General features: G+C 44.0%; 5 protein-coding genes, 1 long non-coding RNA gene, 1 other non-coding gene and 2 pseudogenes across 7 annotated transcripts; 7 read left to right on the top strand and 2 right to left on the bottom strand.

Annotated features, from left to right (window-relative positions):
- Nucleotides 1-18,942: 18,942 nt before the first annotated feature.
- LOC142859227 (small nucleolar RNA SNORA70) lies at nucleotides 18,943-19,077 on the bottom strand. Its single transcript, XR_012912142.1, has one exon. It is a non-coding gene; the product is annotated as a small nucleolar RNA SNORA70 (small nucleolar RNA).
- Nucleotides 19,078-70,425: 51,348 nt separating this feature from the next.
- LOC142858506 (uncharacterized) lies at nucleotides 70,426-79,960 on the bottom strand. Its single transcript, XR_012912032.1, has 3 exons — nucleotides 79,811-79,960; nucleotides 78,959-79,127; nucleotides 70,426-72,480 (listed from the first exon to the last, which is right to left on the bottom strand). It is a non-coding gene; the product is annotated as an uncharacterized LOC142858506 (long non-coding RNA).
- On the top strand, nucleotides 79,300-141,339 carry Dars1 (aspartyl-tRNA synthetase 1). Its single transcript, XM_075987813.1, has 16 exons — nucleotides 79,300-79,714; nucleotides 81,501-81,558; nucleotides 83,594-83,686; nucleotides 94,040-94,142; nucleotides 113,204-113,306; nucleotides 115,286-115,366; nucleotides 117,965-118,024; nucleotides 127,625-127,736; nucleotides 129,418-129,552; nucleotides 131,581-131,728; nucleotides 133,237-133,383; nucleotides 136,065-136,107; nucleotides 136,878-136,958; nucleotides 138,057-138,168; nucleotides 138,322-138,393; nucleotides 140,705-141,339. The coding sequence occupies exons 1-16, from the start codon at nucleotides 79,649-79,651 to the stop codon at nucleotides 140,794-140,796; spliced, it is 1,506 nt and encodes a 501-aa protein (XP_075843928.1). The 5' UTR covers nucleotides 79,300-79,648; the 3' UTR covers nucleotides 140,797-141,339.
- Nucleotides 85,126-87,379, top strand: LOC142859175 (large ribosomal subunit protein uL4 pseudogene; annotated as a pseudogene).
- Nucleotides 100,396-103,035, top strand: LOC142859174 (activated CDC42 kinase 1 pseudogene; annotated as a pseudogene).
- Nucleotides 141,340-152,208: 10,869 nt separating the features above from the next.
- Nucleotides 152,209-186,751, top strand: Mcm6 (minichromosome maintenance complex component 6). The gene is made up of 17 exons (XM_075987812.1): nucleotides 152,209-152,407; nucleotides 155,698-155,844; nucleotides 158,448-158,558; nucleotides 161,090-161,339; nucleotides 165,295-165,460; nucleotides 165,910-166,055; nucleotides 166,466-166,616; nucleotides 169,534-169,675; nucleotides 172,485-172,626; nucleotides 173,955-174,062; nucleotides 176,086-176,241; nucleotides 178,437-178,565; nucleotides 179,704-179,865; nucleotides 181,525-181,660; nucleotides 183,010-183,165; nucleotides 184,776-184,915; nucleotides 186,305-186,751. The coding sequence occupies exons 1-17, from the start codon at nucleotides 152,301-152,303 to the stop codon at nucleotides 186,419-186,421; spliced, it is 2,466 nt and encodes an 821-aa protein (XP_075843927.1). The 5' UTR covers nucleotides 152,209-152,300; the 3' UTR covers nucleotides 186,422-186,751.
- Nucleotides 186,752-191,135: 4,384 nt separating this feature from the next.
- On the top strand, nucleotides 191,136-228,957 carry LOC142859215 (lactase/phlorizin hydrolase-like). The gene is made up of 17 exons (XM_075989560.1): nucleotides 191,136-191,784; nucleotides 195,303-195,382; nucleotides 199,607-199,690; nucleotides 200,121-200,223; nucleotides 201,277-201,355; nucleotides 203,543-204,263; nucleotides 205,598-206,243; nucleotides 208,143-209,699; nucleotides 211,277-211,545; nucleotides 213,993-214,283; nucleotides 214,992-215,190; nucleotides 217,991-218,193; nucleotides 220,196-220,305; nucleotides 224,325-224,459; nucleotides 224,992-225,215; nucleotides 226,201-226,434; nucleotides 227,271-228,957. The coding sequence occupies exons 1-17, from the start codon at nucleotides 191,136-191,138 to the stop codon at nucleotides 227,477-227,479; spliced, it is 5,793 nt and encodes a 1,930-aa protein (XP_075845675.1). The 3' UTR covers nucleotides 227,480-228,957.
- A 2,599-nt stretch (nucleotides 228,958-231,556) lies between these two features.
- LOC142859214 (lactase/phlorizin hydrolase-like) lies at nucleotides 231,557-235,197 on the top strand. The gene is made up of 4 exons (XM_075989558.1): nucleotides 231,557-231,642; nucleotides 232,503-232,726; nucleotides 233,712-233,945; nucleotides 234,919-235,197. Exons 1-4 carry the CDS (start codon nucleotides 231,557-231,559, stop codon nucleotides 235,188-235,190), a joined length of 816 nt encoding a protein of 271 aa, XP_075845673.1. The 3' UTR covers nucleotides 235,191-235,197.
- A 12,311-nt stretch (nucleotides 235,198-247,508) lies between these two features.
- LOC142859213 (lactase/phlorizin hydrolase-like) lies at nucleotides 247,509-288,053 on the top strand. Its single transcript, XM_075989557.1, has 17 exons — nucleotides 247,509-248,157; nucleotides 251,894-251,973; nucleotides 256,948-257,031; nucleotides 258,985-259,087; nucleotides 260,224-260,302; nucleotides 262,950-263,670; nucleotides 265,004-265,649; nucleotides 268,225-269,781; nucleotides 271,042-271,310; nucleotides 273,746-274,036; nucleotides 274,728-274,926; nucleotides 278,447-278,649; nucleotides 280,572-280,681; nucleotides 283,338-283,472; nucleotides 283,995-284,218; nucleotides 286,773-287,006; nucleotides 287,836-288,053. The coding sequence occupies exons 1-17, from the start codon at nucleotides 247,509-247,511 to the stop codon at nucleotides 288,051-288,053; spliced, it is 5,802 nt and encodes a 1,933-aa protein (XP_075845672.1).
- Nucleotides 288,054-288,358: the final 305 nt, after the last annotated feature.

The raw sequence follows: 288,358 nt of genomic DNA, 5'->3' as shown, positions 1-288,358 counted from the left end.
AAAACCCATCCCCTGTGACACACTTCCTTCAACAAAGCCACACCTCCAATAACAACACTCCCTGTGAGCCTATGGCAGGCATTTTCATTCAAACTACCACACTACTAGATAAACAATCCTAATGAAACCCAATGCGTCACTCACACACACACACACACACACACACACACACACACACAACAGTATGAAAGTAGAAGGAGACCTTGTTGAGAAGAGGAAGAGGATCAGCAGGAGTGAGAAATAAAAAGGGGGGAATGGAGCAAATCTGAAACACATTCTATACATGCATGAAAATGTCATAGTGACAAACATTATTCTCTATAATTATTATTAGTATACTAATATGCTAGTTTAAAAAAAAGTCCTAAAGTTATAAGAAGGATCCAAGGCGATCTTCCCCTATCTGCCCTAAGCCCTGCTGAGTGATGCCTCTAACAATGGCTTTGGCAATACGGCAGACTACAAGAGGCGAGGACTTCAGATCCTCCTGCCGTCACTGAGCTACAGAACCAACACCGTAGATGGAATTCCTGTTAAACTGATTAAGAAAAAAATAAAACTCTTTATGTGTAGGATTCCACCTGCTACCTACTAGGGATAGTGTAGGAAAGTGTTTACAATAAGGAGCACAATGGCTAAAAGGAAGGAAGAACCATCAAATTTGTGTGTGTGTGCAGTATGTGTGTACACAAGTGTGTGTGTATGTGTGTGTGTGTGTGCAGATGTGTATGCCCATGTATGTCCATCAAAGGCCAAAGAAGGCCCTGGGGTGTCCTCCTCGAGTGCCCTCCACCTTATCCCTTTGATACTGGGATCCCTCGACTCAAACTGGAGCTTGCTGGTTTTCAGCTAGGAAGGCAGCCAGCAGGCTCCAACAATCCTCCTGTAGCTACCTCCCTAGCATTGGGGTTACAGGCAGACACAGCTGAACCCATTTTTGCTTGGTTTGGTTTTGCTTTGCTTTAGTTTGTTTTGTAAGATGGGGTTTCCCTGTGTAGCTCTGGCTGCCCTGGAACTCACTCTGTAGACCAGGCTGGCCTCAAACTCAGAGATCCCTCTGCCTCTGCCTCCCTGATTGCTGGGATTAAAGGTGCACATCACCATCCCAGCATTAAACCCAGCTTTTTACACGGGTAGTGGGAATCCAAACTCAGGTCTTCATACTTCATGGCAAGAACTCTTACCCACTGAACCATGCCCCCACAAGCCCAGAAAGTCATGAACTTTTAAGAACACGGGCCCTACAGAGGCTGAACTGGACAGTGGTTCTTGCCAAGGCAACCATAGACCCTTAGTGGCCGGGTCTTCGCCTCTCTGCTCTGCTAGATGACTTTTCTCTACCTCAGAGTTCCCACTCCCCATAAAGATGACTTACTTAATCTTAAGTCTTGGTCCAAGTCTAAATCTAAGGCCCTGGGATAACTCGGCATCATCTCTATTCTCTCATTTACCAAATTAATCTGCTTCTAATATTTCTTGTACACATGTGTGTGCATGTGTGTGCATATCCATATGTGTGGATGTGTGTATCTGTATAGGATATACACACACTTGTGTGAAGGCCCAAGGACAGCCTTAGATGTCCTATCTTCCACCTAGTTTTTTCAGACAGGGATTCTCACTGGCCTAGAACTCATGGATGTGGCTGTGCCGGAGGACAGTGAGCCTCCTCTCTCTACCTCCCTAGCATGAAGGTTACAAGCATGAACCAGCATGCCAGCTTTAAATAAACACACACACACATTCATTTATCTATGTACTTTTTATTATTTTGGGTGGATGCACATGCGTGTGCCACAGTGCATGTATGGAGGTCAGAGATGGCATGTAGGAGTTGGGTTCTCTCCTTTCACCAGGCGTATCCCAAGGATCACTTAGGTGTAAGGCTTGGTTGCAGCCACCTTACAGCCCGAGCACCACTGGCTCATTCCTAGCTTTTTATTTTTTTTCAATATTTATTTATTTGTTTATTTTATGTATATGAGTGCTTTGTTTTTATCCATACCAGAATAGGGAAACAGATCCCATTGCATATGGTTATGAACCACCACGTGGTTGCTGGGAATTGAACTCAGGACCTCTGGAAGAGCAGCCAGTGGTCTTAACTGCTGAGCCATTTCCCCAGCCCCCTCCTCGCTTCTTTAAACATGGGGTCTTGGAATCAAACCCAAGCCATCACGCTTGCAACACAAACAGGAATTCCTCACAGTCTTTGCCTCAATTTTTCTAATCTATTTGTATTGTTAGTTACAAACCGGAAGCATCATGTCTTACATGAATGAAAGATAGGATATTTCCATATATGCTTTTGGTTACTCCTAGGACTGGAGAGAATGGGTAAGGAATGAGAGAGAGCAAGAGAAAGGAAGAAGAAGAAAAGCACAAAACAGCAGAGAGTTGTATTTGATAGACGCAGACAGGTGCTGTGGCAAGACTTGTCACTTCAGCAAGCGAGGGAAGCAGCAAACACGGCGTGGGAGGATTGAGGTCCAAGCCAGCTCCCATGTCAGGGCAGAACCAATGGAAAACAGAGAGTGGGTCATGGAAGACAGAGGTTTTAAGGGGTGACAAAAGCAAGACTAATGCAGCAGGCTCCTACGGCTCAGTCCTGCTCCATGGAACATTCCACACTCCCAAACACACATGGGTCACGGGGTTCTTCTCGCAAGAGTGCCCTGTCTCTTCCCTGGCATCAGTGTAGGACACATTGTTAGCAAATATCTCATCAGAGTGGCCTCAGCTAACTCCATTTCCCCGAGGGCCAAAGACACTCCAGCTGACCGTATGGATTCAAACAAGCAGTGGGCAGCCTCAATCCAGCGTGCCCAGAAGCACAAAGTGGAGTTTATACTCCATGATGACCAAAGTTTCTTGCAACCATTTGCTGTGCCAAAACCTTGGCTTTCATTCCTCTCTTGATTTTTAAAGCTGGTCTTTGAACGCTACTCAGCAGATAGTTGGTCCTTTTGATGTTCAGCCCTTCTATGAAAAGGATGCGTTATTTCATTTTCTGCAACGGTGGCCAAGCCTGCTCTGTATGGGAGGAGGCAAGCTGTTCGGGCATTTGTGACCACACGGGAATGAAAGCTGTTTTTCTTTGAAGATTCAAAGTTAATATGTCAATTAAATTCCAAGGAATTGTGCGTCAGGCCTTGAAATGCAGAAGCTAAGTTAGGAACCTCAAAGCATGGGGTTAGAAAGACATTTCTAGAAAGATAAATGAATCTCAAGGACTGGCCCTAGTGGGCAACTTTCTTTCTGTTGTTGTTGTTTTGTTTTGTTTTGTTTCTAGTGTGTATGTGTTTGTGTGCGTGTGCACGTGAATGTGCGTGGAAGCCAAAGGTCAATGGAGAGTGTTTCCCTCTGCTGCTCTCCGCCTTCTTTCCTGAGACAAGAGTCCACCCATCCAGTGAGATCAGCTGAGTTCCAAGCTCCAGGGACCCTCCTTGTCTCTGCCTCCCTAGAGCTAGGGCTATAGGCACACACCACCATGGTTGGCTTTTGTGTGGGTGCTGGAGATCTGAACTCCAGTCTTCATGCCTGCCTGGCAAGCACTTTACCAACTAAGCTGACCCCTGCCCCGAAAACCTTTGTTGTTGCTGCTGCTGCTGTTTTGTTTTTCATTCTTGTCTCCAATTATCTAGCTTGGTCCTCTTCTCATTACAGGAAAACTCAAAAAGGAGTACTTTGGTCATGTCTGCCAAAGCAAGACCACGTAAAAGTCATGTTTGGTTATACAGAAACATTATAATATAGCCTTTTTTTAAACTAAAAGGCAGTTTTGTCTGAATAGTCCAGATTTCACTTGTATAAAATGAATAGTCCAAATTTGACTTGATGAATGTTTTAAATGTTAACTTGATAAATGTTTTAAATGTGTGTCTAACTGGGGCCCAAGGGGAGGGTGCCAGCTCTCAACACATTCATCAACAGTCCAATGCACTCGGCTGAGAGCTAAGCAGTCGGGAGGCAGAACAGTTTTTAAAATGCCAAAACTAGTATATAAAACAAACCTGTAAAAAATGAACTGAAAATAACTCCCGGAACCCCACGGAGGAAAGAGAAAGCTGACTTCTGAAAGTTGCCCTCTGACCTCTGTGTATACGTTTGTGGCATACACATATGCTCATATACACCTAAATAAATGTACTTATTCTTTAAAAAAAAGAATTAACTGAAAATTAAAGTAAATGTCCACATAGACTATGAGTTTTTAAGAGGTTTCTTCAAACAAGACAAAATCCCAGCAGGGGGAAAGGCAAGTAGACACAAAGCCACTCCTAACCAAGAAACTGTTTGCAGTTGAAAGAGAAAGGGAAAATCCTTTTTCTCCAGTGGAGTGTCACTGGGTATACCAACCACACTGTATGGCAGACCTCGTGTCCAGGAGTAGTTAGCCAATGTACAATAGGCTGACTCCATGATTTTATTGAGTTTATAAACGTTTTTGTATTTTGTTTGTTCATTTTTTTGGTTTTTTGGGTTTTTTTTTGTCTTCTTGGGGTTATTAGTTTTGATTTTATTTTGAGAGTTTTGATTTCTTTTTTGAGAGAAAGAGAAAGAATGTGTAGGTAGGGAAGTGAGAGGATCTGGGTGAAGTTGAGAGAGAAGAAAGAAAATGATCAAAATATATTGTATGAAAAATGAAAAAAATAAATCAGAAAAAAATTAGTTTTGTGAACTTTCAAAACGCCTCCCTCAGGGTCTGAGAGATTCCTCAGTGAGTGAAGTGCTTGCCATCCAAGCATGAAGAAACCGTGTGAAGGCAGACACAGTGCCGTAGCATCTGTAGTGATAACCCCCCTATACAGAGACATGAGGTAGAGACAGGAGAATCCCCAGAAGCTCATTGACCAGCCAGCCTTGTGTAGACATCAGTAAAACAACAAAGAGAACCTGTCTCCAACAAGGTGGAAAGCAGGAATTGGCACCGCCGAGGCTGCTCCCTGTGGCCTTCGTGTATCTGCATTCACAGACATGAATGTGCACACACCATACCAAAAAGCAAAAAATAGAACAATAAAGGCCCAAACCAGGGCTGCAAAGATGATTCAGTTAGTAAAGTTAAGTGCTTGTCTTGTGACTGAGTTCAATTCCCAGGACCCTTATAAAACATCTGGTGCAGTAGTACATGCTTACGGTCCTAGTGCTGAAGAGGTAGGAACAGGTGGATCTCCGGGTTCAGTGGCCTACGAGTCTAACCTATTTAGCAAGTTCCCGGCCAGTGGTAGATCCTGTCATGAAGAAGCTGGACAGTATTCCTAATCCTGATACCATACACATACACCTGCACACACACACACACACCTGCACACTCCAGCCTCCACACACACACACACACACACACACCTGCACACTCCAGCCTCCACACACACACACACACACACCTGCACACTCCAGCCTCCACACACACACACACACACACACCTGCACACACACACACCTGCACACACACACACCTGCACACTCCAGCCTCCACACACACACACACCTGCACACACACACCTACACACACATGCCTGCGTGCACACACACACACACACACACCTGCACATACACACATACCTGCACACACAGGAGAATGATCCCACACATTGATAATAAAGAGAAAGATGAGATACGTGACCATATTTTTATTTTGTTTTATTTAAATAACTTTTTTCATTTATTTTACATACCAATTGCTGTTTCTCTCCCGATCACCCCCATAACCATATTTTTAAATAAGCATAGTCAGCAAAGTCCACGAAAAATTTCAAGTGTCTTTTACTATTCTTTATGCCATCATATTGCTCTTTCCCATGGGTTTCCCTTACAGGCATCTGCCATTCTCGATATTTTTATTTTTAAAACTTATTTTTGTTCAGGGGCACTATCCCTTTGTGGGTCTATCTGAATCAGGAAGTCAGGGCGCTTGAGGAAAGCATGGGTCAGTCTGAGATGAACAGAATTTCCTTATCGTCAGGGCATGCCTCTGCCCAGACATTTCACGGAAATGCTGGAGAAAGTTTCTTCACTCTGGATCCTGCCTGTCGACAGCAAAAGGGGAGGGTATGAAGACAAGCCCAGGCCGAGTTTCCCTTTTGGAACCAGACTTCATTAGATCCGGGCTAACTTCGGCTACTTTTTCCCCTAAAAGTTTAAGGAGAGGTTTGCTCTATGTCAAGAATTGCAAACCCTTGGACAGGACTGGGAGATGGCGCCGGGAACAAGGCACTTGCCCTGCAAGCGTGAGAACCAGAGTTTGGATCCTCAACTCCCATGAAAAACAGAGCAGGTGCTAGGAACCCTGGCACTTGGGAAGCTGAGAAAGGGCATCCTCAAGACAAGCCGGCTGGCTACACTAGCCAATCAGAGAGCTCTGAGCTCTCTTGAGAAACCCAGCCTCAGAAAATAGTGCAGGAATATACCAGCAGCAATCTTGGGGTCTCTACATGGGTGTTCACATGTACACACACATCAGTTTGCATATACATATATCCATACACTTGTGAAGTGAACATGAATATACACACATACATCACGCATACATATGCTTTTTTAAAAAAAAACCTGAAAAATTTAGATGGAGCTAGGGAAATGGCTCAGTTTGTAAAACAACTTCCACACAAGCAGGAGGTCCTGAGTTTGATCTCCAGAAACCATCTAAAGAAACTGAATCTGGTGGTGTGTGCTGGTAATCCAGCACTCGGAAAGTGGAGGCAGGTAGATGTCTGGGCCTTACTGGCCAGCCAGCCTAGCCAAATAAGTAAGCTTCAGGCCAATAAAAAAAAATCAATGTAGATGGTATGTCTGAGAATGCTAACCAGAGTTAGGTCTGGCTTCCATACACATGCACACACATATGCGTATACACACAGGCACACACACATGCATACACACACACACACACACACACACACACACGGACAGATGGACGGACGGACCTCAAATATTAGGAATAGAAGAAAAAGATGATGGAGACAGGAAAGACAGCCTGTGTGTGAAGCAAGCTGCTTCTTTCAAGGCCTTCTGCTGTTTCAAGAAAAAGGATAATAAACATATTTAGTGGCAGCCCAGTGACAGGGTTACACATTCAATAAATGTTTTTAAGCAGCTATCGTGCGGAAGAACTGTTCACAGAACGAAGCAAAGCAGGTGTATCTAGTACGGAAGCTAGGGCTTAAGCAGCAGCCGCAGTTAAAGGTGGGGGTTGTAACCCAGCAGTAGAGTGTGTGTTTACCACTGGTTTCCACCCTCAGCCCCAAAAAACCAGCAAGCAAAACCCTCACACAATTAACTGTAAGGAGGACCACCAAACATACTCCAAAATATCACGCGAATGTCCCAGGCAGTCCAGGTCTCCACAGTCCACGTTTCTCTCAACAGGACTGTCATCAACACTTATACAAGGACGGCTCAGCAACACTGGTTCTGACTTTTTCAACTCCACAGTCTTCCCCAAACAGTCCAAAAGCACAAAAGACACATGGTCAGGCTTACGACAGCAACACTCCACTCTCAGTACTGACTTCTGCCCCTGGTTGCCGTTTCCCATTGCTGTGAGAAAACACTCCTAGCACAAGCAGCTGGGATGAGGATAAGGTTAATTTTATCTTATACTTTCAGGTCACAATCCATCTTTAAGGGAAGTCAGGGTAGGAGCTCAAGACAGGAACCTGGAAGCAGGAACATGGAGAGGTGCTGCTTCTGTCTTATTCGGGAGATCATGGTCAATATTTTTCTTATACAGTCCAGACCCACCTGCCTAGGGATGGTGCCACTGACCCTGGGAAAGGCCTTCCTACATCAATCATCAAGCAAGACAGTACCTCACAGACATGACCATGAGCTAGTCTGATTCAGCAATCAGTGCAAAGTGAAAACACAGGCAACAAAATGGCTCAGTGGGTACAAGTGCTTGTGACAACCTGATGACCTGAGTTTGGTCCCCGGATCCCCACATGGTGGAAGGAGGGTGCCAACTCTTGCAAGTTGTCCTCTGACATCCACACTCACCCTAAGGCACATGGTTGCCCACACTAGTTTAATTTCTTCGTTCTGATAAAGTTAAGCTTATGGGAGAAAGGAGCTTATTTCAGCTTGTAACTCCAGCCCAGAATTGTAGGGAAACCAAGTCAGGAACCTGAAACATCTGGTCACATCACATCCACGGTCGTCCGCTGCTTGTGCATGGATCTATTTCTCCACTTCCATTCAGTTCGGAATCCCTTGCCTAGGGAGAGATGCCACCTACAGGGGGCTGAGTCTTCCCACATCAACTAATGTAATTAAGACAATTCCCTACTGTAAAGCAAAGGATAATGAGCCTATAGTCCATGACCCTAGAGAAGCTGAGTAACAAGGTGACCCTAAGAAAAACATATATAGATCCTCCTGGAAAGGAGAAATAGATAACATCACCTGACAAAATTGGGAGCATAGGGGTGGGGGGAAGAAGGGAGGGTGAAAGGGGAAGAGTAAGGGAAAAGGGGAGGAGGGAGGAGAACTTGAGGGAATGGGATAGTAGAGATGGAGGAAGGACAGAGATGAGAACAAGAAAAGAGATATCTTGATTGAGTGAGCCATTATGGGGCTAGCAAGAAACCTGGCACTAGAGAAATCCCCAGGAATCCACAAGGATGACCCCAGCTAAGACCCTAAGCAATAGAGGAGAGGGTGCCCGAACTGTTTGCAGGATATGCTGGTGTGGTAGTTGCACAAAAGCTGTGGGACTAGCCAATGACTATCTGCTTGGATTTAAAGGTCCACTCCATGAGATGGAACCCTTGCCTGATACTTCTTGGGTGGCCAAGAACCTTAAAGTAGATGGGTCATGGTACCAGAAGAAAACCAAATACTATTGTTCTGCTAACAGAACATTACAATAAAATAACTTCTAATGACATCCTGCTATATCCACAGATCAGTGTCTCCTGACGTCATCGCCAGAGAAGCTTCTTTGTACAGTTGATGGTAACTCATACAGAGTCTTACGACCGGACAGTGTTCAGAGAGTGAGAGACCTTGGAACATTCAGTCCTAAATGGGATGTCTTCATTAAACCCCTCCACTCAGGGCTCAGAGAACCCTGCTGAAGAGAAGATAGAAAAACTGTAAGAGCCAGTGGGGAGGACAGCAGATACCAGGGAAGCAGTGCCTTCTGGGCACAGCAGGGCTGACAAACATGAACTCACAGAACTGTGGCAGCATGCACAGGGACTGGGCAGGCCCAAGCCAGGTGGGATCCCAACATGGAGACAGGAGGTGGATATGAGCTGCCATCCCTAACCCAGAAGCTATCTCCAATTGACAGTTGCACACAAAAGAAAAGTCAGTTGTCTCCAAAAGTGTCTCACTGGGTATACAAACCACACTCAAAGAAGGCCTCATTTCCAGCAGCAGATGGCTATGGTGGCTTGAAAGAAAAGGTTCCCAAAGGGAGTAGCACTGTTAGGAGATGTAGCCTTGTTGGAGGAAGTGTGGTGTAGGAGGTCCTTTCGCCTATGTGTTGATTGTATTGGTTAACGAATAAAGAAACTGTCTTGGGCCCAGTCACGTGGCAATACACAGATTAATAGAAATGGGTTAAATTAATATGTAAGAGTTAGCCAATAAGAAGCTAGAGCTAATGGGCCAATCCATGATTTAAATAATATGGTTTCTGTGTGATTATTTCGGTTCTGGGCAGCCGGGACAAACAAGCAGCCCCCTCCAACAAACAGGCTTTGAGGTCTCATATATGCTCAAGCCACACCCAGTGAGTTCACTTCCTGTTACCTGCAAGATGTAGAACTCTCAGCTACCTCTCCTGTCTGGCTGCATGTGCCATGTCCCAACATGATGATAATGGACTGAACCTCTGAAAATGTAAGCTACCTCCTCAATTAAATGTTCTCCTTTATAAGAGGTGCTATGGTCATGGTGTCTCTTCACAGCAATAAAAATCCTAACTAAGACAATGGCCAATAGAAAACAAACTTAGTGATGTTTTTATAGATTTTTTTTTATGTCTCATATTGTTTGAGCATTTTTTGTCTTCCTTGTCTTTTGCTTAGTATTATGGCTTCCGATTTTGTGTTTTATGGACTTTGCGAGTGTTTGTCTCTTTGTGTGTGTGTGTGTGTGTGTGTGTGTGTGTGTGTGTGTGTATGTGTGTGTGTGTGTGCTTCTTGTGCCTCTACTGTTGTTTTTACTTGGTTGGGTTTTTCTTCCTATGTTTGTTTGTTTGCTTAGTTTTATTCTGGTTTGTTTGGGGTCTTTAAGCCTTTTGTTGTCTAAAGAGGGAAAGAAGGCTTAGAGTTGAATGGGTAGAGAGGTGGGAAGGATTGGGAGGAAATGAGGCAGGGGAAATCAGAATAGCATATGAAAAAATACTTTCAATTTAAAAAACAAAAAAGAAAAATAGTTGCATTTACCCACCTAAAGTCTAACTGCTTAAAATCCACAAGCATATTTGTAACAACCTGAGAAATTTTCTTCTTGCCAATAAAATATCTTTGCTCTTTAATTTTTTTCAGAATTTTATTTTATCAACATTATTTATATACACTGTTGTTTTATATATTATGTATTTCTCTTTTGAATCTTCATTGTGATTTATAAAGCAGCTTTACTGATGGAATTAAATCAATGGCAAGCAATATATACTTATTCTACATATATACTGCTCTGGCAGAAGCTGAGTTTAGTTCCTAACACTCATGTGGGGCATCTCTAGAGCAGTGGTTCTCAGTCCTCCTGATGCTGCAACCCGTTAACACAAGTCCTCATGTTGTGGTGACCCCAACCACAAATTATTTTGGTTGCTACTTCATGACTGTAATTTTGCTACTGTTATGAATCATAAAGTAAATAGTTGATACGTGACCCCTGTGAAAACGTCATTTGACCCCAAAGGGGCTACAATTCACAAGTTGAGAACCACTTTCTAGGGAACTCGACACCCTCTCTGGCCTCCACAGGCACTGCACACACACACACACACACACACACACACACACACGTACACATTTTTTTAAAAAGAAACTTTACTGGGCTATAACTCACACACCATACAATTCACCCATTCCAAGTGTATGCTTCTATAGCGCTTACCACAGCTCCAGAACAGGGCCTCCATTACATAGTCAGTTTCAGAACGGTCATACCCCACAATCTCCCCAGCCCATCAAGTTTCAAGAACCATTCATTTCCTCCTGTCTCTAAAGATTTGCCTATTTCAGGGTTCAGCTCTGTTGTCGCAGATGTCAGCACTTTATTTTGTATACTATATTGTATACACTGCGCAATCTCCTGGGACTAAGTTTCAGTTTCTTCAAATTAGACGGGGGTCCATAATGGAATCAACCAATTTCATCCCTGAGTATTTACCCAGAGAAATGAAGTATGTAAATTGTAGAGAAATATGTAAATTGTATGTGCGCGTGTGTGTGGAATGGGAGCATGTGTGATGTGTAGATATGGTGTACTATCCCCGTGCAGGCACAAGTGGAGACCAAAGGTTGATATCAAGATGTACCCATCAATTGCTACTCAAATATTTTTCTTTTGAAACAGGTTGACAGGTCTCACGATATAGCCCTAGCTGGCCTTGAACTCATAGAAATTCACCTACCTCTGCCTCCCCAAAGTATACTCCACTATGTCCAACAGAACATGGGGTGTGTGTATGTGTTTGTATCTGGGTGTTGTTTGCATGTGAGTACAGGTGGGTACATGCTGGCATAGATGTGAAGGACAGAGGACAATCTAGAATAGCTGGTTCTCTCCTTCCATCATGGGTTCTGAGGACCAAACTCAGATTATCTAGCTTGCCTAGGAAGCACTTTTACCTCTGAGCCATCTCAGAGGCCTGCTTCAACCTTACTTTTTGAGGTAAGGTCTCTCTAAAGCTGGAGTCCGCTATTTCCAATAGACCAGCTAACCAGAGCTCCCAAGACCCATCTGTCTCTACCACCTTGTCACTGAGATTGCAGGCACATGTAGTCATGTCTGACTTTAATGTGTGTGCTAGAGACTTTTGTAATACAGCTTATTTTATTTTTAACAAAATAAAATATAATAAGATAAAACAAAAGCTACCATATCGAATTGGACAAGGCAAACCAAGAGAAGAAAAAGAGCCCCAAGAGAGGTCACAGGAATCAGAGACCCGCTCATTGACACATTCAGAAGTCCCATAAAAATGCTAAATTGAAAGCCATAACATATACACAGAGGACCTGGTGCAGACCCTAGTGGCCCTGTGTTTGCTGCTTCAGTCTCTGAGTTCATGTGAGCTTTGCTCACTTGGTTTAGAAGGGCTTATTCTCGTGGTGTTCTCCATGCCCTCCAGCTCTTCCATCTTCCTGACTCTTATCTGCATGGTTCCCTGAACTCTTATGAGAGGGATTTGATGGAGACACATTTAGAGCTGTGTGTTCCTAGGTCTCACTCTCTGTGAAATGTCCGACTGAGAGTCTCTGTATTTGTTCTTATCTGCTGCAGGAGGAAACTTCCCTGTGAGAGGGATCTTAACTCGGTTCCTTGGGCTTACACAGCAAGCACTTACGGCCACTGAGATATTTCCCCAACTCCTCTATTTTCATTAGTCAAAACCTGTAAGTAATCCAAGGTCCTTTGGCGCATGCACATATGAAGAGTTGTGGTATATTTATACAATGGAATGTTCCTCATCAGGGGCGCTGGACAAACGAACAAATGCAATAATCTGAGTGAATCTCAAATGATTTCTGCAAAGCCCAACCAAACATGAGGGCATAGAGGCTAACAGTTAGGAATTTTCCTAACGCGAGCTCTCCGCCAACGCAAAAATCCCAATCAAGCAAAATGACGATGAGCCGAATTAAAGGAGGTCCAGGTTTAATGGGATTTCTGCACTCTTGGGTGGCCCTGAGGGAAACCTAAAGGCCGCATGTGGGGGAGGGGAAGGCCACAAAGGGACTTCCCAGGGAGCAGTTTAAATACACTGGGGGAGTGGTCAAGATTATGTGAAATCCTAGCAAATGAATCTAGCGACAAAATAAAAAACCTTGGGGCTTGCCTGAGGATTATGTGGGGAGACACTGCAGTGGAATGAGTAACAGCGTTAGGAAGGTGGATGAGGAAGACTGGCTGCAATGGATATGCTCACTGTCTTTACTGTGGGCAGCGTGCACATATGTGTGTAAGTATGTGTGTGCACACATATATGTATGTATGTACATGTATATGTGTACTTGTATAAATACATATATGTATGCCAAAATATCAAAATGGGGGCTAGGATGTAACTCGGTTGATAGAGTGCTTGCCTAACCTGCTTGTCACCCTGGAGTCCATCCCCAGAGCTACATAAACTGGGTGTCACGGTGCAGACCTGTAACCCCAGCATTGAGGAGCCAGAGGCAGGAGAGTTAGAAGATCCTCAGAAACACAGCAAATTCAAGACCAGACATGGATACACAAGACCCTTTCTCCACAGAAAAAAATCAAATTGTGCATTTAATTATATGTAGTGTTTTGTATGTTAATTACACCTCAGGAAAATCTTCCCTAAGTATATATACCAAGATTCAGGAATTTTGAATTTTATAGAATGCAAACATTATTTTGCTCTGGGAAAAATGAAGTCATTCTTTTCCTATCTAATCATCTGTTTAGTTCCCCTGTCTATCGTAGACTACTGACATTCTAAAACCATTAGTGATAAATACACTCATCATATCATATTTTTGTTCTCTGAATTGTTCTTTCAGAAAAATGTATATTTTAGGGCTGGGGTATAGCTCAGCTGACAGAATGCGTACCTAGCATACATTAGACCCTGAGTTCCGTGTACCAAATAAGCCTCCAATGGTAGGACATACCTGTAACCCAAGCACCCAGGAGCTAGAGGAAAGAAGATAAAAATTTCAAGGGAAATGGAACCAGGAGGATTCTCAGTTCAAAGTCAACCTTAGTTACTCTTGAAGCGATCTTGTCTCAGGGTAAAAAGGAAGGTGGGGAAGGGGAGGGGGAAGCAAAGGGAAAGAAAACAGGGAGGGAGAAATGGATGCTGGGTTCTGTAAATGACTGAAGGTCGAGAGTAACCTCTCCTTAGTCAAAAGACAGCACACATTTCTACAAAAGCTGCTTTGTATCTCCCCTCTCTACGATCTTGGTCTTGCAAATGTCAGCTCCCAGAAACAGAAATTGCAGAGTTTCTGAGTATTTCCCAGAGCATCTGGGCTGAAACGTGATGTTGGATGAGACAAGGATGTGCCGACCAAATCTTGATTGTGTGACGAGAATCTAGTTATTTGGCAGCTGCATAAAACAAATGTGGCTTTTCAGAATTCTAAAAATGAAAACAAGAGGAGATGACCCGTTGTTTCAGGCACCGTCTGAGTAGCACGAGGCATCCTCAGTGTAACCGCATGTCGATTCTGAGCACGTGGGCCTTTGTTCATTTCCTTATCAATCACATGCCCTTCCACCTTTGCAGGCTTCCCCTGGAGATGTGCCCATGACCTCTTCACTAGGGTTTTCTCATCCCAGGGACAGCTCTCCCTGAATTTACCATGTTCCAGCCTCTAAACACCATTAACTTAATTGTGTTTTATTCAATGACACGGAGAAGGAAGAATGGAAGATTAATAGGTTGTACACACGCTCAATAGATAAAAAAGATTAAGAAAGTAGTGCTTACTTTCAGATGCTTTCCTTTCTTTTAATTTTTTTCTTATGTAGGGCGTATGCATATGTGTGCTCATGTGTGCACATGTTTTGGGGGGCAGAGCTGATAATGGAGCCTTCCCTAGTATTCTCTGCCTTATTCACCATGGTAGGGCCCCTTGGTTGAACCCAGAGTTCACTAACACAACTAGTCTGGTTAGCAGCTTGTTCCCAGGACCCCTGCCTGTCCCTTTTGAGCACTGGGATTACATGCCTCAGTGTCCGACAAGGATTTATGTGGATTCTGGTGATGCGAACTCTGGTTTCCACGCTTGCTAAGCATCCGACTCAATACTTCTTTTTTTTAATGTATGAATGTGTCTATCTGTCTATGTGTGTGTGTGTGTGTGTGTGTGTGTGTGTGTGTGAGAGAGAGAGAGAGAGAGAGAGAGAGAGAGAGAGAGAGAGAGAGAGAGAGAGAGAGAGACTCACGTGTTTATGTATTCATGCGAAGGAAAAGGATCAACACTGTAATCAATTTCTACCTTCATTTTTGAGACAAGACCTCTCATTGAACCCAGAACTCAGCAATTCAGCTAAGATTGCTAGTTAGTGAATCCCAGGGAGCCTCCCATCTCCTCCTTCCCAGTGCTGGGATTTCAGGTGTGCATTGCTGTACCTGGCTTTCATGTGTATGCTGGGATCCGGCCTTTATACTTACGGGATAGTCACTTTACTGACTGAACCATATCTCCGGACCTTATTGTGTCTCAAGTCTACTTCATTGCATTGGGAAGGAAGAGAGAAGGACGAACAGATTTTACACATACTTAGTAACACAAATTGTTCACTGTGCCTTCTGTTTCAGGATTATGTTGTTCAACTGGACAAAATGAAGCTAAAGGAGAAAGGTTTATTCTGAGTCAGTTTCAGTCCACAGTTGCTTGGCTCTGTTTGAGTGGAGATTGGTGTCATTTGGTGAGGAACGGCATCATGGTGAGGGGAGCAGGGTTGTTCATTTCAGAATGACCAAGAGGCAAAGGGTGCCAGGGACCTATTAGCCCCTTGAGGGGCATACTCCCGGGAACCATTAATTGCCTCTAGATGCTCAGGAAATGGCAGGGCCTTATTGGCCCCTTCCCCATGACAGATTGTTGATGGATCAGTCTTATGCATGTTATTACTGCTTCCATTCAGAAGCGTCAATCATGTCTTGCCCAGAGACAGTGTTCCACAGCACTCCAACCCTTCCTCTGGCTCTCACATTACTTCTGTCTCATCTTCCCCATTACTGATTTGCTCTTCATGGCTTGCACAGCCTGCTTTCTTATAGAACCCAGGACCAGCCCAGTGATGGCACCACCCACAATGGGTTGGGCCCTCTCCCATCAATAACTAACTAAGAAAATGCCTTACAGCTGGGTCTTATGGAGGCATTTTTTTCTCAACTGAGGTCCCCTTCTTTCAGATAATTTTAGTTTGTGTGTCAAGTTGACATAAGACTAACCAGCACAGTATCTCATACTGGTCTGGAATTCGTGGCAGCTGGGCTGGATGGCCACAAGCCCCAGGGATCTGCATCTCCCCAGTGCTGGGACTACACCATGCTTGGCTTCTAACATGGATTCTGGAGAAGGAACTCCACCCCTTATGCTTGCACAGTGTCCTGCTAATTTCATATCAGCTTGACACAAGCTAGAGTCATCTAAAAGGAGGGGACCTAACTGAGAAAATGTCTCAATAAGATCCAGCTGTAGAGCATTTTCTTAGTGATTGATGGAAAGGGCACAGACCCATTGTGGGTGCTGCTATCCCTGGCTTGGTGGTCCTCGGTTCTATAAGAAAGCGGGCTGAGCAAGCCAGTAAGCAGCACCCTCCGTGGCCTCTGCATCAGCTCCCACCTCCAGGTTCCTGCCTTGCTTGAGTTCTTGTCTGACTTCCTTCAATGATGGACTATGGAAGTACAAGCCAAACAAACCCTTTCCTACACAACTTGCTTTTGGCCATGGTGTTCATCATAGCAATAGAAACCCTGACTAGGACACACAGTAAACACGTTACCAACTGAGCCATTTCCTGAGCACTGACCTTTTCCTTCTTAGTTGTTCCTCATCCTGTCCAATCTCTGCCCAGCCCTCCTTATTCTAATCAGTTTGGAGTTCTGTAATAACTTAACAGAATTTTGAAGTTCTTGCAAATTTAGGCACCTGAAAATGATGTTCTCTATACATTGGTTAAAAATGATGTAGTCTTCTCAATTGGTTCTTTGATTGCATGCTCAACTCTGAAGAAGCTTTGAAAAGGCCAACACTATTAAAGCATTTATTTCACTCCCCCCCAAATACACCAAATAAACCCTTTCCTCCCCGACTTGCTTTGTGATCATGGTGTTTCATCACAGCAACAAAAACTCTAACTGAAACAGGTAGTACCTCAAAAAAAAAAATTGGGCAGCATTCCTGGACCACACCCGAGGTTGTCCTCTGTCCTCCCCACGTACATGCACACATGTACCCAACACATACATACAGCCAAGGGAACACAAGCACACACATAGGCATGAAACAAAAACAGGAAAGAGGGAAAGAACAAAATAAAGATAGTTTTAGAAAAATTGGTCTAATGGAATTGTTCTAGGTAAACTTAAGGCAAATTAGCAGCAAAAATATCTGGGTCTCTGTGTGTGTATGTGTATGTGCCTGCATATCTGTGTGTGTGTGTGTGTGTGTGTGTGTGTGTGTGTTATCAACCTTTACCTGATGTAGTATTGTCATTTGTCAATCTGTTTGTGTTGATTTCATTGGTTAATAAAGAAACTGCCTTGGCCCATTTGATAGGCCAGCCCTTAGGTGGGTGGAGTAGACAGAACAGAATACTGGAAAGAGGGGAAGTGGGTCAGACGTGATGAAGCTCCAGCCCAAGATTGACATACACTAGAATCTTCCTGGTAAGCCATCACCTTGTGGTACTATACAGATTATTAGATATGGATTAAAGCAAGACGTGAGAATTAGCCAATAAGAGGCTGAAACTAATGGGCCAGGCAGTGTTTAAATGAATACAGTTTCTGTATACTTCTGTGTAAAGCTAGCTATGCAGGAGCTGGGTGGGACGAAAAGCAGGCCTGCCCGCAGCTCCTTCTACATTTACCCCTTCTTAAAGATATATTTCAGGGGACTTAGACAAAAATTCAGGTAATTTGGGTTGGAGAGATGACTCAGCAGTTGAGGGCACTGACTCCTCTTCCAGAGGACATGGGTTCAATTCCCAACACGGACATTCCCAGCTCACAACTGTCTGTAACTTCTGTTTCAGAGGATCCAACACCCTCACACAGACATACATGCAAGCAAAACACCAACATAGAATGCACCAATGCAAAAAAAATTAGGAAATTTTACAAAAATACATACAGGATAGAATAAGATTTAAAATAAACTGGTGGGTTGGGGTTAGAGCTCAGCCATGGGACATTTTCCTAATATGTGTTCTGTGTTCAATGTCAGTTCCACAAAAATAAAAAAAAAAATAAAGTAAGTTGGTTATTTAAAAAAAGTTTGCAATAAAGTTGGAACAAAGAAAAATTATGGTTACAAAATAAGGCAAAATGGAAATTGAGGCTATTATAGAAATTTCATGCCATGAGGGGAATTTATCCTGATACATGAATCATTGCAAAGTGAGGCAAAAAAAAAAATTCTCAGGATAAATGTAGAAGCTCCCATTGCTAAAAACAAGGAAAGGATTCGTGCTCTTTGATGAGTACTGAGTGTCCCCAACAGCATCAGCAGATGCTTGTAATGGTTGGGGAGGCATGATCAGAACAAAACCAGAAAACAACAGGGTCCAGGATCAGTTTCCACCTGGTGTAGACCATCTCGAGGACCATTCGGTTTTCTTAGACAGTTTGGATATATTTGTTACTGAACATAGTTTAGTGTGGTGTGGAACAGCACAGTGGAAGCCCTCAGCAATTTGGGGCCTACCATTTGCCCAGGGAATCATGATTGGGGAATGTTTGACCCCACAGCCACCAGGTATGGGCCACTGATAGCCTAAGGTGCTCTAAGTCATCGGCATTAAACTTGATGAAGCCTCACTTCTTTGAGCTATGGCTTCTGTCAAGCAGGGAAGTTGGACTTGACTCTATGCAGGGCCTCAACCACCTGTTCTTTATTCTACAACTTGGTGTGCATTGGCATGATAACCTGGCCAATATGTACCCTGACCACTGTACCCTGGAGCTATCCAAAGGCAGCTTGCATAACTGTTTGGAGCCTGGGGTAGGAACAGCATTGAGATCAGAGACATGACTATCCAATAGAAAAGTATCTCCAAGATTCCTTAGGGCAACTTATATTGACAGCAGGCTGTGTATACCGTCATAGAGGCTGCTATTTGCAGTCATTGCCCACTAGGCCCCCATGAGGGAAGCAACTTGCTCATCTTAGTTGACTGCAGAGAGATAAATATTTCTTTGCATCTCTAGATGAGATAAGTATTAGTTACTTTTCATTGATAACATAAGGTTATATTGCCAAGCCAAGATACAAATTTTACATGCTTTCATGGGATCAAAAAAAAAATCATGCTGGATTTCTGTGATGAACTAGATTGAAACAGGTAGGAAGTTGAATCCATTCATCTTCTCATGGTAATGCTTTCAAAATACACAATATGGTGTGGTATCTCATGCCTTTAATCTCAGCTCTCAGGAGGCAGAGGAAGGTGGATGTTTGTGAGTTCAAGGCCAGCATGGTCTACATGAGCAAGTTCCAGGTCAGCCACAGTGATTACACAGAGAAATCCTGTCTCAAGAAACTAAAAATAACAACAAAACAAAAAAAGAAACAAAAAAAAAGCTTTTCAAAATACACAATAATGCCCAGCACTGAGGAGGTAGAGGTAAACCGATCTCTGACTCTGATACCAGTCTGGTCTACAGGGCCAGTCAGGGCTGCATAGAGAAGCTCTGTCTTGAAAAACTAAAAAAGAAAAAGAAAGAAACAAAATGCACAATAATATATATTAGTTGCTGAAAAAAATTAAAAAGAGAGTACAAAGAAAATATATGTTTCTGTGGTGCTGGCAATCAAATTCAAGGCCTCTACTTGCTAGATGAGCCCTTTACTTTACTGAGTTTTTCCCTCCAGCCCCTAAGGGAAATTTCTATTTAGTCAATTATAATCCTACCACCTACAGAATGGTACTCAGAACATGCCCTTCTAGTTGTGACTTAAGAAGCCTCAGTTTATCAAATATTTATGTGAAATTTTTGGGCTCATGAGCCCCAAGGACAAGACTTTGCCATCAACCCTTCAGCAAGATGGTAAAATCCGATAGAAGAACAAATGTAGCTTAGGGAATTTCTTCAAAGAAAATTCATTATGCACCTTTCTTGATGTGGCTATTAAAATGGTTGAGGTGGACTGTTTGCAAAAGATAACTTTATAACCAGGACAAGATATGCAATTACTGCCTTAATAGCCAAATTACTCCGCGATATTACTTTCATTCAGGAGCGTTACACGCCTAATAAGAAGAGCTGGGGCGGGATGAGCTCTGCATTTTCACACTCATTTATTACAATACCTTCGAGCATTAGAGAATGTCAGAGTGAGATGCAATTTTCCAGCTAAGTCACAAAGCTGCAGCGTTAGGAAAACTCAGACCCTAGATTTCGTCCCAGAGAGTTTGAAAGGTAATGTTACTATGACTATCTCACATGCCAAGGTAAACCCTGCAGTGTTACAGTACATTCATGTTACAACTGACCTACAGAGAGAAAACACACAGAATCAGGACTGGAGAGATTGCTGCCAAGCCTGGGGGTCTGAGTTCATTCCCCAGAATTCACACTGTAAAAGGACAAAATGGACTCACACAAGTTGTCTTTTGACCTCCATACATTCGTTATGGCGTGTGTATGTCCACACACATACACACAAAAAATAAAATGTAGCTGGGGGGAGACACAACCAGCATGGTAGCACATGCTGTGATTTCAGTTCCAGCACTTAGGTAGCTGAGGCAGGGGGATCAAGAGCTTAAGGCCAACCTGAGCTGCAAAAAGGAGATGCAAGACAGAGAGAAGAGGCTAATGCACTAATGTCAATATTGAAAAGATAAGAGAAATTTGATTGTCCCATACAGCCATGCATATCCAGCTACAATATAATATAAAACCAGAAAGAAGGGTTGGATTGTAGCTCGGTTAGCAAAGTACTTGCCTAGTATGCATGAAGCCCTGGGTTCAGTGTCTGACGCCACATACTCAGACATGCTGGCACACCACTGTAATCCCAGCATGGATAAGGTGTATTGGGGAATGTGAACCCCCAGACCCTGAATTTCCTGTGACCCCCGTGCCTGCCCAAGTAAACGACTTGTTTCCCTATGCTTGCAGCTGCTCTGAGCAAACGATTTGTTTTGCAGCTGCTCTGAGCATGAGATCCTCAGGGGTTCCTGATGGCAGGGAAGTGGTTTCTGGTGGGCTTGCAGCTGAGAGTTAGGTTGTGGCCATTAGTCAAGGAGACCCTATATAAGCTGCCCTGGAACACAATAAAGGGGGCATTCTTGGAGCATTCTTGGTGGTGTGTGTGTGTGTGTGTGTGTGTGTTTCAATCTCCAGCCCCTTGCCCGACTGACGAACCATACCATGGTGCATGGCATAGAGCAGGCATTGCGCTACAAAGTAGAGCAAGAAGATCAAAAGTTGAAGATCATCCTCCACCACATATTGAGTTCAAGGCCAGCCTGGGACACGTTCAACCTCATCAAAAAAAAAAAGTGGAGATGGGGGTTGGAGAGATGGCTCAGTGGTTAAAGGTACATATGGCTCTTGCAGAGGACCTGAGTTCAATCCTCAGCACCCATGTCTGGCAGCTCACAACTGCTTATAACTCCAGCTACCAGGGGGTTCCAAAGTCGTGGGCCTCCGTGGGCACATGAACTCTCATGCACATACCTACACGCAGACACACACAGATCATAACTACAATAATTTTTAAATAAATAAGTAATAAGAGATATGTAGATAAAAATGGGAAGAGGTCAAGATATCTAGGCATAGCTTTAGGTACTAACTGGACCAAATTTAAATTGGTCCAAGACTGAAGACGTTGCAGCTACCGATCTAACTGTATTGTTATATGCAAGTAAAAGTGTTCTCACAGTTTACTTCCAAAAGCTCTAAGACATTCTAGCTGACACTCCATGATTTCCTCCCACCTGAGAGCACAAGGTGCAGCTATTTTAAGAGTCCAAGCCTATAATGATGTCCTTATTGGTAATTACACGTTGTGGAATGTATAGCGATTCCCTGATCTTTCGATAATGCCAGGGCCCTTTTGAATGAGCCCCCAAGTGAAAGCAGTAACTCAGAATTTCCTTCCTTTGTGATTTGGAGGGTCTAAATCTCACCATTGCCTTTTCATTGTTTGGTTTCTTATTGTGTTAAAGGGCAGGGCCACCCTGATAAGAGCAAAGGAAAGCTGTAACACAGTGGGGAGAAGGCAGCATAGATTTCCTCCAGCTTCGGCAAGGGGACCCGCCCTGAGGGCCTAGAACCATGGGAACTTCCTACAGAAGCAAGTACCAGTCTAGGGGCTGAGGAAAAGGCTAAGTCAGCAAAAATCTTGCCTGGTAAGCCTGAGGACCAGAGTTCAATCCCTAGGCCTAGTGTAAAGAGCCAGACAGGACGGCAAATGCTCGTAATCCCAGCCCCAGGACGCAGAGACAGGTGGATCCCTGAGGTGCACTGGCCAGGCAGTCAAGCCAAATAGACGAGGTCCTAGATCAATGAGAGACTCTGTCTCCAAAAGTAGGGTGGAAGTGCGGGGCTAGAGCTCAGTGGGAGAGCACTTGTCTCTCGTGTGTGAAGTCCTAGGCTCAGTCCTCAGTGAGACTACAAGGAAACAAAGATGTAATGTGGGGAGTGACTGTGGGAGATACCAGATGGCCACTTCTGCCTCCTTACACACATGCATGCACGCACACACACACACACACACACACACACACGCACGCACGCACACAACTGTAACTTAACTCTCACCATTACATTGATGGACCCTGGAGTAGAGCATTTGCTGCCTCCAGGTAAAACTAGGTACCTCACGTTAGAAGTTCAGTTAAACATCTCCATTTTAGGCTCTCGGTAGATCATCGTTGAGCCCCACAGACTCCTGAAGAAAAAGTTTCCCTAAGACTCCAACAAACAGTGAAGAATTTCAATGTTGTGCCAGAAGATGACAACCACATAAAGTCTCAGAAGGAGAAAGACAGACAAAAGAAACAACGGAAACGGAGGTGTGTCGTGTTTCCTGTTTGTGGCATAATATTGTATGTTCTGTTCTCGGGACAGCCTAGCCAAAAGGCTTTGAGCCCATCCCCTGCCAGCTTGCAGCCATGACCATCACATTCCTTGGGTGAAACTTTGCTCCTTGTCCAGTTCAGCCTGGCTTGTTTGTGAGAGCTTCCAGCCACAAACATGTGGCCTTTGAAGCCTCTCGTTCTCCCAGCACTTCCATCAACACTCTGGGTCCTGCCTACTAAACATGGTAGGCGATTCTACTAGAATGGTTCTTTTCAACATGGATGACTTTATCCATTCCCATGAGGCTTTTGGCAATGGCAGAAAACTCTGTGTGTGTGTGTGTGTGTGTGTGTATGTGTGTGTGTGTGTGTGTGTGTGTGTGTGTGTTCATATGGGGTGTGTATGTGTATGTGCATGATTATGTGTGTGAGTATGGGAGACAGAGGTCAGTGTCTGGTGTCTCCACCTTTTAAAAAAAGATGTATTTGTTTAATTATATGGACGTGCTCACGTGCGTGTATCTGGTTATGTGCATAAGAGTGCAGACGCCCACAGAGGCTAGAGACACTGGCACCCCCCTTGGAGCTGGAGGTGTCGTGAGATGCCTGACTTGGGTGCTGGGAACTAAAATTGGGTCTTTTGGAAGAGCAGTGGATGCTGAGCCATCTCTCTAGCCCTCCACCTTAGTTTTTGAGACAGGGTCTCTCAACGAACCTGGAGATCATCAGCTGATCTAAGCTAGCTGGTAATCGAGCCCAGGGGTACTTCTGCCTCCAGTTCCCCAATACTGGAATTATTAGGACATGCCACCATATCTAGTTTTGTAAACATGGATTCCGGGGATCTGAACCCAGGTCCTCATGCTTGCAAAGCAAGCACTTTACTCACTGAATGATCTCCCTGTCCCCTCTGAAAACATTTTGATTCACCTAACTAGGAGTGGAGAGATTGATACTGGCATCTGGTGGTAGACAGAGGCCAGGGGCATTGCTACATAACCTACAAGGAGGGCCAGTCATCTCAGTTGGTTTTAGAACAATGCAAGTAATATACCATAAGACACAGAACAACTGTTCATAGTAAAAAGTATTTTGCTTAACATATTAATAACTCTAAGGTTAAAGTTCTCTGGATGAGAGCTATATGTTTTTGCAGCTGCTCTGTGGAAACAGACAGGGGTCGAGCTGGATTAGGAAGGAGTAGGGATGTATGTGTGTGTTCCAATACTTTTCTATGCTCCAACACCTCTACTTGGTTTTATAACTCATCACCATTTTACTCCATGACTTCCAACCGAAAGACATAAAGGGTTACTTTTAGACAAAAGCAAGTGTTAGTCCCCTCCAGGAGCCAAATGGTGAGCACTAACTTTTCAAGTGACTTCAACTGTTTGTCATTAGTACTTGCTTTTCCAGCTGGTAAAAGAAAAACAACCCAAATAATGGTCTCTGTCGTTCTGCGGAGATTTGAGTGGGGTGTGTGTGTGTGTGTGTGTGTGTATAAACTTTCTCAGCTCCCTACATACCACTTATATTCACTTGACCTAGCAAAATGTGTCATTCCTAAAATTGGGTAGTCAAAAAAAACAGGAACAACTAGGAAGGAAACATGAAATCATGGGAAAGAAGATAAGCTTGGCTTGTCTTCAGAAAAATCTGTCTTATAATGCCAAGGTTATCTGCTGAAGTCCAGGAGAAGGAACAGTGAGATGAAGACAAAAAGGCAAGGAGGGTGCTATGACAAACCAACTAGACAAGGGGAAGACACATTCTTTTTCCATATGTGATGGCTAGTCTTGGTTGTCAACTTGAAACACTTGGGAAGTGGAACCCCCCAGTGGAAGAACTGCCTTATGAGACTGGCCTGTGGTGTGGGCATGGGGGTGTGGGGAGTTATGTTTGCTCATTTTCTAATTTCTGTAACAAGGTCCAGCCCACTGTGGGCAGTACCATTCCTAGGTAGGTAGTCCTGGGCTGCAAAAGAAAGGTAATTGAGCTGGGTGGGCATGGTGGTACAGCCTTTAATCCCAGCACTTGGTAGGCAGAAGCAGGCAGATCTCTGTAAAGCCAGCTATCTACAGAGCAAGTTCCAGAACAGTCAAAGGTACACAAGGAAACCCTGTCTAAATAAATAAATAAATAAACAAACAAACAAATAAGAAAAAGAACAAAGAAAATAAAAGGAAGTGGGTAACTGAAGGAACAAGTCAGAAAGAGGTGTTCCTCCATGGTCTCTTCAGGATCTGCTTCAGATCCTGCCTCTCTGTTTCTCCTCGAACTCCTTTCCTGGCTCCCCTCAATGTCAGACTGTGATGTGGAATTAGGAGCCAAATAAGCCCTTTCCACCCACAAGTTTTGGTCATGGTGTGTATCACAGCAACAAAAAGAAAACTAGACCACCTTAACTACCTCGAATCTGTGCCCCTGAATACAGACATTGCTTGTTTTTCAAAAGTACCACAGGTAGGACTGGACATGTGCCTCAGTTGCTACAGTGCTAACCTAGCATGCAAAGCCCTGGGTTCAATCCCCAACACCAAATAAACCGGGCATGGTGGTGCATGACCATAATTCTAGCACTTTGCAAGTGGAGACAGAAAGACTGGAAGTCCAAGGTTATACATACACACAGACACACTGCAAAACAAGTTTGAGACTATCCTGGGTTACTTGAAAATGTCTTGGAGAAAAAAAAAAGGCTATCCCACCTCATGTCTTCCCTTGGTTATGAATCACAAGGCTGGGATCCCTGTTCTAATCAAAAGATAGGGACTGCCCAGGCACTTGCATCTGGAAGTAGACTGGTCTAGCCAGCCCGAGAAGCCCTCGCCTTGGCCATCCTTTCACCTGAAGCACATCTTCACTCCCTGTGCCTGACTTACAAAGAACGTAAAAGGAGGCGACGCAGAGTGACATAAAGTAGGGTCCCTTGCTCACATACATAGCAATGTGGACATTTTCATGAGTTTGGACATAAGCCTCATGGTGATGATTAATCTTGATAGTCAACCTGACAGAATTTAGAGTCACCATGGAGACACACCTTTGCACACATCTGTGAAGGTATTTCCAGAAAGGTCTAACAAAGGAGGGAAGATGATCCCTGAAGGGATCTCATTCCATGCTCTGGGACTGAATGAAAAGGAAGTAAGCTGAACACAGCCTCCATCTCTCTCTGCCTCCTGACTGTGGAGGCCACACGACCCCTTGCCACACACCCCTGACCATCACTTCTCCACTCAGACAGACTGTACCCCCATACTGCAAGGCAAAATAAACCCGTCCTTCCTTACGCTGCTTCTCAGCAAGTGTTTGTCACAGCTACTGGACAGTAGCTAATACTTAAGAATTATCTATGTATGACCACAGTAGCTAATACTTAAGCATCTATCTATGACCCCATCCCCAAATGAGGATATAAGACACCCATCAACTCCAAACACTTTGCTGTTTCCCCCCCCCCTTACTTCCGAGACCATCTAACACGAGCTCTGTCCTCTTATTTTAGACAGGTGTGGTAGAGCACCCCTGTGATTCCAGTACTCTGGAGGCTGGGCTAGGAAAACTGGCAGTTTTAGACCAGATTATACTACATAGAATAAATATATATGTGTGTAAATATCAGTGTATAATACAGTATTGATAAGTAGGTCTCTTATCATTATAATAGACTTCTGGAACTTACTCCTTACCTGTTCTCTTCCTGCCCTCCCTTCCTCTTTCCTTTCCTCCCTCCCTTCCTTCCTCCCTCCCTTCCTTCCTCCCTCCCTCCCTCCCTCCCTTCCTTCCTCCTTCATTTCTTCCCTTCCTCCCTTCCTCCCTCCCTCCCTTCTTTCCTCCCTCCCTCCCTCCCTCCTTCCTTCCCTTCCTTCCTTCCTCCCTCCCTCCCTCCCTCCCTTCCTTCTTCCCTTCCTTCCTCCCTTTCTTAAGACATGGTTATGCCTACCCCAGGCTGGTCTAGAACTTACTACTTAGGTAACTAAAGATGACTTTGAACTTCTGGTTCTCCTGCCTCAACCTCTTGAGGGCTGGGATTACAAGTGGTAATGAAACTCTTTGTACTAGGCAAGCACTCTACCAACTGAGCTACACCCTCACTCTCCCTATCATTTCTTAATAATGTGTAGTGTCCTGCCTGAAATATTACAGTCTTTTTAGACAAATACAAAGAAACATCTCTATTTGTACAACTAGTAAACTCCTGGAAGCAATACCAATGTGAGTCTGTAAATCCAAGTTTCCCATGTGCCCTGGTTGGTCTAGATGTTAGACCAGGAAAGGAAGAGAGAATGTATGTGTGTATCCACAAATATGGGCATGTGGTTAAACATAAGGTGATCAAGAATTTTCGAGTTCCCTATTAGGACAAAATGGTTTTGATTCTTTGTTCTGGTGTTTCCTTATTTAATAAAAACTAAGAAAATTCTTCCACCCAGCCCTCAGGCTCAAAGAGTTCTGTGGTCTTGGGATGTTATTTTGTTTCCAGTCTGTGTGATGTTAATTGCTTAATTACCCAAATGGAAGGGGTGGTGCAGTAGAGAGTTTCATTTGGGGAGGTCTTGGGGCCATATGTCAACAATACTAAGGAAAACACCCCTTTGTGTCTGTGACACACACATACCACACCAAACTTGGACTGGCTTGCCTTTCCACGAATCTCTTCCCAAGTATCCCACCTAAAAGGCTTTTTATTTACATGCTTTTTTCTGGTTCTAACTGTATTTACTGTTTGTTAATATTGCTGGTTAGCATACAAAGAATTTGGTTTTGTCATGAACTCTTCATACATTTGAGCCATGACGCTTTGTCCTCATCCACTCCCCTCCCCAATTACCTTCCCCACACCTCCTCATGCCCTCCCTCTGGTTCCCTTTCCCTGGTTAGTCCCACCTGCTTTTTCATGACATGTATTCCACCACCCTCCCTATTCCCTACCTCCCTTAAGATCTCCTCTTCCCGCCGGGCGGTGGTGGCGCACGCCTTTAATCCCAGCACTCGGGAGGCAGAGGCAGGCGGATCTCTGTGAGTTCAAGGCCAGCCTGGTCTACAAGAGCTAGTTCCAGGACAGGCTCCAAAGCCACAGAGAAACCCTGTCTCAAAAAAACCAAAAAAAAAAAAAAAGATCTCCTCTTCCCCATCATGGTTCCCTTCCTAGTTTTGTCACACACACACACACACACACACACACACACACACACACACCTAGCCACACATTTTAAATGCAGGTCCTGTTTATGAGGTCTGGCTTATTTCAATTAAGGTTATTTTTAGTTACATTCATTTTCCTGCAAATGCATTTTTAAGAGCTAGTTAAAACTCATACAGATGGCTATATCATATTTGACTTATTCATTAATCCATTAATGGACATCTAGGCTGGTTCTATTTCCTGGTTCTTGCTGACATAGCAGCAATAAACACAGTTGTGCAAGCATCCCTGTGGTATGCGCGCTGCCTGGGAGTCCTTTGGGTAGACGCCCAGGAATGGCCCGGATGGGTCACATGGTGGCTCTATGTTGGTCTTGAAGAACTTGTACACTGATTCCATAAGGGTGCACAAGTTACACGCTCACCAGCAGTGAACAAGGGCTCCTCTTTCCATGACCTCATCAGCATTCATTGCCATGTGTCTTCTTGATAATAGCCAGTCTGCCTGGTGTGGGATGGAACCTAAAGTCATTTTAATTTGTATTTCCCTGATGGCTAAGGACATTGAACACTTTTTCCAAGTATTTGATGGCCATTTGTGTTTCTTCTTTTTGACAACTGTCTATTCTGTTATCCCCACTTATTGATTGGGAGATTTGGGGTTTGGGTATTTAATTCTTGCAGTGGTTGATTCGGGGTTTGGGCGTTTAATTCTTGCAATTTTTTTATCCTGGATGTTAATCCACTGTCTGATGTGTAATTGGCAAAGATTTCTTTTTTTCTCTCGTTCTGTATATAGACTCCACTCTGGTAATTATTTCCTTTGCTGTACAGAAGCTTTTCCATTCCATCCGACCCTACTTGCCAGTTCTTAAGGTTATTTCCTAGGCTGAGTCCTTTTCAGAAAGTCTTTGCCTATGTCTATGAGTTTAAGTGTTTCCCCTAAGTTTTCCTGTAGCATTTCCAAGGTTTCCGTTTTTTCGCCACTAGTGCGTCTCCATGTGACACTGCGTTCACAGCTGTTTTTGTTAAGTGGGCCTCCAGGTGCATAGTAGTCCTACTTTGGAAAACATTCCGGCCTAAATAAATGAGTTTCAGCTGGCCACTTGAAGAGGGTTTGTTTTTGTTGTTTGTTTGGGGCTGCTGACGCGTTTCACACAATGGGCAGACAATTGAATGCTGTAACATCTGGTCTGTAAGCTTCAAGTGGAGGAAGCGTTTGTGCAAGCAAACTACACGCTGGCCCAAAGTAGGGTTCTGACTCAGACTGTAGAGGAAAGCGAGTTCCTAATGACCTCCTCTTTAGGATACAAGACCTTCCCCTAGCCTCACGTAGCCACTGCCTCAACCCCTGAGCTTTGTTTCCTGATGCCCAAGCCTGTCCTGTGAACGCTGTGCTCAGGCTTTCCCGGGATCTCCAAGCTTTCAGTGCTCTCCGCAGGCGCAAGCGCGGTAGCGTCTGGTTGCCAGGCAACGACCTGGCTTACAGCTCACTTTGCAGCCAGCCTGGAGACACATCCGCACCAGCCAGTCTGCCCTGGGAACCAACCGTGTCCTGATTTCTCCCCCTCCATTGTTGTCGCTCACACAAAAGGTTGCTCCAGTGCCAGTGTGATCACTGCGCCTGCATTACATTAAATGCATGGCCATCATTTGGACCCAGAGATTTTGTGGCTAGAGATGCGTTCTTTTCCAAGAAGGACCAGAACTCCTGACCGAGCTCCCCCCACCCCCGCACCAAAGAGCTACCCCAGCTCCAGCGACCTGTCCCAGCACCCTTGCCTCTCTAGCCAGTCCATTCGCCAGCTGGTTGCCAGGCTCCTTGCTAGCCTTTTGGCTGGTATGAGGTCACTCTTACGGCTGATGTGGGCAGTCCTCCCCCGCCCGCGCCCTTCACTCTTAACCCAAGCGCGATGCATCAAATGCCAGCAGGTTCAGTCATCTTATCTCTATCCCAGCCTTGTCTCCCTCCCCGCCCCCATGCCTCTCAAGTTTCCAAGGCTGCAGTTGCCATGGAACTCATTGAGGACTGAAAGGTTTTTCTTTGGTGTCTGCCCACCCCTCAAACTCATAGGGTGAAGACTGTGTTTTTTGATGCTTCTCTGTCTTCCAGTCTCGAGTTGCATTTAACCCATCCCTCTCCACTCTGTGACTCGGTGTTCACCATCGTGTTTGGATTCTGGGCAAAGAAATTTTTAACTCACCCCTAGAAGCTATTGAGTATAAAAACTGGAAAGGGTAGCCCTCCAAAGAAAGAACCACCCGAATGTGTGAGGGTTTTTTTTTTTTTGAACATGAATAAAAGTGTTGTTACATCAGTCAATTAATAATCCTTATTTGCTGAGGGATGAGGGTGTGAAGATAACGCTAAGCTCACTGTCGCCTTCAATAATATTATTAGTGTGAAAAACGTGAGTTCAACACACAGCCCAGGGGTGGGAGCACAGGCAATTACTATGTCTCAGCTCTCACTGGCAGTGTAGAAATCCTGGTGCACGGTCGGTGGGCAACCTCCAGCCATTTCTGTCTCTCCATTTTTCCCACCATCCTCCCACAAGATTCTGTTAAAACTTTAGGCACAAGGGAGCAATGTAGGCCACAAGAGGAATTCAAACTGTAGGACTGTAGCTTAATGAAGCATTCATAATATGTGGAAGGCAGAGAGAGAGAGAGAGAGAGAGAGAGAGAGAGAGAGAGAGAGAGAGAGAGAGAGAGAACAGTCTTTTTGTCTGCTTTAATTGTGTGCGTGCGTCCTTGTGAACACTTATACATGTGTGTATGTGGGGGCCAGAGGACAACCTCAGCTGTCCTTTCTTAGATGACACCCATTTTGCTTTGTGGCAGGGTCTCTCACTGGCTTGGAGTCCACCATGTAAACTAGGCTAACTGGTCATCACACCCCCAATATTCTGCCTGTTGCTACCTCCTCAGTACAGGGATTACAAGCTCTAGACCCCACACCCAGTTTTCTATACAGGAGTTTTGGGCCTTGAACACAGGCCCTTGAGCTTGCTTCAAGGAAAGCATGTTATCAAGAGAGCAATCCCTCTAGCCATGGAACTTTTTAACTGATCTACTTCAAACAGCAGTTGCCATATCAGCCAAGTATGCGTGATGTCCAAAGATTTGTTGGTGGCGTAACAAAGCATCCACTCATCTGTGAAAATGCATTGTCATTGGCAGTGGTCCTACCCAATACTGAGAGGGAACCAAGATATTGCTGTGATGTTGGAGGAAACACAGCCTGTACTAGGCAGGTGGATGGGGCTACGGGAAGCCCCAAACATTGCCTTTTCCTCTAGCTATTTACTATTTGGCTAAAAATAATATAAAGCAACCATGCATTAAATGATACTAAACACTAGATGAAAATAAAATTATTTAGCCGGGTGGTGGTGGTGTACACCTTTAATCTCAGCACATGGGAGGCAGAGACAGTCAGATCTTAGTAAGTTCAAGGCCAGCCTGGTCTACAAAACAAGTTCCAGGTCACCCAGGACTGTTACACAGAGAAACTCTGTCTCGAAAAAACAAAATAATAATAATAATAAAGTTATTTATAGTTTAGAATTTTTCTCGTTAAATTGCTAACAACATTTAACAAAAGCCCCAGGAAATTAGTATCATTTTGCCTATGTAGAAACTAAAGGAATTACTTTAGAGACAGGTTTGTTCAACTTTTTTCTTTTAATTTATTTATTTATTAAGGATTTCTGCCTCCTCCCCGCCACCGCCTCCCATTTCCCTCCCCCTCCCCCTAAAAAGATTTATTTTCAGACCTGTGTATGTGCATGCCTGTGCCTCTGTAAGTAAATACCACGTGTGTTGGAGGGATGTATATGCCATGCTGTGACCATGGCAGCCAGAAGATGCCCTGGAGCTGGATTTTCAGGCAGTTGGGGTAATGAGAGCACAGCTCTAGTCCTCTGCAAGAGCAGCCAGCGCTCTTAACCACTGAGTCATCACTCCAGCTCCCAACTCTTTTTTATGAGACAGTGTCTCACTTTGTAACTCAGACTAGACTCGAACTCCCAAATGCTGGGATGACAGGTATGCCCACCACACCTGACTTCATCCAACTTTTATATGTGTTAGTAAGATGAATGAAAAGACAAATAAGGATTTATTAATTGCCTGGAGGATTTGAGAGACAGTTCCAGGCAAGGTAGCTTAGTGTATGCCACATGGTAGAAAAAGACTTAGCAGTCATATGTAAGGCACACAGAGTAAGGAAAAGCTGTAGTCGAGACAATGAGGGGCCGAGAGACATGGCTCAGTTGGCAGAGTGCTTCCCTGGCAGCATGCACAGGGCCCTGGCTTTCATCTTCAGCACTTGCAGGCGGTGGGCACAGTGCTGCACAGCTGGAATCCCAGTGGAAGGTGAGTTGACAAGAGGAGGAGGGGCAGCTCGAGCTCATCCTCCCGAGGCCTGCCTGGGTACACGAGACCCTGTCAAAAAGGAAAAAAGAGGGAAAGAAAAATCAAGCCCGGTGGTGGTGGCACATGTGTTTAAACCCAGCACTCAAGAGGCAGAGGCAGGAGGATCCCCGTCAGTCGAAGGCCAGCCTGGTCTACAGAGTGAACTCCAGGGCAGCCAAGGTTACAGAAAAACCCTGTCTCAAAACACCAAAACCATGCAAACAAACAAACAAACAACAACAACAAAGACCACTAATCAAGAGAGGTTGGAAAGAATCTAAGCCAAAAGATTCTAGAAAGGCCGAAGAGTAGTGATGGCAGTTGCCTAGCTTAAAGGAAGAAAACAGAATACCTATGTTTTTCAGAAAAGGAGAGGGGCATGCCAGTGTTATTGGGGATCCCTTGGGGAAAGGGCCCAAGTCTCAACCACAGACCAGAGATGGCACTTAGGAAATCGGGCCTTCAAGACAAGCAAATGGGGAAGGAGAAGAAGTGGTGCAAGAGGCTCTTGGGAAAGAACCATGGCCACCGCTCTACATGGAGGATGTGGGACCAGGGAGGCAAAACTCTCCAAGAGTTCCAGTGGACAGAATCTTGTTGGATTTAAAACTCTTACACACAAGCTTAAAGTCCTGAGTTAAAATCTCAGGAACCTACATAAAGCCAGACTCAATAGCATATTGCGTAACCCCAATGCTCCTTCCTATGGTAAGATGGGAAGTGGAGACAGGAGAATTCCTGGAAGCTCCAGGGCCAGGTAGCCCGTTGTGAAGCAACCACAAGAAAAAGCGACCTGTCTCAAACAAGGCAAAAAGCAAGCACCAATATTAAGATTGTCCTCTGACCTCCATATATAAAACATAGCACAAATATACTGGAGTGCTCTCTCTGTCTCTCTGCCTCCCCACCCCACCCCAGGACTTAAAAAAAAATAAGAGCTCTGTTTAAAGTCATACCACCCTGAACACTTCCAATTTCATCTAAAAAGTAAAAGTTCTCAAGTGACCCTGCAAGGGTTAACTCCACAGCACGAAGCACCCAGCTCACCCCTGAGCAGTTCACTGACAAAAAAATCTGAACCCATGAGTAAATATTAAATTACTTTACATTATGTAAAACAGTGTTAGGTACACAGGAGAAGCTAATTGAGTATTCATTGATTGACTGACGACTTCAATAAACTGAGGAATAAATCTATGTGCAGGCCCTAAATTGTCCTTCAGATTTATGTCTTTGGCTTCTGCCCTGGTGACTTTTTTTAAAAGCTTCTGAGGCAGAGAGGGTGCATCTGGGAAAAGTAGGAAACTCGGGTTTGTATCCTGGCCCTGCCTCTAACTTGGATGTAATGTCTTACCCAGACCAGCTAAAGGTTTCTGGGGGAGGGAGAGACATTTTCTTTAATGGTGTAGTCCCTGGAAAGCCCACCCATGAAACCTCCTCACCTGTGCTCCTGGAAGCAACCCCAGTGAGGCTCACTGGAACACACACATACACCCAAACACATACACATGGCATGAAAGGGGGGCACTAGTGGGAAAGAAGAGGGGGACTCACAGGAGTAGGAAGAGGGCACGAAAAGATAAAGATGGGTGGCTGTGATCTAAGTACAGTTATACACATGTATGAAGCTGTCATAATGAAGCCTACTGTTTTGTGTAACGCATGATAAAATTTGTATGTAATGAAACGGCTGGGATATACAAGTGTATACTCAGTATTCAAAATCATACTCTAGTAGTTTGCGAGTCTCGGTAAACACAGTCTCATTTCATAAAGTGACATATTTCTTAGAAGAATCAGCATGTGGCTCCTTGTACTTGGATATGTTTGTTAATTACACTAATCATCTAAAAATCCAAATTTTATGATATAGACCCGACCAAAGGACTTGAAGAAAAAAGGAAATAAGGCATTTTTTTGTTATGCCTGCTTTCCAGCTTTCTCTGCGGCCGCGGAAATGCGTCATCTCTCCGGGCAGTGAAGACAGTCACAATTTGAGTTTCTTTTCCTATAAGAATACTGGCAATTGGAGGAGGCTTTGATTGTCATGATTTCACACTACGGAAATGTCTGCAGAGAAGCCATGTCTCTGGCAGTCGCAAGCTTGTGATCATATGAGCATCAATACAAGGCATGTCACAGGAGACTAGGTCTCCGCTGGACAGTGGAAGGAGGCGTGCCTTTGTTTCTGAAGAAATAAATGCAGATGACCCAAATGGCTTCTTCTACACTCATCACACATGGAAGAGTAGGTTGAAGATAAAACTAAAAGGTCGTCCATAAAAACAAAAGGTTGTCTGTGTTTTAATGACAGTCTGTGATGCATTTTAAGGTGTGTGTGTGGTGTTTTCTGTTTGTGTGTCTGTGTACACGTGTGTGTGACAGTCTCAATGTAGTTCAGGTGGGTTTTCAACTCCCCACGTACCAAGAATGACCTATAAAACTCCTGGTCCTCCTGCATGCACCTCCCAGATTTTGGGGTTATATGAGCGTACGATCACACCCAGTTTGTGGGGTGCTAAGGACTTCATGCATGCTAATCAAGCAGTTTATCAGCTGAGCTACATTCTCAGTCTACACCATATGGAATTGGGTGCCTCTCTTTGAACATTCCATGTGTATTCCAAAATGAAAGTATGTTGAATTTTTCTTTATAATCTCACTACTATTTAAAATAGGGTAGGAGCTTTTGTGGAGAGCATATAAACAATGAAGTGCCTTAAATAGTAAACAGTTCCAATAAGTTGGATCTTGGGCAACTAAGATTCAGGAGGGGTGGCAGGGTGTGTGTGTGTGTGTGTGTGTGTGTGTGTGTGTGTGTGTGCGCTAGTACATATGCACATGAATACCAAAGGCTAAGTATATACCTTGATGGTTCTCCACCATGTTTTTTGAGATAGGGACTCTCACTGACTCAGGGGCTCACCAATTTAGGCTAGGCTGGCTGGTCAATGAGCCCAGAGATCTCCTGTCTTCACCTCCCCAGTGATGAAATTACAGGTGTACCGTGCCTAGCCTTTAATGTCATTTCTGGGGATTAAACTCAGGTCCTCTTGTTTGCAGCAAATCAAGGGTTTTTACCAACTGACCCATATCCCTGACTACTGATTTCTATATTTTCAAATGAAAAAAAAATAATTGTACAGAGTAATGGCCACCTCATCCAAAAATGAGAGGAGAGTTCCCTTGCTAAGAAAGAACAACACACTGCATTCTACCACAGGAATGCAAAGATGCCAGGGGAGGCCTGAGATCAGCGATGCTCCTGTCTGGGCAGGTTTGGAACTCCTCCATCCACACTCTCTTCCTGTGAGCGCACGCATCTGTAAGACAGTTGAGGTTGAAAGTGCAAGATAAAGGACAGACAAAGGAAGAAAGCTCGCTGACCCATGCTGACCTCTGACATTGACCTCATTAGCTAATCAAGCGAGCTAACCACTCTCAGATATCAGAGAACACTGTGTGCTAAGGCATAACGAGAAACGCCAGATCATCAGCTTACAGATACCTCTAGCTTGAGCACTCTTATTTATTAAATATAACACGAGAACCACATGCACACATTCTCTTTCATCTTTTAATATTTTTTTACATAATGAGATCTAGGACTCCAGGGAAACCAAAGACTCTTTCCTTTCATAACTCTCTAGTCTTTCCCTCAAAATACTTAAGACAAATTGTAGACGATCATTGTTTTCTTTTGCTTTATAACAATCTCTACCAGTTAAATCCCAAAAAGAAGAAATCGTCTCCCTGCGATCTGCAATCCATACCCAGCATTTAGCAAGACCCAGAACATAGAAGGTGTTTAATATGAACTTGTTGGACTGGTAATATACCTCAAGTTAAGTCAAGAACTTACATAGAATTCATGACGCCCTGGGTTTGGTTCCTAGTGCCACATCAATCAGGTACAGTGGCCTAGACCTGTAGCCCCAGAATCCTAGCAGTGAGACAAGAGGATCAGAAGGGCAATGTCATCAGGATGAGTTTGAGGCCAGCCTGGTATACAGAAGACTCATACAAATAAAGAAATGAATAAATGGTGCACTTACTGAGTTAGCTGTGGTATCACATCTCTTTCATTCCAAAGCTCAGGAGCCTACTGGAGGAGAATGGCAAGTTCAAGACCAGCCTGGCAAAATAGTGAGCCTTTATCTGAAACAAGCAAGCATTTGTTGAGTAATAAACGAAATAACTAAATGCATAAACAGGGATCATAGGACTAAATCTAAGCCCATATACTATCTTGTAGCATTAGGTAAACACTGACTATTCCTTTATACTCAAGATTAGATAGAAAACCTTTCCAGCCTTTGAGAATTCCATGTTCTAATGAAATAGATTTATAGCAATACTCATGGCTTATGTTGTGGTTGTAGTCCAGACACATTGCACATCAACTCACTGAAGCCAACAGCAGCTCTAGGAGGGGTTGTGTATATGAAAAGGAAGGCACTGTGAAGTAAGTTGCCCTAGGCCAAACATCTTGTGCCTCTAGTTCCAGGTGACTCGTACGTGAACACAGGCCGCTTGCTCAGACAACACCCTGGGCTCCCTTTTCCCTTCGCGGTGCTAGGCTGGAACCCAGGGCCTTGTCTAAGGCCTTAACCACAACAGGCAGAGATATTCAACCCCTGAGCCTCATCCTCGGTCCCAGAAACCATGGTCTGGTTTTTCTGATCTTTTTTTTCTCCTTAAAATAGGGTTAACTATTTAGACCAAGCTGGCCTTAAGTTCTCTATCTTCGTATTCTTGTCTTTGCTTTCCAACATCTCCAGCAGCCCAAGCTGACCTCAGACTCTCTGTTGTTGAGGATGACCTTGAGTTTCTGATCTTCCCCTTCCACCTCCAGAGTACTAGGATCACAGGCCTGTGCCACAGTGCCCAGTTTTATGCAGTGTTGGGGATGGAACCCAGAATGTTATGGACTCTATATAAGTACTCTACCAAATGAACTGCACCCCCAGCCTCAGAAGCCGAACTGTTAATACAACCCTTTGGTAACTTGTTCTCTGATAAGCTAACAGACTGATGTCATGAGAAGCCATGGGGTGGTGTATATAGGACTCGAGGAAGCAAGGAAGGAAGAAGCAGCCGCAAACCAAAGCAGCAGCAGCAATCAAGAGCAAGTACTCGCTGCAGGAGGAGATCTCCCCGGGAAGGTCTGTGCGGTTGACGTGGAGAGAGAGCAACACGGTGCTTCCCTGTGGGCTGGAGTGAACCTCACCTTCCCCTTGCTTGCTCTTCCCAACCTTGGTAGCAGGAACCTTCACTGGGAACTCCACACAGGAATCAAGCTCTGGCTTCCGCAACTGAATGGATTCAGAGGATTTTGGAATGGGGTTATTAATGACCTCTAAATTCACAACTGAAGATGCAGCGAGACAGTCACCCAGCACAATACACAGAACCGTTTTCCATCTTGACCCTCCCTCTCTGTCTTCACCCTCCCTCCTCCCAGAAGGGAAGGACCTGTCTCCTCCAGTCTCCATGTACATCGGGTCTTTCAAGTGGGATCGCTTCCTTTAATTACTGATAGATTATCATTGTGGCTTTTTGTGCCACTTCGCATTTCTAGCCGAGATGCCAATCCAACTCATCTCCTTCACAGGGCTCTGCAAATTACCCTAATTTGTAGACTTCATAAAAAATATACTTTTGGTTCCTCAAAGCAGTTCACAAGAACTTTGAATTGGAGGGAAATTGCACACTCCTCTGGTGCAGTTTTTAAATAGTTTGATCAGTCCGGTTCCATTGGAAAGAAGATAGTGTTTAATTCATGCCTTCTCAGAGGAAGCTATCTTTAATTAGCTCTTCTGTCGCTGAATCAATACAGCAGAAACTTCTTTCTACGAAATAAAGTTATAAGAAGTAAAATAAAAAGAAAGCTTCCACTCAATTAAAAGTTACTTTAGGGCTGGCAGTGGGTAAAGGGGCTTGCTGCCAACCAAGTCTGACCACCTGAGTTCAATCCTGGGGACCTACATGGTGGAAGGAGAGAGCCAGTTCCCGTAATCTGTTCTCTCAGGGCTCAGACACGATGCACGTTAATAAATGAAAATAATTTTTTAAAGGTGCTGCATCAGGGCTCTGCTCACTTTGCCTCTTTCAACTTTCTGTATCTTTCGATGTGTTTGCTTTTCTCTTTCTTATTTCTTTCACATTTTGGAGGTACCCGAATTTTTTAATTCAAAAGAAAAACATTTCTCCAAATGGGGAACTAGCTCGGTTGATAGGATGCTTGTTGAGCATGCCCAAGAGGCTCTAGGGTCCAGCCCAAGCACTGCAAAAATTGGGCATGGTGGCATACACCTATAATCCCCAGCCACTAAATTTAGGAGGATCAGAAGTTCAAGATCATTCTCAGCTACACAGCGAATTCAAGGCCAGCCCTGGGATACATGATATCCAGGAGCAGGAGGAGGGAGAAACAGAAGGCAAGGCAGGGAGAGGGGAAATGGCAGAGGGAGAGGAGGTGATAAGGGGGAGAGGGGTGATGTATAGGGAAGTGGGGTGGCAGATGAGGAGAGGGGAATGACAGGCAGGGAGAGGGGATGGCAGGAGGGGAGAGGGGATGGCAGGAGAGGAGGGGGGATGGCAGGAGGGGAGAGGGGATGGCAGGAGGGGAGAGGGGATGGCAGGAGGGGAGAGGGGATGGCAGGAGGGGAGGGGGGATGGCAGGAGGAGAGGGGATGGCAGGAGGGGAGGGGAGATGGCAGGAGGGGAGAGGGGATGGCAGGAGGGGAGAGGAGGATGGAAGGAGGGGAGGGGGGATGGCAGGAGGGGAGGGGATGGCAGGAGGGGAGAGGGGATGGCAGGAGGGGAGAGGGGATGGCAGGAGGGGAGAGGGGATGGCAGGAGGGGAGAGGGGATGGCAGGAGGGGAGAGGAGGATGGAAGGAGGGGAGGGGGGATGGCAGGAGGGGAGGGGATGGCAGGAGGGGAGAGGGGATGGCAGGAGGGGAGAGGGGATGGCAAGAGGGGAGAGGGGATGGCAGGAGGGGAGGGGGGATGACAGGAGAGGAGAGGGGATGGCAGGAGGGGAGAGGGGATGGCAGGAGGGGAGAGGGGATGGCAGGAGGGGAGGGGATGGCAGGAGGGGAGGGGGGATGGCAGGAGGGGAGAGGGGATGGCAGGAGGGGAGGGGATGGCAGGAGGGGAGGGGGGATGGCAGGAGGGGAGAGGAGGGTGGCAGGGAGAGGAGGATGGCAGGAGAGGAGAGGAGGGTGGCAGGCGGGGAGAGAGCATGGCAGGTCGGCTCTTCTTCCTCTCTCCCACCTACCCCTTGGCATTTGGTAATGCCTTTCTTCCCGTCTTTCTCACATCTCCTACTCAGCCCAGTTTCCTTTCCTCTGGAACCCTCCCTGTCTCCCTTGTCTCCCACCACCATCGAGCCTGTTTCTCACCATCTTGTGTGCCCAGAGGGTACAAAACAATTAGTACTTGTAAAAACAGTTTTCTTCTATGTATGTGATGTATACATGTCATTTCTACCTTATATATATATATTGAAACAGGGTCTCTTGCTGAACCCAGAGTCGGCTAATACGGTGAGTCTAGACAGCCAGCTTGCCCCAGGGAGCCCCTGTCTCTGCCTTCCGAGCCTTGGATTAGAGATGGGCCACTCTTTCTGCCCAGCATGTTCATGAGTGCTGGAATCCAAACTCGAGTCCTCGTGGCAAACACTCTACACGCTGAGCCATCTGCAGCCCTATAGTGGCACCCTATGTGCCCTTATGTGCATTTGCATTCCTTCCTCTCAGCCTGATATTGTGATCACAGAACTTGATCATTTCCTGGATAGTACTAGTCATGACTCAATAGGAATGATCTCCACAGATCCATTGGAACTAGAGGCTAGTGTGACGACTGGGGACTGTTCCTTCCTTCCTGGCCAGCATCTTCCCATGACATGCCCTAGATGACGTTGGTTACATTAGGGCACACTGTGTAGGAATGCCCTAAAGTTGCCATCTATGTGTCTGTCTGTCTGTCTGTCTGTATTACATGCATATGTGTGTGTGCATGTGTGTGAAGGATAAAGGGAGCCTTGTAAGTCAATTACCTTATTTTTTAATTAAATTTTTAGCATTTTATATAAGGAGATGTGTCGCCTGCATAGACGTATGTGTGTCACATGTGTCCAGTGCCCTTGGAGGCTAAAAGAGGGATCCCCCGAATCTCCAGTCATAGGTGGTTGTTAGCCATTTGATGTGGGTGCTAGGAACTGACCTCAGGTTCTTTGCTAGAGCAATATATGCTTTTAACCCACTGAATCATCTCTCTAGTGCACACACACACACACACACACACACACACACACCAAAAATGACTTTTAAAAAGTATTCCTAGGAATTTTGCTTTCATTGTGAAATATCTATTCCATTTACATCCAGAGAAAGCATGAACGGAATACGTATAGGTGAGTGCTTGAACTGAAATGATTTCCTGATACATTGAGTTTCTACTGTAGCTTTTGTTTGGTTTCAGTTTGCGACAGGATCTCACTATGGAGTCCTAGCTGACCTGGAACTCCCTTTGTAGACCATGCCTGGAACTCACAGAAATTCACCTGCGTCTACCTCCCAAGTGCTGAGATTAAAGGCGTGCGCCACGCCCACCCGATAGGTTCTGTTCAGTCTGTTGCCTAACTAATATGACTGATGTCTCTGGTGCATGCTGCAGCACATGAAAATCAGAGCAGGAAAAAAGAGCGCCTTCTGCACTGTCACTGTTCAAAACAAACCCTCTTTCAACAAAATGCCACATCCTAGGAGAGATGTCGAAACGCACCGTGATGTGTAATGCCTCATAACTATGTGCTGTTGACTCCCTTTCTGCCCGTTAGCGGTCTTCGGAGCCTTAATGATCCTTATAATTAAATTACAGCTCAGAATGAGAACTTCCCGGGAATATATAACACTAGAAATATAGATTTTTGTATAAAAATCAAAGTAATATAATTTGATGACAAATGGCTAGGAGTGATTGAAATTGGGGGAGCATGGACTCGAACAAGAAGTGCTTCCGAGAAAAAAGGGAGTTGAGGACGTGTGAGAGAATGGAGAACCACACCCCAGGGGCCAAGGTCAAGATTAATTGACTTTCTAACTAAGACAGATGAGCATCATTGTGCAGGAGGCCAAGGAGATGAGGGTCATGCATCAAGCTCTGCTGCCTGTGGATCGCAAATGCTACAAATGGCCCCTGAGCACTCATCAATTCTGTTTCACGGGGCAGTCTTAATGAACAGGGGATCGAGCTTCTGTAATCACAGGGCATAGACTTGGGCCAGGTTGTGACCAAGAATCTTTTCAGAAACAGAACTACAATAGAAAAGGGAAGAAGAAAGAAAAAAAGCCAGGGTTCATCATCGTAGGGGGCAGGTAGCTGTGTAGGAAAAGAAACGAAGGCACAACCGTGTAGCTGATGCCTTTGGATGGGGTTCTGCTGTCCTGGGAGGAAGCAGAATACTGGATTGGATTGGGTGATGTGGCAAATTTCTCGGTTGGTATTAGCTGCTTGCTTGTATATCGTGTGTGTGTGCATGCATGCATGCATGCATATGCAGGTCAGGGGACAACCTGGGTCTGATTCCTCGAACAGGGGCATCCACCCTGTTTTTGAGATGGTCTTTCACTGGCCTGGAGCTTGACAAGTAGGCAAGGTTAGACGGCAATGAGCCCCAGGCATCTGTCTGGCCTCACCTCCAAAGCGCTGGGATTACAAACACATATCATCACATCCAGCTTTTTATATGTGGGTTCTGGGGAGCAAACTCGGGTCCTTCTACTTGCAAGGCAAGCATTATAATGACCAAGCTATGCTTTCATAGCTCCCCAGCCCATGTTTTCATATTTCTTTTAAAAGTGAAGAAAATGTCAGCTCTGAAGTGAGTATACATTGCATGTGCTTATACGTGTCTGTACATGTGAACCAATACACGGTGAGACTCCCTATTGCTCCATAAAGCAAATGAGCCATATTCTTCTAGGTGACCAGAGAACAAAGGCCAGAGTTCATTCTCCTCCTGCCACGCCCTTCTCACAGTTGAGAGAAATGTCCTCCGGCTATAGTTATACAGGAGGCACAGTGGAGCATACCCAGCCTGTTCAGATCCACACTAATACGGTGCTCTGATAGATCACATCTGTTAGAACTTTTAGACTAATCCACAATGTCTGCTCCCAAGACTCTTAATTTAACACACTTGCCAGACAGAGATCAGAATCTCTTGATATGTATGACATGTTATCTACAGATCAAAATAGCTGCCCACTGAACAGCACTAGCTCCATCTAGCAGTTGCCACCGTAGCTCACTCCAGCCCAGCATAAGCCGTGGTACATCATTTTGCAGATGTAGCTCAGTTGGTAGAGTGTTTGCTTAGTTAGCGTGTACAAAGCCCTAGGTTCAAGCCCCAGCACCACATAGAAGTCAGGCATGGTAATATATGCCTGTAATGCCAGTGCTTAGGGGATAGAGGCAGGATGATCAGAAACTCAAGGTCAAATCCCAATGTGGTGGTGCACCTCTGCAATCTCTGCACTCTACAGTGAGATGGGGTTGGAGGTAGAACAGCCCAGAAGCTCAAAGGCAAGCTGTCCTGGAGTATGGAGTGTGGCAAAAACAGTGACCCTGGGGCTGGAGAGATGGCTCAGAGGTTAAGGACACTTGCTGCTAGAGAGGACCTGGTTTCAGTTCTTAGTTCCCAAATAGCAGCTCACAATCATCTGTAACTACAGTGCCAGGGGACCCAATGCCCAATTCCGGCCTCCTCACATGATGCAATACACACGTGTAGACACAGCACTCAAACATGGAATAAAAATAAACATCTTAAAAGAGAGAGACTACTTAATGTGGTACAGTGTCTCTCACATACATTAGCAATAAAATAAATAGTAAGATGAAAGCCATCCTTGGCTACATAGAGAAGTCAAGACCAGCTTGGGATGCAACTCGATCTTGTCATAAAAATAAATACGTAAGTAAGTAGATAAATATCGGGGAGTTGGGGGTACAGCTCTATGGTAGAGCACTTCCTGGCATGTGAAATGCCCTGGCTTCAATCCCTAGCACAGCAAACATAAATTAAAAAGTTAAAAATTAGTACGTACCTAACACCTTTGCTGGGTATAGAGAATCAATACAGAACAACAAGTAACAATTTACAAAATCCGGTCTGACTTTGCCTAGTTTCTGTGTCAGACCACTTGCATCTCAGTCATATGAGGTCATCACTCTCAGACTGGAAGCCCAGTCTAAACGTTGCAGCTCTTTTTCTCATAGAGAAAAAGAATACTGCATTCTCAAATGGTCTTCCGAGAGACACCAGACTTTTCTAAGAACTCCTGAAAGCCAGGGCACTGAAATTCTAGACCCGCTGCCCAACTCTTTGGCATCCAGACTTCTTAGAGCAGTGGTTCTCAACCCTTTAGACTCACCCACCCTCCCACAGGAGCCACGTATCAGATGTCCTGCAGAGCAGCTATTTACATTAAGAATCATGACAGTAGCAAAGTTACAGTTATGAAATAGCAACGGTGATAATTTTATGGCTAGGAACCACCACATTAGGAACTGTATTAAACAGTCAAAGCGTGAGGAAGGTTGAGAACCACTGGCCTGAAGTCTTTTGTATACCTGCTAACCAGTCTTTGCTCCCTTCAACAAGAAGACATTTAGAGGGGAAGGACAGCCTAAGGAGAAAGAGGGACACATACAGGTTAAAGGAGCCAAGAAAAAAAGAGAATGAGAGAGAGCGCGCTCAGTTAGGAGAGAGCGATTGTCCTGCAAGCACTAGAGCCTGGGTTCTGTTTCCAGCACCAAATGAGCTGAAAGTGGTGTAGATTTGTAACCAACTTCCCACTTGGGACATAAAAGCAAGGGATTGGGAAATTCAAGGTCATCCTCAGTTACACACTAAATTTGAGGCCAAACTGGGTGAGAGACCCTGTCAAAAGAGGAAAAGGGGAGGAATGAGAACAAGAAAGGAATAAGGGACAGAGAGAAGGAAAAGAGAAAGAAAGAGAGACCGAAAGAGAAAGAGGGAAAGAAAGAAAATGAAAAGAGAGAAAGCCCTTCTGCTGCAGAACCCCAGGGCTGAGCCCACCCTGCGCTTGTAACACCAACTGAACGGAGTCCTAAGAGGGGCTTTTCAAGTCTCACTTTGTGTGTATAAGCACTGTGTGATACCAGGCGTGGAGACAAGCCAAGTGGAAAGACAATATTCCACAGAGCCCAATAGAAGATTCCCACTGGAGTTTGTTTGTTCTATATTTTATACACAGGAATTTAAGACAATATAACTCCTTCCTTTCAAAACAAGCAGTTTTCCCTTCTGGCCACCGCAGCATAACACAATTGTCACCCTGGCATGCCTATGGCCCAAGGAGTTCACTGCCTCCCCTTCCTCGGACTCTGGGAGCTTCCTCTGCTCGTGGTGTGCGCTCTGAGAGTTGGCCCCCACTCTGCCTGTTTATAGCACAGGGGCAGGAAGAAACAAAGCAATTGTGAAGCTTGTTGAGAAGCTGTTCGTATGATATTAAAGGTGACCTTGCCACTTGGGCTTCTATTTATTCCACTTCCTTCCAAACCGGGGCAAATCCTTCCCTTCAGGGTTGGAGCACCGGTCTATGGATAGCAGTCTGTGGGAACAGAGAGAAGTTCAGGCCCTCAGAGGTTATTCATTACCCATATCTGGAGTATAGTATTTCCTATTCACTCCCAGTTGGGTCTGTAAGTGACTGCTACTTGACAGAAGGAAAGAGGGACTTTGGTGAAAAGCAGTTTTTGTTGTTGTTTGCTTCTAAATGTTTTTAGTGAGGTTTTAATCTTACCACAGTGTGGAGCTTTTTCAAAAAAGTATAAAATTATGCATACATAAAAGGATTTGTGTGTGTGTGCGTGCATGTGGTGTACACGTTCATGTTGTGTGCAGGTGTGCGGGCACACATGTGGAAGCCACAGACTGACACTGGGTGTCATCCACAGTTAGAGTCTTCACCTCATAGAGTCCGCAGGGCTGGCTAGCAGGAAGCTCCAGGACCCCACATGTCTCTGTCTCCACAGTGCTGGGGTTCCAGGCATGCACCACTACATTAGATTCTTTTCGAGGGTGCTAGAGATCTGAGCCCAGGTTCTTCTGCTTGAGTGGCAGGCACTTTCCAGAGCCATCTCTTCAACCCACAAAAATAAGATTCATACATGCAGTAGAATGTATACCATGTTCTCCATGTTTGTCTAGGAACTTCTTTTGTGAAGTTGACCATAATTATTTCACTAAGAGCCTTCTCTGTCAGAATAGGAACCAACGTTCATTCTGGAATTAGCTGGCTATAGTGATATTTTGTGTTGAAGTTCACTGCATTTTTTTTTTCAGGAAGTAGAGGCATTTCCTGAAGGATCAGGGACCATGGCAGGTGCATTGCTAAGTATAGTAGGACACATAGGTACAAGTTGTGCTAGATGGGGACAAAACAAGCCTTAGCAAGACTTAAACTTGATGATTTGGGACAGTTAGTCTAGCTGAGGATGTCAAGGTATCTGTACCATCAACACAAATGGAGTGGACTGCTTCATATTGACTCGGGCAATGTAGAAATCAACATGCATTGTTAAACCGCTCACAGTCACTTCTTCTCCATTGAGAAAATGGGGAGATGACTTAGGGAGAACACTTGCTGTGCAAGCCTGAAGACATGAGTTTGAATCCCCAGCCCTGATGTAAAGGCCAGTCATAGACATACATGCCTATAACCCTGGTGCAAGCCTAGCCCAAAAGGCAAGCAGCCAGTTCCATGAGAGACTTGTCTAAAGGTAACAAGGCAGAGAGCAATCGAAGAAGATACCTGATATCCTGCTCTGATCTCTGCATTCTCATATACAGGCATGTGCATCTGAAAACATGGGTGCACATACATACGCACCACACATGCCCACAAAAGAACAAACTTACTTGTATTCAAAGCAAATTGTATTGTATCTGTGTGTCTGTATATCCATGGGGACATGCGCTGTAGCATGTGTGTAGAAGTCAGACAGCTTGCAAGAGTTGGTTCTCTCCTTCCACCAGATGGGTCTCTGAGATTGAACTCAGGTCCCCAGGCTTGGCAGCAGGCATCTTTATCCACTGGGCTGTCTTGAAGGTCTTCCTACTTTGATTTTGCTCCTTAAATCATTTGAATCCTTCTCATCTCTTTAGGGTGTGGGCAGGTATTCTGACTTTCAGTTCCACTGTTTGAAATGTATGTCATCAAGTCCTTTTAAGGCCTGAAGCTACTCACAAGTGCTCTCTCTTATCTCAGTGATTTCCATCAAATCCACTTCTTTCTGGTTTTACCCCTTATTTGCATGTTTTCCTGTTCTTTTTGAGTTATAGTCTCGTGTAACAAAGGCTGGCCTCAAACCCACTATACAGCCAAGACTGACTGTATATCCTCCTGCCTTCACTTCCCAAATTCTGGGATTACAGCCACACATGACCAGGCCTACTTTACGAAATGCTGGAGATTGAGCCCAAGGCTTCATGCATGCTAGGCACAGGCAAGCACAGAACCAACTGAGCTGTTCCTTCAGCCCCCATCGAGCCCACTTCTTGATTAGAATTTCAGTTAATCTAGAAGAAATAAGTTCTAGTGTTTCATTACACAATGGCTATAGTCGCAAGAATCTAGTACATTTCATGAAGTAGAAGGGAGATTTTCAAAGGCTCCAAATACAGACATCGACAAGATGGAAATCTTAATGAACTGATTTCATGAGTGTATGCCACATAACTTTATATAGAACAGTATATATGTGTGGGTATGTGTGTGTGTGTATACATACATGTTTTCAGAGGCACATGCACACACACACATATTTGTAAAAGAAATCAAGGAGTGAGGATATAGTTCAGTTGATAGAGCATTTGCCTAGCATGCATGGAGCTCTAAGTTCCATCCTTAGAACATAAACCAGGTATGAGGGCACACACCAGTAATTTCAACCTTCAGAAGGTGGAGGCAAGAGGATCACAAGTTCAAGGTCATCCTCAACTATAAAGAGAGCTTGAGGCCAGCTTCAGCTATGTGAGACTCTGTTTCCATTTTAAAAAAAAAAGCCAGTTTTTCTCACTCCACTAAGTTGTGTGAGGGCCAAAGGAGCAAAAGCCTGCAGCCTGCTTTGCCAGTTACCCTGATCTCAGACCCGTTCTTTCTCTGTCCTGGTCTGCTGGTCTAGTCACATCTCCATGCGTGATCAGATAGGACGTTTCAGCCCCAAGTCCCCAGACCCCACGAAAATCAAAGAGCTCCTTTGGCACTTGCCAAGTTCCTTCCACATCTGCAGAGAACATCAGCATCTGGCACCAGTCTACCAGACAATCCAGTCACTCTCTCCATTCACTCACGTGTTTCATAACCGTGAGGTGCATGAAACTAAACATGTTAAGTAGTTCAAAATTGGATAGAGAATATAAAACATATGCTCAGGCAGTTCTCATACAGATGAGAAAATTGGAGAAGACCAACTGTTATGATGGGCACAGAAGCAGGGTGCGTGATGAAAGGAATGCTATATAACATGTAAAGTGACTTAGAAACTAGACTGTAGGGGCTGCAGAGACGGCTCAGTAGTTAATGGCACAAGCTGCTCTGAGGAGCAGGCTTTGACTCCCAACCTGCCTGGAATCCAGTTCCAAGGAACGATGCCCTCTTCTAGCCTCTGCAGACACCAGGCACACATGGAGTACACAGACATACATGCAGGCAAAACACCCCTAAACATTTAAAAGCAAGCAAACAAACAGTGGACTGTGGAGAAGGAAGACGACAGAGATGGAGGAAAGGCATCCAAACAAGGAAACATGAGAAAAGGCAGGGAAGCAAGGATGTACATGGGGCCAGCTCAGAGCAGGAACAGCAAGTGAGTCTGTCTGCCAAGAGCACAGACTATCTGGAGAGAAGGGAACAGAGAAGAGGGAAGGCTGACCTTAAATAGAAATGACAAACTTACTTTAACTCAGGAACTCAGGAAGATGTTTATGCCACTGGCCATGGTTTCTTTTTTTCCTCCAATGTTTTAAATTCTATTTTTATTGACACTTATTGATTATACTAGAATAGATTTCATTATGACATTTTTATTCACATATATGATGTATTTTGATCTTTATCTCCATTACCCTCTCTTGCCCACCTCATACTGATCCTATCCCTCTTCCTAACTAGTTCCTCTTCTTCTTCTTCTCCTTCCTTCCTTCCTTCCTTCCTTCCTTCCTTCCTTCCTTCCTTTCCTTCCCCCAACCCATGAATTACATTAGGCTCCTTACATTATTACATTGAGCAACTAACCAAATGTTATACTGCAAAGACAATACCTCTCCTCCTACTCCAGCAACCATTAACTGTCTATAGTTCCTGATGGGGGGATAGAAGTAGCCAGTCTTGTACAGGCAATTGCAGTTGCTGTGCAGTCAGGACTGCAACAGCTATGTTATACCCACAAATTGGCATAGAACACTTTCTTTATTATTCTATTGTTGGGCATTTATTTCTTTACTCATTCCTCAATCAGAAGCAAAGCTTTAAGGAACACTTTGTAAGGTGGAGGGGGGCATGCTATGTAAGGTGGAGGGGGGCATGCTATGTAAGGTGGAGGGGCATGCTATGTAAGGGGAGGGGCATGCTATGTCTTGGGAATGCATTTCTAGAGGGAGCCTTGCGAGGCTATGAAATGTACATGGTCCTCCAGTCACAACAAAGCAAGGAACGTGCTCCAGGCAGAAGCCTGGTACTCCTAACCTACCCCCACATCTTGCTGGTCATTTAAAATTAATGGTTTAAGAGATTAACAATTCATTACTATTTTAATTTGTATTTATTTGATAAACTATAAGGCTATATTTCAAATACCAGTGGCCACCTAGCCAACACAGAAAATCCCTCAAATTAAACTTTGTTAGTAAGAAGTGAACTAAAGAGCCTTCAGAGCGATTTTGCGTTTGTTCCCTAGATTGAGATTGTGACACTGTTGATCCTGAGACTGCATCTCCAGGCAAATGGGGAAAGGTGGCCTGATCTCCCTGCTGATCGATCCTCCGCTCATCCGGGGCCTGCATTTGACTGGGAACAGCTGGCCTTGGAAAATTGGCCACGCAGTAATGCGCTGTACCAGAACTCCAGTCCTGTCTTATCCCGGGCTTTCTGAACCTTGACCTGTTCCCCTTTTCGTTCTTTGGAAGCTCATCCAGAATGTACTCCTCTCTAAAGGCACGTGCAATATCCTGCTTCATGTAGCCACTTTATCTTTTCCTTCTGCCAAGTTGCATTTCTCTCCTTCCAGTTCTTTCCTTTGATGGCTGACATGATGCCTCCAGTATTTTTGAATGAAAATAAACGGCCTGATTCTAAAAGCATTTATTTCTTTTTCCTCAGAATGATTTTCTTTTGCCATCACTGGGCTCTTATTCTTGGAAAAGGTCCCTGGCATGAAAAGAAAATCTTAACAACAACAACAAAAGAAGTTATAACCCAAATACACAACATAGTGAATTAAATATTGTCCTTAATATATTAGTAATACCAGAGCCTATTTCCTCCTTTCTAAAAATGCTCTTCTTTGTAGGAAAGCTGCTACTGAATCATGAAATTTTTCTATATTCTAATACAAGCAAATAAGAACATACTCTTAGTTTAGTGTAGGCTCCGATGGAAATATCACAATGAAACCCACTGAGTTATAAAAATATTTTTAAACAATTACCTCTTTAAAATGACTATAGTATAAAAGTGAATTAAATAGGCTTGATTTTTCAAATAATTTTTGTCTTTTGAGTCGCAAGTAAATTTGATTTTGTTTCATATTTAAGGAATGTTCGCTAAAATCCAGAAATTAGAATTTTAATTTGTGTTGTATTTCTCTGCTGGAAAGGTTGGAGCCTATTGAGCATGGGACATTGAAAACAGCCTTAATAGCGTCCTTAGCAAAGGAATAGTCGCCAGCTGACTAGCTATTGATTGAATGTTCCATCATTTCCACAGTTCAATCAGACCCACCATGGTGAATCAGTCACAGCATCCTCAATGAACCAACAAATGAGCAATTTCCCACACCAAAGGGACATGCTTCATGCATGGCAGAGGCAGACATAACTTATCATAAGCAATGCTGTGGAAACCCGACGCTTTGCTGACTTACCTTGGACCATCAAGCCTTCTGCTTTCAATAATGGTTTATTCCTCTAATTGGCACTCACCACACACCAGCTTTCTGTTTAAATATTCCTGTCCGTGAACTATCCCTGCCTGAGGTCAGGGACAATTTCTCATATATACACTTTATCATTTACCGGGACATATAGTCAATGGTCAACATCTATTTGTCAAGTGAAAAACATATGTTAATGCTAAACAGAGACGGATCTTACTATATGCCTGCGGTTCTCTCATCCTGGCCACTCACTAGCACAATCTGGGGACCTTTGTTAAAATAGACCCGCGTGCCATCCCCACAGCTGTGGACCTAATTTGGGCTAAGGTAGGGTCTGGCCATTCCACTGAGACACTGTGTCTAAAAGCTTTGACTGTGATTCTAATGAACAGCTAGGGCTGAGAACCACTGCTACCCAGCGGGAGAAGGAGACAGGCAGGCAATTTGGCAAGCAGTCTAATAAATACTACCATTTTACGTTATCCTCGAGCAGACGTTCCCGCTTGACCAACAGCAGCAGCAGCAGCATCTAGCCACTCATCTGAAGTGCTATAGTTGGCTCCTCGCCAACCAAGAAGCTCAAACACTATGAGTGAGAGCCAAGTATCTGCAGAGAATTTGTGTGTGTTGGGGGGGGGGGTGTTTGTTCGTTTGTTTGTTTGTTTCCAAAACGTGTTGCATGCAACCCAGATGGCCTGGAACTCACTATGTGTTGGAGGATAACTTCGAACTCTTCACCTTCACATGTGGAGTGCTGGGATTATAGGCAAGACCATCATGCCCAGCTCTGAAATCTGAGCCTCTGGGGTGAAATCTGAGGGCTGCTCAAGTTTAGAAACTGTGGCAACAGAGAAATCTTTGTTGAGTTATAAATAGTAAGGCTGGGGTATCTCAGGAAAATGGACTTCCAGCATACTGCACTCAAATCATAAAACAGTCAATGCTTAATCAAGAAGCTATCAGGTCCTTAGGTGTTCTTAACGCCATCCTTTCGGCAACTCATACACAGTCAGCTCCTGAGTATGGAAAACATTCTGGGGTTAGGGAAACGGGTCAGTCAAGTGCTCGCCACACGAAATCATGAAAGGAAGATATGAGTTCCATCCCTAGACCCTAGAAAAAGTTACCTGATAACAGCAGCGCACCTCTGTAATCCCAGCACTGGGGAAGTGGAGACAGGAGCTGGCTAACCAGCCAATCTCAGCAAACGAATCAGTTCAGGTCCCCTGACCTGATTTCAAACAAGAAAGTGGGGCTAGAGAGGTGGCTCAGTGGTTAAGAGCACTTGCTCCTGCAGAAGACCCAGGTTTCATTCCCAGCACCCACATGGTGACCTACAACCACTTGTAACTCCATTTCTAGGGAACCCAATACCCTATTCTGACCTCCTGAGGGCACCAGGCATGTACATGGTCCACATACATGTGAATCTAAGTAATAACAACAAAAACAAAAACAATAGAGGAGGAGAAAGCCTGGGAGATGCGTGTCAGTAACGTGCTTACAGCACGAATGGGAGGGCCTGAGTTCAGTCCCAAGCAGACACCTGGGAAAAGCCAGGCATAGCAATGTGTGGGCACCTGTAATTCTAGCACTGAAGTGGTGGAGATGGGAGAACCTCTGGAACTGGCTAGTCAGCCAGGCTGGTCAAGTCTGCGAGCTCCAGGTTCACCGAGAGACTGCCTCACTATGATCTGGATTGACCTACAGTAGTGATTCTCAACCCTCCTAACACTGCGACCCTTTAACACAGTTCCTCATGTTGTGCTGACCCCAGCCATAACATTATTTTCCCTGCTACTCCATAACTGTAGTTTTGCTACTGTTATAAATCATAATGTAAATATGTAATGTGCAAGATAGCTGATATTCGACCCCTGTGAAAGGGTCATTTGACCCCCCCAAAGGGGTCATAACCTACAGGTTGAGAACCACTGAGGTAGCGAGATGCTAGAGTTCAGATGCCAATCACATAGCAGGCTGCTCATAAACACCTGCAACTCCAGCTCCAAGGTATCTAACCTCCATGGGCATCCCCTAACACATACACATGTGTGCACACTCACACACATGCATACACAAACACACTTGAGCACACAAAGTAAGTGGTTTTTGTAAGTGAGCTGGAGAGAGAGGAAGCTACTTGGTATTGACCTCCATTTGCTCATGCACATGTGTGTATGTATGTATGTATGTATGCATGTATGTGCAAGACACACACACATGTTCTTCTAAGTTCAGGCAATATAGATAACAACAGCCTACACTTCCTGCACAGAGATACTTGACCTTGAAGATGGACCAGCCACCAGTTGCCTTGCCGATTCTTTGTGGTGACTCTTAACTGCTTAAGCAAGAGATCTGTTACTCAACTTCACCCTGCACTCATTGTAAAATCAAAGGTAGCCGGAACTCCAAACCACAGGCCCAACTTTCTAGCCAGCTTTACAAACCGTCTTAAGAACCCAGAGTGAGACTATGCGCCTCTGCTCTGAGGCACAGAACTGTGAACGTAGAACAGGGAGACGCAACTGGCCATCTCCTTAGGCAGCTTCTTCCTCAAGACCTTGCCATTGGATCTGACTCAGCTTGGAAAGTGAGGAGCACCGGGCGCTGGCCGTTGGTGGTGGCAAGGAGGAAGTGACGAAGGGAAACTGAGGGGTTAGTGGCAACAGCAGAAGTGGTAGAAGGCAGCCCGTGATGTGGTGAGAGGATGTCCTGACTGTCACACCCCACTGTGAAAGGCACCTTGCTCACCACACCTTTATCTGGGGTCCATTCAAGAGAGAGGCAGAGCAGATTGTAAAGATGACTCTGAAGTTAGAAGCGTACACCGCTCTTCCAGGGGACCCTGAGTTCCCAGATCTCCTGTGGGGTTCGTCTACAATGTCCTGTAACTCCAGCTCCAGGCCTCCAATACCTTCTGGCCTTCAAGGGTAACTGCACTCTCATGCACATGCCTACACACACACACACACACACACACACACACACACACACACACACACACCAGAATCTTTTTTTAAGAGGGCAGAGGGGTGAGGATACGGCTCAGTTGGTAGAGCATTTGCCTAGCATTCATGAAGCCTTGGGCTTTACCCCCAGTGGTGCATAAAACCAGGCATAGAAGCACACAGTTGTAACCCAACGCTCCGGGTGTGATTACAGCACTCCAGAGGTAGAGGTCATCCTCAGCTACATATTGAGTTCAAGGTCAGCCTGAGCTACAGGAGACCACATCTCCAAGGAAAGAAGAGAAGGGGAGAAGGGGCAAATCAGAGCTGTTGATTTACAAGTAATTGAAGACTTCCCACAGACAGAAAATGGAACCAGCCTAGAAGTTCAACAGATGAATGGCTAAAGAAATTGTGGTACAAATAGATAATGGAATTTCAATCAGCTGTAAAGAAAAAAAAAGGAAATCGTGGCATTTTCAGGAAAATGGGTACAACTAGAAGTTATTGTGTTAAATGGAATAATCCAGACACTCATCAGAAAGAAATTTGCCATGTTTTAAATTTATGTATGTGTATGATCATAGGTTTGAGTGCATATGTGTGTGCTTGTAGGTCACAAAACTAAAAAGGGGATCATAAGAGGGAAGGAAGAGATATTTTTTAAATCATTTATTTATTCATTGTTATGTGCATTGCTGTTTTGCCTACATATATTATCTATGTGAGGGTGTCAGGTCCCCCGGAACTGGAGTTACAGACAGTTGTGAATTACCATGCAGGTCTCTGCTCCAAGCCCCAAACCAGTGAAAGAAACACACTCGAAAATGGGACTAGAGCTAGAGGAAGAGACACTTTGTCCCTGAACCTAGAGCCAGAGAGAAGTCCCCAGACCCAGAAAACAGGACCAAAAGAATGCACTAAGCCCCTAAATTCAAAGCATACCAAAGATATGTACCCTTGTCTTAAAATTAGGGTCACTGCCGGGCAGTGGTGGCGCACGCCTTTAATCCCAGCACTCGGGAGGCAGAGGCAGGCGGATCTCTGTGAGTTCGAGACCAGCCTGGTCTACAAGAGCTAGTTCCAGGACAGGCTCCAAAACCACAGAGAAACCCTGTCTCGAAAAATAAAAAACAAAAAAAAAACAAAAAAAATTAGGGTCACAAAGATAAAAAGAACTCCATGAATAAACACAGTTTGGCCCCAGAATCAGAGCCATCTCTGCCGCCCCCCCCTCACCCCCCTCCTCCCCCGCACAAAACCAGCCAATCCCTGAGCAGGGAAAATGGACCAATCACTGAACCCGAAAAGGCTTAGAATCTCCTCAGGCAGTTACCAGCAGTTGGGAACTCCCCTTGGAACTGGAAAGCCCCCTTATATCATTGCAGGCAGCCAATCCCAAGCCTGAAAGTCTGGAATTCCCCTCACCCCACTAGGGGGCAGCCAATCACAAGCCCTGGGGCTCAGCATTTCCCCGAGCTTCTTCCCCTATAAAAAACTTCTCTGTTTGCTGCTCTAGGTCTCTCCTAAACTATTGCTATTGTCGCAGATGCTGCTGTTTCAGAAGGGGACCGGAGTTAACTCGCAATAAAGACTCTTTGCTTTGCATCAAACATGGTGATGGCCTCATGGTGATGTTTTAGGGATCCTAACTTTTTGCATAACAAGCTATCTTAAGGGGGTGGGAAATAGAGTGGCATTAATGTATGGTCTGCTAAGGAAACATTAAGAGGGGATGAACTAGATGAATGGAGCCAAATGGAACAGGGCAGAGTGGGGAAGCAGGCAAGGAGGGGAACAAATGAGAAGAAAAAACAATGACACGTGTGTTTAAAGACACCATGATGATCCCCATTACTTTGTATGATAACCTAAAACTTAAGACAAAAATTAAAACTAGCCAGGTGATAATGGAATGTGCTTTTAATCTCAGCACTCAGGAGGCAGAGGCAGGCGGATCTCTGTGTTTGAGGCCAAACTGACCTACAAAGCGAGCTCCAGGACAGCCAAGGCTGTTACACAGAGAAAACCTGTCTTGAAAAAACCAAAAATAGGTAGATAAAACTAAAAGATCTGGGGTCAGGAAAGACACTCGCACATTGGGAAGAAGGTAGTACTTGAGAGTGTTTGACCTTTAATCATACAACAGGAACACATGACAAAAGAAGTTGGGTTCTTTGTAGATGTCTGAGATCATTCTCGGAGGAACGAAGGTCAGCAGGTGTAGTGGGAAGGAAAAGAGCATGTTTCCAGGAAGAGGGAGAAAATACCAGAAGCAATGGCTCCTGTTGAATTTCTGCCATCTCCGAAATTCTTTTTTGTTAAGAGTCTCTAATTGGGCCTGGAAAAGCGCTGGCTGCTTTTCCAGAGGACCTGGGTTCAATTCCCAGTACCCACATGGCAGCTCACAATTGTCTGCAGTTACAATTCCAGGGTGTCTAACACTTTCACAGACATACATGCAGGTAAACCTCCAATGCAAATAAAATAAAATAAGTAAATCTTTAAGAAAATGAAAAGGAGTGAGTTCCAAGACAGTCAGGGACTACACAAAGAAACCCTATCTTGAAAATCCTAAAGAAAAAAAGAGAGTCTCTAATAGGCTGGGTGTGGTGGTGCACACCTTTCATCCCAGCACTTCGGAGGCAGAGGCAGTAGGCAGTTGGATCTCTGTAAGTTCCAGGCCAGGACTGGGGAGACGAAGGCTGGTGGATCTCTGTTAAGAGTTCTAGACCACCCAGGGCTATCCAGTGAGATCCTGCCCCCCCCCCAAAAAAAGATGGGGGGGGGGAGAAGACGGCAATTACATGAGAAATTAAAAACAATTGCTTTAAGGGAAAGGAAATAAATGCCAACAGTTCATTCCGAAAGTCATCTAAAAAGTAATCTGAGGATGTGGAGGGATGGCTCAGCCTTTAGGAGCATGGACTGCTCTTGCAGTTCAGCTCCCAGCATCCAGGTCAGGCAGCTGACCACAGTTGCAGGGATCCTGATACCCACTTCCTGCCTCTGTGAATATCTACATTGATGTGTAGACATACTCATAAACATAATTTAAAATTTTTTGAGTAAAACTTTTTTGTTAATGATGGGATATGTCTTAGTTAGGGTTTCTATTGCTGTAAAATGACACCATGACCACAGCAACTCTTATAAAGAAAACGTTTAATTGGGGTGGCTCGCTTACATTCTCAGAGGTTCAGTCCATTATCATCATGACAGGGAGCATGGCAGTGTGCAGTCAGACAAGAAGCCAAGAGTCCTACATCTTACCGGCAGCAGGAAGTCAACTGAGACACTGAGCAGTATCCTGAACATAGAAAACTTCAAAGTCTGCCCCCATGGTGACACACTTCCTTCAATAAGGCCATACCCACTCCAACAAAGCCACACCTCCTAATAGTGCCACTCCCTCTGAGATTATGGGGGCCAATTAAACTATCACAGAATGATACAAAGAAAAACGGATATATTGTTAAATAAATTTAATAAGAAGTTCACAACAGAATCCAAGAATTGGGTATAGGGGAGTTTCTGCCTCACTTTCCTGTGTGGTTGAATTTTTCTCACACAAGGGGGGGGGTGGTAAAGAGTGTTCATTCATAGGTCCCGATATCTTGAGCAAATTTTTACTTCGTTTACCTGGACTAAGGCCTGCTCTGCTACAAAAAAAGAGGTGTTGAAATAGTTAATTGCCAAGGTCCCTTCTGGCCTCCAAACGCTCTCACTCTTTCTTCTCAGTGACAGGGAACACAGGGTGACCACCACAGAGTCATCTAAGCCACCGTGACTGAGCTTTGCTCTGAGAGGTAGTTCATCTTCCTTACAGTGGGGCAAGGGTGACCTAAGCGGACCCCGGCAGAGTGACAAGGCCGGCTGTGGCTGCAGAGCAGGTGCTGAGAGCCAGACTGAACTGTTTTGACATCAGCCACCTGTTACTGTGATTGTGTGCTTGTTTTTCCTGGCTTATGGGATTTCACCTCAGCTGTTGTTCTCAGACAGGCGTTGATTTCCTCCAGGAACCACACAGCTCGTGTCTGCAAAACTTAGCGTTTGTGGATAGACTGAGTCAGCTCTGTGGAGTCTCTGGAGTCATTCAGTCAGCCAGGGACCCTAAAGTCACGTCAAGGTCTAAATGACAGAGTCTAAGAGAACACTGACAATCGTCTTTCAGGATATTTGCAATAGATAATTACCTTTTGGGTTTTGGCTTTAGAAACAAAGAGCTACGTGGCTCAGCTACAAAAGACTAGGGTATGTGAGTATTCCCTGCCAAAGTTCTTTCTAATTTTGCTATGTATTTGAATTTTTTTAATAAAATGGAGGAGATATGTTCTTCCATAGGTTCTGTGATCCTGAGCCAGTTTTTATTATACTGTCTCTGTTAACAGAGCTAAGTCATGGTGGCTCTGTTACTGTTTTTTCCCTATTAAGAGAACATTGTGCAGAGTCACGGATGGGAATTTTGCTGAGTCATTGTTAAGTTTCTTTCTCCCGACAAACCTCTCCCCCACACATAATAATCCAAATCAGATCAAATCAAACCAAATTAGAAGAAGCCCAGGTTTAATGGATACCAGCGCTCCTGGGTGGCCCTCCGGGAAAACACAGAGAGGGGGAAGGAAAACCGGGAAGACAGTTTAAATAGCCTATGGGAGTGGTCTTGACACTCCCTGGGGAGGGGTCACTGTTTAGCGGGCTTTCTTGGAGACAGAATCTGAACTGCAGCAATTCCCAGGGGAGAGGGCTTGAAACTTTCCACCAGTCATGTTTGGCTTTTTGCTCAGTCTTGCTTTTTTGTTTTTTTCTTTGTTTGGTTTGTATGTTTGGTTGGCTTTTCACTCAATCCTGCTCTTTTTTCTGATCAATAATTTGGTGGCTTTTGTTAATTCATAATTTGGTGTTTAGCTAAATCATGACTAGACTTTTTCGGGGGTGGGGGGTTGGAGACGTTTTTTCTGTGTAGCCCAAGTTTTTCTAGAACTCGCTCCAGGCTGGCCTCCAACTCACAGAGATCTGCCTGCCTCTGCCTCCCAAATTGCTGGGTTAAAATCCACTGCCCAGGGATTAGATACTTTGCTGAACCTGGCTTGACATTTTGCATAGTTGGCTTTTTGCCAAGTCTTAGTGTTTTGCTGAGATACAGTTCAGCATGTTGCTGAGTCAGTTAGTGTTTTTGCTGAATTATGATTGAACTTTTTTGCTGGGTCAATACTGGGTATTGTACTGAGCCATCACTACCTTCAATTGGTTGCTTGCCTTAAAATCCTTAGGGAAGCAAAATGAATAAGCTGTTACGTGCACACATTAAAATTCCATGATTAAATTCAGTATTTTGTGCAAGTTATATGTGCTAATAAAAATGATTTTAAAAATTCTTGTGCTCATAACGTTTTCTGCAAGTTAAAATTTAGTTGCCAGTTGTGGTAGCACATGCCAGTAGGATTTGCTGAAGGGGTTTGAAAGGTCATGAGTTGGAGGCCAGCCTGGGATACGTGTGGACCAAGTGGGGGTGGTGCATACCTTTAGAGTCAGCAGTCTGGAGGCAGCCTGATCTAGAAAGTAAGTTCCGGGACTACCAGGGCTACACAGAGAAACCCTGTCTCGGAAAACAAACAAAAACCTTAACCATAAATTTTTCCTCCAATTGTAAAAAGGGAATGTTGTGATTTGGAAACTAAAATGGACTTTGTGACTAAGCAATCTTAGATTTGAAGCAAGTAAAACTTCAAGGCATCATCATAAATAGTAAGGTCACAGGTATGAGAGATTACTCGGTGGTTAGGACCCAAGGTTAGTTCCCAGCAGCAAGGGCCTCACATTTTCCTGGAACACCAGCTCTAGGAGATCTGATTCCTTTTTCTGACCTTACAGGTACACACACACACACACACACACACAAATAAATCTTAAAAAATATAGTAAGCCTAGGTAAAGGTTAAGCTAGAAATGTTTTTATATTACAGAGTATTCTTTTGGGGAGGTGTTTGTTTGTTTGTTTGTTTGTTTGAGACAGGATCTCTCTAATGGCACTGGCTGCCCTATAACTTTGTTAATCAGACCAGACTAGTCTTGATTTCACAGAAATCCACCTGCCTCTGCCTCCAGAATGCTGGAATTAAAGAAATATACCACCATGCCTGCCCAGAGTATCCTTGCATAAAAAATATGATAAAACAAACTTTACAAGCAGTATAAATATAAGGTCATACGGACAGTGGTGACGTATGCCTTTAATCCCAGCACTCAGGAGGCAGAGGCAGGCGGATCTCTGTGAGTTCGAGGCCAGCCTGGTTGGTCTACAAGAGCTAGTTCCAGGACAGCTAGGGCTGTTGACACAGAGAAACCTTGTCTCAAAGAATATATATATCATACACACACATATAGGGTCATTTCTTTAAAAGGGGAGAGAGCACTGGGTAAACTGGGGTGTGGTGGGGTACACCTAAAAGCCCAGCATTTAGAGGGTGGTGACAGGAAGATCAGAAGTTCAAGGTCTCTGCTACATACTGAATTCAAGACCAGGATCGGGTATATGGGATCCCGTAGTAAAATTTTCCTTTGACTCTGAGACCCACCCTGTATGTAAGAGGAATAGAACCTGTTCATGGGTATGCTGCTTCAAAGTCTTTCTTTCTTTAAGACTTATTTATTATTATTTTATATGCATAGGTGTTTTTCCTGCATGTATGTCTGTGCACAACACGTGTGCACTGACCATGGAAGTGAGAAATCCATTAATCCTCGGGAACTAAAGTTATAGATAGTTGTGAACCAGCAGGTGGGTTCTGGGAATTGAACTCCAATCCTCTACAAGAGCAGCCAAGTGCTTTTAGCTGTTGAGCCATCTCTCCAGCTCTAAGATTTCTTTTCTTTTTAATTTGCATGTGTGTGTACCGTGTGTCCCTGTGTGCGCGAGAGCACGCGTTCATGCCTGTGCAGAGGTCGGAAGACAATCTTTTGGAAGTTGCTTCCCTCTTTCCACTATACAGTTGCAAGTGTCACACTCAAGTCATCAGTCTCGTCGGCAAGTGTCCATCTCACCACCCTGCCCTAAGAGTGTGTTAAATAGATAGGGCTGGAGGCTTAGTGGCCAAGTGCTCATCTAGCATGTGCAAGGTCTTGGCTTTGATCCTGAGAACTATCAAAAGAGAAAGAAAGAGAGTGTGTATGTCTTAGCAGAAGCATAAAGCATACATTCTTTTTGTTTGTTTTTTTAAATGAGGGCTCATCTACTTCAGTATGACCTGAAACTTAGTAGACAAGGATGACCTTAACCTTCTCATTCTTCTGTCCCCGTATCCCAGTGCTGGGGTAACAGATAACTACCATACCTAGTTACACACTATTGAAGCCCATACTCTGCTACATTTCTGTTTTACCAAATAAAGAATATTTTCCTTTTGAACTGCATATGGTAGATCATCCCTGTAATATCAGTACTTGGGAGGCTGATGCAGAACACTCTCCGGGAAATTGAAGCCAGCCTGGGCTGGGCTGCAGGCCATAGGGGGGTAGCTCAGGTGGTAGGGTGCTTTCTTAGCACACATGATCCTAAATCCAATCCCCCAGAACCTGATTCATTAATGCAGTAAATATTTGGCCGAGCACTTTTGAACATTCCAGAAACTATTCTGGGCCCTGAAAACACATTCCTAAATAAAGCAAAGCCAAAGAAGAACTAATAAAATAATTTCAAAAAACTAAGGAGGGTTGGGAATGTAGCCCAGTTGGTAGAATTCTTGCCTGGGATTCATGAATCCTGTGTTCCACCCCTGGTACTAACGAGCATGGTAGAGCACACCTCTCACAATCCCAGCACTAAGGAGGCAGAGACAAAAAGATTTAAAGTTCAGGACCACTCCAAGTTACATAGTGAGTTTGAGAACAGCCTAGGAGACACTGAGATCCTGTCTCAAATTTTTAATTAATAATTAAAGCAGAATAATGGGTAGAAAGGTTGAGTTGAGGATTGTATCTGTTAGTTTTCTATTGCTGTGATAAAACACCATGACCGATACAATTTATGGAAGAAGTTACTTCGGGTCTGTGGTGCCAGAGAGACAAGAGTCCATCACCATCACAGCATGGAAACATGACAACAAGCAGCAGGCAGGCAGCAGGAACAGCTGAGAGCATACATCTTAAACTACAAACAGGATTTAAACTCTCAAAGCCCACCCCAATGACATACTTCCTCCAACAAGGTCACATCTTCTAAGCCTCCCAAACAGCCACCAAACTGGGGACCAAGTTTTCAAATGCCTGGACTATGGGGACGTGTCATTCAAACCACCACAGGGATGGCTCTTCCTCTGGAGCCATGAAGCTAAAACCACAGTTGGGTAACAAAGGAATCTGTCATGCTGAGATGGAACGAAAGCTCTCCCGGCTGAGAACAGAGCACAACATAACTGGACGTGGTGGCAGACACCTGCAGACTCAGCATTTGGGGAGGCGGAAGGAGGATCAGACCTGCACATCACCCTCAGCTACATGTTAAGCTTTGGGCCTAGGATCCATGACACCCCTTCTCGAAACAGCAACAGAACTGAAGAGTGACAGAAATGGGGCCTGTGGAAACGTGATATTGAACTGTGGACACAGAAAATGATTGTTCTAGAAGCCCTAGATCTGAAAGATGATTCTTTTAGCATACAGATCAGACAGTAATGATTGTCACCAAAACGAGGAATCTAAGTACAAAAACTTCCATGGGCACATAGAAGTTTCTTTTTGAAGACTTATATATCTGTCTCTGTGTGTGGGTACCTACACCTGTGTACATGCAGAAGGCAAAAACAGGGTCGTATCCCTTGGAGCTGGAATTACAAGCTTTTGAGGGACATGAGAGCTGGGATCCAAACTCTGGTCCTCTGATCAGCAAGCATTCTACCCCTGAGCCACCCTCCCCACCCCACCCTGGAATTTATTCAGAAGCAGCTGGTACAGAGGTGCACAGTGAGTTTTCTCACAGGTCAGACCTGGTACTCTACCCTGACGGCCCATCAGCATTGCTTACAGAGGGTGTCTGTTTCTACAGGCTCTTCAGTCTCCTGTACCTCCCTAGGCCTCTTTAACCTCGTGTAGATCCCTAGGCCTCTTACCTGTCACTGACACACACTCACACCCTGCTGGAACATTCTCCGTAGTGCTGCTGACCTGACTCATTCTGTTTATTAAGATGACGAGGGGTGTTTGGATGAGGTGTGAGGGGTAAACAGAGACTGGGGGGTAGCGGCAAGAGACAGGAGTTCAGAGAACTACTTGTTACTTCCATAGTCTGCCTTGGAACGAGACTATGAAGATTTGGCCAAGATCATCTCCTCCCCCCTCCTCCTTGCAGTTCTCGGGGTGGGGTGGGAATGGAGAAGTTTGATGTTATAAGCCGTATGGCCTTTTCTTTTAAGGAATGCCCTTCCTAGAATGCAGCACAGTGGGAAGAGGGACCTTAAATAAAACTGGAAGCACCTCCTCGCGGCCCTCCATACCACAGGGCAGATCCTTGTTTGTTATCATAAGCACGTTTCCCCCAAAATTTCCTGTTTTCGAGACGATTTGTGAATTGAAAATGCTGCCCGTGGAAGGAAAGTCATGTTATTGAAGCCTTACACAATGGAATGACTCTGGCTTTAATCCTTTGAATAAGGCTTTGTTTCCCATTGACTGAACACTTCCTCCAGGAAGGAAAGCTGGAAATATTCAGGAAGAATTTGTATTTCATTTCACAGCAGCTTTGGGGGGGAGGTCATCTGGAAGCTTTGGCCTCCCTTCCCGGTGGCCACTGTGGATGGTGACTCCCCACCCCCCAAGGACTTCCCCAGTCTGCTGCCAGCTTTGTTTTGCTGTTAGACTGACACTCGCAGACGCTCATCCTGTGCCGGGGCTTCACGTATTCCCAAGGCATGTCTAGGAACAGGTGCACCCCGTTTATTCAATTATTTCCGTGGGTCAAAAACATTTTCCTAATTCCCAGATTCCGTGAGGCTTGTGTTATATACTCCTTAATCCATGAACTCTCTGTTAACTAGGGGTGACTGCAGAGATAGTCATCATCTACTGAACGCTTCAATTACTTGAAATTGCATCTCCCTCCTTCATCCCTACAGAATCTTTATTTACTTTACAGGCCAACAATCATTCTCTTTAAAAAAAAATGAAATAGACAAGCTGAATCCTTCTTACAAAAAGGCAAAAGGGTCTACAAATAAGAGAAAGTAGCACCAAATCCCATAATGCTACATTACGGGCTGGGAGCTGGCACAGTTACACAAGAATGAAGATGAGTTCAGACCTCCAGAACCTAAGCAAAAAAAAAAAAAAAAGAAGTGTCAGCAGCGGGGAGATAGTGCACACCTTTAATCCCCGCACTCAGAGACAAGAGGATCTCTGTGAGTGCAAGGCCAGCCTTGTCTACAAAGTAAGTTCCAGGTCAGCCAGAGCTGTAACATAAAGAGACCCTGTCTTGAGAAACAAAACAAACAAAAAAAATGTAAGGGTGGTGGTGCACACTTCCAATCCTACTTTTCTGGACCTAGGGCTCACTAGCAGGCAGCCTACTCTCCAGGTTAGGAAGAGACCCTGTCTCCAAATAAATTAATTAATGATAATGATGTTGATGTTGTTGTTGATGATGCTGATAATCATAATAATATAGACAGCACCTGTAGAACAACACTGAAGGTTGAACTCTGGCCTCTATCTGCATGTGCGCTTGCATTCATGTGTGTGTGTGTGTGTGTGTGTGTGTGTGTGTGTGTGTGTGTACTCATGTACACATATGCCACAGTACCCCTATGGAAGCCACAGGACAGCTTGACTTTCTGAAGTTGGTTCTCTCCTTCCACCGAGTGTGTCCCTGGAGTTGAACTCAGGTCCTCCTTGATGGCAAGCACCTTTACTCTCTCAGTCATCTTAGGGGCCCAGAAAGTGGCTTTAAAACCCCAGATGTTGTGCGGCCATCCCTGCTGTGGGCTGGTGATGCACTGAAGGGTAAATTGTAAAGTCCAGGACATGATGCGGCCATCCCTGCTGCAGGTTGCTGCTGCACCGCCAGGGTAAAATGTAGAGCCCAGAGCACACTACAGAAGTCAAAGGATCTGATGGACACTTACCCCCTCTGAGATTCTGAGTGATGTCATTTTTGTTTATCAATCCCTATTAACTAGAATGTCACATGTACCCCTCACAACCATTGGCCCTTAGGGCTTTGCCTCAGGTGCCAGTCTGGGGACATAATTTAGGTTTTTGTCATCCTGAGAATTATGTTTCAAGTACAGATTGTAGTTAGAGCTAAGGTTCATCAGTGGCTTCCCAGGGACAGACGTGCAGCTGAGGTTAGCCTTGGGCTTTGTTAGCCACAATTAGAGTGGGCAGGACCTTCCCACCTGTGCGACCTGTCTTTCCGCATTACCTGTGCCAGAAGGAGCACAAAGGGGTTTCGTTTTGTTAGGAGCACACTGGAAGAAAACTGGTTCTTGGCTAAGAAAGACAGGGTCCATTTATAGTGCTTTGCAAACTGTGTGTGCTTTGTCTGAAGTCAAGGAAACCCTGCAAGTTACTTCCATTAGAAGGTTTAAAAGAATGTTCTTGTTTAGTTTTAGTCTTCTGTCCAAACACAGATGCCTTTGAGCCTGTCAGTAACTATAAACCATCTCCCCTCAAAGTGGGATACATGCAGATACAAATGATGCTTCATCCAACTTCAAGAGAATCATGAACTCTGAAAACTGGGAATATTGGATGAAGAGTGTTTCATCTAGACTTATGCAGTTTGTAAATTTACAGAACTTTGTTTTAGACCATACCTCTCCAATCAATTAAAGGATGAAACCAATATTAAAAAAAATAGAAAGAACCTGAAATAGAATTTCTTCCCAGTGCTGGAGAAGTGGAGATAGGCAGATTCCTGGAGCTCACTGGACAGGTGGCCAATCAAGGAAGATCCATGCTGAGTTTGAAGTGCTACCTCGAAAAGCGATTGAGGAAGACACCCAACACGAACCTCTGACCATACACATATTATACATTATATATACATCCACGTGCACATGTACATATCGCACACACACCACAGCGCACACACACATCTGCTTTTCTAAGCTACACAGTAGTGTTGTCTTTTTCTTGAGGAAAGACAGCGTAGTGGAACAGAAACACCAGGATTCCCCTTGGCAGCTTACATCCTAAAGCTGTACTTAAGGCATAGTCCATTGAATTAGGAACTCACGGTAGGAACCTGAAGTCGGGGAAGCAGAAGTTATGGAAGAACACTTCCTGTTAGCTTGCTCAGCCTGCCTTCTTTTCCTCTTCTTCTCCTCCTCCTCCTCCTTGTCCCACTCCCTCTCCCTCTCTCTCTCTCTTTTTCCTCCTTCTCTTGGTTTTTCAAGACAGGATTTCTCTGTGTAGACCTGGCAGTCCTGGAACTCGCTCTGTAGACCAGGCTGGTCTCAAACTCACGTAGATCCACCTGCTTCTACCTCTGGAGTGCTGGGATTAAAGGCGAACACCATCACTGGCTAAACCTGCTTTCTTATACAATGCAGGACCGCCTGCCTAGTGGTGCACCACTCACAGTGACCTGGGCCCTCCCACATCAAGCATTTAATCAATGCCCCCATAGACTTGCTTACAGGCCAATTTGGTGGAGGCAATTCTTCAGTTGAAATTCCCTCTTGTTTACGTCTGTGTCAAGTTGACAAAAACCAACTAATACAAGGTACTAGGGGGCTAGATGTCCATAAAGGCAGGGATGACCAGAGCAGGAAGCTGAGAGACCACATTTCAACCACAAGAAGCAGAGAGAGAATAGGAAGTCGGGTGAGGCTATAAAACCTCAAAGCCTACCGAAGATGACTTCTACCAGCAAGTTGTACCTAAAGCCTCCATAACAACCCCAAACAGTGACACCAATGGGGGACCAAGTGTTCAAATACATGAGCCTATGCGGGACAGTTTAGTTCAAACTACCACTGTATAAACATTAAAAGCAGTCAAGCAATATTGTGATTACCCTTAGCCGTTTTCATAATCACTGAGCCACTTTGTGAATAGAGCCAAAAGTGACTGCAGAGGCCCACAAAAGGAAGTTATTCTTCCTTGCAGAGGTCTGAGGGTGATTAAGTGAGTTAGGTGAAATGGGGGCTTCCAGTCAAGGACGGGCCATTGTGGAGCACCTCAAAATGAAACTGCAGTTCATGCCAGGCGATGGTGGCACATGGCGGTAATCCCAACACTCCGGAGGCAGAGGCAGGTGAATTCCAAGGTCAACCTGGCCTACGGAGGATCAAGGACAGCCAGCGCTACACATAGAAACCCTGTCTCAAAAACAAAACAAAACAAACAAAACCAACAAGCAAAACCCTGCAATTCTCTATTGCTCATGATTATGTGGATTGATCAACAGTTCCAGCACATGGAGAATTGTTTGGTGCTCTGCTGAGTAGGCTAAAACACCAAAATTGACCTCATCCACATGCCATCTGGAAGCTCAGCTGAAGTTATTCTCCATTGTGATCTCTCTCTCTCTCTCTCTCTCTCTCTCTCTCTCTCTCTCTCTCGACAGGGTTTCTCTTTGTAGCTTTGGAGCCTGTCCTGGAACTAGCTCTTCTAGACCAGGCTGTCCTCGAACTCACAGAGATCTACCTGTCCCTGCCTCTCGAGTGCTAGGATTAAAGGTGTGCACCACCACTGCCCAGCCATTGTATGATCTCTTAAACCTCCTCACAGCAATAGTGACTGATTCCAAGAAAGAACATCCCAAGTCATAAAAGCAGAAGCTGATAAATTCTTGTTGATTGTGTTGTATTGATCAAATTATGTCATGGGCTAGTCCAGTGGCAACAAGAGAGAAAGGGCATAGTCAAATCAAGTTGCAAAAGGACAAGTGGGTCAGGAAATGTTCTTGGAGCCATCTTTGGAAAGATCATCCACCATAACTAAGGAGTGAGATTCATCCCCCTCTTTCTTTGTGTATGTGTACTTTTCTCTTTCTCTCTCTTTCCCTGTGTATGCACATATGTGTACTCATGTATTGAAGGGTGTGCATGTGTGTCCATGTGCATGTAGAGGCTAGTGGTCAACATGAGCTACCTTCCTCAATCTCTATCTTATCCTTTGAGACAGGGTCTCCCACAAACCTGGTGCTTGCTAATTTAGCTAGGATGGCTGGCCTTCCAGCCCTGAGGGTATCTTTCCCGTTCCTGGGTTTTAATTGTGTTTAGACTGAGTGACTCAATTAGGATAAACCAACCTGAGTTTGTGCCACAGATACCAAGAAGTAGAATTAAATTTTAAAGTAATATAACATAGGTACACGCACCTGACATAGGGTATAGAAAATAGTTCTTTCTGATCTAAGGAACTACTTAAGACCATATTCAGAACCATTAATAAAAATACAGAAGTTGGGTTAGAGAAAATAATTATCAGAAAGCAAGGCAGAGGGTAGAACCACAAACCTGAATAGTGACAGTGGTGGATCTATAAGTGAAAAGCATAGTTTCTCTACTGAAGAGAGCAAAGCACAAAGCAGCAGAGGAAACCTGAATAACGACCAGCAGGAGCCAGATGGGAGCTCAGGGGTCTTCGTATTGCATCCTCTTCTCCACCTCTTCGATATATTGTTCCTTTAAAAATGTACATGTTTTATATATTTTTTACATTTAATTTATGTGGGGGGAGGGTGTTTTGTGAGGCCGTTTTAGAATTTTTAAATATAGAGAATTACAAAATGTGATCAGCCATAATCCAGCCAGATGAATTATAATTTATCCTATTTTCTCCAGCGCCTCACCATGTGGACAGTCTGCACTTGGAGCTAAGTTAGAAATGGGTAATGTTTAAAAGGAGAAAGTGGGAGAAGATCTGGATGGATATTTGGATGCTGGGAAGAAAGCAATAAGAAACAGCACTGGAATTTGGGAACTAGAAGATAAAGGAATGGTTATCAAGAGTGAGCAAGAAAGTGAGTGGAGGGGAAAGAACAAGAGGCAACTACAAAAGCAAGTTTGGGACTCAGAAATAAGGTGAAGTAGCAGCACTCCAGTATTTCAGACATTCTGACAGCCAGCTTACTCTGTCTGGGAAAGCCCACCCCACCCCCATTCTTATTCTATGAGACTATAACTTTTTATTATTCACTTTACTGTTTGTCGTTTATTGAGCTGTTTCTACCCAGTGTGTTTACAACTCACATAAAATACTAAAGACCATCAGATACACAGAAAAAAGGCTGAACAGGGCAACTCAGCCAGTGTGCATATTCCTGGGCTCTGGCAGCAGCTGCAGCTGCATAGTAAAACAGTTGCCTCAGAAAGAGGGCACATGGAAAACGGGGGGGGGGGGGGGGGGGTTGAGGTGGAGGATGGGGACATTGATGGGAAACTGCTTTAAAAGAAGGTGGATTCAAACAGGCCAGCGGCGGATGCAACTAAGGCATCTGAGCGAGAAACTGAGCGATCCATTTAAGAGTCCAGAGGAGGTTATGGGTGTGATAGTTCAGCGGCAGAGTATGCCCAGCAAGTACCAGGACCAGGGCTAGATCTTAAGCATCACAAAATGAAGCAAAATGCAACGAGGAGAAAAGAGGTGACGTTCTCGTGGGAACAGGATATAAAGTTGATGACAATAGGCCTTCCGAGAGGGTGAAGAGCCTTTAACAATGAGTGCTATGCATTATTTGCATGAACTCCAAAGAACTTGGCACCATCTACATTTTCCAAATCACAATCACAACCAGGAAATAATGAGAAAAAAAATAGGAGGAGGCTGGAGAAATGGCGTGGTGGTTGAAAACACTTGCTGCTCTTCCAGAGGACCCCGGTTCAATTCCCAGCACATGGCTCCTCTGTCAAGCCAAATAGGGGTTGGAAGAGTCTATTTCACTCCTCCACTCCTCAGGTCCTCATTTACAAATCCTGTCAATACACTAGGCTATGTACTTTTACAAACTCAAATAACCTTAATTCCAGTTTTAACATTTACATGCTACCTCCTATAGTAATATCTCACAATATAGAGAGTTAACCCTGCACCAGTCTCGGCTCTAAACACTACCTAGATGGATTCATTTATCACCATAACCTACAACGTAGAGAGACAGAAGCTGGGGCTATAACTCAGTGACAGAGCCCTTGCCTAGCTACCCTCAAATGCACAGTAGTGCACGGTAGATTAGGTATGCACGCAGAGCAGGCTAGTGCTTACAGCCTCAACAACTAGATCAGCTCTTTGCCAACTCTCGAGTGCCTAAGAATCATGCGCAGGGTCTTCTAAACGACAAACTGCTGTTTTTCACTCTTGAGCTTCTGAATAGGACAAAACTAAGGACTTTTCATTTCTAACAAGTTCCCAAGTATATTATTTATTAAGATTTCTATAAATAAGTTTTCTAATCTAGTTGGCTTAACAACAGGAAAAAAATTAAAACATTTTTGAAGATAGAAGTCCAAGATCAAGTTGCTAACATGGTTAGTTTCTTCAGAGGCCTTTTTCATCGTCTTGAAGATGGCTGTCTCCACATGGTCCCTTTACATGTACTCTGTGGGGTTTTTGTGACCACCATGGCCAGCAGCGTAACAATCTACCAGGGAAGAAGGTAGTTCAGTTCAACACAACCTAGTGATATGGAAACTCCTTCAGTCAATGGCCTTGAAGATATCGGCCCACTTTGGGCATGGTCTCATGTACTATAAGTGCAGTCAAAAAACCTTAGGGGCCTTTTGTTCTGCTGGATTCGGTTCCGATTCACAGTGCACGCAGAGAACTGTGGATCGTTGCCCTTACTGTAAGTTTATCCCCAAATAAATAAACCTTTGTTATACTCCATTCCAGGCTATTGTGGAACTCTTTGATACAACTACAACTCAGTAGGCGATATTATTTCAAACTTTGAGAGTCTTGACCTCAAGGAGTTTATTTTAGGCATATTTAAGTAAGTACAACTTGGTGAAACTTTTCCTAATTATAAATAACTCAATTCAGGATGTACAATAAAGCTTAAAATACAACTGCAATGAAATTCTTTGTAAAGTACATGTGATGTCTTCCATAAAGGTGAGTTCCATGGATTGACTATGTCTTAGTGAGGGTTCAATTGCTGTGAAAAGACGCCATAAAGCCTAAAAACAATGCTTAACATGGCAAAACAACCTCATACTGTCTCCTGCTACAAGCATGCCTTCTATCCCCCCAGATAAAAACATTTCGGTTCTTCACTAACAAGCTGAAAATTAGCATTTAATATAGTCAATAAATATAACAGCATTATTTTGGGTCAGTAGAATTGTGTCCTTATCTCCCAAGGTCTCAGCTTGATGAGTTATAAGTCTTGATGTCTCTCAAATTATCTGCTTCCTCTTCCTCTTGGGATGTTTCCTTTTGATGAGTTTCTCATCTTCCTTCCAGTGTTTCATTTGTGCAGCGGCTCCGGGATGCTGTCCTGATCAGATGCATCATAGTGGGAGCCATAAGGGACTTTGTTCATTTTCTGGAAAGACACAAGCACAAGCTCAAGCATCCTGATGTTAGAAGAACATTGGGCCTTTTCCACTTAGTAGTTTCTAGATCTTTTCATTTAAGATATGGTTTAAGTTGTGTCTCCTTTAGAGAATGATGTTTTGGGGTAGCAGAAGAAGCATTATTCTTTAAAGTGAAAAGATTTAGTTAGCATAGTTAAATGTAGCATAGTATTTAGGTGGGTGTTATACCCTATTTTTGTTTTTGAAATTTACCATTTAAGTATTTGATGATGTCGCCGCACAATAGCTCAACCCTGTGGATTGTAAGGGATTCCAATAACATGATTAATAATCTACACATTGAAAAACTAGGGGCTGAAGAAATGGTTCGGTGGTCAAGAGCACTGACTGCTCTTCCAGAGGACCTGGGTTCAATTCCCAGCAACCAGATGCAGCTCACAACTGTCTGTAAATTTAGTTCTAGGGAACCCAACACCCTCACACAGACAGACATGCAGGCAAAATAACAATGCATATAAATGAACATAAATATTATAAAAAATTGCAAAATTCTTTAAAGCATTTCCTAGTATAAGCAGGACCATTATCAAATTTTAGTCATAATGGGAGTCCTAGAAAGAAAAGGGTACATAATAAATGACTAATAGCATCTGAGGTTATTTTACCCCTGTGAGCAGAAGCAGAAATCATATTAGAAAAAAAATCTGTTAGATGAACATGCTTTAAGCATCCAAATTCTGGGATATGAGTAATATCAAGTTTGCCAGATGGCATCAGATTTTAACCCTTGAGGATTAATTGTACTAGCAGATGGCTATAGGGTAAAAGAAGAACAAGAAGGGCAGGCCCTAATAATCTGTTCAGCTTGCTCACGAGGTAGAGAATTGCACCTGCAAAGATTTTGCACTTTGCTGATGAAGTTCATGAGAGTTTTGAGGGGCCTGAAAGGAAAGTTTTAGGAGTGAGGAGGCCAGCACAAAGGCTCGAGCATTAGCGGATGTTAATGGACCTGGCTGATTAGAATGAGCGTGAGTTTCTCTTGTAAAAGAGGAGCAGCTTCAGCACAACATGCAGAGTCAGGTAAACTATTCAATGCTGGGAAACATATAATTAAAGTTAACTGATTACAGTAAGTTCAGACTGTTCAGCTGTACAACAAGGTGGGGGGAACACAATCCTTTTGTGGAGAATATGGAATCTGTATATAACACACAAGCTCCTTGTCCTTTTGAAGGGTGTGGTAGTTTGAATGAAAATGGCTGTACTCCAGGAGCAGGCAGGGTTGGACTTCATGCGGGCAGTCAGACTTGATAGTGTAAGGGTCACTCAGGCGGCACTGGTTGTGAAGGCCTGCAGGGATCATGGAAAGCAGTTGAGGATTGACACTGTGAAAGGCAAAGAGAGGTCATTGGTGAAGGTGCAGTCTCAGTGGCAGTTGAAAGCCCAGGACTGAAGGGTAATGCAGGGAAGTTAAGGTGTGGCACCATGAAGAGAGCCCCGGAGAAGCTATTGGTGAAAGTGCAGCCTAGTTGCAACAGGAGCCCCCAGCAGTTTGGAGATAATAGTATCGTGGGATGACAACCAAAACCAGCAGCAGCAGTGGAGTGGAGCCAACCAGAGCCTAGAAGACAAGCTGTGTGTGCTCTACAGGGGGCAGAGCTGGATAAGTCACTCAAGTCCTTTGGAAGGGTCCAGAAGACTGTGAGCCATCCCGGATATTAGATACTGAGTTATTTACAAATGAAGTTGCTTTGCTTTGATTTGATTGTGACTGTGCCCTAGTTCTTCCCTCTTGAAGAAAGTATTTCATTCATTTTTTATTTTATTGAAGCCCATAATTGAGTTTGAATTTTAAGACTTTGGATTTTTAAAGAGATTGGCTGTTTCAAAGAGACAATTTTTAAAGTGTTTTTTTTTAAAGTGTTTGAATTTAATTTGCAAGGCATTGGAACTTTTTAAGTTTGTAAAATGTTTTATATGGTGATGTCTTTCTTTTTGTGCAATGTTGGGGATAAGTAAGAAAGGAGAGTCTATGGCTTAACAGTAATATGTTTGTGTGTCAAGCTGACAAGGGGTCAGGTGTGCTGGGTAGTTTATGACAACTTGACATAAGCTAGAGTATTGCAGAATAATTGTTTACACTGTGTAAAGAAGTGTCACTGTTGATTGGCTTAGTAAAAAGCAGAATGGCCAATAGCCAGGCAGGAGGAAATAGGTGGAAGAGAGAACTGTAGGAAGAGAGGCAGAGGAATACCAGCAAGACACAGAGCAAGTTGAACATACTATACAGAGGAGAAGTAATTGAGCCACGTGGCAAAATGTAGACTAATAAAAACAGGATAATTAAGTTATAAGAAAGAGATAGGAAAAAGCCTAAGCTAAAGACCAAGCTTTCATAATTAATATTAAGTCTCCATGTCATTATTTGGGGGCTAAGTGATCTCAAGACAGTCTGACAAGAAAGCTTCTACACTGGAGTTATCTGAATGGAGGGAGGGAAATTCGATTGAGAAAACGCCTCCATAATATCCAGCTGTGAAGCATTTTCTTAATTAATGATTCAGATGAGGGAGGGCCCAGCCCATTGTGGGTGGTGCCATCCCCTAGGCTGGTAGTCCTGGGTTCTATAAGTGTAGTAATAGGAGCGTTGGGTGCCGTTCTGTTGTATTAGGAGCGGCGGGGCTGTGTCCCCAGCACCCCGGCCACCTGGCTATCTTATGCCCCGAAATAACAACACACAAACTGTATTCTTTTAAACACTGCTTGGCCCATTTCTATCTAGCCTCTTCTAGGCTAATTCTCACATATTAATTTAGCCCATTTCTAATCATCTGTGTTGCACCCCAAGGTGCGCTTACCAGGAAGATTCTAGCCTACGTCCATCCTGGGTAGGAGCTGAATCGCGTCTGTCTGCCCAGGTGAGGGGGGAGCATGGCGGGAGCATGGCGTCTCTCTGAGGCATCTGCTCCCGAGAGGAGAGCTGTAGAGTCTGAGCTCACTTCCTCTTTCTCCCAGCATTCTGTTCTGTTTACTTCTCCCACCTATGTTTTAACCTATGAGGGCCAGCCAAGCAGTTTCTTTATTGCTTAACCAATGAAATCAACAGATTGATATATGACACTCCCACATCATATAAGGATGCAGGCTGAGCAAGCCATGGTGAGCAAGTCAATAAGCAGCAGCCCTCCATGGCCTCTGCATTAGCTCCTGCCTCCAAATTACTGCCCTATCTGAGTTCGTGTCTTGACTTCTTTCAGTGATGAACAGCAATGTGGAAGTGTAAGCCACATGAACCCTTTCCTTCCCAGCTTGCTTTTGGTAATGATGTTTTGTCACAACAATAGAAACCCTAACAAAGGTAAGTTTGTTCTGGGGTCTGGGGTATTGCTGTGATAGGCCAGACCATGTTTTTGTTTGGAAGAATATGGACTGTGGGACTGTGCAGTAGGAAAACAATTGAACATTTTAATGGGCCATCCAGGAAGACAGTGGTGCTGACAGTGACTTGAACTGTGGGGTCCTGGCTCAAAAGTTTCAGAGGAGAAAAAGAATATGTGGTTTTCGGGTTTTGCACTCGCGCTTGTGCTCTCTCTCCCTCTCTCCCTCTCTCCCTCTCTCCCTCTCTCCCTCTCCCTCTCCCTCTCCCTCTCCCTCTCCCTCTCCCTCTCTCTCTCTCTCTCTCTCTCTCTCTCTCTCTCTCTCTCTCTCTCTCTATTTCCATGCTCCCAGCCACCCAAGAGTGCTGCAGTGCTACGTTTATTAAACATGGACATCTTTGATTCTTCACCAAAGTAATTTCCTTGGCTCTTACAACTTAAATTAACCCATTTCTTACTTACATTCTACCACCTGGTGGTGCCTTTTTCCAGCTCCACACATTCATCTTGCTTCTCTCCACGTCTCCTGGTCACTCTGGTCTCCTTCTTTCCCATGTTTTCTTTTTGTCTGCAAGTCCCACCTAACCTCTACTTACTCACACATTGCCCATTCAGCCCCTTATTAGACCAGTAAGAGCAACAAATATCCACAGGGAGCAAAAAAGATTGTTCCACAACACTGCTCAGCTTGCTCTTTTCCATTATAAATCTTCATTAGAGTACCACTAATAATCACATGACAGAGTCTATACTGGGTCATTTTGAGATTTCCTCTGCCAAGGAAATTAATTACTAATATTCTTCTTCCTGAAACTTTTTCATCCCCACAGCTCATCAAGTCACATTCAGCACCACTGTCTTCCATGCTCCTACTAGTGTAGCCTGTTAAGCAGAGCTTAAAGTATTCTACTGCTTTCCTAACCCAAAGTAGCAAAGTCCATTTTACTCTAAAAAAAAAAAATCAGACCTATCACAGCAATACCCAGACTCTGGTACCAACTTTTGTCTTAGTTAAGGTTTTTATTGCTGTGAAGAGATACCATGACCACGGCAACTCTTATAAGGAAGACATTTAATTGGGGTGACTCACAGTTTTAGAGGTTCATTCCATTATTATCATCATGGCAGGTAGCATAGCCATGTGCAGGCAGACACAACACTGGTGAAGTAGTTAAGGATGCTTCATCTTGCAGGCAACAGGAAGTTGACTGAGACACTATACCATATCCTGACATAGGAAACCTCAAAACCTGCCCTCACAGTGACACATTTCCTCCAATAAGGACATACTCACTTCAACAAGGCCACACTTCCCAATAGGGCCACTCACTTTGGGGGTCATTTTCTCTCAAACCACCACAGCTGGAGAGCTGAAGAAGTGTTTTGCCATCAGACAGGGAGATGCAGAGTTGAGAGTTTTCCCTGCTGGTTTTCAGTCTTGCTTTGGTCATTTCCTTATTATGCTCCCTTTCCTCCCTTTTGGAACAGTAAAGTATATCCTGTGCCATTCTATATTCAAAGTATGTGATCTGCTTTTTGATTTTGATTTTACAGAGGATTACAGTTAAGAGATTGCCATGAATTTCAGAAGAGACTTTGGACTTTTAAACAACATTGAGACTGTAATAGACTATGGGAACTTAAAGTTAGACTGAATGAAGTTTTGCATTATATGACTACATGCTTATGGGGACAAGCAAATAGAATGTGGTCATTTGTATGAAAATGGCCCCATAGACTCATAAAGAGTAGCATTATTGTGACCTTGTTGGAGGAAGTGTCACTGGGGTTAGTAGGCTTTGAAGTTTCAGATGTACAAGCCAGGCCCAGTGTCACTCTCTTTTCCTGCCTGCGGATTCAGATGTAGAACTCTTGGCACCATGTCTGCCTGCATGCCACCATGTCCTGCCATGATGATAGTGGATTAAACCTCTGAATTATAAAACAGCTCCAATTAAATGTTTTCTTTTATAAGAGTTACTGTGGTCATGGTGTTTCTTCACAGGAATAAAACCCTAAGACAAAGAGCTATTGTAAAAGCATTAAAAGCAATTATCTAAAGAACTTTTAGATGTAGTTTTAGGTAATACCTAAGGGGTATCTTCAAAAAAATTTTGAAGAGAATCTTTAGGATATTGTTATCTATATATCCCAAGTAACATGCTAGTGCTACCAGCCAGTAATTATCAGTGTGGAATAAATAATCAAACTGAATTTTATTTAGTAGCATAATAATTTCTGTAGGCTCTTAAACTAGTAAATTGTTTAAGAAATGTGTCCTTCCGTCATTATCAAGTCTATAATGTTTTGTAAGTAAGGAGTACAGATCACTGCAGAGAACTACAACATGCCTAGATTTCTATACCATTACCATGTTGATATACAGTTACAGTAGGCGATGAGGAGGAAGGGTACATAATTGGTGATGCATTAAGGGATTAATTCTACGGGTCACCACTTAAGCAGCAGCATTATTTGATAAACTAATAACTCACTCTGCTTCCAGTGTTACGAGTTTAACTTTCAGATGACTCTAGTCTGTGTGTCAAGTTGACATAAGACCAGCCAGCACAGATTCACACCAGTGATCTTATTTTAACCCAGTTACCTCTTTTAAGATCCTACCTCCTAATCCAGTTACATGTTGGGTTAGGATTTCAAAATATGAATGCTTAGGGGTAAATGGGGGAACACAGTTCAGCCCTTGTATCAGTTAATCCTAGCACTGACACTGGGAGATCGCAGGACCATAGCACGTGGCAACTGATGTGGCAAATGCTTTTTTTCTGTCACTATTAGGCAAGAAAGCAAGAGCACATATTGTTAGAAATAAGTTCAGGCTCGCAAAGAAAGAGACCACCAACTGAAGAATCTGGACAAGGCAAAGTTTACTCTTGATCAAGAGGGTGTACTCTGAGGAGAAAACACCCCAAGACGGGAAGTAATTTGGTTTTTAGGTTAACTCAGCTATGTCTTTTCCCTGTTGGCTGGGGTCCGGCCTCACAATCTTATTCAGCTAGTCTGAAAGGAATTGGCCCGCAGGAAATGAAGGGGGAAGGGGCTCACTGCAAGTAGAAAAGGGTCACTGCTCCAGGCCATTAATTTCCTAGGAATGAATCTTTGTGCAAAGATTTACTTGGTGGGAGGATTAAAACATTTTCATAAAAGTCTTACAGGGAGAAGGAGATAAAAAAAATTTGAATTCCTTGTCCCAAACACAAGTTTTATAGTATTTGATAGTATCTCTTACACATTTTTTACATTATTACTCTAAAGTTATGACCTAAATGAGAATACTCTTTCAAAGCAAAGGGGCCATAACAAGAAGTATGTGGCCCAGTGGTGGTGGCAAATGCCTTTAGTACCGGCACTTGGGAGGCAGAGGCAGGTGGATCTCAGTGAATTTGAGGCCAGCTTGGTCTACACAGTGAGTTCCAGGACAGCCAGAACTGTTACACAGAGAAACCCTGTCTCGAAAAACAAACAAAAAACAAACAAACAAAAAGTATGTGGCAAAACGACAAGAAACAACAAGTACATTAAGAAGCCTTGTGGACACATTGAAATACGAGATTCCTATACTAGCAAAATGACGATAGGATAGCTGACCTCTGTCAATCAGTTCGTACATTAGTACTAAGCCTGAGGAAATTAATACTTCTTTTTAAAAAAAATGAAGCAGGGCTGGAGAGATGGCTCAGAGGTTAAGAGCTCTGGCCGCTCTTCCAAAGGTCCTGAGTTCAATTCCCAGCAACCACATGGTGGCTCACAACCAACTGTAATGAGATCTGGTGCCCTCTTCTGGTGTCCAGGCAAACAAGCAGACAGAATATTGTTATACATAATAAATAAATCTTTTAAAAATTGAAGCAAATTGACAGACACCTTCTGTGTTGGAATCCCGTGAGTATAATGGGATGTATTATTGATCATAAATATTCAATATCATTCCCTAAGGAATGAATAGATTCTTCCGTTTTGAGCAGACAGGGCAGACTACATTAAGGAGGTCAGCATGCACCAAGATAGCAGATCAGCCTACGTTCCAGCTCAGAGTCAAGAACACGAACCACTACTATGCAGATAAAGCTGGCCTCACTCTCCTGCCCCTGCCTCCTGAGTGCTGTAATTGTAGGTCTGTGCTACCAAACCCCTCCTTCAAAATAACCAATTACATTTTTTTAAGTCTAATTTGGGGAGATGGCACCCATTGAACAACCAACATGATACTCAACCTTTAACAATGCAAAGAGTCAGCAGGGCGGTGGTGGCGCAGGCCTTTAATCCCAGCTCTCGGGAGGCAGAGGCAGGCGGATCTCTGTGAGTTCAAGGCCAGCCTGGTCTACAAGAGCTAGTTCCAGGTACAGAGAAACCCTGTCTCGAAAACAAAAAAAAAAAAAAAAAAAAGCAAAGAGTCAAGGAAAACGCGTAGGTTACCGCTGTATACCCACTCTCCAGCCAGCCCTAGCAACCCAGCACGCCGTGCCCCCCCCCGATAGCGGGACAGCTTGCCAAAGGGTCCTCTGACCCGAGGGACACGCCTCCACGGGGCAGTGACAGCATTAACGTCCAAAAGCGGAGATCAGGGCCTGAACTTGCAGAGATAACTTGACAAGTTTTCTGTAATTAAAAGAGAGTGACACAGTGATACCCCGTCTCAAATTAAAAAAACGCCCATCAAGCTGTTTCATGCCCTTAATCCCAGTACTCAAGAGAGCAGAGGCAGGAGGATCTCCGTGAGTTCCAGGCCAGCCAGCACTACACAGACCCTGACTCTGTCTTAAAAAATAGAAATGTTTTGGGAGCACGGAGAAGGCTATTAACGGCAGTGAAGTTACCCCACGCGGGTAGGTCAAGCGGCTCCCCGGGAAAGACACCTCGGAGCCACCCCACGACACCTCACCCCGGCCTCGGGAACGCCCCTTAGCGCCCATGGGCGGGGCAGAGGGAGAAACCGGCGGCGGCGCGCGAGATCGCCGCTGTAACTCTCGCGATATTTCGAAGCCAAACTCGCACGCGGTCTCTGAGAGCGTCTAGCCGGGGCCGGGAGGGCGAGCCGGTGCGGGAGGGAGACGCCCTTTTTCCTGCCGTCGGAAGCCAGCGAGGGAGGGTGGTACTCACTCCCCCAGTCCAGTGTCCTGATGCCCAGCGTCAACGCCAGCCGCAAGGGTCAGGAGAAGCCGCGGGAGATCGTGGACGCGGCGGAAGTGGGTTCCCTTCTTCCCCGGGTCGGGGCTCGCGCCGAGGGAGGGAGTGGGGCGGTCGGGGCGCTCTCTGCCTTGGGAGCCCCCACCGCACTTTACCTGAAGGCCGCGGCGTGGAGTGGCGCGCCGCAGCCCAGTGCTCCCCGAGGACCCACAGGGTCACGCCTGGGCGCGCGGCCCGAGCAGCCTGGGACTGTTTTTCTTGAGAACCCTGGCCTAGGAGAAGTGTGTTCGTGGGGAGGCGGCGGGGGAGGGAGGGACGGGTTAACATGTGGCGCCCAGTGAACCGGAAGTAGCCCCAGCGGGGCTCACATGAACACGTCCTGCACGTAACACACCACTCCAGTCCCCGGAAATTTTTGATAAAGCACCGCTAATCGATATCCTCTCAGCCCTCATAATGTTCTGACAAGTAATGACAGCCCTTTGCAAAACTGGCTGCCAGTGTATTTAAATGACTTTTCCTTGTGACAGTTGTGAACACATGTTATCTTAATTTCCTTTCTCAGTAACCTGGTGATAACCCTCAGTGATCTTTAGCACTTTCCAGAAATCAGAGTTTGAAACCCTCCTTCAAGTTAGATATATTGTACAAATTTTTAAACCTTAGTCCTTGGCTCCTAAATTTTTTTGGTGGATGAATTCAACATTTGTGGTAACTACATCATAATTCAGAATATCAAGTTAATATTTGATTCTGATGAAATGTGAATACTGATTAGATAACACTCTCCTCGCCTTTGGTTCACACACTGCCACCAGGTTTCATTATGTGACGGTGTCTTTTTACTGTGCCCCAGGTGTTATTTCTCCTTAGATGTATGTATTTTACTAATATTCAAGACCCATAACATGTTTTATTTCGGTATATTTGTCAAAAGTGCTTCTCATTGAAGAGAGAATTACAACAAGGCTATTAGAAGGATAGAAACTGTTCCAGACAGATCTTTCAAATCTACCTTATAAAAATCTAAGGGAGTTGTTATTCTTGTGTGCTGGTGTATCTAATCGTATATGTTACCAGTGTACCCTCGTAAGTAGTATAGCTATAAAATGTAGTATGAGGTAGATACTGTGCTAGGGTTCTATAACTGTGTAAGTAGAAGAACCTTAAGATCACTTTAGAGGTAACGTAAGATGAAATGAAGGAGCACGTATCTATGTATAAGTGTAATCCATAGGCTGAACTTAGGCCCCCTGTTCCTGACTTTATAACATAGAACTTGATAACCCTGTCGTCGTCTCAGTCTGTTAGGAGGCTGGATTTTGGAACTAGGAAGCAGGTGAATTTCCTGATGGTGTTTTACAAAAGCAAAGTTGTAGTTAGTTAGCAAATACCCAGCAGCTCCAGTTTCTCAGAACTGAACATCTGGTGCTCAGAAACCTTACCCAAAGCATTGGTTCTCTTTGAACATCTCTTCCTGAAATAGGAAGTTAATAAAACTGTAGCACTTCATCCTACTCCCTTCATGGGGGCAATTTATATCTCTCCTTTGAAGTAGATTAATCTCCTTTTAGAACAAGGTAGTTAAGATGCATTTTATGCATGTATAAATTATATGAGTGCTATTATGCATGATGCATTCATGCATATATAATGAATATATAACCAGAAACTGGGTGCTTTTTTGCAGAAAGCACATATATAAGTAAACAAATTCTCATATTTTAAAATGACTTTCAAATTAATGAAATGTTTTTAAAAATTAATGCAAATTCATTTATAGTTCTAGGTGCTTGTGTTTATGTATTAATTAAAGTTATATTGCAAAAATCTTTTTTTTTCTAGGATTATGCCAAAGAGAGATATGGGATATCCTCTATGATACAATCTCAAGAAAAACCAGGTTGGTATCTTCCTTCTAATTCTAGGAGAACAATTCATGAAGTTTAAAATAGGATCACCTGAGGCATTGCTCCAAAGGAATAACTTTGAAAAGTTTAAATGTCATTCATAACCCAATAGATACTACACACTCTATAAACATTGTCAGCTTGGAGTCCTAATCTACAAAAGAATATATTTCTAATTTTTATTATTTGAGATAGAGTTTTGTATGTTGGTATACTCAGGTGGCCCTGAACTCTTGAGTATAGCTAAGAAAGACCTTTTACTTCTGACCCTCTTCTCTCTTCCTCCGAGGGCTGATTTAGCCAGCATGCACTACCACTCCCAACCATATTTTTGTATTTTCAAATCTATATTTCAGTCCCCCTACCCCAGACAGTTTTTCTTTGTAGACCAGGCTGTCCTCAAACTCATAAAGATCCATTTGCCTCTGTCTCCTGAGTCCTGGGATTAAAGGTTTGCACCACTGCTGCCTGGCCAGATCCACCTTTTAAAACTTCAGACTGCTTTGTCTTCTCTCTTTCGCAGTGTGTCTTTCCTGGCTTTGCATTGTGGATGAAGAAGTTGGCTTGGTAGTACTACTGTCAGTAGACCTCCTTCATGTTCTTTGCTTTTGACCTTGAGAACCATAGTGTTTTGCAAACACATTTTCTACAGCTGTATCTTTGCCTTATGAGACTAATATATTTAGAGGAGATAGATAGCATACATTTGTAGTTTGACTTTTAGAATGTCCTCAAAGGTATTATTCTCTATTGTTGTTTTTACTTAATACCCAAACTTTTTTTTTAAATCAAATTAGTATATATTTAAAACAATAAGAATGATTTCTGTGGCCAGGCGGTGGTGGCGCACACCATTAATCCCAGTGCTCAGGAGGCAGACGAAGGTGGATTTCTGTGAGTTCAAAGCCAGCTTGGTCTACAGAGAAAGTTCAAGACAGCCAGGGCTATACAAAGAAACCCTGTCTAGAAAAACCAAAAAGAGAATGATTTGTGAATGTTATTTCATAGAACTATTTCTACATAATAGTTACTTTGTAACCTTTTCCTTTTGGGGAACTCTGGTTAGATGTACTATTTTGGTTAATGTTAGGATACATAATGGTTAGAGTTTATCTACTGCCAGTGGTTCATATACCAACTATAGGAAATTGTATGAGCATCAAGCACAGTTAGATTAAAGCAATGGTTCTCAATCTTCCTACTGCTGTGACCCTTTAATATAGGGTCCCTCATGTTGTAGAGAGCCCCAACCATAAAATTATTTTTGTTGCTACTTCATAACTGTAATTTTGCTACTGTTATTAATCATAATGTAAATATCTGAAATACAGAATAATTTGGTATGCAGCCCCTGTGAAAGGCTCATCCAACCCCAAAAGGTCCGTGACCCACAGATTGAGAACTGCTGGATTAGAGACTAGCGCATCTTTAGTACTTTCTCTATCACTGCTTCCTTTATCACTGCCTCATTCTCTCCTATGAACCCATACTAGCAGGAAAGGTGGTAACTGCAGCCCTGTGCCTACACTACCTGAGGCAAGGACTTTCAAGAGACTCTCTCAGCATTTATATATTCTAATCTAGATTACTCATTGTCCTGGAGAATGACATATTTACAACATATGGCCATTTTCACAGCATGTACACAAATAATTTTGTTAGCTTTGGCCCAGACAGGTGAGGATATAGTTTATTTGGCCATTTAAAGACATTAAAATGTTCACATTGAAATGAAAGATTTGCAGTGTGCAACTTCTATGACTACAGTATAGACTGAATTAGAAGGAGAATAAAAGAACATATTGTAGTTTAAGCAAGTGACAACAGTAGCTTGGTTTAAGGTAGTGGCAAAAGTGGCAGTGAAGATAGTAGAGAATCGTCTTTAGGAAGTGCAGTTCATAAAGGGGACATACTGCATACATAAAAACATCAAAGAAATTATTAAAGTAATACCAAGTTCTTAAGATAACTATCAGACAAATTATGACCATAAATCTGAATTTAAAATGGCTTTATTATGTATTACAGATAGAGTTTTGGTTCGAGTTAAAGACTTGACAGTAGAAAAGGCTGATGATGTTGTTTGGGTCCGTGCACGAGTTCATACAAGTAGAGCAAAAGGTAAGATTGGCTCAGTGGTTATAGCTCTTTTGCTAAGTATATTAACTTTTAAAAAAATTTTAGTGTGTTTTGCCAGCATCTGTGTCTGTATGTGGATATGTATATGTATGAGTGCAGGTGCTTGCAGAGTCCAGACAAGGGCATTATATCTCCTGGGACTAGAGTTGCAGGCATTTGTGAGCTGCCTGAAGTTAGTGCTGGGAATGGAACGTGAGTTCTATGAAAAAGCAGTACATACTCTGAACTGCTAATCCGGCTGTCTCTCCTGTTCGTATAGTATGTTCCTAAAGTTGTAATTATTAGATAAGAGAATTAGATTGGAAGAAGAAAGCCAAATGTTGCATTATGGTAGTCAGAGGCCACGTGTGGCTATTTAAAATTTAATAGCTTTAGCTGGGCAGTGGTTGCACGGGCCTTTCATCTTCGCATTCCAGGAGACAGAGGCAGGCAGATTTCTAAGTTTGAGGCCAACCTGGTCTTCAGAGAGAGTTCTAGAGCAGCCAGAGCTACACACAGAAACCCTGTCTTGGGGGGAAGATTAACAGTTTTGTTGTACTAGTTGTATATTGAACCATATGAGTGCCCCTTTCCTTTTGGGACAGTGCTTTTGGAAGATACAGCATTAACATTAACAGAAATATTAGGATTGTTCAAATCTCAACTTTTATGGAATAATGGCTTTGACCTACTCGTCAGCATTTTCTAAAAATAGTAATGACATTTGTATTTGTTACAACTTTGTAACTCCCTGCTTTTCAAATTTAATCATGCCTACAGGTATGTGAAGTGGACAGAATAGACATAGCTAATTCACCGTATAAAAGAGGAAACTAAGGTTCTGAAGCTGCTTGTCTAGTCTCATAGTGATTGGTAGAATATGAACAGAATTGTAAAAGCTAAGACATCTTTGTCTCTTCAGAAGAGTTTATTTAATGTGTCCCATGTTACAACATTTCTTAAAATTGTGTTTTAAAGTGTTTTTTAATTACAGATTAATATATTTAGTCTATTATTTGAAAATTTTTGACATTTTATACCCATGCCTCTCTCTACCATTAATTACTCTTAAAGAATAAAGAATAATTAGTGGTAGTTTGTCTATTAAGAGTTTACATATTCTAATATCAAATTCTTAAGTGAATATTGGTGTTGACTTTGAGAAGTATACTAATAGTTTTAAATTTCTAAATAATGTTGATTTGTATTGGTGAAAGCTTGGGCCATTTATTCTACCAAGAGACAATCACATTGTAATTTATTGTCTTTTTCTAATTAGATAAGAGCCTGCTGTTTGTTTTTTCTCTTTTTAAAAATTAATTTGTTTAAGATTTATATAATGCGTGTATTTGTGTGGGTACTGATTACAGGTGTGAGCTATTGTGTCTACCAGTTTCTTTTTTATTTTTTTGGCTTGTTTGTTTTTTTCTTTGTAGGCAGGGTCTTTCCACGTAGTTCTAGCTACCTGGAACTCTATGTAGATTTGGCTGGCCTTCAACTCACAGAGATCAACCTACTTTGCTAAGATTGAAGACGTTCACCACTATACCTGGTGAATCTTTTATTTTATTAAGCTATGTGACATGAGTGCTGGAAACTGAAATCTGTTCTTCTGAAAAAAACAAGTGCTCCTAGCTGCTGAGCCATCTGTCCAGCCCAATGTTTGATTTAGCTAATGGAAAGATGGAAATGCATGCTCATGTAAGCCTGGACCAAGACCTATTCTCCTCCCTGCTTTTAAAGATTTTCTCTTCCATGTCTCTTTGTTTTGTTATTTATTTGGGGTTTTGTTGTTTTGTGGAGGTTTCTTTTCTTTCTAATTTTGTGTCTTTGGGTGCAGGTGTCCTTGGAGGCCAGAAGCAATAGATCTCTAGCTAGAGTTACACATAGTTGTGAGTTGCCAGATTGGATGCTGGGAGTGGGACTCAGATTCTCTCATGACACATTCTCGACAACTGAGCCATTTCTCTAGTTTCTCTATTCAGACTTTAAATACATCAGTGAAGCTGAGAGTGGTGGTGCACATCTGTAATCTCAGTAAAATAGGGATTACAGTTTGAGGCCAGCCCGGTTATGTAGGTCTCAAAAGAAAGTTTGAGCCTTTTCCTGTGGGAGCAGCTGGGTTGAGAGGAGCATGGCCCTCTCCTCTCCCCGTCATGGCTTGTGCCCATCCCCTCATGTCGGTGTACTCTGAAAACGGGGGGTCATCTTGCAAGAATGCCACTTTGCCGTTTGACTGGATATTGTGAACTTTGTTCGCCCCACCTTGAGGAAAAACAACAGACAGCCCTAAGCCATCAGTGAATTAGCAGGTCATCAGACCAGTGCCTGAGTCTTGGGGTACTGGCAGAGCTGTGGCTCGAATTCCAAGAGTTGGAGGTGGTGGTGCTCATTGTTCTGGCCAGGGTGCCTTTGGAAACATGTGTCATGGAGGCCGCATGTTTGCACCAACCAAAACCTGGCATCGTTGGCACCACAAAGGGAACACAACTCAAAAGTGATAGCACCATCTGTTCTCCCCTGGCTGCCTCAGCCTTACCAGCTTTGGTGATATCTAAAGGTCATTGAGGAAGTTCCTGAATTCCCTTTGGTAGTTGAAAATAAGGTTGAAGGTTACAAGAAAACCAAGGAGGCTGTTCAGCTGCTTAAGAAACTTAAAGCTTGGAATGACATAAGAAAGTTCTATGCCTCTCAGAATGAGAGCTGGCAAAGGCAAAATGAGAAACCAATGACATATCCAGCCCAGGGGGCCCTGCATCATCTATAATGAAGATAATGGTATTATCAAAGCCTTCAGAAACATCCCTGGTATTACTCTGCTTAATGTCAGCAAGCTGAACATTTTGAAACTTGCTCCTGATGGGCATGTGGGACGTTTCCGCATTTGGAAGTGCTTTCCGGAAGTTAGATGAGTTGTATGGCACTTGGCTTAAGGCTGTTACCCTCAAGAGTAACTGTAACCTTCCCATGCGCAAGGTGATAAACACAGACCTTAGCAGAATCTTGAAAAGTCCAGAGATCCAAAGAGCCATCTGAGCACCATGCAAGAAGATTCAGCGTAGAGTCTTGAAGAATCCTCTGAAGAACCTGAGAATCATGTTGAAGCTGAACCCTTATGCAAAGATTATGCACAGGAATACCATTCTTCACCAGGCCAGAAATCACAAATTCTGGGTGAAGAAACCGGAAGCAGCAGCTATAGTAGGAGGCTGCATGTTTGTTTCCTGGTCACCCAGACTCCCAAAATAATCACACAGAAACTATATTATTTAAATCACCGCTTGGCCAATCACTTAAGCGTATTACTAGCTAGCTCTTACATCTGGAATTAACCTATCTCTATTAATCTGTGTATCACCACATGACTGTAAATTACCGGGAAATTCCCAGTGGCAGCTACATGGCGTCTACTCTGCCTTTCTTTTCCCAGCATTCAGTTTAGTTTTCCCCGCCTAGCTCTACTCTTTTGCCCTATCATAGGCTAAGACAGTTTTTTTATTAGCCAGTGGTATTCACAACATACAGAGGGGAATCCCACATCAAGTGGCTCTGGCTGCCAAATCAGAGAAGGAGACTGCAGACAAGCCTGCAGAAAGTAAGAAAGAAAAGAAGCCTGTAGGACAAAAGGCTGCAACTACCAAGAAACCAGCAGCTGAGAAAAAACCGACTGAAGAAGAGAAAAAGCCTGCTGCTTAATCTATTAAAATCTTTCATTCCATAGAGCAAATAGAGACAGTCTATTTGAATAAAAACCTGATCAAAGATAAAAAAGTTTGAAATGATATATTATTGAAATTGTTATAAGATAAACCTGATATTTTTTTATACTGTATAGCAATATTTAATTTTTATACCATTTACAATGTTTTTAAAATTTATTTCTATGTATGTGTTTGTGCAAGTTTTGTCCGCTCCTGGCAGGCCAAAAGAAGGCATCGGGTACTCCCCTCTCACTGTGCCCTTGAAGTAGGACCTACACCTCAGCTAGGCTAGAAGCTGTTACACCCTAGTCATGCTTCTTTCCACAGTTTTTTGGTTTGGTTTGGTTTCGTTTGGTTTTTCGAGACAGGGTTTCTTTGTAGCTTTGGAGCCTGTCCTGAAACTAGATCTTGTAGGCCACGTTGGCCTTGAACTCACAGAAATCTGCCTTCCTCTGCCTCCTGAGTGCTAGGATTAAAGGCATGCGCCACCACCACCTTGTTCTTTTCATTATAAAAATAATGTAAGGAGTAAGTAGAAAATCAACCATAAATATTTCAAACTAATTTTCATGAACCTGAGTGTGAAGGGTGTATTTGAGTCAGTTTCATAATACTAGTTTTATAACCCACTCTTTAATCTTGCCATATCTGTGCATATAAGTATTCACTGAGTTACTGTGTTTTGTTTGTGGTGCTGGGACTCAAACTCAGGCATGCGTACATACACACATACCCATTGCTCTTATTTTTTTACTTTATACAGAAGGATAGTATGGGGTCGGGCGATGATGGTACATGCCTTTAATCCCAGCACTCGGGAGGCAGAGGCAGGTGGATCTTTGAGTTCAAAGCTACTCTGGTCTGCAAGAACTAGTTCCAGGACAGGTTTCAAGGCTACAGAGAAAAACCCTGTCTCGGGGGGGGGGGGGGGGGGGATAGTATGTGCTGCTCCCGGTTTTCTTACTGTATGTAGGGCAGTGCTTTACAGAATGCTGAACTAAGCAAATCGTGACCTCACTGTTGCCACCAGAGTCAAAGAAAGAACATTTGTGTTTGTCAGCACATGGCAAGAACTTGGTCTCATAAATACTGGTGGGGATGGTTTGAGTGAACCATTTTCTGTCAAGACACCAGTACTGACTTTCTGTTCTGGGTTCTCAGAATCCTTCTGAGCAGACTGTCTTTAAAGCTGTAGTATTTAGGAACACTAACAGAGAAAGCTTGGAGACTGTAGCTCTGGAGTTGCATGTAGGCCTGTTGAGTTAATGAAACCTACAAACTTATGGAGTAGGTAATAAGAGTTTTCATTCTTCTATGTGAATAGTAATGTTATGAATGTTTTTAACATTATGACCATTTACATATTTAATTTTCTTAACATACATCCTAAGAAATGTATTTATTGAGCCGGGTGTAGTGGCGCATGGGAGGCAGAGGCAGGCAGATCTCTGAATTCAAGGCCATCCTGGTCTATAAAGCAAGGTCCAGGAGCCAGGGCTAGATAGTAAGACCCTATCTCACCAAAAAAAAAGTATTGACTAACCAGTGTTTTTAAGCTTAAAAAAAAATTACAGGGTATATTTAATAGATACGGTTTTCATTATTTTGTTTTTAAGAATTTTAACCAAAATATAATTAGATTGTGCCCATTGTGAGACCGCCGTTCATTACTTTTAGTCAAGTTTACTTTCGACAAACTATAGTAGGATGCTTTGTACTTAACTCTATCAAGCATTAAATATTCTTTTTTAAAAAAAAAATGTCTCATGTGAGAAGTAAATAATGTGTTGCCATCATTTGCTTCAACTTCCTTTACTCTTATGCTCATAAGTAACATCTTGTTCCTTATATTTATTTTCCTTTTCTTTCATGTTACCTATTTTGAATTATTACCTGATTTTTTGATGGGGAGGATTTAATTATTCTTATCTCAAGTCCTTAAGAACTTTATATATTAACCCTATTAACTTTGGGTCCCCTAGAACTGGAGTTATATGTGATTTTGAGCTGCCACATGGGTGGTGGGGCTTAAACTTATATTTGGGAAATCAGCCAGTGCTCTTAACTGCTGAGCCGTCTCCAGCCCCTGTTCTATTGTTTTAAGGGTAGCTTTTCCTTTATTGTATTATTTAGTACTTATTCCCATTGTTTACTGGTTTTCTTCTGAGAGCACGCTGGGTCCTGAGCATGCTCTGCCAGTGAGGTTCTTTGCCCTGATTTTTTGTTGTTGTTGTTTTTGGTTGTCTAGGGTTTTGTTTGGTTTTGGAGATAGTCTTCTGTAGCCCAGGGTGTCCTTGACCTTGACTGTGGGTTATCTTGTTCACCTCCAGAGTTCTGGGATTATTGGTGTGTACCACCACCACACCCAGCTTTATTCAATTATTCTCCCTTGACTGGATTCCACTTAGAAGTCTCTTTGTAACCCCATTCTTACTTCTTAGGCTCTACAGATGTGGCAGCTTCTATGCTGGTGTACTCTAGGATTAGAACAGAGTGTGCTCAGAGACAACTCTCACCACCTCCTTTCATGTCTGTAGTAGGAGGCCACTTGTTCATTTCCCTGCCGCCCAGACTCCCAAAGTAATCACACAGAAACTATATTAATTAAATCACTGCTTGGCCAATCACTTAAGTGTATTGCTAGCTAGCTCTTAACATCTAGGATTAATGCATTCCAGTATTTTATATTTTACTACAAGGCTCGTGGGTCCCAGCTGGCAGCTTACATCTTTCCCCTCTAAACTCTGCCTTCCTTCTCCCAGCATTCAGTTTAGTTTTCCCCCCGCCTAGCTCTACTCTTTTGCCCTATCATAGGCCAAGACAGTTTCTTTATTAACCAATAGTATTCACAGCGTACAGAGGGTAATCCCACATCACAGGTCTGTGGCCTTTTTGTTTTTTTGTTTGTTTATTTTTGTAGTAAAGTCTTACTTTTAGGATTGTTTCTAATAAATTAAGGTGTTTTTTTTAATATACTTTGTCCTTCGTGATTTCTTTTCAATAGTAGATGTGTCAGGTCTTGGGATGTTCATTTCCTTCTGTGTTAAACTCCTAGGTTTTTCCCATAGTTTCCTTACTCTGTATGTTGAATGCAACCCCCAGCCCCCCAAGGGTGGCATCTTGAATGTGTTCAGTTTTATTATTAGCCCTGACTTTCCTTCTGTGCCTTGTCTATGATTGTGTAATATTTTTTAAAATATTTTAAATAAAGTTTATTTACTTTATTTTATGTGCACTGGTGTTAAGGTGTCAGATCCTCTGGAACTGGATCTTCAGACAGTTGTGAGCTGCCATGTGGGTGCTGGGAACTGAACCCGGGTCCTCTGGAAGAGCAGTCAGTGCTCTTAACCGCTGAGCCATCTCTCCAGCCCCATTTTAAAAATGTGTAGCCCAGGCTGGCCTCGAACTCGTGATCCTCCTGCCTCTGCCTCCTTCAGAAAATCCTACTGGCGTGCGCCACCACAACCGGTGATTGTGTAATATTTTTAAAAATTTGTTCTTGTCTTTTTTTGACCTAGAAAGACTACTCAGTGGATAAAGTGCCTACTACCTAAACACAGGGTTCTGAGTTCAGCTCCATAGAACTACCCTTAAAAGCCAGACCCTGGCATACATCTGTAACCCCATCACTGAGGTGAGGGAGGTGAAGACAGGTGGACTATACTGTCCAGGCTTGCTGGACAGTATAGTCAAAACAGCAAACTTTAGGTTCAGAGACTGTCTCAAAAATAAAAGATGGAGGGCTGGCAAGATGATTTAGTGGGTGAGGGTGCTTGCCACCGAGCCTGACAACCTGAGTTTTTTCATGGGACTCCACATGATCAAAGTAGGAAACACACTCTTACAGGTTGTCCTCTGACTTCAGTGTGCATACCATGACGTGTGTGTGCGTGTGTTTGTGTGTAGGGGGTGCTATTGAGGAAAGGCATCATGACATCATCAACCTCTGGCCTCATACGTGTGTCTATGTAGGCAAGTACATAAGCGCACACATATGTGCATGCACCATATACATATTTTTTAAAAATCTTTCTAATTAGGAAAGATTTTGTTTAATATTGAAAGGGTTTTTTTTTTTTTAATGTGTTGTGGTGGTTCTTTTGTTTCTGAAAGTTTCTCTATGTGCTCCTGACTGTCCTGAAAATCATTATGTAGATAAAGTTGGCTTAACCTCACAGGGCAGGGTACAGAGATTAAAGGTGTGTACTACCATGCCCAGCCTTTTGAAAGATGGGAAGAGCAGAATTCCCTGTAATTTCATCAGTTGTTACTAGCCACATTTTGGTGTAGTTTTTCCCCCTATACGGTCAATCTTACTATACTTATTTTTTGTTTTTTGAGACAGTGTTTCTCTGTGTAGCTTTGGTGCCTGTCCTGGAACTAGCTCTTGTAGATCAGGCCGGCCTCAAACTCACAGAGATCTGCCTGCCTCTGCTTTCTGAGTGCTGGGATTAAAGACATGCATAACCACCACCCAGCCTTGTTTGGGGTGTTTCTTTTGTTGTTGCTGTTTTGTTTTTTTGTGATCACTTTTCATGAAAATGTCTTCTGAATATTTATCTTCATATTCTCAGCATCCAGTATAAGTTATACATGGTTATCCGTCTGCAAAATGGGAATGATGCAGTCCTCAAATAAGATACCAATATTAGAAATGCTGTTAATAGTAAAAAGTTAGTGATTAATGTTAAGGGACTCTGCCTTGACTTTAAATATGTATTCCTCAAATTATAAAAGAAAACTAAACCTTCGAGAAGTGTGCTAGTCTCCATTGTGCGTATGAAGAACAGAGACCTACAGTCGTTTAATAGTTTGCCTGAGACCACTTTGTAGAAGTGATAGGATATGATCCCTGGCCTTCAGATTTTGAAATTTTCCCCCGGTGGTACTGACCCACACCTTTAATCCCAGACTCATCCCTGGTTCAGAGAGCGAGTTCCAGAACAGCCAGGGCTGCACAGAGAAACCCTATCTCGAAAAATCCATCCAAACAAACAAATGAAAAACAGGTTTTGAAATCTTTATTCAACCAAATCATTAGGTGGACTGTTAATCCTTAGTGCTGACCCTTTGTACGCCCCTCAGAACTCCATTTATTAAGGGTCTTTGTGCTGTTTTAGGGCTCTCTATTTTATTGCTGGGTAACTTTGTAATGCAGGGAGGACTGAGCTGCTTCTGTCTGAACCACTTCAGCAGCTAAAATGCTGTTTCCTCTCAGCCTGCCCTGGGTTATATAAGCACACCACCTTCCATTTCTTGCTGCATTGTGTTCTAATGGGACAAAATCCAGCTATGGGTTCTGTAGAATTATACTTAGATAATGTTGTTTTGATGGTGTGCAAGTTTCAGGGGTAATTTTTATTCAATACCTTAAAATGCCTTTGAATTTGTTTAGTTTTAACATGTATCTGAATCATACTGTAAAACAGGAAAGTGATTTCTTTTTTTGTGATTAAAAATCTGTTGATTATGTGACTGCAGAGCCAATAGATTATAGCTCTTTTGACTTTTCCTTCAACCTGTCTTTTTTTTTTAATTTTTAAATTTTTTATTTATTTTTCTTTTGTAGTATGTAGTCCAGGTTGGCCTCAAATTTACAGAGATCCACCTGCCTCTGCCTCCAAGGTGCTAGGATCAAAGGTGTGTACCATCATGCCTGACTAACCTGTCTTTTTAAAATTTGTGATTGTACTCTGGTACACATTTTAAAATTCTGTGTGTTGAAAATAGTAGCTATCTGCTTCCTTTTTTTTGTTTTTTTTTTGGCAAGCTAACACTTAACATAATAAAATAATGAAAAACCATAGGCTTGTGATGTTTCATAAGACAATCTGATGAGAAAAGTGGTCTTGGAAAGATTAATTCATTTTTATGAGGAAATGGTTTTCTAGAATTTGATCAGAGACTTAAAATGATCTGCTTTGGAGGGAGAGGGATGTATGGCACAAGGATGTATAAGTAATATTTTTCAGGTTAAGAAATTATAGCTCTCTTTAAAAGAACAGGAAGCAAGAGACCCACAAAATGTAAAAATAAAACTGGTTATAGGACCTTTAAAAATGGTGTTTTATTTAAAAAAGTAAAATTGCTTAAATTTTTTAAATGTGTGACTATCACAGAGGACAGAACTGGGAAAATGGAATGTGAAAGGCCCTCGCCTGTTAGTCAAAGTGCTTTGGTAGGAAGAACTCTGTGGATGGACCACCCCCAAAGAGCACTTGTATTCTGACTCGTAAACACTTTAATAGCACTTGTGATTGCATGATTGAAGCTCCCATGGTAGTTAGCTCAGGGTCTTTGCCAGTAGGACATAGGAGCTATTTGTTGAATGGTGAAAGTCATCTGAAACAACTTATAATTGTTCAATGTTACAAAATAATCTTCTAGATTTATGTATCTCTCTCTGTAAATTGGTAATTTACCTATGTTCTCATAAGAAACCTGTCAGATGCATTTTTTATTATTCATAGGAACTGCTGTTGAAGCTTGTCAGTTAACTGTAGGTATTTTGGCTGTGGAAGCTGATAAATAAGACATGCATATACCTGATGAGTATTTAAATTTTGACCTAATTTTAAAGTAGAGAAGCTTTTTTCCTTTGTAAAACCTGAAATAATATGTTCCTAATGTCCCATATTCTTTGTGTCTCCTGCAGGGAAGCAATGCTTCTTAGTCCTGAGGCAGCAGCAGTTTAATGTCCAGGCTCTTGTGGCAGTGGGAGACCACGCGAGCAAGCAGATGGTTAAATTTGCTGCCAAGTAAGTAAGCAATTATATCCTGTTGTCAGAATAAACAATGGTGGGAACCAAGACTCCCAGGGGTTTGGACCATTTTCATACATTAACATCAATGCTTCGTTTGTTTAAAAATGTAGTTATTTAAATTGTCAGTTCAGTGTTGCTTGAATACATTAAACTTACAAAAGAGAAAATATGGAGCACAGGCTTGTGATTCATTTGGAACTGCTGAAGCTGCACTCTTCACAGACAAGTCACATTACTTTCAAGTAGAGCGACAAAAAGCCTGACATCCTCAACAGGGCACAGCAACTTGATTTTGTTGTGTTTGTCGAGCTTTGTTTCCTCCACTACCCCCCCTTGAGATTTGCATAATGAGCAACAAGTTTTCTAACTGAATAATAAAAGAACGTAAAATAAAACAACGTACTTTTGCAGATGATTCCTGCCTGAAGGAAGTCAGACATGTATTAATAATGTTACAACTTTTAACTTTGACACCAAAGAGTTAGGGGGAAAAAAGAGATAAAATTTACTTTTTTTCCTCCAGCTGCAAAGGTATTTGCTGTCTAGCTCAACGCTCTACAGAAGCACATTATTTTGTTTTGTTCAGCTTATAAGAAATAGTATGTTGAGGTAGGAAAGAAGGTAGAGGGTGCTCTGACTCTAAGGTAATGAGAGTTTCATTTGTGGCTCATGATGCGGCTGTTTCGTTAGCTGTTTTTCTTAATTAGTGTTCCCATGATAATAATGAAAGAAGACATAGGGAAATGGATGAATGGCCTACATTTTAAGTAATAGTATTCCATAGATGTAGGTGTTTTTAAAATAAATTAAATCTAAAGCAAATACTGTGTTTTTCTATTGTTGAAAGACATCTTTGTTCTTTAGATGCAGGCTTTTTAAATTTTTAAAATTTATTTTATTGTTTGTGTATTTGAGTGTTTTGCTTACATGTATGTATGTACGACACATGTGTGCCTGGTGCCAAAAGGCCAGAAGAGGGCATAAGATCCTCTAGAACTGGAATTACAGATGGTTTTGAGCACCCATGTGTGGGTTCTGGAAACTGAGCCTAAGTCCTCTGCAAGAATAGCAAGTACTGTCCACCCCTTAGCCATCTCTCCAGTCCCTAGATGTATATCTTCAAAGACACATTAGCATAAATGGAATCATGAATTCTAGAATTAGAATGAGACTAGCATGATCTAATGTGACGTCTGAATTTGTTTTGGACTCACCCTGGCCCCAAGACAGTAAAGTGCTCAGCAACTAGAATTGGTTTAGAGATTTACTTAGATCAGTTTTATTATTACATACCTGTTTTTATGTTTGAAATTTTCAGCTCCATGAGTTTTATAACTCAGTGGTAAATTTAGTAGTTTAATTCCATCAGTGTGGTAGCCTCATTTGTTCCTTGGTCTTAGACTGCTGTCAGAGACCCACTCTGGTCTTCTAGTCGTTAGGTTTGTTTTCATAGAGTGTGCTTGGGAAATACGTTCTCCACCCAGCATCTGAAGGTCAATGTGTGGACCACATCTATGTAGGTGACTCTGGTTTCTATTGATAAGCTGTGTCTACATAGAAAACCTTCTGTACAAAAGGAAAGAGATGGCCATGGAAATACCGTTGACATGATGAACTATATTTAATATATTTAAAATACTAGGTAAAATTCAACCTCAAACAAAAAGATACATGGATTTTTATCTTTTATACATTATTTAGTTCTGGGGAACTAATCAGCTGACAATTTTACACTGCGCATACTTCTATTACATTGTTATAACTTCAGTGTTACATTCCTAAAGGAAATATTGTATAGTTGAACAGACTTCTGAAAATCCCATTAATCTTTAATATTCACTGTTGGGCCTCCTACTAAGTGTGGGCAGTCAGTGTCTGTGATACCTAACATTGTTCATAAAAAGTGTTCAGCTTATTTGCATCTTCCAGGAATTTCTGGGAATGAAACAAGTAACAGCAATTGATCTGTCAGCCCAAACTAACTAACTGGTAGAAGTGCTTACAAATAGTCACCCAAGCAGACGCCGTTCACCAGTGTCCTCATGTTTATGAATTAAAGAAAGGCCAGACTTCCATGCAGAAGCGAAGTCAAGAGTGATTTTTCTTGGGTTGGTCTTTTGATAAAGTACTTTCAAAATACCTGAGTTCAGTTTCCAGAAACCACTGAAAAATCCAGGCGATGCTGTTATTATACCAACACTGGAAAGGCAGAGAGACAGGAGGATCCTCAAGGCTTACTGATCAACCAACCTATTGTACTAGACAAGACCTCTCAAAATAGTGGTAGATGATTTTTTTTTAAATATTTATTTATTTATTTACTTATTTATTTATTATGTGTGTATGCCTGCAGGCCAGGAGAGGGCACCAGACCTCATTACAGATGGTTGTGAGCCACCATGTGGTTGCTGGGAATTGAACTCAGGACCTTTGGAAGAGCAGGCAATGCTCTTAACCTCTGAGCCATCTCTCCAGCCCCGGTAGATGATTTTTGAAGAATGATATTGATGGCTGTCCTCTGACCACCATGGGCATTCATTTACTTACAAATATAAGAAAATAAGTTTCTTTTATACAGAAGAGTATAGGTAATTCTATATTCATAGTCTATGAAGTAGAACTCAATCAAGATCTAGATGATGGCATTTATACTGAACAGATAAGCTGTAAATGAGTTTTTAAAGCACGTTTCTGTTAGTGTGTTAAAAATTAGACTTTATACAGTTAGGAATGTGTGGGAAAGGTATAACTAAAGCCTTTAGTTATAAACAAGTGATATGGCCAATTTTATACAATAGCCTTAACACATGGTACTTAGATTATAACTAACTTTTGGCACTAACATACTAAAGAATTAAGCCAGAGCATTAATAGTAGGTGGTATGATGACTTTGGTTACCTTATGAGAAATGAAGGTTCTTATGACTAAGACTCATGGTAATAACTGATTATTGGTAGTTGTTGGGTTACTTGATAAGACAGTTTTCTTAAGAACATTGGTGCAAACTCCAGATGAGTTATAGCACTGGTTTGCTGTCTCTATCGCTCTCTCTTTAACAAAGGAAATACTGATTTTTTTTTCCCTTCAAGACAGGGTTTCTCTGTAGCTTTTTTTTTTTTTTTTTTTTTTTTTTTGGTTCCTGTCCTGAACTAGCTATTCTAGACCAGGCTGGCCTCGAACTCGCAGTGATCCGCCTGCCTCTGCCTCCCGAGTGCTGGGATTAAAGGCGTGCGCCACCACTGCCCAGCCTGACTTTTTTTTTTTTTAACCAAGTTTCTGTCTCTAGGGTAGGGCTCAACTTGTAACCTCTAAATCAACTCGCATCTTCCTGATAGTAGCTCAAAGCCTTACACAGTATATATAGGTCTGCTTGTTAGACACTGCCCACAGATTTGTGAGTCAAATTAGAGGGGAAACTTTGAAAAATATAAGCCATTGGGCTAGGCATGGTGGCATACACCTTTAATCCCAAAACTCAGGAGGCAGAGGCAGGTAGATATCTGGAGTTTAAGGCCAGCCTGGTCTACCCAGTAAGCTTGTAGGCCAGACAGTGCTACACAGTAAGACCCTGTCTCCAGAAACTAAAATTAAAATGCATGTATGTATAAAATTATGCAGGAAACGAGATGGTTAGTTCTTGACATAGAAGGACTGGGAGATCAGTGATTCACATCCCCAGTTATGTCTGTGAGAGGTGTTTCTAGAAAAGATGGACTAGGGGGAGACAACCTCCTGGACTAGGAATCTGACAGAATAAAAGTGGAGAGTTGCGGGTGGTTTACAAGCACAGGCTTCCTTTTCCTTTCTAGACTTCCATGAGGTGAGCTGCCCTACCACTCCCTGCATGACGGCCTGGAGTACTGAAAGCAAAATACGTCCTACCTCCTTAAGTTGTCTGTGTCAGACACTCTGCCGTGGCCCTGGAGAGTCTGATTTACTCAGTAAGGGAAAAGAGTTTTAATTCATTGATACAAAAAAAAAAAAAAGATTGCAAAGGAGGAATTTAAAGGCTTTCTAGCATTAATACTAATGAGTTTGTCTCTTTAATAAAGCATGAGTGCTTTCCCAAAAAATCACCCCTTTATTTAAAAGCTTGTTGTAAAAACAGTGGGAGAAAAAGAATTATAACTGAATTTCTGGTTTGCAATGACAGCTAATTTTTCTGAATAATTTCAGTAATAAGAGATTTAGTAGTCACAAACATGAAACCTTGATGTTTCCGGAAAGATCTAACAATCCCACATACTTTTGATAAAGTTTTAATCTTTTTTTTTTTTATTCTTACCAACATGGCTATCAGCAGTGTACTTTATAATCCCTCTCTCTCACCGCCATTGTGAGGAATGCTACACCCATTGTAGCAGCTGTGTGGGGAATGAGGCTGTTAGGAAATGCGACGACAGACTTAGAATTTCAAGTACCTGGTTGCCTTCTGCTAGGCTTCTGAAGGCACGAGCATCTCTGCTGTTGGTCCTGTTGTTCACTGTACTGCCTTACAGGTATTTGTCACACAGCTATACAAGCTGACACCTCCGTAATCGCTGTCTACCCCATAGAGAAAGTGAGTGCTCCTGAGACTGAAATTCAGATATTGGTGTCCCTTTAAATTACTCTTTTCTAAAGTGGTGCTTAAGACCTTGTCAGTTGTGCTGTAGTGTGACATACACGTCCCTAAAAATCACTGTACTATGTGAAATTGTGCAATAAAAATCAGTTTATGCATAAGTGAGGTTAATAGCATAACACTGAGAAACTTAATCAATGACACATTTTTAAAGGGCAAGAGTTTTACTTTTTAAAGGTAAGTTGAACAATTTCCACAAATGTTGGGAGTAGATAAATACACAAATGTTGTGAAGTAGTTGTTGAAGCTGCCTGGATGTTAGCAGTATGTGTTCCTAGTGTTTCTTCATGGTTGAGGTCACCCATGTTACCACTACAGGCACTGGCATTGTGTTTCTCATTGATTATGCCTGGCATTGTTCTTAAACAAATGTTACATCAAAATTGTCTCCTATAAAAGACCTTACCTATTTTCTAACTACTGTGTGGAAAAGAGGAAAATAATAGGAGTGGAAGATGGCTTCAAAGTTTTGAGAATTTAGTAGACATAACCCCCCCCCCTCCCCTATCATCCTGGTCTTCTTTTAGAACCCTTCCCGGAGTGCCCCCATCATCTTTTCCTTGCCCAGAACTCCCTATCCTCTGCTGCTTTCTCTTCCTCTTGCCTTGGCAACATCTGTAAGTTTCTGTTCTACAGACCCCTGGTGCTTTATCTCACACCAAGACTGAGTGCATGTGTAGAATTACGATATGTCTGCCCCTCTTCTACCTGACAGTGCAAAATCAAGATTTTACTTAGAGACTTCAAATACTTTTATTATTTAGCAGAATTCTTGGGGATCTTTCCTTTTTATCCTTTAAAGTATAATTACACAAGAAAAATCTGGGAAAACAATGAATTCTGCAAAATATTCTAGTGGCCTCCTATTAAGATCAAAACAGCACATGACTAGCTTCTAAACTAGTTCTGAGTGTTGTGCTTAAATAAAATAAAATGAAAAGTTTACTTATGTTTTTAGCTGACGTTAAAAATTTGAGGACCATTGAAGCGTGAAGTGATTGAAAAGAATATTTTGTGGCGCATTGTGTTGGGAAAGCCAGCTGCCTAGGGAGTGGGCCAGCTAATGCTGCCAGAATCTGGTTTAGAAAATAATACCCACAGAAATATGTGTATGAAGAAAAGACTGCTTTTAATCCTCACTTAGTTTTCATTCTCTTCTGGGTCAGTTTTTACATATGAAATGCTTACAGCTGACTTTACTGATGGATCACCTGAACACTGTCAGCTCTCTAGGTGTTTACATTTTGAAGATTGCAGCCCAGGGACTCTGGACAGTAAAATATGTGAACTCTTAAAGAAGAAAGTAAGAGAGAGAATGGTGTTTATATGTTAATTCCATAAGGCCTAAATTTAACTCTATTCCCATTGGCCTTTTTACCAGGTGGAAAAAAGCTAGGACTCCACTATTAAAAATACCAAATCAGATAGTTCCAGCTGGGGTTTCCTAATCACTTAAAAGGCAAAATTCAAGGTCACTTTTAATATCGTAAGTAGATAACGATCTTAGCATTTACTTTAGATATTAAATCTGAGATTCTTGTCTATTTGCCTTATTGACTAAACTGTATTGTTAATTTTGAGCTTTTGAATTTCTTTTCTTTGAAAAGAAACATTAACGTTTAATGTGGAGGAAAACGTATGTCCTACATTCATCTAGTTTATTGATATTTTACCCAAAAGTTGGCTCACTAATTAGATTCAGTGCCATAGGATGCTTGAGGAGATCATTTTAATCAATCTGTTGGAAAGATCAATTTTCTTGTGACTGAATGAATAGAAAAATGAAGCAGCTGCATGAATTACACAGGGAAGTTGACACATCTAACTCCATAGGGATTTTAAGACCAGAATCTTAATTGTGTGTTTGAAATGGTTGATGGTCTTTCTGTAAATGAAAATTTCTGGAAGCAGAAGATGTGATTCTTGTGCAAGATGGTGCTTCTGACCTCACTTTACATCGCCACCTGATTCTTTAGCTAAAGACTTGAGCTCTTAGTGTCCTTTTTTTTTGGGGGGGGGGTAAGGTATTCTGGAAGCCTTTCTGTAGCAGCTGTTAATAGAGGACAGCAGTTAATACAAATACAAGGCTGACCTTATAGCAGCATCTTTAAAGGACTAGAACTAATATGGATAGTAGTTTTAATGGTTGTTTTGTTTGACATGGTCTCTCTACCATCTAGCCTGGAACTGTCTGACTTCAGAATCATAGCTCCCAACCTCCATTTCAATAGTTTTTAAAAGTTAAAAATTACTATCGCTCTTTGTGCTTGTTTAACAACCTTCCTTTTACCCCAAAATTCGGGCAGTTTTGAATCTGAAAACTATTTTTTTCTTTGTATTAGTCATTGTGGTTACATGATTTACTGATAGCCTGTGAGTCACAAGTATATTCCTCATTCTCTATGAGTCACCTAACTACATACTAGTTTTGTTTATTTTCCTTCCTTTGAGATATTTCACCTAAAATAGATATTCCACTGGTTGGTAGGTATAAAATTTCTGTTTACTGCGTTAACTATTATAGCTGGAAAATAGAAAATAAATAGTACTCAGAAGTCTCACTGATTCAGAACACTTGGTTAACACCTGCTCTGGTCCAAGCACTTGGCTAAGCTTGGGTCAGCAAGGGGAAAGAGATTCAGAACGGTGCAGAAACTTGTTACAAGTTCTCTGGTAAGTGTAGATGTTTATCTAAAGGTGAGACCCAAAGAAGCCAACTTTGCATTGTTATCCTTTGCTGCTCCTATATGCTTTGACTTTTTGTTGGAGCAATATCTGCTAGGGAAGAAGTGACTATGTAGTCTGCTCAGTTCAACACTGAGATTTTGGATAAGAATGTGCTTTAAAAATTAAGTCTACCTGTGAATGAGGACCAAGACCCCTTATCTAGTTGCTTGAAGAGGCTGGGCCTAAGGAAGCCAGTCCTGCCCTGAGGGCTGTGGCTAGCAAAGCCCTCTGCCCAGTGCCAGCACCAAAGCAGGCTGCAGCAGTGGCGTGAGGTCACACTCATCTATCTACTTTGGCTAGGAGCCTGTGGTCCCAACCCCACTGCCCTGTGTACCCTCCTTGGCACAGTTGGCCGTTGATGCCTGCTCCTTGCTGGACAAGACACCACTACAGAGCCCCACACAGGCACTGCCACAACCTTTACATCCCATACCTGTAGACTGGGATGCTCGTCCACTGCCCCCACCCCTTGCCAATGATGTTGTGGCCCAAGATGAGGATGACTTTGAGGTCTGCTCTATCAACAGCTCACTAGTGGGTGCAGGGCTCCGTGCCCTGGAGGACAACCTATTTCTTCCACCCTGGGGTGGCAACAAGCCACCCAGCTCGGCCCATACTGCAGAGATTTTCCAGGCACTGCAGCAGAAGTGTATGCAGCAACTACAGGTCCCCACTGGCCAGCTGACCCACTTCCCCATCCCAGGAGGTGATGACAAGCCTGAGGTGTCACTCCAGGTACCTATCCCCCCTCAGCCCACATGTCCGCATGTGGAGCTATCTCCAGTTCCTTCAGGTGAAGAAGAGATAAACGATGGCCTAGGCCTGCCTCCCTTCCCTGAGTGCCTCCCTGGGAACCCTTATCCCCTCAAGGTTCAAGGACCCCGAGCCCCCTGGTGCCACCTGGCAGCTCTCCGTTACCACACCGGCTCTCTAGCTCACCCGGAAAGACCATGCCCACCACCCAAAGCTTTGCCTCAGACCCTAAGTATGCCACCCCACAAGTGATCCAGGCTCCTGGCCTACAGGTTGGCCCATGTATCCTGATCACTGTCCACAATGGCAGGAAGGTCAACAGTACTCATTACTACCTACTGCCTGAGCACCCTCCTTACCTTCAAGAGGCCCAGAGCCCTGAAAAGCCAGCCTTCATTTCTGTGCCCCTGCTGCTGCCCCGACCCAGTACCCTAGTCCCCACTGCCACTGTTTGATCTATGCCTCAGGCTGCCCCAGACCCAAAGGCCAACTTCTCCACCAGTAACAGCAACCCAGGGGCTCAGCCACCAGCCCTGAAGGCCACTACTCAGCTGCCACAGAGGGGGATGGGCAAGAGGCTGCAGGGCCAGCAGACAATATCCAGATGGTGGAGCAGCTCTTGGGACTGGGTCTTCGGCCATGGGTGGAGTGCCACAAAGTACTACAGATGTTCGTTGGACTGGCATTTGGAGCAAGCTGGCTGCCACCTTCTGGGTTCCTGTGGCCCCTGCATACCACACACAAACACTGATAGTTGTCAGGAGAATAGTGGTCTGCCCTAAAGGAGCCACTTGAACCTGCCTGTGGAATAAGGGTGGGGAGATGCCCCATCTCAGGCCTGGAGGACCCACTACTGAACCCACGACTGCCTGTTGCTCCCAGTGGACAGAGCAAGAGACTGAGAGCCCCACCTTACCTACCTCACTCACCCAGCGCTGTTCTGCATACCTTTGTTCAGCCTTCAGTGCCCCAACCAAGAGGTGGGAAGAAGCCTTGTGAAGGCAAGACAGGAAGCTGCCTGGCAGGCCCTGTGTATGACCTCTCTCTGGGCTACTGGCTAGAGTGTACCCCAGACTTTGCCCCGGAGGACTAGACTGAGGAAGCCAAGCTTGACTTGGGCAAGAAGGATGTGTTGGCTGCACAGAAAGATAGGCCAGCCTCCAGCAGGCCCTCCTCAGAGCTACCCTCTTTTCCAGGAGCCTCTGTAGGCATTTGGAGTGTTGGACAGAATGTGACTTGTGACTTCACTGTGAACTTGTGGTCTTGACCACTTCCAGGAGCTTATACCTGGAAACACCCTGAAGTGGCTCAGAAAAAGGTTCCAGATTCTCTGCCAAGACCCAGGGTCCCAGATTGGAAGGAGAACCCAAGGACACCACTACTTTCCTGTTTGACCCCTGCTCTTCCCTGTTGCTGTTTGGTTTGTTCCCATCAGCCTTTTTTGCCGAAGTTGCTGCCCCAGCTATGGATATCTGCTTCTTCTAGAGAAATAAATTCCGTTTCTATTTTATTTTCCCCCCTCAAAAAAAAAATTAGGTCTAGCTGGGTGGTGGTGGCACATGCCTTTAATCCCAGCACTTGGGAGGCAAAGGCAGGCAGATCTCAGTGAGTTCTAGGCCAGCCTCATCTACAAAGTGAGTTCTACGACAGTCAGGACTGTTACACAGAGAAACCCTGTCTCAAAAAACCAAAAGAAAAAAAATTAAATCTAGCCTAAATGAGCGGTGGTGGCACACACCTTTAATTCCAGCCTTTGGGATGCAGAGGCAGGAGGATCTCTTTTGAGTTCAATACAACCAGGGCAGCACAGAGAAACCCTGTCTCAAAAAGAATTTTTGGAGGCCTGGAAAGATAGCTTAGCAGTTAAGGGAACCAGCTATTCTTGCCAAGAACTGGACTTGATTCCCAATACCTGCATGGCAGATCATAACGATTTGTAACATCAGTTGTAGGGGATCTGACACCCTCTTCTGGTCTCCATGAGCACTGGGCACACACATGGTATGCAGGCAAAACACCCATGTACACAGCAATGAAGATACAGATAATTTTTTTAAAAATTAAGTCTAAGGCTGGGAAGATTTCTCAGTGGATAAACACCATACAAGCTTGAGGATATGAATTTGAATCACCCATGTAAAAACTGGACACAGCAACCTACAAGTCTGTAATCCCAGCATTCCTACAGGGAGGGGAAGACAGCAGAATCCCTGGAAGCTCTGGCTGGCTAGCCTAGCATACAAAACAAGAAAACTATAAACAAATAAATTAGAAGGCAAGGACAGACACTCTGTTATTCTCTGACCTCAAGAGCACTGTGGTAAGCACAAGCACGCACAAAATTAAGTCTAAAATCTGGTGTTAGAAATTCCCCGGTAGTTTATGGCATTCATTTACCTAGCATAAATATAACTAGTTACTTACGATTTCATGCAAAGATTCTTCTGAACTCTGTGTAGGTTGGCAACATTAGGGCATCAAACTATATCAGTGCTGTTGAAGAAGATAATGGTGATTCTTGGACATTGGAAAACTCTTAAAAGATGGCCCATTACTTGAGTGTTTGTCGCATAAGCCAAGTATTGCAGCTTATGGGGTCTTAAGAATGAAAGTTAATGCTGAGTAGAAGTGGTGCATGCCTTTAATCCCAGCACTCCAGAGGCAGAGACAGGCTGATCTCTGAATTCCATGCCAACTGTCTACAAAGTGACTTCTGCTACACAGAAAAACCCTATATTGAAAAAAAAGTGCATTGTTTGCAGATGTGCTGAAGAAGCACCCAGGTATTTAAATTTAGTGCTAATTTTTGAGCCAATAACAAGTAACTTTTGATTTATTTGTGGCTAGCTGCATGGTGGCCAGCTAATTATTTATTATCTTAGAGACTGGGTTTTGTTTTTGTTTTTCTTTGCTTTTTTGGTTTTTTTTTTTTCATTTTTAAGTGATAATGCCTGCCTTATCATTACTTGTAAAGTTGAAGTGGGATGGTGTATGCATGTCTAAAACACTTCACACAAGCTGGAACTCATAGGAAATAACTGAGTAATAATGGGAGCAATGCTTTAGAGATTTGCATATTAAGATTACTTTTATGAGCTACAAAATAAAAGTGTGTTAAGCTTCTTCAGCATTTAATAAGATACAGATACATTCAATAAAGTACCATGGAATGCTGACATAAAATTTATAAAACATTCCATATTTTCTGCAAGTGAGAAAAAGGAGTTATGCACCAAATAGAAAACAGTGACCAAAGAAGATGGGATTGGATTAGCATTTGCATCTGGATAAATCTGTTCTTTGGGTTTTAAAAATTACTTTTATTTTATTTGTGTGTTTTGTTTGCATGTTTGTAAATGCACAGCATGTGTGCGTGATGCTTATGGAGGCCCAAGAGGGTGGTAAGTTCCTTGAACTGTGAGCCACCAGGGGAACCTGGTCCTCTGCAAGAGCAACAGTTCTCTTAACTAGTGAGTCATCTCTCCAGCCCAAAGAGTGAGCTTTAAATTTTTTATTTTTTTGCTGGACCAAAGGCTAAGGCTTGCCACTCAGCATTCCAAGCAGACTTGTTTCCTAAAAGCATTCCTTCATTCTGCATTCCATTCTGGGTCAGCCTCAACCACAAAGTAGCAGGCTTTCTGCTCTCAGCTGCAGTAGCAGTACCATTTTTGAGGGAAAAAGTCTCAACCCTTTTTCCTCCCTCTGGGATGACCACCTTGGTTCTCATGGGGCCAGCTTAAAAAGCAAAGCAAAGCAGCACACCATTCCAAGGAGTCTGGCGGTCCTCTTCCCTGCCCATGCCTGTCATGCTCGGCAGCTTAGCGCCTCACTGCGGGCCCCTGAGCAGGGCGAGACTTCCACTGCAGGTTGTCTGGGTCTTGATTTCTGTACGAATCTTGCATAGCATTGCTATTGTAAATCCCAGCTCTCCCTCTAGGACACACTGACCAAAATATGCAACGTTTTTTGTTTTGTTTTGTTTTTGGTGGGAAGAGAGATTGTCCTGTGACTTCTGCCCGTTTCCTGAGGCCTGTGGAAATAAACCTTTATGTACTTAAAGTTATACAGAAAATAGAATAAAGTTAATACAAAAAAAAAGTAGTTTAAGGGCTGGGAATGTGGCTCAGTAATAAGTAGAACATGTCCCTAGCATGAACGGTAAAACCCCAGATTCTAGCCTCAACAGAGCCAATAAATACATTAAAATCTTATGAATGAAGTGGCAGGGTAACACCTTTAATCTCAGAAGCAGGACAGTCTCTGACTTTAAGGCCAGCCTGGTCTACAGAGTGAGTTCCAGGATAGCCAGGACTACACAGAGAAACCCTGTCTCAAACAAACAAAAATCATAAGACCAAATTATGCAGCTTCTGTCATTCACAGATGAGTGACAGTCTGAGCTGGAAGTTTGGTTTGATTTGATGTCTTTGGTTAGGTTACAGGGTCTCATGTTATACCCCAAACTGCCTTGTAATTTACTTTGTAATTCCGGTGTCCTTTAACTCAGATCATTCCTCCTGCCTCAGCCTCGTGGATGCTAGGATGACAAACATTTGCTAGCACCCATCTTAGATGGTTCCCCCCCACACACACACACACAGGGATTCTCTGTAGCTTTGGAGCTTGTCCTGGAACTAGCTCTTGTAGACCAGGCTGGTCTCGAACTCACAGAGATCCGCCTGCCTCTGCCTCTGCCTCCCGAGTGCTGGGATTAAAGGCCACCACCGCCCAGCTTTAGATGGTTCTTTATACTCCAGAAGGACAATACAGAAATATGGGTGAAGCTGGGCGGTGGTGGTGGCGCCTGCCAGAACTCAGGCAGTGATAGGCGGGTGGATCCAAGGCCAGATCTACAGAGTGAGTTCTAGGATAGGCTCCAAAGCTACAGGGAAACCCTGTCTTGGAAAAAAAAGAAGGAAAGGAAGGAAGGAAGGAAGGAAGGAAGGAAGGAAGGAAGGAAGGAAGGAAGGAAGGAAGGAAGGAAGGAAGGAAGGAAGGAAAGGGTGCAATGAACAGAAGGAAGGAGGGTGGGAGAGTTGGCACTTGGCCCCTAGTACCCAGTACTAAAAAAGATTAGCTGGTTTTTTCCTCCCCCCAGGTTTATTTCTTCACCATATGCATGTAGTATCATCTACTTGACCAGAACTGTGTGCTGTTTAATACTTTTTCATCTAACTACTAAAAAGAAATGAAAATTTGAGCAGTGACCTTTAAATTGTCTACTCCAGTAGGGACCTTTTCAAAGCATTTATGAGTTTTGTTCTGTACTTATCTCCAGGGTACAGTGTCTCATTGAGGAAGAGAAAATTCACTAATCCACCCTTCTGCCTATCCTCCTTCATTCTTATCTTCCTTTTCTTTCTTCCTTCTTGGTTCCCTTCCTGTAATCCATCCATATTTTCCTATTTTTATTTTTTTAATCTGAGATTGTGAGAAAGTATTTAGGTGTTTCTAATGTTTAATTTGTGGGTAAACACTAGGCCTGCCTGACACAGTATTGTGTCTCCGGACATCATGTCACCTATGGTATTTAATGTCTCAGAAGATCCCAGTCATGAGAAGGATCTGATGCTGACACCCTCGTGTTCTGGTTCATTTAATTTATGTGTATGAGTGCATGCATGATTGTGCACCTCTTTTGTGCCTGGTGCTTGCAGAAGCTAGAGGAGGATGTCTCATCCCCGTGGACTGAAGTTATAGGCAGTTGTAAGTTAGTATGTGGGTGCTTAGAATCTAACAGGCATCCTCTGGAGGAACAGCCAGGTACTCTTAACCACTAAGCCATCTCTTCAGCCTTCTTAATTGGGATTGTTTAAGACTGTGGGACATCTAAAGTTATTTCTATTTTATGTTGTGATACCAATATAATGTGATATTTGGGAACAAAATGGTTATGGTTTAATAGTGATGTGTTTGTGTGTCAAGTTGACAAGGGGTCACTTGTACCAGTTATTTTTTTGTCAACAAAACTTGGGATCTGCTGAAATACAGAGGTACTCAGGAAACTGAGAACTATGAGCTCAAGACTAACATGGTTTATATACACTTCCAAAACAAACCAAAATCATTATGGAAAGCTTTTATAAAATATCAAGAATGGGGTTGGCAAGATGGCTCAGTGGTTAAGAGCACAGACTGTTCTTCCAGAGGACCCGGGTTCAATTCCCACCATCCATATGGCAGCTTGCAGTTGTCTGTAACTCCAGTTCCAGAGAATCTGACATCGTTATACCAATGCGCATGAAGTAAAGTTTTAAATATATAGATATAGATATAGATAGATAGATAGATAGATAGATAGATAGATAGATAGATAGATAGATAGATAGATAGATCCTTTTTGCAATTTTATTCTATGGAAACTGTTGGTCGTTATAGCTAAAGTTTGAAGTTGGTGGTTAGTAGTTCCTAGTAAAATGGCATGAAATCTGTTTTTCCTATTCCTTAAGAATATCTTGATATCAAGATTGTACTAATTTATTTTATTTGTTGAGTGACTATATGGAGAGTCAAAAGAATGGTTGAAAAATGAAAGAGGCACAGAAAACAATGCAGTTGCAGTGTGTTTCAGGCACTAATAATAAAAACAGCTGACTTAGCTCTTGAAAAGATGTGTTTAATTCCTCCATTTCTCCTGTACTGAAACAGCTCCTGGGAGTTCCTCTGCTTTCTACCACATTATTTTTTTTTTACTGCACATCCTCTGTAAACCTAAAGCTTTCTAGTTATCTGATGGATAAAACCCTTTTTCAAAATGTAGACATAGAGACATGTTTGTCTCAGTTGTGGAGTTGAAGCTTTCTAGTCCAATGTCTTTCTGGTGGCAGGCTACGTCATGCACATTTTCTTTACATATAAGTAAGTAAAAAAAAAGATCATATTGATAGACTGGGGTTGGGTATAGTGGTATACATCCGTAATCTCAGATACAGAAGAATAAGACGTTTAAGGCAAGCCCAAGCTACATAATGAATTAAAAATCGTCCTTAGAAATACACAGAAAAATCTAAGCTTTTTTGGTTTTGTTTTACAGGCTCTAGTAGCAAGTTTTAGAGCTAGTCCTTTGTTATAAATGAATTTTGTGTTGTTTCGAGTTTTTTCCTTGTGAATGCATTCATTTCTGCAAATAGGAGTAGATAAAGGCATAAATTTAGACGTATAGATGTATTAAAATTTAAAGAACATCTGGTATTAATAAGGAAGAAAGAAGACAAAAATGTTTGTGTTTTTTCATTAAATCTCCAGCTAGTGCCAAGCAGAGGATCTCTGCTCACATTTCATTGTTTTTCTGCGAGGAAAGTAGTGTGAAACACCCTTGTTAGGAGTAGAGATCTTGAGGGAATAGAAAGATTTCTCAGTGGTTAAGAGGACCAGGGTTCAGTTCCCACAACTATGTGATATTTACAGGTATCTGTAACTCCAGTTTCAGGGGTTCTGATGCATTTTTGACCACCTTGGGCACTAGGCATGCACATGGTACACATACATACACACAAGTGAAACATTCATACACAGATAATTTTTTGAAGACTTGTTTATTTATATATTATGTATACAGTGTTCTGCCTGCATGTATGCAGGCCAGAAGAAGACACCAGATCTCATTACAGATGGTTGTGAACCACTGTATTGTTGCTGGGAGTTGAACTCAGGACCTTTGGAAGAGCATTCAGTGCTCTTAACCACTGAGACGTCTGTCCAGCCCCACACAGAAGTAAATACAAAAAGGGGAGAAATTAGGCCAGCTGGGTAGTTTGACAGGGACTTTCCAAGCCTGAAAACCAGGGTTTTATCGCATGGACCCATGTGGTCAAATGAAAGAACCGATCCCCCAAGTTGTCATCTGGCTTCCACACTCATGCTATAGTATTTTCTGTAGTGTGGCTCCAGGTAAGGGAATGAGGGAAAGACAGACACGGGACGACTCTTGTGGAGAAGCATCAGCGCCCTGTAGTTCAGCATGTTTGTATATGGTGGTAGACAGAGGCGTTACTATTACACAGTTTATTTTTTATTTTTTTATTTATTTATTAAAGATTTCTGTCTCTTTCCCGCCACCGCCTCCCATTTCCCTCCCCCTCCCCCAATCAAGTCCCCCTCCCTCGTCAGCCCAAAGAGCAATCAGGGGTCCCTGCCCTGTGGGAAGTCCAAGGACCACCCACCTCCATCCAGGTCTAGTAAGGTGAGCATCCAAACTGCCTAGGCTCCCACAGAGCCAGTACGTGCAGTGGGATCAAAAACTCATTGCCATTGATCTTGAGTTCTCAGTAGTCCTCATTGTCCACTATGTTCAGCAAGTCCGGTTTTATCCCAGGCTTTTTCAGACCCAGGCCAGCTGGCCTTGGTGAGTTCCCAGTAGAACATCCCCATTGTCTCAGTGTGTGGGTGCACCCCTCGCAGTCCCGAGTTCCTTGCTCGTGCTCTCTCTCCTTCTGCTCCTGATTTGGACCATGAAATTTCTGTCCGGTGCTCCAATGTGGGTCTCTGTCTCTGTCTCCTTTCATCGCCTGATGAAGGTTAATATTCAGGAGGATGCCTATATGTTTTTCTTTGGGTTCTCCTTGTTTAGCTTCTCTAGGATCACTAATTATAGGCTCAATGTCCTTTGTTTATGGCTAGAAACCAAATATGAGTGGCCTTATCATACAACAAAAGTATATACTCTATACTATGTTCATAGCAGCATTGTTTGTAATAGCCAGAACCTGGAAACAACCTAGATGCCCTTCAATGGAAGAATGGATGAAGAAAGTATGGAATATATACATATTAGAGTACTACTCAGCAGTAAAAAACATGGACTTTGTGAATTTTGCGTGCAAATGGATGGAAATAGAAAACACTATCCTGAGTGAGGTAAGCCAGACCCAAAAAGAGGAACATGGGATGTACTACTACACAGTTTAATCAAGGGAGCAGGGCTTACAAGCTGAATCGAGGAGATGGGCATAGCTAATCTTAGTAGGAGTAGTCTCTGAACGAGAGAGGTCTTTAAGCAGTAACTATCTAGGGGGAGTATACTGTGATGAACCTTCTCTGCAGATGGACCAGAGGAAGGCTTTGCTATTTTCTCCTGAGTATGAGGTTTTGGGCTCCTTGACATGGCTACATCCATGTCAACAAATACACATTCAGGCAGGACTTAACTTACTCAGGGCTTCCTATGGGTTTGCATGTACCACATGATGCACGCAAAGTAAGTCAGTGTTTTTTATTTTTTTGTTTGTTTTTTTAAGCAATGTTACTGGGCATAGTGTGACACACTATGGCAGAAGTAAGGAGATCTCAGAGTTCAAGGCCAATTAAAGCTACATAATAAGCTCTAGCCAGCTAGGTCTGTGTAATGAAATCCTGTCTCAAAAATAAATAAATAAATAAACAAATAAATAAATGCTTTTTTTGTTTTGTTTTGTGAGGGTGGGCCTGGCAGGACTAGGATGTGAGTGTGATTGGAGTGCATGCTGTGAAATTCCCAAATAGTCAGTAAAAAATGTTGTGTTAAAAAGGGCAATATTTAACTTAAGTGGCTTTAAAGGAGACTGTCTGCTAACAGAAGGTTTAGAGTCAGAGTGAGTGAAACCAAAGCACCATGAGCTTAGGGACAATAGGAAAATTGGAGCTGTGGCTGAGGTAGGGTTGGTTAATGGCGTACTGTACTGACCAGTGAGGAGAAAATGTTCCTCCTGGAGACATGTGGAACAAGCAGCCCTGAGTCACCTATTCAAGCATCAGGTTAACCCACGCATACAGATGAGGCAGCAGTTAGAAGACAGATGAGTGACTCCACGCTGCCAATGTCAGGAAATGCTTTGAATGGTAAATAGAAGCCTGGTCCTTCTAATTACAAATTAGGATTTTTCTTTAGTTAGATATTCAGTGATAGCTGTGGTACAGGATACTCAAGAGTGAAGAGCTATATGTACTATTAATTGTTTTTTAAAAGGTAGTCAGAATCCTAGACGGTACAGCCTAGGCCTTTCTGTCCTTGAGCAGATGGCGTTGTAGCTCGCTCACTGTGGTGTTCTAAGACTACACTTAGCACTTTGTGGTTTCTAGGGTATCTGATAACATTACAACTACTGAAGATACAATTCCGCATCAGAATGAAGGCAGCTTTTCCATGAATCTTAATCATTTTCACCAAATGCATTGTCACCTTCCATCATTGAAGAATATGCAAAGCAAAAAAACAAACCTAGTTTAGTTTGTTTGGGAATCATCATTTAAAATTATGCCTTTTCTTGGTTATATGTAAAATAACCAGAAAACGATTAAGTGTTTAATAGACAATGTAATAAAATTCTGTTTCAGATTTAAGTGTCTAATGTTTGCAGCTTTGGTTTGTTAAAGGACAGCCCAGGAGACGCAGTAATTTTATATTTGTTTTAATATTAAGTGTCACACAAGCATTCCTTCAGTGTGAGTGCACGACTAGGTTATCAGTCATAATCCAGAGACGAGGTGAGTGTAGAAGCTTGTAGCCAAATGTAGGTGTAATTGCAACACCTCTTAGTACTTGAAAAACTTTTCAGTTGACCTTCTTATTTAATTCCATTACATAACAGTAATTGCATTTATTGAAGGCAGTGTTTCTTACTAAAGGAAATGCTGATCTCAGTGATCTCAAGAGTAAGAGGGAAAGGGCTCTTTAATAATTCAGAGCCTTTACTACTTTTTACAATTCACTTGGTGCTATTGCCTTTCATGTCCCAAGTATCTTATAAATTGTTACCAAACAGTGGCATTTTAAGAAAAAAATCATCTCTTTAACAGAATCTCACAAGGTATTCTGTGTAATAGCTTGTTTTAAATAGGTTGAAGAGGCTGGCTTTAACACAAGTGTCTCCTGTATTGAAGAATGGTTTGACATATTCTGCTGCTTAAATACCAAATGAATTCTGACACCTCTAATGAGATTATTAAAGTTAAGGATTTTTTTTCTCTTGACAGCATCAACAAAGAAAGTATTATTGATGTGGAAGGCATTGTGAGAAAAGTAAATCAGAAAATTGGAAGCTGTACACAGCAAGACGTTGAGTTACATGTCCAGAAGGTAACTCATTTTATAATACGGTGTTGTGAGGACTGGAGATACAGCTTATTATGCATGGTACTCTGGATTTGACCCCCAGCACCACATAAAAAGAGTAAGAGAGGAACAGATAAGATTATGTATAGATTTGAGTAATTCTTAGACTGTTTTATATCAGATGTGTATGTTCTTAATAATTGATGTAGGTGAGCGTAGTTATATACCTTTAATCCCAACACTTGGGAGTCAGAAGTAGGGCAGAACTCTGAGTTTGAGACCAGCCTCTCCTAAATAATGATATAAAACAACAATAAATTGTAGAATTCTGAGATTATGGTCATTACTCAATCAGTTTGTGCTGGGCCACTCACTTAATAGGAGAGAACCAACTCCTGGTTTCCACTCATGTGGTATGAGCATATATGCTCATATGTGTACACACATTCTTATTAATAAATGAATGAGTGATGTTTAAGTAATTTTCAAGACAAGGGATAGTTTCTTCCCTCCCTCAACCTTAAGGGATCTGAAACCAGAAAGAGCACATATACAGAGACCCCTTCCCACAGAATGAAGGGGTGGAGTACTTAGGAACAGGCGTAAGAAAGACAGGTTGGTAGATTCAGAGAGATCTGCACATCTGTACCCACTGATTTGGAAATGAAGAGTTAAATTTAATAGGAGTTAATTATTGTGAAACTCTGAGATACGGAAAGTCTTGTATTTTTGCTAAGCTAGCCTGACATATTACTTTGTTCTTTGTTGAGTCTAGTATAGAAGTTCATTATATTGACAAAAAAGGGTTTGTCTTTTCTAGCTGACATGTTTTCCAGTACTCTAATAAAGAAAACTTAATGACTAAAACATACTTGAATTTTTAATACATGGGAGGATCCTAGCTCAATAACAGAACTTATATCTAGTATTAAAAGTGTCAGTCATAATAAAGCCTTTGGAATTTACTGATAAGTTTTGCCATAATAATAATAATAAAGTATTTTACAAAGTATTAAATTATATCATAAGCAATTGACTGTACTCAACTAATAGTTACTGCTTGTATATACTGCTTGTACTGCTTTGTGCTAAGTACTATGTGAACCTGAACCCAATGAAGGTGAGGGTGAATTTCCACTGGTTATAAAAGTCATAGCTTTTTGATTCTCCAGTTTGGGGTTTGAAGGTCAAGATTGTATTAACCAAAGGAAGCCTAAAACTTGTGTGTAGGGAACTATGATAGATATTCTTCCTTTGAGTATTGCTATAGTAAAGCCTCTGACACTTTCTGAATGCCAGGTGTTGTCCACAAACTGGGAGAATACAGCTTCCTTTTCTGAATTAATGAAGTAGAGGTGATTCCCCTTCGTGATTCACCAGACTTAGTAAATTCAGGTTGCAAGTGGTAAAGGTAATACGTTTTTGAGGGTGTTCAGAAATCACTATGATGTAAAATTAGCATGTGTGAGTATTGAGGTACTGGATAACGTAAAAGAGCATCCTTTGTGGCAGCTTCTGACCGGAACAGCAGGAAATGAGATGTGATGTTTGATGAAAGGAGACAATTGAGGGAGACAGCAAAGAATAAAGAAAGGAAGATGGGTGTAGCCTAGCTGGGCTGAAGTTGATCACAGTGGTAGCAGTGGCTGTGGTAGCATAGCAACACCTATGTTACTGCTTTGGTTCTTGTGGCAGACCCCATTTTAATTGAAGCTTTGAGATTGATTTCCCTAATCACAGCTTTTGTTGATATAACTAGGCCTTGTTTATTACATTCGTGTGTACCTAGGGTTTATAAATATTTGTGTTATCTTAGTTGACTTCAAACAATCCATAGAGCCAACAATATTATTCCTGCTGGGTAGATTAAAAATGGATATCATTTATTTCACCAAATGGTTTCAGTTAAAGATGTATGCAAGCATCGTTCCATGTAGATTATCTTTTAAACAGAAGATAACAGGTTTTGATACTTAATATTTTTGGCAATTTCTCATTTTCAGATTTATGTGATCAGTTTGGCCGAACCTCGCCTGCCCTTGCAGCTGGATGATGCTGTTCGGCCTGAAGTGGAAGGTGAAGAGGTAAAGGTTATGCCACATGGGTCTAGATAAATTGTAACACTGGAAATCCAGTGCCCTCCTTGTACTAAGAGTACCTGTAAATTGACTTTAATTCCATTTTTATTTCAATTTACAGAGCTGAGGATAGAACTCATTGGTAGAGGGTTTATCTACAGTTCAGGAGGCCTGGGTTTAATTAAATTACTTTTTTTTTATTTTAAGCATAATTTTATTGACTCTTCAGAAATTTCACATCATGTACCCCAATCACATTCATTTTTCAGTCTCTCCATATCTGCCCTTCACCCTTGTATCATCCTCCCCAAAGGAAAACTTAAAAAAAATAATTATAATAAAATTTTTAAAATAAAAGTGTAAATAAGAATATTAATTAAAGCTGAGCATGGTGGCACATGCCTTTAATCCCAGCACCCAGGAGGCAGAGGCAGGCAAATCTGTGAGTTCAAGACCAGCCTGGTCTTTTACAAAGTGACTTCCAGAACAGCCAAAGCTACACAGAGAAACCATGTCTCAAAAAACCAAAAATAAAAAAAGAAACAACAACAACAAAAAAAATAGCAAAAGAACATTAATTGAAAAGACCAAAAACAAAACACAAAAAAAAGCAAGCCAACACCAAGGGGGAAAAAAAATCACTCTTCGATATTTCCTGCCTTTGCATCACGAATAAATTAAATCAATTAAATTACCTTTACCATCAGCATATCTCAGACTTTTTTTGGTGTCCTGATCTGTTTTACAACTAGGGATGTAGCTCAGTGGTAGAGGCTTATCTAACAGACATCTGTCACAGAATCAAAAAGGAAAGAAAGTTCTTTTTAATTCTCTTAATAATATAGAAGATGCCCCCCCATAAGCTCTTATTTTGTTCGTATGTTAGTCAGTATTTATAGAATTAAGGTTTAAGGCAAACATTTATTTATTAAAATGTTAATATGAAAGTATTGCGTGCTTGAATATATTTTAGATAAAATGTAAAAGTGACCAAAACATGCTTTGTATTTTCCAAAACAAAACTTTCCTGTTACAAGTGACATCATGTTAAATATGGACAAAGTTTGTATATGTCTGACCTCTTGTATATCTAGATTCCCATATGGTCCTTGGGTTCACAGTGTTGGGAAATTACCAATCATACAGCCTTTGCAAATTTCTTAGTAAATTCATGTGTGAGTGAGAATGAAAAGTAATTTTAAAAAAAAATTTAGCCCTATGTAGTGGAGCACACCTTTAATCCCAGGCAGAGGCAGGTGTATCTCTGAGTTTGAGGCTAACCTGTTATACAGAACACATTCCAGGACAGCCAGGTCAACACAGGGAAAGTCTGTCTTGAAAAAACAAAAACAAGGATCTGAAGAGATGACTCAGTGGTTAAGAGCGCTGCCTGCTCTTACAGAGGTCCTGAGTTCAATTTCCAGCAACCACAAGGTGGCCACAACCATCTGTAATGAGATCTGCCCTCTTCTGACCTGCAGGCATACATGCAGAGAAAACACTGTATTCATAATAAGTTTTTAGAAAAAGAAAAAAAAATTTGTGTGTGTGTGTTTTGTTTTTCGAGACAGGGTTTCTCTGTAGTTTGGAGCTTGCCCTGGAACTAGCTCTTGTAGACCAAGCTGGCCTTGAACTCACAGACATCCGCCTGCCTCTGCCTCCCGAGTGGTGGGATTAAAGGCAGGCACCACCAACACCCTGCTGAAAAAGAAAAATTTTGTAAAAAGGAAGAGAGAGAGAGAGATTGATTTGACTTCAGGGACTCCCTGAAAGTCTTGAAGGACCAAAGTCTTGGGGGACTGTTGGTGGTCCCTAGAGCACACATTTAAAAACTGTTGCTCTGTGTTATTCTTCCCGTTGGGTGTTAGCCAGGGCTTGCAGGTTAAATCCAGGAAGTAGTAAGAGTTCAGGTGGGGAATTCTGGTACCTCAGTAGTGAGCAAGTTTGGAGAAGGGAAAGAAAGCAATAATATTTTTGTTCTTTCTCATTTTACCATCTCTTTTGTCTTTGTTGTGTTTGAGTAGGAGGGTGGGTGCATGTGTAGATATGGATGCAGAAGTTGATAGTGGGGTCTTCCATAATCACTCTTGACCTTATGCATTGAGATAGGGTATCTCACTTTGAACCCAGAGCTCACTGATGTAACAGCCATGGACAGTGAGGATTCAAAGTTCAGTATTCACCTTTATAACATACGCTTTACCCACTGAGCCATCTCTAGTCTAAGTCTCCCTTCCCTTCATTCCCTTCTCTCCTTTGTTGCTGTGTGTGGATGTTTAAGACAGAGCCTTACTATATAGTTTTGGCTAGCTTCAAAACCACAGAGATTCACCTGCCTCTGCTTCCCAGGTGCTGAATTAAAGGCATTCCTTACCATCCCCAGCATCATCTCTGCCTCTAACAGTAACTTTTCCCTGACATTCCTCTTACTGTGTTTATTCTCTTGACATAGTGATTTCCGTGTACAATATTAACATACACACCGCTCACTGAAAGGATACATAGCTTCTAAGAGTAGGGTATATGGTATCCATGTGTGTACTTCAAAATACTGGTTAAAATATGTTTTTCTTCCCCCCCCCCCCCTTTTTTTTTCTTTTTTAGGAAGGAAGAGCTACTGTTAACCAGGATACAAGATTAGACAACAGAGTCATTGATCTTAGGGTATGCCTCATTTGTTTGTTGATATGGTTATGCCAACACTGAGTTGGGTAGGAATGCCTTAAAGCTAATTGCATATGTATGAGTATCATGATACAAGACATAGTGTACCTCTCTAGCTGACCTTTTCCCCAGAAAGCTGCCAGGAGCAGGTAAGCACTAGTTCGCAGGATACTGGCTTTTGTTTGTTCGAAAATAAGAGATGATTATAATGCCAATGTTGGGGTGGCTCCCGGGTGATGTCTGTTTTGTGCAGACTTAGTAAGCAAGTGGAAATGCAATCATTAAATCACTACAAGGAGTAAAAGAAATTGTATACAATTTAGCACAACCAGGTAGAGACAGCAGTTGTTATTTTGAAGTCACTTTCGTGGTTTACACTGTCGTCTCATGGGACTTCTCTTTCCCTTTTGGTTTGGTTGCAAGTGAAAGAGTTCAGTGGTTTCATCACTGGTTTGTCATCTTTCTTTCTTAATGTTTGACCACATCTTCCTTCTGTCTCCTGCTCAGGGTCTTTGCTGCCCTGAGTTTTTTCTAACTTTGATTCTTCTGCAATTGTGTATCCTTGTAATGTTTACTTAACGCTTCTTCAATTTGCTTTCTGTCTTTTTTTTTAACCTCCATTTTAACTTATGTTGGTTTTCCATGTATTTTGGCCATAAGAGTTAGATATATTGCGTTTACCCATACTGTTTATTCAGTGTTGTTACTGGTTTATACTACAGTTTGGACCAGAACAATTTTGTCTGTGGTGATCTAATTTAAGTGCATTATACCCCGGGAGTTTTGCTAAGTGCCATGGCACAGGCCTATAGCCACAGCTATTTGAAAGACCAAGACAGGATCCCTGAAACACAGGATTTGGCACACGTGGTTGTGCACACCAGTAATCCCCATCATTCAAGAGGTTGTGGCAGGAAAGCTCAAAGTCAGCTTGGATTACATAGGCAATTAGAGGTCAACTGTAGCTACAGTAATGAGACTTTGGCTCAAAAACAAACAAAAGAAAAAGCATTTGGAGGCCATCTTGGATGGAAAAGAAGGGTGGAAAGATTTTCATATTAACATCCAGATGATTTTTCTTGAAAAGTTGGAGATCTTAGCAGTATTGGGGTCATTCTGGCCAGATAAAGTACTAGGTGGACTATATGCCCCTTGTGTTATCCTATACTTACTTCATTCGTGTTATTTGTCTGATTCTTATAAATACCTATTTTCATGTGAAAGTGGTCTGCATATGTATATGTGCATAGTCCCATGTATGGAAGTACATGTATAAAAGTGTGTGTGTGCACGTACATCTCTGTTTTGGGATCCAAGGTGGTTTCCGAGGTCTTTTTTCCGCTCTTTATATTGAGGTAGGGTCTTGTACTGAACCCAGAGTTCAGTGTTTGGGGCTAGTCTGCCTAACCAACTTGTTCCAGGTTCCTGTGTTGAAACCTCCATAGTGCTGTGATTATAAGCAGGTCACCACACCCGTTTGCCTTTTTATGTGGTTACTAGCGATCTAAACCCTTGTCCTCACATTTGCATGGGCCATCTTAAGTATTTTGTGGAGGGTCAGGGGAGGGTAGGCATGTGCCGCGGTGCACGCATGGAAGTCAGAGGACAACTTGTGGGAGTTGGTTCTTTCCTTAAACCATGTGGTTTCCAGAGATCAAACTCAAATCATTAGGCTTAGCAGCAAGCATCTCTTCTGACTGAGCCATCTCACCAGCCCCTAGTATTTTATTTATTTTCTTGAGATAAGGCCTCATGTATTTCAGCTATCATTAACTCTCTTTGTAGTTGAAGAAAACTTGAGCTTCTGATCCTATTGCCTTTACTTCTCAAGTTCTGATATCCTAGAGAAACACTCTCACATCCAGTTATGCTGGGAATTGAACCTAAGGCCTCATACATGTTAGGTGAGCACTCTACTCACTTAGCTAGATCCCTAGCCTAAATATGTTATACTTTGCCAGGCGGTGTATAATCCCAGCACTCAGGAGGCAGAGGCAGGCGGACCTCTGTGAGTTCGAGGCCAGCCTGATAGACAGAGCGGTTCCAGGACAGGCTCCATAAAAGCTACAGAGAAACCCTGTCTCAAAAAAACAATAACTCAACGTCATGCTGGGTGGTGGTAACACAAACTTTAAACTCAAAGGCAGGGTAATCTCTGAATTTGAGGCCAATCTGGTGTACAGAGCAAGTTCCAGGATGGCCAGGGCTACACAGACAAACCCTGTCTTGAAAAACCTAAATAAACAAATGAATGGCTTGACTTCTATGGTAACCTGGTAAACCAAGGGAGATAGGACTGCCCTAAGACCTCATCAAAAGTCTTATCTCTTAAAAACACTCAGTTTTTTGAAGCAGGTAACTGCTATATATTCCTGTGTTCGTCTCTATGAAATTGGTAATATGAGCATAAAAAGCTTTAGCACAGTGATCAATTAGAAAAATACATTGTGGGCTGGAGAGACGGCCCAATGGATAAGAGTGCTGACTATTCTTCCAGAGGGCCCCATTTAGGTCCAAGCACCCATATGGCACGTCACAACTGTCTGTAACTCCCAGTTTCGAGGGATCTGTTATCCTTTTGGAACCTCAAAGAGCCTTAGGTGAATGGGGTGTTAGATAAACATGCAGGCAAACACCTGGCGGTCGTGGCACACCTGGGAGACAGAGGCAGGTGATTTCCAGGCTAGCCTGGTCTATAGAGTGAGTTGCAGGACAGTCTCCAAAGCTACACAGAGAAACCCTGTCTCAAAAAACGAAAAACAGCCGGGCGATGGTGGCGCACGCCTTTAATCCCAGCACTCGGGAGGCAGAGGCAGGCAGATCTCTGTGAGTTCGAGACCAGCCTGGTCTATAGAGCTAGTTCCAGGACAGGCTCCAAAGCCACAGAGAAACCCTGTCTCGAAAAACAAACAAACAAACAAAAAAAACGAAAAACAGACAAAAAAGATGCAGGCAAAGCGCCCATTCACATAAAATAATAGTTTTTTAAAATTAAATGAATTGTAATGTTAAGCCAACTAACATATATTCTTTTTGCTTGTTTATGGAGACAGGGTTTCTCTGTGTGACAGTTCTGACTGCCCTGGAACACACTTTGTAGACCAGGCTGGCCTTAATTCACGGAGATCTGCCTGCCTTTGCCTCCCAAGTGCTGGGATTAAAGGCGTACACTACCACCACCCAGCTCCCGTCATATATTCTTAATTCGGGAAATCTACTGTGTAAGCAGTGTATCCCCAAGAGTAAAAATAAGTATTTACTATCTTGATGACTTTTATCTGTTCCTAAGAGGATAGTATCAAAGAGTGATTCTGAGTTAAGTGCAACCCTTCCAAAAGTCTCCCAAATACCCTGCCGTCCTTAGAGGGTGGATTGACTGTCACAGTGACCCATTGAAGGAGCCAGGTGAGTAAGATAAAGTCATTTAACTTAGACTTTTCTGAGAATACAAATGACTAACATTTTAACATTCTTGAGGTATCAAGATGGCTCAGTGGTGTGGGTAACTGCCACCAAGCATAGTGACCTAATATTAGTCTCAGAAACCCACATGATCGAAGGAGACAATCAACTCTTGAAAGTCTGTACTTGCCTTCCCATACACATATAAAATAAATAAATGGACAGGTGGCTCAGTGGTCAAGAACAGGCTTGTAGTGTGGTTTCCCAGCACCCTATGATGGCTTACAACTGTCTGTAAGTCCAATTCCCGTTTTCCTCTCTGGGCACTTCAACCACATAATATACAGACATACATGCAAACAAAATGCACATACACATAATTTTTTCATTAAAAAATTAAATACATTTATTGGGGGGAAGCAGGGGAGAGTTCTTGCCTTTCTTATCAAGGATCCAGTTTTGTTTCCAAGCACTCTCTTGGAAGCTTACTTGTCTGCAACTCCAGTTTCAGAGTATCCAATAATGATGTCTCTGTCTTCAGGGGAGCCGGCGTACACATGGTGCACAAAAATATAGGTAGACAAAACACATATACATAGAATAGTCTAGAAAAAAATTTTAAGTCATTAACAAAACTATGGAATCCTGAAACACTTATACAGTAATTAGATAGTTTATAATCAAGTGTCTGTCTGCTCCTTGTCTACTTAAATACTTTTTTAAGTAGAAAATGAAAATATATATTTCTAATACATTTTTACTCCATTGTAATACAAAAGATTTTCTAGGCAGTATAGTTTACATGCCAACATAATGGAATTTATGGCATTTCAGTTTTACAATGTTTTTCTAAAACTGGAGATATACAGTGATTTCTGGTTGTTAAACAGATGCATGTCTTATATTTTAATAGTTACGTGATATAACTTGCAAATTCATGTGTCTTTGGATGCTGCTGCTGCTAAGGATGTGCCATTTAAGGTGTGATTTAAAGGGAAATAATAGTAATACAAGTGAAATCCTCCATGACAGCAGTGAGTAGAGGCAGAAACAAATTGAAGTAATGCTGATTTTTGTGAGCAGCAGACAACAGGGAATGCTGTGAGAATCATAGATGGGTGATTGTCATAGCTGATGGCATTTAAAAAAAAAAGATTTGGGTGGCCAGAGGTAGTCCAAGGAGTCCTGGGTGTGGTAACTGTTGGCCTGAATCAGTGCTCTAGGGATGCCGGACACTGTTGTGTTGCAAACCACCCAGTCTCAGTCTGCAGCACCTTTATCTTACACTACAGTGCCTATGTGCTGGAGAGTCTTGGCTGAGATTTAGCCTGAATGCTGCCAGACTTTCCTTATGTGGTAATATTGCAGTTTCACGGTGATTCCACTTTTTTATTACAGAGGTTACTTGTACTTAATTATAAATTCTACATCAATCTGATTTAAGAAAAAGAAGAAGAGTAGCTCATTTGGAATGAAGAGGGGGTAATTTTAAACATAACTTTCTATCCAGTTTTTTTTTTTTTAAGAGATTTAGCAGAGTTTCACACATACACACCTTGCTTGGCTTTTTTTTTAAATCTATTTACTTATTATGTATACAGTATTCTTGGTATTCTGCCTGCATGTATGCTTGCAGGCCAGAAGAGAGCACCATCTCTCATTACAGATGGCTGTGAGCCACCACGTGGTTGCTGGGAACTGAACTCAGGACCTTCGGAAGGGCAGGCAGTGCTCTTAACCACTGAGCCATCTCTTCAGCCCTCTATCCAGTTTATATGACAGGCGGATCTTTGTGAGTTTGAGGCCAGCCTGGCCTACAAGAGCTAGTTCCAGGATAGGCTCCAAAGCTACAGAGAAACACTATCTCAAAAAAAAAAAAAAGGCTCAGTACCATTAATAGTTTCACTGTAAACTTGGGCTTATTTGATTTTTTTTTTTAATCTCCCTCCCAACGCTAAGATTCTTCCCATGAACCTGTTCCTCTTCTAAAAGATACAATGTCATTTTCTAGTAATGTAACCTCGGGGAAACTAATTCTGTAAGTAGAGTCTTGCTTTTTTTTTTTTCCCCTTTTATTTTTACCTTGTCAGATAACTGCTGAGTTATCTCCAGCTCCTAAAATTGGTATATATTTTAAAAGAGTTGGCAGAAAATAAGCTAAAATGACTTGGTTTGACCAAAAGACAAAAACTCCCTTTTCTGTTGCTTAGACTTTAGTTTCTCCACCTTGTACTCTAATGCCATACGAATTCTTTGTGAAGGAAGAGCTGTTGCTGAAACATGATTCTGCAGTAGACTAGAGGTTTCTCAGGCTTTATGTTAGTCTGTTGAGCACAGTTCCCCTGAGAACAGAGTTTTTCTCGAGGTAAGTTTCCATGCGCAGATATTCAAGCTTTTTGCAGTAGCTTTGTGTCCTGAGTACAATGATAACTGGCATGCACTCAGTACAAGTGTGTTTCTAAGAATGTTGTCAGCATTATAATCAAGGCTTTCCTTTGAAGCTTTCTCCTACTTGCTTTTCAAGAACACCTTATGTTTATAAATTCTGATTAACTTTTCTCACCAACCTCATTCTTGATTTCAGCAGTCCTCATCCCATGGTCCCTCAAATTCCTCCTGCCTCAGCCTCCTAAGAGCTGGTGTTGCAGGTATGCACTGGTATGGTTATCTCAAACCATTTAAAAAGTAGAATCTGCCAGAGAATATTCTCTTAGAGAACCAGATAGAAATTGGGACATGCTAGAATTATTGTCTGAGTAATTGTGTTCAGTTTCTTGTTTTTGTTTTCCGAGATTACAAAATTTATAAATAATAAATATGCACACAAAAGATGTCACAGCATCCGATTTCTAACACAAACATTATTGTATACAAAGGGAGAGGCAGACACAGCACAACGATAAATGTATTGACACTTAATTTCCAGCTATCCAGGGTATTATATGCCTGTATTCTCAGCCCAGGAAAGGTTAGGAAAGGAAGGGCATGTGACCAAGGTCATCCTGAATTTACATATTGAGATTTTTTTTTATTAAAAATTTCCGCCTCCTCCCCGCCTCCCTTTTTCCTCCCCCTCCCCCCACTCGCCATGCCCCACTCCCTTCCCCCTCCCTCTCCAGTCCTAAGAGCAGTCAGAGTTCCCTGCCCTGTAGGCAGTCCAAGGTCCTCCCCTCTCCATCCAGGTCTAGGAAGGTGAGCATCCAAACAGGCTAGGCTCTCACAAAGCCAGTACGTGCAGTAGGATCAAAACCCAGTGCCACTGTCCTTGGCTTCTCAGCAGCCCTCATTGTCCACCATGTTCAGAGAGTCCGGTTTTATCCCATGCTTTTTCAGTCCCAGTCCAGCTGGCCTTGGTGAGCTCCCATTAAATCAGCCCCACCATCTCAGTGGGTGGGTGCACCCCTCGCCTTGACTTCCTTGCTCATGTTCTCCCTCCTTCTGCTCCTCATTTGGACCTTGGGAGCTCAGTCCAGTGCTCCAATGTGGGTCTCTGTCTCTATCTCCATCCATCGCCAGATGAAGGTTCCCTCTGATGGGTTCCCCAGAACCTCTTGTTTTTGTTTTTGTGTTTGTGGTGCTAGAGAATAAACCCAGAGGCTTGTGCTTGCTAGGTAAGAACTTCACTGTTGAGCTATACTCTCCTGTTTTCTTCTTCTGTAATACAAATGGAGCATAGGACTTTTAGTATGTTAGTATGCAAGGCAAATGACACAGCCCTAAGCTATGTCCCCTGTTCCTTCTTTCTAATAAAATAGGCACCTATCTTTCCAGTGGCAAGCAAGTACCTTAAAGCACCTAATGGGGTAGGGGGCTGTTTTTTCTCATACACCATGGATCCATTTTCTTCCCCCATTGACAGATTTGTTGATACAATCAGTAAGCCAAGAATAATGGGGCATAGTGTATGGTGGGGGTGTATTTATTTTTTAGGCTATTTTTTGGGGGTGGGTTGTTTTTTGTTTGGTTGGTTGGTTTGGTTTGGTTTGGTTTTGGTTTTTTGAGACAGGGTTTCTCTGTGTAGCTTTGGAGCCTGTCCTGGAACTAGCTCTTATAGACCAGGCTGGACTCGAACTCACAGAGATCCACCTGCCTCTGCCTCCCAAGTGATGAGATTAAAGATATGTGCCACCACCACCCAGCAAAATTTGTTTTTTAAAGATTTGTTTATTTATTTATTTTATGTGTATGATTTCTGCATCTGCATGTATGCCTTTATGCCAGAAGAGGGTGTCAGATCCCACCAGAGATGCTTATGAACCACTATGAGGTTGCTGGGAATTGAACTCAGGACCTCTGAAAGACCAACCCCTGAGCCATCTCTTCAGCCCTAAAATTTGTTTTTTAAAAGCATAATTAAGTGTAATTTTTATGTATACTATATGAGTTATAGCAGTCCAAAAGCTTAATTTCAATTCTATAAGAGGATAAAATAAGGTAAGTTAGGCTAGCTAAACGGAAGGAAGGAAGGGAGGGAAGGGAAGGAGAAAGAGTGATGCAGTGTGGTAGTGGCCCTTACAGAGAATATATTTCACTAAAGTGAATTGTGTCTCCATATGTGTAGAAGTACAGTGACATACCTCTTCAATTTACAGGTTGCTAGGTTTTACAAAGCAGAAAAATACAGTTTGTAATAATTGAGCGAAGCAGTTTTTCCTTAAGTCACATAACATATAAACAAATGAATAAATGAACAAGTAAATAAATAAGTAGAGCCACAAATTCTTTTCTCCAGTTTAAATGTAAATGTCTTAAAAGTATATAACAGATTATAGAGGCTTTTAAAAAATTGTCTCCATTGTTTTGTGAGAAATTATTGATTTGTATCTTTGAATTTGAATTATAAAATAACACTGCTTAAGTATGCCCTGATTTGGGGTGGCAAGATGGCTCAAGGCATGAAGGCACTTTAAGCCAAGACTGATAACCTGAGGTCCATCCTTGGTTCCAATGTGGTAGAAAAAGAGCCAACTTCATTATTATCCTTTGACCACCACACAATGAGGTATGACACATGGACACAAAATAAAATGAACAGGGACTGCAGAGATAACTCAGCAGTTAGGAGCACTACCTGCCCTTCCAAAGGTCCTGAGTTCAATTCCCAGCAACCCCATGGTACTCTATCCTGGCCTGCAGGCATACATGCAAGTAGAATACTGTATACATAATAAATAAATAAATCTTTTTTTTTTAAGTAAGTAAAACGAATCAAGTGTTTTGTTTTGTTTTTTTAAAAAAGAGTCCTGATCTCCAGAAACTCAAGGTTACATTCTTTCCTATAAAAGATGTAGAGTAGCCAGCCACCTGGTCCTTAGTGTCTGCATCAGAGTGTGGTGTGTGCATAGGCAGGATCAGCTGTTGCCATAGAGCTAGCAGTTCATTGAAATGCGTGAATACCACTCAGCACTCTGGTTATCCTGGTGTGGGTTGAGGTCGGGTATTTTACCAAACGCCTACCTGGTTATAACATTTTTTTTCCTTTAATGTATTATGCAAGACTTACTGATAAGAAGCCACTTCTTTTAACTGGAACACAGATAATTACTAGAGAGCTCTGGCCACTGATTGAGGCTGAAGGTAAACAAAGGGAGACAGAGTAACTGAGGAGGGAAAGCGGAAAAATGAAAGAAAATAAAAAAGGTGGCAGCAGCAAGCTCTCAGAGAGCTGCTCCTCGCTGCTTTATGTGCTGTTGTGAGTCAGAGTTGTGAGGTGCCTATGCCTTTTATGTATTCAGTTTCTTTCTTTAATGGAACAAATGCATGGCTGTCTACAGTTAGCATATAATTGGTGATGATTAGCATGAACGTACGTGTTGTCTTTGGTGATTTATTACTCCATGCTAAACTCTTACTTAGAATATTTGTATGCTACATGAACACTGTCTAACTCAGTGGATTTCCCTTAAAAACAGTCCCCAAGAGAATCTACAAGCAAGGTGTTTCACTAAGTGTTAAGAAATATTTTTCTCGAATGGCATTTTTATAAATCAGAACATCAGGAAGCATTTCTAGTGAGAATGGCTCAGTATGATCATATATATTCATTAGATTGCAGCTTGTCTCATCATCTTCTGGTTGGGCTGTTGTGTGTTTCATCTTCTCCAGTACTATTGGACTTAAACATTGCTGAGAGCAGGAATAGTTTAACTTGCTTGCTGTGCCAGGTTGGTTTAATTAGATTTTAATGCTATCTTACAGACATCAACTAGTCAGGCTATCTTCCGTCTCCAGTCTGGCATCTGCCATCTCTTCCGAGAAACATTAATTAACAAAGGTTTTGTGGAAATCCAAACTCCTAAAATTATTTCAGGTATGTTTCAAGACGTATTCTGTAATTTAAATCCCCCCCCCAGTGTTGCTTAAGATAATTTTTAAATAACATAATAATAACTGAAATAATTCCAAGAGTTCCTTAAGATTTAGTGCCATGGACTTATTTCAAGGATAATAATACCATCTACAGTGTTCCATTTCCTTCCTTCAACAGTCACTTTGTGGTAATGATAAGGAAATGAAGCAGTAACAAAGCACGATTCCTACACTGAAAGTTAGGCCACGGGTATTTTTATTATGTTACTTTCCATCAAAATTGGCACAACAGTTTGGTTTTATATAAACTTTGTTGTAAAAATCACCAAATACCTGTTGACGTCATTCTTTTTTTTTTAAATGTTTATTTATTTATTATGTATACAATATTGTGTCTGTGTGTGTGTGTGTGTGTGCAGGCCAGAAGAGGGCACCAGACCTCATTACAGATGGTTGTGAGCCACCATGTGGTTGCCGGGAATCGAACTCAGGACCTTTGGAAGAGCAGGCAATGCTCTTAACCACTGAGCCATCTCTCCAGCCCTGTTGACGTCATTCTTGCATGAGAATCTTGTCTTGATCATTTTACCCTTTTAGAACTGCTTGCATAACACTTAAAAGATGAGTTACAAATAGCGTTCTAGCTGTTCCTGCTGGCTAACAAATCCCAGCATTTTGGAGGAAGAGGCAGGTGGAGCTCTGTGAATTCAAGGCTAGCCTGGTCTACATAGCAAGTCCAGGCTAGCCAAGACTGCATAAAGAGAGCTTGTCTCAAAAGATCATCATCATCACTATCGTCATCATCATTGTAGGACTTAGTGGGTAAAGGGCTTGCCTTGCCACTACCACTAAGCCTAACAATGTGAGTTCAAATCCCCAGGACACATAGAAGGAGAGAACCAACTTTGAAAAGTTTCCTCTGAGCTTCACATGCACTTCTAAAGGCAAATGTGTACACTGATTAAAAAAATGCATTAAAAGAATGTTATTAATGGGGCTGGAGCGATAGCTCAGTTGAAGAGCACTTGTTGCTATTGCAGGGGACCTAGGTTCAGTTTGGTAGCACCCACACAGTATCTCAGAATCATCTGTAACTCTAGATTCAGGAGATCCAGTGCCTTCTTATGACGACCTCTGGTACAAGGTATGCATATGATACACATACACACATGTAGGCAAAACAGTATACAGAATTAAATTATTAAAAGAATAGTGTTTAGATATAGATTAAAAAAGTAAACATCACCTCACAATTAGAAAAATAATTAAGAGAACAGCCTTACACGGTGAGAGCCTATCTCAGATAAAATGAAAGGAATTTTTTTTTTTTTTGACACAGGGTTTCTCTGTAGCTTTGGAGCCTATCCTAGGACTATCTCTTGTAGACCAGGCTGGCCTCGAACTTACAGAGATCCTCCTGCCTCTGCCTCCCAAGTGCTGGGATTAAAGGTGTGTGCCACTACCATTGCCCAGCTGGAAGGGAATAATTTTTTTCCTTTTATTTATTTATTTAGTTATTACAGTCTTAAGCTAATAGATAAGAAATTGATTCAGAAAAAGGGAATGTTTACTTGATTTTCTAGGTCTTCTTTTTTTCTCTAAGTGAACTGCTTTTTTTTAACCTAAGAATTATGTGAATTAACATTCAATTGACTATAATAATACAAATGTTTGTATTTCAGCTGCCAGTGAAGGAGGAGCCAATGTTTTTACTGTGTCCTATTTTAAAAATAATGCCTACCTTGCTCAGTCTCCACAACTGTATAAGCAGATGTGCATCTGTGCTGATTTTGAGAAGGTTTTCTGCATTGGACCAGGTAAGATATTGTCATTTATGTGTTTACTAATTGTAAAATTATGTAGAATTAAATAGTTGAATTAAACTTATTAATTATAGAGTAGTTATAATATTAGAAACACTAGCATTTAGATCCTTTGAAAGCTTAAATCCATTTATCTGCTGACTATATAATAAAATTTAAGAGCTAGTGATGCACTTGGCTCAGTGATAGAGCTTTTGTTATGTTACTGTGTTCAAGACTCAGTTCAATTCCACAAAAACCAAAAAGGAAAAAATACTAAACTTAAAAGTAGAAATGACAACATGTGTGTGAGAGTGTAGATATGTGTTTTAAAAATACATGATTTGAGAACTAGTCAGGTGATAGACATCTTTAATTTCAGGCCTCGGTGAATCTTAGTGAGCAGCAGGTGAATCTTAGTGAGTTCCCTTACACTTGCTGGGAATAAAACCTAGGTCCTCTGTAAGAGGGCCAGCTAGAATTCCAATTCCAGGGCATATGGTCCCTGCTTCTGGCCTTTGTGGGCACTGCAAGCACGTGATGCACAGACATACATGCAGGCAAAACATCTATATACATAAGATAGATGAAATAGTTTTTTAACTTAACAAATTATTTTATATATGTTTTTTGATAATTTAACAAAGCTTAAACTTTTGCTAATAGAGAAGTTGGCACAAAAATTAAATATTTTAATCAGATGGTGGTAGCACTTGGGAGGCAGAGGCAGATGGATCTCTGAGAGTTCAAGGCCACCCTGATCTACAAAGCAAGTTCCAGGACAGCCAGGACTGTTCACAGAGAAATCCTGTCTTAAAATTTTTTTTAATGTTTTAATTTTCTGAAGTTATTATTTACCAGGCGTATATTGTATACATATTCTTAAGGCTGGGTGCCATGTCCTTAGAAGAATCAGCAACACTCATCAGATGCCGATAGGGATATAAATGCAAGTTCATGTAGTACATTTGTTGTGAAACCTGAGGCTTGGCTCTCAAAGCACCCAGATAATTGCTGTATTCCTGGTTTAGAGATTGTGCCTTGAGTGAGAAGGAAACATGTTAATTCCTGCTTCTGTTACTGAATAAGTCACACATGCATAGAGCAATCACGGGGAATAAGCCAATGAATTTCAAAGTAATTCCATGATTATACATCATCTTTAAGTCTGTGTCAGGGAGCCATGTGGTGGCTCATACCTATAACCTTGCACCTAAGAGGCTGAGACAGGAGGATCATTGTGAGTTTCAGACAGTCGAGGCTACTAAGTGAGACCTTGTCTCAAAAGAAAAAGAATCAGAATGTGCTATACAATTAGCAGTAGAAAGATTGTTTGCTGGAGTCACCATGAAAGAAAATTCAAACTAAAGTGGGTTTTAAGGCCCTAGTAGGGTATATAAAAACTGAAATAATGTTCTAGTACAGGGAACAGGATAAGTAGAAAGCATGAACTACAAAAGAAAACAAATAAGGGTGGTTAGAAATTGGAAGTACTAAGATTAAGTTGAAAAGCGTAAAGGTTTTAGACTTTGTCATTTTATATCTTGTTATAGTAGTCGTTTGAGAGTTGTGAGTTTCCAAGCAGGGATGTGTTTTAGGAAAGAGGAGTGAAAGACTGCAGGGGAGTTGCAGAGAGCATAGGAGCGGGACTGAGAGCTGCTGGAACGCGTATAATGTTATTTCATATATGCAGTTTCATTTTGCTTGAGCCATATTTTAATAAAATGGAGACAAACTATATTAGTCATAATTGAGTCTGTTTTTAATTATTGAGATGGTGCCTCAGGATCTTGCATTCCCTAGGGGTTCTCAAGAGCGTCTTTTATTAATTTGCATTTGGTTCTGCTTTTCTCTAGGACTTGGGAGTTTGTAATGAACTTGCTGTATAGGAGAATGCTGTAACAGATGGCTTATCAGTGCTCCGTCTCACCCTGTGGGCATGGGATAATAGTACCACCTAGGGCACTACCAAGTACAGTTCTGCATTTAAGTTCTCATTTACCCAAGACTTAAAATACTGTACTATTTTTCTTTGGTTAACAGTTTTTAGAGCCGAAGACTCCAATACCCATAGACATCTGACTGAATTTGTTGGTTTGGATATTGAAATGGCTTTTAATTATCATTACCATGAAGTTGTAGAAGAAATTGCTGATACCTTGGTGCAAATATTCAAAGGACTTCAAGAAAGGTTAAAATTATTTAATGTCTTGAAATGGCTTCAATTTCAAAATAATTGCAGTTTTTTTTGTTTTGTTTTGTTTTTTTTTGGTTGGGGAGTGATAGGGAATAATACAGTTTCTTGTATAGTTTAAGAAAGTTTCCAAAACTTGTTCTAGATATCTATTCTTTCTCTAATATGAGTGTTTGAAATGAACCAAGATTAATTGTGTCTAATTATATGGACTCAAATAATTTTGTTGCTAACCTCTTTAGTAAACATAAGGCACCAGTTTGAAAAACAACCTTTTTTCTATATTTTATAGATTATTTGGAAACCATTTGTTGTTATGTCCCTTGTAATTTAGACTGTCAGGCTTGTGCTATATTCCACTCATGTTTATGCTGCAGAGTAATATATCGGTAAAGAACTATCAATGACTCCAAGCATTGAGAGACATGAGTAGGGATAAACAAAGGAACAGTTATTTCCAAATCAACGACTGTACCAAGTGTGGCACATACTTAAAATCCCATATGGGATTTTTAGTTATGCGTATGTGGAGGTAGTATGTTTATATATGAATGCAAATGTCCTCACAGTCTAGAAGGTGTCAATTTCTCTAAAACTAGAGTTACAGGTGGCTATAAGCCACCTAATGTGGGTAATAGGAACTGAACTTAGATCTCTGCTAAAGAAATATGTGCTTATAACCACTGAGCCATCTCTCCAGCTCTTATTTTTAAAAAGTTTTTAAATTAGGGACACTAAGCCTCCTCACAAACCCTATGTGCTTAGTACCTTGTTTTAGTCATTGCCAATGTATGGCTAAAAAATTTTATTATGCCTATTTCCCTTGCCTCTATTTGAATCAAATCTATTATCATCTCATCCATAAACATTTGAGCAAAAATATGATTTTTTTAGGTCTTATTTAAATAAGCCAGGTATAGTGGGATACACCTTTAAATGGCAGCATTTGAGATCGTGACAGAGAGGATTACAAGTGTGAGGCCAGCCAGGACTGCACAGTGAGATCCCTGTTTCAGAAAAAAAAAGAAAGAAAGAATCCTTCACTACTGAAACACAGTTCTCTGCAGTTAGAATTTGTGCAGGTACTGTGGGGACATCATAGAAGGAGGGAAGTAGTACCTAAATATCTTAGAAAGCATGGTGGGAATGGCAGAACAAGGCAAACACTTTTTAGTGTCCTCTTCCTAGATGGAAAGAAATGATTAATGATTAAAATCAGATTTTTTTAAATGCCTCACAGAATATATATTTTTGTTTCTAACAATGTTAACTGATAGGAGCTGTAAATAAAAATTTTAATCCTTTAATGCCACTGTGATTTGGAAAAAATAAAAAACTTGAAACAAAGAAATGGAATTAAGTATTATAAGTAGTACTTTATTATGAGGACGCTTCTTTTGGTACAGTCATAGGTTCAAAGACTGATATCGTATATTGCTTACAGTGACCTCTTGTGGAAGAAACATTTAACTAACGTTTTATTAACTGAAACATTGAACATACAGGTTTCAGACTGAAATTCAAACTGTGAATAAACAGTTCCCATGTGAGCCCTTCAAATTTTTGGAGCCAACTCTAAGACTGGAGTATTGTGAAGCTTTGGCTATGCTTAGAGAAGCGGGAGTTGAAATGGGCGATGAGGAAGATCTAAGGTTAGTGTCGAACATTTTTCTTTTTTTAACTTTTATGCCTAGGCTTAATGTATTTTGCCTAACAGATTACTATTAACTTTGATATATTGTATAATACTGCTTTACATAATAAAGATTATAAAATATATTTAATATTGTTTGCGTAGGCTTCAGTAATTTTGTTAACTTTTCATTTTGCTCCCTATTTATAACCTTTCAGAAGACAAATCTAGTGGCACAGGCCAGTAATCTCAAGTACTCGGGAGAGGGGTAGGCAAGAGGTTTACCAGTGCAAAGCTTGCCTGGGATACAGAACAAGTGTTGGGCCAGTCTGAGCAGCTTCAAAATGAATGAAAAGGAGATCTGGAGGGATGACTCAGAGAATAAGAGTCTTGCTATTCTTGCAGAACACATGCAGGCAAATTTCTTTTTGTTTGTTTGTTTTTCAAGACAGGGTTTCTTTGTGTAACAGCCCTAGGTGTCCTAGAACAAGCTCTTGTAGACCAGGCTGGCCTCAAACTCACAGAGATCTGCCTACCTCTGTCTCCCGGGTGCTGGGATAAAAGGCATGCACCACCACCACCCAGCAATAAATAATCTTTTAATAAATAAATAAACATGTTAAGGACTGGAGAGATGGCTCAGCAGTTAAAAGCACTTGCTGATTTTTCAGAGGATCTAGGTCTTGGTCCCAGTACCCAGATGATGGGTTACATCCATCTGTAAATCCTCTTCTAGGTGATCGGTTCATGGCCTTACAGGACACCAGGCATTCATGTAGTACACATACATATATGCAGGCAAAACAGTCACACATAAAATAAAATATTTCAGTATTTTTAAATATTTTAAAAATATTTTGCTGTGCAGTGGTGGCACATGCCTTTAATCCCAGCACTTCGGAGGCAGAGGCAGTGGATCTCAGTGAAAGAAAGGTCCAGGACATCCAGAACTGTTAAACAGAGAAACCCTGCCTTGAAAAACAATGGATGGATGGATAGATAGATAGATAGATAGATAGATAGATAGATAGATAGATAGATAGATAGATAGATAGATATGGTGGAGTACACCTTGTAATCCCAGCACTCAGGATGCAGAGGCAGGTGGGCCTCTGAGTTCAAGGACAGCCTGGTCTATTTAGTGAGATCCAGGACAGCCATGGCTATATATAATTTATAGGTGAGGGAGTAGAAGGCATGGCTCAGTGGTAGAGGCTTACTTATCTTACGTAAGACCCTATTTTCAATCCCTAGTAATATAGCACAAAGAAGAATGAGGAGAGTTTTTTCTGGTTTGGTTTGGTGGGTTGTTTGCAACAGGGTCAGTCTGCCCTTGCTGACCTGCAGCTGACTAGTAGACCAGGCTAACCTTGAGCTCACAGAAATCCACCTGCCTCTGCCTCCCAAGTGCTGGAATTAAAAGCATGCACCACCACACCCGGCTTTTGCCTATGATTTTTATTTGTAATGTTACTTCCCTTTTAAGGGTAAAGAAAATTCTAACTCACCCATACAGGATTGGGCATAGAAATACTAATGTCTATATGTTGTCAGTATGCTGTATTTTGTTATCTAAATCTAATTCTACTCCTTACAATTTAGGAATAAATTGCATACTAAAGATAGAAAGTTGCTATCAACATACATTTCATTCAGAGATTCCTGATTAAAATAGTTAAGTCATCACAATAGTACATAGTAGATATGTGGAAGAGAAATGTGGTGGTGTCTTTTCTTCCCCCCCCCCAAAATATACTTTACTCCTAGTCCATTATTTATTTGTTTATTAAGAAGAATACGATTTTTCAGCATACCCTTTATTGCCAAAAGAAGCCATAAATTTTATAATTAGTTCAATTTAAGCAGCATATTTTAGGCATCTTGAGAATTGTTGAGTGACATAGGTGCTAAAGAAGGTACCTGTTGGCCCCAGATTGCCTTTAAGGACATGGGATAGTCATATTACAAACCTTTGTGAAGTAACAAAAAAAAAGAGACTATTTAATAACAAAATCCTCCAATGCTGGCCGACTGGATTTTTATTTCACATAATTATAGTGAAGTGAAAACAGTACAGTAAAACAGTAAAGTTTCCCTCCTGTTTCTGGATCAATGGAGTGTTTAGTTCTGCCTGGTTGAAAAGGTTGGAGCAGTGTGTATGTGCACCAAGTATATGAGGGAGGTGAATCTGTAGGTGGCTTCCTGAAATGCTTGTCTTAGAAAGGCGCAGATACTGACAGTGTGTTTGAGCCAAGTTTTATTTTTCTTTAAGAACCTCAAATTAAAAGGAGCCTTACTAATTTAAAAAGTATTTTAAGTTATTACTTGGGGGAGTGGAGAAATGGTTCGGTGGTTTAAGAACTATTGACTGCCCTTCCAGATATGTGAGTTTAGTTTCCAGCACTTTTATCAGGCTGCTTCATAACTCTCTGTGTAACTCCAGCACCACTCACAGACACACAATTAATACAAATATTAAAAAGCTAAGACGTTTGTGTTAAGCGGGGTGGTGGTGGCACACATCTTTAATCCTAACACGCAGAGGCAGATTGATCTATGTGAGTTTGAACCTGGCCTTGTCTACAGAGGGAGTTCTGGAACAACCGGGGATATTACACAGAGAGACTCTGTCTCTAAAAACCAAAATAAAAAACTTTCTGTTTTACCTTCAATCACTAGTTTCATGTATCTTTTTTTCAGTACACCAAATGAAAAGCTGTTGGGTCGTTTGGTGAAGGAAAAGGTAGGATGTTTTCTTTTTGTTGTTGTTGTTTAATCTGAAATGTACCTTAAGAAGAGGCAGCAATAGCAGAATATTCTATCATCTTCTTACTGTGGTATGTTTCCAGAGTTAGTGAAGTGAACGGTACTTTTGTTCCTAGAAAGGGGGGGGGGGGGGCATTTAGGCAGATTTTGACAACAATTTGATTAATTTGGTGTGTGACATTTGTGCAGTCATACTGAAGTACCTCTAAAGGCCACTTGAGATTGTCAGATTAGTGAGAAAGGGCGCTAAACTACAGGTTTTACCTGTGCACTCTTGCTCTTATTTTCTAGAACTAAAGCCAAAGGACATAAAGCTTAGCCTAGTTGTGTTCTTTTTAATAGGACACTAATTTAATGTTTAGAAAGTCTTTGAGCTCCCCCTGCTGGTTGAGCTTTTCCTGAAGTCTACAGTGTTAGCCAGACCTTGAGCTTGCTCTTTCAGCACTCGCCACTCTGCTGCCATCCTCTCCCATCAGTTTTAACAAAGGGGAATGTACTCAAATAAAAGTTGGAGTGTTATTTCTTTTTACCTAAGCTTGTGAGGTAGTAAGAAAATGTTAAACACTGTAACTTTTATTTCAGTAGCTTCCATTTGAAGAACATTACCCAATTTTACTTAGATATTTAAACAAAAAGCTGTGTTTATTAGGGAAATAATTCAGGGGGGATTATATTAATATAATAATTAATACTTAAATTTTCCATAAAATATGGTAAATACTTAACACAGTTTCTTTCTTTTAATAGTATGATACAGACTTTTATGTTCTTGATAAATATCCATTGGCTGTAAGACCTTTCTATACCATGCCTGACCCAAGAAATCCTGTGAGTAATTTAATCTCAAATCACCTATTTGTGGGGAAGAAATAACTTTCTAGTAACCATATTTGAATGCTGTACAAAATTAGTCTTGAGAACCTAAATTAAATTAAATCCTATTCCTACATCAATTTTCCTAAAGATTTATTGGTATTATAGATGCTAAATACAGCACTAGATACTCAGAGGTTAGGGAGGATCTCTTTTGACTTTGAACTGGGGATTCACCTTTCTAATTTTTACACTAAGGTGGTAAGTTTTGTTTTCATTTGATAGATTTGAAGAAAATGAAAGCTTGCTTTATATTTTATATTTAGTAATCCAGATGATCTTATGGATTTTTGTTTTTCAGTATTTCCCAACCCTTAGTATACATGAACCCTCTAGAGAACTTGGGGTTTGTTTTGTTTTGTTTGTTTTCTCTTTTTTCCCTAATATAAAGTCTTACTGAGTATCTCTGATTGACCTAGAATGTGCAGTGTAGCCTAAGCCGGCCTGGGACTCAGGTGTCTGCCTGCCTCGGCTTCCCAGGTGTACACCACCAGCACCAGACTGGAAGGGTTTTGAAACACAAATGCTGAGCCCTACTCTTACAGTTCCTAATCATTGATTGGGGCAGGTTTAGAGGTCAGCATTTATAACAAATTACAGGTAATGTTGAAGTGATCTCGGAATCGGAGCCATTGTTTATGTGAAAGTTAAAACTGGTGGTGTCAAGTTAAGCATAGGTTAATTCAGTTTTAGTTTAACTTTCCTTACAAGTTTTCTAAAATAGACTACTTATTGGTAATTTACATTCACAATTGACCAAAATTTATGTCATATTTCAAAACTTTTTAGGCATAAAGTAAAATAAAAAGCAGCACCACGGCTTTAGATGTGGTATTCTGGTTAGTAGGAGGTGTGGTAAAGAGAAAATGGAAATCTAAACAGAGAACAAAAACTGCCCTTAGCAGTTCTGCCATAAAGAGGAAATGGTGTTGACTGATAGCCATTAACTAGGGAAAGACAGCATGGATTTTTCTCCCCACATGTTTATCATGGGAAAGTGTGATCACATAGTACTTGAAGAATGGTGGAGGTTCATTCATTTTTCTTCTGCAGAAACACTCCAACTCTTATGACATGTTCATGAGAGGAGAAGAAATACTGTCTGGAGCACAAAGAATACATGATCCTCAGTTGCTAACAGAGAGAGCTTTGCACCATGGAATTGGTAAGTAATTTGAAATATCTGGAACTGTGTGTCTTATGAAAATAATGCATTGTAAACATCTTAAAGATGTCTCATAAGTCATTTTCCCCCAGATCTTCACTGTAGTAATACCTCTTTTATGGTAAAATGATAAATTCTGTTTTCTTTTTATAGATTTGGAGAAAATCAAAGCTTACATTGATTCCTTCCGATTTGGAGCCCCTCCTCATGCTGGTGGAGGCATTGGTAATACTGCTGTTACTTATAAATAATTCTATAAACGCAAGTGAAGAACAAGTTTAAGGGCTATAGAAGAGGCCTAGAAAGACGGCTCAGTGGTTAAGAGAACTTGCTACTCTTGCAAAGGACCTGAGTTCAGTTCACAACACCCATGTAGCAGATCCCAACCATTTAAAATTCCAGTTTCAGGGGACCTGATTTCTTCTTTTGGCCTCAGCAGGCTCCTGCACACATAGTAGGGCACATAAACTCACATGTACTCACATATATTTATGTAAATAAAATAACTTTTAAAGATCATAGAATGGTAATTTTCCCCAGTGATTAGAACAAAATTGATATTTACATGTCAGAGAATAAAGTTAAACCCTTACCTCACTCCAGATAAAAGCAGTAATCCAAAATGAATCAAAGACATAAATGAAAGGTCTAACACTAAAAAACTGTTAGAAGAAAACAGAGCAAAAGCATCAGGATATTGAATTTGGCCATCTTTTCTTTTTCTTTTTATTATTATGTATACAGTATTCTCGGTATCCTGTCTGCATATATGCCTGCAGGCCAGAAGAGGGCACCAGATCTCATTACAGATGGTTGTGAGCCACCATGTAGTTGCTGGGAACTGAACTCGGGACTTCTGGAAGGGCAGGCAGTATTCTTAACCACTGAGCCATCTCTCCAGCCCTTGGCATGTTTTCTTAGTTATAGTACCTATGGCACACATATCAAGATGATTAATAGCAAAATTTAGTTTAGGGAAAAATTTTAAACTTTGTGCATGAAAAATAATTGCACAGCAAGTAAAAGACTGGGTTTGACCTCAGCATTTAAAAGTGGGGAAAGGCAATTGTAGTATATAACTCAATGCACGCCTTGTCTGCAAAGTTCCTTCATTTGATCCCCAGCACCAACTTTGGAAGCAGGGGGCAATTGGGGAAAGAAAGTAAAGAGGGGCTGGGGAGATGGCTAAAGTTGAGAGTACTTGCTACTCTTTCAGACCATTGGAAGTTGAGTTCCTAGTACCTAGGGGCTCACAGTCACCTGAAACTTCAGCTCCAGATCTGATGACCCTGCAGGCTCCTGAAGACACGTGCACACACAGACATGTTTAAACAAAGAGAGAGACTGTAAAACGACAGCCTGCATAGCGGAAACAATTATTTACAGGTTATATATGCGATAAGAGATTAATATCCAGAATAAATAAAATTCGAGTTCAAAATGGGCAAAGGACCTGAATAGAAATGTCTCCAAAAGAGGATGCAGGTGGCTGGTGAGCGCATGAGCAGGCATGAGCAGTCATTGGTGAAGTACACCTTCACACAGCTAGGATGGCTACTATCTTAACATACAATAATTAGCACTAGGATGAATGTGGAGGCTCAGTTTGCCCGCTGCAGAAAACAGGATTATAGTTCTTCAAAACTAGAGATTCATTTATCATAGGAACCAATAGTCCACTTCTGTGTTTATACCCTAAAGACTTACCATGTGATTTATCATTCCAATTTTGTGTGTGTGCCCGAAAGAATTGGAAATGACACACCAAAGAAGTATTTATGCATATATACATCTTCATAGTGGCTGAGACATGGATGCAGCTGGGTGTCCATCATGGGTAAATGGACCAGCAGAATGTGGTGTTGGATAAGGATCCCTTGGGTGACATGATCGGGACCAGACTTGTATTTTCTTGGCTTTTAGAATTATTTCATAGACTTTACCATTGGCTGCTTTGATGCTACCAAATATTTAGATTTTAGAACATCTGAATTTGTGAAATAAGGTCTTTAACCTATATGGCCAATCAGTGTTAAAAAGAAAGAAATTTTGCAGGGTGTGGTGTAAACACCTTCAATCTCATCACTTAGGAGGTAGAATCTCTGAGTTTGAAGTCACCTGGTCTACAGAGAGAGAGAGAGCGCAAGCAAACTCCAGGGCAGCCAAGGCTGTTTGTTACACAGTTAAAAAAGAAAAAGAAAGAAAGAAATTTTGTTGTGTTCTGAAGTATAGATGAACTGTGGAGATGATATATGAATGAATGATAAATAAATTAATAAATTAGCAAAAGGGCTAATTCTCTATGATTTTCGCTGGTATTTTAGAGTAGTCAAGTTCAGAAGCAGAGAATAGATTGGTGAATGCCTATATCCAGGGAGGAAGGAAAAGAATATTTACGAAATATAGAATTTTGTGGGTTTTTTTCTTTTTTTTAATGAGAGATGCTTTATAAAATAATATGTTCCACCAAAAAGATAGTATAACTGGCAAATGAGAGGTTTTCAAAAAGGATTAACTGTCATTTTCTTATTCACAGGGTTGGAAAGAGTGACGATGCTGTTCTTAGGATTGCATAATGTACGTCAGACATCGATGTTCCCTCGTGACCCCAAACGACTCACACCTTAAACCACACTTTTTATTCTCTCTAGTAATCTGTTGTTGATCAGGTTACACCTGAGGTAGTTAAGATATGCAGTAAAATAACTGTCTTACTAAAGTGCCACGCTTCTTTTTTAAGTACTTCAGTACAAATTAATTTAAGAAAAAACATTTTAAACTTCAGATATGTTTCAGTAGGACATGCTTGAACATTTTAATAGAAATTTCTATGGTGAAAATTCGTAGTCTATCACTATAGGAAATGTTAAGGAGACTTTTAAGCAGTTTAAGATTGTATAATTTTTTTTTCTTTTCTATATTATGGTAGCCACAATACTAATATCCTAAATTTTCAGTATTTGGACTTTTAAATGATGACATTGAGAAAAAGAAATTGGAGAAATAACCAAGATTTTAACATATATAAGATAGATATGTCACAGAAAATTAGAGTATGAGTTTAAAGTTATCTGCAGCAATCATGTGAGGCAAGTGAGAACACTGGCTAGAAACAGTAACACCAAAACACTTCAGTTCTGATGTTGGAATTCAATAAAACCTTAAAGCTAATGATAGTTTTGTGTGACTTTGTAGAAATTTGATTTTATAACTGGTTGTTGGCATGTATACATTGGGAATAAAAAATAAACTAGCCTTATGTAAATATTAGACATGAAAAGTGCTACAGAGCCAAGGGCACGTGACAGTGTGTGCCTGTAATTCTAGCATTAGGGATGTGTGGACAAGAGGGCCAGCAGTTCAAGATCATTCTCTGTTACATGAGAGCCTGTCTCAAAAGAAAAGAAAGCACATAGGAGAGTAACCGAAACATGCAAACATGTAAATGTCTTAGAGTGTATTGGTTGCATTGAGAGAGAATGTACCACGGAGAAGCACTGGCAACAGTATGACCTGGTCTGTCATGATCACTGTATACTGGGCACACCTCCATTGTCCTATCTGCCAAAGCAGGAGTTGATGCTGTGCTCTGCCGTAGCACCATTCCTAGAGAAAACATCCATTTGTAGAAGCTGGTGCTGCCAGACACTTCCCACCTGGAAAGGGGTAGCAGAGTACCTTAGCCTAGACACAACACATGTTCCATGACATTTTCTTTCCTGCCTGTGAAGCTTGTTCCAGAGACAATGATAGGGCTCATAAAACTTGGTGTGCCAACATTGAAACCCTGTGTTAAATAGTTTAGGTTGGGTCCTACTTTACCACAAAGTGAAAATAATACATTGGGGGTTTGTAGATCAGGAACTGACTTTTAGCTAAACTCCTTTATGTGCTTTTTCAAGCTTGACTATAGGTGAACCCAAAGCTTCAAGTCCCCAAGCCAGCCATGCCCTTTATCCCTTTATCTCTACCTCTCATGGACCTCTGCTGAGAGACCCTGTGGAGGGAAAAGAGGGAATCTATGTGCCAGTAAATAGCTGTGAATGTGGCCCACCACGTTTGTAGATGACATCATAATTGAAACTGTTAGGAAAATCTTTTTTTTTTTTTTGTTTTTTTTTGTTTTTTCGAGACAGGGTTTCTCTGTGGCTTTGGAGCCTGTCCTGGAACTAGCTCTTGTAGACCATGTTGGTCTCAAACTCACAGAGATCCGCCTGCCTCTGCCTCCCGAGTGCTGGGATTAAAGGCGTGCGCCACCACTGCCCGGCCCTGTTAGGAAAATCTTAAGACAAACTGCTCCACTGATAAAAAAGAACTCTAATCAGACCAGATCAAACCAAATTAAATGCCCATGTTTAATAGATGGCACAGTCCTGGGTGGCCGGGAGAGCATGGTGAGGAAAAGACAGAGGGAACACACATGCAAACCCAAAACCACATGTTCCTTGTTCTGGTGCAACCCTAAATATCCTGTGGGAGTGGTCAGCACTTAGCAGGCTGGGAGTGACACTTCCAACTCAATATTACATTCCAGCCTCTGGATATAGGGGTGTTAGAGGACTGGGGTCTCACTTTTGACCAAACAGAAACATCCAAAAGTTAGAACGCTCCTGCGTTATAACAGAGTGATAATAGGACTTTGTGAAGGCTCTGTCAGTACCACCATGAAGAAACTTGTGCATGCAAGCAACTTAAAATTTATAGTCATTAAGTGAACTGTAGGGTTCAGGATACAGAAGTATGATGTAGGTGGGTCTCTATCTGTTGTTTCATTGGTTAATAAAGAAATGCCTTGGCCCTTTTGATAGGACAGAAAATTAGGCAGAGTAGACAACAGAATGCTGGGAGGAAGTGAGGCAATCGCCATGCCTCTCCTCTCTGGGTCAGATGTGATGAAGCTCCAGCCCAAGATATACGTACACTAGAATCTTGTGGTGCTACACAGATTATTAGATATGGGTTAAAGCAAGATATGACAGTTAGCCAGTAAGAGACTAGAGCTAATGGGCCAAGCAGTGTTTAAATGAATACAATTTGTGTGTTGTTATTTCTGGGGCTAAGCTAGCCGAGCGGGAGCTGGGTGGGACAAAAAGCAGGCCTGCCTGCAGCTCCTTCTACAGAAGTACAGGAGTCACTACTCATTGTATCTCCCAATGCAGGATTCAGTTGCATTTGTTCATCCTATTGCTAGAGTCTGTGGGTCTAGATGTCTATGTTCCCAAAGAGTTGACACCAGTTAGGAGACACATGAAGGAAATGTCCCTGGAAATGTGAAGGTACTGCTCTGCTCTGCCATTCTAGAAACCAGCAGTCAAAGGCTTAGAGCTACAACACAATTGGTAGAGGGCTTGTATGAAGCCCTAGTTTTGATCCCCAAGCACTGGAGTGTATACCTGTAACCTAACATTTAGGGATAGAAGCAGGAAGATCAGAAGTTGAAGACTATCCTCAGATACAAAGGGAATTTCTGAGCTACAACATACTGTCTCAAAAACAGTATCAATGTTTTCCTGCTGATTATCCAGGTCTGGTGATACACACCTTTATAATACATACTAGAAAGGTGGAGGCAGAAGCATCTAAAGTTTTATTTCAGCCAGGGCTGCATAGTAAAACCCTGTCTCAAAGGGGGGAAAATAGCCTATCATCAGAGATGCTTCCTCTTGTAATGGATGGGGACTAACGTGGAAACCCACAATAGGACAATGTACAGAGAGTGAGAGATTTTGGAACACTAAATAAATAGTAAATGGGTCTTCACCAAACCCCTCCCTTCAGAGTTCAGGAAGCTATATGGAAGAGGAGGAGGAAGACGTATAAGAGGAAATTATAAGGGATTGTAAGGAGATGGGTGACACCAAGGAAACAGTCTTCCAGGCACAACGGAACTGATACACACAGGATTGTAAAGGAAAAAATATTTTCTCTAGTAGAGTTTCTTTGGGTATATTAACCACACAAAAGGGTAGGTCCCATACCCAGCATTGATAAACAACTCAAAACAAACTCAGTGGGATTTCTTTGTAGCATTGCTTTATTTGGGTATTTTTGTCTTACTGGTCTTTTGCTTGTATATTATACAATGGAATAAAATAACTTTAAAGTAATGATATCACATATACCCTGTTATTCACCTCTACCACTCCCGTGCCCCATGATACCTTTTTACCTTCCTAGTGCCTTGGGTGTTCCAGGTTATATTCTCACATAGATGAGAGAGAACATGTAGAGATAGAAAAAATGAGGTAGGGAATAAATACTAAAGATATTTGGGAAAGCCATAGGGTATCACTATTATTTAACTAAAATTACATAACATCTGTATAAGTGCGTGCATGTGCATATACATATGTAGTAAGAGGCCACTTGTTTGTTTCTGGCTGCTCAGCCCTGAAATAACCACACAGAAACTATATTATTTGCAATACTGTTTGGCCAATAGCTTAAGCATATTTCTGGCTAATTCATATCTTAAATTAACCCATCTCCATTAATCCGTATATCGCCATGAGGCTGTGGCTTATGGGGCAAAGTTTTGGCATGTCTGTCTTTGGCAGCTCCATGACTTCTCATTCCACCTTCTTTCTCCCAGCATTCAGTTTAGTTTTCTTTACCTACCTCTCTATTCTGCTCTGTAAAGGCCCAAGACAGTTTCTTTATTAACCAGTGGTATTCACAGCATTCAAAGGGGAATACCACATCATATATATGTCGTTTAAATGATGTCATGCCACTGGGACTGACTGATCTCCCCCAAGAGCCATACACTATATCAAAGCCAAATACCAGGCATGAGAAACAGCATTTTGAGTTTTTGGTCAAAAGAGTGCAAGAGACTCCCAAAACACTATAGGCTAGTGCTGTTTCCCTTTGTTGCCTCTCAGAGGTTGAGGGTAAGACCCTCTTGCTAAAGACAGTTTGTTCACACAACTCAGAGGATCCAAGCTGGATTTGATATGAAAGTCTTCCTGGGGACTAGCTTTCATAGAACCATAAAGTGCTATATATGCAGTCAATATTCCTACCCTGCCGTGATGCTTTTGAACCACAATAACAGCACAGCAAGATACCCCTATGAGTGCAATAGTGAGGCACAGATCTTAGAGGAGAGCCTACTACCATCATTTCTAAGCCAACATAGTTCCCAACTGTATTCTAAATACTAGTCCTTCTACCCATGCTCACCCCTCCTCAAGGAAACTTCTCTTTGCTACCAACAGAGACCATTACAGAAAACCACAACTGTCAAAATGCAGAGAGCAACAGTTGGTGAGATGCCCAGCTCCAATGGGCACATCTATTACATAACTCCTGTACTTAGGTTCACAGAACTTTGCGAAAGAGGGGATGGGAAAACTATGAAAAAGCTAGGAGACCAGGAAATTGGCTGTGGGATTGTGTCTCCTTGAAATGTCAAGAACACTTCACCCATTGATGCTTCTATATGGCTGCCTAAACAAGACTTGAACAAAGATACCAGTAGACATGTTAACATGCAAGAGGAAAATCTTGCAGGGTGGTAGTGGCACATACCTTTAATCCCAGCACTCAGGAGGCAGAGACAGGCAGATCTCTGTGAGTTCGAGACCAGCACAGTCTACAAAGTGAGATCCAGAACAGGCTCCAAAGCTACTAGAAACCCTGTCTCGAAAAACAAACACACACACACACACAAAAAGAGGGCAATCTCTCCTGGGGGTCCTACTCCCTAGACAGAACTACAGGCAACTAAGGAATGCTGAGAGTGGGAGAGATAGTCTTTACTAGGGATGAGCCCTCTAGTTGTTATCCAATACTAAATGGTCAGTCCTGAAATCACAAAAAACATAAGCAATACTAAATTAACTCAGTAGTTATATATTTGTATGTATGTATGTATGTATGTATGTATGTATGTATGTATGTAACAACAAAAGAGGCCATGAATTTGAGAGGGAAGAAAGGGAAGAGGGGAAATTATATAATTTTACTTTTACAAAATTTAATGTGTTTTAAGTAACAATAATACAAAAAGCTTTTCAAGAGACTGGCAGGAGAGCTCAATGAATAACGAAAGCCTGATGACCGAAGTTCAATCTTCAAAAACCACATAAAGGTGGAAGAAAAGAATTCACTCCACAAAGTTGTTCTCTGCTCTCTCTCTCTCTCTCTCTCTCTCTCTCTCTCTCTCTGTGTGTGTGTGTGTGTGTGTGTGTGTGTGTGTGTGTGTGTGTGTAGGTCTTGTTTAAGTGATGTGAAGATTTCATGAATGCATCTCCCTGTCACATATAGAAGACTCTCACAGCAGATGTACTGGTCCTCTAGCTTGTAACAGTCTTTCTTCCTCTTCCGTGCTGTTCCCTGAGCCTTACATGTAGAGGTTGTTTTGTAGATGTACTAACTGGGCATGGACATCTCATGGTCAGTTGTTCTCTGCATTTTGACTAGTTGGGTCAATGTCTCTGTCTACCTCAGATGCAGCTTCTTTGATGAGAGGTGAGGGCTACACTTATCTGTGGATTTAATGATAAGAACTTAGACTGCAGTTGGGAATTTATACTGGCTTAGAAAAATGACAATAGTAGGTTCTCTGCAGTGGGAAAATGCGTTTGTACACTGTAAAGTTTTGTCACTCATATTGGTCTAGTAAAATGCTGATTGGCCAGTAGCCAGACAGGAAGTATAGGCAGGGCAACAAGACTAGGAGAATTCTGGGAAGAGGAAAGGCAGAGAGCTAGTCATCATCCAGAAGCAGAGGAAGCAAGATGAGAATGCCTTACTGAGAAAAGGAACCAAGCCATGTGCCTAAACATAGATAAGAATTATGGGTTAATGTAAGTTGTAAGAGCTAGCTAATAACAAGCTGAGCTAATAGGCCAAACAGTTTATAATTAATATAAGCCTCTGCGTGTTTCTTTGGGACTGAACAGCTGCAGGACCAGGTAGGTCAGAAACTTCTGTCTACAGTTCTCTTCTAATCTATGACATTACCAATCACAAACAGATGCCTAGGTTTCCAATACCAGGCATGAATTCTCTCCCTATTGAGTAACCCTTAAGTTCAATTACAGGTCTATTGGTTACCAAAAGATAGATGTGCCATTGTAACACCCTCAGGGATATTTTACAATGTTGGTCATTGTCATGGTTCATAAACTTTACAGATGGAAAAGATATTATTAATTACTTTTCTCCCTTGTCAGCTTGCATACAGTGAGGGTCTTCAGGGAGGAGGCTTCCAGGTCAGTTCTAGTCTCCTCCTCCTCCTCCTCCTCCTCCTCCTCCTCTTCCTCCTCCTCCTCCTCCTCCTCTTCCTCCTCCTTTTCCTCTTCCTCCTTCTTCTCCTTTTTCTAATATTTTATTCTTTGAAACATTCATACATACATACAATGACTTTCTATCTTTTTTTTTCTGAAGCTGTGGACCGAACCCAGGGCCTTGAGCTTGCTAGGCAAGCGCTCTACCACTGAGCTAAATCCCCAACCCCAATGACTTTCTTTTTTAAACTTTTTTTTTTAGTCTTTCGAGACAGGGTTTCTCTGTAACTTTGGAGTCTGTCCTGGATTAAACATAATTCTTTATTGATTCTTTAGAAATTTCACATTATGAACTCCAATCCTGCTCATCTCCCAGTCCCTCCTTATATACCTCTCATCCTACAGTATGTCCTCCAAATTAATCAAAAACAAAACAACCAAAAAACCCACCTCACTCCTCCATCTTTCCAATACCTCTTCATTCATCCTAGTGGCATCGGGAGCTGTGGCATGTCACACAGTGTACCCCTTTTATCCAATCAGTGCCACCCACAAAATGTTCATCGTGATGAGTTGTTGGTCTAGTACAAGGCCTCTGGTTTCTGGTCCACCATCATCACTGGGCTGGGCCCTCAGGGAAACTCCTCTTGGATATCCTGTTGTTGCCCTGAGTCATGGAGATTTTTCAGTTAGGCAACTGTTAGCGTGGGCCAACCCAAGTCCTAGGATGTGGGCCTGGATGATAGTTGAGGGGGTTGGTCTGGGCCATTGGAACCATCTCCCTTCTCCAACTCCAATGTCTGCAGCAATAGAGCTTTGCCTTCAAGGACAATAAATATACTGTTTGGGGAGTCTTTGAACTCCTCTGACCAACAACTTGAAGAAAATATTTTCATGCCTAGGTGATGTGGGAGCGTCATATATCAATCTGTTGATTTCATTGGTTAAGTAATAAAGAAACTGCTTGGCCTGATAGATTAGAACATAGGTGGGTGGAGTAAGCAGAACAGAATGCTGGGAAGAAGAAGGGAAGTGAGCTCAGATGTGAGGCCGCTGCTCTCCAGGGCAGATGCGATGAAGCTCCGACCCAGGATGGACATAGCCTAGAATCTTCCTGGTAAGCGCACCTTGTGGTGCTACACACATTAATAGAAACGGGCCAAGCAGTGTTTATATGAATACAGTTTGTGTGTCGTTATTTTGGGGCATAAGCTAGCCAGGCAGCTGGGAGCTGGGAGGCAGGAAACGCAGCCTGCAGCTCCCACTACACCTAGGATTGGAGTTTTTATTAGTCTATAGCTCTTGGAGGGCGTTTTATCACCTCAAGTGGAATAACTTCATAAAAATTACTTTCATATCTATACAGGCTATAATTTTTCAGTCATCCTTAGTGGTTTTTGTTTGTTTTTTGGATTTTCGAGACAGGGTTTCTCTGTGGTTTGGAGCCTGTCCTGGAACTAGCTCTTGTAGACCAGGCTGGTCTCAAACTCATAGAGATCCGCCTGCCTCTGCCTCCCAAGTGCTGGGATTAAAGGTGTGCACCACCACAGCCTGGCATCCTTAGTGTTCTTTATCCCTCCTCCCTCACTCTTCCTCTGCCTTGCCTTCCCTGTCCCTCCCAAGCTGAAGCCCCTCCCCGTTTTAACTGTCTTTCCTCTAGTGCACTCATGACTCACTAGCCTCCTTTCACGAGCTCTTCCTACAACCTCCATAGTTCCTTTTTACTTTCTGGGTTTTCTGCTGTTTCTCCTAATTATATACCCTCATATAAGGAACGATTCAGAACTAGTTGCCAGGCAGTGGTGGCACACACCTTTAGTCCCAGCACTCAGAAGGCAGAGGCAGATGGATCTCTGTGAGTTTGAGGCCAGCCTGGTTTACAAAGTGAGTTCCAGGACAACACAGTGAAACTCTGTCTCAAAAAAAAAAAAAAAGTAGAACGTGTATCCACAAATGCACAAATGATACCAGTTTATCTTTCTGGGGTTGGGTTATCAGATTTAGTGTAACTTTTTGTTGTTGTTGTTTTGTTTGTTTGTTTTGAGACAGGATTTTATTTTGTGGCCCTAGCTGGCCTGGCACTTTATCGAAAAGGAAAAAAAAAAAACAAAGCAAAACACACACAGACAGACACACATAGGGATGGCTAATCTTGGTTGTCAACTTGTCTTCTTCTAGAATCAACTAAAACCCAAATAGCTGGATGCACCTATGAACCCACCTATGAAGGATTTTCTTGATTGGCTCCTGTGAGGTGAGAAGATCCAACCTAAATCTGATCATTTGTAATCAGAAGACCTCCCCAAAGACAGGTGGTGGTGTTGCAAACCTTTAATCCCAGCACTCAGGAGGTAGAGGCAGGACAATGTCTAAATTCAAGGCCAGCCTGGTCTACAGAGCAAATTCCAGTACAACCAGAGTTACACAGAGGAACCATGAAAAAAAAATGACCCACCTTAATTCTGGGCCACACTTTCTGATGACCGCCTATATAGACAGTCATAGAAGAAGAAAGCCTTTTGTTTTTTTTGCCTGCTTGCCCTCACTTTCACTGGCAAGTTCATCTCTCCTGCTGCTGAGGCAATCCTCCGATGGTATTAGATGGTATTAGAACCTGTTTCTCCAGGACTCCAACAAACAATGAAGACCAGTGAGACATTCGACCTTGTAGACTGAACAACTACTGGATTCTTGGCCTTTTTGTTGGGATACAGGTACTGCTCAGCTAGTTGAACCACAGCCTATATGCTAACCTTAATATATATCATTCCATCAGTTTTGCTCCTTTTTTTTGTATTGTTTTGTTTTTTCAAGATAGGATTTACTCTGTGGCTTTGGAGCCTGCCCTGGAACTAGCTCTCGTAGACCAGGTTGGCCTTGAACTCCCAGAGATCCTCCTGACTCTGCCTCCCAAGTGCTGGGATTAAAGACCACCACCGCCTGCACTACCGCCCCGCACCACCGCCCGTCCAGTTTTGTTCCTCTAGAATTGCCAAAGCACTCATCCAGTGAAGGCTACATTTGGAGTTGTGAAGGACTGAGGCACACTCAGCTTCAAGACTTCAGCACCTCTTAGTAAGATAGCACCTTCAGTTGCAGATCTCTATAGTATACACCTTAATAATTATCTTAGTTAGGGTTTCTATTGCTGCGACAAGACACCATGACCAAAAAAGCAAGTTGGGGAGGACAGGGTTTATTAAGCTTACACCGCAGCGTTGCTGTTCATCACTGAAGGAAGTCAGGACAGGAACTCAGACAGGGCAGGAACCTGGAGGCTGAAGCTGTTGCAGAGGCCCTTAGGGGTGTTGCTTACTGGCTTGCTTCCCATGACCTGCTCAGCTGACCTGCTTATAGAGCCCAGGGATGGCACCACCCACCATGGGCTGGGCCCTCCCTCATTGATCACTAAATGAGAAGATATCTTCCAGCTGGATCTCATGGAGGCATTTCCTGAGCTGAGGCTCCTTCCTCTGATGACTCTAGCTTGTGTCAGGTTGACACACACAACCACCCAGTATAATAGTAATAAAATATTAATTTGGTCTGCCCTGTCTGACATTAATGTTAACATCCTGTAAGTCTCAAAAAAAAAAAAGTGATGTTTTAAATTTCTTTGTGCAGGTTTACTGTGTCCTGGAGGTCCAGGAAAAAAAGTACTGGTGAAACAAACACAGCTTCAAGTCATCAGCACCAATGTATCAAAGGGCTGGCGATGTGGATTATTTAATAGCAAGGCAGCCTTTGTCTAGTGCTTAGGAAACTGGATTCAGTCCCAGAAGCACGTGAACCCAATGTGATTGATGGTCCCATCAGGAATTCAAGGCCAGCCTGGGCTATGTCAAATGTTTTCCAGATATTACTGTGTCAGGAGGATCCGGAAAGTATGCCTCTTCCTTCAGCAGAATTTATCTGTCTTTGACTTGTTAAAAATATGTGTATCCCATCCGGGTACCAACCAGGCCCGACTGTGTCCGGGATGGCAGGCTGTGGAGGGAGCGAGCCCACCAACCCGCCAATGGGGGGAGCAGGGCACGGGCGACAGGTTCAATAAACAGAAACAAACAAACAAACAATAAAAAAAGATATGTGTGTATGTACATGTGCATGCTGGTGTTCAGAAGGCAGCAGAGAGGTTCAAATCCCCTGGAGCTGGAGTTATTGGTGAACTGTCTGATGTCGGTGCTGAGAGGCCAAGGCAGGCGGGTCTCTGCATAGTTCTCTTAATCTTTGAGCCATCTCTCCAGCCCTCCATCTAACTTTTAGAGGGCTCTCTCTCTCCTGCGGTTTGTTTACAGCTTACTTCCTGCAGCTAGACAGTTCAGAGAGGCTTAGCTGAGTGACTTTTCCCCTTTCACAGTGCCTTATTCTTACCTCCCAATATTAGGAGACTATACGAAATCCACAAAAATATGAAAAAAAAGTATTCTTTCTTTTAAGTCCCTTCCACTCTTTGACGTTTTTTTCCCATCACTTAATAAATCTACATTTGCTCTGGGAAAACGAGAGACGGAAGGAGAGAAAGAAAGGAATTAAAGAAACGCAAAGGAAGGTGAAAAAGCCACCATGACGTAGATGCAAACAACTTCCCACCTCCAGAAGTCAAAACTACTTGAGGGCGGGCGAGACTACAGAGCGCATGTGCAAAAAGCTTCCCCGACTCTACATTTGGCGCGAAATTCGCTTGTGGTGGGAGGGGCTCTGGACGGAGCCGCCATTGATTGGACATGTTTGGCGCGAAGTACCCCAGCTCCTGCTCCATGATTGGCTGGGGTGAGAGGGCGGGGCCTGGCGGAGCCGCGCGCGAAGCGGCCGAGCGGAAGGAGCAACGCGTGGGAGCTGCAGCCGGTCTTCTGTGGTGGTCTTTCCTCAGCGGCTCGTACTCTTAGCGCTGCCATGGACCTCGCAGCGGCCGCCGAGCCCGGCGCCGGAAGCCAGCACCCGGAGGTGCGCGACGAGGTGGCCGAGAAATGCCAGAAGCTCTTCCTAGACTTCCTAGAAGAGTAAGTGGGCTTCCGGGCGCTGGCGGGTCGGCGGAGCCTGGGGCTGCGGACGCTCAGGGTCGGGGAGGGATGGAACCGGACCAGGCCGGAATCCAAAGCCGCGCCGAGCCTTCCCTCCCCGTCCCCAGCGCCTTCCTGCGCCATGCTTTGCTTCTTTCTCTTTGCTTTTCTGAGACAGGGTCTCCCCGAACTCGAGTAGGCAGAGAGGGTTTTGAACTAGCGATCTTCATGCCTCCACGTCACGAGTGCTGCGGTGACAGACGCGCATCGCCATGCCCGGTGGATGCGACGCTGGGAGTCGAACCCAACCCAGCTATTTTATTTCAGTGCTCGCATCACAGCCCAGGGGGGCAGGGTTGGAGCGGAACCCGTTACCTCTTAAGTATGGTGAAGCCACAGCCGGCTGCTGGGAGCTTGTAGAGCTTGCCGTGCTGCGAGCCTCGGTTTACAGAATTCTTTTTTTTTTTCTTTTCGGGATTATGCCAGTATGTAACAAAAACTCCCTGTTTTGACTTTTTGGGGGTGTGCACAAAAAGTAGCATCTTGTATTGCATTGTACAATCATCTGGATCATACCTGTTGGAAACTTTCATCTTTCCACACAGACTCTACCTATTAAATAACCAGTTTTATGCGCCTGTTTCCTAGCCCACTGATAATTGCCAAAGCCCTGAAATGGATGACTATAGGGGCCTCGTATAAGTAGTGTGTTGTGGCTAATTTTGCTAGACGTGCAGCTTTCTGTAGTCAGTTTTTTTTAAGGCAAAGTAAAACTACATGGCATGTGTATACCCTATCATATATTGTTTATCCGTTTGTCTTCCTTTGGGCCACATGAACAATACTGCTCTCTTTTGAAATTCTGCTGTACTTAAAACTGATTTAAATTTCATTTTCCTGCTTTTGGTAATGTTCTTGGCAGTCAGTACAAGCCAGACTCTTGGTGAAAGTATAAACCAGTGGTTCTCAACCCATGGGTCTCAACACCTGGGGACTAGCATATCAGATTGCAGTTAGTACCTGTAGCAAAATTGAAGTTATGAAGTAGCAACGACATTTTATGGTTGGGGGTCACCACAGCATGAGGAACTGTATTAAACGATCACAGCCTTAGGAAGGTTGAGAAGCACCACTTATATAAACAGTAAGCAGTAGCTACTTCTTCCCTTGTGAGCGCAGTAGGCCTGCTGTTTTCCAGATGCTTTCCCCTGTCAGCTCTGGCATTCTCGGCCCTCTAGCCACCCTCCCACCTCACAAAGGTGTTAGAAAGGTTCCTTTCAGCACATAATAAAAGTGCCTTCCCGGGGTGCTAGGGGTGCTAGGGCAGAGACAGGCGGATCTCAGAGTGTAAGGCCAGCCTGGGCTACACAGAGAGACCCACCTTCTCGGAAAAACAAAACAAAGAAGTACCTTCACCTTTACTGTAGGTCAGTGTCGAAGCTCAGCATAAACAACACTTTGGTTCACAGAAACAGCTTTGGTTTTGTTTATGGAATAAAGTCTACCTTTTTCTTTTTCTCCTTAATTTTTGTTTTGTTTTTCTTTTTTTTTTGAATATTTATTTATTATGTGTACAATGTTCTGTCTGTGTCTATGCCTGCAGGCCAGAAGAGAGCACCAGATCTCATTACAGATGGTTGTGAGCCACCATGTGGTTGCTGGGAATTGAACTCTGGACCTTTGGAAGAGCAGGCAATGCTCTTAACCACTGAGCCATCTCTCCAGCCCTTTGTTTTGTTTTTCAAGGCAGGGTTTCTCTGTGTAGCCCTGGCTATCCTAAAACTCAGTCTGTAGACTAGGCTGGCCTCGAACTCAGAAATCCACCTGCTTCTGCCTCCTGAATGCTGGCACTAAAGGTGTGCACTACCACCCAGCTACTACTAAATTTTCTGTTGTAGCTTCATTCTCCAAAACCACCGTCAGTCACTATAGGTGGTTCTATCACCTGTTTTATTGTTTATTTTTTAATTTTTTTTTGGTTTTTCGAGACAGGGTTTCTCTGTGGCTTTGGAGCCTGTCCTGGAACTAGCTCTGTAGACCAGGCTGGTCTCGAACTCACAGAGATCCGCCTGCCTCTGCCTCCCGAGTGCTGGGATTAAAGGCGTGTGCCACCATCGCCTGCCCACCTGTTTTATTTTTGGTTGCTTGCTTGTTTTCTTAAAGTGTTGGGGAAGGAACCCAGGGTCTGATACATGCTAGACAAACATTCTACTACTGAGCTATTATCTCTAGCATTCTTTGTGCTGGGATTAAAGGAGTGCACCACTCTCCACAGCTTCCCAGGCCTTTTTTGACTCTTATTTTGAGAAAAGGTCCCTCTAAGTTACCCAGATGGTCCTGGAACTTCCAATTTTCCACCTTTAGCCTCTCCAGTAATTAGTGTTACAGGCCTGCACCACCAAGCCCATCCACTTTTTTTCATAAATGTAACTTTTAATGACTTCCAAGGAATAATTCCAATGTTACTTTTACATATGAATCTTTATTATAGATATTCCTGTAGGCATAATTGGCTTATATTTCTGGCACTTCTCATCAATAGAAATATTATTTGTTTGTATTTTGTCTCCTAAGAATGCCAACCCTAGGGCAGGAAAAACACTTACCTTTCCTGTGCCTTTAGGTATCAGATGTAATGCTTTATACTTGGGTCCGTCTAAAATAAACATTTTAGAAGAATTTGAGCCTGATGTAGTTAGAAGAGGAATAATTTTGCCCAAAACAAAACCTGATCTACATAGTATATGAAAAGAGCAGAAAATATATTTGTATGCTGTTCTGTTTTACCTTTGGTTGGGAAGCCACCAGCTTTACTTCATGTGTTTACATTTCCTTGGGGTCTTTAGCTGTGATACCTCATTTCTCTGTGTGCTGGTGTTTGTTTTGCTTGCTTTAAATTTTTTTGTGGTGTTGGGGATTAGATCTATGGCTTCATATATGTTAGGCAGGCATTCTAGCACTGAACTACATTCCCAGTCTCTATTCTGCTTCTTAAATAATGACTAACGGAAATTTAATCTTTGAATTTTTAGTTCCATTTCTTAACTGTCGGATCTTAATTACACGTAACAATAATTTTCAAAACCTGTTATTTTGAAATTGTTAAATCATCCAAGCAGTCAGATGAATCTCTGAGCCAGCCTCGCCTACAGAGCAAGTTTCAGGATAGCCAGGACTATGCAGAGAAACCTTGTCTTGGAAAAATAAAAAAGTAATATACCAAGTTACCTAGTGTGCAGATTCTTTTTTTCTGCTTAGTTCCTCTATTTAATGTGATTTTGTATCTTCAGGTTCCAAGGTAGTGATGGAGAAATTAAATACTTGCAGTTTGCAGAGGAGCTGATTCGTCCTGAGAGAAACACACTAGTTGTGAGTTTTGCAGACCTGGAACAATTTAACCAACAGCTTTCTACCACCATTCAGGAAGAGTTCTATAGGTAAGAGCATGTTCATTTTTCCTTTGAATAGACATGAAGCCTGAAAAAGTAGCTTCTTGCCCTGGATGTGTTCCCTGTAAGAAAGAAGGGCATTTGTCACAATTACTTCCTTCTAAGGAGAGACCTTTTGGTACAAGTGGTCTCATTAACATAGGCTTTTGTAGAGCTTGGGTTTCCTTATGTCAGATGTTAAAAAAAAAAAGTTATTTTCTATATAGTTTTCCCAAGAAGAAAATGTTTGCTTTGTGTTATACATTTAGTTACTTAGTTCAATTGGGCGGGCTCCTTCCCTTCCTCCCTCCCTTCTTCCCTCTCTTCCTCTCTCTCTCTCTCTCTCTCTCTCTCTCTCTCTCTCTCTCTCTCTTTGTTTTTTTGTTTGTTTGTTTGTTTTGTTTTGAGATAGGATTTTTCTACATAGCCCTGTCTATCCTAGAACTTGCTCTGTAGACCAGGCTGGCTTCAAACTCTACAGAGATCTACCTGCCTCTGCCTCCCAAATGCTAGTATTAAAGGTGTGTGCTTTCTTGTTTTATTTGATCTTAACTATTCTGTTTCACTCCTGGAATAGGTACTTAGAGTAACTGTAGTAAGTCCTGGTTTTGGACCAAGGATATTACTTTTTCAGATAGAGCCTCACCGTGGTGCTTCTCAGGTTGACCTTGAATTCTTGGCTGAAGATCTTGCCTCAGCTTCCTGAACAGCTGGAATCTCAAGCACATTACCACTTATGGCTACTTAAAGGAATCTTTATAGCAATAATGTTATTGGTTTTGTTAAAAAGTTTAATTTTTCTGGTTATAGAAGTAATGTATTGTCTCTTTTTTTTAATGGTTTATTTAACTTATTTTATGTGCATTGGTGTGAAGTGTCAGATCCCCTGGGACTGGATCTTCAGACATTTGTGAGCTGCCATGTGGGTGCTGGGAATTGAACCCGGGTCCTCTGGAAGAGCAGTCAGTGCTCTTAACCACTGAGCCATCTTTCCAGCCCCTGTATTGTCTCTTTTAAAGTTTTATTTATAAGGGATGTGTGCCCTTGTGCATGTGTGCAATTCATAACAGTTTACAGGAATCAGTTCTGTCCTTCTTCCTTGTAGGTCCTAGGGATTGAACACAAGTTCTCAGCCTTGGTGACAGCACCCTTACCCACTTTTTCATCTTGACAACCCATGTGTATCTAACATATTTTTTTTAAAGTAAAGAAAAGTAAGGAGAAAAATCAAATTACTTTTATATTCTCAACTTTACCACTCATTGGTAGCCATTCTTTGCTGGTTTGTTGAAGCAAGCATCCAAAGCCTCTAATGTCTGCAAGTATAAAATTTACAAGGATCTTACTACATTTTTTGTTTGTTTGGTTTTGGTTTTCATGAGAGGGTTTCTCTATAGCCCTGGCTGTCCTGAAACTCTGTGGACCAGGCTGGCCACCTGACTCTGCCTCCCAAAGTTCTAGGCTTAAAGGCGTGCGCCAATACTGCCAGGCAATCTCACTGCATTTTGATGTCTTCCTATGTGTCTATAGTTTTGGAGATATTACAGATACAGCATCCTTCCCTTTTTGGCCTAGTGTATAATTTTCCATGTAAAATTCCTTGGATACTTGTTAGTAGCTTAGGTGTGGCCTTTTGTTTTGTTTGTTTTTGTTAAGATAGGACTTCAATATATACCTTGGTTGGTCTTGAACTTGTTTTGTGTACCAAACTCAGATATCCCTGTCTTTTCCTCCCAAGTCCTGGGATTACAGGTGTGCACCACCACATTCCAGCATAGCTTGAGGATTTTAGGGGTAGAAATAACTTCAGCTCATTTTATTTTCAACTATGTATGAGAAAAACAGCTTTGTTGCCAGGCGGCGGTGGTGGTACATGCCTTTAATCCCAGCACTCAGAAGGCAGGAATAGGCGCATCTCTGAGTCTGAGACCAGCCTGGTCTACAAAGAGAATTCCAGGACAACCAGAGCTGTTTTAGAGAAACCCTGTCTCCAAAACCAAAAAACCAGCTTTTTCCACAAATAATGATCTACATTTGTTCTAAATCTTTGTATAAATACGAATTTTTGTCAATAGTTATAAAAGACACATAAATTAGGAGACATGGTCCTGTTTTCATGATGGATTGGAAATTGAGGTACTCTGAAACTTTTTAGTTATAGTTAGTCAAGAACAGTTGAAGATAGCTCCATGGTTGAAAGTGCTTGCTGTACAAGCATTAGGATCAGAGTTTATTTCCCATTACCCACATAAACCAGAGTAGTCAATAATAACAGTAACCCCAAGACTAGGGAACAGAGAGGACAGTCCTGGGGGCTTGCTGGCTAGCAAGTGAGAGACCGTCTGTACACAAAGTGAGGCAGGAAGTCACCTAGTGTTGCTTTCTGGCTTCCCATGTGTTCATGGACTCACATACCCATACATACGAAGGGGAAAAGAATGGCTGCAGGAGTAAGCAGGGGAGTTTACTTTAAAAGCAAGCATCTGCCTTGCAGTTATGTTCTAAAGCTTGGTTATGACCAGGTGGGATGCTGTACTCTAAAAGTTGACAAACATGAAAAAGAAGGCAGTCTTGGTAAGAGTAAACTGTCACTGGTCCTGTTTGTTTTTCAGAGTCTACCCTTACCTGTGTCGAGCCTTGAAGACCTTTGTCAAAGATCGAAAGGAGATCCCTTTTGCCAAGGATTTTTATGTTGCATTTCAAGACCTGCCTACCAGACACAAGTGAGGAAGGAATCTTTTTGGGGTGAATCTCATGGGCCCAGTCATGCTAATAACTGTCTATATAATATAGAGACCACTCTTTCTTTGCTGAGTCTCAATCTTCTCTTCTATCGTGTCTTTTGTCTTGAGTTTTCTACTTTAGTCATAAAAGACAAATTTGTTGCTGTAAAAATCTTTTTACTTGATAGTAACAGGATCGTAGTAAGTACTTAAATACTGATGCTGTGAAGTACCTCTTTTTTGTGCCTGTCATTTAAAGGTAAGGTCTTGCTATGTAGCTCGCTGGCTTCAAACACCCAAGCATCCAGTCTCTTTGCATGTGCCGCCACACCCAGTTCAGATTGACACATTGAAGTTTTTAAACCTTTTACCCAGAAAATTTAGTTTGGAGAAACTTTTTTTCCCATGGAGATAGGATGGGCAGTGTGAAATAGATGGGCAGGGAGATAGATGAGGCAGATACTCAGTACTGTCAGACAGGATGTACTGGGGGAGGGCGTGAGAACTAAGAATAGTTGCAGAAATTTGTGATTGACAGACACATGCCTCATCCCAGCACTCAGGAAGCAGAGACATGTGATCTCTTTTGTGTTCAAAACAAGCTGGTCTACAAAGTGAGTTCCAAATCAGCCAGAGATATATAGTAAAATCCTGTCTCAAAAAAGAAAAAAAGTAAAAGAAATTAATGAATTTTAGAACTTTAATGAATATAGAGTCTCAGTATGTAGAGCATCTGGCTTTGAAATCAGAGTGATCAATTTTTACAGGGATTGACTATTTTTGCCTTCCTAACGGTTAAGAGCACTGGCTGCTCTTCCACAAGATCAGGTTTAGTTCTCAGAGCTCACATGTCATCTCAAAGCTGTCTGTAACTCTAGTTTCAGAGCATCTAGTATCTTTACACAAACTGACATACATGCTGTCAAAATACCAATGCATATAATAAAAATAAATAATAATGAAAAAGGTGCGTACTACCATTCCCAGCTAAGCCCCCCTTCCCCCAGCTTAAATACATAACATTCTTAACCATTAGAAATAATTTAAAAGTTTTATTCATTTGGGTGTTGTGTGTGTTAATGGGTCCCAAGTATGTACAATGCCCAGAGGTACTAGATACCCTGCAGTGATGTTTAGTTGTGAACTGCCTGATACTGGTGCTAGGAACTGAACTGAGATGTAGAATAGCAAGTACACTGAGGTCTGCAGTCCTGAAACTTAAGTATTTTTCACTAAGCTTGAGATGGCGCTCCGACTAGACTGACTGGCATCAAGCACTTAAGATCTGGTTTACCCCTTCAACAACATGCTGTGGTTTCAGATGCGTGTCAAGGCATCCAGCTTTTTTATTTCTTTTCATCTTTCATAGTCATATTTTTGGGACAGTTTATCAACTATCTCCCTGCCTCTACCTCCTGAATGAGTGGTGGGACTAAAGGTATATGCCACCACTGCCCGGCTCATTTTCATTTATTTATTTTCTTCTTCTTTTTTTTTTTTTAAGATTTATTTATTTATTATGTATACAACATTCTGCCTCCATATATGCCCGCAGGCCAGAAGAGGGTGCCAGATCTCATTACAGATGGTTGTGAGCCACCATGTGGGTGCTGGGAATTGAACTCAGGACCTCTGGAAGAGCAACCTGTGCTCTTTAACTACTGAGCCATCTCTCCAGCCCCCTCATTTTTATTTTTTTAAGGAATTTATGTTACATAAATTAGCAATGGGCATGTTGACCAAATTATTCTTTTAGGAGATCCTATGTAATAATTTGTCTCAATTCTTTTTTTTTTTTTTTTTTTTTTTTTCGAGACAGGGTTTCTCTGTGGTTTTGGAGCCTGTCCTGGAACTAGCTCTGTAGACCAGGCTGGTCTCGAACTCACAGAGATCCGCCTGCCTCTGCCTCCCAAGTGCTGGAATTAAAGGCGTGCATCACCACCGCCCGGCTTGTCTCAATTCTTTTAAAGCATGTTTATCATTAATCACTCCTAATAAAAACAGAAATTATGGACTAGAGAGCTGGCTCAGCAGGTAAGAGTGTGAACTGCTGTTGCAGAGGACATGAGTTTGCATTCCAACAGGAGTTGTATCAGGAGGCTCACAACTGCCTGTAACTCTAGGAGGCTTCCGTGTCTCTGACCTTTGAAAGTGTTTGCCCTCACATGTACTTACCCACACAGAGACATACACTCATACATAATTAAAAATCATTTAAGACAGATAACTTAAAAAGGAAAATTTCTTAGGTTTCCTACACTAAGGAAATGGAAAGTGGGTTAGGTCCTAGGTTCGATCCCCAGAACTAAAGGAAAAAGAGAGATGGAAAGGCCAGGGAATGATGACACATGCATTTAATCCCCGCACTTGGGAGACAGAGGCAGGTGGATCTCTTTGAGTTTGAATCCAGCTTGGTTTACAGAGTGAGTTCTAGGACAGCTAAGGCTGCACAGAGAAACTGTGTCTTGGGGGAAAAAAAAGAAAGATGGAAAGGATATTAATCTATTAATGTAACACTTGTCTTCAAACAGGATTCGTGAGCTCACTTCATCCAGGATTGGGGTGCTCACCCGCATCAGTGGGCAAGTGGTACGCACTCACCCAGTGCATCCTGAGCTCGTGAGTGGAACTTTCCTGTGCTTGGACTGTCAAACAGTGATCAAGGATGTTGAGCAACAGTTCAAATACACACAGCCAAATATCTGCCGAAATCCAGTGTGTGCCAACAGGAAGAGGTTCCTGCTAGACACTAATAAATCAAGATTTGTTGATTTTCAAAAGGTATTTACTTATGTTTAGATCAGATTCATGTATGTATTTATTAGACAAATAGATTATTAGATTAGATTCACTGCTAATACCTTTTTTTTTGGTCCTTGTGATAGCTTGTAGATGACAGTTTTTAAGGAATTTATGTGTTAGTGTTTTTTCTCCCTTTACATAGTTTTTGTTTTTTTTTTTTTTGATTTTCGAGACAGGGTTTCTCCTTTGCTTTTGGTTCCTGTCCTGGAACTAGCTCTTGTAGACCAGGCTGGCCTCGAACTCACAAAGATCTGCCTGCCTCTGCCTCCCAAGTGCTGGGATTAAAGGCGTGTGCCACCACTGCCCGGCTTTACATGGTTTCTTTGTTGTATCATGAGCAAGTTTTATTCATGAAGCTGCTCTCCTTTCTGTGAGGGAGACTACAACTCTTTCAGAAGAACTAGAGATGGAGAAATAACCAGAATTTGAATATTCACATACCTGTGGGGGATTCTAGGAAAGAACATACAACAGTATGTTTTTAATGTGCAGCAAGTGTTTTTCCCGAGGACCTTTCAAAGCAAGATTCAAAATTACAAGAATTAAGTCTTGGTTGCACATACATTTAATCCCAACATGGTGGATCTCTGGGGCCAGTATGGTCTCCATAGCAACTTTAGGACCGCCAAAGCTACATAATAGAAAAAAAATTACAGGTTTTCTTCTCTGACTCCTTGTCCAGTGCAGGTTATCCTGTAACAATTGTCTCCAGTGTTAGAGTAGCAAGAACAAAGGAGAATGTAATTGTTCCTTAGGCTGGGACTGCGCCTCAGTAGATAAGAATGCTGATTTAGCTGGCTCACAAGCCTCTGGTCCCAGCACTAGGCAGCTGAAGGCAGAAGGTCAGACGATCAAGGTCATCTTTCTGTTCTTATTTGGCCAGTCTGGGCTATGAAAGACTGACCCCCCCCCAAAAAAAATTTCCCTGTGTTCCTGGAGGTGCCTACAACTGTTTCTTTGCTTTCCAGTAGGAAACATTCATTGACAAATATAGTTGTCCCCTCCCCATTAGAGGTCAATATTGAAGTAGTTAGGTGTGGAGTTTTGTTGTGTTTTGGCGGGGGCTTTGAACAGTTTCAGTGTGTAGTCCTGGTTGTCCTGGAACTCACTTTGTAGACCAGAATGGCCTCATTGACCTGCCTCTTGTGTTTTCAAAAAACTTCTTTGAGGGGCTTGGAGAGATGGCTCAGTGGTTAAGAGCATTGCCTGCTCTTCCAAAGGTCCTGAGTTCAATTCCCAGCAACCACATGGTGGCTCACAACCACCTGTAAAGAGGTCTGGTGCCCTCTTCTGGCCTTCAGGCATACAGACAGAATATTGTATACATAATAAATAAATAAATATTTAAAAAAAAAACAAACTTCTTTGAGAAGTTTAAGGAGGGTGTGACATGGATGAAATCTTTAGTCATTTTGAAAACAGGGAGTTTAGAGTAAAAGGTAAAGTTTTTTGGGTTTTAATTTTGTTTTGAGGCAGATTCTCATGTAGCCCAGACAGGTCTTGAACTCACAGTGTGTTCAAGGGTGACCTGATCTTACTGCTTCTAGCTGCCAAATGCTGGGATTACAGGCTTGCATCAACCCATCCAACTAAAAGTGAAGTTTTTGGAGGGGCGGGGAGGGTGGCTCCAAGATAAGAGTTCTCTGTAAGAGAGGCCTGCCCGACCAGCCAGGCTGGCCTTGAACTCACAGAGCTCCCCTTGCTCTGCGAGTAAAAGGTATGCACCACCTTGGTAAAAGTGAAGTTTTCTGGTAGGGAGTAGTGTGGGGTGGGGTATTTTATTTTGTTGTTTTCTCGTTATTGTTTGTTTTTGATTTTTTGAGACAGGGTTTCTTTGTAGCTTTGGTGCCTGTCCAGGAACTAGCTCTGGTAGACCAGGCTGGCCTCGGACTCAAAGAAATCCGCCTGCCTCTGCCTCCCAAGTGCTGGAATTAAAGGTGTGCACCACCACCTCCTGGCTCAAAAGTGAAGTTTTTAAAGAATTCTTTTTATCTTATCTATGAGTGGTTTTTGTTTGTTGGTGTGTATACCACGTGCCTATAATGCTCACAGAAGCCAGAAGAGGGTGTCACGTTCTGCGTTACTGGAGTTACAGATTGTCTTAGTGAGATTCTATTGCTGTGATAAAACATCATGACCAAAAGCAACTTGGGAAGGAAAGGGTTTATTTTAGCTTATGGTTCTAGTCCATCATAGAATAAAGTCAGGACAGGAACCTAGAGTCAGGAACTGAAGCAGAGAGCATAGAACAATGGTTCTCAACATGTTGGTCGTGACCCCTTTGGGGAGGGTCAAATGATACTTTCACAGGAGTCACTTAAGACCATCAGAAATCAGGGGCTGGAGAGATGGCTCAGCGGTTAAGCGCATTGCCTGCTTTTCCAAAGGTCCTGAGTTCAATTCCCGGCACCCACATGTTGGCTCACAACCATCTGTAATGAGGTCTGGTGCCCTCTTCTGGCCTGCAGACATACACACAGACAGACTATTGGACACATAATAAATAAACAAATAAATAAATAATTTAAGGAAAAAGACCATCAGAAATCATAAATATATGAATTATAATTTATAACAGTAGCAGAAATACAGTTATAAAGTAGCAACAAAGATAATTTTATGGTTGGCAATCACTGCAACATGAGGAACTATATTAAAGGTTCAAAGCATTAGGAAGGTTGAGAACCACTGCCATAGAGGAATGTTGCTTACTGTTTTCCAAGGCTTGGTCATCATGGTTCTACAACCCAAGACCACCTGCCAAGGGGTGGCCCAACTCACTGTGGTCTGTGCATGCCAACATCAATCATTAATCCAGAAAATGTCCCACAGGCTGCCTACCAGGCCTGAATGATAGAGGCATTTTTCTAATTGAGGAACTCTTCCCAGATAGCTCTTGCTTGTGTTAAAGTGCTAGGAATCAAATTCTGATCCTCTGCAAAAACAGTGTTCTTAACTACTGAGCCACCTGTCCGGTCCTGATAGATTACTCTCTTAACCAGTTGAGCTATTTGCCTAAAAGTTTTAGGGTGCAAGATTTTTGTGTGCAAAGCAGACAGTGCTGAACCATCTCTCCAGCACTAGTAGATGTAATTGCTTAGCCAGTTGAACTATTTGACTAAAAGTAGTTTTAGGGCACAAAACTCTTATTCATTCATTTATTTTTATGCATGTGGGTGTTTTGCTTGCATGTATGTCTACGTACCATATTCATGTAGTGTCTACAGAAACCAGAAGAGGGCATTGGAGCCTCTGGGACTGGAGTTGCTGATGCTTATGACCCTTAATTCCTGCTAGGAATTAAATCCAAGTCCTGGAAGAGCAACCACTGCTCCTAACCACTGAGACATCTCTTCAGCTTCTGTTACAACTTATTGAATGAATATTGGTTTATGTCAAACATCTCCAGGGCAGGGCCTGTGGAGATAGTTTAGTTGGTAACTTGTTTGTCACACAAACTGGGAGAGACATGTATTTGATCCCAGTACCCACATAAAAGGCCAAATGTGAGCCAGGCAGTGGTGGTGCACACCTTTAATCCCAGCACTTTGGGAGTTTGAGGTTAGTCTGATCTACAGAGTGAGTTCCAGGACAGACAGCCAGGGCTGTTACACAGAGAAACCGTGTCTCGAAAAGAAAAAAAAAAAAGCCAAATGTGGTAGCTCTGTTCACAGGAGGCAGAAACAACCAAATCTCTAAAGCTAAAGGGTCAATCCTTGTAGCTAAAGTGGCAAGTTCCAGGCCAGTGAGACCCTGTCTTTAAAGAGGTAGATGGTGCCTGAGGAGGGGCACCTGAGATAGGGCTCTAGCCTCCCTTACACACACACAAAGAGAAAAGTGTACACAGAGGCTGGGATATGTGGGCAATCATAGTTGATTTCAATCGCACAGTGTATAAAGGCATCTCTTACTTTTGCTGGTGGTCTTGATATAGGTTCGTATTCAAGAGACTCAAGCGGAACTTCCCCGAGGAAGTATCCCCCGAAGTTTAGAGGTCATCCTGAGAGCTGAAGCTGTGGAGTCAGCCCAAGCTGGTGACAAGTGTGACTTCACAGGGACACTGATAGTTGTACCTGATGTCTCCAAGCTTAGTATACCAGGTCAGTAATTTGTTGTTCAGATATAACCAATCCTGGTCTGCTCCTCAGAATATTTGGCTTCTTGAATCTTCCGTGTGACATTTCTGGCTACCAATCAGAGTGAGCATGGAAGTATGAAGAGACTAAAGAACTGATTTTTCTATAAAAGGTGCTGCTTCAGCTTTGGCTTATTCAATAAATTAGTTCTTATTAGCACCTTTAGTATTTTTTTTATCTTTTTTTATATTTATTTATTTATTATGTATACAATATTCTGTCCGTGTGTATGTCTGCAGGCCAGAAGAGGGCACCAGACCTCATTACAGATGGTTGTGAGCCACCATGTGGTTGCTGGGAATTGGACTCAGGACCTTTGGAAGAGCAGGCAATGCTCTTAACCACTGAGCCATCTCTCCAGCCTGCACCTTTAGTATTTGAACTCTGAAATACCTTATCTCTTACTCTTATAGGAGCACGTGCAGAGACTAACTCTCGAGTCAGTGGAGTTGATGGATATGAGACAGAAGGCATTCGAGGACTCCGGGCCCTTGGTGTCAGAGATCTGTCATACAGGCTGGTCTTCCTTGCCTGTTATGTTGCACCAACCAACCCAAGGGTGAGTTTTATTTTTACTTATTTGTTTGTTTACTGTGCTAGGAATTAAGCACAGGGCTTTGTGTCTGCTAGATATGAATTCGACTATATCCCTAACCCTAGTGGTGAGATTTACTAAGATAACAGAGCTTGATATAGCTTTTTGCTGAGGCTCATTTTCATGTCAGTGATGAACTTCCTATTAGAGCTCAGTAACATAAAACAATAGTAGCCTTTGTTTTCCTCACTGGGTAAATGACAAGCCTCTAAATCCCTTTATTAACTGAAGTCTTGCTAGTTTTAGGGACTATAGTCAAACCACAACTTTGACCTCCCGAGCACTTTCATTCTAATGAAAGTGAAATTTCTTTTCCTTTACATTGTTTTAGCTCTTTGTAATGTTTTTTGTTTTGTTTTTCTTCTACTTCTCAGTTTGGAGGGAAAGAACTCAGAGATGAGGAACAGACAGCTGAGAGCATTAAGAACCAAATGACAGTGAAGGAATGGGAAAAGGTGTTTGAAATGAGTCAGGACAAAAACCTGTACCACAACCTCTGTACCAGCCTCTTCCCTACTATCCATGGTAAGAACTGTTTGTAATAGAAACTTGCAATCAGTAGGAAACTTTCCGTGGGTGGTACTGGTTCAGGGATCTTCATATTGGGACTGAAGATCACTGGGTGCTCTTATGGAGAACCTGAGTTTCATTCACAACACCCATACAGAGGCTCACAACTGTCTGTAACTCCAGTTCTAGAAGATCCAGTGCCTTCTGGCTTCTGAGGGCACCAAGCTGCATGTAGTATATAGGCATATTTGCAGACAAAGCACCAATACACTTAAAGTAGATCAGAAGCTATGGGTGCCCAAAAGCTAGACTGTGGCTTGAGCAATAGCTCGTGCAGGAGCTCAGATAACTTACCTTAGTGTGCTCATGGATAGCGGGGAGCTTGGACTCCTTACCGTAATGTGTGATACCCAGTGGGCAGGTCTTCACCTCAGCTCAGTAAGTTCAGAACACTATTGAGTTTTAGGTTGGGATTAAGCCCCACTAAACCTCTCAGGATTCAGAAGGATGGCTATCGCAGGCAAAAACCTGACTAATAAGGTCTGAGGGTAAATGAAATAAAATAGCTCACATAAGTGTTTTTATCATGTCCCATTTATTCTTTCTGTGCTCTGTCTAATGCTGTCTTGATGTTCCCCTTTCAATGTTCCTCTTTGATGTTTCTCTTGATATTCCTAGCTGTTCTACCCATCCCACAAGGTTTCTAGTTTGTATGCCCACACAGACATAGTTAATAATTTTCTCCTAAATAACAATGGTACAAAACATGCATTTCTTAGGGCTAACAGGATGAATAAAAGACTGTCTCAGAAGGGGTGTGGCTGTGAAGTTTCCCAGCAGACACTGGGGAGGATTAAGATAGAGCTTGGCCCCCCTTTCCCTGGGATAAACATCAGGGTACTGTATCTCCTGGCACCCAGGTAAGAAGGAATTACCTTCTCTGGGACTGGTTTAACGACCCAAGCTTTTTTCCTGTATATTTTAGGGGTAAAGGGTACAAATAGTTAATTTCCTAGACTAAGACCTGTGTCAAGTGAAAAGTGAAGTTAAGTACAGAATATTAATAGCTTGTTAGGGTAGATCAAAGGCCAGTAAGTTATACTCTCTTCAGTTGACTGTAAGAGAATTCAGGGCCACCCAGACCTGTTTATCAGTAAAAGCAGACATACTGCTCCCCTGCTCAGGACTCCTTTGTTGTCACTAGGATAATTGTGAGGGTCCAGCTTTATGTAGATTTGACTATGAGAACAAAGGTTTAGCTGAGTGAATGCTTTCACACCAGGGTTCCATGATGTGGAAGAGGTCATTCAGTTGCCTATACAGGAAGAAATTATCTCAATGAATGATTTATACACTGCTGGGATATTTCGGGATGAATCCCATTATAGAAGGGAGAAGAGCCATGACTTCAAGATTTCTACAGAATTGACAGTGACTATCTGAAAGACAGGTGTTCCCAAAGCTTTGTAAATCAGGTTTCTCATTGGAGTACACTCCCATGAGTCTAATGATCTGTCAGCTGTACTTTTACTTTATAATGCTTGTGGCTCACAGCAGAATACAAGAGAGCAAGGCAGGGAGGAGGCAGAATACTCTTATGTCCTTATCTTAAGCTCCAGGCCTTTAATTCCACATAGTTATTCCTTAAAATCAAGTCATAGTAGGTATCTGTAGTCCCTCCTTGCCTTCGAGGAAGAGGTTGACCCAGGAGGATCCATGTCAGTTTGAGTATAGCCTAGGCTCTATCTATAAACTTTTTTTTTTTTTGGTTTTTTTCGAGACAGGGTTTCTCTGTGGCTTTGGAGCCTGTCCTGGAACTAGCTCTATAGACCAGGCTGGTCTCGAACTCACAGAGATCCACCTGCCTCTGCCTCCCGAGTGCTGGGATTAAAGGCGTGCGCCACCATCGCCCGGCATTCTATAAACTTTCTTATTTTTTAAAGAGTGTCTATTCATGCTTACTTCGAAAGTAGAAAATTAAATTCCATCTCCTTTATTTGAGACAAGTTCTCATTACATAGTCTTTGTTATCCTGGAACTATGTAGACCATGTACTCAGAGGGCTGGAATTAAAGGTTTAATCCACCACAGCCAACAGATTCCATCTCAGTTTTTATTGTTATTTTTAGGCTGTTCTTGAATTTGAGGGATTCCCTGGTCTCTGCCTCCCACATGCTGGGATTAAAGATGTCACCACATCCAGTTAGGTCCCCTCTTAAAATAAGGAATGTCAAAATCTTTGTGGACTATTTAAAACTCACACATCCTCAATACATTTTGTTTTATAAGTCATAAGTCAGTTTTGTTATAGAATGGATTTTTAGTTTTCTGTTTTTGTATGTGTATGCATACATGTACCAGATGTCAACCTCCAATGATGTCCTCAGCAGTTGTTGATCTTGTGGTTTGTTTTGGTTTTGTTTTTGATACAGTCTTCATTAGTCTGTAGGTCTCCAAGTAATCAAGGCTGGCTGGTCAGCAAGCCCACTAATCTCTTACCTTCCTCAACACTGGGCTTACAAGTGTGAGCCTGACTTTTCATATGGTTTTGAGGAATTGAACTCAGGTCCTCAGGCTTGCCTGGCAAGCACTTTACCAAATGAGCTATCTCTCAAGCCATTAATTTTCTTTTTTGTTGTTGTTGTGATTTGGTTGGTTGGTTTGGTTTGGTTTTTCAAAACAGGATTTGTGTAAAGCCCTAACTGTCCTATAACTTGGCAGCTAGACTAGACTGGCCTCGAAATCACGGAGATCTGCCTATCTCTGCCTCCCAAGTGCTGGGATTAAAGGTGTGCACCACCATCGTTCAGCTTTTTTTTAAGTTTCCATGTGATTCTGGTCTTTTGGCTTATGAAGCAGGAATCTTTATCTGCTGAGTCATCTTACCAGTCTCCTGAAGAATGAAGTTTTTCTCTGGAACTTTTCTTTTCAGGCAATGATGAAGTAAAACGTGGTGTCTTACTGATGTTGTTTGGTGGTGTTCCTAAGACAACAGGGGAAGGGACCTCTCTTCGTGGGGACATAAATGTTTGTATTGTTGGTGATCCAAGTACAGCTAAAAGCCAATTCCTCAAGTAAGTGCCTACCTGAAGTAGTATAGTGGGAAAAGCAATGAGTGTGTGTGCTTGTAGGCCAGCTATGCTACTAAAACTGATGTCAGTGTCCGTTCCTGTTTTTGTTTTTGAGACAAGGTCTGTATATGGCATATATCACTGTGCCCAGCCTAGAACATTTGTAGTCATTTTATGATTGAGTATTTTAAGTGTATCACAGGTTGAATTTTATTTTGTCTTTGATATGCTGGGATTTAGTCCAGGGCCTTGTATATACTACCCTTTAAGCAAGATCCTCATCCCTAAGCTGAATTTTAGATTTGAAAAGTGATAGTTATGTTTAAAGAATTCTATTTTTCTATTCACTGTTGCCTGTTATGACAGCATTGTATTTTACATGTATGGTTTTCTTAGACCTTTCTTTGCTACATTTATTTGTATGTGAGGTGCACACAGCTCGGAAGACAACATGCAGGACTAACTTCTCTCCTACCTAAAGTGGGAGAATTTCAATCCTTCCTGGGGATTGAACTCAGGTCATTAGGTTGGTCAGTAAGCACTTTTACCTATTTAGTCATCTTGCTGGCCCTTAGATCTTTTATATAGTGTTTTCTAGTGTCTTTATTGAAATGTAATTTATGCATCATGAAATTCATTTCTTTGAATTTTGCAAATTGGTGCTTTAGTATATCAATAGTTTATAAAGTTCAACTAAGTTTAAAATGTTACTGTTACTTAGAGGGAAACCTTGTGCTTGTTAGTAGTTACTTCTTTCCCCTATAGAAAGGTATAGTGTACTGCATTGTCCCAGTCTGTGTGGTTTTTTTTTTTAATTGGCTCATATGTGGTCTTTAGAGATAAACTTGCACTTAGCATGAAGTCATGTTGGAATTTGCATCAGTATTTTGTTTCCTTCTCTGGCTAAATAATACATGACTACCACATGGTGTTAGCCAGCTTCCATCATTGTGACTGATACTTAAGGTAAGCAATCTAAAGGAGAAAGGATTTACTTTTATCTCAAGAGTTTTAGTCCACAATCGCTTGGTTCCATTGTTCCTGGAGTGGTCAGGAAACAAAGTCAGAGTGAGGGAGAAGGAGCAGAGCTGCTCACCTCAGCACCCAGGAAGTGGATGAAGACAGGAAAACGGGAATGGCCGTGGACAAGGACCTTTCCAGATACTCCAGCAGTGACCCATTTCTCACAAATGCACCATTTCCCCCATCTGCTTTTCACTACTTCCCAATAGTGCCAGTATATTATGAGTGCATTGAGGAATTCATTATTTTTTGATCAGATCAGATTATCATAATAAAATCACTGGGAACCACCAGCTACATTGAAGGGGTACTGTCCGTTTATTAATCAATGAACATTGCCCTTATGTCTGTCTTCACTTTTATGCTTAGTACTTGAATAGTGGTTTACAGATTTTTTTTTTCCTATCCCTTTTTATTGTTTGCAGGAACAGTTGGTGGTGTTTGAGATAGGGTCTCACTGTATAACCTAGGCAGGCTTCAAACTCACAGCCTGCCACAGCCTCCTAAGTGATAGGATTAAAGGCATGTGCCCATCAAACCTGGCTTTTTTTTTTCTGGTTTGCAATATTTTTTAAAAAATATTTATTTATTTATTATGTATATTACAATATTCTGTCTGCGTGTATGCCCAAACGCCAGAAGAGGGCATCAGACCTCATTAAAGATGGTTGTGAGTCACCATGTGGTTGCTGGGAATTGAACTCAGGACCTTTGGAAGAGCAGTCAATGCTCTTAACCACTGAGCCATCTCTCCAGCCCTGGCTTGCAATATTATTTATTTATATGTGTCTTGGTATTTGGTCTGTCTATAGTCTTTGGACATGTGCATGCAGTGCCCACGGAGGCCAGAAGAGGGCTTCATATCCCCTAGAATTGGAGTTTCAGACAGTTGTGAGCCAGGGTGTTGTTTCTGGGAATCAAGCCCTGTTCCTCTGCAAGAGTACCCAGTGTTCTTAGCCAATGAGCCACCTCTCTGAGCCTCCCCTCCCTTTAGCATATTTTTTAATATTCTTTTGGCTACCATGGTTTCTGTGTTCAAAGACAAGAGGCTGCAGGATTCAGGTCCTTCCTCTCAAGGCAGAAATGTGAGCAATCATCTAAATACAATTTAAATTGAGCTAGGACTGCTTTTCTTCTCTTTGGGATTTCTGTCAAGATGATCACTTTAGATAATTTCCCATAGTCTGTTTAATATATTTCTTGTCCTTCATGGAACATATGAATGAGCAGGAGGTGGATAGCTTGTACTTTTATGTAAAAATTTGTTTTGTATTAGCCATTTTTAGGTCTAGTTCAGTGACTCTAAGTACATTCAGATTTTGTAATCACTACCACTCTGTCTTCAGAACATTTTTGTTCTTCTGAACAGAACCACTATACCTGTTAAGCCACAGTTCTGTAGTCCCCTCTCATATAAGCACCATTTTACTTTGTGTAACCCTACTATGGTGTAATACATTGAAGATTCATCATGCTGTAGTGATCAGACTGCATAGTTCTCTATTTTATGCTTGTGCTGCATTTTGTTTTATACATAATGCATTGGTGGGCCTTTTGGTTGTTTCCATTCTCCCCTGTTGCAATAGTAATACTTCTCTGAGCATTGTTATACTGAGTATCAAATACTCTGCTTTTCTGTTTTGTTTTGAGACAGGGTCTTACTGTATAGCCCAGTACAGCCTCAAACTCAGTTTAAAAAGCCAAAGGACATAGAGCTCCTGCCAGCTGAATTTTCTGGAACATGTAATGTGATGATGTGTTAATGAATCTTTGTACTGCTCTTAAACAGGCATGTGGATGAGTTCAGCCCCAGAGCTGTCTATACCAGTGGCAAAGCTTCCAGTGCAGCGGGCTTAACAGCAGCTGTGGTGAGAGATGAAGAATCTCATGAATTTGTCATTGAGGCTGGAGCATTGATGCTGGCTGATAATGTAAGGACACTGTACACTACTAACCAGTCAGAATACCCTTTGACTTGACAATAAAGATCTATTGAATCTATTAGTATGTTACTTAGTTTTATTAATCTTCATTGAATTGAAGCTGTCAATATTAAGTTTGTTTTTTGGGTTTTTATTTTTTTTGTTTTGTTTTGGTTTTTGGTTTGTTTTTTTTTTGTTTTTCGAGACAGGGTTTCTCTGTGGCTTTGGAGCCTGTCCTGGAACTAGCTCTTGTAGACCAGGCTGGTCTCGAACTCACAGAGATCCGCCTGCCTCTGCCTTCCGAGTGCTGGGATTAAAGGCGTGCGCCACCTCCGCCCGGCAGTTTTTTGTTTTGTTTTGGTTTTTTTAGACAGGGTCTCACCACGTAGCTCTGGCTGTTCTGGAACTCAATCTGTGAATCATACTGGCCTTGAACTCTGCCTGCCTCTGCCTCCCTAGTGGTGGGATTAAAGGCTGGTGCCACTTCACCTGGCTGAAACTGTCACTATTTAACACTTTCTGAACATAACTAGAATGTGTTGATTGCTTTGACTAGACATACCAGGGTTTTTTTTTTTTTTTTTTGCAGACTCTGACATCTCTAAATAGGTCCATCCATGGATACATAGAATATTATATACGTATTTGGCAAAGATCAGTTTGTGGGTGTGCAAGCTTGTATTCATTGTACTCCTTCACTTTCCCAGACTAAAATAAAATGAATGGATGAATCAGAGTGAGTCTTTGTTTATCACTGTCCTGGAACTCCCAGAGAGATCTATTTGCCTCTGCCTGCCACAAAGGTGTGCACCATTACACCCAGCTCAAATCTCTCTCTCTCTCTCTCTCTTTTTTTTTTCGAGACAGGGTTTCTCTGTAATTTTGGAGCCTGTCCTGGAACTAGCTCTTGTAGACCAGGCTGGTCTCGAACTCACAGAGATCCGCCTGCTTCTGCCTCCCAAGTGCTGGGACAGCCCAAGTCTCTTGAGGCTGAGGTTTAAATGTTGAGAAGAGTACATTGTCTGCATATTATTAGTTTTACTTTTAGGTATTTGCTCTTAGTTTAAATGAGTCACATGAGTATCGCTTCCAGCCCTTTGTTCTATTGGACAGTCTTGTCTAAACAGGAGTTAAGAATGTTTACATCCTGTCTTCCATTTGCCTAGGGAATGGAGAGGTTTCTGGATACTTTGTGAGGTTATCGTTTTACATCTGTTTTTACAAAGCAGTTTTGTCTGCTTTCCTCACATAAACAAGTCAAGTAACTACTCTAACACCAAGCTATTATTTCCAGCCCTACAAGGAAATTCCTTAATGTTAGATCTGTTTGGTTACAGGGTGTCTGTTGTATTGATGAATTTGATAAGATGGACATGCGGGACCAAGTCGCTATTCATGAAGCTATGGAGCAGCAGACCATATCTATCACTAAAGCAGGAGTAAAGGTGTGTATCCCCTTAGTTGTGGAGATTAGTATGATAGAGATGTCCACCTGGTGAAATACATTGTTTCAATGTGTAATACTGATCTAAAATGTAAGGTGCAGATGTTATTGAGAGTCTAGTGTACATATATTGCTGTGATAGAAATTGATTGCGCTAGTGTAATTTTTAGCATTTCTTCTGATTTGTCAAAATGCTTTAGAAATGTTTATTTATTGGGGGAGGAGTGCATGTGACAAAAGACAGCTTTGTGCATTTTGTTTTTTCCTCCCATTTTCACATGGGTTTCTGGGGGTCACACTCATGTCACTAGGCTTTCGTGGAAGGGGCTTTTACCTGCTGTGCTGTCTTGTTAACTGTGTTTGGCAAAATTTTCATAAATAAAACCCACATTCTTTAATAAACATGCTTGTTAAAACAAAAACAGCTATTGGTCCCAGTACCACGAAATACTCAAAGATAACAAATAATTTAAATGGAAAGAATTATATTATGACCAACATTAGAGAGAATCTTAGCTTATTAAAATCAGGTTGGTGGACAGACAGATGGCTCAGCAATTAAGAGCTTGTTCTGTTCTCGCAGAGAACCCAAGTTCAGTTCCCACAACTCAACAGTGAACAGTTTAGCTCTAGGGATTCCAGAGCTGTCTTCTGGCTCCTACAGGATTTGCATGCACATGCACTTACACAGAGACAGACATGCATACACATAATTTAAAAAAAATCTGTATACTGTAAATTTGTAAATATATAAGTTTGAAAGAAAGCAATATATTTGTTAAAAAATTTTAAAGTATTTACTGGTGTATAAATTTAAGAGAAATCTTCACCTTCAACTCCCAGTACAATGGATATTAGGTATGTATTGTGGGAATACTTCACATACAAATAAGCATATGCATACAGTTCTTTCCTCCTTTTACTTAATAATTTTATTGTCAATCTTCCTATAGTTCTATAGTCCTACTAGGTCAGTTGTGACTTACTAGCCCATGACATTGAACCTGCATGGGTTGTTTTCAGTCTTTTTGATTTTTCGAGACAGTGTTTCCCTAGCTTTAGAGCCAGTCCTGGAACTAGCTCTTGTAGACCAGACTCGCCTTGATCTCACAGAGATCCGCCTGCCTTTGCCTCCCAAGATCTGCTCTGCCACAACTGCCTGGCTTCATTTTTAGTCTTGTGTGTCACAAGATACAGTTATTGTAGTAAACTGAGTACCTACTGTATCTAGTTAAAAGGTAAATTCCTAGCAGAGTGCTGGCTATTGTAGTAAACTGAGTACCTACTGTATCTAGTTAAAAGGTAAATTCTTAGCAGAGTGCTGGCTAAGGGACTGATAAGAGATTACATCACCAATATAGAAGAGCTTATTGTGCTGTTATCATACTTGAGTTTTGATGATTCAGTAGTTGAAAAAGTCTTCTGCTTTTTGTTGCAGAATGGAATATTTGTTTAATTATATAAAGTGTTATATTTGTTTATGCTACATTTGCATAACTATGTAAAGATGTGTTACATTTGTGTATGCTGCAGAATATTTAACTGTGTGAAGGTGTGTTGCATGCCTGCCTAAGGCACCTGATTGGTTTAATAAAAAGCTGCAGTAGTTAGACAGTAGAGGGGTAGGCCGGGATGGGAAGCAGAGAGAATAAGTATGAAAAGGAATTTAGACTCAAGGGAGATGCCAGGGACCAACCAGCCATGCAACTACCAGACAGACATGGAGAAAGCAGGAAAGTAGGACGTAGAGAGTGAAAGAAAAGTAAAAAGCCCGGAAGCAAAATGTAGATGAAGAGAAACAGGTTAAAATAGATATAAGAGCTAGTGGAACAAGCCTAAACTAAGGCCAAGCATTCATAACAAATAATAAGTCTCCATGTCATGATTTGGGGGCTGGTGGTCCGAGAAAGCCTGCTGCATCATTTTACTTCTGTTTTGTTAACTGCATAAGACACAACTTTTCCTTGTATCTATATTGGCCTGTTTGTGTTTGTTCTTTAGTCTCATGGTTTTTTCTCATTCAGGCAACTCTGAATGCCAGGACATCCATTTTAGCTGCAGCAAACCCTGTCAGCGGACACTATGACAGATCAAAATCACTGAAACAGAACATCAGTCTGTCGGCACCTATCATGTCCCGCTTTGATCTCTTCTTTATCTTGGTGGATGAGTGCAATGAGGTAACCAACCACTTAATCTGTTCATGTTTTCCATTTGTGTTCAGTTTTTTGACCTTTGGTGCCCCTCGGTTATACTACTTCTGGCCAGAGTTATTTGTGTGTGATAACACAAACAGCCCACCCTCTCCACCACCTCACAAAGTTTAGTGTGACTCATGCTGGCCCTGAACTCTGTAACCCACTGTGGCCATCTTTGCGGGCTGTACTCATTTGCTGAGCAGGGAGTTCCTCTATTTAGTAGTAACAGTGCAAAACCCTGCTTCCAACCTGACTTGAAACATTATCTAAATAAAACTGCCTTGCTGTTGTGAATGTTTGGGGGAGGACTTGGATTTCTCCTCTTCCCCTTAACAAGTACATGACCACAGTTAACTCCTGGATAATAATGTAATGACTGAGAGGACCCTGAAGCCAGACTGACCAGTCCTGTCTCCACTACTTACTAAGTCCTTGGACAGATTATTTAACTCTTCTGGGACTCAGTTTGCTTCTATATAAAATAAAGTTAATATCTTCTTTATGGGGTTTTTATGAGGTTTGCTTCTACACATTCCTGAGGAAACTGTCATGTAATGAGTTCCCTGTAAAGCTCTGCTATTGTTATTTTATACTCTATTTTATGTGCATTGGTATTTGCCGGCATGGATGTCTATATGAGGGTGTCAGAGGCCCTGGAACTGGACCTACAGACAGGTAGGTATGAGTTGTCTCATTTGGTGTTGGGAATTGAACCCAAGTCCTGGAAGAACAACCAGTGCCCTGAGCCACTGAATCATCTCTCCAGCCCCCTAAAATCAATTTTTAAGTTAGCATATGCTACTAGATTTCATTAGCGTTTGAGTTTTGTTTGTTTGTATTTTAAGACAAGACAGGGTATCTATGTGGCCCCAGCTATCCTGTAACTCTGTAGACTAGGCTGAAAAATCACAGAGAATCACCTGCGTCTGCCTCCCAAAGACTGGGATCATAGGTGTGCGACCTCAGGCTTTGTGTCATCTCCATTCACCTGTCAAACAGTAACTTTGCTCTAATTGCTTACTTACTACCACCTGTTTTTTGTTGTTTTGTTTTGTTTTCTAGCTTTGGAGCCTGTCCTGGAACTAGCTCTGTAGACCAGGTTGGCCACAAACTCACAAGAGATCTGCCTGTTTGTTGTGGCGGGTTCCCTTCCTCCCCACTAGTTCTTTTTTCTGTTTTCATAGCAAATATGGTTATTAAAGGTAGCCCATTCCTTCCAGATATATTTTTTAAGTGGAATATTTCTAGAGAGATGGTTTATTGGTTAAGAGCACTTACTGCTTTTGCAGAGGGCCAGGTTCAATTCTTAACACCCATGTGGTGGCTCACAACCACCTGTAACTCCAGTTCCATGGGATCTGAAGCCCTTTTTTGGCCATTGTGGGCACCAAGCATGTACATGGTGCAAACACATGCACAGAGGCAAAACACCATACACAGAAAATATATTTTATTGTTGTTGGTTTTTTTTTTTTGAGACAGGTCTCACCAAAATTCTGGCTGGTTTGGAACTTGCTATGCAGGCCAGGATGGCCTCAAGATCAAAGAGATTCTGCCTTCCCAGTGCTGGGATTAAAGACATATGCCACCATACCGAGCATAAAATGTATTTATTTTTTTAATTAAAAAATTCTGTTGTGAGGCCTTTGCTTGTGGGGCTGTAGAGATGGCTCAACAGTTAAGAGACTTTGTTATTGCAAAGACCCAGATACAATTCTCAGTATCCACATGATGGCTCACAAACATCTATAACTCATTTCAGGAGATCCAGTGCCCTCTTTTCATCCCAGTGCACATCAGACATGAACATAGTGCACAGGCATACTTGCAGGCAAAATACTCATGCACATAGAATAAATAAATCTTAAAAAATGAAATAAAACTGCTCAGAATGTTGGTACCTATTAATAACTTTTTTCAGTAGCATAGAGGTTAATTTTGTCTTTGTTTCAAGGTAGGGTCTCCTGTAGTTTATACTGACCTTGAACATCTTATGTAGTTAATGTTAACTTCATTGAACTGCTGCTGTTCCTGCTTCTGCTTCCCAAGTACTGGGATTATAGGCATTGACTACATGCCCAGATGAGAAATCATTTGTACCTATAAATTACCTATGGGGTACTTTGGAGTCACCACTAACTTGGATTAATAGAAGTTATCTTCTTGTTTGAAATTAGGTGACAGATTATGCTATCGCTAGGCGTATAGTAGACTTGCATTCAAGGATTGAAGAATCGATTGACAGAGTTTATTCCCTTGATGATATCAGAAGGTATCTTCTTTTTGCCCGACAGTTTAAGCCCAAGGTAATCTGCCCTGCTGTACCTGCATAAGCTGTGCGTTCGTGCATGCATGTGTGTGTATGTTAAAACCATTTAAATAAATGAGTTAAGTTGAAATTAACTGAACCTGTACTTGGTTTTGGTTTTATTTTGTTTTATCTTTAGCTTTGGTTGGTTTTGGTTTTGGTTTTGATCTTTTGAGGCAGGATCTCCACTATATAGACCAGGCAAGCTTCAAACATAATCCTGCTTTAGATTCCTACTGCTTAGTTTATAGGAAGGTGCCGATATACCTTAATGTGTTTATCTTTTTCGTGTCCTTAAATCTTTTTTAACTTATTGCTTGAGAATTTCATACTTGAATATAATGTGTTTTGATAAATCTACCTCCCACTTCCAGACCTCACTCCTCCCAGACCCCCACTACTTTTCTTTCCCAACTTGGTATGCTCCTTTTAAAACCTGCTAAGTGCACTATAATCTCCTTAAATTTTAAGTTGTGTTTTGTTTGTTTTGAATACTAGTTCGTTTCTTCAGAAATGGTTGAGAGATTATTTTTAATTTGAATAATTTTTATATTTGACTTGTTAGATACTATTAAAAAATTTTTGGCCAGATATTGTAGCTTACATAGTTAAACTCTGTTTAACAGTAAAATTAAGTAGGATTTTGAGTGACTTTTGTATGAAGAATGTGTGTTCACAGGACTACATACTTGTACCTCTGTACATTTCTTGTTCTTAAAAACTGAGGGCCTCTTAGGTCAGTGTATGCTGTCTTTTTACCTAAAGCCAGCATGAGTTCTTGATCTGAGCCTTAAGTTTAGTCTGAGTGTTAATTCAGTTAGTGAGCTTTGACACTTGAGGTGCAAAAGGCATTTCTTTTTATTCTATTGCTTCGTTTGTTAAATGTCATTTAGAAATGGTCATTTGCTTGAACTAGTCTATTGTCTTTATGCTCATAAAATTAGTACATGGAATTTACAAGCTTCTTAATACCGGTTTCTGAACTAATTCATTGTCTTTGTGATAGCTTAAAGTTTCAACTTCTAAGTTCCCCAGAGTGTTCCCACATGGGATCCTCTTTAACTGAAGTTTAATGTTGTAGCCCATCAAGGGAAGTGAGTGTAAGCGTCTCCCTGACTTGACTGGTTTTGAAACAGATATCCAAAGAGTCGGAGGACTTCATTGTGGAGCAATACAAACGCCTCCGCCAGAGGGATGGCTCTGGGGTCACTAAGTCCTCATGGAGAATCACTGTGCGACAGCTGGAGAGTATGATCCGCCTCTCAGAATCAATGGCCCGGATGCACTGCTGTGACGAGGTACCACAGTCCCTCTGATAACAGAGGAATGCATGAGTTGGCTTGTGGGCATGTTTTTACCTTTGTTATGGAACCTTCAGAACCAGTTGGTACTATTCTCCCAGTGGAAAGGTTGCTGTCTTGCAGTTATGAAGTAGATAGACTGTTAGTAACAGATAATCTATTCTAATCAGTTGTGGAGTACAGATAGAGGTAAGTAATCATTTATCCAGAGAAGCATATCTCAAGCAAGTGTCCTTGGCCTTTGGCTGGGAATACAAATGTGGCTGTGTCTCCTGTCTCAGAAGGAGCCTTTTTCCTTAAGGATGGTGTAATCAGTGTGTGTTGGGTTTGGCTATTGATTTTTGTGTGTGCTTGGGATTAAGTTTAGAGCCTTGTACATGCTAAACACATTTGGCACTGATCTATACCCTTAGCTCCATGGGTTTTAAATTGCTCTTTGAGCCCTAGATTCACAAGCAAATATTAGAGTATGAGGGAGAGGATATTGGAAGCCATACATCTCTGCTTCAAACAAAGGCTTTTGTGTACTTCTATATACAAAGTTCAGTTAGAATTCAAATTTTGTTTTTGAAAGGGATGGGTAGGGTCATCCTTGGATCCGATTCAAGTTTGAGGTCCTCTTGAGCTCCATAGGATGTTGTCTCAAGTCAGTGAAACAAGGTTTATGCATGTAACTGAGTGATAGAGTGCTTGTGTTGAGCCCTGGATTTAGTTCTCAGTACTGTGAAGTAATGGGGGGCGGGGTGGAGGCAAATCTGTTGAGTTCAAGAAGAGCCAGGACTACACAGAGAATTCTGTCTCAAAAGACTTAAAGAAAAAAATGAAAGAAAGTGGAGCTGGGGAAATGGTTAAGAATGCATGAAGTGCATACTGCTGGGCTCAGGTAAGAGAACACTGGTTCTATTTGCAGCACCCACATAATGGCTTGCAATTGTCTATGACTCCATTCCCAAGGGATCCAATACTTTCTTCTGGCCTCTGCAGACCACAAAGAAAAGTATGCACATAAAATGGGAAGAAAGTACACATATTGCTTTTGCAATTAAAAGCCAAGTGCCTTTATTGAAAGAGTCTGCTAAACAATTGTATTAATTTGTGTTGACCAAGGTTTCTGTCCCTCCTGTTCCTGCAGCTTTCAGTTCCAAAGAATCACACAGAGGTCTGCATTAATTATAAACTGTTTGGCCTATTAGCTCAGGCTTCTTATTTACTCTTATAATTTATATTAGCCCATAATTCTTGTCTGTGTTAGCCACGTGGCTTGGTAACTTTTTCAGTGAGGCAGTCACATCTTGCTTGTTCTGCCTCTGGGTGAAGGCTGAAGACTGAGCTTTCCTCTCCCAGAATTCTCATTGCCCTGCCTCTACTTCCTGCCTGGTCGTCACACTTGCACTTCTGCCTGACTACTGGCCAATCGGCATTTTATTAAACAAGTACAAGAAACAAGTCTTTACAGGGTAAAACCATTGTCCCACAGCAAATTCGTATATGACTGCAGTGGGTGAGTTAGTCTTTGTTTTGGTCAATATATGATGTTATCAGTCATTTCAGCCATTTTGGTGAGTTAATAGTGTACATGGGGAGGAGCACAATATTCTTAGCTGTTTGGCATAAAATATCCTTTTACATGGCTAAATTGTCTCATTACTGGGTTAGGTCCAGCCTAAACATGTGAAGGAAGCTTTTCGGTTACTGAATAAATCAATCATCCGTGTAGAAACGCCTGATGTCAACCTAGATCAAGAGGAAGAGATCCAGATGGAGACGGATGAAGGCCCAGATGGCATCAATGGTGAGGAGCTTGCTTATCACTAGTCTGTAGATAGAAACTGATCTTGCAGGATGTCATGGTACCTGTCTTAATTTGGGATTTCATTGCTGTGAAGAGACATAATAACCATGGTAACTCTTATAAAGAAAACATTTAATTGGGGTGGCTCACTTATAGTTTCAGAGGTTTAGTTCATTATCATGATGGGGAACAGGAACATGATGGTATGCAGGCAGACATGGTGCTAGTGGCTGACAATCCTACATCTTGCAGGCAACAGGAAGTCGGCTGACTGTCACATTGAGGGAAGGTTGAGCAAAAGAGACTCAAAGCCCAACCCCACAGTGATATACTTCTCTAACAAGGCCACACCTCCTAATAGTGCCTCTCCCATTGGGGGCTATTTTCTTTCAAACCACCATAGCACTAATGCACTGGTCGATGGCTGTGAAGTAGATGTATTCAGAAGGGGAAGGCAAATGGATTTTAAATTAACTCTAAACTGAAGCACAAGGGGGCTGGAGAGATGGCTCAGAGGGTAAGAGCATTTCCTGCTCTTCCAAAGATCCTGAGTTCAATTCCCAGCAACCATATGATGGCTCACAACCATTTGTAATGAGGTCTGGTGCCCTCTTCCGGCCTGCAGGCATACATGGAAGGAATGCTGTATACATAATAAATAAATAAATATTAAAAAAATCCTGAAGCACAGTTAAGTAGTTATACAAAATATATGTACTTGAAAGACTGAAAGAAAACATTACCCTGCATCCATGTAAAAGAGGACTAAATCCACAGTTATCTTCTGATTTCCACAGACATGCTATGGCATGCTCACAAGTGGCCATATGCACAATGATAATTAAAAGAATTAAACTTCTCAATCACATTGAGACAGGTGAATAATAGATTGCTTTTGTTCATAACACTGCAAATTGGCTAGTGGATGCAGGGGGGAAATGTCATTAGGTAAGTAGCCTAAACTATATTAAATTTATAGCTTCTGTCTGGTCCAGCCTCTTTTTTTTTTTTTTCTGGCTTTGGAGCCTGTCCTCAAACTAGCTCTGTAGACCAGGTTGGCCGCAAACTCAACAAAGATCCGCCTGTCTCTGCCCCCTAAGTGCTGGGTTTAAAGCTGTGCACAACCATGCCTTGCTGCCAATCAAATATCAATAAAGTCTCTGACCTCCATCCCTAATATTCCTCCCAAGTGAGTTGTCTTCACTAATAGGATATTAACTTGTTCCAAATTTATTTATTAAATGATTGTTTTCTGAAGTTCATGTTAAGCTTAAGGAGTTTGTGCCTGAATGCTAGATGAGGGCATGTTAAAGGCACAAAGACAATCAGGTGGTTACTTCTTTCCTTAGGTCATGCTGACAGCCCAGCCCCTGTGAATGGGATCAACGGTCCCAGTGAAGACGCCAATCAGGAACCTGTTTCCAAGCCCTCCCTGAGGCTGGGCTTTGCTGAGTACTGCCGAATCTCTAACCTCATTGTGCTCCACCTCAGGAAAATGGAAGAAGGTGAGTATATGCTCTCCACTGTGTTCTTGCTGTCATTCTGACATGCTATTTCTGCCACTTCTGATTTAAGCATTGTGTTCTGTCAGAAGAGATGGTCATTTATGTTGACTTATAGACCATTCCTGTTCGTGTGTTTATGATATTGAAGCAGAATCTTTAGATCTGATCATATAAAGAACATAACATTTTTGCAGGTGAAATTACAATAGTTGTTTTCTTCCCAACAAATGGTCTCTCCATTACAAGCAAGTTGAACTCAAGAAATCTATATAGCTACCACAAATGTAATAAAATCCTCCTCTGCCCATCAGTACCGGTTGCTGGAACACTGGCCCAGTTCTTACCCTTAACTGATTGTTGTGATTATGAGTTTCACCATTCTCCAGTTAGCTGTGGGCAGAAGGAAAACAATCATCTGTTAGAGTTATAGTTGATTCTTTTTGTGTATGGGTGCCCATGGAAATCAAAAGGGCATTTGGATCCCTCAGAGCAAGAGTTAGAGTAGGTTGTGAGCTGCCCAATGTGTGTGCTTGGGACCAAACAGTTCCAAGGATAACTCTGGTAGCTTTTAGGCTTCTTTCATCATGCAAAAATCTAATCTGTGCTGGAGACTTTCACAGCTGGTTTCACCTAATACTTGAAAGAAATTGAATCGGAAGTAGATTCTGGCTGGGTGTGACAGCCTACACTTTTAGTACTAGCACTCAGAGGCAGGTTTAAAACCTGGTCTACATAGTGGGCTCTGTTGATTGCCTTGGCGGGTTACTTAGTCTAGGGTTAGTAACCCGCCTGGCAGTTCAGTTATTCCAGGGTCCTGGAGAGGCACTATCTGGAAGATATGAGCTAGGAAAGAGGAATGAGGCTAAGCGAGGGGGTTCTTGTCAAAGCCTCTGTTTATTAGAGACGGGGTACAGCTTATATAGAGTAAGGAGTTGGAGGATGGGCACAGGGGCCTGGGCTCTTGCCACGTGGTTCACGTTGGTCACATGGTCCGTGTTGGTCACGTAGCCAGGAGGAGGTTACCTTCGGTCAGGTCACCTAGGCCAGAAAGTCACGAGTTGACACACCTAGTTCTTTAGATAGTTTGGAATGTGGGGTGGGTTCCACTAACAGATAGCTCTCCACTAACAGCCAATTTGGGTGTGGGGTAGGCTCTGTCAATAGAACGATTCCTAACACAATTAGGGGTGTGGGGTTCTCTGCAGACTCCCCAGGGTGATGGTTCCTGTAATGATTTTAGGAGGAAATTAGCTCCTGACAGGGCTCCAAGCCAGCCAAGGCTATATATTGAGAAGACCCCCATCTCAAAAGAACAAAGAAAATGAAGTACTCTGAAGAGGAGCTTACAGTTATACCTGATTTTATATCTTTTGTATGTGTGTGGTACTAAGGATTGAACCCAGTTTTTGGTGCTTGTTAAGCACATGTTCTAAACCAAAGCCATAACTCTTGCACCTTATTTTGCAGTTTCTATAATCAAAGCTAAGGTTTTTTTTTGTTTGTTTTGTTGTTATTGTTGCATGTGTGTGTTTGTGCGCATGCATGCACCATGAATTGGCAATGCAGTTTGTTAAATATCAGTTCTTTTAAATAATGTGTTTTTGCTGTAGAGGAGGACGAGTCAGCATTAAAGAGGAGTGAGCTTGTTAATTGGTACCTGAAGGAAATCGAGTCAGAAATAGACTCTGAAGAGGAGCTCATAAATAAAAAGAGGATCATAGAGAAGGTTGTTCATCGTCTAACACACTACGTATGTATCCACTGCCTGGGCTCCAGGGTAAGGGGGGTCCCTATATCAGCAGGTTGCTTTGTAGGCTTTTTGATGAGTTTGTGTATTTTGAATCATTGGGGTTTTGTGGTTAAGGAGAATTAACAACAAGGAACGTACATCTTTTCCTAAAATAAGCAGGATTTAGGTAAAAGCTGAACAAGTAGCTTTTGAATCTTATTTGTGGTGTCTTTAACTATACTGGCATTGAATTCTGGGTTTGTATGTGCTGGTCAGCCTTAGGTCTATGCTGTATCTATAGCCCCTGTGTGGTGCTGTAGTTACCTTTGTTTTCACCCTGTAAACTCCAGTCACACTCTGCTGTCTGGTAAGTCCTCAGCTAGTCCTCTAGCATCACCTGTTGTTTCATCTTCCTCAATCCAGTAAACAGTCTTGTTTGAAGTTGTTCCATTTTATTTGGCAAAGTTTGTTTAGGGGCTGGGAAAGAAGAGGGCAGATAACATGTTCTACATTTATTTTTACTTGATCAGAGAGAAAATTTCCAGGTAAATTATGTTTAGATGTTTTGTTGTTTGTTTACTTGGAGATCATGTCTCCATGGCTGTGAAGCCTAGCTAGCCTAGAATTCAAGGTCTTTGTGCCTTAGCCACCTGAGTGGTGGTATTACAAGGTGTATACTACCGTAGCATCTTTGACCCATTGTTAGTCCAGTTAGAAATAGAATCAATCTAGCCTGTGAGAGGCCCTGTGTATGATATCTCATAAATATAAATAAGAGCTGGAGAGATGGTTCAGTGGTGATGAGCATGCAATGTGCTCCCTGAGCACCCGGGTTTGATTTGCGGCACCCACATCAGGTGCCTAAGAACTCTTCAGAATAAATTGGTTTAAAAAAAAGAAAAAGGAAAAAGAGGAGTAGAATCTTGCTGATGACACACACACTTAAAATCCCAGCTCTCAAGTAACTAAGGGCAGGAAAATTGTAAGTTTCGGGCCAGTCTGGCTGTGTAGATTGTCTCAGAAAGTGGGAGGGGAGTGAATGAAAAAGGGCTTATCAGCAGAAATTAAAAATTAACTGGTAACAGTAAATGAGGCTAAAACAGATTTAGATATTAGAGAATTTTATACAATTGTATAATCTTAAAATTCAAGCAGTTTCCTTTTTTGAAGTTACATCAACAAGCATTTAATAAAATGTGAAGGATATCTTATTAAAATCACAGTACCTGCTGAATGTCTTAGTTTTTTCTGGCAGTTCTAAGTAAAGGCCAGCATCCTGTAAGAATGGAGCTGAGAACACTGGTATGATTTTAAGGGGTGGTTCTGGTCCAAGGGCTTTCGGACAGGAAACAAGAGAATGTAAGTAGCGAACATTTAGAAGATTTGGACTGAAGACAAACTGTTCCACAGGATCACGTTCTGATTGAGCTTACCCAGGCTGGGCTGAAAGGCTCCACGGAAGAAAGCGAGAGCTTTGAGGAAGACCCCTACTTGGTAGTCAACCCTAACTACTTGCTTGAAGATTGAAATATTGAAGGTAACTGTACAGCCAGACACAAGGACTTGTGGTGCCCTACCTCTGCACCAGAGCCTGGTGACACTCAGGAGAGACTCTTTCTGGAGTGATTTTGAGGAGTGAGAGCTGAATTCATGACCCTGTGAGCCTCCTACTGGGACAGGCTTCCACACTTTGTGCTTCTTGTCCTATTGAAGTCAGAACCCAATCATGTTCTTTCTGTAATACCTTTGTCTTCATGTTTAGGAAAGCCTGCTGCTTTTATCATATACATATCTGGAAGTTCCCTTCTGTTTCCAAGTACTGCTTTTATTCATGAAAATAAAATAACTTGTTCTGCAGTTGTTTGTTGGATTCATTTGTGCTCTTGATTATTGCCTCCCTTTCCATGAGTAAGTTTCTTGTGGTAGAGAGGCCTTGGAAGTGAGTTTCTGAAGTTAATTTCAGAGTTGGTTTGGGGTGTTTCTTTGGTGGTGGTGGTGGGGTGTTTATTTTGCTTTTTTTGAGTGGCAGGTGTATGGGGTCCCAAGTAGCCTGTTACTAATCTTGAATGATTGATCCTCTTGCTTTAACTTGAGTGCTGGGATTGTAGGTGTGCCATTACATCTGGCTTTTGGTATAAAGACTGTTACAGTACTGATTTATTTCTCTGTCCTAAGGTAAGGGTAATTTTTTTTGTAATTTTTTTTTTTTTTAAGAAGAAATAGACTATTTCTTAAATTTATTTGTTTGGTGGGGGTATGCATGCTGTGGCATCTGTGTACAAATCCCAAGAGAAATTGTAGATAGTAAATCTTTCCTGGCACGTGAGATTTCCTAGATTGTACTCCGGTCATCAGGATTGATTTCATTTGTTTGCCAACAGAGACAGGGTTGTTGTTGTTATTTTTTTTGGTTGTTTTGTTTTTTTGAGATAGGGCTGGCCTTGAACTCCTGTAAATCCACCTGCCTCTGCCTTCTGAGTGCTAGGACTGAAGTCATGGCACTATCACCCAGCTAGAGAGCAACCTTTTCTGTTATATGAGAGGTCTAAGTAACTTGAGCCAGCAGATGTGTTTAGCGTGTCTGTAGTCCCAGCTCCTAGGTAGCTAAGACAGACAAATCATAGACTAGAATTTATCTCAACGGGTTAGTTGGTAATAGAGAGTTCCAAACCATCCATAACTAGCTACAGAGTTGAAAGGGACTAGGGAGAAAGCCCCATTAGTGAAGTGTTTTAAAGGCCTGTCTCACAGTTACTGTTGCTGTGATGAAACACTATGACCAGAAAGCAAGTAGGGGAGAAAAGGGTTTATTTGACTTATACCTCTCCAGCACTGTTCATCAAAAGTTTTTAGGGCAGGAACTCTAAAAGGGCAGGAATCAGGAGGCAAAGGCCATGGATAACTAGCTTACTTCCCACGGCTTATTTAGCCTTAGAACCTAGGAGTACCAGCCCAGGGTGGCATCACCCACAATGAACTGGGCCCTTTCCTGTGAATTATTAAAAAGAAAATGCTTCATCGTCTTTCCTGCAGCCTTATCTAATGGAAACATTTTCTCAGTTGAGGCTTCCTATCTGCTGACTTGAGCTTGTATGAAGTTGACATAAAACTAGCCAGTACAGCACCCATGCAAAATATATGGGGATATAATTCCTTTGTTGGAGAGGTAGAAACAGGCAGGGTCCCTGGGGCCTGATGGCACTCGAGGAACAGGACTAGTAATGCACATGTTTACAGGCAAAACATGGATCCACAGGATGAGTCAGGCTTACTCTGTAACCCTGGCTGTCCTGGAACCTTATTCTAGATTAGGCTGGCTTTGATCAGCTTGCCTCTGCCTACCAAGTGCTTAGAATTAAAGACATAGGCCACTATTGCCTGGCTAAATTTTAGTTTTAAATAAAAATTAAAAAATGTTGAGATAGCTTAGCAACTAAAGACACTTGCCATGCAACCTATTCAATCCCTCGAAACAACGGTGAAAAGCAAGCCCCTCCACAAAGTTGTCCCTGACTTCCATGTTATGCTGCTGCACATATGTACAGTAGTAATTGAATTCTACAAACTAGAGAAATATGTAAATAAAGCTGGCCAGAGGTGTCACACGCCTTTAATCCCAGCATTTAGGAGGCACAGGCAGGCAGATCTCTGAATTCAAAGGACAGCCAGGGCTACAACACAGTGAATTCCTCTATCAAAAAAGAAAGAAAAATACTTAAGTAGGCTTCTTGTGGTTTGTATGTGTGTAAAGACAGTCTCACTAAGGAGTTCTGTGTGTTGTGTGTGTGTTTAATGACGGTATTACTATGTAGTTCTGGCTGGCCTGGAACTCAGTGCCTCTGTCTCCCCAGTAGTAGGATTAAAGGAATGTACCACCACACCTGACTTCACATGTACCTTTAGAGACACTTGAAAACTCTTCATCATATTTTAAGGTGGTCATGAAAACTTGATAGTTTGTTTTATTTTTCAAGACAAGGCTTATGTAGTTCTGGCTGTCCTGGAATTCATTATGTAGACCAGGCTGGCCTCAAGATCCACCTGCCTCTACCTCTCAAGTGCTGGGATTCAAGGTATGTGCCACCACTACCTGGTTTGAAAACTTCATAGTTTTTATATTGGCTTTTGAGGTAGCTCAGTTGTTAAAATACTTAGCTCTTCACCCTCAAACAACAAGGAACTAAGTATGGAAAGTAAATAAAATAAACCTGGATGTGGTATTGTATACTTGTAATCTCTGCTCTGGGGAAGAAGAGTTGCAGATGCTGATGTTGCCAGGCAGCCTACTAGATAACTCCCAACCCAGTGAACGACCCAGCTTGAATATAAAAAGGGGACCCGCTAGGCCAGCAGATAAAACACTTGTACAAGCCTGAGGACGTGGTTTTGATCCCCAGGACGAACATGGGAGAGTCCCAACTGATCTCATCTGTGATGCCTGACCAAGGCTTTCCCCAACCCTCCACACAAAATCACATGCACATAATAACATGTACACATGTATATAGAGAAGGGTTGCTTCCCACTTTTACAAGATTTATTTATGTGTGTGAATGTTTTACTTGCATGTATGTATATGCTCCATGCTTCTGGTGCCTGTGGTCAGAGGAAGGCTTCAGATTTCCTGGTAACTCACCACTTGGGTGCTGGAAAGCAAACCTGCGTCCTTTGCTAAAGCAACAGGTGCTCTTAAATCACTGAGCTGTCTTTGCACTCCTATCCCCATTTGTTTGTCTGAACTTTGGTTTTTCTAGGTGGTCTAACAAGCTCTGACTGGCCTAAAACTCACAAATCCACTTACGTCAGCCTTCTGAGTACTGAGTTAAAAATAGGCATCACCAATCCTATTGTTTCTCCCCCCCCCCCCCCCGCCCCTTCTCCTACCACTGCCTACCGAGTGCTGTAGTTAAAGGCCACCACTGCTGGACTGTGTTCCTGTTTTCAGAGAGAGGCGTTCATTTTTCTTGTGTCAAATTTCATCTGGTTCAGGAATTTTCAACTTCCTGTCCTTGTATGAAGTTTGTTGGTGTAACCTTCATTCTTAGGAGGGAGACCCCATTCCTATGTCTAAAGAACAGTTTGAACAAGGAAGCCCGTGGAATTAGGATTTCCCCTGGAATTCCATGCAGCCTTGGGGTAGGGCAAGAACAAAAGATGAAATTGAGTTCCAATCAGGGAGGGAACTTATCTTCCGGGAAGGAACTACACACAAACACACAGATCAACACTTTTCAGGCTGCCTGAGAAACTGGTCAGTGAGGGGCAGGGCCATACCTTGACCAGAACTGCTGAGCTGTGCCCTTTATTTAACCTTAAACCTCAGGGACTGGAGAGCTGTGCCGTGGTTAAGAACTGCTGCTCAGCAGAGGACCCGGTTTGATTCCCAGCATCTATATGGTGACTCAAAACCATGTATAACTGCAGTTCCAGGGGATCTGACACCCTCTTCTAGCCTCTGAGGCTGCCTGGCGTGCATGTGATGTTTCTCTGTGTTGCCCTGGCTGTCATGGAACTCACAGACCAGTTCTACACCAGACTGGCCTGGAACTCAAGGAGTTCCTGAGTGCTGAGATTAAAGACATGTCACCACTGCCTGGCAATAAATCTAAAAAAAAGAAAATTAGCAAGACTCATATCAGGACTGTGAAAATAGCCCTAGAAGTTCAACATACCTCTTTTTTCTTTCCATTCTGTCTACTCTGAATAATTCTTTGTGTTTTTTCAGTGTTACAAGTCTGGCATTTGGGGGACCAGTGCCTGAACCTAGCTTGTTGGGACTGTCACAGTTCAGACACCCTAACAATTCCAATAACATCTCGTGGTATTTAAATTTTTAAATATTACCGCAGAGGAGATGGTTCAGTTGGTAAAGTGCTTGCTGTACAGCAATGGGGACCTGAGTTTTGATGCTCAGTGCTCTTGTAAAACACCAGGTGTGATGACACGACTATAGTTCTGCACTGAAGAGGCTGGGACAGGCAGCTCCCTAGGGCTCACAATCGGGGAATACGCCCAAGATCTACCTCTGGCCTCCATGTTTGTGCACACACAAGTTCGTGAACATGTATTCAGAAGCACAAAACTTTTTTTTTTCCTGAAGATTACATTGGTTGAACCAAGTCCTAATTTAATGATCATAGATAACACAGTTAAATATTGTGTGGATAATCACTGTATTTTATAGCCTCATCAGTGTTATAAGGTCTGGATTCCTACCAGTGCTTCTAACAGATCCTTGAACATGGATCTGCCCTGGACAGCACTCTTCCTGAGCACTGTCCTCCTGAGTCTTTCATGCCAGGGGATTGACCTGGAACGCGACAGAAATTTTATTTCAGCCGCTGGTCCTCTTACAAATGACTTAGTGATTAACCTGAACCATCCACTGGGAACCCAGGGCTCTGGTTTTGGACCTGGTAGCAAGGACTTCTACGTCTGCCAGCAGCCATTGCCCTCTTTCTTGCCACAGTACTTGAGCAGCCTTCGTGCCAGTCAGGTCACCCATTACAAAGTACTTCTATCATGGGCACAGCTTCTCCCAACGGGAAGCCCCAAGAATCCAGACCAGGAAGCAGTGCAGTGCTACCGACAACTCCTGCAGTCCCTGAAGGCTGCCCAGCTTCAGCCCATGGTGGTCCTGTGCCATCAGACGCCACCCACCCACGGCACCATCCAGAGAGACAGGGACTTTGCTGACCTCTTTGCCGACTATGCCACGTTCGCCTTCCAGTCCTTTGGGGACCTTGTTGAGATCTGGTTCACCTTCAGCGACTTGGAGAAAGTGATCATGGATCTTGCCCCGCAGGGTTCAAAAGCTTCTGCTCTCCAAACCCTCAGCAATGCCCACAGGAAAGCCTTTGAAGTTTACCGCAGAGAGTTCTCTTCTCAGGGTGAGTACACACGGACATGGTGGCCCTGCAGCAGCCTTCACCACCCTCCTCTGTTTGCTTCTTAGGCAGGAACTGATGAGGCCCCCGCCTGTACGCATCTAGGAGTTCTGTGTGTCTGTCTGTGCGTGTGTGTGTGTGTGTGTGTGTGTGTGTACGTGTGATTTTATTTTTATTTTAGATATGTGGGTGTTTTATCCACATATTTGTCTGAGCACCATGTGCATGCCTGTGCCCTCAGATGCTCTGGAACTGGAGTTACAGACGGTTTTGAGTTGCCATGTGGGTGCCAGGAATCAAACCAGGGACCTCTGGAAGAGCAGCCTGTGCTCTTAATGCTGAGCCATCTCTCCAGCCCTTGAAAACTATCTTCTAGACCCTTCCTCAGGGTCAAGTATGAGCAACTGTCTTTCTCTGCCCTTCCTTGAAGGGACGTTTATAAAGTCAGGATTCCTCCCACTTTCTTCTGACAGCTCCTTGAACCTGGAGCTGCCTTGGAGAGACAGTGCTGTCCTGAGTCTCTACAAGGAGACCCGACTGTGGGTCCCCTTCTCTTACGAAATCAAGTGTGTACCTTTTAGTTGGAGCTTACAGTGCATCAAGCAAGGCAAAGATAAATAACACACCGATGCGTAATGAGAAGACTGTGATTTGTAAATGTACGATGGAGACTGAAGCTAAAACCTTGCCCACGAGAGGCAAGTGCTAGGTCTACAACTGTACTGACTTATTTTTACTAGGAACAAAGTATATCACAGGCACTAGTGCTGTGTGTACATTCTTGCCACCTTCTAATCATTCCTTCTGATACCGCCTTCAAATGGAAATTAGCCAGGTGTGGTGGTGCATGTCTCTAAATCTAGCACTTGAAAGACTGAGTGTGAGGATTGTAAGTTCAGAGTCAACCTGATGTGCAGATCTCTATGAGTTCAAGACCATTTAGACCCTAGGAAGGGTGTAGAAGAAAAGAGATAACAGTGAAGCCAGTGTTTTAAAATAGCAGCTTTTTAAAAAGACTTTAAAGAATAATGCCGTTCTCCATCTCCTTCTGCTCCTGATTTGGACCTTGAGATTTCTGTCCGGTGCTCCAATGTGGGTCTCTGTCTCTGTCTCCTTTCATCGCCTGATGAAGGTTAATATTCATGAGGATGCCTATGTGTTTGTCTTTGGATTCACCTTCTTATTTAGCTTCTCTAGGAACATGAATTATAAGCTCAATGTCCTATATTTATGGCTAGAAACCAAATATGAGTGAGTACATCCCATTTTCCTCTTTTTGGGTCTGTCTTACCTCACTCAGGATAGTGTTTTCTATTTCCATCCATTTGTATGCAAAATTCAAGAAGTCCTTGTTTTTTACTGTTGAGTAAAGGAACTCAGGACCGCGAGGGGTGCACCCACACACTGAGACAATGGGGATGTTCTATCGGGAACTCACCAAGGCCAGCTGGCCTGGGTCTGAAAAAGCATTGGATAAAACCCGACTCGCTGAACATAGCGGACAATGAGGAATACTGAGAACTCAAGAACAATCGCAGTGGGTTTTTGATCCTACTGCACGTACTGGCTTTGTGGGAGCCTAGGCAGTTTGGATGCTCACCTTAGGAGACTTGGATAGAGGTGGGCGGTCCTTGGGCTTCCCACAGGTCAGGGAACCCTGATTGCTCTTCGAGCAGATGAGGGAGGGGGGAGGGGGAGGGAAATGGGAGGCGGTGGTGGGGAGGAGGCAGAAATCCTTAATAAATAAATAAATTTAAAAAAAAGAATAATGCCGTTTACACCTATTGCTACAATGTTGCTGTTCTATCCTTTTCTACCAATTTTAAATGATAGAAATTTTTATATACAATGTGAATATGAAGAAGTTAGCTTTTATCTGGTCATAGTGCTCAAGTCTTTAATCCCAGCACTTTTAGGCAGAGACAGGTGGATATCTGAATTTGAGGGTCTATAGAATGTGTTCCAGGATAGCTTGGGTTACACAGAGAAACCTTGTCTCAAAAAAACAAACAAATCAAAATTTAAATGAGCACTATGGTTGAGTGCTTGCATAGCAGAGTGCTTGCCATGCATGCAGGAAGCCATGGGTTCCAATTCCTGCATTGCATGAACTGGGCACAGTGACACACGTCTGTAAGCCAAGCACCGGAAAGGTGGAAGCAGGGTGACCAGAAGTTCAAGGTCGTCTTGAGACACACGAGATCCTGATTCATAAATTAATTAGTTAGCTAAAATGACACAAGTAAAATGAGCAGCAAGGACTGAGAAAGTAGTTATTGAGTCTGTAGACCACTTAATGGTCTACATTTAATTTGTACATGGATGGAGCCCTGTGCTATATTCCCATCAAAGCTTAACCGAGGAAATGGAAGCCAGAGGAATGAATGACAGCTTAAGGTCATCCTCAGTTACATAGCTAGTTCAAGGCCAACCTGGGCAAGAACCGTCAAAGAATCCCCCTCCCCCTTAGACAGGGTCTCACTGTCTAGTTCTGGCTGTCCTTGAACTTATTGTATAGACCAGCCTAGCTTGAACTCTCAGATCTACCTAACTCTGCCTTCCAAATGTTGGGATTGAAGGTGTGTGTCACACCTGGCCAGGATAAAAAAGTCCACTTAAGAACAACAGGATGCAGAAGCTAGATATAGTGATAGGCCAATGATCTCAACACTCAGGAGGATTATGTATTTGAGGCCAGCCTGGGACAGCATAGTGAGACCCTACCTCTAGTTCTACCCCCACTCCCAATAAAAGGCTAAGGACTTTAGTAGACATCCCTAGAATGAAGATATGGAAATGGACAAACAGATACAACAACAAGAAAATCCCCATGAAACATCAATAACCGTTAGAGAAATTCAAATGAAAATCATGAGTGTCCACTTCCTACCTATTAGGATGGCTATGAGGCAGACCTTGATGGGGACCTGGAGGAGCTGCAAGGTTGTACCTCCCTGTACAGAGTATACAACGGTGCAGCAGCTATGGAAGAAGAGTGAACGCTCCTCTGGTGGGAATGCAGATGCACACACACAGCACAGGGAAGCAGTCCAGCTAACACCAGGAACCCCACCCCACTGTAAACAAGAAGAGTTGGCACTGGCAGCTCATCATTGAGTTGTACCTTTTGAAAGGCTGAACATGGGCTGCGAACACACTTTAGGATAATTCTTGGTATCCTGCCTTTTCCAAGTGCTCTCTGTATTGATTCAAACAACAAAATAGTCTCTTAGCCATGCATAGTGGCACATGAATTTAGTCCAAACACTCGGGAGGCACAGGCAAACAGACCTCTGTAAGTTCAAGGCCAGCTGACTTCCAGCACAGCCACGGTCACAAAATGAGACATTGCCTAACAAAATCCGAATAAAAACCAACCTAATCTCTTAGTGAGATATTGTATTTTTAGCCACTTTGTTTTCTACAGTCTGTCAGTTGCTAAAGAGAAGTCATGGTCCTGATCTATCTCTTCAGAAGCCACAACCCTCCCTCAACTACTGCTCTTTCCTGTTTGGTTCCAGGAGGGAGGCTCTCTGTGGTCCTGAAGGCTGAAGATATTCCCGAGCTCCTGCTCTCCCCATCCTCGGCTGCACTCACCAAGGTAGATGCTGCATCAGTAATGCCTAGAGTGAAATGTGATTGTATTTATTTATTCTGAGATGAGGCCTGTGTAAGAAGAAAAGAGCTTGAGGCTGCTCAGTGACCGCGGCACAGGTGTATTTGAGTCAACCTGAGAAGAGCTGTCACCAGAGAAGACCAGACTGAGCTTCTGCGGGGCTAAGTTCTTTTCCTCAGGGATGGGGAGGAGGGTTGGTCAAAGGGCAGAGGCTGGGTTTGGCCAGGGTTGTTGTTCATCTAGGATGTACAGGAATGCTGACTTCATGACATTGATTTGGGGAAATTGGAACTGTTGGTCTCATGAGTGGGACAGGTGTGGGGCTGGTCCTTGGGCTATGATTAATCACAGAGAATGGGGTGCTATTCAGACAAGAATGGGGGTGTCTCCAAGGTGGATGGTCATGCTCTTGTTCCTTCAGTCTCACTATGTAGGTCAAGAAGCCTCAAACTCACAGAAATACCTGCCTCTGCTTCCCAAGGTGCTGGGATTAACAGTGCATACCAACATGCCTGGCTAAATTGTGATTTACTAAAAGTGAGATTTTGTTTGCTTCTTTGCTTTTATTATTAGTTTTAAATTTTTGAGATAAGGTCCTATGTATCTCAGAGTAGCCTAGAACTCAGTATTCAGCAGAAGATTATCTTGAACTTGAGAGCCTCCTGCCTCCAGCTCCTGAGTGCTACAGCCTGATTACAGGCATGCGACACACACCTGGGTGATGCAGTGCTCTCGTTGAACTTTGTGGATGCTGGGCAAGTACTTGGCTAACCAAGCTACCAACCCGGCCCTGGTTTACATCTCTATAAACTCTTCTAAACAGTACCCGTTCCCAAGATTTGTAGCTAACTTCAAAGGAAATAGGCCTGGCTCTTGATTTGTCATGTTTTAGCCTGGCTCCATTGAGAAACCAGAGTTCAGACAGGCATGGTGTCACACGCCTGCATTCTCAGCACTTAAGAGGCAGAAGCAGGAGGATCTTTTTGACTTTGGGGCCAGCCTGGGCTACCTAGTGAGTTGTAGACCAAACAGATATATACTGAGACTCTGTGTCTAACAAAATAAAACAATATAAATCCTGGGACCCACATAGTCTACACATACTCACATAGAGAGAAAAATATATCAAGGTGCTAAGACTCAGGTGTCTCCACATTTCCTCTAGTAACTGGTATTTATTTACTCACTCCTTTATTTGCTTATTCATTTTGTTTTTGAGAAAGAGCCACGTGTATCTCTTGCTAGCCTAAGTTACTGTATAGCTGAGGATGACCTTGAACTCCTGATCCTCCAAGTTGTGGGTTATAGGCATGAACCACCATGCCTGGTTTCAATCGTGCTAGGGTGGAACCCAGGCCTCTGTGCATGCTAGGCAAACATCCCTCCTGGACCACATCCCCAGCCCAGTGTCTCTACTGGTCTAAGCCAGTGGGGAAAGAGCCCCTCAGGAGAGAGGGGAGCCCAGATAAAAGCCTCCTATTCGGGGACACCCTTTTTTTATTTTTTGAGACAGGTTTCTGTGTGTAGCCTTGGCTGTCCTGGAACTCAGTTTGTAGCCCAGACTTGCTATGAACTCACAAAGATCCACCTGCTTCGGCCTCACGAGTGCCAAGATTAAAGGCATGTCCCACCACTGCCTGTATTTGGAGGACATTTTTATGTGGTGTTAACAGTAAGGAGAATTTTGCTAGAAATATAAGAAACAGAAAAGGAGGGAAACCAGTGAAGGTAGGGATGATGTAAAATGGTAGGAATCCAGTGTCAGCATAGGATAGACACCGGGCAAAGCAGGTGTCTAGAGCCAGAGAGGCACATACCAAGGACACCAATAGAAAGCCCTGGGGGTTTACACTTCCCAGAAGGAAAACACACACTCTCCTCTTGGGTTTAAGCCTGAGCTTTGTGCTGCATGCATGGGGCGAGATACCAGTTCAAAGGCTGTTACAGGACAAGGAATTATTATTATTATTATTTTTGCTTGTACAAGGATTTTTATGATCAGCCCTTTGGTCTCTTGATTGCAAATATCACTCTGTAAATTAATTTAGATGTCATCCAGTCAGCAAGAGATTTATTTATTCAGAATCTTATCGTGGCTACTTTTCAAGTTCCTGAGCTGTCAGATGTGAAATCTGGTGGACACTGGGGATCACTTGATAGGAAGGCACTGGGAAGCCAGTGAGGGTTGGGCACTAGGGCATAGGACACTTGGCTCTCAGTTGGTTGGTGCCTGACCTGTGAAACAGCTGACCTGTGGGAGGGAAGGGCAGTGATGAGCTTGTGATATTCCAGCCAAGAGAACAACAGAGTGGCCAGCCAGGCATACGGAGGCAGGTTGTGTGTGTGTGTGTGTGTGTGTGTGTGTGTGTATGTGTATGTTTGTGTATGTGTGTGTGTTTGCACATGTGTGACTCACTGTGCTGACTTCCCATGTTTAGATCCTGAATTTAAAATTCTTCTAGCATATGTAAGCCAGAGACCAGGCAGAATCCTTTGTTTTCTATTTTGATTGCTTTTCTGTGTGTGCATGTGTGCACTAACTAATGTTTTACCTGTGTGTGCAGGTGCACTAACCTGCTCATCTGTGAGGCTAACATTGGGTATCTTCTTCTGTCACTTTCTACCCATCTCCCTTTTTTGGAATAAGGTTCTCGGTCTTTCTCTGAAACTGGAAACACTGATTCCACAAGAGTAACTGTCCAGGGAACGCCCAGGACCTGCTTATCTCCATCTTTCAGCATTAGGGTTATAGACAAACTCTTGGGATTAACATGGTAACACATGTGCTTAGTCTCACTACTTAGGAGGCAGATGCGTGGAGATCTCTAGAAGTTCAAGGCCAACCTAGCCTACGTACTGAATTCTAGACCAGCGAAAGACTGCACAGAAAACAACAACAACAAAAGACCTGCTCATGGATTTGAGATAAATACTGGGCATCAGAAATCATAGAAAGAAATTATTGAATGAGCCCAGTAACCAGCCCGTTCCTTTCTTTTCTTTCCTTCTTTTTTTTTCCTTCTTTTTCTTTTTCAATGCAGGGTTTGATTTCTCTGTGTAGCCCTGGCTATAAAACGATTACTGTGCAGACCAGAGTACCCTCAAACTCAGATATCCACCTGCTTCTCTCTTTTGAGGCCTGGAATTAAATAGCCTGGCCTTCCTTTCTTCTACCTTTTTGGGACAGGCTTTCTTTGTGTAGCATTGGAGAGTGTCCTGGAACTTCTTTGTAGAAAAGGCTGGCATCGAACTCAATGAGATCCACCTGCCTCCACCTCCCACGTGCTGGGATTAAAGGTGTGAACAACCACTGCCCGACTGTCCTTGATTTTTTTAAAAAAAATTACACTTTTATTTTATGTGTGTGTTTTATGGTATACGTGTATGTTATTTGTTGTGTGTGTTGAATGTGTGTGTATGTGTGTGTGGTGTGTGTCTGTATGTAGGCGTTCACATTATAGGGCACTTATGTGGAGGACAGAGGGAAATTTGGGGAGTCTCAGTTCTACCCTCATGTGTGATGGGGTAAACTCAGGTCATCAGAGTCGAGGGCAGACACCTATAGCTGCTAGGCCCTGTCACTATTCTCTTCTTCCTCCTCTTCTTCAATACAAGATCTCATGTTGCACAAGCTGGCCTTGATCTCACAAGGTAGCCAAAGATGAGCATACTGGAGTAGAGACGGGCACCACCATGCCCTGTTAATGCGGTGCTGGTGACAGACACAGGGCCTTGCACACGCTCAGCAAGCGTTCTTCCTAGTGAGCTACAGGCTCAGTGAGCTGGAGTCCCTAGCTAGACTATGGGTTAGAGAGCGCGGGTGATCAGGGCTGTGTAGCTTGTTTTTCTGCTAGTAGAACTGCTCAAGCCAGGCTTGACTGGGGAGGGGCTTCAAGCTGTTGCCTGAAATTAAAACCAAACCCCAGCCCCAAGAGGGTTCCCAGATGTCACAAAGGTCAGGGGAGGGGGATCTCTGGGGGAAGCTCCAGACACTGATTCCCTCCCTTGGTGCTCCTCCATTTGCTGGCACTGCACACACAGCACACACATTTTCACACTTGCCAGTTCACCACACTCCCGCTCCTGCTGTACTCACATGCACACTCATCCTCAGCTTTCTCCTGGGAATCCCAAGATGGGGTAGTCATGGGGAGAACCAGCACACTTCTGAGGAGGCCGTGTTCTAATGCTTCTTCTCCCTGTTTCTAGGACTCGGTTGACTTCCTCTCTCTTGATTTGACTTCTACATGCCAAAGTGTGGCGAATCTACCACAGAAGCTGAGTGACCTGCAGGTAATGTAAGGGCTTTTCCCTCGTGATGGCGAGTGGACAGCTTATCAGAAATGTGACATTTGCCTAAGGCGTGGACTGAGCCTTACATAAGGCAATCAATAACATGATCATGAACACTCATGATCATGGTGATGCGGCCTCTTGGTTAAACATTTTAGGAAGTGCAGGCTCCTACACAAGCAGAAACCTTGGTCACGACTCTAATCTTCTTGCCGGCCTATGAAGTGTTCCATGTAAAATGAGCTGCTATGGTTATCACTTCATTTAGGAAGGGCTGGTGGCCGATGGTCACTGACTGTCGCTCTCCAGAGTCCAAGTCTCTGCCCTCAGTAGGTGGGGTGACTCGAGGTTGTTTCCAGAAGATGAGCATGTAGCTTCTCCCCTGTTCCCAATTACTAAAGGCATACTTGTTGGTCTTCATCTTTTCTAGAACATTGAGCCCAAAATGAAGGTTTTCATCTATACCCTAAAAATTCAGGATTGCCCATCCACAGGGAAGAGCCCCTCCTCACTGCTCTTCAGCCTGCTTGAAGGTGAGTAGACTGACATGTGGCAGGTGTCGAGTGACATTTGTTACACTGGCATGTTGGGGAGCAATACTGACATTGGGGGTTCTCATGAGGGAGGGGCCTAGGGAAATGGCTGAACTAAGAGCCTACCAGGTGAGGCTAAAGTCCCATAACTCCCCTGGCATGTTCCTGACTCAGGTGTGAACTGTCAGCATGGAAACAGCCTTGTGTTCCCCTGTTCTGAGCAGTCCCGGGAGCATCTAAGATGCTGAAAATCTCTGGTGTAGGACCTTGTGCTCTAGACATCACTGTGTAGTCCTGCCAGGCCTTGAACTCAAGGGCAGTCTATTTGGTGCATGTCTGTCTGTGTGTGTGTGTGTGTGTGTGTGTGTTTGTCTGTGTGTCTACATATTGATACAGTTACATGAGGAGAACAGAAGAGGCTGTTGGATCCTCTGGAAACAGAGTTACTCACAAGTAATTGTGAGCTTCCTACACTGGGTGCTAGGATCTGAACTCGGGTCTTCTAGAAGAACAGTTTGCTCCTTATCCAGAGTTACTGTTCCTATCCCACACCAGGCTTTTTGTGTGGTTCCAGAGGTTGAGCTAATTCCTCCTGTTTACCCAGAAAGCACCTTACTTATTAACTCCCTAGACTTCTTTTTCAAAACTTTCACAAGAAGGTGGCAGTGGCAGACACTGTTAATCCTAGTACTCAGGAGGCAGAGGTAGGTGCATCTCTGAGTTCAAAGCCATTCAGCTCTAAGAGCTACATCGTGAAATCCTATCTCAAAATAAATCCATAAATAAAATAAAAAGCCCGAAAGGAGGTATGAACATGTTCCTAAGACTCAAGGGTGGGTCCAGCTATCTTCTGAAGTTTTTGGGTCACTGATATTCACCCTGAAATATGAGAACCAACATTCTAGTTCTAAGCAGACCAGATGCAGCTATGTTATCTTCAGAAAGTCTTAGCATCGTCCCTTGGGTTAGAGTGGTCTTAAAATGAGGTTAAACTATAGATTGCATGTTTCTGCGCCAGCTCCACACACAGTTAACAAACTGCTTCTTTTATAGCCATAAATAAAGACCAAGTACAGACTGTTGGGTTCGACATCAGTGCATTCCTGAGCTGCTCATCCAGTTCTGAGGAGAGGTAATGCTGGCTTGTGCCGTTAACAAGAAGGAACGGTTACTCTGGGTTCTGTTGTGTACATGGGCAATCACTGGGGACCATTGTCCTTGTGTTTGGTTTTGTTTGATGTGTGTGTGCGCGCATGCAGGATCCTGAGTATGTAGTGCACCACCTGCCTGAGTGAGCCCACAGAGGTCAGAACGCCAGAAGGACAGATCCCTTGGAACTAGAATTCCCATGTGAATGCTGGGAGCTAAACCCAGGCCTTCTGCAACAGCAGTGATTGGTCTTAACTGCTGAGCATTCTCACCAGTCCTGGCTTTGCTCCTGGGACATCAAACAGGTCACAGTCATTTAGGAGATGAGAGATGGAGGCTCACAGGGAGGCTGGAGAAGCAGTAGCTCGTGGAGATATGCCTGGGCCCACACAGTCCGGCGTCCTCACTGTCAGATTCTCCTAGGTCTGAATATTTAGCAGAGCTGAGGTGAGGATACTGGGGAAGTGTGCACATATGTGGCAGAGAAAGCAGGTTATGGGGCCAGCTCCATGGTTCATGGGTAAAGGCACCTGTGCCCAAGTCTCCGCACATGCCGTGTGCACACCCCACACACAGAGTCTCTGAATGAATGAATGAATGAATGAATGAATGAATGAATGATTCTGGTGCCTCAGAGGGGAAAGGCCCTTGCCTGTGTCCTAGTTGACTTTCTGTTGCTCTGATAAAACAGTGATCTAAGCAAACTGGAGAGGGAAGAGCTCATTTCTTCTTACAGCGTACAGTCCTCCGAGATGGGCATCAGTACAGGAACTCTAGGCAGAGTTGAAGCTGAGGCTATGGGGGAATGAATGCTGCTTGCTTGTTGGCTTTCCATGGCTTGCTTAGCCCTCTTTCTATTTTTCAAGATTCCTTAATTTATGAATTTGTGTGTTTTGTCTGCATGTATGCACATCAGAGGAGGCACTGCATTGTTGGAACTACAGTTATAGACATTGTTGAGTCAACACGTGGATGCTAGGATTTGAACTCACAACCTCTGAGAACACAACCAGTGCTCTCAACCTCTGAGCTGTCTTATCTCTCCAGCTCCCAGTCTGCTTTCCTGTACAACTCGGGACCATCTACCCAGGAGTTGTTCTACCTACGGTTGGCTTGGCCCTCTCACACCCAACATTACATCAGGAAGATGCCCACAGACCTGTGTACATTCCAGTCAGACATAAACATTTTCTCAGTCAAGGTTTCCTCTTCTCAGATGACCCCGGCTTGGTGTCAGGTTGACAAAAACTGAGCAGCTCACCAGCAAGCCAGGTGACCTGAGTTTGATCCCCAGGTCCCATGTAAGTGCAGAGGAAGAGAACAGACCCCATGAAGTCCTCCATATATAAAAACCACAGCAATAAATAATGATAGTTAAAATGTAAATAAATATAGTAATTTTATTGAAGCGAAGAAAAAAGAGAGAGTAGGTGCAGATTTGAGCAGCCCACTAAAGCTTCATGAAGTTCCTGAGCCCAGTTCTTCAGTGTAGATGTGAACACCTTCTCTGAAGCACAGCACCAACAGGAAGCAGAGCCTGCTCTAAGGGATCCTTATTTTAAAAAGTTCTGAGATCAAATTGGGCTGGAGAAGTGATTCAGTCTGTCAAGTGCTTTCTCTGTAAGAAAGGGGGCCTGAGCAGAGAACAAGCAAAAAGAGCCAAGAATGGTGATGAATGAATGCATTAACACCCCAGCACTGAGACAGAGATGGTCCCCTCTTGGCTCTGTTCCTCCTGACCCTCCTCCTTCTGAACTTTGTCCCCCTGACCTTCCTCTTCCTGACCCTCCTCTTCGTGACCCTCCTGTTCATGGCCCTCATCTTTCTAGCCCTCCTCTTCCTGACCCTTCTCCTCATTCTGCTCCTCCTTTACTTTCTTTCTTTTCCATCCTTTCTTTCTTCCTTGTTTCTTTCCTTGCTTCTTTTGTCCATCCTTCCTTTCTCTACTACTTCTCTTTCTCCTCTTTGTCATTCTCTAATCTTCTCCATAAGGTTTCACTATGTAGCCCTGACTGGCCTGGAACTCACTCTGTACACTAGGCTGGCCTCACATATGTCCGCATCTGCCTCCTGAGTGCTGAGATAAGGGCATGAGCCTCCATGCCTCACCCTGTGGGGCGTTTGTAACTCAGTCATTAATTGTGTCCCTTGATGTCGCTCTACCCCACAGCCCATCTTGTTCTCTAACCGACAGCCTGGCCTTTCAGACTGAGCAGCAGCAGGAGACAGCAGCTGTGCCCTCTTTCCCCGTCTCAGCCTACCAGAGAGTCTGGGCAGCCTTTGCTAACCAGTCTAGGGCAGAAAGGGATGCCTTTCTGCAAGATGTGTTCCCAGAAGGATTCCTCTGGGGTGTGTCTACAGGAGCCTTTAGTGTGGAAGGAGCCTGGGCAGAAGGCAGCAGAGGGCCGAGCATCTGGGACCGCTACAGTGACCTGAACGCTGCCAAGGGCCAAGCGACAGCAAAGGTGGCCAGTGACAGTTACCACAAACCAGCCTCCGATGTGGCCCTGCTCCGAGGCCTCAGGGCTGGGGTGTACAAATTCTCCATCTCCTGGTCCCGGCTGTTCCCTACTGGGCAGAAGAGCAGCCCCAACCTGCAAGGTGTCGCCTACTACAACAGACTGATAGACAGCCTGCTGGACTCCCATATCGAGCCCATGGCTACGCTGTTCCACTGGGACCTGCCCCAGGCCCTGCAGGATCAAGGCGGGTGGCAGAACGAGAGTGTGGTGGATGACTTCCTGGACTATGCAGCCTTCTGCTTCTCCACTTTTGGGGACCGTGTGAAGCTGTGGGTGACCTTCCACGAGCCATGGGTGATAAGCTATGCAGGCTATGGCACTGGGCAGCACCCACCAGGCATCTCTGACCCGGGAGTGGCTTCTTTTAAGGTACTTCCTCCCATCCCTCAACTCCTGTCAATTAGAAGACACAGCAGGCTGTGGTCTCTCAGCCCTGGAGAGAAAAACAGAGAGAGAAGGTTAAGCAGGTGATGTTGTCTCCTACACCCAGGCTGCTACTGAACTCCTTATATAACTGATGATGACCTTGAACTCCTGACCTCTTGCTTGTTTTCCTAAGAGCTGGGGTCACAGGCATCTCCCACCATGCCTGAGTTTTAAACAGGGATGAGAATTAGAACTAGGGCCTCTTCTATAATAGGCGAGCAGTCAGCCAACTGAGCCACACCCTCAGGCCTGGTCAATTCTCCTGGACTCCAAAGACAAGTTCCGGGCTGGGAGGATTGTCCTCAGCTGTAGAGCTCTTTCCTAGCACACACGTGGCCTGGGTTTGGTCCCCACCTCCTTGGTGCTGCGATGACAGACATGTGCCGCCCATGCCCAGTTTCATGGGGTAGACCCAGGGCTCTGTATTTCAGGAACGTACTTGTGTACATATTACTCAGCCTTAGTCAGAGCCGTTACGATCTTGTTTATTTATTTCCATTGGTTTATTGAGATGGGTCTCAGTTTGTAGCTCAAGCTAACGTGAAACACACAGTTTTCAGTCTTCAGCACACAGAAATCCTCCTGCCTCAGCCTCTAAAGTACACACTGAGCCATCACAGCTGGCTTTGGTAAGCTTTTGTTATTGTTGAGAAGTTCCTGAGTGTTTATAGTGTCTCCTGTGATATTTTATATATATTGTATACAGGCTGAGAACGTCTTCGTTTCTCCTCACATCTGTAGCAGTTCCTTTTCTCACCTCTAGGACAGTACACCTGTCAAAAGCACTTACAGACTGGGTGGTGGTGGCAGACAACTTTATCCCAGTAATCAGGAGGCAGAGGCAGGCAGATCTGAGTTCAAGGCCACCATGGTTTATAGGACAGCCAAAGCTACACAGAGAAACCCAGTCTTGAAATACAAACAAAGAACACCACCATAAAATCACTTGGGAAAGAAGGGTACCTTTGCCTCACAGTTCTAAGCTGCAGTCCTCCATAGCAGAAAATACGTGGCCTTGAACTTGCTATGCAGGCAAGGATGAACGAGCGATCCTCCTGCTCCACGTCCCTAGCTCTGTCAGTGCAGACTTGCACCACCATGCCAGGTTCATTAGTGCAGGAAATTGAGACCCGGGTTTTGTGAATATGAGGCTGTCTACCAATCCTGCCACGTCTCAGACCCATTGCTGGTTCTGCTGACTTCAGCAGGAACTTGCTCACACTTCTCACTTGCTGGTGCCACTGTTGACATCATTTTCCTCCTTCGTTCCTCCCGAGGTGGCCCACTTGATCCTCAAGGCACACGCCAGAACTTGGCATCACTACGACCTTCACCATCGCCAAGAGCAGCAGGGACGCGTGGGTATCGTGCTCAATTCCGACTGGGCAGAGCCCCTGGATGGGGAGAGTCCCCAGGACCTTGCTGCTGCTGAGCGATTCCTGCATTTCATGCTGGGCTGGTTTGCTCACCCCATCTTTGTGGATGGGAACTACCCCACCACCCTCCGGGCCCAGATCCAGCAGGTAAACCAGCAGTGTGGGGGTCCTCTGGCCCAACTCCCAGAGTTCACTACAGTGGAGCAGCAGCTCCTGAAGGGCACTGCGGACTTCCTTGGTCTGTCTCACTACACATCCCGGCTGGTCAGCACCGCTGCGCAGCTGACCTGCGTCCCCACCTATGATAACATCGGAGGCTTCTCCCAGCACATAGACCCCACATGGCCCCAGACTGCATCTCCCTGGATTCGTGTGGTGCCCTGGGGCATAAGGAGGCTGCTTCGGTTTGCTTCCATGGAATACACGAAAGGAAGAGTTCCAATCTTCTTGGCTGGGAATGGCATGCCGGTCGGGGAAGGAGAGGATCTCCTTGACGACTCGGTGAGAGTGAACTACTTCAACCTGTACATCAACGAGGTGCTCAAGGGTAAGAAGGTTAACCTGCTGATCCCCAAGTCTTCACAGTTGTGTAATAGGACAGACCAGAGGTTGAACTCAGGCCTTCAGGCTTGTTCAACAAGAGCCTTTATTTCCTAAGCCATTTCAGCCTCTCCAGTCCGGTGTTCTCACTCTCTTAGTAATCAGTGTTAATTGAGAGCACGAGGAGCCTGGAACTGTGTACGACAGTAAAGGTGGAGTTGAGCAACGTCATCTTTTCTGAGGAGACTCAGTCCACAGTGGGATACAGCATGGACTGACACTTAGGACAGGACCCCAGTCCACTGACTGCCCTTAGGGCACCAACCCCTTTGAGCCCCATCTCCCTCAGCTGCTATCCAGTCTGCATTGCACCTCCCTGTTCTGCAGGTGAGCCATGCATACATGCTCAGTCTGACCCAATGCATCTTCTTATCTAAGTGGGAAAGGATGGCTCGTGGCATTCCGCACATCAGTCACTAACCTAGATCAGTTCATGATGGCTGTCACTCACAGAAGCCAGTGAGCACGGACAGGGATGCTCTCTGCAGAGACTCGGCCATCAGAGGAGATGGGGTTAATAGCCTAGCCCAGTCTTCCTTATCTTCTCCAGCCACAGTCTATGTATGCAGTGGGGAGGTCGGCTTCACGCCAGTCTATGCCTCCATCTTCGTGTGATTTTTCCTATTAGGGACACGTGTCGCTAGGCGTGGTGGTGCATTCCTTTATCCCCAGCAGCTGGAATCAAAGACAGGAGATTAAGAATTCAAAGTCATCCTGGAATACTTCATGAGAACTTGTCTTAAAAACAATTAAATAGGCCCGGGATGTAGCTTATTTGGTAGTGTTTTCCTAGCATCTGACAGTCGTGGGTTCCATCCCCAGCACCGTGTCAACTAGGGAGTGTGTCCCTGTGACACCAGTGCTCAGGAGGTGGAGGCCGTGGGATCAGGAGTTCGTGTTTATCCTCAGCTACACAGAGTTTGAAGTCAGCCTGGGCCACTTTGTTATTATTTTTGTAATGTGTATGGAGTCAGGCTAGGGTTGGGGTGGGGGATAGCAGCTGGAGAAATGGCTCAGTGGGTAAGAGCACTGGCAATGTTCAGAAATGCTATTTTAAGGCATAGGACTTTTGTGTATGCTGCATTTGTTTAACTCTGTGAAGCTGTGATTCTTTGCCTGTCTAAAGTACTGATTGTCCTATGAAGAGCTGAATGGCCAACTGGGCAGCAGGAGCAAGGATAGGCGGGGCTGACAGGCAGAGAGAATAAATAGAAGGGGAAATGAGGAAGAATGAGAGCAAGAAGCCATAGAACAAAGAGAGGAGGGCATAAGGCTCCAGCGACCCAGCAGCACAGCCAGCTCCAGAGGAAAAGAAGACATACGGAAGTAAGCACTGGAAAACGCCCAGATGAAAAAGGTATTTGAGATAACTTATGAAAAGCTGGCTACCAACAAGCCAAGGCTGGGCATTCATAACTAAGTATAACCCTCATGTGTGATTCATTTCAGCTTGTCAGTGCCCCTACCCCCCAAGACAAAAGAGTAAAAACTTCACACTATAGGCTTCTTTTCCGGGGAACATGAGATCAAGTCCCAGCACAGATATAGTCCACACCCCTCTAGAAATCTAGTCTCATGACACCTAATGCCCTCTTTTGACCTCTGTATACACTGCACCCATGTGGTACACAGGTACAATGCAGGGAAAACCCCAGGGAAACTAAGGCGGATGGCATCCTAAGGAACAACAAATGAGGTTGTCTTCTGGTTTTCCCATGCATTCTCTCTCTCTCTCTCTCTCTCTCTCTCTCTCTCTCTCTCTCTCTCTTTCTTTCTCTCACACACACAAACACACACATACGCATGCACGCACTCACACAGGGCTGACTTTGTTTTCTCTTTACAGCTGTCAAGGAGGATTTGGTGGATGTCCGTGCATACATTGCTCGTTCCCTCATTGATGGCTTCGAAGGACCCCCAGGGTACAGCCAGAGGTTCGGGCTGTACCATGTCAACTTTAGTGACAGCAGCAGGCCAAGAACTGCCAGGAGATCTGCCCACTTCTTCACTGGCATCATTGAAAAGAATGGTTTCCCTGCCAAGGAGCTGAGAAGAACCCCAGTGCCTATGAAAGCAGACTTTTCCTCCAGAGCCACAACCTTCTACAACTCCCCATCTGAGGTGCCCTCCCAGGCTAAAATCGTGTGGGAGAAGTTCTCCAACCAGCCCAAGTTTGAGAGAGACTTGTTCTATCATGGCACATTCAGAGATGACTTCCTGTGGGGCGTGTCCTCCTCGGCCTATCAAATCGAAGGAGGTTGGGATGCTGACGGCAAAGGACCCAGCATCTGGGACAGCTTCACCCACAGTCCAGGGAACACCGTGAAAGACAATGCCACCGCAGACATAGCCTGTGACAGCTATAACAAACTGGATGACGACCTGAACATTCTTCGCGCCCTGAAGGTCAAGGCCTATAGGTTCTCTATCTCCTGGCCTCGGATTTTCCCAACAGGAACTAACAGTTCTGTCAACAAGCAAGGTGTCGATTATTACAACAGGCTGATTGACGGCTTGCTGCAGAGCAACATCTTCCCCATGGTGACACTGTTTCACTGGGACCTGCCCCAGGCCCTCCAGGATATTGGAGGTTGGGAGAACTCTTCCTTGATTGATTTGTTCAACAGCTATGCTGACTTCTGTTTTGAGACCTTTGGTGACAGAGTCAAGTTCTGGATGACCTTTAATGAGCCCTTGTATGTGTCGCTGTTTGGCTATGGTTCAGGGGTGTTTCCCCCAAATGTGCAGGACCCCGGCTGGGCACCTTACAGGGTCAGCCACGCACTCATCAAGGCTCATGCTAGAGTCTACCATACTTATGATGAGAAATACAGGCAGGAGCAGAAGGGGGTCATCTCACTGAACCTCAACACTCACTGGGTGGAACCTAAAGACCCAGGAGTCCTAAGAGATGTGGAAGCTGCCGACCGGATGCTGCAGTTTTCCCTGGGCTGGTTTGCCCACCCCATTTTTAGAAACGGGGACTATCCAGATGTCATGAAATGGAATGTGGGGAACAGGAGTGAACTGCAGCACCTGGCGGGCTCCCGCCTGCCCAGCTTCACAGAGGAGGAGAAGGCGTACATCAGGGGCACGGCTGACGTCTTCTGTCTCAACACGTACTCGTCCGTGTTTGTGCAGCACAGCACCCCAAGGCTGAACCCACCCAACTATGATGATGACCGCGAGCTGACGGTCAGCGATATGGATTCTTCGTTGACCTCCCCGTCAATGTTCTCAGCCGTGCCCTGGGGGATGCGGAGGCTGCTGAACTGGATCAAGGAAGAGTATGGCAACATTCCCATTTACATCACGGAGAATGGACATGGGCTGAACAGCCCCACGCTAGACGACACACAAAGGATATTCTACCACAAAACCTATATCAACGAGGCTCTGAAAGGTACATGAGGCCCAGCTCCTCTCACGAAACCTCCATTCTTCTTGTCCTATGCCTCTTTTGTGTCCAGTTTTCCTGTCCTCCATCTGTCATATGTCCCATGCTTCGTCAGGCACTCTGAACATCTCTCTTTTGGGTTTGTGCCAGGGCTCAGTTAGTAAAGTGTTTGTCTTGCAAGCCTAGGGACCAGAGTTCAATTTCCAGGGAATTATCAGACTTGTTAATTTGTAATCTCTGTGCTGAGGAAAGAGAAAGGTGCATTCTTGGGACTCTCTGGCGGGCAAGCCTAGCCCACGTGGTGAGCTCCATATCAAATGAGAGACTCTGAAAAAGAAAAGTGGTGAAGTCCCAAAAATGACATTGTAAGTTGGGTTATTCCCCTTCCACATTCTCATTCACACACACATACATACACACAGATACATATACATATGCACATACATACTTTCACACAGAAACACCATGTACAGTATTCACACACTCACACACATACATACACACATACATGCGTCCACATACACATTCACACACATACATTATACACACATATGCAGACACAAAAATAAATAAATAAAAAGGTCAAGTTCCCACGTCTAGTGCCAGGGATGTGGCTCAGTTAGTAAAGTGTTTGTCTTGCAAGCCTAGGGACCAGAGTTCAATTTTTAGGGAAACGTCAGACTTGGTTCATTTTTTAATCTCTGTGCCAAGGAAGCAGAAAGGTGCACTCTTGGGGCTCTCTGGCGGGCAAGCCTAGCCCACTTGCTGAGCTCCAGATCAAATGAGAGGCTCTGTAAAAGAGAGTGAAGTCCAAGACTTGACGTCTGAGGTTGTGTACTAGTTCCACACACACACTTGCTCACTCATACACACACAGAGATTTACATTAAAAGGTAAAGTTTCCACTTCTAGAGCAGGGGATGAGGCTCAGTTAGTAAACTGCTTGCCCAGAATACACAGCCCCAGTCTCCACTCCCAGCCCTAGATGGACAAGGTGCAGCCTGCAATCCCACACTGGAACACTAGGGGCAGGAGGAGCATAAAAAAATCCAAGTTTATTCTTGGTAGTGCAAGACCAGCCTGTGCTACCTGGGATCCAGTCTCACAATATTTCAAATTATATCACACTTGTGTGCTTACTAGCTACGTTGGCTGAGGCTCTTGAATTTGAGGCTTATCCCTTTACCTTAACAAACAACACTTGCTGTAAGGTCACTGAGGCCAGGAAGAGTAAGAGTGAAAAGTGGTGGTGGTGGCACACGCCTTTAATCCCAGCAGTAGGGAGACAGAGACAGGTGGATCTCTGTGAGTTTAATGCCAGCCTGTTTACAAACCAAGTTCCAGGACATCAAGGGCTGTTACAGAGAGAAACCCTGTCTCAAACAAACAAAGAAACACAAAAACAAAGAAAAAGCAAAAAGTACGAGTGGTGAGGTGACATGTTCCTCTGTCAAGAACCATGTGACTGAAGACTTACATGGTTTAGGGACATAGACTGGAGTCCAGTACCAGCACAGGACTGGCTTCTCCAGAGCCCTTCCTACTGGCTAAAGCTTTCTTCTGCTCTCTTTGGCATTTCCTAGCCTACAGGCTGGATGGTGTGGACCTTCGAGGGTATTCTGCCTGGTCGCTGATGGACAACTTCGAGTGGCTGTCAGGCTACTCGGTCAAGTTTGGGCTGTATCATGTTGACTTTGACAATGTGACCAGGCCTCGAACAGCAAGAGCCTCGGCCAGCTACTACACAGAGGTCATTACCAACAATGGCATGCCCCTGGCCAAGGAGGACGAGTTTTTGTATGGAGAGTTCCCCAAGGGCTTCAGCTGGAGTGCGGCTTCTGCTGCCTATCAGGTGAGGAGTGTGGAGCCATGAGCTCACTTTTCTACTGGCTGCTGGGCGCCAAGCGTGTGCACAGGACTGGAGGCACACAAGCCAGAGCCGCTAGTGAACCTGCGCAGACCAGTGAGGATCCAGGTGCTCAGACCCCAAAGTCAGTGAGATCCCTGTGGGTAAGGTTGTCTTGTTCCTTGTCTAGTAGCTGTGGTGAGGTACCTGACACAGGCCACTTATGGAGGGAAGGGTTAATTTAGGTTCACAGTTTAAGGCTGAGCAAAATTCCTGACAGTAGCCAGGTGAGGCAGCTGGTCACATGACATCTTCAGTCAGGAAGTAGAGAGACGTGGATTCAGGTGCTCAGTTCACTTTCTCGGTTTTATTTGGTAGACTCCAGCCACTGAACGGTAATTGCCCACATTAATGGTGATTTTTCTTTCCTTAGTTAATTCAGTCTAGAAGCTTCTTTATAGATTGGTCAGACATTTGTTTTCTAGGTGTCTGTAGATCTTGTCAAGGACTGAGATGGACATTTGCAGGAGCAGATGGATCAGGTAGAGCCATGACAGAAGGTTCAGGAAGAACATGCAAACACGTAATCTCCCTGGAGGCTCCATCTGTGCAGGCAGATGACCTAACTGGCCCAGCAGTCAATCCGGGCATTTTCTGATGCTCTGACCCGGGTCTGCTACTGAAGTCACTACAAGGAGGTGAACACAGAACATATGGTCTGTGATTCCCTTTCCTCAGGAAGAGGAAAGATGAGAGAGGGCAAGGACAGTGCAGGTATGGTCACTCTTCAGCGGGCATGGGCCTTTCTTCTTCTTCATCTTCTTCTCTTCCTCCTCCACTATTTCAAATATTTTTTCGTGACAGGGTCTCATACAGTTCAGGCTGGCCTTGAATTTGCTGAGCAGCCCATATTCTTGGATTCTTGACCATTCTGCCTCCATTTCCTCGAATGCTGGGGTTACAGGTGTGCAGCGCCAGGCCTGGTTTCTCAGTGCTGGCATGGGATAGCCTGGGGTCCACGCATCCTAGACAAGCCTCAACCAGTTGAGTCTCACCCCAGTCTGACTTTCTATCCCTTCGTGCACAGTGGGCTACTCTGTTACTCTTCCTCCCCAGCTGTTAGAGGCCATTTCTCTGGTGAGACCCAGCTGTTTTACACAGCAGCCAACAATTGTCCTCTGGTGGTCTGACTGCCCTTGGAGTGTCACAACTTGTAGGTCCTCTCAGTAGTCGGAACTGCACAGCACGTGGATGTTCCCACACATACATTTCTGTCATTTTACCCTTCAGCCTCCCCACTTGGCATTTCTTAATTCAGTATACAGGAGACGGAGTCTTGTGTAAACCAACTCACTCTGTAGCCAAGGATGATATTGAACTTCTGATCCTCCTGCCTCTACTGTTAAAATCCCAGGTTTACCAGCGTGCCTAAATACTCTCAGCATATGCAGTGCTGGGGATGGAGCCCAGGGCCTCATGCATGGCAATCAATGCCTCATCTAACTTAGCCATATCCCCCAGCTCTACAGTTTGTATATTTAAAGCCGTGAGTTCATATCCATGTTTCCAATTCAAATCTATAGGGAAATGCTAGCCCTTTCATTTTCCATATTTGCATCTCCTTTCTCCAGGCTAGTCCCTTTGGTCCTGGCCTCTTCCACCTCCACACACGTGGTTCCTATGGCGGTTTCCTCCTGGCTCCACTCCGCCCTCTCCCAGCCAGCACTGAATGTGCATTATTAGCTAGAATGCCAACACCATCTCAGCTGTGACGTCATATTTGCTGTCCCACCATATGTGTTGAAATGTTCGAAAGTGAATTACAGATGTGGTACTTATCTACCCACTGACCACCACAGACGGGCATTCTTCAAAGTCTTATTGGAAGGGAGTTAGAGAGGAGGAGGAAGGCATAGAAACAGCCATGTACATCTGGACTACAAATACTTTCTCCACACCAGTATCCTTGCAGTAGGCTTGCCTGTAGTTAAGGTAGTATCGGATGTGATATTGGTCACTCAGCACCTTTGGTGAGTACCCACCATATGCCAGGCCCCCCTGCCAGCATTAATTGGTAAACTAAAATGTGATACCCATTCTTGGAACTGGGGATGTGACTCAGTAGAGTACTCAGTTCCTTTGTTACATGAGAGTTCAAAGTCAGCCTAGGCTATGTGAGGCTCTCTGTTTTTGTCTCTCGTTCATGTGCATGGGCGCGTATGCGAGTGCACACACACGCATGCACTCAGGCATGCACACACACACACACACACACATGCCTATACTGCATGGTGATATGGGAAACCAGCATGGGAGCAGAGTGCAGTGTGATGCCGCCATGTGTGCAGGGCAACTTTAGTAACTGGGTGCAGGGTGTGCAGAGAAGGCTCCCCAGGGAGCTGCAGAAGGGAATGTATTTGGTCAGTGGCTTAGACTACCTCTTGTCATCTAAGATCGAAGGCGCCTGGAGAGCTGATGGCAAAGGACTCAGTATTTGGGACACATTTTCCCACACACCACTGAGGATTGGAAATAATGACAATGGAGATGTGACCTGCGACAGTTACCACAAGATTGATGAGGACGTGGTGGCCCTTCAGAACCTGGGTGTGTCCCACTACCGGTTCTCCATCTCCTGGCCTCGAGTCCTCCCAGACGGAACCACCAGGTTCATCAGTGAAGCAGGCCTCAACTACTATGTTCGATTAATAGATGCACTGCTGGCTGCTGGCATCACACCACAGGTGAGGGTGGTCCCTGGAGGTAGTGGGTCAGGAGGACTCCATTCAATATACAAACAAGTGCTGGGATTTTATCTTACTCATATACTCTATATATTTTTAAGGTGTGCTTCTTCATGCTCATATCTATTTATTTTTCAGATAGGGTCTTATTTATTTATTTACTTATTTTGTTTGAGACAAGGTCTCCTATATCCCAGCAGACCTCTTACTCCTTATATAGCTGAAGATTTTCTTGAACTCTGTTTGGTCTACTTCACCTCATGAGTGCTAGGTTTACAGGTAAGCACCACTATGCGGCATATGTGTTGCTGATTGGAGTCCAAGGCTTCATGACTTCGAGGCAAGTACACTATCAACTGAGTTATATTGCCAACCCCTAGAAAAGATGTGTGTGTGTATCAGAGAAAATCTTTATAGGAGTGACCGCTTTCCTTCTCCCTTGTGGGTCCTCGGGGTGAACCTACATCATTAGGTTTGGTGGCAGGCACCTGGTGAGCCATCACCCAGGCACCTAAATGGTTTTGTAACTTGGGTTTTGAATTGTCCATAGATTCACATGGTACAGAGTTAGAGAATGAAATGTTTTCTTCCCTGTAGTGGAGAAAGTTCAGAACTCCCCAAACCTCTCCTTGTCATTGTCCTTGCATGTCTCATGTTGTTGGCTTCCTGAGAGATGGTGGATAGAACATTGTTCTGGCTTCCCCGCAGGTGACCATGTACCACTGGGACCTGCCCCAAGCACTGCAAGACATTGGGGGCTGGGAGAATGAGACAATTGTGCAGCTGTTTAAGGAGTATGCAGATGTGCTCTTCCAGAGGCTGGGGGACAAGGTGAAGTTTTGGATCACACTGAATGAGCCCTACGTCATTGCTGCCCATGGCTATGGCAGTGGGGTGTCTGCTCCAGGTAAAGACCATAGGTCTAAATGTTTGGATCATGACATTTGTAGGACAGTGAAGCCCTGGGATCCAGATGTCATGAGAAGTCACTGACAGGCAGTGTGTTGTATTCCCTACCTCCACAGGCTCAGCTCTAAAGTGCTTACCATGCAGGTCTGGGGGTCTGAGTTCTCTCTCCAGAACTCATGCAAAACCCAAAAGAAACAAACAAACATACAAACACCTGGTAAAGTGACACATTGTAACCCTAGCCCTGGGAAGGCAGAGTCAGGTGACCCTCTGGGGCTCCCATGTCCCTCAGTCTACCCTAGTTCAGGTCCACAAGTGAACCTGTCACAGAGAAGTAGGTGGTCTCTCTGTGAATGATACCTGAGGCTGTCCTCTGGCCTCCACCTACAGTCACACATGTCAGCACATGCTCCTGCACACACATGCTCCTGCATACATACGTGCTCCTGCATACACATGCTCCTACACACACACATGCTCCTGCACACACATGCTCCTGCACACACATGCTCCTACACACACACGCTCCTGCATACATACGTGCTCCTGCACACACACATGCTCCTGCACACACACGCTCCTGCACACATACGTGCTCCTGCACACACACACTCCTGCACACACACACACACTCCTGCACACACACACTCCTGCACACACACACTCCTGCACACACACATGCTCCTGCACACACATGCTCCTGCACACACATGCTCCTGCACACACACATGCTCCTGCACACACACGCTCCTGCATACATACGTGCTCCTGCACACTCATGCTCCTGCACACACATGCTCCTGCACACACATGCTCCTGCACACACACGTGCTCCTGCACACACACGCTCCTGCATACATATGTGCTCCTGCACACACACATGCTCCTGCACACACACGCTCCTGCACACACACACTCCTGCACACACATGCTCCTGCACACACACATGCTCCTGCACACACACATGCTCCTGCACACACACGCTCCTGCATACATACGTGCTCCTGCACACACATGCTCCTGCACACACACATGCTCCTGCACACACACGCTCCTGAATACATACGTGCTCCTGCACACACATGCTCCTGCACACACACATGCTCCTGCACACACATGCTCCTGCACACACATGCTCCTGCACACACACATGCTCCTGCACACACACATGCTCCTGCACACACACGCTCCTGCATACATACGTGCTCCTGCACACACATGCTCCTGCACACACACATGCTCCTGCACACACACATGCTCCTGCACACACACATGCTCCTGCACACACATGCTCCTGCACACACACATGCTCCTGCACACACACATGCTCCTGCACACACACATGCTCCTGCACACACATGCTCCTGCACACACATGCTCCTGCACACACATGCTCCTGCACACACACATGCTCCTGCACACACACATGCTCCTGCACACACACGCTCCTGCATACACACATGCCCCTGCACACACATGCTCCTGCACATATATGCTCCTGCACACACATGCTCCTGCACACACACATGCTCCTGCACACACACGCTCCTGCACACACATGCTCCTGCACACACATGCTCCTGCACACACATGCTCCTGCACACACATGCTCCTGCACACACACACGCTCCTGCATACATACGTGCTCCTGCACACACATGCTCCTGCACACACACATGCTCCTGCACACACACATGCTCCTGCACACACACATGCTCCTGCACACACACATGCTCCTGCACACACACGCTGCTGCACACACACGCTCCTGCATACATATGTGCTCCTGCACACACACATGCTCCTGCACACACACATGCTCCTGCACACACACATGCTCCTGCACACACACATGCTCCTGCACACACACATGCTCCTGCACACACACATGCTCCTGCACACACACACATGCTCCTGCACATATATGCTCCTGCACACACACGCTCCTGCACACACACATGCTCCTGCATACACACGCTGCTGCACACACACGCTCCTGCACACACACACATGCTCCTGCACACACACGCTCATGCACACACATGTTCCTGCACACACATGCTACTGCACACACGTGCTCCTGCATACACACGCTGCTGCACATACACGCTCCTGCCCACACACACATGCTCCTGCACACACATGCTCCTGCACACACATGCTCCTGCACACACACGCTCATGCACACACATGTTCCTGCACACACACATCATCCTGCACACACACATGCTCCTGCGCACACATGCTCCTGCACGCACACACATGCTCCTGCACACACACAGACACACACATTCTCCTGCACACATATGGTCCTGCACACACATACACACACACACACTAAACTGAAATGGATGGGGAGGTATTTCTCAAATCACAGATAGATGCATCTTTTGTGGCTCTTAGTTGGCACTTTGATTTGAGCACTTGTTCTCATGATGTGGTTATTGTCGCCATTGTGTGTGTCCTCCAGTCCTGACCTCACAGTGGTTTCCTAGACCTCTAGGATGTCAACTGAGCATACGTCACAGTAGAAGTCCCACCAGAGGTGGGGACATAAGCCAACATAGTTCAATGTCTTCTCTCAGCCAGAGTGCTGCTGGCTGCTGCCCACAATCCATTCCCTTCTTACAAGCACTCTTTGCTGCCTGTTCTCCTGGGAAAGGCACTATGAGGCTACTGTCTGCCATCCAGTAGGAAGGAGATGTGGGATTAGAGTGCCTGTCTCCCAGGTGTCAAATCCCTCCTCCCATACACAGGAAGGATGGTGTTTTCTGCTGACATCCTGTGTGTGTTTCCAGGAATCTCCTTCAGGCCTGGCACGGCTCCATACACTGTTGGCCACAACCTAATAAAGGCTCACGCTGAGGCTTGGCATCTCTACAATGATAAGTACCGTGCCAGCCAGGGAGGCGTGATTTCCATCACCATCAGCAGTGACTGGGCTGAGCCCAGGGATCCCTCCAAGCAGGAGGACGTGGAGGCTGCCAGGAGGAATGTCCAGGTGTGTCCTCTGGGTACCATCTCTTCTTGGCCATCTTCTCTCCCACTGTGCTCTGAAAGAAATAGATGGAGACCAGAAATCGAAGGTTTAGATCTAAGCCAGTTTTGTTCTTACTTGATTTTGTGATCCTGAGGGGAAATGATCAACTAACTGTTCTGTTCTTCAAGTTTTTCTTCTGAGAAATAGCTATTTCCTTCTCAGACAAAAGGGATGAGTTTTAAGAGACTGGGTGTTTTTTAAAGATATTATTATTATTATTATTATCAATTTAGTTTTTGGATTCAGGGTTTCTGTGTGTGGCCCTGACTGTCCTGGAACTTAATTTGTAGACCAGGCTAACCTGGAATTCACAGAGATCTTCCTGCCTCTTACTCCCTAGTGCCAGAATTAAAGGTGTGTGCCACCACCTCCTGATTTATTTTACTTTTAATTCTGTGTATGCATGTGTGCCCGTGAGTGCAGGAGCCTGTGGAGGTCAGAAAATGGCATCAGATTTCCGGGAATGGTTGTGAGTCACATGACCAGGCTACTGGGCACCAAATTTGAGTCCTCTGGAGATCAGCAACTTTCATTGAAAATTGAACCTTCTCTCCAGCAAGTGACTGAGTTTTACGTCTTAAAAAAATTGCCGGTGTGTTAGCCAGATGGCTTGGTGGCTGAAAGTGCTTGCCAATCCAAATTTGGTGACATAAATTCTATCTTCAGAACCCATGTAAATATGAAGGAGATGTGGCTGGAGAGATGGCTTAGCAGTTAAGAGCATTAAGTCCTACGTCCAATTCCCAGGAACTGCATGGTGCCTTGCAACCTTCCATAGTGGGATCTGTTGCCCTCTTCTCACACAAAGAAATACAGCAGACTGAGCACTCATAGTCATTTAAAAAAGTCTGGGGGAAAAAAAATCAGATCTTTTTTTGTTTGGTTTTTCAAGAAAGGATTTTTCTATATAGCTTTGGGACCTGTCCTGAACTCACTCTGTACACCTGATTGGCCTCAAACTTACAGAGATCCACCTGCCTCTGCCTCCAGAGTACTGGGATTACAGATGTGTGCCACCACCACCCAGAAATATAAGTTCTGTAGTCTGGAGAAATGACTCATCAATTAAGAACACTGTCTGCTCTTCCAGAGGACCTGGGATCAATCCCGAGCAACCACATGACAGCTCACAAGTGTCTGTAACTCCTGTTCTTGGGGATCTGAAACCATCACACAGACATACATGCAGGCAAACACCAATGGACATAAAATACAAATAAATTTAAAAAGAAGGAAAGATGAAGAGAAGAGACTCCACAGAGTTGTCTTCTGACCTTCATTTGTCCCCCATGGCACCACCCCCACTCCACCTCATACACACAGATGTGCACACCACAGCTGCTGCTGCCACCTCCACCTTCACCAACGCCACCTCCACAGCTAATGATGATGATAATTTAGGCAAATTGTACAGTGCTGGGGAGGAAACTCATTGGTTGAGTGCTTGCTTAGCATGCATGGAGCCTGAGATTCTGTCCTCAGCTCTGCATGAGCCTGGTGGTGGTGACGCGTGCCTGTGAGCCTAGCACTTTGGAGACTGAAGCACGGGCATCCTTGGCTACACAGCAAGTTTGAGGCATGCCTGTGCTACAGTGAGACCTTGGTCACATGTAGGCCTCACTGGATGCAGCACTGACTTGATGCTAATATCCTCCACTATAACCTCCTGCTTTGCCTACAGTAGCTGTAGCCATCACCTCTGGGTGCCAAGAGTTCCTTAAATTCTGAGGAACTCGAGTGCCCCTGTTTTCTAATTCTCAGAACAAGGATGTGCTTATACAGCCCCTGGAAGTCTATAGTATAGTAAGCAGATGCCAGCAGGAAACAGTCATGTTCAGTGAAGACCCCTGACAGGAGGGAGAGAGTGACCCCGGTGGTACAGCCTCCCCTAGCCTGCTGGTGCCCGGGAGAGGTGAGATGCCTCCCTCCCATGTCAGTTTCAACAGTGATTTACCCCACACAGTTCATGGGAGGCTGGTTTGCACACCCCATCTTCAAAAACGGAGATTACCCGGAGGTGATGAAGACACGGATCCTTGAAAGGAGCCTGGCGGCGGGCCTCAGCAAATCGAGGTCAGTGCTGTATCCTCAGCGGTGAGTGAGCGGTGTGTGTGTCAGTGCCAGGAAGGGCACCGTGCCTAGAACTGGCATCCTTGCTGTGAAGATGGCATGTGATAGCATCTGTAAAACTCAGGAAGACACTTAGGGTCACCCATCACCTCTGACTCTTACAATCGTCTGCATCTCGTCTTCTGCACATAGTTCTCAAGGGGAGGGAGGGTGGGTTTGAGGAAGCACCCATTTAGCACAGAGTCTCCCACTCTGTGCTTTTTCCAGTTGTGGCTTTCCATTAAATCCCATCTCCTGCATAAGATACTTTTCTGATGAGAGTAGTGGGCCTCTGATCTATGAGTGGGGTTTTTGTTTGTTTTGTTTTGTTTTGTTTTTTGTCTTTGAAAGAGAGAGAAGTAAACATAAATTTGGTTGAGCAGGGAGGTGGGAAGATTCTGGGTGGAGTTGGATGAGGGGAACACATTCAAAACATTTTGTAGGAGAAACAATTTTTTTTTATTTTTATTTATTTTTTTCACTGAGAAAAGAAAGAAAAAAAAACAAGTTTCCACCTCCTCCCAGCCTCCCATTTCCCTCCCCCTCCTCCCACCCTTTTCCCCCTCCTCCCACTCCTCTCCCCCTCCCTCTCCAGTCCAAAGAGCAGTCAGGGTTCCCTGCCCTGTGGTAAGTCCTAGGTCCTCCCCCCTCTGTCCATATCTAGGAAGGTGAACATCCAAACTGGCTAGGCTCCCACAAAGCCAGCACATTTCGTAGGCTCAAAACCCCGTGCCATTGTCCTTGGCTTCTCATCAGCCCTCATTGTTCGCCATGTTCAGAGAGTCCAGTTTTAACCCATGCTTTTTCAGTCACAGTCCAGCTGGCCTTGGTGAGCTCCCAGTAGATCAGCTCCACTGTCTCAGTGGGTGGGTGCACCCCTCGTGGTCCCGACTTCTTTGCTCATGTTCTCCCTCCTTCTGCTCCTCATTGGGACCTTGGGAGCTCAGTCCAGTGCTCCAGTGTGGGTCTCTGTCTCTATCTACATCCATCACCAGATGAAGGTTCTATGATGATATGCAAGATATTCATCAGTATTGCTATAGGCTAGGGTCATTTCAGGTTCCCTATCCTCAGCTGCCCAAGGAACTAACTGGGGACCTCGGCTTGGGCTCCTGGGAGCCCCTCTAGGTTCAAGTCTCTTGCCAACCCTAAGGTGGCTCCCTTAACTAAGAATTGTGCTTCCGTGCTCCCCTATCCAACCTTCCTTTATCCCAATCCTCCTTTTTCCCCAAGTTCCCCTCATCCTCCCCTTCTCCCTTTTCTCTCCCCATCTCCCCTTACCCCCATCCCACCCCACCCCCAAGATCCCAATTTTCTCCCCGACAATTTTGTCTACTTCCCATAGCCAAGAGGGTAACTATATGTTTTTCCTTTGGTTCACCTTCTTACTTAGCTTCTTTAGGATCACCAATTGTAGACTCCGTGACCCTTATTTATGGCTAGAAACCAATTATGAGTGAGTACATCCCATATTCATCTTTTTGGGTCTGGGATACCTCACTCAGAATAGTGTTTTCTATTTCCATCCATTTGCATGCAAAATTCGAGAAGTCATTGTTTTTTACCGCAGCGTAGTACTCTAATGTGTAGATATTCCACACTTTCTTCATCCATTCTTCCATTGAGGGGCATCTAGGTTGTTTCCAGGTTCTGGCTATTACAAATAATACTGCTATGAACATGGTTGAACAAATGCTCTTGTCACATGATAGGGCATCTCTTGGGTATATTCCCAGGAGTGGTATTGCTGGGTCCAGGGGTAGGTTGATCCCGAATTTCCTGAGAAACCGAAACACTGATTTCCAAAGTGGTTGCACAAGATTGCATTCCCACCAGCAATGGATGAGGGTACCCCTTCCTCCACAGCCTCTCCAGCAAAGGCTATCATTGGTGTTTTTGATTTTAGCCATTCTGACAGGTGTAAGATGATATCTCAAAGTTGAGAAACAATTTTTTTAATTTGTTTTATTATATATTCAGAGTTCTGTTTGCATGCATGCCTACATACCTGAAGAGGCTATCAGATCTCATTCTAGATGGTTGTGACCCACCATGTGGTTTTTCAGAATTGAACTCAGGTCCTCTGCAAGAGCAAGTGCTCTTAACCCCTAAGCCATCTCTCCAGCCCGAGAAAGAAGTTTTTTAATTAAAAGAAAACTGAGCTCAATCCTGGCACAGGAATGTGCCTAATGAGATAGTCGCCATTATTGTTATTGTTCTCCAGGGTAGCCATAGAAACTGTCCCAAGCATACCCGGTCCTAAGCAACCCCTTTGCATCTCTCCAAGAACGATTTCCTCAGTTCACCCTGAGCTATTTATCACCTTGAGAAAAAGCTGTTGCTTGGGGACTGTCAGGCATGTGTTTTTTGTCATTTGGCCAGTAGATGGCAGTGGTTTACAACAGAGCATTCCTGCTTCCCTGCTTTGCTCTCTTCCTGGGTGCAGTAACTGGAAGTTATGGTTTCCAAGGTGCTCTTAATACTAAAGAGAGGGGGCTGGAGAGATGGCTCAGAAGTTAAGAACACTGGATGTTCTTCCAGAAGTTCTGAGTTCAATTCCCAGTAACCACATGATGGCTCACAACCATCTATTATGAGATCTGGAGCCCTCTTCTATCATGCAGACAGAACATTGTATACATAATAAATAAATAAAATCTAAAAAAAATACTAAAAAGAATAATAAAGGTCAGGGCTAGAGTGCTGCACTACCAAAGTGATGTTCAGAACAAGGCTGCCTGCCTTCGAAACCAACACCCAGTTGGGATTGGAGGTGTGGCATGTGGAAAGGCACAAAAAGATGGTCCCTGGCTTTATGAGAAAGACTCAAAAGCCCTACTTCAACTCAAGTGGCCAGCAAAAATGATAGGAGTTCAGCAGACATTCCTAATAACCTTTGAGTCTTTCTCCCCAGGTCTGTCTTCTCTCCCATCTGAGGATATTAAAAATTGTAGTTCTTACCTTGTAGCACGCACCTGGCCTATGTAGGGCGGTCCTACATGATGTGCAAGGCTGTGCCACTGTGTCTGATGTAGCAATCTGCTAGTGGGCATTCTGGACCCTACACACAGCTGTGTCAGCAGCTACTGCACACCTGGGTCAGAACTAAGTGGTAGGGTCCATAGGCAGAGTCTGGCTCCTCCAGATGGTAGTGGCCAGCAGGGAAGATGAACTGGCATGGGATTCTAGTCCTCAGTTTCCTCAGTACAAAGAAAAGTCCAAAGACCAGGAGGATGGTCCACCTGGGGATATCAGAGCCAAGGCAGGGGTATTGGAGGGCTGGGTCTCAGAACAAGAAGTTGTCTCAGGGCTATGAGTCAGACGGAGGAAGACTAAGCAGAATACATACAGCAGAGTTGAAAGGAGCCTGCTGCAGGGCAGGGCCACATGGAAGCTGGACAGGGACATGGCCTTGAGGTCACAGCTGAAGAGCCATTACAGACTCCAGAGAGAGAAGCAAGGGTTGAGAACACAGGTCAGTGAAATGATCAGACACGAAAGTCCACAATCCACCATTCAGTTCTCAGAGCTTCCCCATTAGTAAGGACAGACAGCAGAGGACACCTGAATGAAGCAAGCCCAGGAAAAGAGAGGAGCAAAGTGTGAGCTGGGAGGACACGAATGGCAAAGACTAAATTAAACACATAAAGGAATAGTTAAAAGAAATTACCTCAGATGCAGGCTTGGTTGTCAAACCTATCTTACATAATAAAACTCAGAGTGTCTGAAGGTAATGGGGCGGGGGTGGGGGACAGCCCGCAGGGAGTGTACCCAGGACAGTGAGACCAGTGTGCAGGTGGCTCTTTGGGGAGGAGAAGGGATGGAGCAGCAGGCAGGAGCATCACCTGAAGAGCTTCCCTTTGTGGAGCTGCTCTAGTCATGACCACGTGTCTGGAGTTCTGAGTGCCCCTACCCTGTCCAGACATTCTCTCCTCAAAGTGTGATTCCTCCTGATTCTTCCCCTAATGGCTCCCTCTTCCCAGGCTCCCTGAATTTACAGAGAGCGAGAAGAAGAGGATCAACGGCACCTTTGACTTTTTCGGGTTCAACCACTACACCACTGTCCTGGCCTACAACCTCAACTATCCTGCCTTCCTTTCATCCTATGATGGAGACAAGTAAGACAAACAACAGGATAACCGAGGCAGGAAGTGCCCTCTGCCCCGTGTGGACTCAGGTCTGTCTGTCCTAAGAACATACCTGGTTGTCTGGATACCAGGGTTTGCTTGATGGCTACAGCACGTGGCAGCCATGTGACATTGCATCTCCCAGCTGCTTTCCATAACACATGTCCTTGGCTTTTTTTCAATACAAAGGCCAAACTAGTATATCTGTGCTATATAAATAGTATAAATGCATGGAGGAAACACTGAGAAACCAGAATAAGATATCCTTGCATAAAGCTGGGAGATGGCTCAATGGTTAAGAACACTGGCTGCTCTTCCAGAGGTCCTGGGTTCAGATCACAGCAACTACATGGAGACCCACTCTCTGACGGTAGCATGTACATTTCAACAGCAGACAGGAGCTGGGTTCATGTTAGTGTGAGGTGCCCTATATGAATAGAACGCACAGAAGATTAGATGTCACAACCGAGGCCATCCTCTGGGTTTATAAACAAGACATCTTCTTTACCTCGTGAACTTGCAGGGGCGTGGCCACCATTGCAGACAGCTCTTGGCCAGACTCTGGCTCCTTCTGGCTGAAGGTGACCCCTTTTGGCTTCCGGAGGATCTTGAACTGGCTGAAGGAAGAATACAACAACCCTCCAATTTATGTCACAGAGAATGGGGTGTCCAGACGAGGGGACCCAGAACTCAATGACACTGACAGGATCTACTACCTCCGCAGCTACATCAATGAAGCCCTCAAAGGTAAGAGCTTCTGCCTCACTGCCTGGCCCCAGTGAGCCCCTTCTTTGCTGGAGCATAAGTGTCTGCAGGATGGGGACACTAATGACAATTGCTTGGAGGAGTTTGAACATTTGTTTGAGGCTAGAATCAGAGGTCTTTTCCTTCCTAGACTCACCTACACACAGCAAGTAAACCCAGTTTCCTGAACTGGCCTGAGTTAGTTCCTGACCTGAGTCCTCTGCAACCCTTAGTCTTTCTTGCTGTTTGGCATCTCTGCACATTGCTTTCCTCTGTGAGCAGGCAAGAGTTGTTTGGTGGCTCTAGGGCCTTTTGATTGCAAGGTAGAAGGACTGGGGTGGTAGCTCAGGTGGGAAAGTGCTCACTGTACAACCCTGAGCCCTGGGTTCAATCCCAGACACTGAGGAAAGCTGGGCATGGTGGTGGGTGCTTGTAATCCCGGCACTGGGGAGGGAGAAAATGGAGGATCCTTGGGTCTCTTTGGCTGGCAGCCTAGCCTACCTGTCTCAAAGAACAAAGTGGATACAGCTCCTGAGGCTCGCCTCTGGCCTCTACATGCACCACACAGCACTCATATGAACACATAGTTACAAACTATGTGTGTGACATATCTGTAAACCTCGGGCTCTCCTACAGTAAAGGGAACAGACAGGAGGTCTTACTACAGCTCAGATCTTTTGCTTCTAAACACTCCTGCCTCTCCATGGGTATTTCAAGGTCCTCACTCAGACCAATCCCCCGAGCTACTGAAGAAAGCTGTGGGGTTAGCTCAGGCTATCCAAGTTCCATTCAGAACTGGGCCTTTCTAGAAAGATACCAGTGGTCCCGCATGTCCACTGTAGAGAACCTGCTAGCACACAGGAAGGGTTCAGAGTTGGAACTCACACCCTACAAAGCAGAATAATGGGGACAACTATGAGCCCGGCTTCAGGAGGCCTGACACACAGGTGTCTTGATGTGAAGTGTTCACACTCGGCATGTTTTTTAGCCACTGTGCAGGATAAGGTGGACCTTCGAGGATACACGGTATGGAGCGTGATGGACAACTTCGAATGGGCCATAGGCTTTGCAGAGAGGTTTGGTTTGAACTTTGTGAACCGCTCAGACCCTTCTCTGCCAAGGATCCCCAAGGCATCAGCCAAGTTCTATGCCTCTGTAGTGCGCTGCAATGGCTTTCCTGACCCTGCACAAGGACCTCACCCTTGTCTCCAGCAACCAGAGGGTAGGTGGCACTGGGAGGGACCAACACTGTGTGGTCAAGGGTGAGAGGGAGCTGCTCTTTGCACCTGCCTTCCTCTAGTTCCTGGCCTTCTCCTGCCCTTCTGTCCCCTCCATTCATTAGCATGCGCTCCAGGCACCTTTTGGCTGCTGCAGGTCTCTCCAGCCTGTCTTACCCTAGAGTCTGGGCCCTGCTGTGGGAATGAGCAGAGCTAGATTCCTCCAGTCCTACTTTGAAGTCGCTGTTGCACCTTTTTTGAGAAGGACAGAGGCTTTCAGGCAGTTTCTAGGTGATTTTCAGGCTTGTATAAACAGTACCGCCAGTACTTACTGGGAAACTGAAAATTACACATGGCTATGATACTACCCAGTATCACACAAACAGCATACAGTTGCATAGCCCTGTAGTCTGAGCATCTGAGTGGTAGAGGCAGTAGAATTTGAAGTTTAAGGTCATCCATGGATACCTAGCTAGTTTGAGGACTTTCTGGGCTACATGACACCAGTCTTAGGGGAAAAAAGGATGTGTGCCTATGGGGAAGGGCACAGTGAGAAAGCTCTCTGAGTGAGTTCTATACTAGGAGTACAAAGTGGAAAGTGTCCTCTTGAAGGCTGTCCTCTGCTGCTACATGAACCTCATGGTGTGCACATGTACAAAAACAACAAAATAGTGAAAGGTGTCCATGCCGACAGCACAGCTATTAGCCTTGTTTTGCTGTGTTTGTTTGAAAGGAGGGTACTATGCAGCCTCTGGACTGTAGAATCAGAAGGACCTTTCCGGAGCTGTGAGAGTCTGGTAGCTAACAGTGCCAGAGCCTGATCCCCACTGTCCTCTCCTAGATGCTGCCAGCCCTGTGAAGACAGAAGTGCCCTTCCTGGGGCTGATGCTGGGCATCACAGAAGCACAGACGGCGTTGTATGTGCTCTTTGCTCTTCTGCTTCTTGGAGTCTGTAGCTTGGTGTTTCTATTGTACAAATACTGCAAGCGCTCCAAGCAACGGGAAACACAGCCAAGTCAACATGACCTGAGTCCAATGTCCTCCTTCTGACAAGTTACCAGCTCCTCAGTTGTGAGAGAAGCCTGGGTTCTTTAGACAGGCCTGCTAGCACCAACTCCTGCCACAACTGCATGTCCTTGTCAATGCTTCCTGCATTGTGGGAGATGGTTTCCATCTTGAAACTTTTTAAGTTCTCAGGGATATGAAAGCATCTTCAATATGGGAATTTTGTACTCTGAGAAGCCTGCAAGGTCCCCTGTGGGCATGCAGAGACTCTGAACTATAAAGTAGAAGTGAAAAGGAGGTCTGTGATACTACATTCCTGTTTATAATCCTCGCACTCAGAAGGCAGAGGCAAGAGGCAGGAGGGGCTCCAGTTTGAGGCCAGTCACTACCACACAGTGAAGGCCTGTTTGGGCGTGAGAACGAACAGGGGTGAGGCATTAGGGGTCAGGTACACTGATAGCACGATGGAAAAATACATGCCTATTAGACTCAAAGATCTGGGTTCAATTCCTAGCCCCTCACCCCCAGTGTTTGACTAACTTAAAGACTGTTATGTGATTAGAGAAGGTTCAGCAATTAAGAGCACCGGCTGTTCTTTTAAAGGACCTGAGTTTGATTCCCAGTTCCCACATGGCAGCTCATAACTGTGGGAAACTCCAGGTCTTGGGGATCCAACACCCTCTTCTGGCCTCCCTGGAAACCAGGCACTCAAGTGATGTATAGACAGACATACTGGTAAAATACCCATACACAAAAACAATAAAATTTAAAAATAAGTGAGTGATTATGTCAGAAGTTTGGTTTCTTATGAGCATTCCTATCCTAAAGTTTTTTAACCATTTGGATACTAAGATGGCAGAGGAACCGTTTGGGGTCCTCGGGAAATCAGCAATGAACGACCACCTGAGTTGGATTCTGCCGCGCTGAGGCATCATGTCCTCTTGTGACTCAACATGGTGGAAAGATTATTTGAGTAGTCTGTGAAAAGGTCTGAACCCAATATTTCAACTTTTTTTCCACTCATTGTTTTAATAATAGGGCTAAGTTATCCTTATGAATATAAGAATATATTATAAAATACCCATCCATTGGGTTCATATATTTCTTTTCATTATTTAAAATTTTCATTTATTGGGCTGGAGAGATGGCTCAGTGGTTAAGAGCATTGCCTGCTCATCCAAAGGTCATGAGTTCAATTCCCGGCAACCACATGGTGGCTCACAACCATCTGTAATGAGGTCTGCTGTCCTCTTCTGGTCTGCAAACACACACAGATTGAATATTGTATACATAATAAATAAATATTTTAAAAAATTTTCATTTATTTTACATCCTGATCATTTTTCCCTTCCCCTTTCATCTCCTCTTGTCTTTTCTGACCCCCATCTCCATCTACCCCTCCTCCACATCTGTTCAGAAGAGGGTAAGACTCCCATGGGTACCAACAAAGCATGGCCTATCAACAAGATATCCCATGACAAAACCAAATTTAAACAATACCTATGCACAGACCCAGCAATAGAGAAGGAACTAGAGTGAAAACTCAAACCCAGGAAAGTTAGCTGCATCCATGAAAACACAGCCAACTTTCTAATCTTAACCTTGACGTTATGAGAACCAAACTGTACATACAAAGCTTAGATCCTAAAGGATGATTTGTAACCAGGATCCATTTACTCAGGACTAAGGGGGAAAAAGTACTGGAAATTATTCTTATCTTACTTCTTTCAGTCATCAGAGAGATTGAGCTTCTCCCACGGGCTAGGGTTTTTATCAAGGATGGAGAGGAGGGTTGGTCAAAGGGCAGAGGCTGGGTTTGGCCAGAGTTGTTGTTCATCTAGGACGTACAGGAATGCTACTTATGCTGACTTCATGACATTGATTTAGGGAAATTGGAACTGTTAGTCTCATGAGTGGGGCAGGGTGGAGTTGGTCCTTAGGCTATGATTAATCACAGAGAATGGGGTGCTATTCAGACGAGAATGGGGGTGTCTCCAAGGTGGATGGTCATGCTCTTTGTTCCCTCAGTCTCACTATGTAGGTCAAGAAGCCTCGAACTCACAGAAATGCCTGCCTCTGCTTCCCAAGGTGCTGGGATTAACAGTGCATACCAACATGCCTGGCTAAATTGTGATTTACTAAAAGTGAGATTTTGTTTGCTTCTTTGCTTTTATTATTAGTTTTAAATTTTTGAGATAAGGTCCTATGTATCTCAGAGTAGCCTAGAACTCAGTATTCAGCAGAAGATTATCTTGAACTTGAGAGCCTCCTGCCTCCAGCTCCTGAGTGCTACAGCCTGATTACAGGCATGCGACACACACCTGGGTGATGCAGTGCTCTCGTTGAACTTTGTGGATGCTGGGCAAGTACTTGGCTAACCAAGCTACCAACCCGGCCCTGGTTTACATCTCTATAAACTCTTCTAAACAGTACCCGTTCCCAAGATTTGTAGCTAACTTCAAAGGAAATAGGCCTGGCTGATGGAGGAAGGTCATTGGCTAATAAAGGAACTGCCTTGGCCCATTTTATTGGTTAGGACATAGGTAGGTGGAGTAAACAGAACAGAATGCCGGGAGGAAGAGGAAGTGAGGTCAGACTCGACAGCTCTCCTCTCGGGAGCAGACGCCTCAGAGAGACGCCATGCTCCCCGCTCCAGGGAAAATGCACGCTATGAAGCTCCGACCCAGGATGGACATAGGCTAGAATCTTCCCGGTAAGACCGGTGCTATACAGATGATAAGAAATGGGCTAGTCCAGGTGCGAGAGTTAGCCTAGAAGAGGCTAGGTAGAAATGAGCCAAGCAGTGTTTAAATGAATACAGTTTGTGTGTTGTTATTTCGGGGCAAAAGCTAGCCGAGCAGGCGGCTGGGGTGTTGGGGACGCAGCCCTGCCGTTCATATTACTACACCTGGCTCTTGATTTGTCATGTTTTAGCCTGGCTCCATTGAGAAACCAGAGTTCAGACAGGCATGGTGTCACACGCCTGCAATCTCAGCACTTAAGAGGCAGAAGCAGGAGGATCTTTTTTACTTTGGGGCCAGCCTGGGCTACCTAGTGAGTTGTAGACCAAGCAGATACATACTGAGATTCTGTGTCTAACAAAATAAAACAATATAAATCCTGGGACCCACATAGTCTACACATACTCACATAGAGAGAAAAATATATCAAGGTGCTAAGACTCAGGTGTCCCCACCATTTCCTCTAGTAACTGGTATTTATTTACTCACTCCTTTATTTGCTTATTCATTTTGTTTTTGAGAAAGGGCCACGTGTATCTCTCGCTATCCTAAGTTACTATATAGCTGAGGATGACCTTGAACTCCTGATCTTCCTGCCTCTACCCCACAAGTTCTGGGTTATAGGCATGAACCACCATGCCTGGTTTCCATCGCGCTAAGGTGGAACCCAGGCCTCTGTGCATGCTAGGCAAACATCCCTCCTGGACCACATCCCCAGCCCAGTGTCTCTACTGGTCTAAGCTAATAGTTGCCAGTGGGGAAAGAGCCCCTCAGGAGAGAGGGGAGCCCAGATAGGAGCCTCTTATTGGGGGACACTCTTTTTTTATTTTTTGAGACAGGTTTCTCTCTGTAACCCTGGCTGACCTGGAACTCAGTCTGTAGACCAGGCTGACCTTGAACTCAGAACTCAGAGATCCATCGAACTCTGCCTCTGGAGTGCTGAGATTAAAGGCATGTGCCACCACTGCCCGGCATTGGGGGACACTGTTGTGTGGGTGTTAACAGTAGGGAGAAATTTGCTAGAAATATCGAGAGACAGAACAGTAGGGAAACAGGGAAGGCAGGGATGATGTAAGGGTAGGAAGCCAGCGCCAGCATTAGATAGACACAGGGCAAAGGAGGGAGTCCAGAGCCAGAGAGAGGCACACACTGCTCAGGCCCATTGAAGGCCCTGGGGGTCTGCACTTCTCAAAAGGAACCCAGACACTGTCCTGGGTATAACTCTGAGCTTTGCAGAGGGCGAAATACCAGTCCAAAGGCTGTTGCTGGACAAGGATTTTTTTGTGATCAGCCCTTTGTTCTCTAGATAGCAATTATCACTCAGTAAATTAATTTAGATAGCATTTAATCAGCAAGAGATTTGTTTATCCAGAACCTTATCATGGCTGGTTTCCAAGTTTCTGAGCTAGCAGATGTGGGATCTGTAGACACCGGGGATAACTTGATTAGGAAGACATTGGGGAGCCAGTGAGTGTTGAGCATTAAGGGACTGGATATTTGGCTCCCAACTGCTGCCTGACCTGTGAAACAGCTGACCTGCTTGAGAGAAGGGCAGTGATGAGCTCATGAGATTCCACACAAGAGAGCAATAGAGTGGCCAGCCAGGCATTTGAAGGTAAGTATGTGTGTGTGTGTGTGTGTGTGTGTGTAAGCATGCATGTAAGACTACCACTACTGTATTCTCATTGTTTTTGTTTTTCGAGACAGGGTTTCTCTGTGGTTTTGGAGCCTGTCCTGGAACTAGCTCTTGTAGACCAGGCTGGTCTCGAACTCACAGAGATCCGCGTGCCTCTGCCTCCCGAGTGCTGGGATTAAAGGTGTGTGCCACCACCACCCGGCTCTCATGTTTAAATTCTGAATTTAAAGTTCTTCAAGCATATGTAAGGTACAGACCAGGCAGAATCCTTTTTTTCTATTTTGATTGTTTTCCTCTGTGTGTGCATGTGTGCACTAACAAATATGCGCTAATATATTACATGTGTGTGCAGATGCTTCTGGAGGCCAGGCCAACACTGGGTGTCTTCTGTCACTTTTTACACTCTTTACCCCTATCCCTTTTTTGAAGCCAGGGTCTCAGCCTCCTGATTGTGGAACTCACCGATTCAGCTAGACTGACTGGACTCACCTATCTCCGTCTCCCAGCATTGGGATTAGTCACATACTCTCGGGCTGAACACGGTAACACATGTTTTTAATCTCACAGCTCAGGAGGCAGATGCAGGGAGGTCTCTAAGAGTTCAAGGGCCCAGGGAAGGTTGGATGAAACAACTAAGATCATCCCCTGGGGGTTATAAACAAGACATCTTCTTTACCTCGTGAACTTGCAGGGGCGTGGCCACCATTGCAGACAGCTCTTGGCCAGACTCTGGCTCCTTCTGGCTGAAGGTGACCCCTTTTGGCTTCCGGAGGATCTTGAACTGGCTGAAGGAAGAATACAACAACCCTCCAATTTATGTCACAGAGAATGGGGTGTCCAGACGAGGGGACCCAGAACTCAATGACACTGACAGGATCTACTACCTCCGCAGCTACATCAATGAAGCCCTCAAAGGTAAGAGCTTCTGCCTCACTGCCTGGCCCCAGTGAGCCCCTTCTTTGCTGGAGCATAAGTGTCTGCAGGATGGGGACACTAATGACAATTGCTTGGAGGAGTTTGAGCATTTGTTTGAGGCTAGAATCAGAGGTCTTTTCCTTCCTAGACTCACCTACACACAGCAAGTAAACCCAGTTTCCTGAACTGACCTGAGTTAGTTCCTGACCTGAGTCCTCTGCAACCCTTAGTCTTTCTTGCTGTTTGGCATCTCTGCACATTGCTTTCCTCTGTGAGCAGGCAAGAGTTGTCTGGTGGCTCTAGGGCCTTTTGATTGCAAGGTAGAAGGACTGGGGTGGTAGCTCAGGTGGGAAAGTGCTCACTGTACAACCCTGAGCCCTGGGTTCAATCCCAGACACTGAGGAAAGCTGGGCATGGTGGTGGGTGCTTGTAATCCCGGCACTGGGGAGGGAGAAAATGGAGGATCCTTGGGTCTCTTTGGCTGGCAGCCTAGCCTACCTGTCTCAAAGAACAAAGTGGATACAGCTCCTGAGGCTCGCCTCTGGCCTCTACATGCACCACACAGCACTCATATGAACACATAGTTACAAACTATGTGTGTGACATATCTGTAAACCTCGGGCTCTCCTACAGTAAAGGGAACAGACAGGAGGTCTTACTACAGCTCAGATCTTTTGCTTCTAAACACTCCTGCCTCTCCATGGGTATTTCAAGGTCCTCACTCAGACCAATCCCCCGAGCTACTGAAGAAAGCTGTGGGGTTAGCTCAGGCTATCCAAGCTCCATTCAGAACTGGGCCTTTCTAGAAAGATACCAGTGGTCCCGCATGTCCACTGTAGAGAACCTGCTAGCACACAGGAAGGGTTCAGAGTTGGAACTCACACCCTACAAAGCAGAATAATGGGGACAACTATGAGCCCGGCTTCAGGAGGCTTGGCACACAGGTGTCTTGATGTGAAGTGTTCACACTCGGCATGTTTTTTAGCCACTGTGCAGGATAAGGTGGACCTTCGAGGATACACGGTATGGAGCGTGATGGACAACTTCGAATGTTTCACAGGCTTTGCAGAGAGGTTTGGTGTGCACTTTGTGAACCGCTCAGACCCTTCTCTGCCAAGGATCCCCAAGGCATCAGCCAAGTTCTATGCCTCTGTAGTGAGCTGCAATGGCTTTCCTGACCCTGCACAAGGACCTCACCCTTGTCTCCAGCAACCAGAGGGTAGGTGGCACTGGAGGGACCAACACTGTGTGGTCAAGGGTGAGGGAGAGCTGCTCTTTGTACCTACCTGCCTTCCTCTAGTTCCTGGCCTTCTCCTGCCCTTCTGTCCCCTCCATTCATTAGCATGCGCTCCAGGCACCTTTTGGCTACTGCAGGTCTCTCCAGAGCCTGTCTTACCCTAGAGACTGGGCCCTGCTGTGGGAATGAGCAGAGCTAGATTCCTCCAGTCCTACCTGTAACTCACTGCAGCACCTTCCTTGAGAAGGAGAGAAACTTCCAGGTCATTTCTAGGTCAAGTTAACAGGATTGTATAAACACTACGGGTAGTACTGGTGGAGTGACTAAAATATATAAATGACTATGATAATAAAAGACTTTTATCCAGTTCCTGCTGTAGTTTAGTTTCCGAAAGTGATGCTTGAGACAGGGTTGGGGATACGTCTCAGTTGATGGAGAGCTCACCTAGCATGCTCATGGTGATGCGGGTCAAGACACATCGTTACACAAACGGGGTACACTAGCATAGCCATGTACTCTGAGCATGTAAAAGGTAGAGGCCGTAGAATTTGAATTGCAACATCATCTATGGCTAACTTCCTAGCCTGAGGCCTGTCGGGGCTACATGATACTGGTCTCGGGTAAAAGCATATGTGGGGGGGATGCACAGTATGATGGCTCATGGCTCAGTAGGTAAAACCACTATAGCCTGCGTTTTATATTGGAAACCCAAACTGGGAAGAGAGACTTCCTGAAAGTTGTCCTTTGCCCCTACATGAACATCGTGGTATATGCACACACAAAAACAACACAATAATGAAGGGAACCCACGCTGATAACACAGCGGTGAGCATTTGTTGTGTACGGTTATGAGGGGGATACTATACCACCTCTGGACTGCAATATCAGTGGGACTTTCCAGAGCTGTGGCAGTCTGGTAGCTAACAGTGCCAGAGCCTGAGCTGTCCTCACCTAGATGCTGAACCCACTGCCAGCCCTGTGAAGGCAGAAGTGCCCTTCCTGGGGCTGATGCTGGGCATCACAGAAGCACAGACGGCGTTGTATGTGCTCTTCGCTCTTCTGCTTCTTGGAGTCTGTAGCTTGGTGTTTCTATTGTACAAATACTGCAAGCGCTCCAAGCAACGGGAAACACAGCCAAGCCAAAGTGAGCTGAGTCCAGTGTCTTCCTTCGAAGGAGTCGCCAGCTCCTCTGTTGTGCAGAGAAGCCCTGTGCCCTGTGCCTGCTAGCACAGACTCCTGACCACAATGGATCTCTTCATCAAGGCTTCCTGCACTGTGGGAGATGGTTTTTATCTTGAAGCTCTCTAAGTTCTCAGTTGAAATGAAAAAGCATCTTCTTCAGTACTGGCAATTTTCCACAGACCCAGACCTAGAGAAGGAACTAGAGTGAAAACTCCAACCCAGGAAAGTTAGCTGCATCCGTGAAAACACAGCCAACTTTCTAATTTTAACCTTGAAGTTATGAGAACCATACTGTACATACAAAGCTTATTCCTTTTTTAAAATTTTATTGATTTTTATTGAGCTCTACATTTTTCTCTACTCTCCTCCCTGCCTCTCCCCTCCCCTTCTACCCTCTCCCAAGGTCGCCATGCTCCCAATTTACTCAGGAGATCTTGTCTTTTTCTACTTCCCATGTATATTAGATCGATGTATGTCTCTCTTAGGGTCCTCGTTGTTGTCTAGGTTCTCTGGGATTGTGATTTGTAGACTGGTTTTCTTTGCTTTGTGTTAAAAAAAAACACTTATGAGTGAGTACATGTGATAATTGTCTTTCTGGGTCTGGATTGCCCCACTCAAAATGATGTTTTCTAGCTCCATCCATTTTCCTGCAAAATTCAAGATGTCGTTATTTTTTTCTGCTACGTAGTACTCCATTGTGTAAATTGTGTACCACATTTTCCTTATCCATTTTTTGGTCGAGAGACATTTAGGTTGTTTCCCGGTTCTGGCTATACAAACTTATTCCTAAAGGCCAGGATCCATTAGACTCAGAACTAAGAGAATAAATAGTACTAGAAATTGCTCCTATCTTCCTTCTTATGTCATAAAATTTCATGTGCCACTTAGATTTTGAGTAAGCCCACGGTTTTAAAGTAAATTCCTGATCTTTTGTATTGGCAAACAGAGAAACTAGATTAGCTAGGCACTAATCGACCATCAGAAAACAAAGAGAACCCACTTCCTTTCCAGGACAGTCAAGTCCTCAGATCAACAACTAGGAGACCACTGGCTTTTCACTGCTCTTGTTAACTAAGCATGCTAAAGGAACGTTCCTGAGTCTGCCGCACACTGTCATCACATATAATACAAGTCAGAACTCCAGCCACCTCAGTCTATTTCCTGCCATTCTTCTGCTTTGGAACCTTTCCTGCAAGATCTTAATAACCTACACATCTGTCTTTATGAACTCACCTGTGCAGCGAACTGCCTTGCTTCTTCTAACGGAGCATCAGAAGGAAACTGACTTGTAAAGGAAGAGCCGTCAGGCAGCCGGAACTGAATTCTTGCAATGGTGCTAAGAAAAAAGTCAAGCTGCAGTCAGCACCTTCACCTACAGATTCTCAAGTAGTGTCGTTCACCACCAGACAAAGGCCACTGAGAAAGGCCAGGACACTTGTTCCATAGCTTGATGATATAACCTTGTTCCCATAGTGAAAGGAGAGAACCCTTAAGCCGACATCTGACCTCCATGCATGCACCATGGCATGCTGCTCCCACACCCATAAATAGTTCGTTCTTTCCTTCCTTCTTTCCTTTGCTTCTTTTTGATCTTTCTTTTTCCTTCAATTCAGTTGAGAGTAGAAATGATGTTTTGCGGTGGGCAAGACGGCTCAGCAGGTAAAGTATTTGCCATGCAAGCCTGTCAACCTGCAATCCTATCACAGGAGGATCCCAGGTTAGAGGCAAGCCCAGGCTATGTGCCCAGTGAAACCTGGTCTCAAAAACAAAACAAAAAAAAAAAAACAAAACAAAACAAGGGCCTGGTGAGATGACTTAATTCAACCCCTAAGACCCTTCCTCCACAAAGGAGAGAACTAATTCCTGAAAGTTGTTTACATTCACATGGACTCCATGGAACACACACACAACACCCATCCCAGGGCCAAAATAAATGTTAAACTTCTTTTAAAACAACAGAAATAAAATACAGAACCATGTAGCTATCACAGAAAACCGTAGAATATTTCATGACTTCCTAAAATACCCCTGAGCCTATTAGCAATCACTCCCTTTCCTCTCCCGGGCCCTAGCAACCATTAACTGGTTTGCCCAGTTGGACCCTTTCATCCAAAGGAATCGTGTGTGATCTTTCATATAGCATTGTGTCTTCAAAAGTCATCCAATGCTCTCTCTGAGTTTGGTTCCCAGCCGCCAGGGTTGGGATCTGCCTTGACTGTAGCTTCAAGGCACCCAACCTGTAGTAGTAGGAGCGGCGGGCTGAATCCCCGCACCCGGCCACCTGAGCCGGCTAGCTTTACCCGAAATAATTCCACGGAAACTGTATTCTTTTAAACACTGCCTGACCCATTAGTTTCAGTTTCTTATTGGCTAGCTTTTACATATTGATCTAACCCATTTCTATTAATCTGTGTAGCCCACAAGCTGGCTTACCAGAAATGATCTTAACCTGCGTCTGTCTGGAGTGGGAGAACCATGGCGACTCCTTGACTCAGCTTCTTTCTCCCAGCATTCCGTTCTGTTTACTCCGCCTACCTAAGGGTTGGCCTATCAAATGGGTCTAGGCAGTTTCTTTATTAATAAGAAATCACTCCCACATCATTTCCCCTTTTTCTGTTTAAACAAAAAAGAAAGGCTTTAACTTTAACATAGTAAAATTACATATAGCAAAAACAGTTATTAAGCAAGAATCACAGTTACAATATTTATATCTATTTTATCATAACAATGGAAAACTGTAACTACCTATCCATTCTTCAACTCCATCAAAGACTCCAGAAGGATATAATATTACCTAAGTAAACAAGAACTAAGAAACTTCAAACTCTAGAAATAACAAAGACATCTTGCTGCCTGGACAGTCACCCAAAGTTCCTCTGTACCATTGGGGCATCCATCTTCAGCCTTCAGGCCCATAGTATCCAGCAGACATTTCCATGAAGCAGGCAATTTTAAAGACAGTTCAGTCACTATCTGCTGTGTCCTGCAGAATGTCTCACAGACTCTTTTATGAGTCATGAACCCCAAAAGACCGTCTCACCTTTAGGCAAGTTCAGCAGTCCTCTCTCTGCGGGTTCTCTGTGTCCATTTTATGCAACAGTCCAGGCAAGAGCAGTTTCTTGCCCAAATGGCTATCAAACTCCATAAGGATCCTCTTCGATGCCCATCTTCTTCTTGAAGTAGATTGGTGCCGCCAGGAGCAGACATGTCTCATTGTCATGAAAAGTCCTAAGTTATTAAAATATTTTAAATGCCATATTCTGTAGCCTTTGAGAGATATGAAGAATGCCTATCTGAAATATATCTCTATATATCTAGAAAATCTAAGTAACATGACTACAAACTTGACTATTATTTATGATTATCCATCAACAACCTATATTTCCTAATTATACATTACATTTTAAAAATGAACTACACAATCACACCTTATTCAAGATCAAAAATACATATACACATAACAAAATTGACCTTAAAATCCATACCAATGCAAATTATTCATACCTATATCACCAACCAACATCATCTTTCACCCCTTGGAAGTTTTTGAGATTAAAAGGAGAGGTTTAATTTGTATGTGTCTGTGGAGAGCATATGCAAACATGTATGCATGCACACCTTCACAGAAGGCAGAAGAAGGCACAGAGTGTCTTCTGTCACTCTCCACCTAGTCCTTTGAACCTGGGGCCTATGCTGTCTCAGCTGGCCTGGAAGTCAGCCAGTGCTAGCCATCCTCCTGTCTGCTCCATGATTGGAGCTGGGTTAGACATTTGGTGGACTCCGGGCTTGTTACGTGAGTGCTGGGATCTAAACTCAGATCCTTATGACTCACAGTGAGCATTCATTTATGTTTTATTTTATTTATTTGTTGTTTTGTTTGTTTTTGAAGACAGGGTTTCTCTGCAAAACAGTCCTGGCTGTCCTGGAGCTCACTCTGTAGACCAGTCTGGGCTCAAACTCACAGAGATCCACCTGCTTCTGCCTCTTGAGCGCTAGGATGCTTACGGCATGTTCCACCACTGGCAGTGAGCATTCTTAATTGATGAGCCATCTTTCCAACTCCAAGCATGACCATATAAATACTATGACTTCTGAGGATGGAAAAGAGTATTTGCCTATGCATTTAGGTTTTAATTCTTTCAATAATCTTTTTTTACTTTTTACTCTAAAAGAGTTATACTTTTATTAAATTTATCAAATATTTATTGCAATTTCTTTCTTTTTATTGTTTTTGTTTTTTATTCATTCATTTATTTATTTTGTTTTTCGAGACAGGGTTTCTCTGTACCTTTGGAGCCTATATTGGAACTAGTTCATGTCGACCAGGCTGGCCTCGAATGCACAGAGATCCACCTGCCTCTGCCTCCAGAGTGCTGGGATTAAAGGCATGCCCCAGCATCGCCCGGCCAAAAATTTATTGCAATTTCTAATAAATTTTAATTATCACCATTTTTTGAGATTTGTTGTGTTTTTATTTATGTATATGTGTCAGTGTGTGTCTGTGTGAATGTATGCCAGTAATATAGGTGCTCTTGGAAACAGGAAGATGGTGTTAGATCCTCTGGAGCAAGAGTTGCTACAGGTGGTTTCAAGCTACTTGATGTGGGTGCTAGGAACTGAACTCAGGTTCTCTGCCAGATCAGCAAATGCTCTCACCCAACCTCTGAGCCATTTCCCTAACCCTTCTGACAAATCAAAAGTTTAAAAAAGTGTATCTTTGAGACAGGGTCTCACCATGTAGTCCTGGCCAGCCTGGAACTCACTATGTAGTACAGGCTAGCCTCAAACTCAGAGATCTGTCTGCCTTCCAAGTGCACCACCACACGAGGTCATAATATTTGATTATGAAAGTTAGCAATTGTCCAATATCAAAAAACACCTAAATCCTAATCAGGAGCTAGGCTTGGTGGTCCATACCTTTTAACCCAGCAGTTTGGAGGCAGAGGCAGGTAGATCTCTGTGAGTTGAAGGCCAGGCTGGTCTACATAAACAATTTCAGGTTAGCAAGAGCAACACAGGGAGATTCTATTCAAAATAAACAATAAAAATAAATAAGAGAAACACCAGCATAAGGCACACGTCACATAGTGTGGCGTTTATAAAGTCAAGGAATAAACACTGTACATAAAATTCCTTAGGTTCATATGCAGACTTTACACATTTAAGATTTGAGTTTTTTGTTTTGTCGCTTTCTTCATTTAGGAACTATCAAGAATCTGAGTTGTTATACAAAAACAGATGGACTGGCTCCATAGCCGGGGACAAAGTCTGGCACAAAACTGGTGTTCAGTGAGTGTTTGTTGAAAGTCTAGAGAGGGTGGCACACACCTTTGATCCCAGTCCCCAGGAAACAGAAACGTGTGGACCTCTGTGAGTTCAAGGCCATCCTGGTCTACAGAGCAAGTTCCAGGACAGTCTCCAAGTTACACAGAGAAACCCTGTCCCAAAAGAAAAAGAAACAAAAACAAAGGAACCAGTGTTTGTTGAATGAGCACACAAATAAACAATATTCAGATGTGCATACGAGAGCTTAATTTAGAAAGCAGCTGCTGGAAGGGGATGCTCCTCCATTGTTGGTGGGGATGCAAGCTCGTAAGCTGCTCTGGAAATCAGTCTGGTGATTTCTCAGAAATTTAGGAAATATCTACCTCAGGACTCAGCAATACTGCTGTTGGGTATGTCCCCAAAAGATGCTCAATTATACTAAAAGGACATGTACTCAGCAATGTTTATAGCAGCATTTTTTTGTTGTTTTTTTTTTCCCCAAGACAGGGTTTCTCTGTAGCTTTGGAGCCTGTTCTGGAGCTAGCTCTTGCCCAGGCTGGCCTCGAACTCAAAGAGATCCACCTGCCTCTGCCTCCAGAGTGCTGATATTAAAGGCGTGCGCCATCACCGCCCATAGCAGCATTTTTAATATCCAGAACCTGGAAACATCCTAGATGCACCACAACTGAAGAATGGATAAAGAAAATGTGGTACATTGGCACAATGGAGTACTACACAGTGGTGAAAAAAAACAACAACAACGATATCTTGAAATTTGCAGGCAAATGAATGGATCTAGAAAAAATCATATTGAGTGAAGTAACCTAGACCCAGAAAGGCAAATAAATACAAGACGCATTCACTCATAAGACATAAAGTACAGAAAAACTAGCTTACTAGCCACAACCCCAGAGAAACTAGATAACAGACAGGACCCTAAGAGAGACATACATGGATCTACATAGAAAGGTGAAAAAGACAAGATCTGAGTAAATTGGGAGCATGGGGGTTACAGGAGAGAGTAGAAGGGGGGAGGGAAGGAAGAAAGGGGGAGTGGATCAAAACATATAGCTCAATAAAAGTAATTCTTAAAAAAGCAGCTGCCGAGCTTGTTATGGCCCAGTGGTTCAGCACACTGACAGTTCTTCCAGAGGACACAGGGTCCCAGCATCCACATGGCAGCTAACAAACCTCTGTAACTCCAGTCCCAGGGGACCCAACACCCTCTCCTGGCCCCTATGAGCACTGTATGCATATGGTGTACATACATATACATATGCAAAACACTTATACACAATAAAAATAATTTAAAAAAGAAAACAACTGCTATAAAATTTTCCTAGACTTGTAACCAAAACTTTTGAAAGTCTCTCTCTCTCTCTCTCTCAAAATTAATGCTTTTATACAGACTGCAATTTACAAATTCTTTGTTTTTCTTTGAATTTTTTTGGACAGGGTTTCAGTGTTTGGCCCTGACTGGCCTGTGACTCTTCGTAGACCAGGCTGGCCTTGCATTCACAGAGCTCTATCTCCATGTCTCCTGTGTGCCAGGGTTAAAGGCTTGCATCACCATGCCCAGCTAGAGAATCTTTAAAAGCTGTATTTTCTTTTTTCTTTTTCTTTTCAAATTTTTTATTTTATTTTATGTGTATCAGTCTGTGTGAAGGTGTTAGATCTTGCAGTTAGAGTTGTTAACTGCCATGTGGGTGCTGGGAACTGAACCCAGGTTCTCTGGAAGAGCAGTCAGTACTCTTAACTACTGAGCCATCTTTCCAGCCCCTCAAAGCTGTGTTTTCTTTAAAAAAAAAAAAACCCTAAATAACTATGGGAGGTGGCACATGCCTTTAACCTCCGCACTTGGCAGATCTCTGTGAGTTTGAGGCCAGCCTGGTCTACACATCATATTCCAGGGCAGCCAGGGTTATAATGTGAGACTCTGTCTCAAAGAATAAAGTAACATGAAGAAATAACTTTAAAATGGTTTTGGGTGGCCAGAGAGATGGCTCAGTCGTTAAGAGCACTTGCTGCTCTTCCAAAGGACCCGAGTTCAGCTCCTAACACTCAGGTAAGGGAGCTCACAACCATCTGTAGCTCCAGGTCCAGGGGATTTGACACTTCTGGTCTCTGAGAATATCTACACTCTCATGTACATGTCCACATCAGATACACACACCTACATATAATGAAACACAAACACATCAGAAACAAACAAATAAACAAAGAACAGCAAACTCCCCCCCCCCAAAAAAAAACAACCCTATCATGGCCTAGTACAATGGATTCAGGGTAAACACGTGGGGCTGGTGACCTGAGATTGAGCCCCAGAACCCATGAAAAGGTTGAAGGTGAGAATTGACTCCACACCGTTGTCCTCTGAAGTCCAAATGTGTCATGACACACAGGCACGCTAATGATGGGGTTGGGGGCAGAGCTGACTCAGCGGTTAAGAGCACTTGTCAGTCTTGTATAGGACACTTGTACAGGTTCAATTCCCAGCACCAATATGGTGACTTAGCAACCATCCCAAAGGACCCAGCACCCTCTTCTGGCCTCTGAGGTCACTAGCACACAACTAGCACACATACGTTCATGCAGGCATAGCAGTCATACATGAGAAAGAAAGAAATCTCAAGAAAACAAATTTTTTGAAGAGTAGTCATGTTGTGAGGGGGGAAATATTGAAAATTAAACTATGTAGTATTTTTTTTAATTTTTATTGCTTTGTAAATAATACCACTCAAAATTTCCACTTCCTCCCCTCCTCCCATTTCCCTCCCACTCCCCCTCCAGTCATAAGAGAGGGCAGGGTACCCTGCCCTGTGGGAAGTCCAAGGCCCTCCCAGCTCCATCCAGACCTAGGAAGGTGTGCATCCAAACGGACTAGGATCCCAAAAAGCCAGTACATGCAGTAGAAACAAATCCTAGTGCCATTATCATTGGCTTCTAAGCCCTCATTGTCAGTCACATTCAGAGAGTCCGGTTTGACCCCATGCTCGTTCAGTCCCAGTCCAGCTGGCTTTGGTGAGCTCTCATTAGATCAGGTACACTGTCTCAGTGGGTGGACCAACCTCTCGCAATCCTGACTTCCTTGCTCATCTTCTCCCTTTTTCTGCTCTTCAGCTGGACCTTGGGAGCTCAGTCCAGTGCTCCCATGTGGGTCTCTGTCTCTATCTCCATCCATCGCCAGACGAAGATTCTATGGTGATATTCAGGATATTCATCAGTGTGACTATGGGACAAGGCCAGTTCAGGCACCCTCTCCTCTATTGCCCAAGGACCTAGCTGGGGACATCCCTGTGGACACCTAGGATTCCCTCTAGAGCCAAGTCTCTAGCCAACCCTAAAATGGCTCCCTTAATTAAGGTATCTTCTTTCCTGCTCCTATATTCACCCTTCCTCCTTCTCAACCATACCACTCCCTCAAGCTCTCCCAAATCCTTCCCTTCTCCTCCCTCTCTCCCCTTCTCTCCTTCCCCCCACCCCATGCTCCCAACCTTTGCCAGGAGATCTTGTCTGCTTCCAATTTCCTGGAAGATCTATATATGTTTTTCTTTGGGTTCACCTTCTTATTTAGCTTCTCTAGGATCGCAAACTATAGGCTAAATGTCCTTTGTTTATGACTAGAGTCCACTAATGAGTGAGTACAAACCATATTCATCTTTTGGGGTCTGGGTTATCTCACTCAGGATAGTGTTTTCCATCCATTTGCATGTACAATTCAAGATGTCATTGTTTTTTACTTCTGAGTAGTACTCTAATGTGTATATGTTTCACACTTTCTTGAGGCATTCTTCCATTGAGGGTCATCTAGGTTGTTTCCAGGTTCTGGCTATTACAAATAATGCTGCTATGAACATACCCCAGTAACACAGACAATAAGAGCAACAATGAATAAATTGGACTTCCTGAAACTGAGAAGCTTCTGTAAAGCAAAGGACACTGTCATTAAGACAAAAAGGCAACCTACTGAATGGGAGAAGATCTTGACCATCAGACAAAGGCCTGAACTCCAAAATATATAAAGAACTCAAGAAACTAGATATTAAAATTCTAAATAACCCAATTAAAAATGGGGTACTGAACTAAACAGAATTCTCAACAGAAGAAGTTCAAAAGGCCAAAAGATACTTAAGGTCATGTTCAACCTCCTTAGCAATCAGGGACATGCAAATCAAAACAACTTTGAGATACCATCTTAAACCTATCAGAATGGCTAAAATCAGAAACACCAATAATAACCTATGCTGGAAAGGATGTGGAGTAAGGGGAACACTCATCCATTGCTGGTGGAAATGCAAACTTGTACAACCACTTTGGAAATCAGTGTGGTGGTTTCTCAGGAAATTGGGAGTCAACCTACCTCAAGTTCCAGCAATACCACTCTTGGGAATATACCCAAGAGATGCCCAATCATACTACAAAAGCATTTGTTCAACTATGTTCATATCAATTTTTCTTAACTATTTCAATTCAATACAGAATTCCTTGAAAACAGAAGACCACATTGATATTCTTTCAGTTACTAATTGTGCTATTGTGTGCACTGTGTGGTAGGGTCTGAAAGTCAGCATAGAGAAACAATATTACAAACGTCAGAAGATCAAGCATTTCAGATAAAGGTAGACACCAGTGGCTCACTTCTCTGGTCCAGCACTTAGCTAGTTCAGTGAAGAGAGTTCAGGGATTCTACTGGCTGCACAGAAAGGCGCAGTCTCAACATGAATGAACGAGCACACAGCGAAGCTCACCAGTGCTATCTGCTGCTTGATGGCTCTCGAGCCGCTCTGTCTTCTGCCTTTTCTCTGCTTCTTTCTTCTAACATTCTTTTTGCTAATTCCTCCTCTTGTTTCCTCTTATTTCCTTATCCAACATTTCCTGTCCAGTTTTTCTCCTTTCAATTTCCTTCTTAATCTCTCTCTGAATCAAAGAAAAGTGTGATGAACCCAAACCACAATCCAATCTTCTCTCCCAGACAATATTCTGATATAGGAAAGCTGATTGTAGAGTGTAGTTAAAAGACCAGAACGTCATAAAATTGTCTGCTGCTGATACGGGTCAGTGAGTACAAGTGCCTGCCACCAGAGTTTACTCTATGGACCCACATGATGGAAGGAGAAGATGTTTGCAGAGGCAACAGGTGTCCTTAAATCACGGAGCCGTCTTCCCACTCCCATCCCCGTTTCCATTCTCTGATATGGTTTTTCTAGACAGTCTTACTAGCTCTGGCAGATCTCAAACTCACTATGTCTGCTCACCTGCCCTCAACCTCAGAGATCCACACACCTCAGCCTCCTGAGTGCTGAGTTAAAGATGGGCATCACCCTTGGTTCACAGGGGAACAGATTGGAGAGGGGTTCATGTTTCTTGTGTCAGATTTCATCTGATTTGTTCAGGTATTTTCAAATTCTTGTCCTTGTGTGAAGTTTGTTGTTGTAACCTTCATTATTGGCAAGAATGAAGATTCTTTAAGAGACAAACCTGTTCCTATGTCTAGAGAACAGTTTGAACAGGGAAGCCCATGGAATTAGGATTTCCCCGGGAATTCCATGCAGCCTTTGGGTAGGGCAAGAACAAAAGCTGAAACTGAGTTCCAGTCAGGGAGGGAGCTTGTTTTCAGGGAAAGAACTGCACACAGACACACAGGTCAACTTCTCAGACCGCTCTGCAGAAGAAACTGAATGGTCAGTGAGGGGCAGGGCCACAACTTGACCAGAACTGCTGAGCTGTGCCCTTTATTTAACCTTAACCCTTAGGGACCGGAGAGATGCACAGTGGTTAAAAACTGCTGCTCAGCAGAGGACCCGGTTTGATTCCCAGCATCTATATGGTGACTCAAAACCATGTATAACTGCAGTTCCAGGGGATCTGACACCCTCTTCTAGCCTCTGAGGCTGCCTGACGTGTATGTGATATTTCTCTGTGTTTCCCTGGCTGTCCTGGAACTGCTTACTAGACCAGGTTGACCTGGAACTCACAGAGATCTGCCTGTCTCTGCCTCCTAAGAGCTGGGATTAAGGACATGTCACCACCATCTTGCAATAAATCTTTTAAAATAACAAAACTCATGTCACAACCCTGAAGATGGGGCTAGAAATTAGAAGTTCAACATGCCCCTTTATTCTCTCCACCATGCCCACAGTGAATAATTCTTTCTGTTTTTTTTTTTCACCTTTATGTATCTGGCATTTGGGAGCTAGTGACTGAGCTTAGCCTGTTGGGGCTGCCAGGGTTCAGACACCCTGACTGTAGCACAAATACTGGGGTTCAACCTGACAACCAGAAAAGCAAAGCAGCCAAGCCACTAGAGAAGTTTTTCCTCTACCAAGGCGAGGCGACCACAGACTAAGCAGAGTAAGCCTCTCTCTCCTCCCATTTTATATTCCCTGTAGTGCTGGCATTAAGGGCATATGACTCCCTAGAACTGGGATTAAAAGTGTAGGGCACCACCACCTGCATTTATTGTTTCATTAATCTTGTGTAGCCCAGGGTGGCCTTTAACTCACAGAGATCCATCTCTGTCTCTCAAAACCTGGAATTAAAGGTGTGTGCCACCACTGCCTGAGCTCTAGTGATTTACCTTTGCCTTTCTGAATCAGGCAAGCTTTATTTATTAAAATATTAACAAAATTTCACTATGCCTAACAAATCCAATAACATTATCCCATGGTTTGTACGTTTGTAAAGACTAGGGTGGAGTAGACAGCTCGATGGTAAGTTGCTTCCTGCACAGCGACGCGGACCTTAGTTTTGATGCTCAGTGCTCTTGTAAAAAGCCAAGATTGATGACACAACTGTAATTCTGCACTGAAGAGGCTGGGACAGGCAGCTCCCTAGGGCTCACAATCGGGGAATACGCCCAAGATCTACCTCTGGCCTCCACATGTTTGAGGACACACAAGTTCATGAACATGTATTCAGAAGTGCAAGACAAGTTTTGTTTTGTTTCTATGAAGATTACACTGTTTGAAGTTACCAAGCTCTCATTTAACGATCCTAGATAACACAGTTAAATATTGTGGGGATAATCACTGTTTTTTACAACTTCAACTGTGTTATAAGGTCTGGTTTCCTACCAGAGCTTCTAACCATTCCTTGGTCATGGAGCTGCCTTGGACAGCACTCTTCCTGAGCACTGTCCTCCTGAGTCTTTCATGCCAGGGGATTGACCTGGAACCCGACAGAAATTTTATTTCGGCCACTGGTCCTCTTACAAATGACTTAGTGATTAACCTGAACCATCCACTGGGAACCCAGGGCTCTGGTTTTGGACCTGGTAGCAAGGACTTCTACGTCTGCCAGCAGCCATTGCCCTCTTTCTTGCCACAGTACTTGAGCAGCCTTCGTGCCAGTCAGGTAACCCATTACAAAGTACTTCTATCATGGGCACAGCTTCTCCCAACGGGAAGCCCCAAGAATCCAGACCAGGAAGCAGTGCAGTGCTACCGACAACTCCTGCAGTCCCTGAAGGCTGCCCAGCTTCAGCCCATGGTGGTCCTGTGCCACCAGACGCCACCCACCCACGGCACCATCCAGAGAGACAGGGACTTTGCTGACCTCTTTGCCGACTATGCCACATTCGCCTTCCAGTCCTTTGGGGACCTTGTTGAGATCTGGTTCACCTTCAGCGACTTGGAGAAAGTGATCATGGATCTTGCCCCGCAGGGTTCAAAAGCTTCTGCTCTGCAAATCCTCAGCAATGCCCACAGGAAAGCCTTTGAAGTTTACCATAGAGAGTTCTCTTCTCAGGGTGAGTACACACGGACATGGTGGCCCGGCAGCAGCCTTCACCACCCTCCTCTGCTTGCTTCTTAGGCAGGAACTGATGAGGCCCCCGCCTGTACGCATCTAGGAGTTCTGTGTGTCTGTCTGTGCGTGTCTGTGCGTGTGTGTGTGTGTGTGTGTGTGTGTGTACGTGTGATTTTATTTTTATTTTAGATAAGTGGGTGTTTTATCCACATGTTTGTCTGAGCACCATGTGCATGCCTGTGCCCTCAGATGCTCTGGAACTGGAGTTACAGACGGTTTTGAGTTGCCATGTGGGTGCCAGGAATCAAACCAGGGACCTCTGGAAGAGCAGCCTGTGCTCTTAATGCTGAGCCATCTCTCCAGCCCTTGAAAACTATCTTCTAGATTCTTCCTCAGGGTCAAGTATGAGCAACTGTCTTTCTCTGCCCTTCCTTGAAGGGACGTTTATAAAGTCAGGATTCCTCCCACTTTCTTCTGACAGCTCCTTGAACCTGGAGCTGCCTTGGAGAGACAGTGCTGTCCTGAGTCTCTACAAGGAGACCCGACTGTGATTCCCCTTCTCTTACGAAATCAAGTGTGTACCTTTTAGTTGGAGCTTACAGTGCATCAAGCGAGGCAAAGATAACACACCAATGCGTAATGAGAAGACTGTGATTTGTAAATGTACGATGGAGAATGAAGCTAAAACCTTGCCCACGAGAGGCAAGTGCTAGATCTACAACTGTGCTGATTTATTTTTACTAGGAACAGAGTACATGGCAGCGACTAGTGCTATGTGTAAATTCTTGCCACCTTCTGATCATTCCTTCTGATACCGCCTTCAAATTGAAATTAGCCAGGTGTGGTGGTGCATGTCTCTAAATCTAGTACTTGAAAGACTGAGTGTGAGGATTGTAGGTTCACAGTCAGCCTGGAGTGAAGATCTCTGTGAGTTCAAGACCAGACAGTGTTACATAGTGACATCCCCATCCCCCCAAATAAGAAAAGAGAGAAAAAAAATGAAGCCAGTGTTTTAAAATAGTGGCATTCTTTAAGACCTCAAAGCATAATGCTGTTTACACCATTGCTACAGTGTTGATGTTCTATCCTATTCTGTAAATTTTAAATGAGGTAATTTTTGTTATACATGGTGTGAATATAAGAAATAAACTCTTAGCTAGTCATAGCCTTTAATTCAAGTACTTGCAGGCAGAGGCAGGTGGACCTCTGTGAGTTCAAGACGAGTCTGGTCTACATTTTGGGAGTCTGTCTTGGGGGAAAAACAAAACAAAACCCAAAAATTAACTAACAAAAACTAAAAAGAAGCTTACTTTTTCTGTTAAAAGTTTAAAAACTAAGTGGGTTATTGTAGTAACTGGACACTAGATAGTTCCCAGCTGCTCAGCCCCAAAATAACCACCCAGAAATTAAATCACTGCTTGGCCCAGTAGCTCTAGCTTCTTATTGGCTAACTCTTACATATAAATTTAGCCCATCTCCATTAATCTGTGTATCACCATGTGGCTGAGGCTTACTGGGTAAAGTTCCAGCATCTGTCTCCAGCGGGGACATGGCTTCTCCTGACTCTGCCTCCTTTCTTCTAACATTCAGTTTTGTTTTCCCTGCCTAGCTCTACTCTACCCTATCACAGGCCTAAGACAGTTTCTTTATTAGCCATTGGTATTCACAGCATACAGAGGGCAATACCACATCAGGTTATGGTGATGTAAACCTTAAATCCTAGTACTTAGGAAGCAGAGGCAGGTGGATATCTGAATTCAAGGGTCTATAGAAGCAGTTCCAGGACAGCTAGGGCTGCACAGAGAAACCCATCTCAAAAACGATCATACAAAAAAGCCAACTTAAATGAGCACTAAGGTTGAGCGCTTGCATAGCAGAGTGCTTGCCATGCATGCAGGAAGCCCTGGGTTCCAATTCCTGCATTGCATGAACCGGGCATAGTGACACACGTCTGTAAGCCAAGCACTGGAAAGGGGGAAGCAGGAGGACCAGAAGTTCAAGGTCAACTTGGGAGCTGAAGGCAGAAGGATCAACTCAAGGTCATCCTCGTCCACTTGGAAATTTGGAGGCCAGGCTGGACTACATGAAACCCTGTCTCCAAAAAGGCATTGGGAGTCAAGGTGGTGGAGAGATGGCTCCTGATTGGCTAAGAATTATTGCTGTCTTCCAGAGGACCAGAGATTAGTTCTCAGCACCCACATCAAATGGCTCACAACCACCTGTAATTCCAGCTCCAGGGATCCCACACTTTCTTCTGGCCTCTGTTGACATCTATATATGCATTTCATATGCTCACATAGACAGAAATATCCACATAAATAAAATAACTGTGTATTTTTTAAAGGGTTGTTATGTTCCTGGGCACATCTGTATCTTTACCCTTGACTCTAAATCTGGTGGGTCCTGATATTAGTCTTCTTTTTCTTTTTACTTTTTCCTATATTTGTTGTGTATGTGAATTGGGTTTTTTCTTTCTTTCTTTTTTTTTTTTTTTTTTTTTTTTTTTTTTTTTTTTTTTTGGTTTTTCGAGTCAGGGTTTCTCTGTGGTTTTGGAGCCTGTCCTGGAACTAGCTCTTGTAGACCAGGCTGGTCTCGAACTCACAGAGATCCGCCTGCCTCTGCCTCCCGAGTGCTGGGATTAAAGGCGTGCGCCACCACCGCCCGGCTGGGTTTTTTCATCTGAGTGTTTGTATGTACTTATTAAATAGATTTAATGTCCTATATTTGCTTGTTTGTTTTTGGTTTTTTTGTTTGGTTTGGTTTAGTTTTGCAAGATAGGGCTTCTCTCTGTAGCCCTGACTGGCCTGTAAACTCACCCTGAAGACTGTGCTGGCCTCAAACTCAGAGATCCCCCTGTCTCTGCCTTGCAAGTGCTGGGGTTAAGGGCATGCACCACCCCCACCCAGCAGCTCTGTATTTCTAACCCTGTTCTCCAGACAGTTGTGGTGCACACAAGCTTGGGAGCCATCACCATGCTGCGGGAGAGCTAAACAAAATGAGTGCACACATCAGTATTTCCTGTGTTTCCCCAGCAAGGCACAGTAGCTGCAGTGAGGACAAAGACACAGCGAGTTCCAGAGAGCACCCTGACTTTGGGTTTTGTTTGTGTTAGGTGGCAGCTCTCATCCTGATTGTCCAGAGATATAGCTGGGGTTATAGCCGAGATGACCTCAGGCTTCTGATCCTGCTTTCTTCTCCTTCTCAAGTGCTGGGATCACAGGCATGGGCCACCATGCCTGGTTATGCTGTGCTGGCTATCAGTCCCTGGGCTTGTCAATCAATCAATCCTTGGGCTTGGTCCACGCTCTCTGCCAACTGACGTCTGTCCTCAGCCGGGAACACCTTGTCTTTAAATAGAGTTTGGAAAAGGGTTCTCTTGTCACCTTAGGATAATTCCTTTTATGCTGACTTTTCCAAGTGCTCTCTATGTGGGTCTTGATTTATACACAACAGTCTCTTAGCCAGGCATGGTGCCACACAGGTTTATCCAAGCACTTGGGAGGCAGAGGCAGGCAGACCTCTGTGTATTCAAGGCCAGGACATCCAGGATCACTCATAGAAACATGGTCTAAAAAATCCAAATAAAAACCAACCTAATCTCTTAGTGAGATATTGTATTTTTAGCCACTTTGTTTTCTACAGTCTGTCAGTTGGCTAAAGAGAAGTCATGGTCCTGATCTATCTCTTCAGAAGCCACAACCCTCCCTCAACTACTGCTCTTTCCTGTTTGGTTCCAGGAGGAAGGCTCTCTGTGGTCCTGAAGGCTGAAGATATTCCCGAGCTCCTGCTCTCCCCATCCTCGGCTGCACTCACCAAGGTAGATGCTGCATCAGTAATGCCTAGAGTGAAATGTGATTGTATTTATTTATTCTGAGATGAGGCCTGTCTAAGAGGAAAAGAGTGCGAGGCTGCTCAGTAGCAGTGGCGCAGGTGTATTTGAGTCAACCTGAGAAGAGCTGTCACCAGAGAAGACCAGACTGAACTTCCCCACGGGCTAGGGTTTTTTATCAGGGATGGGGAGGAGGGTTGGACAAAGGGCAGAGGCTGGGTTTGGCCAGGGTTGTTGTTCATCTAGGACGTACAGGAATGCTACTTGTCCTGACTTCATGACATTGACTTAGGGAAATTCGAACTGTTAGTCTCTTGAGTGAGGCAGGGGTGGGGTTGGTCCTTAGGCTATGATTAATCACAGAGGATGGCAGAAGCAGGGGGATCTCTGAGTCTGAGGCCAGCCAGGGCTACTAGTGAGTTGCAGGCCTAGGAGAGATACATACTGAGACTCTGTGTCAACTAAAACAAAACAAATATACTTCTGGGACCCAATTGGTCTACACATATCCACAGAGAAAAAAAAATTAAGAGATAGTAATTCATTAAAATATATATTTATATACTTCTGGGAGCTAAACAGATGGCTCAATGTTTAAAAACACTGGCTGCTCTTTTCCAGAGGATCCAGGTTCAGTTCCCAGCACCCACTTGATGGCTCACAACCTTCTGTAACCTCCAGTTCTAGGGAACCAACGCCCTTTTCTGGCCCCCTTGGGCCCTTGCACATGCTGTATAGAAAAGAAAATAAATAAGGCTTACAAACAAAATATGCTTCTTAGAGTACCACCCTGACTTCTATTCTCTGTGATTTTTAAAATTTCGAACAGGGCTTCCCTCTGTAACCCAGGCTGACCTTGAACTCTTGGTTTCTGGCCACCTGTTTCTGAGGTCTGGGTTACAGGCATGCAGCACCATGTGCGAAGCTACCATATTTTGTTGTGAAATGTTCTCACTAAGTAGCCCAAGCTGGCCTCAAATTTGGTCAATCCTCTTGTCTCAGCCTCCAGCTGCTAAAGACTCAGGTGTCTCCACATTTCCTCTAGTAACTGGTATATATTCATTATTTATTTGCTTATTCATTTTGTTTTTGAGAAAGGGCCACATGTATCTCTCGCTAGCCTAAGTCACTGTATAGCTGAGGATGACCTGAACTCCTGATCCTCCTGCCTCTATCCCCAGGTTCTGGGTTATAGGCATGAACCACCATGCCTGGTTTCCATCGCGTTAGGGTGGAACCCAGGCCTCTGTGCATGCTAGGCAAACATCCCTCCTGGACCACATCCCCAGCCCAGGGTCTCTGCTGGTCTAAGCTAATAATTGCCAGTGGGGAAAGAGAGCCTCAGGAGAGAGGGGAGCCCAGATAATAGCCTCCTATTCGGGGACACCTTTTTTTTCTTTTTTGAGACAGGTTTCTCTGTGTACCTTCTGTCTGTAGTCCAGTTCGCCCCCAACTCAGAACTCAGAGATCAATCTTCTTCTGCCTCCTGAGTGCTGGGATTAAAGGCATGTCCCATCACCCTGGCCTTGGAGGACACTGTTGTGTGGGTGTTAACCGTAGGGAGAATTTGCTAGAAATATCGAGAGACAGGACAGGAGGGAAACAGGGAAGGCAGGGATGATGTAAGGGTAGGAAGCCAGCGCCAGCATTAGATAGACACAGGGCAAAGCAGGGAGTCCAGAGCCAGAGAGAGGCACACACTCACTGCTCAGGCCCATTGAAGGCCCCAGGGTTTGCCCTTCTCAGAAGGAACCCAGACACTGTCCTGTGTTTACCCCTGATCTGTGTGCTTCATGCAGGGGGCGAGATACCAGCTCAAAGGCTGTTGCTGAACAAAGATTTTTATGATCAGCCCTTTGGTCTCTCGATAGCAATTATTACGCAGTAAATTAATTTAGATGGCATCCAGTCAGCAAGAGATTTGTTTATCTAGAACCTTATTGTATATGGTTTTCAATTTCCTGAGCTGGCAGATGTGGAATCTGGTGGACACCGGGAAGCACTTGATAGGAAGGCACTGGGGAGCCAGCGAGGGTTGGGCGCTAGTGCACTGGTCCAGGATACGTGGCTCCCAGTTGGTGCCTGACCTGTGAAACAGCTGAGCTGTGGGAGGGAGGGGCAGTTATCAGCTTGTGAGATTCTGGTCAAGAGAAAAATAGAGTGGCCAGTGAGGATTGTGTAGGCAGGTGTGTGTGTGTGTGTGTGTGTGCGCGCACGTATGTGTTGTGTGACTATGTGCATGCACACATGTGTGAATTACACTGCTGTATTCTCATGCTTAGATCCTGAATTTAAAGTTCTTTAAGCATGTGTGATGGGGGGAGCTAGTGATGCATGGACGCTTGAAAGAAATCCCACACTAGCTCAGAAATGATAAATAGATAGTTATTTATTTAGGGGTAAACTCACAAATCCGAATTCTCTGCTTGAATGGTGGACAGAGATCGAATCCAACAATCCAACAATCCGAATGAGCAGCTGGCAAAAAGGAAGGAAGGAAAAAAGGGGGCGGATGCAGGTTCTGCATCCATGTATATAGTATAAGAGGCCACGCCCCAGTAGGCGGGTAACCACAAGCTACAAGCCTTCCTACAGCACATATGTAAACCACAGACCAGGTAGAATCTTGTCTTTACCGTTATGATTGTTTTCCTCTGTGTGCATGTGTGCACTGACTAATGCATTACATGTGTGTGCAGGTGCACTAACCTGCTCATCTGTGAGTGTCCAGGTGCTTGTGAAGGCCTGAGGCCGACACTGGGTGTCTGTTGGGGGCTGTGACCCAGACCCTGAATTTCCTTTAAACAGTTATGCTTGCAGCTGCTCTGAGCATGAGACCCTCAGGAGTTTCTGATGAAGGGGAGTGGTTTCTAGTGGGTTTGGCTGGGGCGTGGCTATCAATTAAAGAACCATATATAAGTGGCTCTGGTACACAATAAAGGGGGCAATCTTGTTTCAAAAATGACCCATATCTCTGTCTGTGTGTCTTTGTGTGTTTAAATCTCCAGGCCCTTGCCTGGCTTGGGAATGGTCGTGTAGTGCAGGGTCCGCACTACAGGTGTTGTACCGTAGTACATGTAGTAGTGCAGGGTCCGCATTACAGGCGTTGTACCGTAATACATGTAGTAGTGCAGGGTCCGCATTACAGGCGTTGTACCGTAATACATGTAGTAGTGCAGGGTCCGCATTACAGGCGTTGTACCGTAATACATGTAGTAGTGCAGGGTCCGCACTACAGGCGTTGTACCGTAGTACATGTAGTAGTGCAGGGTCCGCACTACAGGTGTTGTACCGTAGTACATGTAGTAGTGCAGGGTCCACACTACTGGCGTTGTACCGTAGTACATGTAGTAGTGCAGGGTCCGCACTACTGGCGTTGTACCGTAGTACATGTAGTAGTGCAGGGTCCGCACTACAGGCGTTGTACCGTAGTACATGTAGTAGTGCAGGGTCCGCACTACTGGCGTTGTACCGTAGTACATGTAGTAGTGCAGGGTCCGCACTACAGGTGTTGTACCGTAGTACATGTAGTAGTGCGGACGGTACAGGTGTCTTCTTCTGTCACTTTTTACCCCTCCCCTTTTTTGGAGACAGGGTCTCAGTCTCTCTGAAATGGGAGCTCACTGATTTGACTGGACTCACAGGTCAGTGAACCCCCAGGACACACCTGTCTCCATCTCCCAGCGTTCAGGTTAAAGACATACTCTCGGCTGAACATGGTAACACATGTTTTTAGTCTCACTACTTGGAAAGCAACTGCAGGCAGATCTAGAATTTCAAAACCAACCTAGCCTACAAGTGAATTCTAGGTCAGCCAAAGGATGCTAATAAAACAAACAACAACAAAACCAATGAGACGTGCTCTTGGATACTCGGGGGTACTGGGCGTCAGAAAGCATGAGCAGAACAATTCAGTCCCTTCCTTCCTTTCTTTTTCCAGACAGGGTTTCTCTGTGTAGCCTTGGTTATAAGAAACTTGCTGTGCAGAACAGGTTGCCCTCAAGCTCACATATCTGCCTGCTTCTGCCTCCTGGGAGCTGGGATTAAATGTGTGTGCCACCACTGCATGACTGTCCTTGAGTTTTTAAAAATTCATTACATTTGATTTTGTGTCTGTGTGTATGTTGTGGTGTATGTGTATGTTATTTGTTGTGTGTGTTGTATGTGTGTATGTGTGTGTGGTGTGTGTCTGTATGTAGGCATGCACATCCTAGGGCACTTACGTGGAGAGCAGAGGGAAATTTGGGGAGTCTCAGTTCTACCCTCATGTGTGATGGGGTAAACTCAGGTCATCAGAGTTGAGGGCAGACACCTATAGCTGCTAGGCCCTGTCACTGTTCTCTTCCTCCTGCTCTTCTACAAGACAAGATCTCCCGTTGCACAAGCTGGCCTTGAACTCATGAGGTAGCCAAGGATGAGCACGCTGGAGTAGAGACGGGCACAGCCATGGCCTGTTAATGCGGTGCTGGTGACAGACACAGGGCCTTGCACACGCTCAGCAAGCGTTCTTCCTAGTGAGCTACAGGCTCAGTGAGCTGGAGTCCCTAGCTAGACTATGGGTTAGAGAGTGCGGGTGATCAGGGCTGTGTAGCTTGTTTTTCTGCTAGTAGAACTGCTCAAGCCAGGCTTGACTGGGGAGGGGCTTCAAGCTGTTGCCTGAAATTAAAACCAAACCCCAGCCCCAAGAGGGTTCCCAGATGTCACAAAGGTCAGGGGAGGGGGATCTCTGGGGGAAGCTCCAGACACTGATTCCCTCCCTTGGTGCTCCTCCATTTGCTGGCACTGCACACACAGCACACACATTTTCACACTTGCCAGTTCACCACACTCCCGCTCCTGCTGTACTCACATGCACACTCATCCTCAGCTTTATCCTGGGAATCCCAAGATGGGGTAGTCATGGGGAGAACCAGCACACTTCTGAGGAGGCCGTGTTCTAATGCTTCTTCTCCCTGTTTCTAGGACTCGGTTGACTTCCTCTCTCTTGATTTGACTTCCACATGCCAAAGTGTGGCGACTCTACCACAGAAGCTGAGTGACCTGCAGGTAATGTAAGGGCTTTTCCCTCGTGATGGCGAGTGGACAGCTTATCAGAAATGTGATAAGCATTTGCCTAAGGCGTGGACTGAGCCTTTCATAATAGCCCTGAGATTCCCACTTACAGATGTGGGTTTGCTGTGGGTTTCTGTGAGCTCTCTGTAGCTAGATATGGGTTCCCTGTGGGTAGTCCCTGGGGTGTGCTCTTTGGCTCAGTTAGTAACCTGCTTGCCTTATGGGAGCAAAGCCCTGAGTTCATCCCCAGCACAGCATAAAACAGTGTAGTAAAGCTTGCTTGTAATCTCAGCTCAGGAGGTAGAGGCAGAAGGATCAGGAGTACAGAGTCATTGTCAACTAAACAATGAGGTCAAGGCCAACCTAGGCTACCTGAGACCCTGTTTGAGAGAGAGGGATGGAGAAGAGAGAACAGCTGCCATGTGAAAGGGTCTGTGCAGAGGCCCCAAAACCACCACCAATAAAACTACTTTAAAGTGAAGTCAAACATACCAGCCTGAAGATAATTTCCCTTTACACCGAAGATGCTGGAAAACAATAAAGGGAGGGAGAGAAAGATCGTGAGAGGCAGAGCATCAGCAAGTTTGCTGTGAGATTGTGTCTGCCAGTAACATCAGAGGCTGCAGCCATAGAGTGTCCCTAACATGAAGGAGGACAGCCCATGAAGCCTCAGCTCTGCACAGAGAACTACAGGGAACAGTAGCGCTGAGAGCCTGACAGGGGCTCCTCCCCAGGGAAGAACACAACAGTGGGCTTTCCAGTGCCAAATGGTCAGCCCGAAAACACACATACAAATAACGGTATACAGACTGTACAGGTTATGGTTAGAAATGTATGTATATAAACATACTTACAAATACACCTACGCAAGCAATAAGAATGGATAAAAAAACCTTGTGAATTCGAAAAAGAGGAGGGAGGGATATATTGGAGGGTTTGGGGGGAAGAAAGGAAGCAAGAAATGTGGTAATTAAATGACATTCTCAGAAACAAAAGAACAGAGGGAAATCAGCCACAGGAGCTGAAATCTCACAGTGACAGCGCCTCACTTTTGAGAATAGTTTGTGTGTATGGTTCAGTGTTACTGTGCATATTTATGTAAATGCATGTGCCTCCTGCTGGGAGGGAGAGGTATTGCCTGGGTGCACAGAGGCTGGAAGAGGGCATCATAGCCCTCAGAGCTGGAGTGACAGCCATTTTTGGGAGGCCTGCTTCTTACAGAGGACCTGAACTCATGATTGTTGAGTGGGTGCTCTTAATCACCAAGTCATCTCTGTAGCCGCTTGCTTGACTTTTTATTACAGAAATTTGAAACAAATCCAAAAAAGAAAGGAAAGTATAAGAACTTCTATGAAGACATGGCTATCTTGTTCTGCCGTAGCCAACTTGTTTACCTGTCCATTATCTTCTCCTATCTAAAGTATACATACTGAGTCAGAGTTTCATGTAACCCAGGCTGTCCATGGCTAACTTTGCACTTATGATTCTCCTGCCTCCTTGTCTTGAGTGCTGAGATTGTGTACCTGCCCCACCATACCTGGTTTATGTGGCAGTGAGGATGGAGGCCAGGTCTTTACGCATTCTAGACAAACACTCTACCAGCCAAAGTACATTCTCAACGTCACAAAGCAGAGTATTTTTTCAGGAAACCATGAACACTCATGATCATGGCAATGCAGCCTCTTGGTTAAACATTTTAGGAAGTGCAGGCTCCTACACAAGCAGAAACCTTGGTCTTGACCCTAATCTGGCTGACAAATGAAGTGCTCCATGTAAAATGAGCTGCTATGGTTATCACTTCATTTAGGAAGGGCTGGTGGCTCTACAGAGTCCAAGTCTCTGTCCTCAGTAGGTGGATGACTCGAGGTTGTTTCCAGAAGATGAACATGTAGCTTCTCCCCTGTTCCCATTACTAACGGCACACTTGTTGGTCTTCATCTTTTCTAGAACATTGAGCCCAAAATGAAGGTTTTCATCTATACCCTAAAAATTCAGGATTGCCCATCCACAGGGAAGAGCCCCTCCTCACTGCTCTTCAGCCTGCTTGAAGGTGAGTAGACCGACATGTGGCAGGTGTCGAGTGGCATTTGTTATACTGGCATGTTGGGGAGCAATACTGACATTGGGGGTTCTCATGAGGGAGGGGCCTAGGGAAATGGCTGAAATAAGAGCCTACCAGGTGAGGCTAAAGTCCCATAACTCCCCTGGCAGAGAGCTCCTCCTGTCTGGGGACACCGAGTGGTCCTGTATAGATGTCAAGGGTGCCCAATATGAAATGTTCCTGACTCAGGTGTGAACTGTCAGCATGGAAACAGCCTTGGGTTCCCCTGTTCTGAGCAGTCCCGGGAGCATCTAAGATGCTGAAAATCTCTGGTGTAGGACCTTGTGCTCTAGAGATCACTGTGTAGTCCTGCCAGGCCTTGAACTCAAGGGCAGTCTATTTGGTGCATGCATGTGTGCATGTCTCTGTGTGTGTGTGTGTGTGTGTGTGTGTGTGTGTGTGTTTGTCTGTGTGTGTACATATTGATACAGTTACATGAGGAGAACAGAAGAGGCTGTTGGATCCTCTGGAAACAGAGTTACTCACAAGTAATTGTGAGCTTCCTACACTGGGTGCTGGGATCTGAACTCGGGTCTTCTAGAAGAACAGTTTACTCCTTATCCAGAGTTACTGTTCCTATCCCACACCAGGCTTTTTGTGTGGTTCCGGAGGTTGAGCTAATTTCTCATGTTTACCCAGAAGGCACCTTACCAATAACTCCCTACCCTTCTTTTTCAAAAATTTCACAAGAAGGTGGCAGTGGCAGACACGGTTAATCCTAGTACTCAGGAGGCAGAGGTAGGTGCATCTCTGAGTTCAAAGCCATTCAGCTCTAAGAGCTACATAGTGAAATCCTATCTCAAAATGCACAAACAAACAAAAACCCGAAAGGAGGTAGGAACACGTTCTTAGGACCAAGACTCAAGGGTGGGTCCAGCTATCTTCTGAAGTTTTTGGGTCACTGATATTCACCCTGAAATATGAGGACCAACATTCTAGTTCTAAGCAGACCAGACACATCAATGTATCTTCAGAAAGTCTTAGCATCGTCGCTTGGTTAGAGTGGTCTTAAAATGAGGTTAAACTACAGATTACATGTTTCTGCGCCAGCTCCACACACAGTTAACAAACTGCTTTCCTTACAGCCATAAACAAAGACCAAGTACAGACTGTTGGGTTCGACATCAGTGCATTCCTGAGCTGCTCATCCAGTTCTGAGGAGAGGTAATGCTGGCTTGTGCCGTTAACAAGAAGGAACAGTTACTATGGGTTCTGTTGTGTACATGGGCAATCACTGGGGACCATTGTCCTTGTGTTTGGTTTTGTTTGATGTGTGTGTGCGCACATGCAGGATCCTGAGTATGTAGTGCACCACCTGCCTGAGTGAGCCCACAGAGGTCAGAACGCCAGAAGGAGAGATCTCTTGGAACTAGAATTCCCATGTGAATGCGGGGAGCTAAACCCAGGCCTTCTGCAACAGCAGTGATTTGTCTTAACTGCTGAGCATTCTCACCAGTCCTGACTTTGCTCCTGGGACAGCAAACAGGTCACAGTCATTTAAGAGATGAGAGGTGGAGGCTCAGAGGGAGGCTGGAGAAGCAGTAGCTCGTGGAGATGTGCCTGGGCCCACACAGTCCGGCGTCCTCACTGTCATATTCTCCTAGGTCTGCATATTTAACAGAGCTGAGGTGAGGATACTGGGGAAGTGTGCACATATGTGGCAGAGAAAGCAGGTTATGGGGCCAGCTCCATGGTTCATGGGTAAAGGCACCTGTGCCCAAGTCTCTGCACATGCCGTGTGCACACCCCACACACAGAGTCTCTGAATGAATGAATGAATGAATGAATGAATGAATGATTCTGGTGCCTCAGAGGGTAAAGGCTCTTGTCTTTCTGTTGCCCTGATAAAACAGTGATCTAAGCAAACTGGGGAGGGAAGAGCCCATTTCATCTTACAGCGTACAGTCCTCCGAGATGGGCATCAGGACAGGAACTCGAGGCAGAGTTGAAGCTGAGGCTATGGGGAATGAATGCTGCTTTCTTGTTGGCTTTCCATGGCTTGCTTAGCCCTCTTTCTATTTTTCAAGATTCCTTAATTTATGAATTTGTGTCTTTTGTCTGCATGTATGCACATCAGAGGAGGAACTGCATTGTTGGAACTACAGTTATAGACATTGCTGAGTCAACATGTGGATGCTAGGATTTGAACTCACAACCTCTGATAACACAACCAGTGCTCTCAACCTCTGAGCTGTCTTATCTCTCCAGCTCCCAGTCTGCTTTCTTGTACAACTCGGGACCATCTACCCAGGAGTCGTTCTACCTACAGTTGGCTTGGCCCTCTCGCACCCATCATTACATCAGGAAGATGCCCACAGACCTGTGTACATTCCAGTCAGACATAAACATTTTCTCAGTCAAGGTTTCCTCTTCTCAGATGACCCCGGCTTGGTGTCAGGTTGACAAAAACTGAGCAGCTCACCACGCAAGCCAGGTGACCCGAGTTTGATCCCCAGGTCCCATGTAAGTGCAGAGGAAGAGAACAGACCTCATGAAGTCCTCCATATATAAAAACCACAGCAATAAATAATGAAACTTAAAAGGTAAATAAATATAGTAATTTTATTGAAGCGAAGAAAAAGGAGAGAGTAGGTGCAGATCTGGGCAGCCCACTGAAGCTTCATGAAGTTCCTGAGCCCAGTTCTGTAGTAATAAGAGCGGCGGGGCTGCGTTCCCAGCACCCCGGCCGCCTGCTCGGCTAGCTTATGCCCCGAAATAATTACACGGACACTGTATTGTTTTAATCACTGCTTGGCCCATTTCTATCTAGCCTCTTCTCGGCTAACTCTCACACCTGGACTAGCCCATTTCTAATCATCTATGTAGCACAGCTAGGTGCGCTTACCGGGAAGATTCTAGCCTAAGTCCATCCTGGGTCCGAGCTTCATCGCGTGCATCTTCCCTGGAGCAGGGAGCATGGCGTCTCTCTGAGGCGTCTGCTCCCGAGAGAAGAGCTGTGGAGTCTGAGCTTACTTCCTCTTCCTCCCAGCGTTCTGTTCTGTTTACTCCTCCCACCTATCTTCTAACCAATGAGGGCCAAGCAGTTTCTTTTTATTTAACCAATGACCTTCCTCCATCACAGTTCTTCAGTGTGAGATGTGAACACCTTCTCTGAAGCACAGCACCAACAGAAAGCAGAGCCTGCTCCAAGGGATCCTTATTTTAAAAAGTTCTCAGATCAAATGGGTTGGAGATTCAGTCTGTCAAGTGCTTTCTCTGAAATCATGGGGGCCTGAGCTTATGACAAGCAAAAAGAGTCAAGAATGGTGATGAATGAATGCATGTCACCCAAGCGCTGAGACAGAGATGGTCCCCTCTTTGCCCAGTTCCTCCTGACTCTCCTGCTTCTACACCTCCCTCTCCTGGCCCTCCCCCTCCTGACCCTCCCACTCTTAGCCCTCCTCCTTCTAACCCTCCTCCTCCTCTTCCTCTTCCTCTTGACCCTCCTCTCCTGACCCTCCTCTTCCTGATTTTCCTCCTCCTGGCCCTCCTTCTCCTCATTATACACTTCCTTTCTTTTCTTGCCTTCCTTTCTTACTTGCTTGTTTCTTTTCTTTTGTCCTTCCTTCCTTTCTCTACTACTTCTTTTCCTCCTCTTTGTCCTTCTCCTTTCTTCTTCGTAAGGTTTAACTTGTAGCCCTGGCTGTGCTGAAACTCATTCTGCACACCAGGCTGTACTCACATTGACAGACATCTCTCTGCATCTGCCTCCTGAGTGCTGAGATAAGGGTCTGAGCCTCCATGCCTCACCCTGTGGGGCATTTGTAACTCAGTCATTAATTGTGTCCCTTGATGTCGCTCTACCCCACAGCCCATCTTGTTCTCTAACCGACAGCCTGGCCTTTCAGACTGAGCAGCAGCAGGAGACAGCAGCTGTGCCCTCTTCCCCCGTCTCAGCCTACCAGAGAGTCTGGGCAGCCTTTGCTAGCCAGTCTAGGGCAGAAAGGGATGCCTTTCTGCAAGATGTGTTCCCAGAAGGATTCCTCTGGGGTGTGTCTACGGGAGCCTTTAGTGTGGAAGGAGCCTGGGCAGAAGGCAGCAGAGGGCCGAGCATCTGGGACCGCTACAGTGACCTGAACGCTGCCAAGGGCCAAGCGACAGCAAAGGTGGCCAGTGACAGTTACCACAAACCAGCCTCCGATGTGGCCCTGCTCCGAGGCCTCAGGGCTGGGGTGTACAAATTCTCCATCTCCTGGTCCCGGCTGTTCCCTACTGGGCAGAAGAGCAGCCCCAACCTGCAAGGTGTCGCCTACTACAACAGACTGATAGACAGCCTGCTGGACTCCCATATCGAGCCCATGGCTACGCTGTTCCACTGGGACCTGCCCCAGGCCCTGCAGGATCAAGGCGGGTGGCAGAACGAGAGTGTGGTGGATGCCTTCCTGGACTATGCAGCCTTCTGCTTCTCCACTTTTGGGGACCGTGTGAAGCTGTGGGTGACCTTCCACGAGCCATGGGTGATAAGCTATGCAGGCTATGGCACTGGGCAGCACCCACCAGGCATCTCTGACCCGGGAGTGGCTTCCTTTAAGGTACTTCCTCCCATCCCTCAACTCCTGTCAATTAGAAAACACAGCAGGCTGTGGTCTTCCAGCCCTGGAGAGAAAAACAGAGAGAGAAGGATAAGCAGGTGATGTTGTCTCCTACACCCAGGCTGCTACTGAACTCCTTATATAACTGATGATGACCTTGAACTCCTGACCTCTTGCTTGTTTTCCCAAGATATGGGGTCACAGGCATCTCCCACCATGCCTGAGTTTAAACAGGGATGAGAATTAGAACTAGGACTTCTATAACAGGCAAGCACTCATCCAACTGAGCCACACCCTCAGGCCTGGTCAATTCTCCTGGACTCCAAAGACAAGTTCCGGGCTGGGAGGATTGTCCTCAGCTGTAGAGCTCTTTCCTAGCACACACGTGGCCTGGGTTCGGTCCCCACCTCCTTGGTGCTGCGATGACAGACATGTGCCGCCCATGCCCAGTTTCATGGGGTAGACCCAGGGCTCTGTATTTCAGGAACGTACTTGTGTACATATTACTCAGCCTTAGTCAGAGCCCTTACGATCTTGTTTATTTATTTCCATTGGTTTATTGAGATGGGTCTCTGTTTGTAGCTCAAGCTAACATGAAACACACAGTTTTCAGTCTTCAGCACACAGAAATCCTCCTGCCTCAGCCTCTAAAGTACACACTGAGCCATCACAGCTGGCTTTGGTAAGCTTTTGTTATTGTTGAGAAGTTCCTGAGTGTTTATAGTGTCTCCTGTGATATTTTATATATATTGTATGCAAGCTGAGAACGTCTTCATTTCTCCTCATTTCTGCAGCAGTTCCTTTTCTCACCTCTAGGACAGTACACCTGTCAAAAGCACTTACAGACTGGGTGGTGGTAGCAGACAACTTTATCAAAGTAATCAGGAGGCAGAGGCAGGAAGATCTCTGAGTTCAGGCCACCATGGTTTATAGGACAGCCAGGGCTACACAGAGAAACCCAGTCTTGAAATACAAGCAAAGAACATCACCACCAAAATCACTTGGGAAAGGAAGGGTCCCTTTGCCTCATGGGTCTAAGCTGCAGTCCTCCATAGCAGAAAATACGTGGCCTTGACCTTGCTATGCAGGCAAGGATGAACGAGCGATCCTCCTGCTCCAGGTCCCGAGTTCTGTCAGTGCAGACTTGCACCACCATGCCAGGTTCATTAGTGCAGGATATGGAGACCCGGGTTTTGTGAATATGAGGCTGTCTACCAATCCTGCCACGTCTCAGACCCATTGCTGGTTCTGCTGACTTCAGCAGGAACTTGCTCACACTTCTCACTTGCTGGTGCCACTGTTGACATCATTTTCCTCCTTCTTTCCTCCCGAGGTGGCCCACTTGATCCTCAAGGCGCACGCCAGAACTTGGCATCACTACGACCTTCACCATCGCCAAGAGCAGCAGGGACGCGTGGGCATCGTGCTCAATTCCGACTGGGCAGAGCCCCTGGATGGGGAGAGTCCCCAGGACCTTGCTGCTGCTGAGCGCTTCCTGCACTTCATGCTGGGCTGGTTCGCTCACCCCATCTTTGTGGATGGGAACTACCCCACCACCCTCCGGGCCCAGATCCAGCAGGTAAACCAGCAGTGTGGGGGTCCTCTGGCCCAACTCCCAGAGTTCACTGCAGCAGAGCAGCAGCTCCTGAAGGGCTCTGCGGACTTCCTTGGTCTGTCTCACTACACATCCCGGTTGGTCAGCACCGCTGCGCAGCTGACCTGCGTCCCCACCTATGATGACATCGGAGGCTTCTCCCAGCACATAGACCCCACATGGCCCCAGACTGCATCTCCCTGGATCCGTGTGGTGCCCTGGGGCATAAGGAGGCTGCTTCGGTTTGCTTCCATGGAATACACGAAAGGAAGAGTTCCAATCTTCTTGGCTGGGAATGGCATGCCGGTGGGGGAAGGAGAGGATCTCCTTGACGACTCGGTGAGAGTGAACTACTTCAACCTGTACATCAACGAGGTGCTCAAGGGTAAGAAGGTTAACCTGCTGATCCCCAAGTCTTCACAGTTGTGTAATGGGACAGACCAGAGGTTGAACTCAGGCCTTCAGGCTTGTTCAACAAGAGCCTTTATTTCCTAAGCCATTTCAGCCTCTCCAGTCCGGTGTTCTCACTCTCTTAGTAATCAGTGTTAATTGAGAGCACGAGGAGCCTGGAACTGTGTACGACAGTAAAGGTGGAGTTGAGCAACGTCATCTTTTCTGAGGAGACTCAGTCCACAGTGGACTGACACTTAGGACAGGACCCCAGCCCACTGACTCCCCTCATGGCACTGCCCCTTCAAGCCCCATCTCCCTCAGCTGCTATCCAGCCTGCATTGCACCTCCCTGTTCTGCAGGTGAGCCGTGCATACATGCTCAGTCTGACCCAATGCATCCTCTTATTAAGTGGGAAAGGATGGCACCTGGTTTTCCGCACATCAGTCACTAACCTAGATCAGTTCATGATGGCTGTCACTCACCGAAGCCAGTGAGCACAGACAGGGATGCTCTCTGCAGAGACTCGGCCATCAGAGGAGATGGGGTTCATAGCCTAGCCCAGTCTTCCTTATCTTCTCCAGCCACAGTCTATGTATGGAGTGGGGAGGTCGGCTTCATGCCAGTCTATGCCTCCATCTTCGTGTGATCTTTCCTATTAGGGACACGTGTCGCTAGGCGTGGTGGTGCATTCCTTTATCCCCAGCAGCTGGAATCAGAGGCAGGAGGATTGAGAGTTCAAAGTCATCCTGGAATACTTAGTGAGAACTTGTCTTAAAAACAATTAAATAGGCCCGGGATGTAGCTTATTTGGTAGTGTTTTCCTAGCATCTGACAGTCGTGGGTTCCATCCCCAGCACCGTGTCAACTAGGGAGTGTGTCCCTGTGACACCAGTGCTCTGGAGGTGGAGGCCGTGGGATCAGGAGTTCGTGTTTATCCTCAGCTACACAGAGTTTGAAGTCAGCCTGGGCCACTTTGTTATTATTTTTGTAATGTGTATGCAGTCAGGCTAGGGTTGTTGTGGGGGGTGGCACCTGGAGAAATGGCTCAGTGGTTAAGAGCTCTGTCTGCGTCGGGATATGCTATTTTAAGGCATAGGACTTTTGTGTATGTTGCATTTGTTTAACTCTGTGAAGCTGTGATTCTTTGCCTGTCTAAAGTACCTGATGGTCCTATGAAGAGCTGAATGGCCAATTGGGTAGCAGGAGCAAGGATAGGCGGGGCTGGCAGGCAGAGAGAATAAATAGAAGGGGAAATGAGGAGGAATGAGAGCAAGAAGCAATAGAACAAAGAGAGGAGGGCACAAGGCTCCAGCGACCCAGCAGCACAGCCAGCCACAGAGGAAAGGAAGACATACGGAAATAAGCCAAGGAAAAAGCCCAGAGGGAAAAGGTATTTAAGATAACTTATGAAAAGCTGGCTACCAACAAGCCAAGGCTGGGCATTCATAACTAAGTATAAGTCTCATGTGTAATTTACATAGGGGTTTTTCTAGTGGTCACCAAAGCCAAAAGAGTAAAAACATCTCTCTACAGGCTGCTTTTCTGGAGAACATGAGTTCAAGTCCCAGTACCAACATGGCAGCTCACACTGTAATGATTGTTCTGTCTCTTTAAGAGACAAGCCACGCCCACTCCCTCTCCCATCCACTGAGGCTGGCTTATCTTCAGCTTCTGGCCTGAGCTCTTTCTCTTCCATCTTCCTCTTGGAGAGGCAACTCTCTCCCCACTTTTCCACTTCCCCGCTTCTGTCTCTCTCTCTTCTCTCTTTTCCGGCTGTCTCTCAGAGAGGTGCTTCCATCTCTCCTCTCCTCCCCCCTTTGTCTCTCTTCCTCTCCCTCTCCCCCTTTCTGCCCTTTTCCCTTCCCTTCCATAACCCCTAAAAAATGTCCGACTCCACTCTGTATGGTGTGCCAATCCTTCTCTCTCTTACCTGCTCCCCACTGCCACATAAAGATCTGAGCCTTCCCTGCCTGTCCAGGGATCAGCTACCTGCCAGCATGGCCTCGAGCACAGTCCCAGCCTAGTCCCTGCTGCTCCCGCTGCCCACTGCTGCTGGCTTGCTCCATCCCAGGACTCACTGTCTGCAGCCCGGGCCCAGCCAGCTGCCCACAAGGCTTGCTAGGGACCAGCCACCTTCTTGCTGCTTGGTCTTCTACACAGTCCCTGCCTGGGACTGTCTGCTTTCCAAAGCATGCTGCCGGGGACCCGCAGCAAATCCATTTCACACACCCCTCTGAAACTCTAGTCCCACAGAACCTGATGCTTTCTTTTGACCTCTGCATGCCCTGTACGTATGTGGTGCGCAGACATACATGCAGGGAAAACACCCATGCACATAAAAATTATTTTCAAATAAAAAAAAGAGGAAGGAAAACTAAAAAGGATGGCATCCTAAGGAACAACAAATGAGGTTGTCTTCTGGTTTTCCAATGCATTCTCTCTCTCTCTCTCTCTCTCTCTCTCTCTCTCTCTCTCTCTCTCTCTCTCTCACACACACACACACACACACACACCTCACACATGCATGCACGCACTCGCACAGGGCTGACTTTGTTTTCTCTTTACAGCTGTCAAGGAGGATTTGGTGGATGTCCGTGCATACATTGCTCGTTCCCTCATTGATGGCTTCGAAGGACCCCCAGGGTACAGCCAGAGGTTCGGGCTGTACCATGTCAACTTTAGTGACAGCAGCAGGCCGAGAACAGCCAGGAGATCTGCCCACTTCTTCACTGGCATCATTGAAAAGAATGGTTTCCCTGCCAAGGAGCTGAGAAGAACCCCAGTGCCTATGAAAGCAGACTTTTCCTCCAGAGCCACAACCTTCTACAACTCCCCATCTGAGGTGCCCTCCCAGGCTAAAATCGTGTGGGAGAAGTTCTCCAACCAGCCCAAGTTTGAGAGAGACTTGTTCTATCATGGCACATTCAGAGATGACTTCCTGTGGGGCGTGTCCTCCTCGGCCTATCAAATCGAAGGAGGTTGGGATGCTGATGGCAAAGGACCCAGCATCTGGGACAACTTCACCCACAGTCCAGGGAACACCGTGAAAGACAATGCCACCGCAGACATAGCCTGTGACAGCTATAACAAACTGGATGACGACCTGAACATTCTTCGCGCCCTGAAGGTCAAGGCCTATAGGTTCTCTATCTCCTGGCCTCGGATTTTCCCAACAGGAACTATCAGTTCCCTCAACGAGCAAGGTGTCGATTATTACAACAGGCTGATTGACGGCTTGCTGCAGAGCAACATCTTCCCCATGGTGACACTGTTTCACTGGGACCTGCCCCAGGCCCTCCAGGATATTGGAGGTTGGGAGAACTCTTCCTTGATTGATTTGTTCAACAGCTATGCTGACTTCTGTTTTGAGACCTTTGGTGACAGAGTCAAGTTCTGGATGACCTTTAATGAGCCCTTGTATGTGTCGCTGTTTGGCTATGGTTCAGGGGTGTTTCCCCCAAATGTGCAGGACCCCGGCTGGGCACCTTACAGGGTCAGCCACGCACTCATCAAGGCTCATGCTAGAGTCTACCATACTTATGATGAGAAATACAGGCAGGAGCAGAAGGGGGTCATCTCACTGAACCTCAACACTCACTGGGTGGAACCCAAAAACCCAGGAGTCCTAAGAGATGTGGAAGCTGCCGACCGGATGCTGCAGTTTTCCCTGGGCTGGTTTGCCCACCCCATTTTTAGAAACGGGGACTATCCAGATGTCATGAAATGGAATGTGGGGAACAGGAGTGAACTGCAGCACCTGGCGGGCTCCCGCCTGCCCAGCTTCACAGAGGAGGAGAAGGCGTACATCAGGGGCACGGCTGACGTCTTCTGTCTCAACACGTACTCGTCCGTGTTTGTGCAGCACAGCACCCCAAGACTGAACCCACCCAACTATGATGATGACCGCGAGCTGACGGTCAGCGATATGGACTCTTCGCTGACCTCCCCGTCAATGCTCCCAGCTGTGCCCTGGGGGATGCGGAGGCTGCTGAACTGGATCAAGGAAGAGTATGGCAACATTCCCATTTACATCACGGAGAATGGACATGGGCTGTACGATCCCTCTCTGGATGACACAGACAGGATATTCTACCACAAAACCTATATCAACGAGGCTCTGAAAGGTACATGAGGCTTAAGCCCCTCTCACTAAACCTCCACTCTCCCTGTCCTATGCCTCTCTTGTGTCCAGTTTTCCTGTCCTCTGTCTGTCATGTTCCCGTGCTTTGGCAGGCACTCTGAATATCTCTCTTTTGGGTTTGTGCCTGGGCTCAGTTAGTAAAGTGTTTGTCTTGTAAGCCTAGGGACCAGAGTTCAATTTCCAGGGAAAAGGCAGACTTGGTTCATTTGTAATCTCTGTGCCGAGGAAGCAGAAAGGTGCACTCTTGGGGCTCTCTGGCGGGCAAGCCTAGCCCACTTGCTGAGCTCCAGATCAAATGAGAGGCCTTGTAAAAGAGAGTAAAGTCCAAGACTTGACGTCTGAGGTTGTGTTCTAGTTCCACACACACACTTGCTCACTCATACACACAGAGATTTACATAAAAAGGTAAAGTTTCCTGCCCTGGAGTGGTGGATGGGCCAGAGGAGTGGGGGGAGGAGAAGAGGAGCGGGAGGCTGGGAGGAGGCGGAAATTTTTTTTTCAATAAAAAAAAATAAAAAATAAAAAAAGGTAAAGTTTCCACTTCTAGAGCAGGGGATGAGGCTCAGTTAGTAAACTGCTTGCCCAGAATACACAGCCCCAGTCTCCACTCCCAGCCCTAGAGTGGACAAGGTGCACACCTGCAATCCCACACTAGAACACTAGGGGCAGGAGGAGCATAAAAAAATCCAAGTTTATTCTTGGTAGTGCAAGACCAGCCTGTGCTACCTGGGATCCTGTCTCACAATGTTTCAAATGATATCAAGAAATTCACACTTGTGTGCTTACTAGCTACGTGGGCTGAGGCTCTTGAATTTGAGGCTTATCCCTTTACCTTAACAAACAACACTTGCTGTAAGGTCACTGAGGCCAGGAAGAGTAAGAGTGAAAAGTGGTGGTGGTGCTGCTGCAGTATTTAGTCACGTGGCTAGGAATGAAGAGGTAGGCTGAACTCTGAGTACGAGGCCAGTCTAGTCTGCATAGTGTGTTCAGGACAGCCAGGGTGACACAGATAAACACTGTCTCAAAAAAGAAAAAAAAAACCACAAAGACAAAAGCAAATCAACAAAAAGCAGAAAGTATGAATGATGAGGTCACATGTCCCTCTCCCAGGAAGCATGTGACTGCACACTTGTGTGGTTTAGCATAGGACATAGCCTGGAGTCCAGTACCAGCAAAGGATTGGCTTCTCCAGAGCCCTGCCTACTGGCTAAAGCTTTCTTCTGCTCTCTTTGGCATTTCCTAGCCTACAGGCTGGATGGTGTGGACCTTCGAGGGTATATTGCCTGGTCGCTGATGGACAACTTCGAGTGGCTGTCAGGCTACTCGGTCAAGTTTGGGCTGTATCATGTTGACTTTGACAATGTGACCAGGCCTCGAACAGCAAGAGCCTCGGCCAGCTACTACACAGAGGTCATTACCAACAATGGCATGCCCCTGGCCAAGGAGGACGAGTTTTTGTATGGAGAGTTCCCCAAGGGCTTCAGCTGGAGTGCGGCTTCTGCTGCCTATCAGGTGAGGAGTGTGGAGCCATGAGCTCACTTTCCTACTGGCTGCTGGGCGCCAAGTGTGTGCACAGGACTGGAGGCACACAAGCCAGAGCCGCTAGTGAACCTGCGCAGACCAGTGAGGATCCAGGTGCTCAGACCCCAAAGTCAGTGAGATCCCTGTGGGTAAGGTTGTCTTGTTCCTTGTCTAGTAGCTGTGGTGAGGTACCTGACACAGGCCACTTATGGAGGGAAGGGTTAATTTAGGTTCACAGTTTAAGGCTGAGCAAAATTCCTGACAGTAGCCAGGTGAGACAGCTGGTCACATAACATCTTCAGTCAGGAAGTAGAGAGACGTGGATTCAGGTGCTCAGTTCACTTTCTCGGTTTTATTTGGTAGACTCCAGCCACTGAACGGTAATTGCCCACATTAATGGTGATTTTTCTTTCCTTAGTTAATTCAGTCTAGAAACTTCTTTATAGATTGGTCAGACATTTGTTTTCTAGGTGTCTGTAGATCTTGTCAAGGACTGAGATGGACATTTGAAGCGCCATATGGATCAGGTAGAGCCATGACAGAAGGTTCAGGAAGAACATGCAAACACATAATCTCCCTGGAGGCTCCATCTGTGCAGGCAGATGACCTAACTGGCCCAGGAGTCAATCCGGGCATTTTCTGATGCTCTGACTCGGAGCTGCTACTGAGTTCACGACAAGGAGGTGAACACAGAACATATGGTCTGTGATTCCCTTTCCTCAGGAAGAGGAAAGATGAGAGAGGGCAAGGACAGTGCAGGTATGGTCACTCTTCAGCGGGCATGGGCCTTTCTTCTTCTTCATCTTCTTCTCTTCCTCCTCCACTATTTCAAATATTTTTTCGTGACAGGGTCTCATACAGTTCAGGCTAGCCGTGAATTTGCTGAGCAGCCCATATTCTTGGATTCTTGACCATTCTGCCTCCATTTCCTCGAATGCTGGGGTTACAGGTGTGCAGCGCCAGGCCTGGTTTCTCAGTGCTGGCATGGGATAGCCTGGGGTCCACGCATCCTAGACAAGCCTCAACCAGTTGAGTCTCACCCCAGTCTGACTTTCTATCCCTTCATGCACAGTGGGCTCCTTTGTTCTTCTTCCTCCCCAGCTGTTAAGCAGGCATTTCTCTGGTGAGACCCAGCTGTTTTAGACAGCAGCCAACAATTGTCCTCTGGTGTCCTGACTGCCCCTGGAGTGTCACAACTTGTAGGTCCTCTCAGTAGTCGGAACTGCACAGCACGTGGATGTTCCCACACATACATTTCTGTCATTTTACCCTTCAGCCTCCCCACTTGGCATTTCTTAATTCAGTATACAGGAGACGGAGTCTTGTGTAAACCAACTCACTCTGTAGCCAAGGATGACATTGAACTTCTGATCCTCCTGCCTCTACTGTTAAAATCCCAGGTTTACCAGCGTGCCTAAATACTCTCAGCATATGCAGTGCTGGGGATGGAGCCCAGGGCCTTATGCATGGCAATCAATGCCTCATCTAACTTAGCCATATCCCCCAGCTCTACAGTTGGTATATTTAAAGCCGTGAGTTCATATCCATGTTTCCAATTCAAATCTATAGGGAAATGCTAGCCCTTTCATTTTCCATATTTGCATCTCCTTTCTCCAGGCTAGTCCCTTTGGTCCTGGCCTCTTCCACCTCCACACACGTGGTTCCTATGGCGGTTTCCTGCTGGCTCCACTCTGCCCTCTCCCAGCCAGCACTGAATGTGCATTATTAGCTAGAATGCCAACACCATCTCAGCTGTGACGTCATATTTGCTGTCCCACCATATGTGTTGAAATGTTCGAAAGTGAATTACAGATGTGGTACTTATCTACCCACTGACCACCACAGACGGGCATTCTTCAAAGTCTTATTGGAAGGGAGTTAGAGAGGAGGAGGAAGGCATAGAAACAGCCATGTACATCTGGACTACAAATACTTTCTCCATACCAGTATCCTTGCAGTAGGTTTGCCTGTAGTTAAGGTAGTAGCAGATGTGAAATTGTTCACTCAGCACCTTTGGTGAGTACCCACCATATGCCAGACCCCACTGCCAACATTAAATGGGAAATGAAAATGTGATACCCATTCTTGGAACTAGGGATGTGACTCAGTAGGGTACTTGGTTCCTTTGTTACATGATTGTTCAAAGTCAGCCTAGGCTACGTTAGGCTCTCTGTTTCTCATGTGTATGGGCACGTATGCTCACACACACACACACACACACACACACACACACACACACACACACACATGCCTATCACTGCATGGTGATATGGGAAACCAGCATGGGAGCAGAGTGCAGTGTGATGTCGCCATGTGTGCAGGGCAACTTTAGTAACTGGGTGCAGGGTGTGCAGAGAAGGCTCCCCAGGGAGCTGCAGAAGGGAATGTATTTGGTCAGTGGCTTAGACTACCTCTTGTCATCTAAGATTGAAGGCGCCTGGAGAGCTGATGGCAAAGGACTCAGTATTTGGGACACATTTTCCCACACACCATTGAAGATTGAGAATGACGACAATGGAGATGTGGCCTGCGACAGTTACCACAAGATTGATGAGGACGTGGTGGCCCTTCAGAACCTGGGTGTGTCCCACTACCGGTTCTCCATCTCCTGGCCTCGAGTCCTCCCAGACGGAACCACCAGGTTCATCAATGAAGCAGGCCTCAACTACTATGTTCGATTAATAGATGCACTGCTGGCTGCTGGCATCACACCACAGGTGAGGGTGGTCCCTGGAGGTAGTGGGTCAGGAGGACTCCGTTTAATATACAAACAAGTGGTGGGATTTATTCATTTACTCTATATATTTTTAAGGTGTGCTGCCTGCTTCTCATATCTATTTATTTATCTATCAGATACGGTCTTACATATTTATCTATTTATCTACATTTGAGAAAAATCTCCATTATCTCAGCAGAGCTCTTACTCTTTATGTATCTGAAGATGTTCTTGAACTTCTGTCCTGTATCCCACACCTCCTAGTGCTAGACTTACAGGTGTGCACCACCGTGCTGTACGGATGGAACCCAGGGCTTGCTGCATGCTAGGCAAGACTCTATTGCCAACTCCAGAATTTGTGTGTGTGTGTGTGTGTCAGAGAAAATCTTTATAGGAGTGACCACTTTCCTTCCCCCATGTGTATTCTGGAGTTTGAACCTACATCATTAGGTTTGGTGACAGGCACCTTTACTTTGTGGGCCATCACCTTAGCAACAAAATGGTTTTGTAACTTGAGTTTTGAATTGTCCATAGATTCACATGGTGCAGTGTTAGAGAATGAAATGTTTTCTTTCCTGTCATGGAGAAAGTTCAGAACTCCCTGAACCTTTCCATGTCATTGTCCTAGAATGTCTCATGTTGTTGGCTTCCTGAGAGATGGTGGATAGAACATTGTTCTGGCTTCCCCGCAGGTGACCATGTACCACTGGGACCTGCCCCAGGCACTGCAAGACATTGGGGGCTGGGAGAATGAGACAATTGTGCAGCTGTTTAAGGAGTATGCAGATGTGCTCTTCCAGAGGCTGGGGGACAAGGTGAAGTTTTGGATCACACTGAATGAGCCCTTCGTCGTTGCTACCCAAGGCTATGGCAATGGGGAGCACGCTCCAGGTAAATATCCTAGATCCAACTTGTTATCTGTTTGGATAATGACATTCTCAGGACAGTGAAGCCCTGGGATCCAGTTTCATAAGAAGTCACTGACAGGCAGTGCATTTCAGTCCCTACCTCCACAGGTCTGGGGAGACGGCTCAGCTCTAAAGTGCTTACGGTGCAGGTCTAGGGGTCTGGGTTCTCTCCCCAGGACCCATGAAAACCCAAAACAAGTAAACAAACAAACAAACATACAAACACCTGGTAAAGTGACACATTGTAACCCTAGCCCTGGAAAGGCAGAGTCAGGTGACCCTCTGGGGCTCCCATGTCCCTCAGTCTACCCTAGTTTAGGTCCACAAGTGAACCTGTCACAGAGAAGTAGGTGGTCTCTCTGTGAATTATATCTAAGGCTGTCCTCTAGCCTCCACCTACACTCACACAAGTCAGCACATGCTCCTGCACACACATGCTCCTGCACACACATGCTCCTGCACACACATGCTCCTGCACACACACGCTCCTGCACACACACGCTCCTGCACACACACGCTCCTGCACACACATGCTCCTGCACACACACATGCTCCTACACACACATACACACTCCTGCACACACATGCTCCTGCACACACACATGCTCCTTCACACACACATGCTCCTACACACACATACACACTCCTGCACACACACATGCTCCTGCACACACATGCTCCTGCACACACATGCTCCTGCACACACACATGCTCCTGCACACACACATGCTCCTACACACACATACACACTCCTGCACACACACACACTCCTGCACACACATGCTCCTGCACACACACATGCTCCTACACACACATACACACTCCTGCACACACACATGCTCCTGTACACACACGCTCCTGCATACATACGTGCTCCTGCATACACACATGCTCCTACACACACATACACACTCCTGCACACACACATGCTCCTGCACACACATGCTCCTGCACACACATGCTCCTGCACTCACATGCTCCTACACACACATACACACTCCTGCACACACACATGCTCCTGCACACACATGCTCCTGCACACACATGCTCCTGCACTCACATGCTCCTGCACACACATGCTCCTGCACACACATGCTCCTGCACTCACATGCTCCTACACACACATACACACTCCTGCACACACACATGCTCCTGCACACACGTGCTCCTACACACACACGCTCCTGCACACACACGCTCCTACACACACATGCTCCTGCACACACATGCTCCTGCACACACATGCTCCTGCACACACACATGCTCCTACACACACATGCTCCTGCACACACATGCTCCTGCATACACACGTGCTCCTGCACATACATGCTCCTGCATACACACATGCTCCTGCACACACATGCTCCTGCACTCACATGCTCCTGCACACAATGCTCCTGCAGACACACATGCTCCTGCACACACATGCTCCTACACACACATGCTCCTGCACACACATGCTCCTACACACACATGCTCCTGCACACACATGCTCCTGCACACAGATGCTCCTGCACACACATGCTCCTGCACACACATGTTCCTGCACACACACATGCTCCTGCACACACATGCTCCTGCACACACACATGCTCCTACACACACATGCTCCTGCACACAGATGCTCCTGCACACACATGCTCCTGCACACACATGTTCCTGCACACACACATGCTCCTGCACACACACGCTCCTGCACACACACGCTCATGCACACACACATATGCTCCTGCACACACACGCTCCTGCACACAGATGCTCCTGCACACACATGCTCCTGCACACACATGTTCCTGCACACACACATGCTCCTGCACACACATGCTCCTGCACACACACATGCTCCTACACACACATGCTCCTGCACACACACGCTCCTGCACACACATGCTCCTGCACTCACATGCTCCTGCACTCACATGCTCCTGCATACACACATGCTCCTGCACACACGTGCTCCTGCACACACACGTGCTCCTGCACACACACGTGCTCCTGCACACACACATGCTCCTGCACACACATGCTCCTGCACACACATGCTCCTGCACACACACGCTCCTGCACACACACGCTCCTGCACACACACATGCTCCTGCACACACACGTGCTCCTGCACACACACGTGCTCCTGCACACACACACTCCTGCACACACACACACTCCTGCACACACACGCTCCTGCACACACATGCTCCTGCACACACACACGCTCCTGCACACACATGCTCCTGCACACACACATGCTCCTGCACACACACATGCTCCTGCACACACACATGCTCCTGCACACACACATGCTCCTGCACACACACATGCTCCTGCACACACACATGCTCCTGCACACACACATGCTCCTGCACACACACACTCCTGCAACACACACATTCCTGCACACACACGCTCCTGCACACACACGCTCCTGCACACACACGCTCCTGCACACACACACTCCTACACACACACACTCCTGCACACACACACTCCTGCACACACACACTCCTGCACACACACATGCTCCTGTACACACACACTCCTGCACACACTCCTGCACACACACACTCCCGCACACACACGCTCCTGCACACACACGCTCCTGCACACACACGCTCATACACACACACGCTCCTGCACACACACGCTCCTGCACACACACGCTCCTGCACACACACGCTCCTGCACACACACGCTCCTGCACACACACGCTCCTGCACACACACGCTCCTGCACACACACGCTCCTGCACACACACGCTCCTGCACACACACGCTCATGCACACACACGCTCCTGCACACACACATGCTCCTGCACACACATGCTCCTGCACACACGTGCTCCTACACACACACGCTCCTGCACACACACGCTCCTGCACACACATGCTCCTGCACACACATGCTCCTGCACACACACACTCCTGCACACACACGCTCCTGCACACACATGCTCCTGCACACACGTGCTCCTGCATACACATGCTCCTGCACAACATTCTCCTGCATACACAGACACACAGACATACACACACATACACATAAACACTAATTTGAAATGGATGGGGAGATATTTCTCAAATCACAGATAGATGCATCTTTTGTGGCTCTTAGTTGGCACTTTGATTTGAGCACTTGTTCTCGTGATGTGGTTATTGTGACGATTGGGTATGTCCTCCAGTCCTGACCTCACAGTGGTCCCCTAGACCTCTAGGATGTCAACTGAGCCTACGTCACAGTAGAAGTCCCACCAGAAGTGGGGACATAAGCCACCATAGATCAATGTCTTCTCTCAGCCAGAGTGCTGCTGGATGCTGCCCACAATCCATTCCCTTCTTACAAGCACTCTTTGCTGCCTGTTCTCCTGGGAAAGGCACTATGAGGCTACTGTCTGCCATCCAGTAGGAAGGAGATGTGGGATTAGAGTGCCTGTCTCCCAGGTGTCAAATCCCTCCTGCCATACACAGGGAGGATGGTGTTTTCTGCTGACATCCTGTGTGTGTTTCCAGGAATCTCCTCCAGGCCTGGCACGGCTCCATACACTGTTGGCCACAACCTAATAAAGGCTCACGCTGAGGCTTGGCATCTCTACAATGACAAGTACCGTGCCAGCCAGGGAGGCGTGATTTCCATCACCATCAACAGTGACTGGTCTGAGCCCAGGGATCCCTCCAAGCAGGAGGACGTGGAGGCTGCCAGGAGGAACGTCCAGGTGTGTCCTCTGGGTACCATCTCTTCTTGGCCATCTTCTCTCCCACTGTGCTCTGAAAGAAGTAGATGGAGACCAGGAATTAAAGGTTTAGATCTAAGACAGTTTTGTTCTTATTTGATTTTGTGATCCTGAGGGGAATTGATCAACTGTTCTGTTCTTCAGGTTTTTCAACTGTGAACTAGATATTTCTTACTCAGAGGTTGTTGTTACAGAGGGGATGAATAATTTGAATTATGTGACTGAGGGTTTTTTTTAAAGATTTTTTTATTATTAATTTGGTTTTTGAATTCAGGGTTTCTGTGTATAGTCCGGGCTGTCCTGGAACTCCCTTGTAGACCAGGACATCCTGGAATTCACAGAGATCTTCCTGCCTCTTCCCCCAGAGTGCTGGAATTAAAGGTGTGTTCCACCACCTGCTGATTTATTTTATTTTTAATTCTGTGTATGCATGTGTGCCTGTGAGTGCAGGAGCCTGTGGAGGTCAGAAAATGGCATCAGATTTCCAGGAATCTGTGAGCCAGGCTATGGGGCACCAAACTCAGGTCCTCTGGAGAGCGGCAAGTTTCCTTGACTATTGAACCTTCTCTCCAGCCAGCGACTGTGTTTTTAGCCTTAAAAAAAAATTGTCTGTGGGTTGGCAAGATAGTTCACTGGGTAAAGGTGCTTGCCAATCCAAGTTTGGTGACTTAAATTCTATTCTCAGAACCCATGTAAAGAAGGAAAGAGGCCTGGCAGTGGTGGCACACGCCTTCAACCCAGCACCTAAGAAGCAGAGGCAGACAGATCTCTGTGAGTTTGCTGCTAGCTGGGTCTTGAAAAGTCACCAAAGCTACAGAGAATCCCTTTCTTGGGCTGAAAAAATAAGGGAGGAGAGGCAGCTGTAGAAAGGGCTCATCAGGTAGGAGCACTAGGCTGCTTTTTTAGAGGCTGTAAGTTCAATTCCCAAGAGTCACGTGGTGGTTCTCCAGCTTCTGTAGTGTGACCTGATGCCCTCTTCTCACAGAAAGGAATACACCAGATAGAGCACTCATACACATTTTAACAAATACGGGAAAGAAATCAGTTCTCTAGGACTGAAGAGATGGCTCCTCAGTTAAGAACATTGTCTGCTCTTCCAGAGGATCTGGGATCAATCTCAGCACTCACAAGGCAGCTCACAGGGTCTGTAACTCACAGAGGTGTACATGCAGGTAACACCAATGTACATAAAATACAAATAAATGAACTTAAAAATAAGGAAGGCTGGAGAGAAGAGACTTTACAGAGTTGTCTTCTGACCTCCACCATGGCACCCACCTTCACTCTACCTCATACACAGAGATGCGCACACCACAGCTGCTGCTACCACCTCCACCTCCACCACTAATGATGATGATAATTTAACAAGGAAACTCATTAGTTGAATGATTGGTTAGCATGCATGGAGCCTGAGGTTCTGTTCTCAGCTCTGCATGAGCCTGGTTGTGGTGATGCTTGCCTGTGAGCCTAGCACTTTGGAGACTGAAGCAGGAGGATTGGGAGTTCACGGGCATCCTTGGCTACATAGCAAGTTTGAGGCATGCTTGTGCTACAGTGCAACCTTGTCATATGTGGTCCTCATTGGATGCAGCACTGACTTGATGTAAATTTCCTCCACTAAACCTCCTGCTTTGCCTACAGTAGCTGTAGCCATGACCTCTGGGTGCCAAGAGTTCCTTAATTTCTTAGTAACTCTAGAGCCCCTATTTTCTAATACTCAGAAGAAGGGTGTGCTTATACAGCCTCTGGAAGTCTATACTCTAGTAAGCAGATGCCAGCAGGAAACAGTCATGTTCAGTGAAGACCCATGACAGGAGGGAGAGAGTGACCCCCATGGTACAACCTCCCATAGCCTGTTGGTATCTGGGAGGTATCAGTTTCAACAGTGATTTACCCCCACACAGTTCATGGCAGGCTGGTTTGCACACCCCATCTTCAAAAACGGAGATTACCCGGAGGTGATGAAGACATGGATCCTTGAAAGGAGCCTGGCGGCGGGCCTCACCAAATCGAGGTCAGTGCTGTATCCTCAGCGGTGAGTGAGCGGTGTGAGTGTCAGTGCCAGGAAGGGCACCGTGCCTAGAACTGGAGTCCTTGCTATGAAGATGGCATGTGATAGCTTCTGTAAAACTCAGGAAGACACTTAGGGTCACCCATTGCCTCTGACTCTTACAATCTTCTGCATCTCCTCTTCTGCACATAGTTCTCAAGGGGAGGGCGGGTTCTAGGAAGACACCCAATTATGAGAGTGCTCCAAAGTCCCCCACTCTGCACCTTGTCCAGTTGTGGCTCTCTGTTAATTCCCATCTAGTGCAGGAAGAGTGTTTTCTGATGAGACTGAGTGAGCCACTGATATATGGATGGGGCTTTTTGTTTTGATTTTTGTTTTTGAAATAGAAGAAACAAAATTGGGTGAGCAAGAGAGGTTGGGAGGGTAGAGCTGGAGGAGGGGAAAACATATTCAAAACATTTTGTAGGACAAAAATATTTTCTTTTTATAAAAAAATTTATTTATTATATATTCAGTGTTCTGTTTGCGTGCATGCCTACACACTAGAAGAGGGTATCAGAGCTCATTCTAGATGGTTGTGAGCCACCAGGTGGTTTGTCAGAATTGAACTCTGGACCTTAGGAAGAGAAGACAGTGGTCTTGACCTCTAACCCTTCTCTCCAGCCCAAGAAAGAAGTTTTTAATTAAAACAAAAGAAAACTGAGCTCAATCCTGGCACGGGAATATGCCTGGTGAGACAGTCGCTATTGTTATTGTTCTCCAGGATAGCCGCAGAAACTGTCCAAGAGTACCCGGTCCTAAGCAACTCCACTGCCTTGCTCAAGAACTAGTTCCCCAGTTTGCTTACTTGCTCTGTTTATCACCTTGAGAGAAAGCTATTGCTTGGGGACTGTCTGGCACAAGCTTTTTGTCTTTTGGTGATGGTGGAGGGTCATCTGTCTATCTGTTGTTTCATTGGTTAATTAATAAAGAAAACTGCTTGGCCTGATAGGTCAGAACATAGGTAGGCGGGGAAGACAGAACAGAATGCTGGGAGGAAGAAGGCAGTGAGGCAGACGGTATAGCTCTCCTCTCCAAGATGGACGCAGGTTAAGATCTTTCCCAGTAAGCTACCACCTCGTGGTGCTACACACATTATTAGAAATGGGTTAATCAAGATGTGAGAATTAGCCAATAAGAGGCTAGAACTAATGGCGCAGGCAGTGTTTAAAAGAATACAGTTTCCGTGTAATTATTCTGGGTAAAGCTAGCCGGGTGGCAGGAAGTGGCCCGTCACGCCTACTTCTACAATTTGGCCAGCAGATGGCAGTGGTTTACAACAGGGCATCCATGTTTACCTGTTCTGCTGTCTTCCTGGGAGCAGCATCTGGAAGTTATGGTTTTGAGAGTAATAAAGGTCAGGGCCAGAGTGCTCCACCACCAAAGTGATGTTCAGAACAAGGCTGCCTATCTTCAAAACCAACATCCACAAAACCTTTCCACAAAAGGCTCAAAAAGATGGCTCCTGGCCTTTCAGGGAGAGACTCAAAAGCCCAACTCTAGCTCAAGTGTCTGGCAGAGGATGATAGGAATTCAGCAGACATCCATTCCTAATAGCCTTTGAGTCTGTCTCCCAAATCTTCCTTCTATCACAAAATTGTAGTTCTTACCTTGTAGCACGCACCTGGCCTATGTAGGGCAGTCCTGATGTTCAAGGCTGTGCCACTGTGTCTGATGTAGCAGTCTGCTAGTGGGCATTCTGGACCCTACACACAGCTGTGTCAGCAGCTACTGCACACCTGGGTCAGAACTAAGTGGTAGGGTCCATAGGCAGAGTCTGGCTGCTCCAGATGGTGGTGGCCAGCAGGGAAGATGAACTGGCATGGGATTCTAGTCCTCAGTTTCCTCAGTACAAAGAAAAGTCCAAAGACCAGGAGGTTGGTTGACCTGGGGATATCAGAGCCAAGGCAGGGTATTGGAGGGCTGGGCCTCAGAACAAGAAGTTGTCTCAGGGCTATGAGACAGACGGAGGAAGACTAAGCAGAATACATACAGCAGAGTTGAAAGGAGCCTGCTGCAGGGCAGGGCCACATGGAAGCTGGACAGGGACATGGCCTTGAGGTCACAGCTGAAGAGCCATTACAGACTCCAGAGAGAGAAGCAAGGGTTGAGAACACAGGTCATTGAAATAATCAGACACGAAAGTCCACAATCCACCATTCAGTTCTCAGAGCTTCCCCGTTAGTAAGGACAGACAGCAGAGGACACCTGAATGAAGCAAGCCCAGGAAAAGAGAGGAGCAAAGTGTGAGCTGGGAGGACACGAATGGCAAAGACTAAATTAAACACATAAAGGAATAGTTAAAAGAAATTACCTCAGATGCAGGCTTGGTTGTCAAACCTATCTTACATAATAAAACTCAGAATGTCTGAAGGTAATGGGGCAGGGGTGGGGGACAGCCCGCAGGGAGTGTACCCAGGACAGTGAGACCAGTGTGCAGGTGGCTCTTTGGGGAGGAGAAGGGATGGAGCAGTAGGCAGGAGCATCACCTGAAGAGCTTCCCTTTGTGGAGCTGCTCTAGTCATAACCACGTGTCTGGAGTTCTGAGTGCCCCTACCCACAGTCTCTCCTCAAAGTGTGATTCCTCCTGATTCTTCCCCTAATGGTTCCCTCTTCCCAGGCTCCCTGAATTTACAGAGAGCGAGAAGAAGAGGATCAACGGCACCTTTGACTTTTTCGGGTTCAACCACTACACCACTGTCCTGGCCTACAACCTCAACTATCCTGCTGACATCTCTTCCTTTTACGCAGACAGGTAAGACAAACAACAGGATAACCGAGGCAGGAAGTGCCCTCTGCCCCGTGTGGACTCAGGTCTGTCTGTCCTAAGAACATACCTGGTTGTCTGGATACCAGGGTTTGCTTGATGGCTACAGCACGTGGCAGCCATGTGACATTGCATCTCCCAGCTGCTTTCCATAATACATGTCCTTGGCTTCTTTTTCAATACAAAGGTCAAACTAGTATATCTGTGCTATATAAATAGTAAAAATGCATGGAGGAAACACTGAGAAACCAGAATAAGATATCCTTGCGTGAGACTGGGAGAGGGTTTCGTGCTTAAGAACACTGGCTACTCTTCCAGAGGTCCTGGGTTCAGATCACAGCAACTACATGCGGACCTACTCTCTGACGGTAGCATTTACTTTCAGCAGGTGACATGTGGAGCTGTTCATGTTACTGTGAGGTGCCCTATGTGACAGAAGGTTAGATGTCACCACTGAGGCCTCCTCTGGGTTTATAAACAAGATATCGTCTTTACCTTGTGAACTTGCAGGGGCGTGGCCACCACTGTAGACAGCTCTTGGCCAGTCTCTGGCTCCTCCTGGCTGAAGATGACCCCTTTTGGCTTCCGGAGGATCTTGAACTGGCTGAAGGAAGAATACAACAACCCTCCAATTTATGTCACAGAGAATGGGGTGTCCAGACGAGGGGACCCAGAACTCAATGACACTGACAGGATCTACTACCTCCGCAGCTACATCAATGAAGCCCTCAAAGGTAAGAGCTTCTGCCTCACTGCCTGGCCCCAGTGAGCCCCTTCTTTGCTAGAGCATAGGTGTCTGCAGGATGGGGACACTAATGACAAGGCCCATTGCTCAGAGGAGATTGAGCATTTGTTGAGGCTAGAATCAGAGGTCTTTTCCTTCCTAGACTCACCTACACACAGCAAGTAAACCCAGTTTCCTGAACTGGCCTGAGTTAGTTCCTGACCTGAGTCCTCTGCAACCCTTAGTCTTTCTTGCTGTTTGGCATCTCTGCACATTGCTTTCCTCTGTGAGCAGGCAAGAGTTGTCTGGTGGCTCTAGGGCCTTTTGATTGCAAGGTAGAAGGACTGGGGTGGTAGCTCAGGTGGAAAAGTGTTCACTGTACAACCCTGAGCCCTGGGTTCGATCCCAGATACTGTGAGGAAAGCTGGGCATGTGGTAGGTGCTTGTAATCCCGGCACTGGGGAGGGAGAAAATAAGGATCCTTGGGGCTCCTTGGCTGGCAGCCTATACTACTTCTCTAGAAGAACAAGGTGGACAGAACCTGAGGCCCACTTCTGGCCCTACATGCACCCAAACGTAGCACTCACATGAGCATATATATATATATATATATATATGCATATATGTACATATATATAACAAATAGTTTATAGCTATATGTTCAAATATTAATGTGTGTGTGTGTAAACCCCAGGCTCCTCTACATGCACCCACACATAGCACTTATATGGACACATAGCTACAAACTATTTGTGAGATATGTATGTAAACCCCGGCCTCCTCTACATCCAAGCAAACAGAAGGGACGTCTTAACTACGGCTCAGATATTTTGCTTCTAATCGCTCCTGCCTCTCCGCCATGCCTGCACGGCCTGAATAGCCAAGACTGGCAGGGGTGCTGCATTCTTTTTTTTTTAACTTTAAAAAGAAGCTTTTATTTATTTTGTAGCATGTGCATTACAGGAAACAAAACACAAGAAGCCAAGAACAGTCACCCAGTCACATGCAGCTCAGCTTGCTGTGCCCCTCTGGGTGCTGCAAGTGTACACACATCAGGTAACTGAGGTTACACAGTATGCACCATGCTTGCCCCCACATTGTGATTATTCACCATCTAAAACCCCACACTACATGAGTATGTTGATAACCAAGAATACACCATGCCATCTCAATCTGTCAGACAAAGCTGTAATCCTATCTTCCTTGGGGTGCTGCATTCTTGGGGGTATTTTACATCAACATTTCAGGGGTTCTCGGTGATTCAAACCACATAATTTGCAATGAATCCACAGGTTCTCATCCTCTGTAGAGACAAAAGCAGAACCTCTTTTCCAAAGCATCAAATCCTTAGGCCCATATTTTAAAGTCAAATACCTTTCAAAGCAGTTCCCAGAATCAAATGTCTTTCTCCAGTCCAGAACACAAAAGACAACACAATAACATACATCTGTACACATTCTATCTTTTGGAGACCCCAGCCTTAGGGGGCGTGTCCACCTCGGGCTAATGTTACCTATAAATCTGCCGGGCGTGTGCAGCCGCCCCTTCTGCTTTCCTTGTCTCAGCAGGAACAGTGGTTCTGTAAGTCTATTTCCCCATTAAAGCTGTATATATTTTTACAATCTGTCTACATTCATTTACACCGTTACACTCCTGCCTTTTATTTATTACTTCCCTACTGGCCAGTCTTCTAGAGGGCATCTCTCAGAGAATCTCTGGGGATGAAGACACACATACTCCTTTTAATCTGACTTGGCTTGTTCCCAGTCTGGAACATTTAAACCCCCTTGTATACAAAATCTTCGGCTGTCTTCCTTGTTACTTCTGTGCCTTGTTGCTTTAAGAGTTTCAGTTACTTTTTGAGGCCTTTCAATTTACCCTCCTGCCTCTTCTTTATACTAATCTTTTGGAGGGTATCCCTCAGAGTATCTCTGGGGAAGAAAAATAAAACCATATCACCTTTCCCAATACGTTCCTCAGACAGATTGACCCCGTTTATGAATCCCCACCTTCCAGATATCAGTGGGACCTCCACTTTGCCATGCCTGCACGGCCTGGACTTGCCGAAACTGGCAGGGGGTGCCGGGATTGAGACACAGAGGCTTCCTTTTAGGTGGAAGAACAGCAATCTTTATTTTGCCCAGAAACCTTTTATACCTCTACTGCTTCTGTGGAAAACCACCGGCCAGAAAGAACACAAACTTTCTTGTCAATTACAGGCCACAAAGAAGTTCCCCTGTCAGTCAGGGGGAGCGAGGGCAGCTAGTTCACAAAACTCTCCATGGGTATTTCAAGGTTCTGACTCAGACCAATCCCCCCAGCTACTGAAGAAAGCTGTGGGGTTAGCTCAGGCTATCCTAGTTCCATTCAGAACTGAGCCTTTGTAGAAAGATACCAGTGGTCCCGCATGTCCACTGTAGAGAACCTGCTAGCACACAGGAAGGGTTCAGAGTTGGAACTCACACCCTACAAAGCACAAGAGTGGGGACAACTATGAGGCCGGCTTCAGGAGGACTGGCACATAGGGTCTTCACGTGAGTGTTCACACTCGGCATCTTTTTTAGCCGCTGTGCAGGATAAGGTGGACCTTCGAGGATACACGGTATGGAGTGTGATGGACAACTTTGAATGGGCCACAGGCTTTACAGAGATGTTTGGTGTGCACTTTGTGAACCGCTCAGACCCTTCTCTGCCAAGGATCCCAAAGGCGTCGGCCAAGATCTATGCCTCTATAGTGCGCTGCAATGGCTTTCCTGACCCTGCACAAGGACCTCACCCTTGTCTCCAGCAACCAGAGGGTAGGTGGCACTGGGAGGGACCAACACTGTGTGGTCAAGGATGAGGGAGAGCTGCTCTTTGCACCTGCCTTCCTCTAGTTCCTGGCCTTCTCCTGCCCTTCTGTCCCCTCCATTCATTAGCATGCGCTCCAGGCACCTTTTGGCTGCTGCAGGTCTCTCCAGCCTGTCTTACCCTAGAGTCTGGGCCCTGCTGTGGGAATGAGCAGAGGTAGATTCCTCCAGTCCTACCTCTCACTCACTGCAGCACCTTCCTTGAAAAGGACAGACACTTCTAGGCAGTTTCTAGGTCAAGTTTAAGGATTGTATAAATACTAAAGCTAGTACTTATTGTGTGAGTATAAAACAGAAATGGTTATGACAATACTCAGTGCTACACAAAGAGGATACAGTTGCCCAGCCCTGCATCTGAGTACCTAGCAAGTAGAGGCAGTAGAATTTGAAGTTCAAGGTCATCCATGACTACCTGGCATAACTGAGGTCTCTCTGGGCTACATGAGACCAGTCTCAGGTAAATAAAGGATGTGGCCGTGGGGTGGCATACTGAGATGGCTCATGGTTTTGTAGGGAAAAGCGTTATGGCGTGAGTTTAATACTAGGAGCCCAAAGTGAAAATAGAGACCTCCTGAAAATTATGCTCTGTCCATACGTGAGCATCATGGGATGCACATACAAAAACACCACCATGAAGGTGATCCATGCCGACACCACAGCGGTGAGCTTTCTTTTGTTGTGTATGTTTGGGAGGAGGGTACTAAGCAGTCTCTTGACTCCAGGATCAGCGGGACCTTTCCAGAATGCCAGAGCCTGAGTCCCCATTGTCCTTTCCTAGATGCTGAACCCACTGCCAGCCCTGTGAAGGCAGAAGTGCCCTTCCTGGGGCTGATGCTGGGCATCACAGAAGCACAGACGGCGTTGTATGTGCTCTTCGCTCTTCTGCTTCTTGGAGTCTGTAGCTTGGTGTTTCTATTGTACAAATACTGCAAGCGCTCCAAGCAACGGGAAACACAGCCAAGCCAAAGTGAGCTGAGTCCAGTGTCTTCCTTCTGAGGAGTCGCCAGCTCCTCTGTTGTGCAGAGAAGCCCTGTGCCCTGTGCCTGCTAGCACAGACTCCTGACCACAAAAGATCTCTTCATCAAGGCTTCCTGCACTGTGGAAGATGGTTTCTATCTTGAAGCTTTCTAAATTCTCAGTTGAAATGAAAAACATCTTCTTCAGTACTTGCAATTTTCCTGGGGACTCCAAGAAGCTTTGCCAGGTACCCTGTGGAAATGCAGAGACTTAACTGTGTAGCGGTTCTATGTGTTCATTTCGGTGTCTGATGGCAGACTCCAAACTAGATAAGTACAAGTGAA

This window comes from Microtus pennsylvanicus, chromosome 10, assembly GCF_037038515.1.
Source record: "Microtus pennsylvanicus isolate mMicPen1 chromosome 10, mMicPen1.hap1, whole genome shotgun sequence".
NCBI lineage: Eukaryota > Metazoa > Chordata > Mammalia > Rodentia > Cricetidae > Microtus > Microtus pennsylvanicus.
Note: the sequence above shows the minus strand (reverse complement) of the source record. Positions and strands in the feature narration are given on the sequence as shown.

Bases quoted from the DNA above. Each gene is read 5' to 3' on its own strand.
- Dars1 (XM_075987813.1), top strand. From the start codon at position 79,649: ATGCCCAGCGTCAACGCCAGCCGCAAGGGTCAGGAGAAGCCGCGGGAG. The intron at 83,687-94,039 runs GTAAGATTGGCT...TGTCTCCTGCAG, and splicing joins TCATACAAGTAGAGCAAAAG to GGAAGCAATGCTTCTTAGTC. The intron at 115,367-117,964 runs GTAAAGGTTATG...TTTCTTTTTTAG, and splicing joins CTGAAGTGGAAGGTGAAGAG to GAAGGAAGAGCTACTGTTAA.
- Mcm6 (XM_075987812.1), top strand. From the start codon at position 152,301: ATGGACCTCGCAGCGGCCGCCGAGCCCGGCGCCGGAAGCCAGCACCCG. The intron at 172,627-173,954 runs GTAAGGACACTG...GTTTGGTTACAG, and splicing joins CATTGATGCTGGCTGATAAT to GGTGTCTGTTGTATTGATGA. The intron at 176,242-178,436 runs GTAACCAACCAC...GTTTGAAATTAG, and splicing joins TGGTGGATGAGTGCAATGAG to GTGACAGATTATGCTATCGC.
- LOC142859215 (XM_075989560.1), top strand. From the start codon at position 191,136: ATGGATCTGCCCTGGACAGCACTCTTCCTGAGCACTGTCCTCCTGAGT. The intron at 200,224-201,276 runs GTGAGTAGACTG...CTTCTTTTATAG, and splicing joins GCTCTTCAGCCTGCTTGAAG to CCATAAATAAAGACCAAGTA. The intron at 214,284-214,991 runs GTGAGGGTGGTC...GCTTCCCCGCAG, and splicing joins CTGCTGGCATCACACCACAG to GTGACCATGTACCACTGGGA.
- LOC142859214 (XM_075989558.1), top strand. From the start codon at position 231,557: ATGGCTGGTTTCCAAGTTTCTGAGCTAGCAGATGTGGGATCTGTAGAC. The intron at 231,643-232,502 runs GTGAGTGTTGAG...GTGAACTTGCAG, and splicing joins AGGAAGACATTGGGGAGCCA to GGGCGTGGCCACCATTGCAG. The intron at 232,727-233,711 runs GTAAGAGCTTCT...CATGTTTTTTAG, and splicing joins CATCAATGAAGCCCTCAAAG to CCACTGTGCAGGATAAGGTG.
- LOC142859213 (XM_075989557.1), top strand. From the start codon at position 247,509: ATGGAGCTGCCTTGGACAGCACTCTTCCTGAGCACTGTCCTCCTGAGT. The intron at 257,032-258,984 runs GTAATGTAAGGG...CATCTTTTCTAG, and splicing joins AGAAGCTGAGTGACCTGCAG to AACATTGAGCCCAAAATGAA. The intron at 260,303-262,949 runs GTAATGCTGGCT...TCTACCCCACAG, and splicing joins TCATCCAGTTCTGAGGAGAG to CCCATCTTGTTCTCTAACCG.